The sequence below is a fragment of the Scyliorhinus canicula genome, chromosome 26 (genome assembly GCF_902713615.1).
Source record: "Scyliorhinus canicula chromosome 26, sScyCan1.1, whole genome shotgun sequence".
In the NCBI taxonomy this organism is placed as follows: Eukaryota; Metazoa; Chordata; class Chondrichthyes; order Carcharhiniformes; family Scyliorhinidae; genus Scyliorhinus; species Scyliorhinus canicula.
In genome coordinates, this window is record NC_052171.1 from 7,641,694 (window position 1) to 7,927,269 (window position 285,576).

At 52.4% G+C, this 285,576-nt stretch overlaps 6 protein-coding genes across 20 annotated transcripts in view; 2 read left to right on the top strand and 4 right to left on the bottom strand.

Annotated features, from left to right (window-relative positions):
• Positions 1-3,204: 3,204 nt before the first annotated feature.
• LOC119957564 (protein phosphatase 1 regulatory subunit 3C-B-like) lies at positions 3,205-20,154 on the bottom strand. Of its 5 annotated transcripts, none has more exons than XM_038785727.1 (2): positions 20,046-20,154; positions 3,205-6,397 (listed from the first exon to the last, which is right to left on the bottom strand). In XM_038785727.1, the coding sequence occupies exon 2, from the start codon at positions 6,358-6,360 to the stop codon at positions 5,482-5,484; it is 879 nt and encodes a 292-aa protein (XP_038641655.1). In that variant the 5' UTR covers positions 6,361-6,397; positions 20,046-20,154; the 3' UTR covers positions 3,205-5,481. The 5 variants fall into 5 exon arrangements, with proteins under 5 accessions (XP_038641655.1, XP_038641658.1, XP_038641654.1 ...); XM_038785730.1 differs by lacking the exon at positions 20,046-20,154 and adding an exon at positions 8,433-8,854; XM_038785726.1 differs by lacking the exon at positions 20,046-20,154 and adding an exon at positions 8,297-8,350.
• Positions 20,155-37,724: 17,570 nt separating this feature from the next.
• On the bottom strand, positions 37,725-55,748 carry LOC119957565 (DNA replication complex GINS protein SLD5-like). Its single transcript, XM_038785732.1, has 8 exons — positions 55,523-55,748; positions 53,999-54,085; positions 50,481-50,594; positions 49,123-49,220; positions 47,956-48,044; positions 41,952-42,042; positions 40,790-40,902; positions 37,725-37,837 (listed from the first exon to the last, which is right to left on the bottom strand). Exons 1-7 carry the CDS (start codon positions 55,625-55,627, stop codon positions 40,806-40,808), a joined length of 681 nt encoding a protein of 226 aa, XP_038641660.1. The 5' UTR covers positions 55,628-55,748; the 3' UTR covers positions 37,725-37,837; positions 40,790-40,805.
• Positions 55,749-76,646: 20,898 nt separating this feature from the next.
• chmp7 (charged multivesicular body protein 7) lies at positions 76,647-84,269 on the bottom strand. 2 transcript variants are annotated; one of them, XM_038785713.1, is made up of 10 exons: positions 83,909-84,269; positions 82,660-82,831; positions 82,385-82,570; positions 81,102-81,235; positions 80,251-80,299; positions 78,510-78,629; positions 78,248-78,346; positions 77,649-77,709; positions 77,065-77,189; positions 76,647-76,899 (listed from the first exon to the last, which is right to left on the bottom strand). In XM_038785713.1, exons 1-10 carry the CDS (start codon positions 84,241-84,243, stop codon positions 76,873-76,875), a joined length of 1,308 nt encoding a protein of 435 aa, XP_038641641.1. In that variant the 5' UTR covers positions 84,244-84,269; the 3' UTR covers positions 76,647-76,872. The 2 variants fall into 2 exon arrangements, with proteins under 2 accessions (XP_038641641.1, XP_038641640.1); XM_038785712.1 differs by having other exon boundaries at positions 77,010-77,189.
• Positions 84,270-89,392: 5,123 nt separating this feature from the next.
• On the bottom strand, positions 89,393-192,930 carry lgi3 (leucine-rich repeat LGI family, member 3). Of its 2 annotated transcripts, XM_038785710.1 has the most exons (9): positions 192,803-192,900; positions 104,504-105,050; positions 100,423-100,494; positions 97,490-97,561; positions 97,332-97,403; positions 96,611-96,682; positions 93,709-93,878; positions 91,906-92,070; positions 89,393-90,576 (listed from the first exon to the last, which is right to left on the bottom strand). In XM_038785710.1, the coding sequence occupies exons 2-9, from the start codon at positions 104,710-104,712 to the stop codon at positions 89,759-89,761; spliced, it is 1,650 nt and encodes a 549-aa protein (XP_038641638.1). In that variant the 5' UTR covers positions 104,713-105,050; positions 192,803-192,900; the 3' UTR covers positions 89,393-89,758. The 2 variants fall into 2 exon arrangements, with proteins under 2 accessions (XP_038641638.1, XP_038641639.1); XM_038785711.1 differs by lacking the exon at positions 104,504-105,050 and having other exon boundaries at positions 192,803-192,930.
• On the top strand, positions 138,744-215,993 carry dmtn (dematin actin binding protein). Of its 7 annotated transcripts, none has more exons than XM_038785717.1 (18): positions 138,744-138,996; positions 139,415-139,614; positions 174,128-174,210; positions 175,993-176,041; positions 180,584-180,667; positions 183,293-183,448; positions 185,641-185,685; positions 186,823-186,949; positions 190,032-190,079; positions 190,889-191,038; positions 192,276-192,394; positions 192,850-192,955; positions 194,067-194,131; positions 197,190-197,244; positions 206,644-206,651; positions 210,272-210,337; positions 211,724-211,804; positions 215,106-215,993. In XM_038785717.1, exons 4-18 carry the CDS (start codon positions 176,033-176,035, stop codon positions 215,217-215,219), a joined length of 1,233 nt encoding a protein of 410 aa, XP_038641645.1. In that variant the 5' UTR covers positions 138,744-138,996; positions 139,415-139,614; positions 174,128-174,210; positions 175,993-176,032; the 3' UTR covers positions 215,220-215,993. The 7 variants fall into 7 exon arrangements, with proteins under 7 accessions (XP_038641645.1, XP_038641650.1, XP_038641647.1 ...); XM_038785722.1 differs by having other exon boundaries at positions 180,590-180,667; XM_038785719.1 differs by lacking the exon at positions 139,415-139,614.
• Positions 215,994-228,598: 12,605 nt separating this feature from the next.
• The window catches only part of LOC119957431 (actin filament-associated protein 1-like 2), a 78,290-nt gene continuing 21,312 nt past the window's right edge, over positions 228,599-285,576 (top strand). For 2 of the 3 annotated variants that reach the window (XM_038785495.1, XM_038785496.1), the window contains exons 1-6: positions 265,533-265,729; positions 266,667-266,816; positions 269,153-269,236; positions 270,805-270,896; positions 282,324-282,429; positions 284,719-284,927. In XM_038785495.1, coding sequence (XP_038641423.1) covers positions 265,705-265,729; positions 266,667-266,816; positions 269,153-269,236; positions 270,805-270,896; positions 282,324-282,429; positions 284,719-284,927 — 666 coding nt within the window. In that variant the 5' untranslated portion in view covers positions 265,533-265,704. Of the gene's footprint in view, positions 228,837-265,532; positions 265,730-266,666; positions 266,817-269,152; positions 269,237-270,804; positions 270,897-282,323; positions 282,430-284,718; positions 284,928-285,576 lie in introns of those variants that run through there. The other variant, XM_038785497.1, reaches the window with a different exon arrangement.

Here is a 285,576-nt window from a genome sequence, read left to right on the forward strand (position 1 = left end):
GCTCCCCTGGCCCCTCCCCCTCTCTTGACTCCTCCTCTCTCCCTGGCCCCTCCTCTGCCCAGCGGCCTGGCTTTCAGTCAACGTGTCCTCCCGAGTCCGGGGCCTGCAGTTATTTGTGGACGGAGGGCGGCTCTCCCTCGGCCGCTGCTGCCTGCCCGGGGCTGGATTACAGCCGCTAACGCTCGGGGCGCAGGTCTGTTTCGGGAGCCGCAGGGCCCAGTCCCCGCTCGGCCTGTTGTCCGGTGCGACCCGCTCAGCCTCTCCGCCAGCCCGCCCGCAACGTCAGCCCGCCGCCAATCAGCCGGCGCGAAGGGGGCGCATGCGCGGGAGCCGGCACGGAGGGGAGCGCATGCGCGGGTGCCTGCCCGGACGGCAGCGCATGCGCGGGCGCCGGCTCAGGCGGCAGCGCATGCGCCAGTGCCCATGGGAAAGTGCGCATGTCGGAGAGGGAGCCCCCCTGCGGCCGCTTGGCGCCCTGCACCCAGCAAGGAGGCCATTCAGCCCATTCCCTCCTGGTCTGAGCTCATGATCTGTGATTTACCACCCACATACACCCTCCCTCTCCCTTTGCCCTTACCCGTCTGAGATGTAAAACTAGCAAATCAATTTTGCAGGGTACCATGGTGGTTAGCATAAATGCTTCACAGCTCCAGGGTCCCAGGTTCGATTCCCGGCTTGGGTCACTGTCTGTGCGGAGTCTGCACGTCCTCCCCGTGTGTGCGTGGGTTTCCTCCGGGTGCTCCGGTTTCCTCCCCGAGTCCAAAGATGTGCGGGTTAGGTGGATTGGCCATGCTAAATTGCCCATAGTGTCCTAATAAAAGTAAGGTTAAGGGGGGGGGTTGTTGGGTTACGGGTATAGGGTGGATATGTGGGTTTGAGTAGGGTGATCATGGCTCGGCACAACATCGAGGGCCGAAGGGCCTGTTCTGTGCTGTACTGTTCTATGTTCTAATTGGTCCTCATTGAAGTGTTCCAAACCTCCTGTGGGAACAAGGGTTTCCTTCTTTTTCCTTTGACATGTCAAGCACACAGTTCTTTTTCTTCCCCCGAATTAAGGGGCAATTTAACATGGCCAATCCACGCTCAGTTGGCTGGACAATTGGTTCATGATGCAGAGCGATTCCCATACCAGCAAAGGTTACTCATGAAGGCCCAACCTTCTCAACCTTGCCCCTCGGCCGAGGCAAACCTCAGGTTAAGTCACCACCAGTCAGCTCTCCTCCCCTCCCTCAAAGGGGAAAGCAGCCTATGGTCATCTGGGCCTCTGGACGCTTTACCAATAGTCAAAGCCCAACACTAATTCTAGTGGGGGCACCAGTGGACATCTGTCCAGCCACTCGTACACCTGCCTTCATCCGTACACATCCCCTCAGTCCCTAAACTCGCTTAATAATAACCTCCCCCTCAATTCCAAAATGTACAAAGCTGGGAAATCTCAAAGGAAGTGGATTTTCATCAGGGGAGGGAGGGGTTGCTGGTGAATTGGACGGGTTTGGAAGCCCAGGTTGGGAGTTAGACCGGTTGCTTCGGTCTGAGACATTGGCCAGGGAGGGAGGCGAGGGCAGGAGTTAAGGTATGGAGTGCATGGGGTGGTGCTGGCCCACCGTTTAACTGCAGGATTTCAAGAACCATCTTCCCACCTCACCCAGAAAAGAGACTGCAAGCTGATCTCACGGGAGCTCTTCGTAAATCACAAGAGCAATTAAATTCGGAGAAAAAAAAACATTCTTCTTGTGGGGCTTGTAAACACAAGGTCCTTCCGTGTGAATCCAAATCAGGGGAAAGCTCTTTGAAGGAGGGAATGGTTAGAATGTGTTGCCAGGGAAGCATAATTTCAAAGGGAGTAGCATTTCTGCCTCGATAAAAGATGGATGGTTACCTCAAGCAAGATGGCAGAGTGGGTTAGCACTGCGGAATCAGAATCATGGAGCAATGCCAAACCGGGGCAGCATGGTGGCACAGTGGCTAGCACTGCTGCCTCAGTGCCAGGGACCCGGGTTCGATTCCAGCCTCGGGTGGCTGTGCGGAGTGGGCCTAGGTAGGGTGCTCTTTCAGAGGGTCAGTGCGGACCCGATGGGCCGAATGGCCCCCCTTTGGCACTGTAGTGATTCCATGGCTCCATGATAGGGGGGGGGGGGGGCGAGGGACAGAGGATATGTTGTGGAGAAGGTGCTGGCGGCCATTAAGTACACTGTGTCACTGAAGCATGGTGTTCAGTGGTCAGGCATCTGTTCAGCCACCTTCAAAAGGGCACATCAAAAGTAATGGCCCCCAAAGGTCAGAAGTTCAAATCACACCCGTGCCAAATTGCAAAATTCATTTCAGTCGTCAGTTCAAAGGGGGCATTGCACAACGACTTGCTAAAGGAGAACATTTTGCAGAGCGGTGATGAAAGAGCAGGGGGTTGAGACTTAACGGAATAGCTCCCTCAAAGAGCAGACACCTGTCAGACCATAAGATATAGGAGCAGAATTAGGCCACTCGGCCCATCGAGTCCGGTCCGCCATTCAATCATGGGCTGAATGGCCTCCTCCAGAGGTGCATCTTCCCAGTATCCCAATGAAAGGGTAGCACAGTGGTCAGCACCATTGCTTCTCTGCGCCAGGTTTCCAGCTTGGGTCACCGTCCGTGCGGAGTCTGCACGTTCTCCCCGTGTCTGCGTGGGTTTCCTCCGGGCGCTCCAGTTTCCTCCCACAAGTCCCGAAAGACGTGCTGTCAGGTGAATTGGACATTCTGAATTCTCCCTCCGTGTACCCGAACAGGCGCCTGAATGTCACGACTAGGGGGTGTTCACAATAACTTCATTGCAGTGTTAATGTAAGCCTCCTTGTGACGAAGATTATTATGCAGCGGCTGTATCGCCTTTTTTTTGTTATTAAAAACCCCTGTTGGATAATTTTGACCACTCAGTCTGGTCAGCTGTTCAGACAGGCTGGAGGAGTGGGAAGGGGTGTGGAACATTCAGTTTTTGTACAGAGATGACTTTCAGTAAAAGAATAGAAGCTTTCACACAAAAACGGAGATTCTGCCAAGGTGTGGAGGCTTGGTCGGAGCTCTGGTTTTTTTTGCAACATCTACATCCTACTTAACCCTGTCCCGGACGTCCGACCAGAATTCTTCATCATCAATGTGGAGTTGGGAGCCAGGCAAAGGGGGTCAAACCCCCAGCTCCAAATTTGTATGTTTAAAACACTGAGAAATCAATTATGAATTTAACTTCATATAAACTTTATTCTTTTTATATTTACATTCAAAACAGCACAAATATGCATCTACGTTCAAGTGTTAACAGTAACAAATATTTCAAAACATGCAAGCAGTATTGGTTTATTAAACAAAAAACATTTTACCCGCCCCCTCACCACTTTTTAAGAGGAGTTTGTCAACAGCAGTGGCCATCTCCTTGTCAGACATGCTCAAATAAACCACCTCAATTTAACGCGAAGCTGACAAGAGTGGTGGTCAAACCACTCGATTGTGTACGCGCCCTCAACAGAAGCTCAAGGGAGAGAAAAGGATCTTTTATTTGACCCAACTGACAATCCTGTGTGCCAGCACCGAGGTCAATTGCCCCCAAAACAAGCGGCAAGTCCAGACGATCGTCCACACTTGTCTGCAGCCTCAAGCGAAGTAGTCGGACAACGTGGAGAATGCTGTAATTTGCACGCCGAATATTTCTCCTCGTGGCCCAATCGATTTGTGGAGGGCAAAGCCTCTTATATCGCCACCCGGGAGGCCATTGGGCAGGGGACAACACTCCCACCATATTTCAGTCATGAGCACATTACACCTCACCCTCGTCTGACGTCAGCAACAGCCACACTTTAATTAATTTTTTTTACAAATGTTAATTTACAGAGATTGAGCAATTCACGGCGAGGACACCCAGAGCAAAGATTTCAGCTTCATGATTAAACATCCATGAAAGAATCTTCAATATGAAGAAGTTGCTACGAGAGGCAGGGCGAACAAATGAGCTTGCCGACAAATTAACTGCCAGTTTGCTTCAGGGTCTGCTGGTGGGACCAGCAACAATTGTGGGCCAGCAGAGGTGCAGATCCATTCAAGGAGCAACGATTTGAAAACGCAGTGAGCGCTCGGTCTTGCCCTCGTCACTGAACCCCAAAATTAGATTTTTGTTTTTCCAATGAAGGGGCAATTTAGCGTAGGGCAATCCACCTACCCTGCACATCTTTGGCTTGTGGGAGCGGGAGCGAGACCCAGGCAGACACGGGGGAGGACGTGCAAACTCCACACGGATGGTGACCCGGGGCCCGGGATCGAACCCGGGTCCTCGGCGCCGCGAGGCAGCAGTGCTAACCACTGCGCCACCCCCAAAATGAGATTCAAAATGGCAGACAGGATGAAGAGTCCGACTGGCTCTCCTACTCCCCCCTGACCAGTCCTCCCAAAGTGATCAGATGCTGGGCAGTGGCAGGCAATTGAAGAATCTGACGGCATCCACCCCCCCCCCCCTCCCCCGACTGGCATTTAACTGGTGCCAACACTTGGCATCAGAGGAGGAACCCTTCAATAGAAAAACAAGAGGCCCTGTTGGTATTAGGTGAAAACCCAACGTGAATTCTGTGGGGCTGGAAGATCATAAGAGGGGGGGAGAGGGGGGGAAATAAAAAGCCCTGCATTCAAAATAAAAAACATCTTGGACATCTAACAGGGGAGGAACAATGGAAAGGTGCGCATCCAACAAAGATGGAGACGTCAGAAGGATGTGAAGGCGGGGGGGGGGGGGGGGGGGGGGGCCGTGACAAACAAGATGGCGACTCCATCACTCCCGCAGTACTGGAATCGAAGGGGAATGTGAAATCTTGAAGCTGAACCTTGACTGGTTTACAAGTACTGGCTGCTGCAGTGACCAGCCTCGTTTGGAAGGCAGGCGTGCAGTGTCACCATTAGCAGACCCCCCCACCCCCTCTCAGAAAGAGACGTGAACGCATGTGAACACCATTCATTTTGAAATAAATAAGTGCGCCAACTTTGGTTTGTGGAACTAAAAAGCAGGAGCGCTCATGCAGTTCGCCGTAACGTTACTCCTGTGATTCTAAAACAATGGAAACGTGAAGGGCGACTCTGAAGCATGTGGTGTTATATTTCCCGTGAGCAATGTCGCCCTTATTCTAAGGCATGTTCTTCCTCCGCCCCCCCCCCCTCCCCGCCCACCACCCCCGTTTCTAAACCAGTGAACTCCCTCAGGTTGGGGACAAACAGGAGGGGCTCATCGATCGACTGAGCCTCGAACGTTTGTCTGCGCGCGTTGACATTGAACAGGAGGAGCAACGATTTGAAAACGCAGCCGAGTCGAGGGCGAACTTCTCATCGGCCACTGGCGTTCCTAGGTTGGCCGCCATTGGCAAAATTCGTTTCAAAGCCCTCAAATCGTCGGAGAGGAGAGTTGGCGTTGCTCAATAGGCCCCGCCATGGTTAAAGCTCGTCAAAATGGCCCCCGGCCAGGGCTTGACGTGTTTACCAATATCCGTCATTGTCAAATCTGCCCCAGCTCTGCCACTGGGAGAAGATGACATTGATGGATCTGGGACTGCCAAACTGTTCCACGTCTCCTTCCTGGCTCTTCTCTCCCATGTTAAAAAGAGAGGAGTGATCCGCTCCGCCCCCCGATTTCCCACCGATGCATTTAATCCGATAGTTCTGTTCGCTGTTGTTGTCCCAGAAGGTGTGTTGACCGCACTGGAAGGACACGCAGAACTCGATTTGCTCCAGAGGCCGGAGATCCGCGGGCACGTCCAGCTCGAAGGAGAAAGTGTCAGTGTCCGCGCAGCCGTACGTGTTGTTCAGGTAGGAGCACTCAACGTCGCGGAAGCTCTTCCAGCTGTCGAAGGTGATCCGGACGGCGACCTTTTTCTCGTAGCCCAGGTTCTTGACTTTGACCGTCCCAGAGATGGACGTCCCTTGGACCAGGCAGCTCTCGAGACACACCGAGTTCTTGAGCAGACGGGAGCGGAAGTCTAAATAATCCGCCGAGGGGGGAGGGAAGTCGAGGGCGAACTTCTCATCGGCGGCCACTAGGGGGACGCAGCCTGCCAGCTCGGACAACTCAAACTGCAGGTCGGACAAGTCGTCCTCGGGGTCGGAGAACAGGTGGACGGCCGTCAGCGAAAGCCCCTTGGCGTCGGCGAACACCACCTTCTTTTTCTTCACGCCGCCGCTACCAAACCCCGGCCGTTGCCTGCCGGCCAGGCACACCTCGCCACTCTTCGGGTTCAGGCAGGGCCGCAGGGGCTGGAGTCTGGATACGCTGACGGCCCGGAATTCGGGGTAGCTCAGGAAGCTGTGGATGGGCGGCGAGTGGCTGAGGCACAGGCGCATTGCGATGTCAACCGGCATGGCTGGAGCAGGGGAGAGCTGGGTCAACCGCAGAATCCTGGGGGGAGGGGGGGGGGGGGGGGGGGGGGGAGAGAGAGAGAGAGAGAGAGAGAGAAAAAAAGACTATTAATTGTATTGTATTCAACAGAATGCAAACATAAGAGTCTGTATTAGATAGAAGGGAAAAATCAACGGAGACAATAGTGGGATGGGTGGAAACCAGCAGCCAGGGCAGGACAAGGGAGTTTGGGAGGGAAGAGTCAAGAGAACAGGGACAGAAAGTGGGGATAGAGAGGGAGGGTCGGAGGTGTTAAAGGTGATGAAAAACACACTTCAACATCTACTCAAGCCTAGTAGCTCCAACACTACTTGTCAAACAGCCCAACAACAATCATTTTTTTTTGGGGCAGCACGATAGCACAGCGGTTAGCACAATTGCTTCACCGCTCCAGGGTCCTAGATTCGATTCCCAGCTAGGGTCACTGTCTGTGCATGTTCTCCCCCGTGTCTGCGTGGGTTTCCTCCGGGTGCTCCGGTTTCCTCCCACAGTCCAAAGATGAGCAGGTTAGGTGGATTGGCCACGGTCAATTGCCCCTTAGTGTTGGGTGGGGTTACTGGGTTATGGGGATGGGGTGGAGGCGTGGGCCAGGTGCGCTTTCCAAGAGCCGGTGCAGACTCGATGGGCCGAATGGCCTCCTTCTGCACTGTAACATCTATGATTTCTTGGGCGGCATGGTGGCATAGTGGTTAGCACTGCTGCCTCACGGCGCCGAGTACCCGGGTTCGATCCCGGCTCTGGGTCACCCTCCGTGTGGAGTTTGCACATTCTCCCCGTGTCTGCGCGGGTCTCACCCCCACAACCCAAAGATGTGCAGGTCAGGTGGATTGGCCATGCTAAATTGCCCCTTAATTGGAAACAAAGAATTGGGTACTCTTTTTAAAAAAAAAAGGTGCTATATGAACGAACGTTGTTGTACACAGCCTTGGCATTCTGTGGGGCCCGGGTTTCCAAAATGGCCGACCAATGACCCAAATGGGAATCTGTTTGAACCGCCCCCTCCCCACGACACGGGCACACAGACACGGGCACACAGACACGGGCACACAGACACGGGCACACAGACACGGGCACACAGACACGGGCACACAGACACGGGCACACAGACACGGGCACACAGACACGGGCACACAGACACGGGCACACAGACACGGGCACACAGACACGGGCACACAGACACGGGCACACAGACACGCAATGCATGAACCATGGAACTGCAAATGATTCAATTTTACTTCAATCGAGTGATTGGAAGAGATGCGACAGATGGGGCACCCATGCAAACCGGTTCATTCTCGATTTGGATTAATTCTCCGGGAGTTAAACAATAATGGCACCGTTACAACACAGGAGGTCACTTAACACATCGCCTCTGTGGCAGCTTTGCAAAAGAGGAGCTACATAGGTACAAGGTTCGATATTTCCCCAAACAGAAACAGGAAGACCGCACCTAATCCCAAAAATCAGTCCTGGTCCACCCACGTCGACGCTACCACCCAGAAAGCATAACAGCGCCTATACTTCCTCAGGAAACTAAGGAAATTTATCATGTCCACGTTGACTCTTACCAACTTTTACAGATGCACCAGAGAAAGCATCCTATCGGGCTGCATCACAACCTGGTATGGCAACTGCTCGGCCCAGGACCGTAAGGAACTTCAGAGAGTCGCGAACACAGCCCAGTCCATCACAAGAACCCGCCTCCCATCCATTGACTCCATCTACACCTCCCGCTGCCAGGGGAAAGCAGGCAGCATAATCAAAGACTCCTCCCACCCGGCTTCCAACTTCTTCGATTGGGCAGAAGATATAAACGTCTGAGAACACGCACAAACAGACTCAAAAACAGCTTCTTCCCCGCTGTCACCAGACTCCTAAACGACCCTCTTATGGACTGACCTCATTAACGCTTCACCCGATGCCTGTGTTATGTAGTTACATTGTGTATCTTGTATTGTCCGACTTTGTATTTTCTTTTATTTCCTTGTCTTTTCATGTACTTAATGATCTGTTGAGCTGCTCGCAGAAAAATTACCTTTCACTGTACCTCGGTACACGCAACAATAAACAAATCCAATCCAAAGTCCCATTCTCTCTCTCTTCAATGACCCTGCTCAGAAATGCCCGTATTTGGAAGTCAGGTGAGGCCTTATCTAGGCCGAGATGACGCACTGGTTCAATTTAGGCCGGGAAGCCTGAACTTGGGAGGCACGTGTGCAGTCAACAAAGCTGCCCAGAGGTTCTGCCAAGCGAGCCTCTTGAGCTACGGCAATGGAACTGTTAACATTTCAACATTCCTTCATTGGGCAACGTTCCTCTCGAGTGCACTGGCTCCCTAATGCAATCAGCTAAATAGACACACAGACACACACAGCTTTGCCCTCAATCTCCACAAGAGTTTTAAAAATAGCACCACTTAAGATATAGGTCACATGAGAAAGAGGAGGGGTTCAAATTACAACATGCATCCCAACACATCTCTCTGAACAGATGCGAACTCGCCCAGGTATCGCGAGCATCCCGGCTTTTTTCAAAAATTCCCGTTAATAATTACTTTGATTCCGTGTTGAGCAGCCTATTTATAACTAACTCCTTGATCCCTTCAGGGACAATCCCAATCCCTAACACCCCCACATTTGATTGCATCACTATTCCAGACCAGACAGTGGCTGGGATATTGGTCCAAAATTCCCAATATTTTATTTAATTTGGAATTTAATTTGCCCCAATTAAAGGGGCAATTTAGCATGGCCAATCCACTTAACCTGCACACCTTTGGGTTGTGGGGGGGGTGAGACCCACACGGGGAGAATGTGCAAACTCCACACAGACCGTGACCCGGGGCCGGGATCGAATCCGGGACCTCAGCGCCGTGGGACAGTAGTGCTAACCACTGCTCCACTGTCCCACCCTCAAAACAAAGCTTTATTATGAACACAATCTTAGAATTTACAGTGCAGAAGGAGACCATTCAGCCCATCGAGTCTGCACCGGCCCTTGGAAAGAGCACCCTATTTAAGCCCACACCTCCACCCCATCCCCGTAACCCCACCTAACCTTTTTTGGACACTAAGGGCAATTTAGCGTGGCCAATCCACCTAACCGGCACATCTTTTTTTTGGACTGTAGGAAGAAACTGGAGGAAACCCACGCAGACACGGGGAGAACGTGCAGTCTCCGCACAGACAGTGACCCAAGCCGGGAATCGAACCTGGGACCCTGGAGATATGAAGTAACAGTGCTAACCACTGTGCTACCGTGCCTCCCCCAATCTTAAACTCTCCACACCCAAATAGTACAGCTGACAATTAAACACTACTACTCAATTCCCCATTAAACAACAAGAGACATACGGCTCTCAATCTATCTTACTGTGGGAGAACTGTCGACCCTGCATCAGGCAGATCAGAATTCAATTCCTCTCTCCAAAGATTTCTCCAAAAACAAATGATCCCTGCCGGCACATGAACTTCCCAGGGACTTTCCCACAGTCCATTAGCCCAGACTGAAAATACATTCCTTTGTCAATTTCACCTTCTGGCTGCTAAAGCCACCCAGGCAGGCCCTGCCAAACAGGATTACCTAAAAAAAAAAAATGACCACTGCACTCAAACACACTCTAACCCCAGGCTTTTAAACTCTAAATTGCCCAATATGTAGAATCCAATATCGCATTTGGTGTTTGCGAAAATGGCAGAGCACGATCGGTTGAAGGGTAGGGAGGAAGGGGAGGACATGCGGAATCCATTCAAAGCTTTGGAAGAGAAATAAATTTAGAGTACCCAATTCTTTTTTTTTTCCAATTAAGGGGTAATTTAGCGTGGCCAATCCACCTACCCTGCACATCTTTGGGTTGTGGGGGCGAGACCCACGCAGACACGGGGAGAATGTGCAAACTCCACACGGACAGTGACCCAGAGCCGGGATCGAACCGGGACCTCCGCGCCGTGAGGCAGCAGTGCTAACCACTGCGCCGCCCACAAATTGAATCGGAGTTTGATGGTCACGGGGGCTGCATTCTTAATTGAGGATTAAGGAAGACACATTGAGAACACGACCGTGGGAGGTGGGGAATAAGGCCGTCGAGCGAGGCAGGGAATCTGGGAGAATTGAAGGAAGTGGAGTGCGAGGTAGTAGGGGAGTCAGTTGCGCGAGCGTCTCCATTTCTGGAGACAGACTTAAGTCTGTCCCGCACACTCCGCAAAAAAGCCAGATGTGGCGAGGACCCCAACCCGGGTATCCATGACAACGGCAACGCCCTCCATTCGGAGGGAGTGGGCGGAGTTGGGCTCTACATCGGGGAGGTCAAACGCCGACTCAGGTGAACACTCTGCCCCTCCGGTCAATCAACAAGTGTAACCTCCATACTTTCGAGCCTCCCGCCATTTTAATTCTACACAAGTCTCTGACCTCCCTGTCCTTGGCCTGTTTCCCACAGATCCCAAGGAACGAGGCCTAATCTTCCGATTGGGCACTAAACAGTCATCCAGCCCCAACAACAAACAAGAGTCATAACCTCTGCCTGTCATTTTATTGCTTTCGTCGCTGCCATGTGTTCTCCTCTCTCCGTTCCTTCCCTTTTCAGGCCCATCCGTTCACACCTCATCTGAAGCCCTCTTTGTTTTTTTTATTTTATTACTTGCCCATATCCACGCACCTTGGGCCTGCAACCTTTTATCTAATCTCTCCTTCACCCCAGTGTTAACTCGGTTTCTCTCTCTCTCTGGTGTTCTCAAACACAGAGCGGCCTACTGATCATTTTCAGTCCAACACTCGGCTTTTCTGTAAGGAGGCTGGTGGGAGGGGGGCAGCTGAGGGGGCAGGAGGGGGGATGGAGGAGGGGCATCCGAGGAGGCAGGAGGATGAAGGAGGGTGAAGGCCAAGGGAACAGAGTGGGCACTGGAGTAAGGGGTGGCAGAGGGGACAAAGGTATGAGTATGGGGAGCGAGGGAGGGAGTGGGTCCTTTGTCGAGATCAAAATCAAGACCAGAATTTGCATGAGGGAAGACGATAAAGCCAGGAATTTTTTTTTTTTTCTTTTTTTTTATAAATTTAGATTACCCAATTATTTTTTCCAATTAAGGGGCAATTTAGCATGGCCAATCCACCTACTCTGCACATTTTTGGGTTGTGGTGGCGAAACCCACGCAGGCACGGGGAGAATGTGCAAACTCCACACGGACAGTGACCCAGAGCCGGGATCGAACCTGGGACCTCAGCGCCGTGAGGCTGTTGTGCTAACCACTAGGCCACCGTGCTGCCTATAAAGCCAGGAATGATGGAAACTTCATTACAGACAGGAGGGGAAACCCCCCCCTCCCAAAACCTGCCCCCTAAAAACCTCTTTCCCCAACACCCCCCTCCCCCTATAAACCCCTCACTCCAACACCACCCCACCCCCTAAAAACCCCTCACTCCAACACCACCCCACCCCCTAAAAACCCCTCACTCCAACACCACCCCACCCCCTAAAAACCGCTCACTCCAACACCCCCACCCCCTAAAAACCCCTCACTCCAACACCCCCCACCCCCTAAAAACCCCTCACTCCAACACCCCCACCCCCTAAAAACACCTCACTCCAACACCACCCCACCCCCTAAAAACCCCTCACTCCAACACCCCCTCCCTATAAACCCCTCTCCCCAACACCCCCCACCCTCCCTATAAACCGCTCTCCCCCCCACCCCCTATAAACCCCTCTCCCCAACACCACCTCACACCCTATAAACCCCTCTCCCCAACACCCTCCCTCCCCTATACACCCCTCTCTCCAACACCCTCCCTATACACCCCTCTCCCCAACACCCTCCCTATAAACCCCTCTCCCCAACACCCTCCCTATAAACCCCTCTCCCCAACACCCCCCACCCCCTATAAACCTCTCCCCAACACCCCCCACCCCCTATAAACCCCCCTCCCCAACACCCCCACCCTATAAACCCCTCTCCCCAACACCCCCTCCCTATAAACCCCTCTCCCAACACCCCCTCCCTATAAACCCCTCTCCCCAAAACCTCCTCCCTATAAACCCCTTTCCCCCAACACCCCCACCCTATAAACCCCTCTCCCCAAAACCTCTTCCCTATAAACCCCTCTCCCCAACACCCCCACCCTATAAACCCCTCTCCCCAACGCCCCCTCCCCCTATAAATCCCTTTCCCCAACACCCCCACCCAATAAACCCCACCTCCCTATAAACCCCTCTCCCCAACACCCCCTCCCTATAAAACCCTCTCCACAACACCCCCTCCCTATAAACCCCTCTCAACACCCCCTCCATTTGAACCCCTCTCCCCAACACCCCCTCCCTATAAACCCCCCTCCCTATAACCCCTCTCCCCAACACCCCCTCCCAATAAAACCCTCTCCCCAATAAACCCCTCTCCCCAATAAACCCCTCTCCCCAATAAACCCCTCCCTATAAACCCCTCCCTATAAACCCCTCTCCCCAAAACCTCCTCCCTATAAACCCCTCTCCCCAACACCCTCCCTATAAACCCCTCTCCCCAACCCCCCCACCCCCTATAACCCCTCTCCCCAACATATTCCCTATAAACCCCTCTCCCCAACACCCCCCACCCCTATAAACCCCTCTCCCCAACCCCCCAATAACCCCTCTCCCCAACACATTCCCTATAAACCCCTCTCCCCAACCCCACACCCCCTATAACCCCTCTCCCCAACACCTTCCCTATAAACCCCTCTCCCCAACACACCCCACCCCCTATGAACCCCTCTCCCCAACACCCTCCCTATAATCCCCTCTTCCCAACACCCCCTCCCTATAAACCCATTTGCCCAACACCCCCCACCCCTATAAACCCCTCTTCCCAACACCCCCACCCCCTATAAACCCCTCTCCCCAACACCCCCACCCCCTATAAACCCCTCTCCCCAACACCCTCCCTATAAACCCCTCTCCCCAACACCCTCCCTATAAACCCCTCTCCCCAACACCCTCCCTCTAAACCCCTCTCCCCAACACCCTCCCTATAAACCCTTCTCCCCAACACCCTCCCTATAAACCCCTCTCCCCAACACCCTCCCTATAAACCCCTCTCCCCAACACCCTCCCTATAAACCCCTCTCCCCAACACCCTCCCTATAAACCCCTCTCCCCACACCCTCCCTCTAAACCCCTCTCCCCAACACCCTCCCTATAAACCCCTCTCCCCAACACCCTCCCTATAAACCCCTCTCCCCAACACCCTCCCTATAAACCCCTCTCCCCAACACCCTCCCTATAAACCCCTCTCCCCAACACCCCCCCTAAAAACCCCTCTCCCCAACACCCCCACCCCCTATAAACCCCTCTCCCCAACACCCCCACCCCCTATAAACCCCCCTCCCCAACACCCTCCCTGAAACCCCTCTCCCCAACACCCCCCACCACCTATAAACTCCTCTCCCCAACACCCTCCCTATAAACCCCTCTCCCCAACACCCCCAGCCCCTATAAAACCCTCTCCACAACCCTCCCTATAAACCCCACTCCCCAACACCCCCCACCCCCTAAAAACCCCTCTCCCAACACCCTCCCTATAAACCCCGCTTCCCAACACCCCCTCTCTATAATCCCCTCTCCCCAACGCCCCCTCCCTATAAACCCCTCTCCCCAACACCCCCACCCCCTATAAACCCCTCTCCCCAACACCCCCACATCCTATAAACCCCTCTCCCCAACACACCCCCACCCCCTATAAACCTCTCTCCCCAACACCCCCCTCCCTATAAACCCCTCTCTTCAACACCCCCACATCCTATAAACCCCTCTCCCCAACACACCCCCAATAAACCTCTCCCCAACACCCCCACCCTCTATAAACCCCTCTCCCCAACACCCCAACATCCTATAAACCCCTCTCCCCAACACACCCCCACCCCGTATAAACCTCTCTCCCCAACACCCCCCACCCCCTATAAACCCCTCTCCCCAACACCCTCCCTATAAACCCCTCTCCACAACCCTCCCTATAAACCCCTCTCCCCACAACCCCCCACCCCCTATAAACCCCTCTCCCCAACACCCTCCCTATAAACCCCTCTCCCCAACACCCTGCCTATAAACCCCTCTCCCCAACACCCTCCCTATAAACCCCTCTCCCCAACACCCCTCTCTATAAACCCCTCTCCCCAACACCCCCTCCCTATAAACCCATCTCCTCAACATCCCCTCCCCAACACCCCCTCCCTATAAACCCCTTTCCTCAACACCCCCTCCCTATAAACCCCTTTCCTCAACACCCCCTCCCTATAAACCCCTCTCCCCAACATCCCCTCCCAATAAACCCCTCTCCCCAACACCCCCCCACCCCCTATAACCCCTCTCCCCAACACCTTCCCTATAAACCCCTCTCCCCAACACCCTCCCTATAAACCCCTCTCCCCAACACCCCTCACCCCCTATAAACCCCTCTCCCCAACAACCCCAACCCCTATAAACCCCTCTCCCCAACACCCCCCACCCCCTAAAAACCCCTCTCCCCAACACCCTATAAACCCCTCTCCCCAACGCCCCCTCCCTATAAACCCCTCTCCCCAACAACCCCCCCACCCCTTATAAACCCCTCTCCCCAACACCCCCCCAACCCCCTATAAACCCCCCTCCCCAACACCCCCACCCCCTATAAACCCCTCTCCACAACACCCTCCCTATAAACCCCTCTCCACAACCCTCCCTATAAACCCCTCTCCCCAACAACCCCCCACCCCCTATAAACCCCTCTCCCCAACACCCTCCCTATAAACCCCTCTCCCCAACACCCTGCCTATAAACCCCTCTCCCCAACACCCTCCCTATAAACCCCTCTCCCCAACACCCCTCTCTATAAACCCCTCTCCCCAACACCCCCTCCCTATAAACCCCTCTCCCCAACACCCTCCCTATAAACCCCTTTCCTCAACATCCCCTCCCCAACACCCCCTCCCTATAAACCCCTCTCCCCAACACCCCCTCCCTATAAACCCCTTTCCTCAACACCCCCCTCCCTATAAACCCCTTTCCTCAACACCCCCTCCCTATAAACCCCTCTCCCCAACACCCCCTCCCAATAAACCCCTCTCCCCAACACCCCCCCACCCCCTATAACCCCTCTCCCCAACACCTTCCCTATAAACCCCTCTCCCCAACACCCTCCCTATAAACCCCTCTCCCCAACACCCCCCACCCCCTATAAACCCCTCTCCCCAACAACCCCAACCCCTATAAACCCCTCTCCCCAACACCCCCCACCCCCTAAAACCCCTCTCCCCAACACCCTCCCTATAAACCCCTCTCCCCAACGCCCCCTCCCTATAAACCCCTCTCCCCAACAACCCCCCCACCCCTTATAAACCCCTCTCCCCAACACCCCCCCACCCCCTATAAACCCCCCTCCCCAACACCCCCACCCCCTATAAACCCCTCTCCACAACACCCTCCCTATAAACCCCTCTCCCCAACACACCCCACCCCCTATAAACCCCTCCCCCCAACACCCCCCCACCCCCTATAAACCCCTCCCCAACACCCCCCACCCCCTATAAACCCCTCTCCCCAACACCCCCCACCCCCTATAACCCCTCTCCCCAACCCCCCCACCCCCTATAAACCCCTCTCCACAACCCTCCCTATAAACCCCTCTCCCCAACACCCCCCCACCCACTATAAACCCCTCCCCCAACACCCCCCACCCCCTATAAAGCCCTCTCCCCAACACCCCCCACCCCCTATAAACCCCTCTCCCCAACACCCCCACCCCCAATAAACCCGTCTCCACAACCCTCCCTATAAACCCCTCTCCCCAACACCCTCCCTATAAACCCCTTTCCCCAACACCCCCCACCCCCTATAAACCCCTCTCCCCAACACCTCCTCCATATAAACCCCCTCTCCCCAACACCATCCCTATAAACCCCTTTCCCCAACACCCCCCACCCCCTATAAACCCCTCTCCCCAACACCCCCCACCCCCTAAAAACCCCTCTCCCCAACACCCTCCCTATAAACCCCTCTCCCCAACGCCCCCTCCCTATAAACCCCTCTACCCAACAACCCCCCCACCCCTTATAAACCCCTCTCCCCAACACCCCCCCACCCCCTATAAACCCCCCTCCCCAACACCCCACCCCCTATAAACCCCTCTCCACAACACCCTCCCTATAAACCCCTCTCCCCAACACCCCCACCCCCCTATAAACCCCTCCCCCCAACACCCCCACCCCCTATAAACCCCTCCCCCAACACCCCCCACCACCCTATAAACCCCTCTCCCCAACACCCCCCACCCCCTATAAACCCCTCTCCCCACACCCCCACCCCCTATAAACCCCTCTCCACAACCCTCCCTATAAACCCCTCTCCCCAACACCCCCCCCCACCCCCTATAAACCCCTCCCCCAACACCCCCCACCCCTATAAAGCCCTCTCCCCAACACCCCCCACCCCCTATAAACCCCTCGCCCCAACACCCCCAACCCCTATAAACCCCTCTCCACAACCCTCCCTATAAACCCCTCTCCCCAACACCCTCCCTATAAACCCCTTTCCTCAACACCCCCCACCCCCTATAAACCCCTCTCCCCAACACCTCCTCCCTATAAACCCCCTCTCCCCAACACCCTCCCTATAATCCCCTCTCCCCAACACCCCCTCCCTATAAACCCCTCTCCCCAACACCCCCTCCCTATAAACCCCTCTCCCAACACCCTCACTATAAACCCCTTTCCCCAACACCCCCTATAAACCCCCTTCCCCAACAACCCCCACCCCCTATAAACCGCTCTCCCCAACACCCTACCTATAAAGCCCTCTCCCCAACACCCTCCCTATAAACCCCTCTCCCCCCCACCCCCTATAAACCCCTCTCCCCAACACCCCCTATAAACCCCTCTCCACAACACCCCCTATAAACACCTCTCCCCAACACCCTCCCTATAAACCCCTCTCCCCCCCACCCCCTATAAACCCCTCTCCCCAACACCCCCCCCCACCCCCTATAAACCCCTCCCCCAACACCCTCCTATAAACCCCTCTCCCCAACACCCCCACCCCCTATAAATCCCTCTCCCCAACACACCCCCACCTCCTATAAACCTCTCCCCAACACACCCCCACCCCCTATAAACCTCTCCCCAACACCCCTTCCCTATAAACCCCTCTCCCCAACACACTCCCTATAAACCCCTCTCCTCAACACCCCCCACCCCCTATAAACCCCTCTCCACAACACCTCCTCCCTATAAACCCCTCTCCCCAGCACCCTCCCTATAAACCCCTCTCCCCAGCACCCTCCCTATAAACCCCTCTCCCCAACACCCTCCCTACAAACCCCTCTCCCCAACACCGCCCACCCCCACAAACCCCTCTCCCCAACACCCTCCCTACAAACCCCTCTCCCCAACACCCCCACCCCCACAAACCCCTCTCCCCAACACCCTCCCTATAAACCCCTCTCCCCAACACACCCACCTAGAAACCCCTCTCCCCAACACACCCCCACCCCTTATAAACCCCTCTCCACAACTCCCTCCCTATAAACCCCTCTCCCCAACACCCCCCCAATTCCTCTAAACCCCTCCCCCCAACACCCCCCCACCCCCTATAAACCCCTCCCCAACACCCCCCACCCCCTATAACCCCTCTCCCCAACACCCCCTCCCCCTATAACCCCCTCTCCCCAACACCCCCCACCCCTATAAACCCCTCTCCCCAACACCCCCCACCCCCTATAAACCCCTCTCCACAACCCTCCCTATAAACCCCTCTCCCCAACACCCTCCCTATAAACCCCTCTCCCCAACACCCCCCACCCCTATAAACTCCTCTCCCCAACACCCCCCAACCCCTATAAACCCCTCTCCCCAACACCCTCCCTATAATCCCCTCTCCCTATAAACCCCTCTCCCCAACACCCCCTCCCTATAAACCCTCTCCCCAACACCCTCCCTATAAACCCCTTTCCCCAACACCCCCCAACCCCTATAAACCCCTCTCCCCAACACCCCCTACCCCCTATAAACCCCCCTTCCCAACACCCCCCACCCACTCTCAACCCCTCTCCAAAACACCCCCCACCCCCTATAAACCCCGCTCCCCAACACCCTCCCTATAAAGCCCTCTCCCCAACACCCTCCCTATAAAGCCCTCTCCCCAACACCCTCCCTATAAACCCCTCTCCCCCCACCCCTATAAACCCCTCTCCTCAACACCCCCTATAAACCCCTCTCCCCAACACCCTCCCTATAAACCCCTCTCCCCCCACCCCCTATAAACACCTCTCCCCAACACCCCCCCACACCCTATAAACCCCTCTCTCCAACACCCTCCCTCCCCTATAAACCCCTCTCCCCAACACCCTCCCTATAAACCCCTCTCCCCAACACCCCCACCCCCTATAAACCCCTCTCCCCAACACACCCCCACCCCCTATAAACCTCTCCCCAACACCCCTTCCCTATAAACCCCTCTCCTCAACACCCCCCTACCCCCTATAAACCCCTCTCCTCAACACCCCCCCCCCCCTATAAACCCCTCTCCCCAACACCCCCTCCCTATAAACCCCTCTCCCCAACACCCTCCCTATAAACCCCTCTCCCCAACACACCCCTCCCTATAACCCCTCCCCACACCCCCACCTATAAACTCCTCTCCCCAACACCCCCTCCCTTTGAACCCCTCTCCCCAACACCCCCTCCCTATAAACCCCTCTCCCCAACACCCTCACTATAAACCCCTCTTCCCAACACCCCCCACCCCCTATAAACCCCTGTGCCCAACACACCCCCTCCCTATAAACCCCTCCCAACACCCCCTCCCTATAAACCCCTCTCCCCAACACCCCCTCCCTATAAACCCTCTCCCCAACACCCCCTCCCCTATAAACCCTTCCCCAACACCCCCTCCCTATAAACCCCTCTCCCCAACACCCCCTCCCTATAAACCCCTCTCCCCAACACCCCCTCCCTATAAACCTCTCTCCCCAACACACCCTCCCTTTTAAACCCCTCTCCCCAACACCGCCTCCCTATAAACCTCTCTCCCCAACACCCCCTCCCTATAAACCTCTCTCCCCAACACCCCCTCCCTATAACCCCTCTCCCCAACACCCCCTCCCTATAACCCCTCTCCCCAACACCCCCCTCCCTATAAACCCCTCTCCCCAACACCCCCCCTATAAACCCCTCTACCCAACACCCCCTCCCTATAAACTCCTCTCCCCAACACCCCCTCCCTATAAACCTCTCTCCCCAACACACCCTCCCTATAAACCCCTCTCCCCAACACCCCCCCTATAAACCCCTCTCCCCAACACACCCCCCCCCCCCCCCCCCCCTATAAACCCCCCTCCCCAACACCCTCCCAATGTGAAGCAGCTTTAGCTGGACACAGCTTGGTAACCTCACTGTCTAAGCTGCAGCCTCCAGTTGCTGTCTGTATATATCCAGCTTTAGCTGGACACAGCTTGGTAACCCCACTGTCTGAGCTGCAGCCTGCAGTTGCTGTCTGTATATATCCAGCTTTAGCTGGACACAGCTTGGTAACCTGACTGTCAGAGCTGCAGCCTCCAGTTGCTGTCTGTATATATATTTGGCTGAGGGATTGCAGAGGTTCAGACCTGCACAGTCTCCCAGGTCAGGGACTCTGCAATGGTGTCGCTTGACTTACCTGCTCAGTGTCTGCTTGCTGCTGCCAGGCTCGGCTCCCCACCGCTCACTGAGCCCCGGCTCCGTCCTCAGCCCAGCCTGGGGCGGGGAATCCGCCCGCCCCCACCAAAATCGCCCCGCCTCTGCCGCCAGCGCCGCACCAATGGCTAAACTGCTGCCTGCCTCCCAGCTCTGACCTGCATCTGGCCAGATGTGCATCGCTCCTCTGTCAGTGTGCACTGCTGCCCACTTACACTGACCCACCCCACACACACCCATACCCACCCCACACACACACACATACCCACCCCACACACACACCCATATACCCCCCACACACACCCATACCCACCCCACACACACACCCATATACCCCCCACACACACCCATACCCACCCCACACACACCCATACCCACCCCACACACACACACACACATACCCACCCCACACACACACCCATACCCACCCAGATGTTGGCCAGATGTGCCTCAGGTACCCAAACACCCAAAGATGGGCAGGGTTTTGCTGGAGTCACCGCCGGAGAGGGGGGTGGGTACAGGCGCGGCGGTTAGCACTGCTGCCTCACGGCGCCGAGGACCCGGGTTCGATCCCGGTCCTGGGTCACCATCCGTGTGGAGTTTGCACATTCTCTCCCCGCCCCCAGTGTCTGCTGCGTGGGTCTCACCCACCCCCCCCCCACAACCCAAATAGATGTGCATTGGCCAGGCTAAATTGCCCCTTAATTAGGGGGGGGGGGGGGAGAAAGTATTGGGTACTTAATTTTTTTAAAAATTAAGTGTGGTAGAGGCAACAACCCTCTTTTCAGAAGTGTGTACATGAGCACTTTACAATCATACAGGGCTGGGCGTTTATAGTTGGGCGTTTGATGGTCTGCGCAGACGGGATGGGCCGATTGGCCTCACTCCATGCTGTAAAATTCTATGACTCGAAGCCAGCGTCACCAAGGTCAGAGTTCAATCACGGTGGTTTACGAAGCTGGTCTGACCAATAAATACCTTGGTTTTATTGCTGTGACCTTATCTAATCTATGACTTGTGGGGGAATCTGCTTTGGAGAGTGTTGCTTCCAAAATGTTTCCCCGTAACACTGTGTCCTTCTCCCAAAGCCACCTACATGTGCCTCGCAAAGGGGAAGCCATTTCCATTCCTCCCCCCCCCCCCCCATAACCAGTGGCTAACTCACTACCCCGTTCTACCCCTGTGAACCTCGATTGGGTTTTCTTTTGTCCTTCAGTCACTCGTGCCTTCCAGCTTTTATTGCCCATTCCTAATTGCCCTCCGACGCCATCTTCTCGAACCCCTGCCGTCCACTGCCGGAGGGTTGGATGCAGCGGAGCGTCTTGCTGGGACTGGGTTCCCTCCGATGGCTGTTCGACCAGCGAGGTCATCGTCAATCGGAGCGGGACCCCCGATGTGAGAAACATCTGGAACTGAGGGGTGGTGCCAATTGCAATAAGAGAGGCTACGGGTGGTCTTAATAAACCCCAGGGTCGGCACCATTCCAGACAGACCCTTGTGACGACAATCACTCCACAATCATTTGATGCTGCAAAATCCAGCCGAATTGTCCCAGTTCCTCTGGATCGTTCCTGAATTTAATCTCCTGTGACACCCCACGAAAGGTCGCCCACGAAAAGCAAAGAAATAATACCCAGAGAAAGTTGCCCTCCCCCCGACATTCAATATGATTTTACATTATGGCTACTCCCTTGTCTGGGGCGACCATTTGCAGATCCAGCAACAAGTGTCTCCTTGAGAGAGGGAACGCAACGCAGAGCGTGATTCAAGAAGCGGCAAAGTTGGAAGAGACAAAACCTTTAAGATCAAACAACATCGGAGCAGAATTAGGCCATTCGGCCCATCGAGTCTGCTCCGCCATTCAATCATGGCTGATATTTTCTCATCCTCATTCTCCTGCCTTCTCCCCATAACCCCTGATCCCCTTATTGATCAAGAACTTATCTATCTCTGTCTTTAAGACACTCAGTGATTTGGCCTCCACAACCTTCGGCGGCAAAGAGTTCCCCAGATTCACCACCTGAAGAAATTCCTCCTCATCTCTGTTTTAAAGGATCGTCCCTTCAGTCAGAGGCTGTGCCCTCTGCTTCTAGTTTCTCCTACGAGTGGAAACATCCTCTCCACGTCCACTTTATCCAGAGTTCTCAGTATCCTGTAAGTTTCAGTGAGATTCCCCCTCTCATCCTTCTGAACGAGTACAGATCCAGGGTCCTCAACCGCTCCACCTATGATAAGCAACTGCTCCTCCAATCACACCTTCTTTTTCGCCCATGCTCACTGCCCCAGTTCCTCCAATCACAGTTTCCCTTCCAAGGTTGCTACTCCTCCAGAGACAGAACCTACCATTGGAGGAGCAGTGAGGGCGGGAGATGGGGGGGGACCTGTGATTGGATGAGATGGAACAAAAGTCCTGCACAACCAAGCGAACATGCTGGAGAGCTAATGTAATGTGATAACAGCTTGATCCTGGCTAAACAAATCAAGGCTCATCTTACAATGAGATAAAAGATTGCCGTGTGCTTTGAGTGCAGCTGGTGCCGCGAATGGGAGGAGCCAGGTCTGTCCAAACAAAGGAGTTACATCCAGGTCTCTAAGCTGAGCAAAAGGTTTTAAGCTTGGTCCTAAAAAAAAGGCTTCACTCTCCAAGGACTCTGCACCAAGATAAGCAAGTAAAACCTGGTTGTTAACTTTATACGTGAGAGGTATTTGAAACAGATGGATTGCTTCATCGGAATGTAGAGGCAAGTTTCAGGAAGCTAAGATATTGTATCTGTTAACTGTATCGCTATTTTTGTGTGAGAATGTGCTTCATTCTGTGTTCAAATTAAAGTTTGGTTTAACATAAAAGTTGTCTACAGGTCAGTGTTATCACTCCTGTGCTGCAGTAACATTTCCACACTGTTTTACCAAATGTAAATAGTTGAGTTCTCATCCGGGATCTTAACCACAATTCTGGTCCGGACCCATAATACCTGTGGCAGAAGATTGAATAATCCTATCTGTATAGATAAGTACTTTGGGTTATAAGGAAACCTTCGTTTCAACCACGATTGCTGTCACCCACTTTCTATATGTTTGCTCTCTTCTGGTTTTGAGAAACGATTGCACAAGCCATGTGTTGCCAAAGCGTTACTTTGAAAAAATAAGCGTTGAATCTAACTTGGCCGTATGGTTGGCGATTTGGTTGGACCTGATCAGTCCTCGAGTTTGGGATTGGATGAGCTGCGATACACGATACAGTCTTTCTGTTTCGAGGTCGTGTAATCTCACCTCTCCGAAGGAGGAAAGCCTGAATTAACAATGAGCACAAAAACAAGAGGGTCATGTTACCTCACCGCCTGGCGAAGGATTCTGTGTGTCTGAAAAAGGAGACCCTGAAAAACCTGAACATTTCCCCCCAAAATTGGAAGGTAGCCCTTGCGAAACTCTCAAAAAAAGAGCCCGTGAGAAAAATAAAATGATTTTGGCCTCGCTATGGGATGGTCACCCACAATGGAAAATCACAGACCCTGAGTGAATTGGCACCATCGGGTAGGTTGGCATTCGGAGAAGATTTCGTTGGAGAACGCAGTGGCGCAGTGATATTGAAACTGGATTAACAATGAAGAGACGCAGGGATATGCTCTGGGAATCTGGGTTCATAATCCCACCAGGGTGAAACTTAAATTCAACAAGAAACTGGAATTAAGGGCAGCAAGGTGGCGCAATGGGTTAGCACTGCTGCCTCACAGCACCGAGGTCCCAGGTTTGATCCCGGCTCTGGGTCACTGTCTGTGTGGAGTATGCATGTTCTCCCCGTGTCTGCGTGGGTTTCCTCCGGGTGCTCCGGTTTCCTCCCACAAGTCCCCGAAAGACGTGCTTGTTAGGGTGAATTGGACATTCTGAATTCTCCCTCTGTGTACCCGAACAGGCGCCGGAATGTGGCGACGAGGGGCTTTTCACAGTAACTTCATTGCGGTGTTCATGTAAGCCGACTTGTGACACTAATAAAGATTATTATTATTATAAATTACCAAGGGAGCCACTCGGTCCAATATCTGAGGAGATTAGGGGTGGGCAATAAATGTCGGCCAAGACAGTGATACCAACAGCCCATAAAATAATATAACTTTGAAAAGATGATGCACTGGTGATTGTTGCACCATAACATTTATTATTACGCAGCTCTTAATGAAATACCGGTTACGCAGTCTCACCCTCTTAATGTTTCAACACAGGACGCAGCCCACTTCTGTTTGCCCTGATTTGTACCAACTCTTCAGGTGTGAGTCCTGACAGTGTGAAGACCACCATCGATCATAAGAACGTGGGTCATAGGGGCGGAAGTAAGTCAGAGAGCCCCTCGAGCCTGCTCCGCCATCTAAAAAGATCAGTATTCGCAGGGGTGGAGGATTGCTGAAGAATCTCTAGTTTCTGAGTGAAGAGATTTCTCCTCACCTCCGTCCAAAATGGCCGCCCCCTTATCATCAACTGAACTGTCGAGTCGCAGAGGCCCAGCTAGGGGAAGCAGCCTTATAGGAATTGACCTGGTCAAACCCTCTCACAGTCTTACATATGCCAATGATCCCGTGCTGAACAGACATAGGCAGACACAGGCACTTCGCCCATGGGAGTGTGGGTCAGGAATCAAAAGCTCACTAACCCGACAGCCACTTGTAATCAGTTGCCGCCTTTAATATAATAGCAAGGTCCAAGGCACTTTGAAATTAAATGCAACATCCTCGGGGCAGCGCGGTAGCACACGTGGCTAGCACTGTGGCTTCACAGCGCCAGGGTCCCAGGTTCGATTCCCCGCTGGGTCACCGCCTGCGCGGAATCTGCACGTTGTCTGCGTGGGTTTCCTCCGGGTGCTCTGGTTTCCTCCCACAGTCCAAAGACGGGCCGGTTAGGTGGATTGGCCACGCTAAATTGCCCTCAGTGTGCAAAAAGGTTAGGAGGGGTTATTGGGTTATGGGGATAGGGTGGAAGTGAGGGCTTAAGTGGGTCGGTGCAGACTCGATGGGCCGAATGGCCTCCTTCTGCACTGTGTGTTCTATTATCCTGGCAAACCTCTTCTGTACCCTCTCCAAAGCCTTCGTATCCTTCTGGTAGTGCGGCAATCAGAATTGAACGCCATATTCCTCGATAGTTGGTTTATTTACAGTATGCAGAATGACATGAATCTGTCTCCTGCCCACTAACCTGCCCAGTGTCCCAGCAGCCTCCTTTCAGAAGCTGTTTTAGTTATATTGGTTGAGGGCTCAGTGTACCAAGAAGGACTCCTTTTCCCGTCTTCCAATATCGCCTCACGGGCCTTTTATCATTCACCCGTGGATGCAGACGGGGCCTCGGTTTATTGTCTCATCCCTCCGTGCTGGGACTGAAGCATTGGGCTCGATTGTGCTCAATTCCCTGGAGTGGGCCTGACCCAGGGGCGAAGGCAACTGCATGCAACACCCTCCACACCATAGAGTCCCGGGACGCGAATCGAACCCAGAGCTCTCCACACGTCCTTCTACACAATCTCTCGCTGCGGTTGTGACGACTAAACAAATAATCAAATGATCAACCCCTTAAAGGGGTCACTGTCCCGAAACTATACCGTGAAGGGAAACTTATCAAAATGCTTTGTGGGCTGATAAAAAGTGTCTCGGTGCTTTCCTTGAGTAAATTAACTCAGCTCATTAACTAATGAAGAATCCCTAAAAAGGTTACTGAATAACGATAAAGGAAACATTCCCAAGGCTAGCAATGCACTCCAGCCCCTGCAACGGGCTTTCTTTATATGTGCTCAACGTACTTAATCAGTCAATGCCCGCTCCCTGTGTTTGCTTACTTAACCTTGCAATTGTATACGGTATTAGTGCGGCCACACCTGGAGTATTGTGTTCAGTTTTGGTCTCCTTACCTGAGAAAGGACGTACTGGCGCTGGAGGGTGTGCAGAGGAGATTCACTAGGTTAATCCCAGAGCTGAGGGGGTTGGATTACGAGGAGAGGTGGAGTAGACTGGGACTGTACTCGTTGGAATGTAGAAGGATGCAGGGGGATCTTGTAGAAACATATAAAATGATGAAGGGAATAGATAGGATAGATGTGGGCAGGTTGTTTCCACTGGCGGGTGACAGCAGAACTAGCGGACATAGCCTCAAAATAAGGGGAAGTAGATTTAGGACTGAGTTTAGGAGGAACTTCTTCACCCAAAGGGTTGTGAATCTATGGAATTCCTTACCCAGTGAAGCAGTTGAGGCTCCTTCATTACATGTTTTTAAGGTAAAGATAGATAGTTTTTTGAAGAATAAAGGGATTAAGGGTTATGGTGTTCGGGCCGGAAAGTGGAGCTGGGTCCACAAAAGATCAGCCATGATCTAATTGAATGGCGGAGCGGGCTCGAATGGCGTACTCCTGCTCCTAGTTCTTATGTTCTTGGCAATACAATGAATGGGACGTTAACACCAAAGACCCCACAGAATCAGACTCCAGCACTCTCAGAGGCAACAGAACAGGAAGCAAAACAATGACCTTTTGAACCAGACAGCGGGGTCAACGCTGTCACACCATCAAAGCTATCACCGCAATGCTGTGAAGTGGCGAGGAATATGTGCAATCATTTCTAAAAAAAAAAAAATACTTGGGGGAATTTCTACACACTCGCCCAACCCGTTTGCGTCACGATTCTGTTGTCATCGTTCCCATCTGCTTCTGAAGTAAGTCAGCATCTATCTTGCCAGGATGTGACAAGGCAACTTAAGTTTCCTTGATTTGGTAATTGTTGCTGATTCTTTGTCAGCCAGTGGCAGCACAGATCAAGTAAGATCAAAAAAAAAAGTAAGGTTAAGGGGGGGGGTTGTTGGGTTACGGGTATAGGGTGGATACGTGGGTTGAGTAGGGTGATCATGGCTCGGCACAACATTGAGGGCCGAAGGGCCTGTTCTGTGCTGTACTGTTCTATGTTCTAAGTGCACACACTCCGTAGGGGCCCCAAATCCAGGAATTATTAGTAAAACTGCAGGGTTAGATGTTTCACTCCTTGCTCTCTGTAAGATGCTTCTGGAAACCCAATCTCTTTACCCGAGCTTTAGGTCAACTGGCCATATGTATCCTTATGTGTCTTCTTTTTTCATAAATTTAGAGTATCCAATTCTTTTTCTCCCCCCAATTAAATGGAAATTTAGTGTGGCCAACCCACCTCCCCGGCACATAGACCATAAGACACGGGAGCAGAATTAGGCCACTCGGCCCATCGAGTCTGCTCCGCCATTCAATCATGGCTGATATTTTTCTCACCCCCATTCTCCTGCCTTCTCCCCATAACCCCTGATACCCTTATTAATCGAGAACCTAGGGCAGCACGCTGGCCTAGTGGTTAGCACGGCTGCCTCACGGCGCTGAGGTCTCAGGTTCGATCCCGGCCCTGGGTCACTGTCCGTGTGGAGTTTGCACATTCTCCCCGTGTCTGCGTGGGTTTCGCCCCCACAGCTCAAAGATGTGCAGGGTAGGTGGATTGGCCACACTAAATTTTTTGGAAAAAATGAATTTGATACCCTAATCTCTGTCTTAAACACAGTCAGTGATTTGGCCTCCATCTTTTTGGGTTGTGTGGGGGTGAGACCCACACAGACACGGGGAGTTTGTGCGAACTCCACACGGACAGTGACCCGGGGCCGGGATGGAACCCATTGCTCTCAGCCTCCCATGTGGGACCTTATCAAAAGTGAGTCTCGCCCAGTTTAGCTAACTCGCCCAGCTAGGGGGCACCAATAGCTGAGCCGCTAAATGCTCCCCATGGTTACGCCCAAGGAATCTTCGAAAGGGAAAAGGAAAGTTGAACCATCTGAATTTGGCTCGATTGAACTGGGTCAGTTTTCAAGAAATGAGTGGGAATATTGCAAAGGTGGGCGGGTGGACAGGGGCGAGAGCAGTGGGAGGATCTGTGCTGTAATCTTTCTGTGATTCTGAGAAACGCTTCCTGTTTAAGCCTGGTCTGACCAGCAACTGGAAGCGAAGCTCCCTGCTTGAGTCAAATAACCTGATGATTCAGATCACTGAACTAACTGACCTGACCCCGTTGGCAGCGCCACTCACACTGTAAGGGGAGATACGTGCCCTGGTGCTGAACAGCTGTTTAGTCACGGGTGCAAGCTATTTCCACTCCTTACAGCAGCAGCAATGGCTCAATCTGCACATCGACCTCAAGGTCAGTGCCTGTTTCAAAATACATAGCTTCCCCAACCTGCTGCTTGCACAGGTTAATGGGCCTGGCCGCCTATTCAAATTCATGCACAACAGGCAGAGGCGATGAAGAACAAAGATCAGTACAACGCAGGAACCTTTGGCCCATAAGCCTGTGCCGATCATGAGTCCTGTCAAATCTAACTCCTTCTGCACTTTCGGGGTCCGTTTCCCTCTCTTCCCATCACATCCTGGTCCTCATATACCTATCATTGAAGGTAAGCATGCAGGTACAGCAGGCAATAAAGAATGGTATGCAGGCCTTTATTGTAAGAGGTTTCGAATATAGAAGCAGGGATGTGTTGCTGCAATTATACAGGGCCTTAAGTGAGGCCACAGCTGGAGTATTGGGTGCCGTTTTGGTGTCCGTATCTGAGGAAGGATGTTCTTGCTCTCGAGGGAGGGCAGCAAAGGTTTACCAGACTGATTCCAGTGTTGGCGGGACTGACGTACGAGCAGAGGTTGACTAGGTTGGGATTGTATTCACTGGAGTTCAGAAGAATGAGGGGGAATCTCATAGAAACCTGTAAAATTCTAACAGGCCGGGACAGCGTAGATGCAGGAAGGATGTTCCCGATGGTGGGGGTGTCCAGGGGTCACAGTCTGAGGATACGGGGGAGACCATTTAGAACAGAGATGGGGAGACATTTCTTCACCCAGAGAGTGATGAGCCTGTGGAATTCACCACCACAGGAAGTAGTTGAGTCCGAAACATTGCATGTTTTTAAGAAGCAGTTCGAACGGGATCAAAGGCTATGGGGAGAAAGCAGGATTAGGCTATTGAGTTGGATGATCAGCCATGGTTAGAATGAATGGCGGAGCAGGCTCGAAGGGCCAAAAGGCCTCCTCCTGCTCCTATCTTCTATGTTTCTATTCATGTATTTGTCACGATGCCTCTTAAATGTCGCTATTGTAACTGCTTCCACCACCTCTCCCCCGGCTGCACGTTACCCTCTGTGTAAAGAAATTGCCTCGCACACGTTCCTCTGAACACATGGTGATAATGTTTCCAGCAAAGCTACAGTAAAGGAGGAGGCTTTCAATCGACTGGACCAGTTAAAAAGGGAAGAGGAGTCATTGGAAAACCGATTAAGAGGGGTGCAGATGTTGTGCCCTGGTAGAAATTGCTGAGGTGGACCTTCAAAAGGATAAAGAACCGCTGGTCATGAGGGGGGGGGGGCAGAGCAAACACAATATTGATTCCTTCTCCTCCAGCTCTCTGCCCAAGAGGCAGACCTGGCCCACGGTGCCACATCCTCCATCCTAAGCAGGTTCAAGGAGACTGATCCAGGACAGGGTCCAAGACCCAATGCTGTCGACACCGGTCTAATCCACACTGACCATCCAGCCAAACAAGTAGGCCGCACCCGCCCCTCACCGCTTCCCCCAACCCCCAAGGAGTCCCGGTTCCCGTGGCAACATGCACCTTTCTATGCATGTTGTCCTCTGGAGCTGTGGAAGGTGATGGTGGAGGTGATAACTTTCTCTCCATTGCCATGGCTGCCCAGTAATCTCTCGCCCTTTCTACATGCCCTGTACATTTTTCCATTTTCTAATCCACGTTCCCTTTCGGGCAAGGCATACCCGATCACAACACCTAGAACATAGAACATAGAACAGTACAGCACAGAACAGGCCCTTCGGCCCTCAATGTTGTGCCGAACAATGATCACCCTACTCAAACCCACGTATCCACCCTATACCCGTAACCCAACAACCTCCCCCCCCCCCCCATAACCTTTACTTTTTAGGACACTACGGGCAATTTAGCATGGCCAATCCACCTAACCCGCACATCTTTGGACTGTGGGAGGAAACCGGAGCACCCGGAGGAAACCCACGCACACACGGGGAGGACGTGCAGACTCCCCACAGACAGTGACCCAGCCGGGAATCGAACCTGGGACCCTGGAGCTGTGAAGCATTTATGCTAACCACCATGCTACCGTGTTGCCCTCACTGGGTTTTTTTTTAAAGCGTCTCCGCTCACCTTTTCACCTTATATAGGATTCTGGGAATTTGAAACAGAGGCAGGAACAACTGCAGGAAACTATACTCCGCCTGTGTTTTTAAAAAAAAAACAACCGCAAATTCATTCCAGCTGGAGCATTGTGTTCGATTCTGAGCACCACACTTTAGGAAGGATGTGACGGCTTCAGAGAGAGCCCGGGAGAGTGGGACTAACTGAATTGCTCTTTGAAAGAGCCGGCACAAAGTTGATAGGCTGAATGGCCTCTTGCAGTGCCGTACCATCCTATCATTCAACGACCGACAATTTTATAGTAATGACTCTCGTCCCCCCTTCTTCCCCACCGGCCATCCTCGGCCCCCACTCTGCAAGTGATACTGCGACCAAGTTGCATCAGGGTGGGGCAAAGATCCATGACACAGCGATTTAAACTACAAATTGATTCGCTCTCGTTACAAAAGCTTTGTCTGGCTACCCATTTGCTTGCTGATTTGTAATTTGCGTTCTGTAAGTATTGACCCGCCCGCCATGTTGAACAATGTGTCAATTTCTCAATTCTCTTCATATTATTCAGGACTCTGTTCTGAAGCTAACAAACCCAATTTTCTGTTATATTTAACTTGAAAAATACCAGCTTACTTTTTCGGACGAACTTGTAATTTGAGGAACGGTTAAGGACTCTGGGTCTGCACTGGTTGGGAGTTTAGTAGGATGAGAGGGGATCTTATTGAAACTTACAGGATACTGCGAGGCCTGGATAGAGTGGACGTGGAGAGGATGTTTCCATTGGGAGGAGAGACTGGAACCTGAGGACACCATCTCAGACTGAAGGGACGATCCTTTCAAACAGAGATGAGGAGGAATTTCTTCAGCCAGAGGGTGGTGAATCTGTGGAACTCTTTGCCGCAGAAGGCTGTGGAGGCCAAATCACTGAGTGTCTTTAAGACAGAGATAGATAGGTTCTTGATTAATAAGGAGATCAGGGAGAAGGCAGAGAATGGGGATGAGAAACATATCAGCCATGATTTTGTTTTTAATTTTTTTTAGAAATTTAGAGTATTCAATTCATTTTTCCCAATTAAGGGGCAATTTAGCGTGGCCAATCCACCTACCCTGCACATCTTTGGGTGGGGGCGAAACCAACGCAAACACGGGGAGAATGTGAAAACTCCACACGGACAGTGACCCAGGGCCGGGATCGAACCTGGGACCTTGGTGCCATGAGGCGACCGTGCTAACCCACTGCGCCACCGTGCTGCCCATCAGCCAGGATTGAATGGCGGAGCAGACTTGATGGGCCGAGTGGCCTAATTCTGCTCCTATGTCATATGGTCTTATATGGACTAAGATTGGGACAATTATGAAGAGGGAAATTGGCCTAAAATACCAAGTCCAAAGTAGGGGGACCTAAGCTGGTTCCCGAGGCTAATCATTATTGTAGGGATTGTCAAATATTCCATGCTATCTTTGAAGATCGATGGCGAGGCAGTTTATCATTCGGCAGAAGGCTAAATCGGAGTGTAAGACACAGCTTGAGTCTCGAGTTCTGTCACCCCCCCTGCTGCGCAGAACACAGAAGCCCTGGCAGCTAGGCCGAGTTTAACTTCAAACTCCACCATCTCGCCCCGCTGTCAGCCGCAGGCCACTGGCAGCACTCCCACCTGACTCAGGTCATCTGCTCAAGGCAGACTATGGAGGCTTGAGCAGGCGGGCATTCCCGGGGAGGCACTGCGGGGGGGGGAGTGCAGCAAATGTGCTCAGACTCGATGTTCGGCAACTTAAAATTGACGCGTTTCCCCTGATTGCCAATCACTTCACTCCCACCCTAACCGTGCAAGCAAGCTTGCTGCTCCTCGCACACGTTCTGGCCTCGATAGTTGACTTGATAAGAGTCTGGTAGCTCGGAGGGTGGCCTGTCTGTGTCAGTTCTTTGTTCACAAGAACGGTTCAGGGGATGAGAGATTTCAGTTGCGAGGACAGATCGGGGAGGCTGGGACTGTTCTCCTGGGAGAGAAAGAGGCCGAGAGGTGATTTGATAGAGATGTTCGAAATCGTGAGGGGGCTGGATAGAGCCAACAGGGAGAAACCGTTCCCGCTCGGAAAAGGATCGCGAATGAGTGGTGGGGGGGGGGGGGGGGGGGGGGGGGCCAACAGATTTACAGTGATTTGCAAAAGAGGAAAATGCAATGGAGAAAGAACTCTCGCGCACAGCGAGTGGTTTGGGGTCTGGAATGCACTGGCTGTGTGTGAGGTGGAGGAAGCTTCAATTGAGGCCTTCCAGAGGGTATTGGATGATTGTTTGAATAGAAACAATGTGCAAGGGTACGGGGAAGAGGAAAGGGAACGGCACTAAGTCACGAGGCCCGTTTGGAGAGCTGGTACAGACACGGCGGGCCTCCTTCTGTGCCGTGACCAGGCTGTGATTCATTCTTTGAAAGATTTGCCCAACTGGGGACATATGCTCTCTTTTCCCCAGAACACAGCAAAGGAGCCCTCATCATGTACATGTCCAATCGCTTACTGAAAGCCTGCTCAAGCAAAACGGTTCTCGAGGGATATCTGAATGTTCCCTCTGCTGAGAACAGTCCCAGTCTTTCCAATCTCAACCCACTCGTATCCTCATCCCTAACATCCCCCCCCTCCCCTATCCCCCCCCCCCCTCCCCTATTCCATGTCAAGATATCCTTCCTAAGGTTTTAAAGAATGTATTCATTTACGGGGTATGGGTGTCGCCGTCTCAGCCCAGCAATTGTTGCCCATCCCTAATTGCCCCTTGGGTGGTGGAGCCTTCTTGAACTGCTGCAGTCTGTGTGGTGTAGGTACACCCATCGTGCTGCTAGGGAGCGAGATTCCCATCCACCTGCCTTCGCCACCTTCTGTCGAATCAATGTGTTGGCCAGGGATAGTGTTCTGCCTGGCAAAAGCCAGTGATTGGTTCCTGCTGGGTGATATTTCTGAGAGAATCTTCCAGAAGTGATTCGACCTCAGAAATGAAGGGAGGTGTTTTACTTTCTCTGTTGCCCACTGTCTGTCAGTGGGAGCTGAAGACCCTTCAAGCGTGTCAAAACCAGCAGCTTGCTGCTCCTCAGCGGCTGAAGTAAAAGAATTGATCTATTGGTTTGAAAGTAGTGAGTGTCTGGCATATCCTCTGCAATGAATCTGAACTGATGCTGACTCAGCAGGGAAGGTGGATAACCTTGCCCGAGAAGCTCATATCAAATCTGGGCGGCACGGTAGCACAGTGGTTTGCACTATTGCTTCACAGCGCCAGGGTCCCGGGTTCGATTCCCGGCTTGGGTCGCTGTCTGTGCGGAGTCTGCACGTTCTCCCCCGCGTCTGCGTGGGTTCCCTCCGGGTGCTCCGGTTTCCTCCCACAAGTCCCGAAAGACGTGCTTGTTGGGCGAATTGAACATTTTGAACTGAACTTCAGAAAGACATTGACTCAAGTCATCCCTGTCAATCATAGATCTCTATCCTTTTATTTCATTAATATTTTCTTTCTCTTTCCCCTCTGTGGTTCGTGTGTGTGGAAAGAGTGGGGTTAGAAAAGAGGGTTGGGGAAGGGGTAGTGGAAAGCCAGCTCGATATTCTGTCTGTTTATTTAAATTCATTAATTCGCAATGAAAGGTGATCCGCGTTTTAAAGTTACAAACCTGGCGACTGTCATTTGTTGGACTTAACCAAAGACCTTGTGTAATTAAAGAAATGTAACTTCATCGGCATGGCGGATCCAGGTCAAGTGAGGCTGGAATGGACTGCATACTGGCCAAGGGTATCCTAACATATGCACATATTGCAGAGATTTTCACTCAAGTGCAATGACAAAGGGTTAACTAAGCTAGGGGGCTCCCTTCCCCCCCCCCCCCCCTTCTACTGTCTTAATAACACAAGAAAAGGCCTTCGAGTCCTTCTAATGTTTCAGATGCCCAACGAACATCCCAGATATCTATCTCCCGTGACCTTATCTGATAACTCCAAAACAATTCGCTCCTTTGGAGTGGGTGTATTTTTGGAGGCTTCCAGGGTAGATGACGGGCGATCTTTCAATTGGCGGCCTCTAGTTAACGCCAATCGTCAGCCGAGCACTTAAGTCATTCCGACCAGGCACTGTCTGCGCCTGTGACCCACGGCCATTTGACGAACCACTTCCTGCATTTAAATCATGTCACTCTGATCCCACCGCCATCACTTCCCGAGGGAGCGCGTTGATACCATTTAATGCAACCAGGGTGATGATCCAACGCTGCCAGCTTAACCCCAGACCCCGTCTCTATCCTGTTCACCGTACACCAGCGTCGGGTATTTTGTGCTCAATTTGCTGGATTGCACATCAGCCAGCATTAAAGCTAATCCAACATTTGTCAGCCCAGTTGATCCAAATCCTTCTGCGATCACTTGTCTCGCTGACCTCTTTGTTCGGCTCACAAGCTTACACAGTCCCATAAAATCTGGCACACGCACATATCAATTACTCTTGCACAGGTTAGTCTGAGGTGCCATCCCTTCGGTGGGCGCAGTGAGGGGCTGGCAGGCAACGCATTTCACCTTCAGGGATTTTGACCCTGGGCTGGGTTCCCTGCTTAAGCGCCGACGCTGGGGCTGAATCGCGAGCGTGCATGATAGCGGTGCCGGTCCTGGAGTGATTCAGGGCGTCCTGTTTCACCTGGGACCGGTGCAATTCCAATGCGTGCCGGCGGGCGATACACCGGGTTGGGGATCGGCACCGGAGAGGCTGTCAGGCAGGAGCTGCATCGAGGTACTCCACTCCCCACACACCCACAACCCAACCAAGACGGAGCACGCCCATCCTGTTGGTGGGTCGGCTAGAGTCAAGAGGGTTCGCAGGGGGCAGCCAGAGGCGTGCCTTGCAGGCCGTGGCAATGGCGTTCCGTACCCGTCTACCCCGACCCCACCTCCCACTTCCTGGCCGCTCCCCACTACTCCCTCCGCAGAAGCCCCACCGGCCAGCAGCACGAGTCAGCACATTATAGCGATGTTGGACACTTTCTGTAGCCCCTCTCTCTTTCTCCCTCAGCAGCCACGGCGCCGGTCCCACGTTTTTTAAAAGCACAAGCGAACCTCGCCGTCGGGAATACCTTCTGGTGGAGGCAGTGCATCGTGGGGGGAGGGGGGTCCCCCTGAAATTGTCTGGTCGGGCCCATTAACGATATGCAGACGGCGTTTACTGCACAACCCGCATGCCCACGCCAGCGTGTAACGCATTCACGCCGCTGTCGAAGCGCCAAAGCAGGGCATTCCGTCAGGCGCCCTGCGCCGCCCTCGATTGTCGGCTGACCCGCAATCCTCTGGCGCCACCCCAAACCTCACCCGAGCTGACAACGGCCAACTCACCCCAAACCGCTGATCGAGCTCGAGGTCTGTCCGGGACGGTCACCGAGGGAGGCTGAAGAAACAGAAGGCGGGGAAAATGGCCAAACCACTTTAGGAATCATTAACCGAGCATTTGCTGACTGGAACCTGGGGGAGGGGGCGAATTCAGCAGAAACTGTATTGATTTGTATCGAACTCAAGGCTGAGGTTCGAGCAGAGGCTGAGAGCCGGGATTGGCTGGAGGGTGGTCATCAGATCTACCTTTTTTTTTTGTGAGAAAAAAAGAATTTACGGCCTCAGTCAATCGTTGGCCTCGGGCAGAAGAGTAATTTATATCCCATCGAGGGAAAACGCAGCTCTCGTTTATCTTCCCCGAAATAGAAAGGCTGATCTGATCTAGATTGTGCGCAGTACAAGAGTCAGCGAAGCAAACCTTCACGGAAAACATCCAAAGCTGTCTTTGAATTCCTTCCCCCCCCCCCCTCCCCTCAACCCGCGTTTATTTTCCAACGTCCCCCCCCCCCAGGTTAAGGACCCGCCTGCGCAGGGCAGCTCCACAGTAAACACGCTCAAATCCCGGGTTCACGTTGGCACAGGGAGGGGTCCACAGTTCAGAGCCACCCCGATGTTTCACCCGGATTGGGAATCAGGCCTCGGTTTAGCCACTGCACAGCACCGGGGGGGGGGGGGGGGGGGGGGGGGGGGGGGGTTGCGAGCAATTGTTAGCTGGCACAGCAGAAACCAGGCACGAAATTCCAAACCTTTTGTCTGCCCGCACGAGCAGCAGCAGGAGGCAATAAACTGCCGAGGGAACATCGAAGGCACTCAGCCGCACATCATTATGGAAGCCACCTTCAGCAGTGACTTGGATTATTATTTTTTTTTAAACACAGCGTTTGCTCGGATTGTGTTACTCTCTTCCACACGTGCATTCTTCCTTAAATAGCCATTGTGGCAAACGACACTGCCTCCTGCCCCTCCCACACTCCAAGCCTCCTTGACCCTGGCACCAGGCAGGCAATACATCCTTTGAGACTCGCGCTCCTGGCTGTGGAGAACAGCATCTATCCCGACTTTACTATTCCCCACAACTGTATTGCATTTATCTCTCCACACTCGAATGGCCCCCAGCACCATGCTTCCGCAGTTTGCTCACTCCCTGCCCAGTTGCAGGACCTTCAAACCTGTTGGTCGATTATAAGGGCTGAGGCTCCTCCAGTGCTACCTTCTGGTCCCCCATGCCCGCCTCTCTTACGGACAGACTTATCGGAGGTGTCTGCCCTCCTGAAACGAAAGTGTCCAGGTACTTATCCCCCCTCCCTGATGCATCCTTTTCTGAATCTCCATCTCATCAACTGAGTCAACATTCCTCACGCTGTAGACATCTAGCGCAGAAGGGCTTGGCATGGAACACACTGGTGCCTAGCAGCTCCCACATGCTACAGCTGCAACATCACCTGCCTGTCTTCTTTAACTTAACTCATCAGGTTTAGAAATATTATTCAACTGTCGTCTCCAGTTACACTTTGATGAATGTAGGAAATTGTTATACATTATATATGTAGCAGCAATATTTTTCAAAGTACTGGTATAACATACAGGCAAGTTTTGTGTCTGCAAAAGATACAATTAAGATGTTGTAAAAGTGGAATAATCATTGATTCTATTCATTTAATTGTTTACCCATATAGGCTAATGATTTTTTTTTATATATAAAAAGGTTCCCTTGGGTCTAGATAATTGGGGGATGGTGTTTAACATTAGTAAGGGGGCAGCATGGTGGTGCTGAGTAGCACTGCTGCCTCAAGGCACCAAGGTCCCAGGTTCGATCCCGGCTCTGGGTCACTGCCCGTGTGCAGTTTTGAGGATGTCACTCGCAGATTAGATAAGGGGGAAGCAGTGGATGTGGTATATTTGGATTTTCAGAAGGCTGTCGATAAGGTCCCACGCAACAGGTTAGCAAACAAAAAGCAGAGCATCGTAAGAATGGGGAATAATATACTGGCATGGAGTGCTGATTGATGGACAACAAATAGCGACAAATAGAAGACCAAGACCACTACACCCGTGATTAGAGGGAGGAAACCATTCTATCACTGGGTTACACTCGATTTCTTGCAATTTGTGTCTTCTATTTCGATTGACAATAAAAGTTAGAGTCAAAAAGTGACAAATAATTTTATTAGTTCTTGCACACTCACAAAGAGGACTATTTTCCACTTGAGAACGTGGGCCCAAGTTCTTCAGGTTCATGCACGTGACAACTCTGAAAGAAAACAAAAAATGTCATTCACATTTCCTCCCCATCGCAAGTCAATCCGACTCTGTCCAGCCCCTAGTCCTCGAGACTTGAATTCTCCTCCCCCTCTCTTGCATTTCACACTAACAGAGAAAATTACAAAACGCTCCAGCACGAACCCTTCCGTCTCTCACAGGCTGACTTCCCCGAGGAAAATAGACAAAGTGCTCATGTGATCAAAATGTTCTGGTCATCGTGCAAGGAGACACAAGGGGCTGGTTTAGCTCACTGGGCTAAATCGCTGGCTTTTAAAGAAGACCAAGCAGGCCAGCAGCGCGGTTTGATTCCCGTACCAGCCTCCCCGAACAGGCACCGGAATGTGGCGACCAGGGGCTTTTCACAGTAACTTCATTGAAGACTACTCGTGACAATAAGCGATTTTCATTTCATTTCGTTTTTTCAATTCCCACTGTGAAACGCCAACCAGCTATTTGGTGAATCATTGAATCCCTGCAGTGTAAGAGGCCATTCAGCCCATCGAGTCTGCGCCAAGCCTCTGAGAAAGAGCACCCTACCCAGGCCCACTCCCCCGCCCTATCCCAGTAACCCCACCTAACCGTTTGATACTAAGGGACAATTTATCACGGCCAATCCACCTGGAGGAAACCCACCCAGACACGGGGAGAACGTGCAGACTCCACACACACAGACACCCAGCCGAGGTTGGAATTGAACCCGGGTCCCTGGCGCCGTGAGGCAGCAGCGCTGACAGCTGTACCGCCCAGCCCCCAAGGAGCGGACTAGAAGTCACTCTTTACCCAGTTCTCATTTATTCACAAAGCGGAACACAGCTTTGAGAAAGAGTCCCCCAGACTCGAAACGTGAGCTCCCTCCTCTCTCCACAGATTGCCGTCCGACCTGCTGCGATGAACCAGTTTTCTGTTCTTGCCCCAGATTCCAGCATCTGCAGCAATTTGCTTTAATCAAATGTCACAAAACTCCAGCTATGCTCCCACCAGGACCCCCTCGAATTATATTAATAATAATAATCACTTATTGTCACACGGAGGCTTCGATGAAGTTACTGTGAAAAGCCCTGAGCCGCCACATTCCAGCGCCTGTTCGGAGAGGCCGGTGCGGGAGTTGAACCCGCGCTGCTGGCCTTGGTCTGCATTACAAGCCAGCTGTTTAGCCCACTGTGCTAAACAAGTCCCTTAATGAGCCTTCATTACTTGCATGCTAATACCTTCATAACGAAGATACCATTTGCCTTCCCAATAGCTTGCTCTACCTGGACACTGATTTATTTACAAGGACACCCTCTGAATAAAATTCCCTGTCTCACCGTTTCACAAATATTACACTTTTCTATTTTTCCTACCAAGTAAATAACTTTACATTTCTCCACTTTCTGTTCTATTTCTCACATTCTTGCCAACTTGTTTAACCCGATATGTTTACTGCCTGTCTGGACTCTCCTCGTCACTTGCTTTACATCTAACGCAGTACCATCAGCAAAGGTGGAAACATTACACGACTTCCTTTATCTCGATCTGTGATATCTTTATCAAAGACGGCTGAGGTCCAAACACGGATTACTGTGGCACACAGCTCTACCTGCCAACAAGCAGCTCGTTCCCACTCGGTTTTCTGTCCATTTGCCAATCCTCAATCTATGCCAAACAAAATTCCCCACTCCCGTGATCCCAAAATTTGTGCAGTAACCTCTTGTACGACTTTCCTGGATCGTCTCTGAAAATCAAAATATCCGACATCCACCCACTCCCACATACCACAGCTGCAACACACCATCTGCCCTGCCTTCCCCGACACGTTTAACTTACCTCATTAGGTTTCAAGTTTAAAAACATCACTCCACTGTTGTCTGTAGCTATACCAAATAGTTTTAAGATGTCAAGCTGTAAATTTAATGCAACACTCTCCCCAGTGCTGATTTAAACTGCTTAATAATAATCTTTATTGTCACGAGTAGGGTTACATTAACACTGCAATTAAGTTACTGTGAAAAGCCCCTAGTCGCCACATTCCGGCGCCTGTTCGGGTACACGGAGGGAGAATTCAAAATGTCCAATTCACCCAACAAGCACGTCTTTCAGGACTTGCGAGAGGAAACCGGAGCACCCGGAGGAAACCCACGCAGACACGGGGGAGAACGTGCAGAGTCCACACAGACCGTGACCCAAGCCGGGAATCGAACCTGGGACCCTGGCGCTATGAAGCAACAGTGCTAACCACCATGCCGCCCGTGTTCTACCTGTACCCCGCCTTGTGCCCTGGTTCCATGCCACTTGAAAGCACGACGAATGGTAACTTTTGCCCCAGGGCCATGAAGCTGGGCCTCGGAAAGTGAGGAGCGCACACTTCATGCATGCAATCGGAGTTAGGAAGGTGATAATTGATGCAAAGCTGACACAGACAATGGCGAGACGACAGGGCTTGGGGAGTGTTGCACTGTTGTGTGCACTGAACCTGCCCTGCAGGCCGCAGGAGGAATTGCAATTCTTAACCGAACCGTCTGGACCAGTGACGGTGCTGACTGGAATAACGTACAGGTTTCCCGGTACTAATGGCATCAGGGGACAGCATGGGGAGTGCCGTTCGGGGAGACAGTCAGCCGCGATCTATCGGAGGCAGCTCCGAGGAGCTGAATGGCCTTATCCCGCTGCTATTCCCTTATATCCCGCAGAGGTAGCTCCTGCTGTTGCCGTCTGTGCCGTTCCCGGAGCCCTGTGCTTGGGACTCTGAAAATGGGGTGCATACCAGGGGAGCGCCGGCCGGTATTATCCCAAATAGCCAGAGCCGCAAAGCCAGGACGTTCCCTGATTTCTAACGGGCAGGGAATGAAGAACAGAATCTCGTGAAGACCCCAGCCGCCTGCACACTGTCCTCCAACTGACCTCTCAAGAAATCCCTTCAGGAGTGAGGGACCTGGCGCGTTTCAAATCCACTTTGCCTTACCTCTCCAGCTCTCCGTTCATATCAGCTGCACTGCCCCACTCGCCACAAGAGGGGCAATCGTCTTGTATTTCATCAAGTGTTGGGAGCCTTCCTCCAAATCCACGGTGTACTCCCTGGAGGGGGAAAACAGAAGACTTGAGTTGTGTCCCAGTGGCTTGCTATGTGCAGACAAACCCAGGATCAGGCCACTTGGCCACTGGGATGGCGGTGTGGAGGTAGCGGCACTGGACCAGCAATCCTGATGCCCAGGCTAATGCCGTGGGGTCCACAGGTTCAAATCCCACCTGGGCACAACTTAAATTCAACTCATAAATCTAGTAACCCCACGCGGTGCTGAAAACCCAGTTGGATCACTGATGTCCCCTTCGAGAGGGAAATCTGCCCTCCTGACCTGGTCTGGCCTCCAGGTGACTCCACACCCGCCGCACTGTGGGAGGACACTCAGTTCGTGGGCACGTTGAGGTGGGTGACAAATGCCGGCCTCACCCAGCGACTCCCACATCCCTTGAAATGCAGCGAACCATTCTAAATCAGTCAAGGAAAAGCTTCTTCCCCATCATGGGGATGAGGGAACGTGATGCAGCGTCCAGTGTGGAACATCAGTGCAGAAGGAGGCCATTCGGCCCATCGAGTCTGCACCCACCCACTTAAGCCCTCACTTCCACCCTATCCCCGTAACCCAATAACCCTCTTAATCTATTTGGATACTAAGGGGTAATTTATCATGGCCAATCCACCTAACCTGCACGTCTTTGGACTGTGGGAGGAAACCGGAGCACCCGGAGGAAACCCACACAGACACGGGGAGAACGTGCAGACTCCGCACAGACAGTGACCCAGCCGGGAATCGAACCTGGGACCCTGGAGCTGTGAAGCCACAGTGCTGTCCACTTGTGCTACCGTGCTGCCCAAATCTGCTAAGTCCTGCATCGCATCAAGTGCACACTGGAGTTTTAAGTTATTCTCTATTAACCGGTGTCAAGTTATAATTCCTCCAGGTAGCAACCATTCCCAAATCTGGCCCGGGCACCTAACCTTCACACGTGGGTTTGATTTCTCGACAGGCTCATGCCGTCTAGGAGACATTAAACTGTTTATCCATGGGTGCGGGCAAATAGCCTTTTCCCGTCAAAACTCTGCCGGATGGCAAATATCCTGCTACCTCTGGTCCTCTGTCTCCGGCTCCACCAGAATGTTCTCCTGCCTCTCCTTCACTGTCAGGAAGACAAAGGAATCCAGGTTGGGCTTGGGAACTGAGGTGGAAAAGGAAAACAAACGGGTCTGATTAAAAACAAAACACAGGAGCTGAGCACAGTGACACAAAACCTCACTGGGTTACATCCACTCGAGGACAGTGTTAGGACACCGGACAAGACCCCGACATTTGTTAGGCTCTTGGACAAGAACGCCAAACAACTTTAATTTAAACACAGAATTAACCACATTAACATCAAAGAAAATAGCTTTACAATGATCAGTTAAACAACTCTTAAAAGGAAAAACTTAAACTTACTCACTCCAATTCAGCAACCCAATACAGCTCAAATGACACTTATAAATAAAGTTAACAAACAGATTACTTGTTTAGTTGTGTTGAGACTTTTGGACTGAGTTCCTTTCAAGGGCAGCTACGGTACACCTCTGCTCAACCGAGCGCCATTTGGCTAAACTGCTGTTCAATTTAAAATCCTTCTTTCTTGTCAGGCTCAAATCCTGTGGCAAACTGCAAAACTACAGACATAAGACCATAAGACCATAAGACATAGGAGTGGAAGTAAGGCCATTCGGCCCATCGAGTCCACTCCGCCATTCAATCATGGCTGATGGGCATTTCAACTCCACCTCCCAGCATTCTCCCCATAGCCCTTAATTCCTCGCGACATCAAGAATTTATCTATCTCTGCCTTGAAGCCATTTAGCGTCCCGGCCTCCACTGCACTCTGCGGCAATGAATTCCACAGGCCCACCACTCTCTGGCTGAAGAAATGTCTCCGCATTTCTGTTTTGAATTTACCCCCTCTAATTCTAAGGCTGTGCCCACGGGTCCTCGACTCCTCGCCTAACGGAAACAGTTTCTTTGCGTCCATCCTTTCTAAGCCATGTATTATCTTGTAAGTTTCTATTAGATCTCCCCTTAACCTTCTGAACTCCAATGAATACAATCCCAGGAACGCCAGCCGTTCCTCATATGCTAGACCCGCCATTCCAGGGATCATCCGTGTGAATCTCCGCTGGACACGCTCCAGTGCCAGTATGTCCTTCCTGAGATGTGGGGCCCAAAACTGGACACAGTACTCCAAATGGGGCCTAACCAGAGCCTTATAAAGGCTCAGTAGCACATCGCTGCTTTTATATTCCAACCCTCTTGAGATAAATGACAACATAGCATTCGCTTTCTTAATCACGGATTCAACCTGCATGTTTACCTTTAGGGAATCCTCGACTAGCACTCCCAGATCCCTTTGTACTTTGGCATTATGAATTTTCTCACCGTTTAGAAAGTAGTCTATGCTTGGATTCTTTTTTCCCAAAGTGCAAGACCTCACATTTTCTCACGTTGAAATGCATCAGCCATTTCCTGCACCACTCTCCCAAACTGTCTAGATCCTTCTGCAGCCTCCCCACTTCCTCAGCACTACCTGCCTGACCACCTAACTTCGTATCATCAGCAAACTTCGCTAGAATGCCCCCAGTCCCTTCATCCAGATCATTAATATATATGGTGAACAGCTGCGGCCCCAACACTGAACCCTGTGGGACACCGCTGGTCACCGGCTGCCATTCCGAAAAAGAACCTTTTATCCCAACTCTCTGCCTTCTGTCAGACAGCCAATCCTCAACCCATGCCAGTAGCTCACCTCGAACACCATGGGCCCTCACCTTACTCAGCAGCCTCCTGTGTGGCACCTTATCAAAGGCCTTTTGGAAATCCAGATAGACCACATCCACTGGGTTTCCCTGGTCTAACCTACTTGTCACCTCCTCAAAGAATTCTAACAGGTTCGTCAGGCACGACCTCCCCTTACTAAATCCATGTTGACTTGTTCTAATCCGACCCTGCTCTTCCAAGAAATTAGAAATCTCATCCTTAACGATCGATTCTAGAATTTTACCAACAACCGAGGTTAGGCTAATTGGCCTATAATTTTCCATCTTTTGTCTTGATCCTTTCTTGAACAAGGGGGTTACAACAGCGATCTTCCAATCGTCCGGGACTTTCCCTGACTCCAGTGATTTTTGAAAGATCTCAACCAACGCTTCCGCTATTTCTTCAGCCACCTCCCTCAGAACTCTAGGATGTAGCCCATCGGGGCCAGGAGATTTGTCAATTTTAAGACCTTTTAGCTTTTTTAGCACCATCTCTTTTGTAATGGCAACCATACTCAACTCAGCCCCCTGACCCTTTATAATTTTTGGGATATTACTAACGTCTTCCACTGTGAAGACAGACGCAAAGTACTTATTAAGTTCTCCAGCCATTTCCTCATCTCCCATCACTAGCCTTCCAGAATCAGTTTGAATTGGCCCAATGTCTACTTTGGCCTGACGTTTGTTTCTTATGTATTGAAAGAAACTTTTACTATCATTTCTTATATTACTGGCTAGCCTGCCTTCATATTTGATCCTCTCCTTCCTTATTTGTCTCTTTGTTAACCTCTGTTTGTTTTTGTAGCCTTCCCAATCTTCTGATTTCCCGGTGCTTTTGGCCACTTTATAGGATCTCTCTTTTTCTTTGATACATTTCCTGACCTCCTTTGTCAGCCATGGCTGTCTAATCCCTCCCTGGATAATCTTTCTTTTCTTGGGGATGAACCTCTGTACAGTGTCCTCAATTATGCATACAAACTCCTGCCATTTTTGCTCTACTGTCTTCCCTGCTAGGGTCTGCTTCCAGTTGATTTTCACCAGTTCCTCTCTCATGCCCTCGTAATTACCTTTATTTAACTGTAACACCATTACATCCGATTTTGCCTTCTCTCTTTCAAACTGCAGACTGAACTCAACCATATTATGATCGCTGCTTCCTAAGTGTTCCCTTACTTTAAGATCTTTAATAAAGTCTGGTTCATTACATAGCACTAGGTCCAGAATAGCCTGCTCCCTTGTGGGCTCCATGACAAGCTGTTCCAAAAAGCCATCTTGTAAGCATTCCATGAATTCCTTTTCTTTGGATCCACTGGCTACATTATTTACCCAATCCACCTGCATATTGAAGTCCCCCATGATCACTGTGACCTTGCCTTTCTGACATGCCTTTTCTATTTCCCGGTACATGTTGCGCCCCTGGTCCTGACCACTGTTAGGCGGTCTGTACATAACTCCCATTATGGTTTTTTTGCCTTTGTGGTTCCTCAATTCTACCCACACAGACTCCACATCATCCGACCCTATGTCGTTTAGTGCCATAGATTTAATTTTGTTCTTAACTAACAAGGCAACCCCACCCCCTCGGCCCACCTCCCTGTCTTTTCGATAGGTTGTATATCCTTGGATGTTTAACTGCCAGTCCTGAACCCCCTGCAGCCATGTCTCTGTGATGCCTACCACATCATAATCATTCACGATGATCTGTGCCATTAGTTCATCTACTTTGTTACAAATGCTACGAGCATTCAGGTAAAGTGCCTTAATGTTAACTTTCTTATCAGTATAGATATTGGAAGTCCTAAGATGTCCAAAGTTATCCTTCCTTTTTGTTGCATTCCTAGTCTGCCTCAAGCTTAAATCCACCTGCCTACATGTTATCCTCCTGCGTATCTTGCCATTTAACTCCCTGCTCCCTGTCGCTTTCACTTTCCCTTCCCCCCAACTCAGAAGTTTAAAGTCCTACTGACCACCCTATTTATCCTCTTCGCTAGAACACTGGTTCCAGATCGGTTCAGGTGGAGACCGTCCCAACGGTACAGATCCCCCCGGTTCCAAAACTGATGCCAATGTCCCATGAAGTGGAATCCCTCTTTCCCACACCAATCCCTTAGCCACGTGTTTACTTCCCTAATTTTCCTATCCCTATGCCAATTGGCACGTGGCTCGGGCAGTAATCCAGAGATTATGACCCTTGAGGACCTGTACTTCAATTTTCTTCCTAGTGCTTGATAGTCCCCGAACAGGTCCTCCACCCTAGCTTTACCTATGTTGTTAGTCCCAACGTGGACCACAACAACTGGATCCTCCCCCTCCCGCTCCAGTATCCTTTCAAGCCGGTCAGAGATGTCCCGCACCCTGGCACCGGGCAGGCAACACACCATGCGAGACTCCCGATCCGGCTTGCATAGGATACTATCTGTCCCCCTAATTATAGAATCCCCTATAACAGCTACTTGTCTTTTTACTCCCCCCTCTTGAATGGCCTTCTGCACCATGGTACCGTGGTCAGTTGGCTCATCCTGTCCAGAGCCCCTTTCCTCATCCATACAGGGAGCAAGAGTCTCATACCTGTTGGACAAGGTCAAGGGCTGAGGCTCCTGCACTCCTGAACTCAGGTTCCCTCTGCCTGCCTCACTTACAGTCACACTCTGATGTCCCTGATCAGTTACTGAATGTGAATTACTTAATCTCCCAGGTGTGACTGCCTCCTGAAACAAAGTGTCCAGGTAACTCTCCCCCTCCCGGATGTGCCGCAGTGTTTGAAGCTCAGACTCCAGATCATCAATTCTGAGCCGGAGATCTTCCAGCAACCAACACTTGCTGCAGATGTGGTCATTGCCATTCACAAGGGGAACAGCCAGCTCCCACATCATACAGCTACAGCACATCACCTGCCCAGCCATCTCTGATTAGTTAATTAATTTATTACTTTGTATAAATTTCAGTTAAAAAAACTTGGAGACCTCTGCTATAGTCTTTTCCAACCTAGTTCTGGTTAACAAATAAGAAAAGAGAAATAATAATGTAATAAGGCACTCACCTGCTCACCCCAATGGGTCTTATTATTAGGTTAGAGGAGGAGGGCGGGTGGGAGACACTACACGTGTAGTGTCTCGGGTTTCCTCTCCACCAGAATTTATTAACTAGGGAGGGGTAAACCTTCCCAGAAGTCCACGGGACAAACTTCCTGTTCCCTGCAAAGGTAAGTAATTTAAACTTACCACTCACCTCCCGATAGGCTCAGCCCCTGCCGGTATCCAATGGCTGGCTGCTGCAATTGAAATTGACAAATCTACTCACCAGCTGAAGTATCCCAGCTCCCGCCGAAATCCAACTGACTGCAACCCCTGCAAAGGTAAGTAATTTAAACTTACCACTCACCTCCCGATAGGCTCAGCCCCTGCCGGTATCCAATGGCTGGCTGCTGCAATTGAAATTGCCAAATCTACTCACCAGCTGAAGTATCCCAGCTCCCGCCGAAATCCAACTGACTGCAACCCCAGCTGAAGTATCCCAGCTCCCGCCGAAATCCAACTCCTCCCATGAATTTCATCATGTGTATCCCATTACAATGTCACATGACTTGCTTAGCAGGGCACTAAATACAACCCAATATATATTATCTACTATCCAGGGAATCTCCAGCAATCATTTTTTTAAATAAATTTAAGAGTACCCGATTATTTTTTTCCAATTAATGGGCAATTTGACATGTCCAATCCACCTTTCCTGCACATCTTTTGTTTTTAAGAGAGGTTTTGGGGGCGAGATCCACTCAGACACAGTGAGAACGTGCAAACGCCACACGGATAGTGACCCAGGGCCGGGATCAAACCCGGGTCCTCAGTGCCTTGAGGCAGCAGTGCTAACCACTGTGCCGCCCTATCTCCAGCAATCATAATATCCCATTAGCCCTCTATATTCAAAGAAGTAAATGGTTAGAGTCAATCATGACCTCACCTTTTATGACGCCTTAATCACAGTTTTAGAAGATACCTTTAGAAGATAGCCTGGCTACCTTATTGTCGGTTCCTTAATAATATTACTGCACCTAACATATACCTTAACTCAGGCTTTTAATAACGTTACTGCCACAAATACAATATATAACAATTTCTACATTCAGAACACAACATTGACCAACTCTTTATTGCATTTACAAGACTGTGTTGAAGGGGAAAGCTTCACCAGGTTCTCTGGAACTCTCGAAAGAGTCAACGGTAGATAGAAGAGGTAATCAATCGAAAACAAATCATTCCCATTGAAACGGCCTCTTCCCACCCACGAGAGGAACTCACCGGCTTTTAAGAGTTCCAGCGGTTGCAGGTTTGGAGGCATGTGTTTCAGAGCAAGGCCCCTCAGGAACGCCTCACAATTGGCCGAGTACCTGTGGAGCAACATTTTAAGAAATCACTGCGGCAGTCGAGTGAGGCGAGGACGAGAAGCGACTCGTGCAACTTGAGGCAAGTTAGGTTCCAGATTGAGCCAGGTTTATCACTTTCCTTTTCCGAGGCCTTTACGGATTCCCTTCCCAGCAGCACAGGGCGAGCCCAAATTCCAACCCCCTCGAGGTTGAAAACCTCTCCCATCATTTCCACTGATTTTCAGGTTAGTTAACGCAGAGAGAACAGCTCTTTCCCACTTGTTTTGTTCCTGGGAAAAAAACCTTCTAATTTCAATCACCTCGGGGGGGGGGGGGGGGGGGGGGGGGGGTCGTAGGTTTAACCCTTCCCTGTGAAAACAGCCCCAGTGTCTCCACCAACCTTGCCCCATCTCCCACCCACTCCCCGAGTGTTCATAGAATTTACAGTGCAGAAGGAGGCCATTTGGCCCATCGAGTCTGCACTGGCCCTTGGAAAGAGCACCCTACCTAAGCCCACACCTCCACCCTATACCCACACCTCCACCCTATCCCCACCTAACCTTTTTTGGACACTGAGGGCAATTTAGCATGGCCAATCCACCTAACCTGCACATCTTTGGACCGTGGGAGGAATCCGGAGCACCCGGAGGAAACCCACGCAGACACGAGGGAGAACGTGCAGACTCCGCACAGGCAGTGACCCAAGCCGGGAATCGAACCTGGGACCCTGGAGCTGTGAAGCAACTGTGCTAACCGCTGTGCTACCCGAGTTGCCATGTGTAAATCTCAAGGACTTTGAGCAGAATTAAGAATGGGAACGACAGGTGATTTTCCTTTCTACAGCCGGGAAGAATAAGTTAACAGTGGCCTATCAATCACTTAGCGAGGGAGAGATATTTTGTTGGAGCTTTGAGTGAGAGTTGCAAGATTTAATTCACAGGAGGCCATTCAGCCCCTCGGCCATTTCTCCCTAACTCTCGATACCCTTAACCAGCAAACATCGAACAGCCTCAAGTCTAGGAAGCTCGATTGAAGAGACAATGAGAGCTATGGCTACTGATAAAATATACCCTGGACTACTGATGCTCCCTATCGCACTCACTCTTTTGCAAAGGTGAATTCTTGTGGGGATAAACAGGATGGTGCTGCCTCGAGAAGGGACTTCTCTTTCTCCAGGATATGAGGGAAGAACTTCTCTATCTGGAGATGAGGAATAGAAGAAACACGGTGTTATTTTGTCTGAACTTATTCAAATCAAAAGTTAATTCGCAGGCAAATCACCTCAATCAAAGTGGGGACTGTCGCATCGCGGTATTGTCACTAGATTAATCATTCAGACGCCCGGATTAGTGATCCAGAGATACAAGTTCAAACCCCACCAGGGCTGGTAATCAGGAATAAAATGTCAGTCTCCTTAATAACGATCGGGGAAACCATCAGCGATTGTGTGAACACTAAACTGGTTCACTAATGCCTGAGAGGGAAGGAAATCTGCCGCCCATACGCGGTCTGGCCTACATGTGACTCCTGACCCACAGCAACTTCACACTCGAGGGCAATCAGGGATAAGGAGGAAGTGCTGGCCGTGGCAATGACGTTGACAGCCCAACGCAAGGGTTTTTAGAAATATTTTTTTGAAATGAAGTGAAATGAAAATGGCTTATTGTCACAAGTAGGCTTCAATGAAGTTACTGTGAAAAGCCTCTAGTCGCCACACTCCGGCGCCTGTTCGGGTACACAGAGGGAGAAAACCGGAGCACCCGGAGGAAACCCACGCAGACACGGGGAGAACGTGCAGACTCCGCACCGACAGTGACCCAAGCCGGGAATCGAACCCGGGTCCCTGGCGCTGCGAAGCAACAGTGCTAACCACTGTGCTAGAATGGTGCACATTAATTACTTTTACCAACAGGGCAGGAGAAATCCTCGATGCCAGAGGCAGGGAGGGTTAAAACAGACTTAAACGGTGGATTAGGCAGGTTCCCGGAAGAAACCAGATCAGAGAGAGAAGTCAGAAGATCAGGTCAGAACTATCTGTAGAACTGATCTGTTCTAGAAAGTAAGAGCGGTGGGGTGACTAGAAAACTATCGGTTGGTTGTTAAGTATTGCTTTATCACTTCGTAATTCCTCTTGATTTGTTACACTGACAACGTTTCATCTTACTAAAACCCCAAATAAAGATTCAATTGGTTCCAGAACCTTCCGTGAACGAGTGACAACATAGCTATTTGCCAGTTTTCATTAAGGATTCACAATTGCAGAGTCAGAACGCACGGCTCGCTGGACGTACTCAATCCACAATATTCAGGAATCGCTCGGTACACGCCAAGCAATTCCGCAAAGCATAAATAAAGGTGGCCGGACTGGACTTTGAACTAATTCTTGGGCGTTTATTCCCTCCCGTTCTGCTCCAGCTCTCAGCGTTAAAGCAAAATGTTTCACCTCGAGGAATCCTGTACCTTTTGCAACCGTGATCTCAAGTAGCTGCTGAGGACGTAGCGAATCCGCTCCATCTCCATTCGGTGAATGGTGACTTTCAGATCTCCCTTCCTCGCTCGCTGTAAATTCTGCTCCTGTGAATTGGATTAAAGTATGCGCATAGTGAACTTGCCCTTTAATTGGGAAAAAAACGAATTGGGCACTTTAAATTTAGTTTAGAAAAGAAATGAAAACGAAAGTTGCCATTATCCCCGAAGTCCTTAAGCTGCTCTCCCCTTTCTGCGAGAGAGCGGATTGGTGGCGATTGAACCAGAGGGTCACCACAGCTCAAGCGGGGGGGGGGGGGCAAGGTTGAGGGGGGGGGGTCCTTCATGTATCACCTCACTCGGTAACGGAAATGGAGCCCCACGCTGTTGGCGTCGCTCCATATCACGAACAAACCGTCCAGCCAGCTAACTCTTGTGTGTGCGTGTGTGTGTGTGCGTGGGTTGCAACTACCACACACTGACCAACGCTCATTCTTCTCAGCGAATTCTTTGCACTCGATCCCTCCATTTATAAACCCAGGGCTCCGGATGTTTATTTTAAAATGGCTTTTCTCCACTTGCCCAGCCACCTTCAAAGATTTGGGTACACACCTCCCCTGCCTGCTCCGTTCCTGGCCTCCCTTTTAAAATGGTTCCATTGCTTTTCATCTTGCCTCTCCTCACTCTTCCGACAGAAACGTTAGCGCTTCTCCCCGCGTAATTTAATCAGCTATGCGCCGGCCCATTCGGCCAGTCTGTGCCTCCCTGACGTCCGTGACGGGATCCCCCCCACCCCCCACCAAGTCCAGGTCACGAACATACAACAGAAAGACGCAGTAATCCTAACATCAGCACTCGGAAAGCACCCCTCCATTCTTCCCTCCCTGTAACAAAAGGCAAATACTGCGGATGCTGGGAATGGGAAATAAAAAAAAGAGAAAATTGCTGGGAACGTGGGTGTAGGGAGAGAAGCAGAGTTTATGTTTCGGGTCCGCCTGGTGCTTCTTCCGAGCTGATCAATGGTTCCATTCTCTGCTTTACAGTCCGTTTGCCAGCCAATATTGTATCCATGACGTCACCATCCCTTTAATCCCAGAGGCTTCGAGTTTGCTAATGAGTCTATTGTGTGGTACTTAATTGAAAACGTTTCAAAAGTCGACACACACATTAACTGCATTACTCTCGTTAATCTGGTAAATTTATCGAACAACTGAATCAAGTTGGCGAAACGGGACTTTGCTCTGAACTTATCCATACCGCCCGTCGTTTAGCCACCCAGATTTTTCCGATTGGCTGCTGAGAAATAAGCTTCCCCAGCACGGAGGTTGGAACTACATGCCCGGTGTTCCCAGTTGTGTTCCTGTCTCTCCCTCATTCACAATCTTCCTGTCTCTCTCTCTCTCTCCCCCCCTCCCTCCCCCTCCGCAACGAGGATTGAGCCACGAGTGTAAAATCCGCGTTGCTTGTGACTAAATGTCACTCGCACACTTGCAGCAGTAAACAAGCAGCTAAATCGGGGAAGGAATTGTGCCTCTATTCCGTTTTCCAAATAATCATCCCCTGCGGCTCAGCAAAGCATTGGGAACGGCCATCTTTCACTCAACCTTGAAACTGTGGCCGGATTGGCAGTGCTTGAGGGAGAGAAAGGGTTAAAGCACACGGAATTCTGACAGGGCAATCCTTTAAAACAGAGATGAGGAGGAATTTCTTCAGCTACAGGGTGGTGAATCTGTGGAACTCTTTGCCGCAGAAGGCTGTGGAGGCCAAATCACTGAGTGTCTTTAAGACAGAGATAGATAGATTCTTGATTAATAAGAGGATCAGGGGTTATGGGGAGAAAGCAGGAGAATGGGGATGAGAACTAGGGAGCATAGCCTCAAAATAAGGGGAAGTAGATTTAGGACTGAGTTTAGGAGGAATTTCTTCACGCAAAGGGTTGTGAATCTATAGAATTCCCTGCCCAGTGAAGCAGTTGAGGCTCCTTCATTAAATGTTTTTAAGATAAAGATCGATAGTTTTTTGAAGAATAAAGGGATTAAGGGTTATGGTGTTCGGGCCGGAAAGTGGAGCTGAGTCCACAAAAGATCAGCCATGATCTCATTGAATGGCGGAGCAGGCTCGAGGGGCCAGATGGCCTACTCCTGCTCCTAGTTCTTCTATCAGCCATGATTGAATGGCAGAGCAGACTCAATGGGCCGAGTGGCCTAATTCTGCTCCTATATCCTATGGTCTAATTCACTATCTTGTTAATTAGCAGTGATCTGGAGCAGTGACGGACATCCTACTCGAGTGAGTGTCAGCAAGAATGGCTCTCGTTCCTCTCAGTGCGTCGTGAGATTGAAGTGGGGCTTGTTCACTACCTGTGACCCCGTGAATAAGATCAAATACATTTAATACAAGCCGGACATTTCATATCGGGTTATGGAAAATGCTCAACCGATTATATATTAACAGAACTGTCATCAACTTCAAATGGTTAAAACAAAAGAAATATTTGAACTTTGGAGACAGAGGGAGCACACGGCTCTCACGGCCAAGGCTGTGAGCAGTCAGCACGCTCTTCGCTTAAAGTAGGAATCACTTCAGCCATACTGGTCCGGAAAAAAAACTGCGTGGAAAAAATTGGCGGAATGTGGCAACGCTACCCGTCAACAAAACGCCTCATGAGTCGCCCTCCGAACCTAGATGGGCTCCCGGGCCACAGGTTGCCCACCGCTGATCTGGAGTGCGAAGGTGAGTCGGAACGGGACAAAGCTTTAGCTGTGTTGCTCACTCCATGTGGTTGTACAGCCTCCCGACACAGGGAGGCTGGCTGGCGGATGAGGTTCCCAGATAGCGACCCTTTGAACCACATCGTATTCAGCACGCTGGGGAGAGAACAGAAACTTAAATACAGTGCTGAAAAGAGAGACACGTTGCGGGTCCGTCTCGTTCTTGCACTCATCCGGACAAACCCAAGAATGCCAAATTTCAAACAATCCTGAGTGCGCCCACTGCTGCACTGACAACCACTTAAAGACAATCAGCCGAGCTTGCAATGTGGCTCATTTATACTTGCTCGAAGCAACAGACTTTCACACACAGGGACCTGTTCTCTGCAAACAAAAGGGATATGTTCAGGCCGTGCGCCTCTTTTGAATGACCAGGGAGCCTATTGCATTCCGTTGCTTCCTCCATGACAACGCCTCTGCCAATCGGAATCAACTTGCCAGCCAAGTTGGCGGCACGGTAGCACGGTAGCACAAGTGGGCAGCACTGTGGCTTCACAGTGCCAGGGTCCCAGGTTCGATTCCCTGCTGGGTCACTGTCTGTGCGAAGTCTGTTCTCTGTTCAATCGGTACCCGTTATCTCCTGAAGTACAAATTGTTACGGTTTTTGGAAATTTGGCATTCTTGTGTTGGCTCTGGTGAGTGCACGAGGGAGGAAATTCAGCAATGTTCAAGTTCTGTACTCCCAGACGTCTGACAGTCGGACCCGCGCTTTTCCCTCAAAACAAGGCACCCGATTGTTACCATGTGGTCCAGTTGTTCCATCACACACTCCACAATCTCAGATTTATTTTCAAGGAGGTCAGGCGAATACTTCTCATTCAGCCAGGCCTGCGTAGAGATGAAAGGCAAGACTAGTTTAGGAGGGGGATACATGTACCAAGCAAGCAACTGTGGCATTCAAGCACTTCGGGAGGGGGGCTTCATGAACACATGGCCTCATTGATGACTCCAGCGCCACTCTACATGGCTCCCAATGCCCTCATCAATGGCCAAAGGCCTTGTGAAGCGAGTTCGCCAGCATATCTCAAGATCAACCTCGGGATACGCAATCGAGGCTGCTTCCAGAGACATATCGATCACGAGAAATCTCGCAGCCAGTCTGTACCGGGAGTAGCACATCAACAAGGACTCAGCAGCAAACAGTGCCAAAACAAACAGGTAAGTGTAGGGGCTGCAACAAGACTTGCAAACCTGGGAGAGGAACCTTTTGGTTAGGGCAGCATTCCCCTCGGGAAGGTGGTCATTCACTGTCTTTTTGACCCACTGCAGTCCAAGTGGCGTTGATCAGTGGAGGGCAGCATGGTGGCGCAGTGGGTTAGCCCTGCTGCCTCACAGCGCTGAGGTCCCCGGTTCGATCCCGGCTCTGGGTCACTGTCCGTGTGGAGTTTGCACATTCTCCCCGTGTCTGCGTGGGTTTCGCCCCCACAACCCAAAGATATGCAGGGTAGGTGGATTACAAAGAACAAAGTGCAGCACAGGAACAGGCCCTTCAGCCCTCCAAGTCCATGCCGACCATGCTGCCCGCCTATTGGCCACGCTAAATTGCCCACGCTAAATTGCCCCTTCATTGGAAAAAATGAATTGGGTACTCTAAATTTAGATTTTAAAAGTACATCAGTGGACTTGGAACCAGCAACAGTGAAGGAACAGCGATATATTTCCATGTCAGGGTGGTGCGCGACTTGGAAGGGAACCTCCAGGTGGTGGGGATCCCAGGTGAGCCAAGGTAGGACGCTCTTTTGGAGGGTCGGTGCAGACTCGATGGGCTGAATGGCCTCCTTCAACAGTGGGGATTCTAACATGCCCATGCAGTACCGCAAGAGGGCTGCACTGCTGGAGGCGGTGTCTTTCAGCTGAGACGTTAATGCGAGTCTCTGCCCTCCCCGGCGGCGGGGGGGGGGGGGGGGGGGGGGAGGGAGGTTAAAGGCCCCCCTCCCCTGGGGGGTGTTGAAGGGTCCCTCCCCTGGGGGGTGTTGAAGGGCCCCTCACCTGGGGGGTGTTAAAGGCCTCCCCTGGGGTTATTAAAGGGCCCCCTCCCCTGGGGGGGGGGGGTGTTAAAGGGCCCCCAACCCTGGGGGGGCTGTTAAAGGGCCCCCTCCCCTGGGAGTGTTAAAGGCCCCCCTCCCCTTAGAGCCCCTCCCTGGGGGTGGGTATTAAAAGGCCCCTTCCCCTGGGGGGGGGGGGGGGGTGTTAAAGGGCCCCGCCATGTCCATGGGTCACGTGGCCGCCTGTGGGATCTTGCTGTGCGACCTCGGGGTGCTTCACCTCCTCCAGTTTGGCGATGAGCTGAGCCGGGGTCAGAATCTCCTCCTCCTCCTGCTCGGAGTCCCGGGACAGCTCGGTGTCTTCCCCTTCCACCTCCCCAGCCATTCTCCCCAAACAGAGGGCGAGGAGGCGCCGCCAAGTTCCCGCCCGAAGGCCGGCCGGCCTGCGGCAGGCCCGACGTCTGACGTCAACGCGCCGACAGCCCGCCTAACGTCCCGCGCCGATAGCCCTCATGACGCCGCCGTCTCGACGTCATAGCGTCGCCCGCCCTAATGACGTCACCTCGCCGCCCTCACGCCAACGCGTCCCCATGACGTCAGCAAGCAGGCCGCCCGCCCTATCGACGTCACCGCTCCGCCTTCGCTTCCGACGTCGCAGTGACCACTGTGAGCGCCGCCATATTTCCTCAAGGCGGAAACAGCTTGTGAGCCTGACATTGCTTCTCTGGATCAACAATCCGCTCCCATTCCAGTTTGCCGCCTCCACTTTGCTCTTTGGCGACTTCTTTTCATCGAACTGGACTCTCACCAATTTGCAAACCTCTTCAGGGAGCAGATTAAAATCTCATTTGTGATTCGTTTTTCGTTTAAGGCAGTTTCCCTTTTAGAGACTGTCCCTTCAATTTGTACCTCGGTTCATTCGATCTCGGTCAATTGGCTACTTATGTTGGGATAAAATAGTTGTGAAAATATCCTTCCTGACAAAAAAATTAACCAGTTCCCTGTAATTTTCCGGCCAGGATCTGGTCCAGAGACCCTTCTATAAATTACTCAGGTCAGCTATTGGTGAAGCTTGCTATGATGCTGCTGGGTAATGTGTCAATATTGTCCATGGTTGACAGCCACTGCGAGTTAACACAATTGCACCAGAGAGTGCCAGCCGAAACTCTATACCTGCAATGTACAGCACCAAACATAACCAATGATTCAGTGATTTAGAACAGTACAGCACAGAACAGGCCCTTCGGCCCTCGATGTTGTGCCGAGCAATGATCACCCTACTCAAACTCACGTATCCACCCTATACCCGTAACCCAACAACTCCCCCTTAACCTTACTTTTTAGGACACTACGGGCAATTTAGCATGGCCAATCCACCTAACCCGCACATCTTTGGACTGTGGGAGGAAACCGGAGCACCCGGAGGAAACCCACGCACACACGGGGAGGACGTGCAGACTCCACACAGACAGTGACCCAGCCGGGAATCGAACCTGGGACCCTGGAGCTGTGAAGCATTGATGCTAACAACTATGCTACCGTGCTGCCCATGTGTCTGAATTTCTAACTCTGCAATTTCCCCACCAGCACTTTCTTCCATATTTGAAGGTGTTCATTCACATTCAGGCTTGCTTGAGAGTAATTCAATATCTCACCTACATGGCCATCCATCTTTTTCTCACTGCAGACAATGAACTGTGTTCTCTGCTTTGCTTTAGCTGCATGGCTTGGATGGGTAGTGTTCAACAAAGAATAAGTCTTGTTAGCAGACAAAACTATACATTTATTACATTACTAACTAAAATTCGTTCACATTCCTCAAGTAGAAGGTTCCTGTATTAAACTATGCTATCTCGAACTGCAGAACTCTCAAGTACACAATTTCTCACTCATGCCTCATCTGTCCTTCTGCTTCTTCAAGGCTCAGCGTCAACCCTTACATACTCATAGGACTAGCTCCCTCTAGTGGCTGTCTGTATACACTTCATTCACCCTTGCATTGTGATGGAACCATCAATTCCCCAGACACGTGTTTCGGATATGAATCTAGGCTTTAATCAACTTACTTCAGAGCCAGCCTGTTACCTGTTGATGAACTCTCTGTGAACTGCAGGCTGACTCTGGACAAGGGTATTTATACAGCAGCACTAGGGGGAGGAGTCGTGGGCGGAACCAAGGGTGAAGCCCTGTACAAGCTCCTGAGCATTCCCAGAGCTACTCCCCCTAGTGGTCGGGTAACGCTACTGCGCTTACAATATACAGTGTGAATTTGCCATGTTATATTCACCACACATTGCCTTCATGTATGATAATACCACAAACGGGAGTCGACGGACTGGACGCCATCCTGAGATAAGGGAAGGAAATGGAGCAAGGAAACATGAGCAAACACAATTTTAGTGGCCCGGTAGATTATAAAACAGGGCTTGTCTTGAATTCTCTAATAACAAGGATCTGCCCTGTTAAAACCATTCTTTCTTAATGCTAACCTGTTAACTGTTACTGCACCATTTGAGTGACTAAACTCATCACAGAAAAAGTAAGTCATTTCAAGAGTCTGATGAGTGTTCATTGTTCTTCGCCAACCTCTCTGGCACTAAAAATCAACTAAAATAGAGAATCTCATTCCTTCAGGTTTTAATTGTTGTTGGAGATGTATAAAATGTAGAATTAAAAAATAAATTTCTTGTTTTCTTTGTCCTTTTCAATCCCTCCTCAGCAATGGCTAAAGGCACAGTTAAAATTGAAGTTTCAGTAGTTTGGGAGCATTGGCAATGAGATCTGTGTCAATGTAAAGTGAAGAAACAATTTGAGATACACTCCTTGCATTCACCTGAGGAAGGAGCAGTGCTCCGAAAGCTCGTGTTTGAAACAAACCTGTTGGACTTTAACCTGGTGTTGTAAGACTTCTTACTGAATAAAATGATGAAAGTTGTTGCCATGGATATTAGCGGTCCACTGGCCGGACTGTAGACAGCCAATTGCTAGATTTGTCTGCGTGGTCTTTTATTAATTCACTTATGAATTAAATGCTCAGATTGCTTCAGACTTATCTTGATGCTGTTCTCTCCTGAAATACCACCTTATTTCTCACCTGTCCACTTCGAGGATTACTGGGATGCTCTGTTCATTTTCTCACATGTTTGCGATCAAACACTGACATCTCCCTGCGCGCTTTCATGATCACCTCGAGAGTCTCAAATGTTCTCCCTGGTTCACAGATTTGGGACGATGCAGGATGCTGCACCTTAAGCCCTGTCAACAGACATCAATCACCCTCATCTCCCCTTAGCTACACTGCCTCCAGACAACCAGCTGGGAGATCCATTTATTTACAATCCTGGACCAGACTCCACCAGCTGTAAGGATACTGGATGGAACCCCCAATAGTTTATTTTAATAAAGACTGTGAGGAAAGCATACATTTCACCAGGTGTAATTTTACCCAAAATAAGGATATGATTTAAAAAAATAACAGATATCCGGGTGTGAGTTACAGACTGGAACCTAATCAAGGGGTTCAGGGTGGTTTATATATAGAATAACAGATATCCGGGTGTGAGTTACAGACTGGAACCTAATCGAGGGGTTCAGGGTAGTTTATATACAGAATAACAAATACCCGGGAGTGAGTTACAGACTGGAATCTAATCGAGGGGCTCAGGGTGGTTTAGATATAGAATAACAGATACCCGGAGTGAGTTACAGACTGGAATCTAATCGAGGGGTTCGGGTGGTTTATATATAGAATAACAGATATCCGGGTGTGAGTTACAGACTGGAATCTAATCGAGGTTCTCAGGGTGGTTTTTATATAGAATAACAGATACCCAGAGTGAGTTACAGACTGGAATCTAATCGAGGGGTTCGGGTGTTTTATATATAGAATAACAGATACCTGGGAGTGAGTTACAGACTGGAATCTAATCGAGGTGCTCAGGGTGGTTTATATATAGAATAACAGATACCCGGGAGTGAGTTCCAGACAGGAATCTATTCGAGGGGTTTGGGTGGTTTATATACAGAATAACAGATACCCGGGAGTGAGTTACAGACTGGAATCTAATCGAGGGGTTCGAGGTGGTTTATATATAGAATAACAGATACCCGGGAGTGAGTTACAGACTGGAATCTAATCGAGGGGTTCCGGATGGTTTATATATAGAATAACAGATACCCGGGAGTGAGTTACAGACTGGAATCTATTCGAGGGGTTCACGGTGGTTTATATATAGAATAACAAATACCCGGGAGTGAGTTACAGACCGGAATCTAATCGAGGGGTTCAGGGTGGTTTATATATAGAATAACAGATACTCGGGAGTGAGTTACAGACTGGAATCTAATCGAGGGGTTCAGGGTGGTTTATATATAGAATAACAGATACCCGGGAGTGAGTTACAGACTGGAATCTAATCGAGGTGTTCAGAGTGGTTTATATACAGAATAACAGATAGCCGGGAGTGAGTTACAGACTGGAATCTAATCGAGGGGTTCGGGATAGTTTATATATAGAATAACAGATACCCGGGAGTGAGTTACAGACTGGAATCTAATCGAGGGGTTTGGGTGGTTTATATATAGAATAACAGATAGCCGGGAGTGAGTTACAGACTGGAATCTAATCGAGGGGTTCGGGATGGTTTATATATAGAATAACAGATACCCAGGAGTGAGTTACAGACTAGAACCTTATCGAGGGGTTCGGGATGGTTTATATATAGAATAACAGAAACCCAGGAGTGAGTTATAGACTGGAATCTAATCGAGGTGTTCAGGGTGGTTTATATATGGAATAACAGATAGTCGGGAGTGAGTTACAGACTGGAATCTAATCGAGGGTTTCAGGGTGGTTTGTATATAAAATAACAGATACCTAGGAGTGAGTTACAGACTGGTATCTAATCGAGGGGTTTGGGATGGTTTATATATAGAATAACAGATACCCGGGAGTGAGTTACAGACTGGAATCTAATCGAGGGGTTCAGGGTGGTTTATATATATTGAATTACAGATACCCGGGAGTGAGTTACAGACTGGAATCTAATCGAGGGGTTCAGGGTGGTTTATATATAGAATAACAGATACCCAGGAGTGAGTTACAGACTAGAATCTAATCGAGGGGTTCAGAGTGGTTTGCATATAGAAAAGCAGATACCCGGGAGTGAGTTACAGACTGGAATCTAATCGAGGGGCTCAGGGTGGTGTATATATAGAATAACAGATACCCGGGAGTGAGTTACAGACTGGAATCTAATCGAGTGGCTCAGGGTGGTTTAGATATAGAATAACAGATACCCGGGAGTGAGTTACAGACTGGAATCTAATCGAGGGGTTCAGGGTGATTTATATATAGAATAACAGATACCCGGGAGTGAGTTACAGACTGGAATCTAATCGAGGGGTTCAGGGTGGTTTATATATAGAATAACAGATACCCGGGAGTGAGTTACAGACTGGAATCTAATCGAGGTGTTCAGGGTGGTTTATATATAGAATAACAGATACCCGGGAGTGAGTTACAGACTGGAATCTAATCGAGGGGTTTGGTGTGGTTTATATATAAAATAACAGATACCCGGGAGTGAGTTACAGACTGGAATCTAATCGAGGGGTTCAGGATGGTTTATATATAGAATAACAGATACCCAGGAGTGAGTTACAGACTGGAATCTAATCGAGGGGTTTGGGGTGGTTTATATATAGAATAACAGATACCCTGGAGTGAGTTACAGTCTGGAATCTAATAGAGGGGTTTGGGTGGTTTATATATAGAATAACAGATACCCGGGAGTGAGTTACAGACTGGAATCTAATCGAGGGGTTCGGGGTGGTTTGTATATAACAGATACCCGGGAGTGAGTTACAGACTGGAATCTAATCGAGGGGTTCGGGGTGGTTTATATATAGAATAACAGATACCCGGGAGTGAGTTACAGACTGGAATCTAATCGAGGTGTTCAGAGTGGTTTGTATATGGAATAACAGATACCCGGGACTGGATTATAGAGATCAATCTGATTGTGGGCGGGATCTATCAACATTGGACTTTTCGGGATGGCTTTCCTGGAGTACTGTGCTGTCAATGTACAGACACATTGTGTTAGCCTTCAGTGTCAATGTTTTCAAATTAATGGAACAAGCAAAGAATTGCACCTCCTTCCACTGTCAATTTTCCCTCCATCAGAACCTGTTCCGATCTCCCAGGCAAATAAATGTTCCAGATCCCAATTCCCCACATGCCACCTCGCTCATGTGTTGGGTTTTCACTGGGAAATGTAGGCAGATCCCGTCAGAGGACAGGTGGGGCCCCGTTGACACACGTGCATTTTTCATGCGGTTTCGCAACTCTTGATGTGAAGTGATGGGTTACCAAGGGGTTCGCAGTTCAGTGAAGTGTAAAAAAAACTAGAGAAAAACATTGCTGTTGCCGAGCAACGGGAGTTCAGGGACACACGGAGAGTCAGAGAAACACGCAGAGGAGTGGTCAGTTATTGTGTGTATACCAGAGAGTGCAGGGAGAAGCCTTAATCTCTCTAATAAGAAGCCTGCTGGGGAAACGAGTTTAAGGAACTCATGGGTTTTCTCTGAAGTTGAAGTAATAGTGAGTTTCGATTGCCGGTTTTGGGTGTCTTAGGGAAAGATACCAACTGATGGAAAGCATCTACTGAATGTTGTTATGGGGCCAGGGTTCAGAGAACCCCAAAGTGAATCATGGAGTTCACCTGACCCATAACTTTTAATAGATTGTGGTATGGGGAGCACACGGGCCCACTCTGCAGATGTGATACAACAGAGATTGACAGTACTTTTAAATTAAAAGTGTTTATTTATTAAACTAGTTAACACTTTATAAACCCACAGTAAACATCTGAACAACTATCAACACCAATAAATCCCCCAAAGAATACAGTACTCTATAAGTAACTCTTAATCTTTTCTTGTAACACCCAGAAGACAAAAAGAACACTCTTTACAGAAAGACATCAGGTTTAACTTCACTACTGAGAACAGTTGCCACTTTGAAATCACTAAATGAACATTCATAAGCTCGCAAAGATTGATACACATCTCGCTGTGGCTGCAGCTTTACCACGTCTAAAACAAAACCAAACCCACCCTGCAGCAAAAGTAAAAAGCCGACAGACAGCCCGGTTCCACCCACTCTCTGACATCACTGCAGTAGTAAACACCCATTTCTTAAAGGCACTCGCACTACAGATATTTATGTACACACCCATTTATAAAGACCCATTTCTTAAAGGTACGCTCACATGACAGAGGCAAATTTTGGATGTGAGATCTTACTTTCAGCTTTTTTTTTTGTTTTAGGCTGTTTGCTGTAGGGGGTGTTTTAGTTTTGTTTTCAGTGTTGGAGCTGAAGCCAGACAGAGCAGGTGTACTGTTGATCTCTCTGCCATGAAAAGACTATCTTTTGATCATTCGGTGAATTCAGAATTATAAATGTTTTCAGTAGTGACTTTAAGCTGATGTGCTTCTGTTAAAAAGTTTTTCTTTTGTAAGCCTTCTGGATGTTAGAAGGACAGCGTAACCATTACTTAGTGTTCTATTCTTTGGGGGTTGTATTTGAATTGATGGTTGCTAAGATGTTCACTGTATGTTTTAAAAAGGTTAACTTGAGTTCATAGAATAAACATTGTTTTGCTTTAAAAAATACTTTTCCATTTCTGCTGTCCCACACCTGTAGAGTGGGCCGTGTGCTCCCCATACCACAATCTATTAAAAGTTGTGGGTCAGGTGAACTCCATGATACACTTTGGGGTTCTCTAAACACTGGCCCATAACACCTCCAAGTCCGTGAAACACAAAACTGTGAGCTACAGGATGGGGAGAGGATCAAAGTCCAAGCTTGTAATTGTGCGGGAGAACAGGAATCAGGTTGCCCACTATTCACGGTGATGGAACACTCCAGGAACCAGATATCTACAGTCACCACACATCAGGGGGCAGCAGGGTAGCATGGTGGTTAGCATAAATGCTTCACAGCTCCAGGGTCCCAGGTTCGATTCCCGGCTGGGTCACTGTCTGTGTGGAGTCTGCACGTCCTCCCCCTGTGTGCGTGGGTTTCCTCCAGGTGCTCCGGTTTCCTCCCACAGTCCAAAGATGTGCGGGTTAGGTGGATTGGCCGTGATAAATTGCCCGTAGTGTCCTAATAAAAGTAAGGGGGGGGGGTTGTTGGGTTATGGGTATAGGGTGGATACGTGGGTTTGAGTAGGGTGATCATGGCTCGGCACAACATTGAGGGCCGAAGGGCCTGTTCTGTGCTGTACTGTTCTATGTTCTATGTTCTATCACGTCACAGCAAAAGGATTACTGAAACTTTGAGGTGTGGAAATTTCTGATGTAAAAGTGGATTGGAGATTTGGTAAATCCTGACGTTGGTTTTACAACGAGTTCCACCTGCTGTTCTTTTTTTAAAATTTAGAGTACCCAATTATTTTTTTCCAATTAAGGGGCAATTTAGCGTGGCCAATCCACCTACCCTGCACATCTTTGGGTTGTGGGGGTGAGACACACGCAGACACAGGGAGAATGTGCAAACTCCACATGGGCAGTGACCCGGAGCCGGGATCGATCCCGGGTCCTCGGCGCCGTGAGGCAGCAGTGCTAACCACTGCGCCGCCGTGCCGGCCTTATGTCTGCTGTTCAACCTTCACCTGGCACTTATCCATCCACTTGGGTGTCGAGCTGTCTGATTAGTTATTGAAAAAAGAACAGAGTGGCTGCAGGGAAATTCTTTTCAACCACGGCAATCAGCTGCCTCCTCAAGCCAAGCTCCTCAACAATTCAGGATTACAGCCTGATGACATCTAGGCCTCAGAGTTGTCAATGACAGGAAGCAGCAGCGCTGATTTGGGCAAATCTGGGCAGGCATCATTATCTCCTGTAATCTATCTGGTTTTATTAGAATCCTCCAGCTTTAAAGCCCTTCTTAACAGCTAAATCCATGTTTATTTAGCACACGCCAGGGACAGAACGTTGCCATGGACAGCAGAGGCCCCAGGCTTCGTCACCACAGCTGCCCAACTGCGGCTTTGGCATTCCGGCCCTGCGATGAATGGGGCCAGATACTCGGGAATGGGGCCAGGACTCCTGGAATTGGGATTTGCAGGCTGTGTCACTCACAGCGGAGGGGACCACCACAATCCCGACCCTGCATCAGAAACGGTTCCTCGGCGTTGCCACAGAGAAAGAAAGAGACAGAGAGAGACAGACTGACTGAGGGATGGAGAGAGAGAGAGAGAGAGAGACAGAGAGACAACGAGGGAGAGAGTTACAGAGAGAGACAGAGAACGAGAGTCAGCGTCAGACAGGCAGAGAGAGACAGAGAGGGAGATGGTTACAGAGAGAGAGATAGACAAAGACGGAGAGAGAGTTACAGAGAGAGAGAGAGAGAGACACAGAGAGATGGACATAGAGAGAGAGAGACAGAGGGACAGAGATACACAGAGAAAGAGGGTTACAGAGGGAGAGTGAGAAACAGAGAGAGGGGGCAGAGAGAGACAGACAGAAAGAGAGAGAGAGAGTTACACAGAGAGAAAGAGAGAGACTAAGAGATGGACAGAGAGAGAGTTACAGACAGAGAGAGAGAGACAGAGACACAGAGAGATGGACATAGAGAGAGAGAGACAGAGGGACAGAGCGACACAGAGAAAGAGGGTTACAGAGGGAGAGTGAGAAACAGAGAGAGGGTGGCAGAGAGAGACAGACAGAAAGAGAGAGAGAGAGAGAGAGAGAGTTACAGAGAGAGAGAGAGACTAAGAGATGGACAGAGAGAGAGAGTTACAGACAGAGAGAGAGAGACAGAGACACAGAGAGATGGACATAGAGAGAGAGAGACAGAGGGACAGAGAGACACAGAGAAAGAGGGTTACAGAGGGAGAGAGAGGGTGGCAGAGAGAGACAGACAGAAAGAGAGAGAGAAAGTTACACAGAGAGAGAGAGAGACTAAGAGATGGACAGAGAGAGAGTTACAGAGAGAGAGAGAGAGAGAGAGAGCCTAAGAGATGGACAGAGAGAGAGTTACACAGAGAGAGAGCGAGAGGGGGAAAGAGAGAGAGAGAGACATACATACAGACACAGAGAGGCAGAGAGAGAGAAACAGAAAGAGGGACAGAGAGAGTCAGAGAGGGAGAGAGTTACAGAGAGAGAGAGAGACAGAGAGAGAAAGAGTGAGACAGAGAACTCCTCATAACTGACCCTTCAACTCAGGGGAATAGCTGCTCCCTATCCACCCTGCCCATGCCCCTCACAATCGTGTCGACCTCGATCAGGTCCCCCCTCAGTCTTCTCTGCTCCATCGAAAACAACCCAAGCCTACCCAACCTCTCTTCATACCTTAAACATTCCATTCCAGGCAGCCTCCTGGTGAATCGCCTCTGCACCCTCTCTCGTGCAATTACATCCTCCCTATAATGCAGCAACCAGAATTTGCACACAGTATTCCAGCTGTGGCCTCACCAAAGTTCTACACAACTCCAACATGACCTCCCTGCTTTTATAATCTATGCCTTTTTCACCACCCCATTAACCTGCCCTCCTGCCTTCAGAGATCTATGGACAAACACGCCAAGGTCTCTTTGTTCCTCGGAACTTCCCAGTGTCAGGCCATTCATTGAATACTACCTTGTCACATTACTCCTTCCGAAGTGTTCTCACCTCACACTTTTCAGGGTTAAATTCCATCAGCCGCTTTTCTGCCCATTTTACCATCCTGTCTGTATCTTCCTGTGACCCAAGACACTCAATCTCATTGTTAACCACCCGGCCAGTCTTTGTGTCATCCGCAAACTTACTGATCCTATCCTCCACATAGTCATCTATATCATTTATATAAATGACAACAGTAAGATGTCTTACAGCACCAGGTTAAAGTCCAACAGGTTTGTTTCAAACACGAGCTTTCGGAGCACTGCTCCTTTTGAGGATTCACCTGAAGAAGGAGCTGCGTTCCGAAAGCTAGTGTTGGACACGTTGGACTTTAACCTGGTGTTGTCAGGCATCTTACTGTGCTCACCCCAGTCCAACGCCGGCATCTCCACATCATAAATGACAACAATAGGGGACCCAGCACAGATCCCTGTGGTACCCCACTGGGCCCTGGCTTCCAGTCACTAAAGCAGCCGCCTGTCATCGCCCTCTGTCTCCGACAGCTAAGCCAATTATGAATCCTTATCAAACGGTTTCCCATCATTGGCACCAACGGAATTCTCCCGGTTTTCTAACCTGAACCAACACTTTGAAAAAAGTAAGGTAAGATCCCACCCTATAGACTTGCAAACAGTCAGGCGCCCTGCTACCTCTGGGAGTAGGCGGACATGCGGGTCCTCCAGACTTTTCGCAATGCTCCCGTTTATTGGGAATTCCCTTGTTGTGTTCCCATACACGCGAACCTGGTGCTGCCCTCTGCTGGATCAAACCAATGAGGAAGACAAATCAGTCCTCAATAAACTCACAAAGCTTATTTCAACAGATACGTAAGTTTCAAGGATTACAGCTGGAACCAAAAATACGACCCGATAGAGAGAGAACTTGGCCAGGCTCGCTCTGGAGTGTGTGTGCCCTGAATTTCCAAACTCAGCCTTGCGAATGTCGATCCCTGGGTTGCCGCTGTTGATTCTGGAAGTCCCTGCTTTTATTTAATAAGGTTTTAAGTTCTTAGTTTACAGTTCATTTACATGAACAATCCTGTAACACATAGGCCTCGTTCGTCCTTGAGCGAGCCTTGCTTTCGCTGTTGCAAAACAAAGTGTCTCCAGTTGCAAGCCATCGTTTTGTCTGGTCCCACAAAATTAAGTTTTTGCTGAAGTTTAATGAATCACCTCAGGGTTAAACTCCATCTGCCATTTTTCGGCCCAGCTCTGCGTCCTATCAATGTCTCTTTGCAGCCTACAACAGCCCTCCACCTCATCCACTACTCCATGTCAGAGAAAGGCACAAATGAAAAGTGGAGCTTGTTCAAGGAACAAATACTGCGTGTCCCTTGATAGGTTTGTCCCTGTCAGGCAGGGAGGAAATGGCCGTGTGAGGGAACCATGGTTCACAAAAGAGGTTGAATGTCTTGTCAAGAGGAAAAAGGAAGAGTATGTAAGGATGAGAAAACAAGGTTCAGTTGGGTCGCTTGAGGGTTACAAGATAGCAAGGAATGAGCTAAAAATAAAGGGCTTAGGAGAACTAGGAGGGGGCATGAGAAGTCCTTGGCGGGTCGGATCAAGGAAAACCCCAAGGCTTTTTACTCTTATGTAAGAAATAAAAGAATGACCAGGGTGAGGGTAGAGCCGGTCAAGGACAGTAGTGGGAACTTGTGCATGGAGTCAGAAGAAATAGGAGGTGTTGAATGAATACTTTTCTTCAATGTTCACCAAGGAGAGGGGCCATGTTTTTGAGGATGAGAGTGTGATACAGGCGGGTAGGCTGGAGGAGGTAGATGCTCTGAGGAAGGATGTATTAGCAATTTTGAAAAACCTGAGGGTCGACAAGTCCCCTGAGCCAGATGGGGTATATCCAGGGATTCTTTGGGAGGCAAGGGATGAGATTGCAGAGCCTTTGGCTTTGATCTTTGGGTCCTCACCGTCCATGGGGACGGCAGGGTCCTGGGGAATGTGGAGGAACAGAGAGATCTTGGGGTTCATGTCCACAGATCTCTGAAGGTTGCCACTCAAGTGGATAGAGCCGTGTGTCAGCGTTTATTAACAGGGGGCTTGAGTTTAAGAGCCGCGGGGTTATGCTGCAACTATACATGACCCTGGTGAGGCCACATTTGGAGTATTGTGTGCAGTTCTGGTCACCTCATTATAGGAAGGATGTGGAAGCATTGGAAAGGGTGCAAAGGAGATTTACCAGGATGCTGCCTGGATTGGAGGGTAGGTCTTATGAAGAAAGGTTGAGGGAGCTAGGGCTTTTCTCTTTGGAGCGAAGGAGGATGGGAGGCAACTTAGAGGTTTATAAGATGATGAGGGGAATAGATAGAGTGGACGTTCAGAGACTATTTCCTCAGGTGGATGTAGCTGTTACAAGGGGGCATAACTATAAAGTTCGGGGTGGGAGATATAGGAGGGATGTCCGAGGTAGGTTCTTTACTCCGAGAGTTGTTAGGGTGTGGAATGGACTGCCTGCTGTGATAGTGGAGTCGGACACTTAAGGAACTTTCAAGCGGTTATTGGATAGGCACATGGAACACACCATAATGACAGGGAGTGGAATAGCTTGATCTTGGTTTTGGACAATGCTCGGCACAACATTGAGGGCCGAAGGGCCTGTTCTGTGCTTTACTGTTCTATGTTCTATGTTTGTTCTGGGCTAGGGTTTAGAAAACTCCAAAGTATATCACGGAGTTCACCTGACCTACAACTGTTTGTAGATTTTGGGTACGAGCAGCACAAGGGCCTACTTTTCAGGTCTTATTCGACCGAGGCCTTCAGCATTTTAAATCAAAAACAACGTTTATTCGACAAATTCTTGAACATTTTTCTAAACACACACAGTAAGCATTTTTATCAACTACAAACGTAAATACCCCACACGGCTACAGTTCTCTCTCTATATTATGTATATTATATATAAATCCTTAATGACTTCCCGTTCAACTGTTTCAATTTGATAACAACGTCCAATAAACCAGAGCTACCCTTTCCCAAAACAGTAGGTTTGAGTTCTTTCCAGAAAACAGTTACCATTTTTAAATTATCAAGTAATCCGGACACCTTTTAACATGCAGAGAGAGACACGAGAAGCCTTCTTTGTCTGAATCCAGCTTCCAACTGTGTAAAATGAAGGTAAAACTCAGAGCCACAGCCCAGCTCCACCCACACAATGACATCATTGAAGCCATGTGATAAGCCAAAACATTTCTTAAAGGGAAACTGACATGACAAGTTTTCACACACACATCAGTCTGTTTGGCCACTTTTCCCATCATGCCTCACGGCACAATGTTTGCCACCTTTCCTACCCAGCACACTCCAAATTGGATTCCATTTGCCTCAGTTTTACTCACTGAGCCCATTAATACCTTCCCGCACCCCACAGCGTTCTCCCCAGTGGGAGAGAGCGAAGGCAGGGGTTAATTCAAGTACCAAGGTGTCACACAATAGCAGCAGGCTTGAATTAATATTGCTCAGAACAACACGCGTCAGAAGTGACACTTAGCAAACTGATTGAACTTGGAGTATCTTTGGAACATTACCATATAAATTGCAAAGAAAAAAATGAAGAGGACCAATCTGCTATGGTTTGTTTCAGGCAAAGCTCTGCACAGATTTACCCAGCTTGCATTTATACAAGACCGTAAACATCCCCCAGATTGTCCCAGGGGCATTATCGAGTGTTGCCCCTTCAAGCCTCATAAGCGTCATTGAATCACAGACAGATACAGCTGAGAAGGAGGCCATCTGGCCCATTATGGCTGCGTGAGGGATCGAAGAAAAACCCTCAGCGTTCCGTTTGTTCTATTTGTTTCCTCACGATTCGCGGCATACACCCCAAACTACTTCACACGGTGTAATATCCTGACAGTGAGGTAGACTTTAGGATGGAAAGCGTAGTGATCACAAAGAAACGTGACGTTCGCATCATGAACTAAACTAATTTTATTCACACTACTTGATTTAGAGTTCGACACTTATTCCTATGGTATGCAAATATATTATGAAATACACTCACCAACATAATCTCTATATTCTAACTACAACTATACTCTATCTTACTAGCTCTACAATGCACTCCACTCCAGCCTCCTCTAACTCTAATCTACCCTCTCCAGCTCATTCCCAGAACCCCAAGGGGCTGGTTTAGCTCACTGAGCTAAATCGCTGGCTTTTAAAGCAGACCAAGCAGGCCAGCGGCACGGTTCGATTCCCGTACCAGCCTCCCCGGACAGGCGCCGGAATGTGGCGACTAGGGGCTTTTCACAGTAACTTCATTGAAGCCTACTCATGACAATAAGCGATTTTCATTTCTTTTCATTTCAAGAGTCAGTGCATATTTATAGTACTGCCCCTTAGCTCCCTCTAGTGGCTAGGATGAACAAAACATTAACTCTTCACATGCTGTACATTTGTATAATGTCACAGCGTTGATTAATGAATGATGGCTTATTAAAGTCGTAACAATATATAGTGCGACATACACACACACACAATTAAACTTCATGTACGTGCGTTCCGAGGAAGAAAGTACATCAGAAGCAATGGCCATTGTCAGATCTTGGGATCTTACTGTGCGGCTACAGTTGAAAGAATACATTGCCTGCGGAGCAGGGTGCTTTCGGAATGAAAATCGCTCCGATTATTCTGCAATCTGCTTTATGTCACGAATCCGTTTAAAAATATTTGTCAGAGTAAGTAGCTCATTTCTCCTAAACAGTTTGCTGAATGTTTACTGAACTGGGCAGTTTTATGGTGCACCTCAATCACCGGCTGACTATTTGAGAAGGTGGAAGTGAGAATGATTAAGTGGCACTCTGGGCAAAAAAATAACTTTTTTATGTTGTTGAATTGACTGTTGCCGAACTGTGTTTACCCGGAGAGCGGATTTTTAAAAACTCCTTGAGTTTGTGGCAATCCGACCCCAGCGTCTCATTTCAATCAGCCATCGCTTTTTGGCGTCGAGCGTCACTGAGCTATTCGACGGCGGCAACCGAGCGCTTCACAGAGGCCTCGAACTGGCACCGAGCTCCGGCGAAATAACTCAGCCCAGAACTAGCACGGAATCACCCACAGCCGACTAGGAGGCCATTCAGCCCATCGAGTCTGCACCGACCCTCTGAAAGAACACCCTACCTGGGCTCACTCCCCGCACCCCCACCACGCCCTATCCCCATAACGCCTCCTACCCTTTGGACGTTAAGGGGCAATTTTAGCATGGCCAATCCACCTAACCACATCTTCAGACTATCAAATCTGGGAGCTTAATATCTGTCCTGCCTACCATTCAACCCCCCCCCCCCCCCCACCCCTTCTGTGCCCACTCCCTTTGCCCCCTGACATTCATTCAATTAAATCCAGCAATTTTATCAAAGGAAAGTTTTTAGTCCTAGTCCTGGTCCAATAGCAACAATGAAGGTGCAGCATTATCAACATGTTTTATTTCTCGGCAAGAAGATACAATACAACATTCAACTTGAACAATTTGTGGCCAATTTCACCGTGAGTTGTGAATTACGGCAATGACTTAATGGCACCCAGTTACTCGCTCAGCTGGGTCAACACCCCCGCTAGTGCCAATCATTAACCCGCGGCTGCAGCCAATGACTGGAATTAAAGATGGAAACTTATTCGGTTTGCTCAACCTGCTCTCAGTTAATTGACGCAAATTCAACCTCGCGGCAAACAGAATATGCTTACCCAGTTTCCTGAGAGTAAAATTGATCTTTAGATAAACGACACTGGGAAGGGACCGGACGGAACAGCCATCCCACGATCGTCACCCTCCCTTGAATCGTAAATGAATTAATTCCACAATGCCACATTTCTACTTAGAAGGGAGCATGGTGGCATTGTGGCTGTTGTGTGTTTCTGGACAAGAAAGGGTTAAAACCTCAGTCAGCTTCATGTTGAACACAGGTGCCTGCATGCCAGTGGGTTTAGGTCACTTTAACACTGCGCCTCGTGGTTATTTTGCCCAGAGTCGGACTGCAGACATCTAAACTAGTAATCCAAGAATCGTGAGTTCAATACAGTTGAGAAAGTCAGTTAATTCACTAAATCTGGAATTAAAGAGCAGTTAGCAACATGGAGCTACTGGACTGTTTTATTTATTTTTTAAAAATCCCTGCTGATGTCAGTTAGGGAAGGAAATCTGCCGTCTTTACCCGGTCTGGCCTTGTGACTCCAGACCCTGCAGCGATGTGGTTAACTCTTTAACTGCCCCTGCGAAATGGCCAAGCCACCCCTTGACTGCCGGCACCAATTTCTCAGCGGGTATGGACGCTGGCCTTGACCAGTGATGGCCCACAACCAATTAGGCAGTATTTTGAAGCCGTTTCCTTCCCCCTTGGATCCTAAGAAGCCACAGAGACGGCCTTACGCCTTGTCTTCCTTCTCACTCGGGCTCTGGCACCCTCTCACAGCAGGAGACTGGACAATGAGAACCGCAGGCTATTCAGCTGTGGGAGCCATCGCTGTGGATGGCCCCATTTCGGAACTGTTAAGGTTAAATGGCAATCGCGATCAACCGACTCAAATCCAGAGCAGTAACGATACCCAAACCCTTCTTATCTCGTAAATTCCAAACCGTGTCTTCATGTCGTAAGTTAGATCCAATACTCCCAGAAAACAAAGTTATAAAATCGGGGATCGGTTCCTGAACCCTATTTTCATGAAAACATTCCACAATTTTGCGCCCAACTGATTATTACAAAAGTAACAGGGCAATAAATGATCAAATATAAATTTTAAGAAAACTTACGGAAAGGCAAAGATTCACTCAGTAGAAATGCTTCAGAATGGAGCGGCGCAGTGGTTAGCACTGCTGCCTCACGGCGCCGAGGTCCCAGGTTCGAATCCCGGTGGCTATCAAATCCCGAATGAAGAATATTTGCGTCGCGTGGTAGATTTACCAGACGACACTCCCCACTTGCACGAGTGTTTTCTGTGTTCCGAGATGTGAGAACGTGGGTGAAGGTGGGTGGAGGTGGGGGGGGGGGGGGGGGGGGGGGGGGGGTCAATGCCCAGAACAGAACAAAACACCTTTCATGATTCCACGAAGATTTACTTACCTTTCGGCCTGCGCTGGCGGCTGGCCTCACTGAATGCTCGCCATCATTTGCAGCATTCAATTGAACAGGAAATAAAGTGACCTGAGCTGATGTCAAGAAGCTTCTTTTGAAAAGGTCGCATTGTTGGATGGAAACGGTGGTGCGCTGTGCGCTGTTGCCACAGAACTAATGCGGAATCGACCAAAAATGGCCGTCACAGACAAAAAGGACCTTTCAGCGTTTTTCGGGACAGTGGAGAACGTGAGGGGAGCGATTTACTGCAACGTGCGACTCCACCACACAGCAGGGTAGTCGAGAGACAGTTAGCCAGTGAGGATTGCTCAGCCCTCGCACGGGGGAGCTGACAGGAGGCGCACACAACCTGCAGAACATCGGATTATGCCTGTACGGCACCGGGACTGCCGCTATTGCAAGTGAGGATGTCCTCCATGTTGAGATTACGTGGCGTTCCCCAAGTCCGTGAAGGCCAGCCAGCTCAGAACCTCACGGCCTTGCGCCCCCGTCCCGTCCCCCCCCCCCCCCCCAGGTTCTCAAACTCCGAGTCGTCATGACGAACTCCAGAATCTCAATCACAACATGTCGAGGTTCAAGAGAGTTAAAAACCAGCAGGCTGTGTGGAGAGGGAACGCCTGTGTGTCAGGAGGAGGGTGCGGATGCACATTATTTCGACAGGATGGCACAGTGGTTAAGCACTGCTGCCTCACAGCTCCAGGGACCCGGGAGTTTGTGGAGTTTGCGCGTTCTCCCAGTGTCTGCGTGGGATTCCTCCGGGTGCTCCGGTTTCCTCCCACAGTCCAAAGATGTGCAGGTTAGGTGGATTGGCCATCATCAATTGCCCCTTAGTGTCCAAAGGTTAGGTGGGGTTACGGGGATGGGGCAGGGGAGTGGGCCCAAACGGGGTTCTTTTTCAGAGGTCGGTGCAAACACGAAGGGCCGAATGGCCTCCTTCTGCCCTGTAGGGATGCCAACTTCTAACTTTACAGATCCCTGACTGGCTGCAGGCTTTGTGGCTTACACAATATCAGGAAGGGAACATACATCAACATTCTGGGGGGGGTTTACCATTCACAAGAATCCCTGGACCAGTCCTATACTGTGGCTACCAGAGCAGGTCAGAGGCTGGGAATCCTGCGGAGAGTAACTCACCTCCTGACTCCCCCCCAAAGCCTGTCCACCATCTACAAGGCACAAGTCAGGAGTGTGAGGGAATACTCTCCACTTGCCTGGATGAGTGCAGCTCCAACAACACTCGAGAAGCTCCACACCACCCAGGACAAAGCAGCCCCGCTTGATCGGCACCCCATCCACAAACATTCACTCCCTCCCCCACCGACGCACAGTGGCAGCCGTGTGTACCATCTACAAGATGCACTGCAGCAACTCGCCAAGGCTCCTCAGGCAGCACCTTCCAAACCCACGGCCTCTACCACTGTTGGGGGACATTTTCTGATACCTGACTATGATATAAATTATAGGTGGCTCTCCAACTACATTCTTGCCCCTATTACTTTTGAATAGTTCAAAAGTACTGAGACAAAAAGTTGAGACAAAAGGTACTCATTGGCTTAGATGCCTGTTTAGAAGAGGCAATTTGTAGAAATAGATAGTGAAAATCGCTTATTGTCACAAGTAGGCTTCGAATGAAGTTACTGTGAAAAGCCCCTAGTCGCCACATTCCGGCACCTGTTCGGGGTGCATACACAATGCTTGTTAATATCAGAAAGGACACAAAATGGCTGTTAGCTATTTTAGCAATACTAAAGACACAAAATGGCCGAACTAGCCACATTCCTGAACAATACGTTACAAACTGTGTAAACTACCTCACGAGAACCAGGGGTGGGTATTTATAGGGAGTACTTTAACAGCCGTTGATAACAGCTTCACAGAACAAGGAATGCAATGTATCCTTAATAAGCTCAAGGTCCCCAGCTGGAGACAGGATATATCCTAGTGTTAGTCTGAGTGACCTTTGCATGAAGTTAGGGGCGAGTAAGACAACACCCACTTTAACCAAATCTGTGATGCTAGGAAAATTGATTGACTGCATGTAATGAATTGTGATGCGAATATAGTTGATTGATTGCATGTAAATGAGAAAACTAATTCCGCCCCTTGAATCTGTATATTAACCTGTGCCTTGTGAGTGTAACTCATGTGAGAAAGAGAATTGCAAGACTACGTAGTCTCCAAATCTTTCTCCCAGATCTGAAATAATAAACTGCTTCTTTACTTACCTACATGTGAATATTTTAACCTCCAACAACCATCTAGAAGAACAAGAGCAGCAGGTACCTGGGAACCCCACCACCTGGAGGTTCCCCTCCAAGTCACTCACCGCCCCGACTTGGAAATATATCGGCCGTTCCTTCACTGTCACAACATCCTGGAACTCCCTCCCTAACAGCACTGTGGGTGTACCTGCACCACAAGGACTGCAGCGGCTCACCACCACCTTCTGAAGGGGCGATTAAGGATGGGCAACAAATGCTGGACTGGCCGGCACTACCCACCCGCAATCAATGAAAAAAATGTTTTCAAATGAGAATGATCAACAGTGAGAGGACAGCAACCTGGCTTTGCCTGGGGCCCAGTCAGAGGGAGATCATGGCAATTGTCCCCCAGCATCCACTATGCGAACATTGCCCTGCCCTGCCCCTCCCCCCCCCCCCCCACCCCCACCACTGACAATCTATCTCCCCTGCACAAGGAACACAGCAGTAACTTTACATCGATCGGCCTCAACCCCCTTCTGACTGATCGCAGGTCTCGCCTGAAGTGAATCGATGATGAATTAACTTTTTTTTTTCCCCCTGGAGGGGAAGGCCGCATCGTTGAATCACCTTCCCGGTCAGATTTTAGTTCGATAAAGTGGACATCCCAACATTTCCTTAATAGAGGAATTGTTGCACGCTCGTCACCACGCACCAGACAGACATCTTCACCAACAAAGAGGAGGCGCCAAAAGGTGCAGAGTTTTTAAAAAAAAACCAAATCTTTATTTCAATCAGAGGAACCAAAGGATTCGGAATATTCCACAATCCCCGGTTTCGGCTACCACGTTCTACAGAAACAAGACATTTACAAGTCACATTCATCACAAAGACTTCATACAGCGATGAGAATTGAAGCTGATGCCAGTGTGTCGTGCGTTGGGATATCTGCCTGGCTGCTCTTGCTGGGAGCCAGAGACTGGACAATCCTGACTGGCCAGGGCCACGCGTCGCAGCAACGCCACTGAAATCGTGCTCAGTGATTGGAGTTAAAATTAGGGTCAGGCCCACAACTTCAGCATTATTTCTCGGGGAAGCCTGTCGGGCATGCAAAGCGTCATCGTTTGAACGTGGATTTTAATTCATCAATCCCCTGTATATCTGGTTTGAGGCCGATCTCTCCGTGGCAGCCAGCGTGTGGCGGTGAGCGGACATTCTCCTTCTTCCAGCTCCCCCACCCCCACCCCACTCCCCGGCACTGCCGCTTGCGAGGGAGGGCTGCTGCCCACAGGTTGTCATGGACACAGGCTGTCAGCTGCCATCGAGGGACGCCATTCTGCCCGGTGGTATCCTCGATGGTCAGAAGACCAGTATCAGTGCGGCCTGCTGGACACCCCATGGTAGCAACTGGCTCTTCAGACGGGAGGGGATATTGGGGGGGGGGGGGGGGGGGGGGGGGGGGGGGGGGATTAAGGGCAGGTTTGAGGCTCCAGGAGTGACTCTGTGTCCGACAAACAATACTTCCGATTAATCCGAGCTCCCAAGGCAAATCCAAAAGGACGAAAACGCGTCTTCTTTTGACACGTGTTGACTTTGCGAGTTCCTAAAAGGGTCGGGGGCGGGGGAAACGCCACCGTTTTCTCCATGGTTACTGTGCCAGTTCGGGTGAGGTTGAGCTTTTCACAGTGTCAGTGCTGGCTTCGGCACCTGAGGAGAAGGAGAAGGACAAGACTTTCTTACTGGCTGCAAGACCAAAAGAGAGATTACCCCCTCCCCCCGCCCACCCCAGCTCTCAATCAGCCAGGCTGCAGGTTTACCCGTGTCAGAGAGCATGAGCTTCCCGAGCCGGGCTTCCAGTTCGTCATCAATCACCTCAGGCAGCTTCACGCCGGGCGATCCGGGGAGCAGCCTGGTCGGGGCGTCCGGGAGCACAGGGATCTTCTCCGGCGTGTCTTCCAGCAGCGCATTCAACTCGGCTTCCAGTTCGTCCGCGTCCCCTACATCGAAACGGGGAGTGGATGGGGGGGGTGGGGGTAAAAAAGAGGCAACCGTTAGCTGGCAGAGCAGCGACATCCCAACAATTCCCAGAGGGATGGGGGTCTCCGTCAGTCACGCACGCGTCCATCGACCCACTGAACAGCTGAGAGCTGCTCAGAACGAGCTATCCCGGGGGAGCACAGGATTAACCAGCCCACTGCATCCCAGATGGATGAAACCACAGGATGGGGACACGCCAGCTCGGAGACTGGGAACATCACGGAGGCAGCGCTGCAGGGCAGGAGGGGAGAAGACAGCACCAGACAGATTAGGAGTCAAGTCAGAACAATTTGAAGTCGCGACTGAACCTCGGAGGGTCCTGGAAGGAATCGAGTGCCGGAATCTGGTCTCGGGGCCAGTCAGGCCTTGCTTGGAGCAATTGGGTTTAATCGAACATTGGTCTCGGCTGCAAGACTTACCCATCGTGTTCAGGTTTTCACCAGCAAGGGTCTGGCTTATGTCATCCTGTGTCTCACAGAACTGGGGGGGGAGGAAGGAAAAAGGAAAGAGAAACTGTGAGATAGCCCATATCAGTCCTCACAATGACCCCCCCCCCCCCGCCCCCCAGTCTACACTCAGTCTCCGCTGAACACCGACAGGGTTTCACTTTAACATCAGTAATTTGTGCGCGCTTTTAACAGATTCATTTTAACGTCGTTTGCCTTCGTCTGTGGCCTGCCTGCTCACACGACCTTCCGCCCTGGCCCTCAGCCACTCTGCGTCGACCCAGCCTCCCCCCCCCCCCCGAGGCCGCTCTCCAGCCTGCCCCTCCGCAGGCCCCCCGGCTTCCGTTCTGAACCCGCACTGCGGTCCTGGGCTCCATCTGGTGGCAGAGGTGGGTGGGTGCAGGCCGCCTGCGACCGCTCAACGTCCGCCGACAGACGGGTCGCCAAGGGGACCTGGCGTACCGCTTTTCCAGTCCTGGCTTCAGGCTGCGAGACGGGCTCCTCGTCCTGGCTTCCAACCCTCGAATTCTCTGTGGGGGGGGGGGGGAAAAAAGGGGACAAATGTTCCTCACCTGTTCGATTTGATCCATCAGCCTGTCCACTTTCTCCACAGTGACGTCTTTCATAGACTTTCTCAACGCTCCAAGCCCAGCCTGATAGGCCTCCACAACCTGGGAACAAGCAAGGGAAAAAAAAGGACACAGTTTTGTTTAACAACAGGGAATCATAATGGGCTCTTTCTTCCCCAAACCAAGGATTTCATACGTTGAACATTATCCTCCAGCAGTGGACTACAAAGTCAGGGAGCACGCGGATACGGGATGCTTTCCTTACTGTTTTATCAGTCTGGGAAGAGTAGATGCGATCCAGGATGGCCTGAATGGTGTGGAGCTTGGCTTCAATGCTCTCCAAGCGTTTGTCTGTCCTCTTCTTCACTCTCAGAGATTTCAGTGCCTGAAAGACAAACAAGCAAAGAGGAGGTTATCCTGTCCATCCCCAAAGCTACAGCAACGAACCCACCCGCCACGCACACAATAGGACTGCCCCTCACAGCCTCCGAGCCGTGGGACGATACTGCCCTGGGCGGGCATTCATGTGCTGCTCTCTGATACAACAGGAGGGAGGGTGCGTAAGATACAGGAGCAGAATGAGGCCATTTGGCCCATCCAGTCTCCTCCGCCATTCGATCATGGCTGATCTCACCACACCCCCCCCCCCCCCCCCCCCCACCCCCCGCCTCAACTCCATCCACCTGCCCGGTCTCCAAGTCTGCACAAGGCTTTCCTGCCTTGCTCTGCCTGGCAATAAGCTGTCTTGAGTTTCCCAGCTCTGCAACGGCAGCACGGTAGCTAGCATAAATGCTTCACAGCTCCAGGGTCCCAGGTTCGATTCCCGGCTGGGTCACTGTCTGTGCGGAGTCTGCACGTCCTCCCAGTGTGTGCGTGGGTTTCCTCCGGGTGCTCCGGTTTCCTCCCACAGTCCAAAGATGTGCAGGTTAGGTGGATTGGCCGTGATAAATTGCCCGTAGTGTCCTAAAAAGTAATGTTAAGGGGGGGTTGTTGGGTTACGGGTATAGGGTGGATACGTGGGTTTGAGTAGGGTGATCATTGCTCGGCACAACATCGAGGGCCGAAGGGCCTGTTCTGTGCTGTACTGTTCTATGTTCTATGCAACGGGTAACTTAGTCCTTCTCTTCTCTCGTTCATTTCCACATAGCCAATCAATTTCTCCACTTGCTTTCCCCCTCCACTGTTGACCACAGCCTCTGACTAGTTCTGGGCCAGATGTTCAAGTCCTATTAAGACAACAGGGGACTGCCAGGCAGCAACAATCTACAGAGAGGGGTGAAAAGGAACAGGCGCTCACAACCCCTGGGGTGGGGTAAGACCCCACTGCTTGCGGCTCTTACACTATCCTGAAACTTCTGAATAGTTTGACGTGCGACGCCAAAATACAATTACCTCTGCTGAAAACAAATCGATGGCAGCAGACACGGATTAATCAAATTCCTCTGGAATACACAGCCAGCAGGGTTTTTAGAAGCGTTTGGCAAGCCAGAGAGCTCTGAATGCAGTAGTGAAAGGCGCAAGGAAGCTGTCTCTCGATATCTTGAAAGTTCGGTTCTACTGCCGATCAGAGATCTTTTGGGGAAAATCCGCTCCGTGCAATTACACCCAGGAAGACAACTGAATCAAATGGCCCAGTCAAGACCACCTCATGGCCAGTGAGCTGTACACTCCTTTCTTTCATCTTCTTCACGAACTGCAAAAAAAAATCTTTATGCTTTGTTCTGCCATCTGTACTCGTGTGTGTGTGTGTGTGGGGGGGGGGGGGCACGAACGGTGGTTATGATTCACCGAACTATTTATAAATTCAGGAAGTAGCTTCGATAAACCCATCTTGTTCCTCATTTGAACTCAGAAAACACGCCTGGCTAATTCATCATCCTCTGAAAGTGTTAATGGTGGGACTCCAGCAGTATGGAGTCGAAACTTGGCAACGTCCATGCGGACAATCGACAGGGGCCCAGCACCGAAAGAGCATTAAATTGTCAACCGAGAGCGATGTTACTCACCTGGTGCTTTTTGCCAGCTCTCAAATGGCTCCTTACATCCTCCATGTATCTGGGGAAAAGATTTTTCTTTCAGTGAACGGGCTTGATTAAGCGGCTAAGTGGTTCATTTGAAAACAAAACGCAAACATCAACGCTCTCTCTTTCTCTTCCCCCCCCCCGCTCTTGCCCCCACCTCGGGCGACCGTCTGGGTTGGGGTTCGAACCCTGCACCTGGAACCTAGTCGGTGAGAGGCGACTGCACTCAGTCTCAGGTTCCCCACCGCACAGCCGGAGAAAGCACCGGCGCAGAGATCGTGAGACGGCAATGTGCTTGGCTGTTCCTCCCGGCTAAAAGGACACCCACACAGTGGATCAGCAGTCTTGGCTAAGTTACACTTAAACACCTATTGAGATGGCCAAGTCCCAAGTATTCATTCCTGGAGAACTAGTTACAGCTTGCTAACCTGTTAACCGAATCTCCACCCATACAAATATATCGCCACTAATCCCATGTGTCTAATTGTACACAATCCCTTCTGTCGCACCTTACTGAATGTTTTTTTTTTGAAAAATCTAAATGTACTACATCCACTGGTTCTCCCTTATCCACCCTTCGAGTGATGTTGCCAAAAAACAAGGTGTCGAACAAGCGTCCATGTGTTTGGATAGATACGGGGCAATGGATGCATTATTGGTCATTGGCCATTGAGGGAGGTAGCAAATTTCATTGGGGAATGGAGAGATTCAACACAACATTTTGGCCAACAGGTGAACACGGGTTTTGCTCCGGACTCGAAACACAATATTGATCCAGGCAAAATCTCTCGGCCAGACACCACTGCAAAGTCAGGGTTTTTGTTTCCTCGACGTACCTTTCGCCTTCCTGCGCCAGAGCTTCCACTTTCTCTGTCAATGTCATTTCACACTTCACCAGCTGGTACACTCCGACATCGATCTCAGTGACTGCTGAAACTTTGTTAGCAGGGGAGTGGCTGAACTTCACAATCTGTACGACAGGTGAAAAGGAAACAGTAAGTCTGGAAATACTCCCCAACAGGCTCTAAGGTACAAAACTGCCCCCATCCACAATCACCCCACCAGACGTCAGGGTGATCAACACTAATTAAGATGTCAAACCGATGGCAGATAATCATTGTTGGATAACGTAGAGGGAGCTTTACTCTGTATCTAACCCCGTGCTGTACCTGTCCTGGGTGTGTTTGATGGGGACAGTGTAGAGGGAGCTTTACTCTGTATCTAACCCCATGCTGTACCTGTCCTGGGAGTGTTTGATGGGGACAGTGTAGAGGGAGCTTTACTCTGTATCTAACCCTGTGCTGTACCTGTCCTGGGAGTGTTTGATGGGGACAGTGTAGAAGGAGCTTTACTCTGTATCTAACCCCGTGCTGTACCTGTCCTGGGAGTGTTTGATGGGGACAGTGTAGAGGGAGCTTTACTCTGTATCTAACCCCGTGCTGTACCTGTCCTAGGAGTGTTTGATGGGGACAGTGTAGAGGGAGCTTCACTCTGTATCTAACCCCGTGCTGTACCTGTCCTGGGAGTGTTTGATGGGGACAGTGTAGAGGGAGCTTTACTCTGTGTCTAACCCCGTGCTGTTCCTGTCCTGGGAGTGTTTGATGGGGACAGTGTAGAGGGAGCTTCACTCTGTATCTAACCCCGTGCTGTCCCTGTCCTGGGAGTGTTTGATGGCGACAGTGTAGAGGGAGCTTTACTCTGTATCTAACCCCGTGCTGTCCCTGTCCTGGGAGTGTTTGATGGGGACAGTGTAGAGGGAGCTTTACTCTGTATCTAACCCCTTGCTGTAACTGGCAGCACTTTATCGTAGTGAACAGCGAATACAGAACTATTCCCGGAGTCTAATATCCCTCACTGTGATCAATACAAAATTCAGGAAGAGAAAAAGGTACATGCAAACCACACGTGGTCAGAAGCAGTGATATGGTGCTGCCGAGTAATGAAGATAGGAACATCGAGGGCAGATTCTGCCACAGCTCCACATTCCTCCAGCAGCGCACCCAAACGTCCACATTTCAGTGAAGCACGCAGCTGCTGAACAGCCTGTGGCAACTGCGCGGGAACAGCCTCTGTGCGCCCAGGACTGCTCAGGCCCCGTAGCCTGCCCGCGCGGGCTCACCTTATCGCCATCGACTTCAGTAACCATGACCCGCTTTTCTTTCTGCAGCTGCAGCAGGCACAGGCAGAATGTCTTCTCGTCGGCGCACACACTCTGACACACCTCCTGCAGCTTGCCGAAGGCAACCACGGGATGCGAGGGCTCCAGGGAATTCTGGCAGAGCTGCAGGACCTCGGCCGCCTTCTCCTGGGGTCGGAAACGGGGACAAATCGTTACGGTCGGAATGATTGTTATCGCTACATCCGGGAACACATATAAACGTACGCCGTTCTCACCTTAATACGCTCGACAATGATGTAAGCTTCATCCGGCGAAATGGCATTGTTCCCCAAGAAAGATCCCAGCGTCCACTTCAGGGGCTTAATCAGAAACAAGCCCACACCCCAGGCCAGCCAGCCGGCATCCACGCTGGCTGCAAAACTCGACTCCTTCTGAATCAGCCCTCGGCTTGGGGGTGACAGAGAGGGTGGACAATGAAGTCAACACACACAACAGACCATCAGAGCAATACAGAATTAGCAAATGTTAACAACAGTAAATGGGGGTGATCCCACCCTCACTAACCCGGCCCCACCCTCACTAACCCGGGCCCACACTGACTAACCCGGGGAGGGACCCCACCCTCACTAACCCGGGGAGGGGCCCCACCCTCACTAACCCGGGGAGGGATGCCACCCTCACTAACCCGGGGAGGGGCCCCACCCTCACTAACCCGGGGAGGGGCCCCACCCTCACTAACCCGGCCCCACCCTCACTAACCCGGCCCCACCCTCACTAACCCGGCCCCACCCTCGCTAACCTGGCCCCACCCTCACTAACCCGGGGAGGGGTCCCTCACTAACCCGGGGAGGGATCCCACCCTCACTAACCCGGGGAGGGACCCCAGGCTGTTGAACCAGGTGGGCCTTCACCCTCCCTTCGCCAGGCTGTTGAACCAGGTGGGCCCTCACCCCTCCCTCACTGGGCTATTGAACCAGGGGAACCCTCAGCCTCCCTCACTGGGCTGTTTAACATGGGGGGGCCTCACCCAGCTATTGAACCAGGTGAGCCCTCACCCTTCTCACCCTCCCTCACCTGGCTGTTGAACCAGGGGGGCCTCACCCTCCCCTCTCACCTGGCTATTGAACCAGGTGAGCCCTCACCCTCCCTCACCGGGCTATTGAACCGGGGGGTCCCTCACCGGGCTATTGAACCAGGTGAGCCCTCCCCCTCTCTCACCTGGCTGTTGAACCAGGTGGGCCTTCACCCTCCCCTCGCCAGGCTGTTGAACCAGGTGGGCCCTCACCCCTCCCTCACTGGGCTATTGAACCAGGGGAGCCCTCACCCTCCCTCACTGGGCTGTTGAACCAGGTGGGCCCTCACTGGGCTGTTGAACCAGGTGGGCCCTCACCCCTCCCTCACTGGGCTGTTGAACCAGGGGGGCCCTCACTGGGCTGTTGAACCAGGGGAGCCCTCACCCCCTCACCCCCTCCTCCTCCCCCCCCACCCCCCACCCCCGGGCTGTTGAACCAGGTGAGCCCTCACCTGGCCATGTCCTGCAGCACGGTGCCCAGGCCGAGCGGGGCGGCTCCTTTCCTGCGGAACCAGGCGCTCAGCTCCCGGGGTTGGAAGGCCAGCCGGCCCCGGCGGGCCGCCTCCCGCAGCACCAGCGGCGGCCAGAAGGCCAGCTTGGCGTCCCAGTCCGAGCTGTTCACCTCCCGGCTCCGCTTGAAGGCCGAGAAGAGGAAGGCCATGCGCTGGTCATCGGCCCAGTCCGGGCAGGGGGGCTGGTCCCCGGGCTGGGCCTGGGCCTGCTCCCCGGGCTGGGCCTGCTCCCCGGGCTGGGCCTGCTCCCGCTCCCCGGTCCCGGGCTCCGCCATCGCCGCCGCTCCGCCTCCAGCCCGGCCTGCAATGCACAGCGGCGCCCGCCGGGGGGCGACAGAGGGCAATGTCAGCAACTGCATTCCTATATCTCCTACCCCGTCCCCGGCAGCCTCCTCTTTAATTACATTTCCTGTCCAAAAAAAAAATGTTTTCAGAGCTCCCAATTCTTATTTCCCCCCCAATTCAGGGCCAATTGTGCACCGACCCTGCACATCTTTTTTGAACGTTGAACGTGCAGTGCGGAAGGAGGCCGTTCGGCCCATCGAATCTTCACCGACCCATTTGAACCCTCGCTTCCACCCTATTCCCATCATCCATCCTCACCCTTTTGGGCACTAAGGGGCAATTTAGCACGGCCAATCCACCTAACCTTCACGTCTTTGGACTGTGGGAGGAAACCAGAGCATCCGGTTTTGAACATATAATGAAATTATTATATTGAATCCCCCACTATCAACACCGCGGGGTTAAACATTGACCAGAAACTGCTCTGGACTAACTATATAATACTGTGGGTACAAGAAGTCTACAAGGCACAATAATACTAATCTTTATTGTCACAAGTAGGCTTGCATTAACAGTGCAATGAAGTTACTATGAAAATCCCCTTGTCGCATTCCTGCACATCTTTTTTGGGTTGTGTGGGGGTGAGACCCAATGCAAACACGGGGAGAACTTGCAGACTCCACATAGACAGTGACCCAGCGGGGAATCGAACCGGGGACCCTGGCAAAATGAAGCCACAGTGCTGTCCACTTGTGCTACCGTGCTGCCCCTTTTTGGGGTTGTATGGGGGTGAGACCCACGCGGACACGGGGAGAATGTGCAAACTCGACACGGACAAAGGCGGCGGGTGTGGCGCAGTGGTTAGCACTGCTGCCGCACGCCACGGTTCCTACATTACAACAGTGCCGAACGCAGCAAAAATAAAGAGGGTGCGAGAGTGGCGCAGTGGTTAGCACTGCTGCATCACGCCGCCGTGGTCCCAGGTTCGATCCCGGCCCCGGGTCACTGTCCGTGTGGAGTTTGCACATTCGCCCCCGTGTCTGCGTGGGTCTCACCCCCACACAACCCAAAAAAGATGTACAGGGTAGGTGGATTGGCCGTGCTAAATTGCCCCTCCATTGGAAAAAGTGAATTGGGTACTCTAAATTTACAAACAAACTCCACACGGACAGTGACCCAGAGCCGGGATTGAACCCGCGTCCTCGGCGCCGTGAGGCAGCAGTGCTAAACGCTCCACCGCCCTAGCGCCCTCTTTCTTTTTGCTGTGTTAGTCACTGTTGTAATGGAGGAACCGTGGCAGACAACAATTAGGTCGACTTCCTTTGGCTTTCAGTTTATTTTGTTTTGTTCTGACTCCGCCCGAGTCAGAGGCCAACGGTTCATAGAATCATAGAATCCCTACAGTGCAGAAATAGGCCATTCTGCCCATCGAGTCTACACCGGCATTTAGAAAGACCACCCTACCTAGGCCCAATCCCCCACCTTGCTACTCCACTCTTAAGGGGCAATTGATCACGGCCAATCCACCTTTGGACTGTGGGAGGAAACCCACGCAGACACGGGGAGAACGTGCAGACTCCGCACAGTCACCCCACGCCGGAATGGACCCCGGATCCTTGGCGCTGTGAGGCAGCTGTGCTAACTACCGTGCCAGCCAAATATCCCAGAATAACAGAAATAGCCAAGTGTAAATGAACGTATAATCTGTTTATTGTGATGTTTTTTTTTTTTTTAAATTTAGATTACCCAATTATTTTTTCCAATTAAGGGGCAATTTAGTGTGGCCAATCTACCTATCCTGCACATCTTTGGGTTGTGGGGGCGAAACCCACGCAGACACGGGGAGAATGTGCAAACTCCACACGGACAGTGACCCAGGGCCGGGATTTGAACCCAGGTCCTCAGCGCCGTAGGCAGCAATGCTAACCACTGTGCCACCGTGCTGCCCCTTGTTTATTGTGATGTTGACGGAGGGATAAATATTGGACAGGGCATCGGGGAGAATGACCCTGCTTTTCTTCGGAATAGTACACGAGAGGGCAGATTGGAACCTTCGTCCTATTTCATCTGTGTGGTTCTCCCTCAGTAATACAGAGAAAAAACCCGGCAACTTTCCACCTTCCACTAAAAGGAGAGCTCCTGACGGTAATTTAAATTGTGCTTTGAACTTCTAACTTTCAATTCAGGGCCCAAAGATTTGATGCCCGCTTCCCAAAGCTGACGGGGAACTAGGAACTCCTTTCAGTGAAAGTTGGGGAACAGGAGTTACTTCAAAGGCATGACGGACCAAATGGCTTCCTTCAGCTGTGCATGCTTGGACAGTATTTATGTAGAAGACTGCATAGATATCAGAATACAGGAGGGAGATAGAGAACCTAGTGGAGTGGTGTAACAACAACAATCTCTCCCTCAATGCCGGCAAAACTAAAGAGCTGGTCATTGACTTCAGCAAGCAAAGTATCGAACCTGTCTGCGTCAATGGTGACAAGGTGGAGATGGTTAACAGTTTCAAATTCCTCGGTGTGCACATCACCCAACAATGTGGCCTGGTCCACCCACGTCGACGCTACCACCAGGAAAACACAACAGCGCCTACACTTCCTCAGGAAACTAAGGAAACTTGGCATGTCCACATTGACTCTTACCGACTTTTGCAGATGAACCATAGAAAGCATCCTATCGGGCTGCATCACAGCCTGGTATGGCAACTGCTCGGCCCAAGACCGTAAGAAATTACAGAGAGTCGCGAACACAGCCCACACGAACCTGCCTCCCATCCATTGACTCCGTCTACATCTCCCGCTGCCTGGGGAAAGTGGGCAGCCTAATCAAAGACCCCTCCCACCCGGGTTATTCTCTCTTCCAACCTCTCCCATCGGGCAGGAGATACAAAAGTCTGAGAACACACACGAACAGATTCAAAAACAGCTTCTTCCCCGTGTCACCAGATTCCTGAATGAGCCTCTTATGGACTGAGTTGTTCGCTCCACGTATCTTCTCTATTGAGTAGCACTACACTCAGTATGTCCACCCAATGCCTGTTTATTTATTTGCATTGTGTATTTATCGTACGTCCTAAGTTTGCATGTGTGGAACGATCTGTCTGGACTGTACGCAGAACAATACATTTCACTGTAACTAGGTACAAGTGACAATAAATCAAATCCAAACCCAAGGACTTCACTCTCGTTTGAAGACCGTTCCCTTGTCGACAGCATTACAGCTCCTTCTGGCTACATCTCCAAGGCTGTGAGGAAGATGAACTCCAAAATAAAGGAAATGAACAATTGCGGGAATTCATTTCTCCAGTTTATTCAAGAACACCATGAAAGAAGAGATGCTACATTGTCCGAAACAATTCTGACAATCTGTTTCAAAATACACGGCATGAAGACATTTTCAGAAATTTATTTTGCCGCTGTTACAGGACCTGTAAACACTTCCACATTTGAAAAGATCAAACAAAATGCTCCTAACTTGTGTTTTCAGCAGAGAAACAGCTCCATAAAACAGAGAATTTTGTTTTAAATGGGTCTCCTGCATGGTCTGAACTCTTTCAAAGAATGTTCGAAGTCCCCGGATGTTTGGAATGTCTATAACAAGATTAAGAAACTAAAATACGGGCCAGTGAAAGCAAAAGACAACCATACGTTTGTGGTGAGGTACATACGCAAAAGCAATGTATATAGTTGGATGTATGACCTCTGACCAGCAGGTGGGGATGGTGATCCACCGTCTGACTCCACAGATTGGGCAGATGGTGGTAAGTCGTATGAGAGGACAGTCGCATTAGAAGTAGCTCCATGAGAATTCACTTACTCGTTACCGTTTGTGTTATAGTTTGTTAGTTATCTTTCCACGTGTTCATTTTGTTAATAAACCACCTTATTAGTCAAAGAACTAGATGTTCTGTGTGCATCTTTACCACGGGCACAGAACATAACAACGTTGGGCAGCTCAAACAGGCGCAACATAGGGTTGAATCAGAAGCGGTCAAGGTGACAGGAAGAAAGACCTGCAGTTTTATCGGGCCTTTCCAAAGTACTTTCTGGTCAATCAAATACTTTTTAGTCACCATTGAAATCTGGAAACCAATTGGTGGACAATGAGGTGCCACAAACAGCGACGCAATAGCCATATGTCAACAGGTAGCTTAATCGTAACTGATAACCTCACGGGATCCATGCTTGATAATCGGTTCTGAAAGGGGGGGAAAGACATCACGGAAGAGGAAACGAGCGCACAGAGGGAGTGTCGGTGGAATCAGACCATGAGAGGGGACAAGGAGCTAAGCCGGAGAAGGGTGGGGCCCCGAGGAAAGTGAGAAAAAGACTAAAAGAACCCTCGTTTTTATTGCGCCTTTCACAGTCATTGGGCATTTCAAAGAACTATTGAATGCCTTTTGAAATAATAGTTTCTGTTTTGAAGGAAAGTCCGGCAACTTATATAGGTAGACAGCAATGCATTGAACACATGGTTACTCCCTGTAACAGAAATGTTAATCCGGGGGATGAATATTCACCAGGACAAGCCCTCCCCCCACCTCTCTCCTTTCCAGAGTTTCATGGGAGTCTTTGACTTCCGCCTGAGGAGGGGGGGGGGCCACGATGCTGACGATTGTTTTGTGAATGATATTGCGGAATGAATGGCACGGCGGCCCATTTGTTGAGTCCCGTCCCACCTCCCGCCCCCCGTGCGTCAGGATAACCCATTCCAAATCTGGCCAGCTCGCTGGGTTCGCTAGTTCTCGACAGAGGGAGCAGAGGTGGGCGGATTCTGGATAACAAGGCACAGGGGGAGGTGGGCAGTGTGGCAGGTTATGGGGTTGTGGGGAGATGTGGTTCAGATTTGAGGTTACCACCAAATCGGCCATGACCTTATTAAATGGGAGAGCAGGCTCGAGGGGCTGAGTGGCCTCTTCCTTGTTCGTATGCTCGGATATTGATAATCAGTCGATAATTCAGGAGGAGTTGGGGTAGCGGCGAATCCATAGAAGCCACACATCGCAGAAGGAGGCCCATTGAGTTAGCACCAACTTTCTGAAAGAGCACCTTATCCTCGGCCCACTCCCCCGGCGTATGCCAGTAACCCCATAACCTGCACATCGTTGGACAGTGGGAGGAAACCGGAGCACCCGGAGGAAACCCACGCAGACACGGGGAGAACGTGCAGACTCCGCACTGACAGTGACCCAAGCCGGGGATCGAACCCGGGTCTCTGGCGCTGTGAGGCAGCAGTGCTAACCACTGTGCTACCGTGCCGTGAGAGGCGAGGTTGGATCACTGGCACGCGTCCGGACGATTCGCTTGGCTGGTGATCTGACTTCGCCTCAATAAACCTTGACGGCCGTACAGACTCGGAGTTAGTGAGAAAAAACGATTTCCATTTTCGTTCCTGGTTTGCATTCGGGAAACTGTTTGGGACATCGCCTCGGAAACGGGGCTGCCTCGTCTGAACTGGACGAGTGACAGTCCGAAACTAATCTGCTGCTTTTGAACATTTGAGTTAAGCACTGGTGTCGACCACCACGTGCCGGTAGATGATCGTGTTGCCTTTGAAACTGGGGGCCAGCACTAAGTGCATGCCGTCGATGGAGACCAGGTGGAAGGCCCGTGGAGCTCGCACGCTCCAGTCCTGGAAGCGGTCAAAGCCCAGCTTCTCGGCATCCCACAGGTAGACGTGGGAAAACGAGAAGTCGCTGCCCAGCACCACGTACTGCCACCCGGCCACCCGGAAAGGCTGGGCCACCATGGCGCCCCGGGAGGGCAGCGCCTGGATCTCGGTGAAACGCTGGCTCTCCCACTTGACCACCCGGGAGTCGCCGATGAAGTGGGACAGGCAGAGGTAGACCGCCTTCCTGACCCGGAAGTGCTTCACGGCGTGGACGTCCAGCATGTTGGGGATCTCGGTGAGATAGGCGAACTGGCGTTGGGCCCGGTTCCACTGGTAGATGACTGGCGTCTGAGTGCTGCTGGAGAGGATCAGCTTGGCTTTATTGTCCATCTCGACATACTCGATGTCTGTGTCCCTGTGCCACGGGTGCAGAGAATGATGGGAATAAAAGCCCCCCTTGCTCCACTTGTAAATGGTGCTCACCCCGGCCTTTGAGCTGTCGGCAATGACAAAGTACTGCTCCCCCTCGATGGTGAAGGCCACAATGTCGTTAGGCTTGCGAATTTTGGTGGCGTCGATGTCCTGGAACCTGATGAAGGTCCCCCCGTACCTGTCCCAGCGGTAGATGTGCGAGCCATGGAACAGCTGGGCCACCACGACGTAGAGTTGCCCCTCGATCACCAGCGGTTTGCAGTACACGGCCGAGTGAGCTGCGGGGAACAAAAAGAAGCTCATTTCACTGGCCTGCAAACCCGGGGGGGGGGGGGGGGATTCAACACCAGAGCTCGCTTTGCCCGCAGGCTCCTCCTCCACCCCCACTCTTATACTATCCCACTTGCCACCTGACCCTGTCTTTTCGATCTGTGAGCCTGGACTGCCAGAGTGGGCTGGCTACTTCAATACGACGGGCATCGCGGGTCAGGCCGAAACTGTCCTTACCAACTATTTGGACATCCACGTTTAAATTGGGGATCGTAAGTGGCGAGGCGGGGGCGGAAGGTGGGGATCAATGCTGGGGAGGTAACGGCGAGGAAGTGCACAGAAGGATAGAGAGGGGGGAGCAATTGTCTCCCACGGCTACGTTCCTGGCCGATTATCCCTGGATGAGGGAGCATGCGATGCCCACGGGCACCATCGGTACATTCTATGCCCGTAGGGTACTGCGGGGTTTTTGAGTGACTTGTTTTCCACCATCAATGACATTTTGATTTCACGTCTTAAATTTCCTGCTCTTTTTATTAATTTTATCCATTCGCGACTGTCTCTTTAACTTACCCCTCAGTTAATTTGATTCCCTTTACTTAGTTCTTTATGTTATACAAAATAGTTGGCCGGCGGGGTGGGGGGGGCGCAGTTAGTCCGGCTGGGGAATGTTAGAGAGCTAATAATAATCTTTATTTGTGTCACAAGTAGGCTTGCATTAACACTGCAATGAAGTTACTGTGAAAATCTGCGGGAGAGAACGGGCAGACTCCGCACAGACGGTGACCTAAGCCGGGAATCGAACCCAGGACCCTGGCGCTGTGGAGCAACAGTGCTAACCACTGTGATACCGTGCTGCCCGTTTGGGATAACTCTTCCAGAGCAGCACGGTAGCATGGTGGTTAGCATAAATGCTTCACAGCTCCAGGGTCCCAGGTTCGATTCCCGGCTGGGTCACTGTCTGTGTGGAGTCTGCACATCCTCCCCGTGTGTGCGTCGGTTTCCTCCGGGTGATCCGGTTTCCTCCCACAGTCCAAAGATGTGCGGGTTAGGTGGATTGGCCATGCTAAATTACCCGTAGTGTCCTAAAAAGTAAGGTTAAGGGGGGGGTTGTTGGGTTACGGGTATAGGGTGGGTTTGAGTAGGGTGATCATTGCTCGGCACAACATCAAGGGCCGAAGGGCCTGTTCTGTGCTGTACTGTTCTATGACCTCAATCTCTGCAGAGAAAGTTAGGGAATCCAGCGACTGGAATGCCGGCAATCATCCTGGGATAGCAGACCAGGCTCCCACCGTTACAACCAGTCAAACTGTCTCAGATAGATTCTGAATGCTTACCAGAGATATTATCCGACTTCCTGAAGAACATTTCGACATGGTCCCACATGAGGAAAGTGCAGTTCCCGTTGTTTAGTTGGGCAAATGTTACATACAGGTCGTCAGCGTACATGAAGGACTCAATGGAGATAGCCTGGAATGGTAGAGTCTGATACGTCGTGAATTCTGAAAGATAAATCAAAAATAATGTAAATTTGTTACTGCATTATGTGATATTTGATCAGGACATCGTGATATTGGAGCTCGATATAAAATGGCTGCAGTATACGCTGGGACTCAGAAAGAACACACACACATTCACCAAGTCATACCTCCTCACCTCAACTGCAAAGCTCCTACTTCAATAATCATTTAAACACTCCCAGGACAGGTACAGCACAGAGTTAGATACAGAGTAAAGCTCCCTCTACACCGTCTCCATCAAACACACCCAGGACAGGTACAGCACGGGGTTAGATACAGAGTAAAGCTCCCTCTACACTGTCCCCATCAAACACTCACAGGACAGGAACAGCACGGAGTTAGATACAGAGTAAAGCTGCCTCTACACTGTCCCCATCAACTCTCCCAGCGCAGGTACAGTACGGGGTTAGATACAGAGTAAAGCTCCCTCTACACTGTCCCCATCAAACACACCCAGGACAGGTGCAGCATGGAGTTAGATACAGAGTAAAGCTCCCTCTACACTGTCCCCATCAAACACTCCCAGGACAGGTACAGCACGGAGTTAGATACAGAGTAAAGCTCCCTCTACACTGTCCCCATCAAACACTCCCAGGACAGGAACAGCACGGAGTTAGATACAGAGTAAAGCTCCCTCTACACTGTCCTCATCAAACACTCCCAGGACAGGTACAGCACGGGGTTAGATACAGATTAAAGCTCCCTCTACATTTGCCCCATCAAACACTCCCAGGACAGGTACAGCACGGGGTTAGATACAGAGTAAAGCTCCCTCTACATTTGCCCCATCAAACACTCCCAGGACAGGTACAGCACGGGGTTAGATACAGAGTAAAGCTCCCTCTACACTGTCCCAATCAAACACTCCCAGGACAGGTACAGCATGCGGTTAGATACAGAGTAAAGCTCCCTCTACACTGTCCCCATCAAACACTCCCAGGACAGGTACAGCACGGGGTTAGATACAGAGTAAAGCTCCCTCTACATTTGCCCCATCAAACACTCCCAGGACAAGTACAGCACGGGGTTAGATACAGAGTAAAGCTCCCTCTACATTTGTCCCATCAAACACTCCCAGGACAGGTACAGCACGGGGTTAGATACAGAGTGAAGCTCCCTCCACACTGTCCCCATCAAACACTCCCAGGACAGGTACAGCACGGGGTTAGATACAGAGTAAAGCTCCCTCTACACTGTCCCCATCAAACACTCCCAGGACAGGTACAGCACGGGGTTAGATACAGAGTAAAGCTCCCTCTACACTGTCCCCATCAAACACTCCCAGGACAGGTACAGCACGGGGTTAGATACAGAGTAAAGCTCCCTCTACACTGTCCCCATCAAACACTCCCAGGACAGGTACAGCACGGGGCTGGATACAGAGTAAAGCTCCCTCTACACTGTCCCCATCAAACACTCCCAGGACAGGTACAGCACGGGGTTAGACAGGTTGAATGGGCTGAAATGATGACCGCAGTGCTGTAGGAATTAATCTGATAGCGAGGGAACTCAACAGGCCTCTGCAATGCCAGAGTGGCACTGAGGAGAGGGACCAGCTACTCAGCCTGGAATCAGTCAACCCATTTGAGAAGGCTTGCAGAAAAAGCATTAGGTGCCAACCTGTTCTGACGCACTCAAAGTCCTTGATTGGGAGCTGGTTTATCCTGACGTTCTGGTACTTGCTGGGACTGGCGCAGTACACCGCTGGGACTGTGGAATTGGTTGTCTGTAGCCATTCAATCAGCCATTTTACCTTACAGTCACAATGGAAAGCGTTCCCACGGAGATCCCTGCAAAGGATTCAGAGGTACAAGTTGGGTTGTGCAGAATCAAAGTAAGTTTGAGTACAAACCTGTGTGACAGGAGGAGCGCAGTGAGGAATCTCACGCGGGATTGGCAATTGTGTAAAAGCAGTGTAAATGCATTTCGGGGGGGGGGGGGCACGGTGGCACAACGCCAAGGACCCTCACAGCGCCGGGTTCTATTCCGGCCTAGGGTGACTGTGTGGAGTTTGCACGTTCTCCCCGTGTGTGCTTGGATTTCCTCCGGGCGCTCCGGTTTCCTCAGTCCAAAGACGTGCAGGTTAGGTGGACTGGCCGTGCAAAATTGTCCAAAAAAAGGTCAGGTGGGATTACTGGGTTACGGGGATGGGGTGGAGGTGTGGGTTTAAGTAGGGTGCTCTTTCCAAGGAGCCGGTGCAGACTCGATGGGCCGAATGCCCTCCGTCTGCACTGAATTCTGTGAGGATAAAAATTTGTGACTTTGATAAAAGATGATTCTGTGCTCTGGGGGAAGCTGGGGACCTGATTGCAAGGGGTCTGTGGGCAAGTGGGCAAGTATTTGAGGTGGGTGGTGGGCCGGGAGAGAGGTTACCACAAAGACGTCAGACAAGGTGAAATCGTGGGCAGATGCCCCACGCCAACAGATCACCAGATTAATTTCTGAGTGGAAGGGCTGAGCCCTTCTACAGTGCAGAAGGAGGCCATTTGGCCCATCGAGTCTGCACCAACCCTCCGAAAGAGCACCAAGGCCCACCCTATCCCCGTAACCCTGTCTAACCTGCACATTGCTGGGCACTGAGGGGAAATTGATCATGGCCGATCCACCGAGCCTGCACATCTTTGGAGGGAACCGGAGCTCCCGGAGGAAACCCACGCGCACATGGGGAGAACGTGCTCCATACGCACACCCGAGGCCGGAATCGAACCCGGGACCCTGACGCGGTGAGGCAGCAGTGCTAACCACTGCGCCGTTTTGAGATGCAGGAGCATTCGCAGGAGCGTTTGCTAAACTGGATTGTAGTTTATTTTTGTTCTGCTGACCTTTTCTCAGCTGCTGGCACCTTGCACTGCCCGGAAAGGGCAAACTGGCGTTCAGGGTTTCACTGCCTACAGAATGGGAGAACCCAGTGTTACAGTTCCGGACCACACTCCAATCAGACGAGACCCCAACAATCTTTCAATGTAAAACTGTCAGGGGGGGAGAATTCACCCCAGGAGTTATTCCACTGGCAAATAGGGATCTTTCATATTAAAAACAAACTTAATTATTAACGCAGTATTAACCACATCACAGGAAAAATAGCTCTACGATTTAATTCCTACCTTCTCTATCTCCAATTAAGCAAAACCCATTACTGATCAAAAGCCGCTTGTAAATAAAGTTAGCAAACACAGGGATGCTTGCTGCATACTTGTGTTGGGATTTCCTTTCAGAAATGTGGAGAGATCCCCTTTAGGCACATCCTGCAAATCCTTCTGTCTCTGAGAACAAGATCTGCTGCTCAATTTAAAAACTCCTTGATAGTGCCAAACCTATAAACCCCAAAACTGCAGCCAGACCTGGCTCCTCTCGTGAATTACATCATCTTTATCACACTCAGATCCTGTGACCTGCTTACCCAAGTGGAAACTCAATGTCTCAAATTATCTACTCTCCAGCAATCATAACAAAGTTCCATTAGCCCCCTCCTTGTTAACAGGCAAATGGTTAAAATGATTGATCCTACTTTTACGGCTGCTTAATTGCACCTTTTGCAGACATACTGCGTAACTATGTTAAACCAAGATTTTTGAAAATATGACTGCAACAGATATATATGTTAACTCAGACCTCCAATAGCATTACTGCAACAGATTATATATAATACAATCTATATAACAATTACATACATTTGACACAACAGATTAACCAATAAAGCTGTGGGGTGTGCCTGGATGATTCTCACGGGTGGAGAGGCGGATTGCAATGAAACACACCATGCCTAGGCACAGGATCCCCAGCCAATGTGCCAGGGTCCCTATGCCAGTACAATGGGCATCTAATCATGAGCCTGATTATTCTGCATTTGCTGATAAGCTCACGTTGACCCAGGGAGGCCTCCAACAGCGTTGGCGCGTCAGCCGCGTAGGGATGTCGCGTGAGGCAGGAGGGGTCCTTGAAGACTCGAGGTCAGCGAGATGGCGAGATTGAGAGAGTGTGAGTGATGGGAGATGGGTGGGGGACGGGTTGGGGGGATGAGTATGAGGGTGCGAGGGGAAGAGTGTGAGGGGCCCCAGAAACGAAGGTGAGAGCGGAGCCCGGCGAACTGTAAATCCACCTCTGCATGAGTGACCATTTTGATTCAGGAATATTGCAATATGAACAAAATGAAATTAAAATGGCTTATTGTCACAAGTAGGCTTCAATGAAGTTACTGTGAAAAGCCCCTAGTCGCCACATTCCGGCCTGTCCGGGGAGGCTGGTACGGGAATCGAACCGTGCTGCTGGCCTGCTTGGTCTGCTTTCAAAGCCAGCGATTTAGCCCTGTGATAAACAGCTAAATATGATTGAAACAGGGAGTTTATGTTGGAAATTTATTGCTTATCCTCAACTGTTGAAAATTCTCCTGAGGTAGAATTCAGCTCTGAAATATTTGCATTCGAACATGGCACGCTTGCGCCCTGCGATTTCACTCCATGCCTCTGTTTTGTCAACGAAATACTGCTCCCGTCTTCAAACTGTGAAGAAACAAGTCACTCACAAATGTGTCAGGACGTGGAGATCCGCAAAGATGTTCCTGGGAAGGGTCAGCAGATTGTTGTTCCCCAATGAGCTGGAAAGGGAATAAATGATTAAATATGGCGCGATAGAAAAACAAGAAATTTTCGTGGGCAACGCTGGATAAGAACATAAGAACTAGGAGCAGGAGTCGGCCATCTGGCCCCTCGAGCCTGCTCCGCCATCCAATGACTGATCTTTTGTGGACTCAGTTCCACTTTCCGGCCCGAACACCATAACCCTTTATTCCTTTATTCTTCAAAAAACTATCGACCTTTATCTTGAAAACATTTAATGAAGGAGCCTCAACTGCTTCACTGGGCAGGGAATTCCATAGATTCACAACCCTTTGGATGAAGAAATTCCTTCTAAACTCAGTCCTAAATCTACTTCCCCTTATTTTGAGGCTATGCCCCCCTAGTTCTGCTGTCACCCGCCAGTGGAAACAACCTGCCCACATCTATCCCATCTATTCCCTTCATAATTTTCGATGTTTCTATCAGATCCACTCCGCTTCCTTCTAAATTCCAACGAGTAGAGTCCCAGTCTACTCAACCTCTCCTCGTAATCCAACTGCCGCATTTATTGCCCATCCCTAATTGCCCTTCAGAGGGTGGTGGTGATCATCCCTCGCCGATCCTCACTGATGGCTCCATCCGTTAGAAGCCCTGGGTACAGTCGCCGCTCAATGCCGAATGACTTACAGGTGATTCAGAGACTTGAGTCCTCGGAAGGCGTATTTGGAAATTGCCCGGATGCTGTTGTTCTCGATGAAACTGCGGACGTACAAAGATAGAGTTCAGCACAGGCGTTTCCCCGTAGAGCTTGAGTGAAGCTCGGTCGAAGGAAGTCAGCTACTTACAGGTACTGAAGGTGAGATAAGCCAGTGAACGCATCATTTCCAATCAGGCTGAAGGAGTTTGAGTTCATCAAGCTGAAGGGGAGAAAGAGAGAGCGGAGAAGACAAAAATCACCTCTTTCGGACTGCTAGATAACTTGTTTTTTCATTTTTTCAAATTAAGGGGCAATTTAGCATGGCCAGTCCACCGACCCTGCACATCTTTGGGTTGTGGGGGCTATAAAAGTAAAAATGGGAAAACATGTCATTTGAAACATGGCAGTCCAGCAATACCTGGATACGGCTAAATGAGAGAATGTAGGTAAAAATCCCATGAAGGGTTAACAGCAGCTGCAAAAGAAGGTTTTGAAATGCAGATATCCTTTATCAAACAGCCTTTAAGAAAACAGCTGGTGACTATTCAAGCTGTAAAACTGACGCATGTCTTTTAAGTCACAGCAGATTGAACTTGTAGTTATATGGAAAAAAAACAATATTTCGCACCTTCTTTGACGTTAATTATTTTAGTAAGCAGCTAAAAAAAAGAATTGCTAGGATCTTCAGTTGAATTGGGTGACAAATGTTCAGGTGTGAAATTCTGCTGACACCAGGTGAATATGGGAAGCTGGAGACGTGTCCACGGGGGCACATGTTAGCTCCAAATCGGAGTCGGAGTTCTGAGCTGGGGGCACTATTTGGTAATAAAGCAACTTTAGAAATGACAGGAACAAAGCACTTTGAACATCACAAGGGAAACAATGTAATCAGAGTTCGATGAGCTGAAGTCATGCTCAATATGAATACATAGTCGTGTTAGAAATAATTCAGATTAAAGGTACCTTGTATGATCAAAAGTCAAATAAAGTTACTTTACGATAATGTCATATAAACTTAATAACTGCTAGAAGGAGAATATAAACCCTTAAAACGGGGACAGCCAGCAGAGTCAACTTTCATAGCTGCCCTCGTTCATGGGAAGGATCGAGCACGGAAACCGAGCGGAACAGCAAATCCATCTGAGGAAGCTAAAGAAGAGATTGTCAAGATGGACCTGAAGGTCTTTTCAAACAACCAGGAGAATCCAGAAGCAAGATCTTTCTGTAAACTCAGTGATTGCATCTTTTAAAAGAAAAAAATTTAACAATAAAATAACTTAAAGTTTTAACCTGAAACAGTGGTTATTACAAAGTCTACTTTCCTTACTTAGCAACGCGGGACCCAGGATCGATGCTACTAAGTGGTAAGTAGATAAAATTCTTCTATGAATATATGGGTTATACCGGGGGATAACTTGAAAATATAGTTTGACCTGATTAGCACCCACCTACGTCTGCATCGGAGTCAGGGAGTGAGAATCCCTGTTCACCATTTAGAATGTCGACCCTTGTTGGTATAGGGGGAATTAAGAATAGTGGTGAGTTTTTAACTTCAGGGCGAAACCCACGCAAACACGGGGAGAAAATGCAAACTCCACACGGACAGTGACCCAGAGCCGGGATCGAACCTGGGACCTCGGCGCCGTGAGGCAGCAGTGCCAACCACTGAGCCACCGTGCTGCCCTTTTAAAAAAAGTGATACCTTTAAAACTTTTATGGTACGATGTACAAGTGCTTAAATGGGCCTCTTTAAGCCTCGATTCAGCTCATTAAATGTGACGCATACTCTGACAGAGTTACTGTTTGCTGACTGGGAGATTGAGACTGGGAGACTCTGACACTTTGCCAAGCATTATTGCTGAGCAGTCAACGAGAGGAAGCAAATTGATAACTGATCGACGGATGTAATGAACTGGGTGGGTCTGGTCATCTCTGAAGCTAACGTGGGCCCAATGGCCTGCTGTTGTGATGTGGTGACTCTGTCGCTCTCATCTGAGCCCAGGACACGTGGGGCAGTGGGTGGCGACCCTGCTTCTGATCCAGAAGCTCTGGGTTTTGAATCCCACCCGAGGGCCCAGAACCGTAGAATCCCTACAGTGCAGACGGAGGCCATTTGGCCCATCGAGTTTGCACCGACCCTCCGAAAGAGCACCGAGGCCCACTCCCCCACCCTATCCCCGCAACTCTGTCTAACCTGCACATTGCTGGGCACTGAGGGGCAATTGATCGTGGCCGATCCACCGAACCTGCACATCTTTGAACAAGTTTTCCTGAGGAAAACATTTGCCCGATTTGTGATGAAAAGTCCGGAGAATATCTTTTGGAGCTTTCGTTGGGATCAGGTCAGATTCTTGAGGCGAGGAACTGAGGTATTTGAGAATGTTTATCCAACATTATCAAATAAAACAGGGCACGTTCGGGGCCCAAACACAGGGGCTGGTTTGGCACTGGGCTAAACCGCTGGCTTTTAAAGCAGACCAAGGCAGGCCAGCAGCACGGTTCGATTCCCGTACCAGCCTCCCCGAACAGGCGCCGGAATGTGGCGACTAGGGGCTTTTCACAGTAACTTCATTGAAGCCTACTTGTGACAATAAGCCATTTTCATTTTCATTTCAGATTAGTGCAGGTGCTCACAGACTGGTTTCTAATAAAATATCAAAAAGCCTCTGCTGGCAGGATCACCGAAACCCTGAATCCTTTCCACATCCCACATACCAAGCGTATCCGCTCGATGACCCCACGGCCAGGAAAAACCCTGAGACTCGGAAAATTAATCCCATTTAATTTCTCTGTTTAAATTTTTTTTAAACTAAAATTTCAAATAAATTCAGAGTACCCAGTTATTTTTTTCCCCCAATGAAGGGGCAATTTAGCGTGGCCAATCCACCTACCCTGCACATCTTTGGGTTGTGGGGGTGAGACCCACGCAGACACGGGGAGAATGTGCAAACTCCACGCGGACAGTGACTGGAGTATGAGCTACGTACAGCTGAAGGGGGATGTTTGAGATGATGCACAGAGACAAAGACTTGGTCAGGCCGTGAAGGACAAAACCATCCAATTCCCCCATTCTATACTTACAGGAATTGCAGAGTTCGGAGGTGGGAAAAGGCACGTTCGGGAATTTGACTGAATTTTGCATTGACGAAAGTTCTGGAAGACCAAAATGACACATTGTTGAATAACTCACACCCGACTGTAAATTAACAATGACAATGCTTTTTGGACATATGCTGAAACGTTCTTTAGTGTAAAGCAAGCTTTACTTGCACAACTATCTATTCTGTCATTTAATTGGATTTTAAAAAAATAATGCACCAGAAGATGTTTGACATTAAATGTACACTGTAAATCTAACCTGTTTCAAACTTATTGAATTATCTCAGAGTGCCACATTCTGTGCGCGAAGGATGAGAAATATGGCATCAAATTGAAATTGTCAGGGAATGTACGTGAACATATCTTAAGAAAAAAACAGGACAGGTACAGCACGGGGTTAGATACAGAGTAAAGCTCCCTCTACACTGTCCCCATCAAACACTCCCAGGACAGGTACAGCACGGGGTTAGATACAGAGTAAAGCTCCCTCTACACTGTCCCCATCAAACACTCCCAGGACAGGTACAGCACGGGGTTAGATACAGAGTAAAGCTCCCTCTACACTGTCCCCATCAAACACTCCCAGGACAGGTTCAGCACGGGGTTAGATACAGAGTAAAGCTCCCTCTATACTGTCCCCATCAAACACTCCCAGGACAGGTACAGTACAGGGTTAGATACAGAGTAAAGCTCCCTCTACAATGTCTCCATCAAACACTCCCAGGACAGGTACAGCACGGGGTTAGATACAGAGTAAAGCTCCCTCTACACTGTCCCCATCAAACACTCACAGGACAGGTACAGCACGGGGTTAGATGCAGAGTAAAGCTCCCTCTACACTGTCCCCATCAAATACTCCCAGGACAGGTACAGCACGGGGTTAGATACAGAGTAAAGCTCCCTCTACACTGTTCCCATCAAACTCTCCCAGGACAGGTACAGCACGGGGTTAGATACAGAGTAAAGCTCCCTCTACACTGTCCCCATCAAACACTCCCAGGACAGGTACAGCACGGGGTTAGATGCAGAGTAAAGCTCCCTCTACACTGTCCCCATCAAATACTCCCAGGACAGGTACAGCACGGGGTTAGATACAGAGTAAAGCTCCCTCTACACTGTTCCCATCAAACTCTCCCAGGACAGGTACAGCACGGGGTTAGATACAGAGTAAAGCTCCCTCTACACTGTCCCCATCAAACACTCCCAGGACAGGTACAGCACGGGGTTAGATAAAGAGTAAAGCTCCCTCTACACTGTCCCCATCAAACACTCCGAGGACAGGTACAGCACGGGGCTAGATACAGAGTAAAGCTCCCTCTACACTGTCCCCATCAAACACTCCGAGGACAGGTACAGCACGGGGTTAGATACAGAGTAACGCTGCCTCTCCACTGTCCCCATCAAACACTCCCAGGACAGGTAGAGCAAGGGGTTAGATACAGAGTAAAGCTCCCTCTACACTGTCCCCATCAAACACTCCCAGGACAGGTACAGCACGGGGTTAGATACAGAGTAAAGCTGCCTCTATACTGTCCCCATCAAACACTCCCAGGACAGGTAGAGCAAGGGGTTAGATACAGAGTAAAGCTCCCTTTACACTGTCCCCATCAAACACTCCCAGGACAGGTACAGCACGAGGTTAGATACAGAGTAAAGCTGCCTCTATACTGTCCCCATCAAACACTCCCAGGACAGGTAGAGCAAGGGGTTAGATACAGTGTAAAGCTCCCTTTACACTGTCCCCATCAAATACTCCCAGGACAGGTACAGCACGGGGTTAGATACAGAGTAAAGCTCCCTCTACACTGTCCCCATCAAACACTCCCAGGACAGGTACAGCACGGGGTTAGATACAGAGTAAAGCTCCCTCTACACTGTCCCCATAAAACACTCCCAGGACAGGTTCAGCACGGGGTTAGATACAGAGTAAAGCTCCCTCTATACTGTCCCCATCAAACACTCCCAGGACAGGTACAGTACAGGGTTAGATACAGAGTAAAGCTCCCTCTACAATCTCTCCATCAAACACTCCCAGGACAGGTACAGCACGGGGTTAGATACAGAGTAAAGCTCCCTCTACACTGTCCCCATCAAACACTCCCAGGACAGGTACAGTACAGGGTTAGATACAGAGTAAAGCTCCCTCTACAATCTCTCCATCAAACACTCCCAGGACAGGTACAGCACGGGGTTAGATACAGAGTAAAGCTCCCTCTACACTGTCCCCATCAAACACTCCCAGGACAGGTACAGCACGGGGTTAGATGCAGAGTAAAGCTCCCTCTACACTGTCCCCATCAAATACTCCCAGGACAGGTACAGCACGGGGTTAGATACAGAGTAAAGCTCCCTCTACACTGTTCCCATCAAACTCTCCCAGGACAGGTACAGCACGGGGTTAGATACAGAGTAAAGCTCCCTCTACACTGTCCCCATCAAACACTCCCAGGACAGGTACAGCACGGGGTTAGATAAAGAGTAAAGCTCCCTCTACACTGTCCCCATCAAACACTCCGAGGACAGGTACAGCACGGGGCTAGATACAGAGTAAAGCTCCCTCTACACTGTCCCCATCAAACACTCCGAGGACAGGTACAGCACGGGGTTAGATACAGAGTAACGCTGCCTCTCCACTGTCCCCATCAAACACTCCCAGGACAGGTAGAGCAAGGGGTTAGATACAGAGTAAAGCTCCCTTTACACTGTCCCCATCAAACACTCCCAGGACAGGTACAGCACGGGGTTAGATACAGAGTAAAGCTGCCTCTATACTGTCCCCATCAAACACTCCCAGGATAGGTAGAGCAAGGGGTTAGATACAGTGTAAAGCTCCCTTTACACTGTCCCCATCAAATACTCCCAGGACAGGTACAGCACGGGGTTAGATACAGAGTAAAGCTGCCTCTATACTGTCCCCATCAAACACTCCCAGGATAGGTAGAGCAAGGGGTTAGATACAGTGTAAACCTCCCTTTACACTGTCCCCATCAAACACTCCCAGGACAGGAGTGTTACACACAGTAAAACATGTGTATTATATAATATGCATTGGAGTGTTATACACAATAACGCAGTGTGTAGGGCAGCACGGTGGCCTAGTGGTTAGCACAACCGCCTCACGGCGCTGAGGTCCCAGGTTCGATCCCGGCTCTGGGTCACTGTCCGTGTGGAGTTTGCACGTTCTCCCCGTGTCTGCGTGGGTTTCGCCCCCACAACCCAAAAATGTGCAGAGTAGGTGGATTGGCCACACTAAATTGCCCCTTAATTGGAAAAAATAATTGGCTAATCTAAATTTATTTAAAAAAAACAATAACGCAGTGTGTTATTATATAGTATATACAGGAGAGTTATACACAGTAACACGGTGTGTTACTATATAATATACACAGGAGTGTTAGACACAGTAAGGCGGTGTGTTACTATATAATATACACAGGAGTGTTAGACACAGTAAGGCGGTGTGTTGTTCTATGATACACACAGGGGTGTTATACACAGTAGCACGCTGTGTTATTATATAATATATGCAGGAGTGTTATACACAGTAGCACGCTGTGTTATTATATAATATATGCAGGAGTGTTTGTCCAATACAACATGAATGTATACAGCAACTGGCCCAGCACAAAATTGACAGAAAAATGCTCATTTCTAAAACCTTGGTGCAGAATTGTGAAGGGGCAGTAACAACAGAGTTAATATCAATGGTTAGAGAGCTATGATAATCCCAACATAATAAGCACATCACTTTGTTATTTTTTGACTGCATTCTCTGCATGTAATGGTTCGGCAATTTATTTTATCCCTCTTATTTTACCCCTGGGACAGTGAGGCTTTGTTGTTCTCCGTCCTTTGAGTTTCAATGAGGTGATCTCCACTGTGATGCTCCCCGCAGTCGAGCAGCTGTCAGCACTCACTGCCCAGCCTGACGCTCGAGGGATGTCCACGACGATGAGGTAACACAGGGGACTGGCCCACAAACCCGCCAAGGAGACAAGGCTGCAAAACTGGGGAGAAAGCGGAACATCATTAGCCCGCGCTTCTCGACCCTGGCTTTACTTACAAGGAGGTGAAGTGGTCAGCAAAGGTTCGCGGGATGGATCTCGATGCGACGCAGAACGCGCTGTCTTTGGTACAGGAGCAGGATGCGGGACACAGGGAGTCTTTGGGCCACTTCTTTGCTTCCACTGAGAGACACAGGCAGAGGACCCAAAACAGGAACATGACCGCCGTCAACCAGCGCTTGGAAATACCGCCCTCCGGCCTGCTCATCCTGCGATACTGCTGCGCGGCTGAAGCCAAACAAGCCTTTAGTACAGATTATGTTTTCGGTTTCTTACTGACAGGACCGGCTGTGAGGGAGTTGTGTTGCTGACCCACTTCACAGTCAGACGTGGCCACTTTGTCGCCGAGCTTTCCTGAATACCAATGCCTCTTGCTTACATCTGTCCCCTGTGAGATGGGCTCACGGGCCCTCGCCAAGTCGAAGGGGGAGCTCAGTGATGGAAGCCTTTTTTGCTGATGTCAGGCGATCTCAATGGGGTCAATTGTTTCAGAGGCCGCGCCATGTGCCAGGAGCTGCTGCTGGTGAACTGACAGCGCTGCGCAGCCTGCGAGAGAGCGAGAGAGAGAGAAATGTCACAGCTCAGAAAACACTGCTCTGCCAGGAGAACCCAGCATTGGCAAGGCTGCACCTCCTTCACATCCCCTGCAGCGGAGTGACCTCACTCCTGCAATGTGTCTGGCTGAGGGGTGGGGAGGGGGAAACCATTCACTCCTGTGTCTCACTCAGCCCTGTGCGATTCTGCACCTTTGGGTCCCCGGTTCGATTCCCGGCTCGGACCACTGTCTGTGTAGAGTCTACACATTCTCCCCCGTATCTGCGTGGGTTTCCTCCGGGTGCTCCGGTTTCCTCCCACAAGTCCCGAAAGACGTGCTGTTGGGTGAATTGGACATTCTGAATTCTCCCTGTGTACCCGAACAGGCGCCGGAATGTGGCGACGAAGTGACTTAATTGCAGCGTTAATGGACGCTTACTTGTGACACTAATAAAGATTAAAATTATTATGCTGCAATCTGAGCATTGATCCCTGAGTATTTACCATGCACAATAAAAGGCAGATAATTCTGTCTGTATGGCTTTTCCTGGGGCTCCGCCTCACAGTTATTGCTCTGTTGGTGTATTGCAGACACTGTGGACAGAGTTGGAGGAGGCCGACTGCTTGGCGATAACCCTGAATCAGAACACCAACCTTTGTTGGCATCAGTGTCACGACTCAGGCACGATGGATTGGACGTCTTCTGTGCATTGCCCCGTCAAATTGGAGCGAAGGTCGGGTTTCAGACATTGCATGACCCTCAATCACAGAAAGAGCTGGTTGGTCCAGCTGCAACGCGGCCCTTCCACATCTGGATCACTCACTGGGCCCTCTGTACACAACCCAACTCTCTCCTTAACCCCTTTGACAAAGAGTCATCCAGACTCGAAACGTCAGCTCCCTTCTCTCTCTCCACAGATGCTGTCAGACCTGCTGAGGTTGTCCAGTGTTTTCTGTCCTTGTTTCAGATCATAGACTCCATACGGTGCAGAAGGAGTCCATTCGGCCCATCGAGTCTGCACTGACCCTCTGAAAGAACATCCTACCTGGGCCCACACCCCCACAGACCCAGAACCCAACCTAAAGTTTGGACATTAAGGGGCAATTTTAGCAAGGCCAATCCACCTGACCTGCACATCTTATATCACCTTAACACTGCAATGAAGTTACTGTGAAAATCCCCTCGTCGCCACATTCCGGCGCCTGTTCGGGTACACAGAGGGAGAATTCAGAATGTCCAATCCACCTAACAAGCACTTCGGGACTTGTGGGAGGAAACCGGAGCACCCGGAGGAAACCCACGCAGACACGGGGGAGAACGTGCAGACTCCGCACAGACAGTGCCCCAAGCTGGGAATCGAACCCAGGTCCCTGGCACCGTGAGGCAGCAGTGCTAACCACTGTGCCACCGTGCCGCCCCAGTGATTCATGATGCTGATTTTCGGAGGAAGAAGAGGAATCTTTCCCGGGGGCGGAGGGGAGCCGAATACCGCCCATTGCACGTGCACGCAGTATCCATCAGCCCCGACTCAAAACCAGGCTCTGCATTGCACAGCTCCTGACAATGGCTGCCTTATCCACAGTGCTTCCAGCCTGCCTCACTATTCCTCCTGCAGCTGGCTTCGCTCAATGGGGCAGATTATTCTGAAGATGCGATCAACTGAAACATTTGAAATCATCCTCTCTTGTGTGCAGGAGGGTCACTGTCAATGAGAATGCAACTGATGACCTGCGATTGTTCAGCATTGACTTTGTCAGCCTACAACGTCACTTTTGATTATTTTTCTTGATCGCCCGCTTCTCCGAAATGACAAATATGTTGTCCTCAAAGACTACCCCCTCCCTGCCTCTGAGAGTTCAAATCCAGCCTCACTGTACCGTTCCAGCTCCAATCCATTCAGATCCCGAGTATCCCTACAGTACAGAAGAAGGCCATTCGGCCCATTGAATCTGCACCGACCCACTGAAAGATATCCCTACCTAGGCCCACTCCCCCCCCCACCCTATCCCCGTAACTGCATAACCTGCACATTGGACACGAAGGGACAAATTTAGCATGGCCAATCCACCGAAACTGCACATTTTTGGACGGTGGGAGGAAACCGGAGCACCCGGAGGAAACCCACGCAGACACGGGAGAGAACGTGCAGATTCCGCACAGACAGTGACCCAAGTCGGGAATCGAACCCGGGACCCTGGAGCTGTGAAGCAACAGTGCTAGCCACTGTGTCACTGCTGCTCTCGCTGTGTCACCGTGCTGCCCTCGCTGTGTCACCGTGCTGCCCTCGCTGTGTCACTGTGCTGCCCTCGCTGTGTCACTGTGCTGCCCTCGCTGTGTCACTGTGCTGCCCTCGCTGTGTCACCGTGCTGCCCTCGCTGTGTCACTGTGCTGCCCTCGCTGTGTCACTGTGCTGCCCTCGCTGTGTCACCGTGCTGCCCTCGCTGTGTCACTGTGCTGCCCTCGCTGTGTCACCGTGCTGCCCTCGCTGTGTCACCGTGCTGCCCTCGCTGTGTCACCGTGCTGCCCTCGCTGTGCTGCCCTCGCTGTGTCACTGTGCTGCCCTCGCTGTGTCACTGTGCTGCCCTCGCTGTGTCACCGTGCTGCCCTCGCTGTGTCACTGTGCTGCCCTCGCTGTGTCACTGTGCTGCCCTCGCTGTGTCACTGTGCTGCCCTCGCTGTGTCACTGTGCTGCCCTCGCTGTGTCGCTGTGCTGCCCTCGCTGTGTCACCGTGCTGCCCTCGCTGTGTCACTGTGCTGCCCTCGCTGTGTCACCGTGCTGCCCTCGCTGTGTCACCGTGCTGCCCTCGCTGTGCTGCCCTCGCTGTGTCACTGTGCTGCCCTCGCTGTGTCACTGTGCTGCCCTCGCTGTGTCACTGTGCTGCCCTCGCTGTGTCACTGTGCTGCCCTCGCTGTGTCACTGTGCTGCCCTCGCTGTGTCACTGTGCTGCCCTCGCTGTGTTACTGTGCTGCCCTCGCTGTGTCACCGTGCTGCCCTCGCTGTGTCACCGTGCTGCCCTCGCTGTGCTGCCCTCGCTGTGCTGCCCTCGCTGTGTCACTGTGCTGCCCTCGCTGTGTCACTGTGCTGCCCTCGCTGTGTCACCGTGCTGCCCTCGCTGTGTCACCGTGCTGCCCTCGCTGTGCTGCCCTCGCTGTGTCACTGTGCTGCCCTCGCTGTGTCACTGTGCTGCCCTCGCTGTGTCACTGTGCTGCCCTCGCTGTGTCACTGTGCTGCCCTCGCTGTGTCACTGTGCTGCCCTCGCTGTGTCACTGTGCTGCCCTCGCTGTGTCACTGTGCTGCCCTCGCTGTGTCACCGTGCTGCCCTCGCTGTGTCACCGTGCTGCCCTCGCTGTGTCGCTGTGCTGCCCTCGCTGTGTCCCCGTGCTGCCCTCGCTGTGCTGCCCTCGCTGTGTCACTGTGCTGCCCTCGCTGTGTCACCGTGCTGCCCTCGCTGTGTCACCGTGCTGCCCTCGCTGTGTCGCTGTGCTGCCCTCGCTGTGTCACTGTGCTGCCCTCGCTGTGCTGCCCTCGCTGTGTCACCGTGCTGCCCTCGCTGTGTCACTGTGCTGCCCTCGCTGTGTCGCTGTGCTGCCCTCGCTGTGTCACCGTGCTGCCCTCGCTGTGTCGCTGTGCTGCCCTCGCTGTGTCACTGTGCTGCCCTCGCTGTGTCACCGTGCTGCCCTCGCTGTGTCGCTGTGCTGCCCTCGCTGTGTCACTGTGCTGCCCTCGCTGTGTCGCTGTGCTGCCCTCGCTGTGCTGCCCTCGCTGTGCTGCCCTCGCTGTGTCACTGTGCTGCCCTCGCTGTGTCACTGTGCTGCCCTCGCTGTGTGCCCCGCTGTGCTGCCCTCGCTGTGTCACTGTGCTGCCCTCGCTGTGTCACCGTGCTGCCCTCGCTGTGTCACCGTGCTGCCCTCGCTGTGTCACCGTGCTGCCCTCGCTGTGTCACTGTGCTGCCCTCGCTGTGTCACCGTGCTGCCCTCGCTGTGTCACTGTGCTGCCCTCGCTGTGTCACCTGTGCTGCCCTCGCTGTGTCACTGTGCTGCCCTCGCTGTGTCACTGTGCTGCCCTCGCTGTGTCACCGTGCTGCCCTCGCTGTGTCCACTGTGCTGCCCTCGCTGTGTCACCTGTGCTGCCCTCGCTGTGTCACCGTGCTGCCCTCGCTGTGTCACCTGTGCTGCCCTCGCTGTGTCACTGTGCTGCCCTCGCTGTGTCACTGTGCTGCCCTCGCTGTCACTGTGCTGCCCTCGCTGTGTCACTGTGCTGCCCTCGCTGTGTCACCGTGCGCCCTCGCTGTGTCACTGTGCTGCCCTCGCTGTGTCACTGTGCTGCCCTCGCTGTGTCACTGTGCTGCCCTCGCTGTGTCACCGTGCTGCCCTCGCTGTGTCACTGTGCTGCCCTCGCTGTGCTGCCCTCGCTGTGTCACTGTGCTGCCCTCGCTGTGCTGCCCTCGCTGTGTCACTGTGCTGCCCTCGCTGTGCTGCCCTCGCTGTGTCACTGTGCTGCCCTCGCTGTGTCACTGTGCTGCCCTCGCTGTGTCACTGTGCTGCCCTCGCTGTGCTGCCCTCACTGTGTCACTGTGCTGCCCTCGCTGTGTCACTGTGCTGCCCTCGCTGTGTCACTGTGCTGCCCTCGCTGTGCTGCCCTCGCTGTGCTGCCCTCGCTGTGTCACTGTGCTGCCCTCGCTGTGTCACTGTGCTGCCCTCGCTGTGTCACCGTGCTGCCCTCGCTGTGTCACCGTGCTGCCCTCGCTGTGTCACCGTGCTGCCCTCGCTGTGTCACCGTGCTGCCCTCGCTGTGTCACTGTGCTGCCCTCGCTGTGTCACTGTGCTGCCCTCGCTGTGTCACTGTGCTGCCCTCACCGTGCTGCCCTCGCGTGTCACTGTGCTGCCCTCGCTGTGTCACTGTGCTGCCCTCGCTGTGTCACTGTGCTGCCTCGCTGTGTCACTGTGCTGCCCTCACTGTGTCACCGTGCCCTCGCTGTGCTGCCCTCGCTGTGTCACTGTGTCACTGTGTCCTTGCCTGGCTTGCCCTCCGCTGTTCACTGTGCTGCCCTCGCTGTGTCACTGTGCTGCCCTCGCTGTGTCACTGTGCTGCCCTCGCTGTGGTCCCTGTGCTGCCCCTCGCTGTGCCCTGCCCTCGCTGTGCTGCCCTCGCTGTGTCACCGGTGCTGCCCTCACTGTGCTGCCCTCGCTGTGTCACTGTGCTGCCCTCGCTGTGTCACTGTGCTGCCCTCGCTTGTCACTGTGCTGCCCTCGCTGTGCCCTGTGCTGCCCTCGCTGTGTCACTGTCTGCCCCTCGCTGTGCTGCCCTCGCTGTGCTGCCCTCGCTGTGCACTGTGCTGCCCCCTCGGCTGTGCTGCCCTCCTGTGCTGCCCTCGCTGTGCTTGCCCTCGCTGTGTCACTGTGCTGCCCTCGCATGTGTCACCGGTGCCTGCCCTCAGCTGTGTCCCTGTGCTGCCCTCACTGTTGTCACCGTGCTGCTCCCTCAGCTGTGTCCCGTGCTGCCCTCGCTGTGTCACATGTGCTGCCCTCGCTGTGTCACTGTGCTGCCTCGCTGTGTACTGTGCTGCCCTCGCTGTGTCACTGTGTGCCCTCGCTGTGTCACCGTGCTGCCCTCGCTGTGTCACTGTGCTGCCCTCGCTGTGTCACTGTGCTGCCTCGCTGTGTCACCGTGCTGCCCTCGCTGTGTCACCGTGCTGCCCTCGCTGTGCTGCCCTCGCGTGTCCGTGCTGCCCTCGCTGTGTCACTGTGCTGCCCTCGCTGTGTCACTGTGCTGCCCTCGCTGTGTCACTGTGCTGCCCTCGCTGTGCTGCCCGCTGTGTCACTGTGCTGCCTCGCTGTGTCACTGTGCTGCCCTCGCTGTGTCACTGTGCTGCCCTCGCTGTGCTGCCCTCGCTGTGTCGCTGTGCTGCCCTCGCTGTGTCACTGTGCTGCCCTCGCTGTGCTGCCCCGCTGTGTCACCGTGGCTGCCCTCGCTGTGTCACCGTGCTGCCCTCGCTGTGTCACCGTGCTGCCCGCGCTGTGTCACTGTGTGGCCTCGCTGTGTCACTGTGCTGCCCTCCGCTGTGTCATGTGCTGCCCTCGCTGTGCTGCCCTCGCTGTGTCACCGTGCTGCCCTCGCTGTGCTGCCCTCGCTGTGTCACCGTGCTGCCCTCGCTGTGTCACCATGCTGCCCTCGCTGTGTCACTGTGCTGCCCTCGCTGTGCTGCCCTCGCTGTGTCACTGTGCTGCCCTCGCTGTGTCACCGTGCTGCCCTCGCTGTGTCACCATGCTGCCCTCGCTGTGTCACCGTGCTGCCCTCGCTGTGCTGCCCTCGCTGTGTCGCTGTGCTGCCCTCGCTGTGTCACTGTGCTGCCCTCGCTGTGCTGCCCTCGCTGTGTCACTGTGCTGCCCTCGCTGTGTCGCTGTGCTGCCCTCGCTGTGTCACTGTGCTGCCCTCGCTGTGTCACCGTGCTGCCCTCGCTGTGCTGCCCTCGCTGTGTCACCGTGCTGCCCTCGCTGTGTCACTGTGCTGCCCTCGCTGTGTCACTGTGCTGCCCTCGCTGTGTCACCGTGCTGCCCTCGCTGTGTCACTGTGCTGCCCTCGCTGTGTCACTGTGCTGCCCTCGCTGTGTCACTGTGCTGCCCTCGCTGTGTCACTGTGCTGCCCTCGCTGTGTCGCTGTGCTGCCCTCGCTGTGTCACCGTGCTGCCCTCGCTGTGTCACCGTGCTGCCCTCGCTGTGTCACCGTGCTGCCCTCGCTGTGCTGCCCTCGCTGTGTCACTGTGCTGCCCTCGCTGTGTCACTGTGCTGCCCTCGCTGTGTCACCGTGCTGCCCTCGCTGTGTCACCGTGCTGCCCTCGCTGTGTCACCGTGCTGCCCTCGCTGTGTCACCGTGCTGCCCTCGCTGTGTCACCGTGCTGCCCTCGCTGTGTCACCGTGCTGCCCTCGCTGTGTCACTGTGCTGCCCTCGCTGTGTCACCGTGCTGCCCTCGCTGTGTCACTGTGCTGCCCTCGCTGTGTCACTGTGCTGCCCTCGCTGTGTCACTGTGCTGCCCTCGCTGTGTCACTGTGCTGCCCTCGCTGTGTCACTGTGCTGCCCTCGCTGTGTCACTGTGCTGCCCTCGCTGTGTCACCGTGCTGCCCTCGCTGTGTCACCGTGCTGCCCTCGCTGTGTCACCGTGCTGCCCTCGCTGTGTCGCTGTGCTGCCCTCGCTGTGTCACTGTGCTGCCCTCGCTGTGTCGCTGTGCTGCCCTCGCTGTGTCACTGTGCTGCCCTCGCTGTGTCACTGTGCTGCCCTCGCTGTGTCACTGTGCTGCCCTCGCTGTGTCACTGTGCTGCCCTCGCTGTGTCACTGTGCTGCCCTCGCTGTGCTGCCCTCGCTGTGTCACCGTGCTGCCCTCGCTGTGTCACTGTGCTGCCCTCGCTGTGTCACTGTGCTGCCCTCGCTGTGTCACCGTGCTGCCCTCGCTGTGTCACTGTGCTGCCCTCGCTGTGTCACTGTGCTGCCCTCGCTGTGTCACTGTGCTGCCCTCGCTGTGTCACCGTGCTGCCCTCGCTGTGTCACTGTGCTGCCCTCGCTGTGTCACGTGCTGCCCTCGCTGTGTCACTGTGCTGCCCTCGCTGTGTCACCGTGCTGCCCTCGCTGTGTCACCGTGCTGCCCTCGCTGTGTCACCGTGCTGCCCTCGCTGTGCTGCCCTCACTGTGTCACCGTGCTGCCCTCGCTGTGCTGCCCTCGCTGTGTCACTGTGCTGCCCTCGCTGTGTCGCTGTGCTGCCCTCGCTGTGTCACCGTGCTGCCCTCGCTGTGTCACCGTGCTGCCCTCGCTGTGTCACTGTGCTGGCTCTCGCTGTGCTGCCTCGCTGTGTCACTGTGCTGCCCTCGCTGTGTCACTGTGCTGCCCTCGCTGTGTCACTGTGCTGCCCTCGCTGTGTCACCGTGCTGCCCTCGCTGTGTCACCGTGCTGCCCTCGCTGTGTCACTGTGCTGCCCTCGCTGTGTCACCGTGCTGCCCTCGCTGTGTCACTGTGCTGCCCTCGCTGTGCTGCCCTCGCTGTGTCACTGTGCTGCCCCTCGCTGTGTCACCGTGCTGCCCTCGCTGTGTCACTGTGCTGCCCTCGCTGTGTCACCGTGCTGCCCCTCGCTGTGTCACCGTGCTTGCCCTCGCTGTGCTGCCCTCGCTGTGTCACCGTGCTGCCCTCGCTGTGTCGCTGTGCTGCCCTCGCGTGCTGCCCTCGCTGCGTCACCGTGCTGCCCTCGCTGTGTCACTGTGCTGCCCTCGCGCGTCACTGTGCTGCCCTCGCTGTGTCACTGTGCTGCCCTCGCTGTGTCACCGTGCTGCCCTCGCTGTGTCACTGTGCTGCCCTCGCTGTGTCACTGTGCTGCCCTCGCTGTGTCACTGTGCTGCCCTCGCTGTGTCACTGTGCTGCCCTCGCTGTGTCACTGTGCTGCCCTCGCTGTGTCACCGTGCTGCCCTCGCTGTGTCACTGTGCTGCCCTCGCTATGTCACTGTGCTGCCCTCGCTGTGCTGCCCTCGCTGTGTCACCGTGCTGCCCTCGCTATGTCACTGTGCTGCCCTCGCTGTGCTGCCCTCGCTGTGACACTGTGCTGCCCTCGCTGTGTCACTGTGCTGCCCTCGCTGTGTCACTGTGCTGCCCTCGCTGTGCTGCCCTCGCTGTGTCACCGTGCTGCCCTCGCTGTGTCACTGTGCTGCCCTCGCTGTGTCACCGTGCTGCCCTCGCTGTGTCACTGTGCTGCCCTCGCTGTGTCACTGTGCTGCCCTCGCTGTGTCACCGTGCTGCTCTCGCTGTGTCACCGTGCTGCCCTCGCTGTGTCACTGTGCTGCCCTCGCTGTGTCGCTGTGCTGCCCTCGCTGTGCTGCCCTCGCTGTGTCACCGTGCTGCCCTCGCTGTGTCACCGTGCTGCCCTCGCTGTGCTGCCCTCGCTGTGTCACCGTGCTGCCCTCGCTGTGCTGCCTCGCTGTGTCACTGTGCTGCCCTCGCTGTGCTGCCCTCGCTGTGCCACTGTGCTGCCCTCGCTGTGCTGCCCTCGCTGTGCTGCCCTCGCTGTGTCACTGTGCTGCCCTCGCTGTGTCACCGTGCTGCCCTCGCTGTGTCACTGTGCTGCCCTCGCTGTGTCGCTGTGCTGCCCTCGCTGTGCTGCCCTCGCTGTGTCACTGTGCTGCCCTCGCTGTGTCACCGTGCTGCCCTCGCTGTGTCACTGTGCTGCCCTCGCTGTGCTGCCCTCGCTGTGTCACTGTGCTGCCCTCGCTGTGTCACCGTGCTGCCCTCGCTGTGTCACTGTGCTGCCCTCGCTGTGTCGCTGTGCTGCCCTCGCTGTGCTGCCCTCGCTGTGTCACTGTGCTGCCCTCGCTGTGTCACTGTGCTGCCCTCGCTGTGTCACCGTGCTGCCCTCGCTGTGTCACTGTGCTGCCCTCGCTGTGTCGCTGTGCTGCCCTCGCTGTGTCACTGTGCTGCCCTCGCTGTGTCACTGTGCTGCCCTCGCTGTGTCACTGTGCTGCCCTCGCTGTGTCACTGTGCTGCCCTCGCTGTGTCACTGTGCTGCCCTCGCTGTGTCACTGTGCTGCCCTCGCTGTGTCACTGTGCTGCCCTCGCTGTGCTGCCCTCGCTGTGTCACTGTGCTGCCCTCGCTGTGCTGCCCTCGCTGTGCTGCCCTCGCTGCGTCACTGTGCTGCCCTCGCTGTGTCACTGTGCTGCCCTCGCTGTGTCACCGTGCTGCCCTCGCTGTGCTGCCCTCGCTGTGCTGCCCTCGCTGTGTCACTGTGCTGCCCTCGCTGTGTCACTGTGCTGCCCTCGCTGTGTCACTGTGCTGCCCTCGCTGTGTCACTGTGCTGCCCTCGCTGTGTCACCGTGCTGCCCTCGCTGTGTCACTGTGCTGCCCTCGCTGTGTCACTGTGCTGCCCTCGCTGTGTCACTGAGCTGCCCTCGCTGTGCTGCCCTCGCTGTGTCACTGTGCTGCCCTCGCTGTGCTGCCCTCGCTGTGTCACTGTGCTGCCCTCGCTGTGTCACTGTGCTGCCCTCGCTGTGTCACTGTGCTGCCCTCGCTGTGTCACTGTGCTGCCTCGCTGTGTCACTGTGCTGCCCTCGCTGTGTCACTGTGCTGCCCTCGCTGTTGGCTGCCCTCGCTGTGCTGCCCGCGCTGTGCTGCCCTCGCTGTGTCACCGTGCTGCCCTCGCTGTGTCACCGTGCTGCCCTCACCGTGCTGCCCTCGCTGTGTCACTGTGCTGCCCTCGCTGTGTCACTGTGCTGCCCTCGCTGTGTCACCGTGCTGCCCTCGCTGTGTCACTGTGCTGCCCTCGCTGTGTCACTGTGCTGCCCTCGCTGTGTCACTGTGCTGCCCTCGCTGTGCTGCCCTCGCTGTGTCACTGTGCTGCCCTCGCTGTGTCACTGTGCTGCCCTCGCTGTGCTGCCCTCGCTGTGTCACTGTGCTGCCCTCGCTGTGTCACTGTGCTGCCCTCGCTGTGTCACTGTGCTGCCCTCGCTGTGTCACTGTGCTGCCCTCGCTGTGCTGCCCTCGCTGTGTCACTGTGCTGCCCTCGCTGTGTCACCGTGCTGCCCTCGCTGTGTCACCGTGCTGCCCTCGCTGTGGTCACTGTGCTGCCCTCGCTGTGTCACTGTGCTGCCCTCGCTGTGTCACTGTGCTGCCCTCGCTGTGTACGTGCTGCCTCGCTGTGTCACTGTGCTGCCCTCGCTGTGTCACCGTGCTGCCCTCGCTGTGTCACTGTGCTGCCCTCGCTGTGTCACCGTGCTGCCCTCGCTGTGCTGCCCTCGCTGTGCTGCCCTCGCTGTGTCACTGTGCTGCCCTCGCTGTGTCACTGTGCTGCCCTCGCTGTGTCACTGTGCTGCCCTCGCTGTGCTGCCCTCGCTGTGCTGCCCTCGCTGTGTCACTGTGCTGCCCTCGCTGTGCTGCCTCGCTGTGCTGCCCTCGCTGTGTCACCGTGCTGCCGTCGCTGTGCTGCCCTCGCTTTGTCACTGTGCTGCCCTCGCTGTGTCACTGTGCTGCCCTCGCTGTGTCACTGTGCTGCCCTCGCTGTGTCACCGTGCTGCCCTCGCTGTGTCACTGTGGCTGCCCTCGCGTGTGTCACTGTGCTGCCCTCGCTGTGTCACTGTGCTGCCCTCGCTGTGTCACTGTGCTCCCTCGCTGTGTCACTGTGCTGCCCTCGCCTCGCTGCTTGTCACTGTGCTGCCCTCGCTGTGTCACTGTGCTGCCCTCGCTGTGCTGCCCTCGCTGTGTCACTGTGCTGCCCTCGCTGTGTCACTGTGCTGCCCTCGCTGTGCTGCCCTCGCTGTGTCACCGTGCTGCCCTCGCTGTGTCACTGTGCTGCCCTCGCTGTGTCACTGTGCTGCCCTCGCTGTGTCACTGTGCTGCCCTCGCTGTGTCACTGTGCTGCCCTCGCTGTGCTGCCCTCGCTGTGTCACTGTGCTGCCCTCGCTGTGTCACTGTGCTGCCCTCGCTGTGTCACTGTGCTGCCCTCGCTGTGTCAATGTGCTGCCCTCGCTGTGTCACTGTGCTGCCCTCGCTGTGTCACTGTGCTGCCCTTCGCTGTGTCACGTGCTGCCCTCGCTGTGTCACCGTGCTGCCCTCGCTGTGTCACTGTGCTGCCCTCGCTGTGTCACTGTGCTGCCCTCGCTGTGCTGCCCTCGCTGTGTCACCGTGCTGCCTCGCTGTGCTGCCCTCGCTGTGTCACTGTGCTGCCCTCGCTGTGTCACTGTGCTGCCCTCGCTGTGTCACTGTGCTGCCCTCGCTGTGCTGCCCTCGCTGTGTCACTGTGCTGCCCTCGCTGTGTCACAGTGCTGCCCTCGCTGTGTCACCGTGCTGCCCTCGCTGTGTCACTGTGCTGCCCTCGCTGTGTCACTGTGCTGCCCTCGCTGTGTCACCGTGCTGCCCTCACCGTGCTGCCCTCGCTGTGTCACTGTGCTGCCCTCGCTGTGTCACCGTGCTGCCCTCGCTGTGTCACCGTGCTGCCCTCGCTGTGTCACTGTGCTGCCCTCGCTGTGTCACCGTGCTGCCCTCGCTGTCACCGTGCTGCCCTCGCTGTGCTGCCCTCGCTGTGCTGCCCTCGCTGTGCTGCCCTCGCTGTGTCACTGTGCTGCCCTCGCTGTGTCACTGTGCTGCCCTCGCTGTGTCACTGTGCTGCCCTCGCTGTGTCACTGTGCTGCCCTCGCTGTGTCACCGTGCTGCCCTCGCTGTGTCACCGTGCTGCCCTCGCTGTGCTGCCCTCGCTGTGTCACTGTGCTGCCCTCGCTGTGTCACTGTGCCCCCCTGTGTGAGGGGGAACATGATCTCCCCCCAACCGCAGACAAACCCCGTATAGAGTCCTGGCAGTAATTGTAAACACGTATGTAAAGTTGTGTCACTCCGTGTGCAATTTGAACCAGCTCCTGTCGAGCCATCCAGTCACTGAAAGGTCCGACAAGACGTTGCTGGCGCCACCACCCAGTCAGCAGGGGTACTGCAGGACTGTGTCTTCACTGTTGAACTGGGGGAGCAGGTCGAATAGGACATTGGCAACAGCAGGCTTTTCCTCAAACTTTAAATGGCTGGATTCGAGATTTCACATGTTCTGCTTGTCGCCCATCCTGTCTGAAATTAAACGGCACCCATCTCCCGTGTAGAACCAGATCACACCCAGCTCCTTCAAGTTGAAAGTCAACACTTGACCCGAATCTGGCGTTTGCTTTATTTGCAAGTGCAAAACGACAGGATGGGTTTCGATGAAGGTGCACCCGTGCTGGACTTCATCCTTCTCGAAAGCAACTGTCTTCATTAACACGGCAATGAGGTTACTGCGAAACGCCCCCAGTCGCCACATTCCGGCGCCTGTTCGGGTACACAGATGGAGAATTCGGAATGTCCAATTCACCTAACCTGCACGTCTTTCGGGACTTGAGAGAGGAAACCGGAGCACCCGGAGGAAACCCACGCAGACACGGGGAGAACGTGCAGACTCCGCACAGACAGTGACCCAAGCCGGGAATTGAACCCGGGACCCTGGTGCTGTGAGGCAACAGTGCTAACCACTGTGCTACCGTGCCGCCCTACACATCCTATATGCCTCTCAATAGTCATGTGCATCAACCTAGCTTGGTTGGAGGCTGTTGGGAGGTGCAGAAACTCTCGGCACACTCACAGGGTTTCTCCCCGGTGCGTGACGGGTTGTGTTTGATCAGCTGTCCCGAGGCGCAGAAGTGTTTGTTGCCCGAATGGTTTCTCTCCCAGTGTAGCATCGCTCGCCCACGTCCCCGCGGCTCAGGGTGTAAAAGCGTTTCTTGCGGACTGCACATTCAAAAGGCTTCTCCCCAGCGTGGAACCGCTGGTGCACAGTCATCTGACCAGATGTGCAACATCGCTTCCCACACTAGCCACACTTGAGAGCGGGTTATCCCCGATGGGTATCCGCTGATGCTGGGTCAGGTGTTCAGACCTGCGGGATCCCTTTCTGCAAAGGGCCTCTCCCCAGTGTGGGCCCTCAGGTAGACCCCTGGATGGTAGGGGGCATTGAAACCCTTCCCACATAGAGGGCACCGATAGTGGCTCCGCTATTGAAAGAAAGTTGGATAGTGAACGTAGCCAGCGGCTTCACCCATCTCAGGTCTGTCACTCTCTTTCGCGTGGACCACCATTTCTAAACTCCATCCGCTGGGTGCGATTCAGCCACTAAATTGGGCTCTGTGCCAGGTCAATCGTGAGCCGCCCGACTTGCTCCGCCTCGATTCTCCCGGTGCCCAGCACTCAACAGCCGAGCCTGCGAGGCCACCGCCAGGGCGCCGTTTAGTACTAGAATGGAATAGAAAAGTGCAGAAGGAGGCCATTCGGCCCATTAAGTCTGCACCGGCCCTTAGAAAGAGAACCCGCGTCAAGGCTACGCCGCCACCCTATCCCAGTAATCCCACTTCAACTTTTTTTTTGTACGCTAAGGGGCAATTTAGCGCGGCCAATCCACTCAGCCCGCACATCTTTGGACTGTGGGAGGAAACCGGAGCACCCGGAGGAAACCCACGCAGTCACGGGGGAGAAGGTGCAGACTCCGCACAGACTGTCACCCAAACACAGAAAATGTTGGATAAACACAGCACGTCTGGCAGCACTGCGGAGGAAGAGATAAGATAACGGTTCGAGTCTTCATTCCACATCCTCAGTGGATTCGAAATGCCAAAACTCTGTTTCCACCCCCTCCACAGACGCTGCCAGACCTGCTGAGCATTTTTTACAGCACTTTCTGTTTCCATTTCAGATTCGTTCAATATTTCCTTTTCTTTTATATTTGCACACATACTATTCCACTCTGCTCCCTATCACCAGCATAATCCCAATAGAACATAGAACAGTACAGCACAGAACAGGCCCTTCGGCCCTCAATGTTGTGCCGAGCCATGATCACCCTACTCAAACCCACATATCCACCCTATACCCGTAACCCAACAACCCCCCCCTTAACCTTACTTTTATTAGGACACTACGGGCAATTTTAGCATGGCCAATCCACCTAACCCGCACATCTTTGGACTGTGGGAGGAAACCGGAGCACCCGGAGGAAACCCACGCACACAGGGGGAGGACGTGCAGACTCCACACAGACAGTGACCCAGCTGGGAATCGAACCTGGGACCTTGGAGCTGTGAAGCATTTATGCTAACCACCATGCTACCCTGCTGCCCCTTTATAATCTCTATTAGTGTCATAAGTCGGCTTACATTTTTTTCCCCCAAATTTAGAACATCCAATTCATTTTTTCCAATTAAGGGGCAATTTAGCCTGGCTAATCCACCTACCCTGCACATCTTTGGGTTGTGGGGGCGAAACCCACGCAGACACGGGGAGAATGTGGAAACTCCACACGGACAGTGACCCAGAGCCGGGATTCGAACCTGGGTCCTCAGCGCCGTAGGCAGCAATGTTAACCACTGTGCCACCGTGCTGTCCCGAATGTCCCAATGATGTGCTCAAGAGGACTATGAATCCAGCATGGGGGCACAGTGGTTAGCACAGTTGCTTCACAGCTCCAGGGTCCCAGGTTCGATTCCCCGCTGGGTCACTGTCCGTGCGGACCCTGCACCTTCTCCCCCCGTGTCTGCGTGGGTTTCCTCCGGGTGCTCCGGTTTCCTCCCACAGTCGAAAGATGTGCAGGTTAGGTGGATTGGCCATGCTAAATTGCCCCTTAGCGTCCAAAAAAAAGGTTAAGTGGGAGTTACTGGGATAGGGTGGCGGCGTAGCCTTGAGTAGGGTTCTCTTTCTAAGGCCCGGTGCAGACTCGATGGGCCGAATGGCCTCCTTCAGCACTGTAAATTCTATGATATGATTCCGAATCATATTCCCCATTTTATCTGGTATAAAAAAAACAGCTTCCCTCTGTATAGTTACATAAATATGCCTCTGATTTTAAAAAGATACACTTTACAAGCTGTGGCCAGGCCCAGCATTTATTGGCCATCCCTAGTTGCCTTTGAAGGTGATGGTGAACCGCCGCAGCCCCTGGTTGCAGGCAGTTCCACAGCAAGTAGTATGGGTCAAACAGTCAGAAGTCTTTCCAAAAGAAAGCTAAAATCATTTCACTTCTTCTGCCTCGAAGCATTAAATGTGCAAGCATCTGCCAGACATCCAGATGTCTTTCATCAATTGTACTGAGCCTCCAATTGCGATTGGGCGTCTGTTTTAAGAGGCTGCCAAGTTCCAAAGGGTCAGTTTCAGGAAGAGCCAGACTGCAGGGAAAGTTCCAGTTCCTGTTCAAGTGGACATCGTCACAGCAAACAGGCTGGTTGCTTCAAAACAACATGTTGGGCTCCATTCTCTGGTGGCCGACATCGCGAACGGCCGAAGAATCCGAATCGGGGACGACGCTGCTTTCGCGATGCTCCGCCCCCTCCAAAGCGGCGTTCTCTAGGTGTACGCCGTGCGCCCCAGCGATGCTGAGGCCCGTCCCCAGATGCTCCACCCCCCCCCCCCAACCAGTCGTGTTTCCGAAGGCGCGGGACACGTGTGGTCTCACCCGTCGGGGACGGCGTGGCGGCTGCAGACCCAGTCCAGTGCTGCCACAGTTGGGGAAGAGCCGATCCATGGGCTGGGCGGGGGGGGGGACATTATTCGGGGCTGGGGGGCACTGTGGGGGGGGGGGGGTCCGGGGCGCGCGAGCCGGCAGAAGGGGGGAACGCTGCAGGCCGCCACCATGTGCGCCCATGGACCCTGACATTTTCCGGGGCATATTGGCAGCTAGAGCCGGGAGCTCAACGCTGCCGTCCAGCTAGTCCCCAGCAAAACACGGAATCGGTGGCAGTTTTTCTGCCGTGAAATGCTACCGTTCCCACTCCGGCGTGGGGACATAGCCGCAGAATCGGAGAATCCAGCCCGTTGTCTCTCATACTATCTCAGTGTTTCCAACTGATTATTTCCAACAAGCCCCTTTTGTTGGCACATTTTCTAATCCAGCCCCCTCTCCCTCCCTGGGTATTTAGACCACCCAAGTCTTTTTTTCCCCCCAATTAAGGGGCAATTTAGCATGGCCAATCCACCTACCCTGCACATCTTTGGGTTGGGGGGGGGGGGGGGGGGGAGCCCACGCAGAGGGGAGAATGTGCAAACTCCACACGGACAGTGACCCGGGGTAAAGATCGAACCCGGGTCCTTGGCGCCATGAGGCAGCAGTGCTAACCGCTGCGCCACTGAGGGGAAACCTTTCCACGCCACAAATGGTTAGGGAACTGTTGAGATTAATGGAAAGATCAAGCACCAGAGGATGCAGGTTTGGCAAAGGAAACAATAGTGAAATGAATGAAAACGTTTTTCAAACTAACCAGGATATTGAATGCACTGTCTGGGAGTGTGGTGGAGGCAGATTCAACCCTGGCTTTCAAAAAGGGAACTTCGATCATTATCTGAAAAGGATTTTTTTTTAAAGTGCAAGGGAGTGGGATTAGGAGAGTTGATAGTGCAGGGAGCCAACACTGACAGGACAGACCGAATGGTCTTCTGCCCTGTAACTCACCTATCATTCACTTCCTGGGAGGATGCATCAGCTTGCGGCAGACACTAGGACCCTGCTCAGGCTCCAACCGCGTCCGCTCGCCCAGGGCGGGGCTCAGCCTTCGACGCATGCACCGATTCGCCCGCAATAATCCATAGGGCGCTTTCTGACCCGCAGTGAACTATGGGAAGGAAAGGCCGCCATTGTCCTCATGCTCACCAGAAGGTAAAATCTATCAATGCTGAGAACACATAACAGGTCAGGCAGCATCGATCATATCCTTCACAGAAGCTGCATGAACTGTTTATTTGCAGCATTTCCCACCTTGACTTCAACTGGGAGCTTATTAGATTGACTGACAAACAAATCATTAATTATTAAATTGAGTTACTAATTTGATTATTATTGTGGCTTGTGTGTTTTTTTTACAATTACAGTAGAATTCAGTTTAAAGACGGCCACTTGGCGACATGGGTCTCACCACTTTACAAACTTCATTGTGGAGTCTGGCTTGAATCGGAATCAAAATCAGGGAGGGGTTTATACTGGCCAGCTGAATGGGGATCACCCATTTCCCACCATCACCCAATGTCAATATTGGGCACCTCAGTCCTAACATTGACCAGACTCAAATTTACTCTGTCTTGCTTATTTAATCTCTATAGACCAAAAACAAATGAAACTCCAGGATCTTGCCATCATCTATTCCCTCTCCATGAGGCCGAAACAGCCCTCTTGTACATTACACACTACCTGTACATTACACAGAGAAACACTGCGCTGGGGAACTCTGGTGGCAACCTATTCCCGTGGCTCAGCCAGAGTGATTCATTCAGCTCTTGCCGAATAACCAGTAATTGCAACTCTGTCTCAAATGTGAGTTAAACAAGGTGGCCAGAGACAGGTTTAGATACCTGGGGATTCAGGTAGTGAGAGAATGGGCGGTGCTACACAAATGGCATACAACAAAGTTTATGGAAGAGGTTAGGGAGGATCTGAAGAGATAGGAGGCACACTGCATTTGACTCTAGCAGGGAGAGTCCACAGTGGTGAAGATGAACATTTTGCCGAGGTTTCTGTTCATGTTCCAGACGCTTCCAATCTTTTCCGAAGACTGGACGTGATTATCTCAGACTTTGTATGGGCAGGGAAGGTGCCAAGGGTTTAGGTGACCCTGTTACAGAGACAGAGGCAGAAGGGAGGGTTAGGATGGCGAATGTGGAGAAGGAGAGGGGGCAGAATGGGTTAGGATGGAGGAAGAATCCTGGAGGGAACCCAGCCTGAGGGCTATGGTGACGGCGGCATTGCCAATTACATAGAATTTACAGTGCAGAAGGAGGCCATTCGGCCCATCGAGTCTGCACCGGCTCTTGGAAAGAGCACCCTACCCAAGGTCAACACCTCCACCCCATCCCCATAACTCAGTAACCCCACCCAACACTAAGGGCAATTTTGGACATTCAGGGCAATTTATCATGGCCAATCCACCTAACCCGCACATCTTTGGACTGTGGGAGGAAACCGGAGCACCCGGAGGAAACCCACGCACACACGGGGAGGACGTGCAGACTCCGCACAGACAATGACCCAAGCCAGAATCGAACCGGGGACCCTGGAGCTGTGAAGTGATTGTGCTATCCACAATGCTACCGTGCTGCCCGTTTAATGGCACAAAGGAAATACAGTAAAGGTCTGGAACCAGCTGAGGAAGCATTTCAGGATAGAAGGGATGTTGGCGCTGCTGTGTGAAAACCACGGATTCGAGCTGGGGGGATAGACGGTGTGTATAGGAAGTGGAGAGAAGTGGGGGCTGGTTAAGGTGAGCGATTTGTATCTGGAAAAGAGGTTTGCCAGTACAGAGGAACTGAAAGAGAGGATAGAGCTTCTGAGAGGAAGTGAGTTTAGATACTTGCAGGTAAGAGACTTCTCACAGAAAGTTTAGAAAGAGTTCCCCAGGTTACCAAGGACACCCTGTTGGAGCGATTGCTGCTTCTGGATGTGGAAGGAGAGAGCAAGATCGGAGACTTGTATCTTATATGGGTGGCTGGGAGAACAGGGAGGTGAGAATAATATCCACTCATGTATATAATGAGATGCAGACAGGCAGTGATTGACACATAGGATGACCAGTAAACATACAACACAGTACAGCCAATCACCAGACAGGACACTACCACTATAAAGCCAGAGGGCACTAGGTTTCCCGCTCTCTCGGGACCCAGCTACTGAGACAGTCAGAGTCCACGAGCTAGCAAGTGCAAACACAATGTGGTAGCTAGTAAGTCTGGTCAGGCTACTAGAAGGTCACCAGTCAGACCAGTGTAGTGTCGACCCACAGCTGAATATGTATAGCAGTTCTATAGTTGACTAAAACTGTGTTGGATCTTCTCCAGTGTTAGACGTCTGTTTCTAACTTCCCTGAATCGAGTGCAGTCCACATCGAACCAACCTGCCGGACACATCAAGCGGGTGGTGAAGATTAAGCTGAAGTGGGAAGCTGGGAGGGGGTATAAACTGGGGAGTGTGGAGTGAGGCACTACAAAGGCTAAACGTGATCTCCGTGAGGATGAGCCTGATACAGTTCAAGGTGGTACACCGGGTAACTGTGACCCGGGTAAGAATGAGTAGGTTCATCCAGGGGGTGGCAGACGAGTGCGAGAAGTGTGGGCGAGGACCAACAGCTCACGTTCATGTGTTCTGGGACTGTGAAAGGTTGCAGAGATTCTGGGTAGGAGTGTTCGCTGCGATAACAAGGATAGTTGGGGGAGGAGTTTGAACCTGACCCGGTTGAGAGAGGGGATGAAAAAGGGGAAAAATTTGTACAAACTGCATAGTTGTGAGTTGGAGAGTTCTCTTCCCGAATTGTTTATGTCTTGTAACCTTTTATACAAATTTGGAATAAAATATATGAAAAAACCCAAATGTGAATAAATGAAGCAATACCTCTCAAAAATACCATAATCCTACCTCCTGAGGATGAGCCTGATACAGTTTAAGGTGGTGCACAGGGTGCATATGGCTCGGGCGAGAATGAGTGGGTTCTTTCAGGGGGTAGCAGATGAGTGTGCGAGGTGTGGGCGGGGCCAGCGAATCACACGCACATGTTTTAGGGTTGCGAAAAATTGGGAAGATTCTGGGCAGGAGTGTTTGCGGTCTTAGCCAGGATAGTGGAGGAGGGAGTAGACCCGAACCCTTTGGTGGCGATATTTGGGGTTTCAGAGAAGCCGGAGCTCATGGAGAGGAGGAAGGCCGATGTCTTGGCCTTCGCCTCTCTGACTGCACGGCGGCGAATTCTGCTGGAGTTTCGGTCGGCATCGCCACCGGGGGTAGCAGCATGGTTGGGTGGCCTGTACGACTCCCTGCGGTTAGAGAAGATAAAGTACGAGTTAAGGGGGCTCAACGGGGGGAGTCTGAGAAAAGGTGGGGGATGTTTGTGACCGTGTTTGAGGAGCTGTTCGTCACAGGAGAGGGGGGGTTGAAAAAGGGGAAAAATCTGTACAGACTGTCTAGTGGATAGTTGGGAAGTATGTTTCCCGTGGTGTTTGTTCGCTGTAACCTGTTTTGATACATGTTTGTAATAAAATATATTTTTAAAGATAAAATACCATAATCCTGAGACAAATGTATGACAAGGTTCGTGAGGCACCATCACTGAACCATCATCAACTTTACATTACAACAGTGACTACACTCTGACTGTAGAGGGTGCTCCATTGGCTATCGAAGGCTTTGGGATATCTTGATATCCTGAAGTATACTGTCATAACCTTCCCATTTCCTTTGACGTGTTGGTCTGGATTCTCCGAATCTGGGGCTATGCCAGCAGGATCCGTGTGGTCATCTGGCTGAAAGGTTGGCGCCGCTCCTGCACCGATGCTCTGCTCCGGTGAGGGACAAGCAGCCGCGCCACGTGCCGGCTTCACCTGCCAATCTGGGCGCAGAATTGCTGGGTCCGTGGCCGTGCACGCGCACGGTGGCCTCCCGTGGCGGCTGGGCCATACAACATGGCCCCGGACGCGCCCCGTAACTGACACAGCCCGTAGCCGCCACGCGATCTCCCTGAACACTGAGAGCACACGCGCCCCACGCCGTCAGGGATTTGGCCCATCGGGGGCGGAGCATCGGCTGAGGTTGTCCATACGGCGTGCGGCGCGCGCCTCGAGTCCGTTGTTTTTGAGGGGGCCGAGCATCAGAAAAACGGCACCGACCCCGATTCCAGCGTAAAGCTGGATTCTCTGGCCAATCGCTGAAAACGATTCCGGCATCAGCGATTGGAGCATCCCGTCCATTATCTGTGAATAATACGTTCAACACAAATATATTGCAAGTTACAATCCCGTTGTTATAAAACGATGCATCCGATACAGTGCAGAAACATGGACGTTCTGATGACTGATGGAACACACTGGTTATAGAACATAGAACAGTACAGCACAGAACAGGCCCTTCGGCCCTCAATGTTGTGCCGAGCCATGATCACCCTACTCAAACCCACGTATCCACCCTATACCCGTAACCCAACAACCCCCCCCCCCCCCCCTTAACCTTACTTTTATTAGGACACTACGGGCAATTTATCATGGCCAATCCACCTAACCCGCACATCTTTGGACTGTGGGAGGAAACCGGAGCACCCGGAGGAAACCCACGCACACACGGGGAGGACGTGCAGACTCCACACAGACAGTGACCCAGCCGGGAATCGAACCTGGGACCCTGGAGCTGTGAAGCATTTATGCTAACCACCATGCTACCCTGCTACCCTGGTTCTACTGCAGCCGGAGATTTCTGTTCAATTGTGAGCACCACACTTTCAGAAGGATGTGAGGGCGTTTATTTGAGAGGGTGCAGCAAATATTTAAGAGACTGGTTCCAAAGATGAGGGGCTTCAGATCTGTGGATAAATTGGTGAAGTAGGGGCTCGTTCGAGAAGGTTGCAGGGAGATTTGATAGAGGGGTCGTGAGGAGTCTAGACAGAGTCGATCGAGAGAAACTATTCCCATTGATGATTGGTTGTATCATTCAAACGATGCTTCCGAGAATCAGAGAATTTACAGTGCAGAAGGAGTCCATTCGGCCCATCGAGTCTGCACCGGCCCTTGGAAAAAGCACCTACTTAATCCCACGCCTCCACCTTATCCCCGTAACCCAGTAACCCACCTAATTTTGGTCACTAAGGGCAATTGATCATGGCCAATCCACCCAACCTGCACGTCTTTGGACTGTGGGAGGAAACCGGAGCACCCGGAGGAAACCCACGCAGACACGGGGCGAACATGCAAACTCCACACAGACAGTGACCAGAGGCTGGAATCGAACCCGGGTCCCTGGAACTGTGAGGCAGCAGTGCTAACCACTGTGCCGCCGTGCTTCCCTCGTAGCTCATTTGGTTACTTCTGTGTTTTAATATTTATTATTCCCTCCTTTTTGATATTACCATAGAACATAGAACAGTACAGCACAGAACAGGCCCTTCGGCCCTCGATGTTGTGCCGAGCCATGATCACCCTACTCAAACCCACGTATCCACCCTATACCCGTAACCCAACAACCCCCCCCTTAACCTTACTTTTTTTATTAGGACACTACGGGCAATTTAGCATGGCCAATCCACCTAACCCGCACATCTTTGGACTGTGGGAGGAAACCGGAGCACCCGGAGGAAACCCACGCACACACGGGGAGGACGTGCAGACTCCACACAGACAGTGACCCAGCCGGGAATCGAACCTGGGACCCTGGAGCTGTGAAGCATTTATGCTAACCACCATGCTACCCTGCTGTCCATTTTATTTCCCCCCAGTTTTGAACAGCTGAAACTTTGTCTGAGTGGCATGTGGAGTACTGTTAACTTTCCTCTTCCATGGCCTCTCCACCACCCCCTTCCTCTCCCATCCCTGTAACCTCCTCCAGCCCCGCAACCCTCCAAGATTCTCTCATAATCTCAGGGCCACCTCAAAGCCTTTTGGAATGCTCATAAGGTAGTCATGGTTGCAATGTAGCAATAGCCAATTTGCACGCAGGAAGCTCCCACAAACAGTAGCTAAATAAATGACTGAAAGACAACACGACAACGGATGAACGGACGTTGCGCGACAATCGCCAGGCAGGAATGTTCCCTTCCAGTTGGGGAACACTTCAGCAGTCAAGGGCATTCAGCCTCTGATCTCCGGGAGAGCGTTCTCCAAGGCAGCCTTCAGGATGCGTGACAACGCAGAATAGCTGAGCAGAAACCTATAGCCAAGTTCCGCACACATGAGTGTGGCCTCAACCGGGACCTGGGATTCATGTCGCGCTACATTCACCCCCCACCATCTGGCCTGGACTTGCAAAATCCTACCAACTGTCCTGGCTTGAGACAATTCACATCTCTTTAATCTGTGATTATCCCTCTCTCCAGTTGCTCCTTCTGGACCTGTAAAGACTTAATTACCTACAAAGACTCGCATTCAAAGTATCGCCTTGGATCTTTGACTTTGTCTATATATATGTTTCTGGAACCCATCTGAGGAAGGAGCTCGATGGGAATCTTGTAGGTTTCAATAAGGTCATCTCTTGTTCTCCGAAACGCCGCAGAATATGTACGACTGTGGTGGGTCGTATCTCAAACAACGACGAATCAGACTACAGAAGGGAGATAGATAACTTGGTTTCATGGTGTACCGAAAACAATCTCTCTCTAAATGTTGGAAAGACCAAGGAACTGATCATCGACTTCAGGAAGTGCAGCACGACACTCCCGTCTGCATCATTGGCTCCGAAGTGGAGATGGTCGATAACTTTAAGTTCCTGGGGGTCACCATCAGCGACAGTCTGTCCTGGTCCACTCATGTTGATGTGACAGTCAAGAACGCCCAACAAAGTCTCTACTTCCTACAGAAGCTAAAGAACGGCATGTCTGCATCGACTCTCACAAACGTCTACAGCATAGAGAGCATCCTATCCGGCTGCATCACAGCTTGGGTATGGCAACTGCTCAGTCCAAGATCGCAAGAAACTGCAGAGTGTGGTGAACTCAGCCCAACGCATCACACAAGCTTGTCACCCCCACATTGATTCTGTCTACACCTCCCGCTGCCTCAGGAAGGCAGACAGCATTATCAGAGACCCCTCCCACACAGACATTGAGCTCTTCCAGACCCTTCCATCAGGCAGAAGGTACAGAAGTCTGAAGACCCGCACATCCAGATAAAGGAACAGCTTCTTCCCCACAGCTACAAGACTCCTCAACGACTCCCCCTTGGACTGATCTGTTCCCTGTAAGAACACTATTCACGATGCCCTATGCTGCTCTTGCTCATGTATTTGCTTTGTTTGGCCCCTTGTTCCACACTGTAACATAGAACATAGAACTAACAGTGCGGAAGGAGGCCATTCGGCCCAGCGAGTCTGCACCAACCCACTTTAAGCCCTCACTTTCACCCTGTCCCCAATAACCCCTCCGAACCTTTTTTGGACACTAAGGGCAATTTAGCCTGGCCAATCCACCTAACCTGCACGTCTTTGGACTGTGGGAGGAAACGGGAACACCCGGAGGAAACCCACGCACACACGGGGAGAACGTGCAGACTCCGCACAGACAGTGACCCAGCAGGGAATCGAACCTGGGCCCCTGGCGCTGTGAAGCCACAGTGCTAACCACTGTGCTACCATGCTGCCCCCCAATCACTGTTTGTCAATGTACCATTGGTCAATTAACTCTGTTGATTATTTTTTTTTGTCGACTGTGCGCGTTCCCCCGGCCGCAGAAAGATACTTTTCCCTGTACTTCGGGACATGTGACAATAAAATCAGATCAAAATCAAAGTCCTCATGAGGCAGTCCCGCCATCGCTGGGGTTAGCGTGGTGAGCCTCCTCCTTCAGGAGTTGTTTCTTTGTTCAAGACCATTCATCAATTATGGGATGGCTGGTCGCTCTCTGCCTGTAACACGCTGCTTCTGCCGTTTAGGATGCATGTCGTCCTGTGTTGTTCACCAGTTTGGCATCTCATTTTCACCTGACGTTGCTCCTGGCGTTGCTTCGACACCCCTCACTGAATCAGCCACTGGCTCGGTGACAACATTGGGAGGAAGCATATGCCGAGCACTACATTACAGACTGCGGTTGGATACAGTTCTGCTGCTGCTGATGGTCCACAGGGTCTCAGAATGCCCGTCTGTTAGATCTGTCTGAATCTCGTGGTGGTAGTGCCGCACAATAAGAGGATGCCCTCTTTCTGAAGATGGGGCTTGTCTCCACAAGGTCAACGCGGTGGCCAATCTTGCTGTGGATACACTCGCGAGTGGTCAGTCGGAGAAGATGAGGTCAAGTAGACTTTCCCTTCATGCTGGCTCTCTCATTACTTGCCACCGGCCCAGGCTGGGAGATGGAGCTTCCTTGCCCCAGATTGGTCTAATGCCACGAGACCTCATGGGGTCCAGAGTCAACGTTGAGGCCTTCCTGGGCCACTCCCTCCTGACTGTATAGCACCACGCCACCTCTGGTGGAGGGCAGGACATACCCAGGGGATAAAGGCGGCTGGAACATTGTCCTTACTCATTGACGAGATCGCTGGCAAGGCCATCATTTACTGCCCATCCCTAATTATCCATGAAATAGGGGTGGTGAGCTGCCTTTTCGACCCCTGCAGTCCGTGAGGTGCAGGCACACGCACAGCGGTGTTCAGGAGGGGGGTTTATTAGAACATAGAACATAGAACAGTACAGCACAGAACAGGCCCTTCGGCCCTCGATGTTGTGCCGAGCAATGATCACCCTACTCAAGCCCGCGTATCCACCCTATATCCATAACCCATAGCTGGAAGGTGACTGTGAGGATGACTCGGTCAGGCTGTTGTTTGGCCAGATTGTGGGACAGCTCTCCCAACTTCAGCACCAATCTCGGGATGTTGGTGGGGACCCCATCACAGGGTTGACTGGGCTACGTCCAGTCGATGTTGGCGGTCCGTCCGATTTTATCTAACTCCACTAATAACCACCAAAGTAGGCTTTACTTATTTTCTCTCCAATTCCACGGAAGGCGTCTCTTATTCTTGATGTTGAACATTTCTGACCAGAGTTGAAGGAGGTACTGTTTTAATACCGTTCCCTTGGAGGGCGGGTGGAGTGGGTGAATCAATCCACGGTCCAACTTGTTTCAAAATCTCTCCCTTACTGAAATCCAATCACAGTCTAAACTGCCAGTGGGTCTCGCTGTTAGATCAGCAACTCAACATTCCGTACATTCATTCACTTCCTCGAAAACACTGCGGGCGGAATCCTCCGCCCCTGTGCTCCCTGGGTCCCGGCCACAATGGAGCTTCCAGGACGGAGAATCCGGCTGCCGGTGGGAGCGCCGGACAATCCCGCCCCACTTCTATTTCTGCCAACGGCAGATGGGACCGAAGTGGCAAAGTATGGGAAACTCCATCATTTTATGAAGCTGCTTTACGTGGGCAACACGGTAGCACAGTGGTTAGCACTTGTTGCTTCACAGCGCCAGGGTCCCGGGTTCGATTCCCGGCTTGGGTCACCGTCTGTGCGGAGTCTGCACGTTCTCCCCCGTGTCTGCGCGGGTTTCCTCCGGGTGCTCCGGTTTCCTCCCACAAGTCCCGAAAGACGTGCTTGTTAGGGTGAATTGGACATTCTGAATTCTCCCTCTGCGTACCCGAACAGGCGCCGGAGTGTGGCGACTAGGGGCCTTTCACAGTAACCTCATTGCAGTGTGCAGCCGACTTGTGACACTAACAAAGATTATTATTACACCATTAGTACAGAATTCAGGATTCGTATTCACACAGAGTTGCTGTGTTATTTCCTTGCCCGCATTTATTCGAGGCATTGTTGTTTGTTTGATTCGCAATCCACACCAGCAGTTTCGAAGTAGCTGACAGTTAATAAAACCGGTGATTGATGTTACCATTGACTCACCATTCGTTGCTGAAAAGCTGCTCTGTCGCTTTAGCAACCACTGCCACTCTGCGTCGCCCATGTGGCTTGTGACAATGTGAACGGGTTCCACACTCAGCCTGCATTGTGACAGTCGCCGAATGGCGCTTGGGCGAGCAGTTAATGTGTGAGGAACAATGAACTTAGTTTGTACGTGACAAATTATCGTAGGTGAAGAAGCCAGAGGCTGCCCAAGGTCACTGATCCCGGGGAACAACCAGCTGTCATAATAAATCTATGATAACCGACCTGTAAGAACCATCCTGAAATTACCAACCTGTGATAACCATTCTTTAATAGCCAATCTGTAATAAGAAATATGTAATAACCACCCTGAAATTACTGACCTCTAATCACCATCCTAAAATTGCCAACCTGTAATAACCAACCAGTAATAACCATCCTGAAATTGCCAATGTGTAGTAACCATCCTGTAATAACCAATCTATAATAACCATCCTGAAATTACCAACCTGTAGTTACCATTCTGTAATAACCATCCTGAAATTACCAATGTGTAGTAACCATCCTGAAATTACCGACCTGTAATAACCAGCCTGTAATAACCAGCCTGTAATAACCACCCTGAAATTACCTACCTGCAATAACCAACCTGTAATAACCATCCTGAAATTACCAACCAATAATAACCATCCTGATATACCCATCCATAAGTCCAGTAGACCATAAGAAGTAGGGGCAGAATTAGCGCATCGAGTCTGCTCCGCAATTTAATCATGGCTGATATTTTTCTCATCCTCATTCTCCGACCAGTTCACGCCGGCGCCAACCACACCTGGTCGCTGCCGGCGTGAACAGCGTGCGAACGCTGCGTGTGGGGTCTGTGGGGGGGGGCGTAGGGAGAATCGAGCACCGGGGGGGTGCTCAGGAGGGGTGTGGCCCGCGATCGTTGCCCACTGATCGTCGGGCCGGCGTTTCTGAAAGACGCACTCTTTTCCCTCCGCCGCCCCGCAAGATCAATCCGCCATGTCTTGCGGGGCAGCGGAGGGGAAGACGGCAACCGCGCATGCGCGGGTGACGTCATTCAGAGGCCGCTGGCCACGTCATTCAGGCGGCGCTGCTTTGATGCAAGCGTCAAGGCCCGGCGCCCGAGATTGACGCACCGCCGCTCCTAGCCCCCTGGGGGTGGGAGAATAGGGAGCGAGAAGCGGCCTCCGACACCGGAGTGAAACACTCCGGTTTTCACTCCGGCGTCGGCACTTTGTCTCCCTTTGGGAGAATTTCGCCCCCTATCTATCTCTGTCTTAAAGACACTCAGTGATATGGTCTCCACAGCCTTCTGCGGCAAAGAGTTCCACAGATTCACCACCCTCTGGCTGAAGAAATTCCTCCTCATCTCTGTTTTAAAGGATCATCCCTTCAGTCTGAGATGGTGCCTCTGGTTCTAGTTTTTCCTACAAGTGGAAACATTCTCTCCACGTCCACTCTATCCAGGCCTCGCAGTATCCTGTAAGTTTCAATAATATCCCTCGTCATCCTTCTAAACTCCGAGTACAGACCCAGAGTCCTCAACCGTTCCTGTAATAGCCAATCTGTAATAGCCACCCTTTAATTTATTTTTAATTTGTTTCGTCTTTTCTAAATTTAGAGTACCTAATTCATTTTTCCCAATTAAGGGGCAATTTAGTTTGGCAATCCACCTACCCTGCACATCTTTGGGTTGTGGGGGGTGAAACCCACGCAAACACGGGGAGAATGTGCAAACTCCACACGGACAGAGACCCAGGGACGGGATCGAACCCGGGACCTCGGCGCCGTGAGGCGGCAGTGGTAACCACTGTGCCACCGTGTTGTCCCAACCACCCTTTTTTTAAAAAATATTTTATTGAGGTATTTGAAACATTTTTATAACAGTAACATAAACAATGACATCAACAAGGACGTGGAAGCTTTGGAACGGGTGCAGAGGAGATTTACCAGGATGTTGCTTGGTATGGAGGGAAAATCTTATGAGGAAAGGCTGATGAACTTGAGGTTGTTTTCGTTAGAGAGAAGAAGGTTAAGAGGTGACTTAATAGAGGCATACAAAATGATCAGAGGGTTAGATAGGGTGGACAGCGAGAGCCTTCTCCCGCGGATGGAGGTGGCTAGCACGAGGGGACATAGCCTTAAATTGAGGGGTAATAGATATAGGACAGACGTCAGAGGTAGGTTTTTTACGCAAAGAGTGGTGAGGCCGTGGAATGCCCTACCTGCAACAGTAGTGAACTCGCCAACATTGAGGGCATTTAAAAGTTTATTGGATAAGCATATGGATGATAATGGCATGGTGTAGGTTAGATGGCCTTTAGTTTTTGACTTCCCATGTCGGTGCAACATCGTGGGCCGAAGGGCCTGTACTGCGCTGTATCGTTCTATGTTCTATGTTCTATAACATGGTAAAATAAACATTCCCCCCCCCCCCAGCTCCAAAAGTCCGTTGCAGGCGGGAGCTATCAAACGTGCGACCTCCATGGCAACCACCGGGAGACCCCAACCACCCTTTAATAACCAACCGGTGATAAGTAACCTGTAATCAGCAATCTGAAATATGTCATGTCAAATGACCAACATATAATGACCAACTTGTAATATAACCATCTGTAATAGCCAATCTGTAATAATGACACTGTAATAAGAAACCTGCGATAACCAATCTGTAATAACCACCCTGTAATAATCAGCAAAGTGAAATGACTGACATGTAATAACCAATCTGTAATAACCAATCTGTAATAACTGACCTGTAATAATCAGCAAAGTGAAATGACTGACATGCAATAACCAATCTGTAATAACCAATCTGTAATAACTGACCTGTAATAATCAGCAAAGTGAAATGACTGACATGTAATAACCAATCTGCGATAACCAATCTGTACTGACTGACCTGTAATAATCAGCAATGTGAAATGACTGACATGTAATGACCAATCTGCAATAACCAATCTGTACCACTTGATCAATCGAAGTGTGTCCTTCTTCAGCTTGGCGAAGCAGTCCTTGAGAAACCTCACCAGCGGCTCCATCGACCACTGCGCTGTCCCCGGTAACCAATCTGGGCAGCACGGTAGCATGGTGGTTAGCATAAATGCTTCACAGCTCCAGGGTCCCAGGTTCGATTCCCGGCTGGGTCACTGTCTGTGTGGAGTCTGCACGTCCTCCCCGTGTGTGCGTGGGTTTCCTCCGGGTGCTCCGGTTTCCTCCCACAGTCCAAAGATGTGCGGGTTAGGTGGATTGGCCATGCTAAATTGCCCGTAGTGTCCTAAAAAGGTTAAGGGGGGGGTTGTTGGATTACGGGTATAGGGTGGATACGTGGGTTTGAGTAGGGTGATCATGGCTCGGCCCAACATCGAGGGCCGAAGGGCCTGTTCTGTGATGTACTGTTCTATGTTCTATGTTCTATGTAATAGCTGACCTGTAATAATCAGCAATGTGAAATGACTGACATGTAATGACCAAGCTGTAATATAAACCCCTGTAATAACTGTCCTGGAATGGAATATTAATGGGAAAGCAGCACCTTCAAGGGGAGGTGTCAGTGATTCACATTGGCTAAATGCTTTTTATTCCACCGTTGCTTCCTAACATTGGGAAAGTCTCGCCGTCTGAACTCTCTCCAAATCCTTGTCCTGGATCTTCAGCACTGGAAGGGAAGCATTGGAAAGCATCACCATCGGCTGGGAGCTCCCACACTGTATCCATCAGGGAGCACTCATTAGTTCTAGTTTGAAACAGTCAAGTCTTTGCTTGTCTTTATTGTCCATCAGTCGGAAGAATGCTGGTTGGAGTAAAACGAGTATTGATTGATTGAGCAGAACCTTCCCGTAGCCCCCAGGGCTTCAGTTTGAATCCAGTCCAGAGGAAGGAACAAAGTATGTTCTCTGTGAAGTTGTAATCCAGCAGATGGATGCCCCCAGATGCCACACAAATGAAGGACAATCGAGGCTCTGTCCCTGAATGCCAGAAGGACAGGGAAGGCTGAGGGGTGGGAAATGAAAATGTCGGCGAGGGCAATGAGGGGCCTGGCTTCAGCAACCGAGCCACTGAGTTCGACTGGAACAGAATAGCTCATTGTTGCAATGTCACCCCTCCCGGGCGGCTGGGGCGCGAATGACGGATCTTGAGCAGCAAGGCCCACTGGAAGTAACTCTCCCGATATCACTATTGCAGTACCCCCAGCTCTTTAGAAAAGCTCTCCACTTTATCCCACTCTCCCTGTTCTTTCCCCGCCGTATTTTTCCACTTTTCAGTCTTCCAGTTTCCTTTTGAAAGTTCCCGTTGAATCTGCTTCCACTGTCCTTTCAACTCGCTGTGTAAATAACATTCCTCCTCCTCCTCCCCTCCCGTCTGTTGTTGTTTTTGCCAATTCCTCTGATTGCTAACCCTCTTGACAATGGAAACAGCTTCACCTTATCCAAAACCGAGGACTCGGCTCCTCCCTCTGCAACTGGATCCTCGACTTCCTGACCCACAGGCCACAATCAGTCAGGATAAACGACGACACCTCCACCACGATAGTCCTCAATACCGGGGCCCCGCAAGGCTGTGTACTTAGCCCCCTACTCTACTCCTTCGACACGCATGGCTCTGTGGGACACTGCGGCTCCAACTCCATCTACAGGTTTGCCGATGAGGCGACCATCGTGGGTCGGATCGCGAACAACGATGAGCCGGAATACAGGAGGGAGACTGAGAACCTCGCGGAGTGGTGCAGCGACAACCATCTCTCCCTCAATGTCAGCAGTCATCGACTTCAGGAAGCAAAATGGCGCCCCGATCTCTCGCTATAGCGGGGAGTTCTGGCGAGCGGAGCTGCCCGTTGTAAAAAACCGGAACTGTGTGTGACCTCGGCCACACGTTCCCCATTCAAAGTGAGTCGCGCTGAACAGCCACGTGTTTCTCGGCACTGTGAGTGTCGGGAGACACGCGGCTAAACGCACTCTCTCGGGGGACTTTGTTCCCTTTTGGGAGGATTTGGCAGAAAAACCGCCGCCGTACCTGGAACGATTCAGCGACTAAAGAAGGGCTAGCACCGGGGCCACGTGGATCACAATCGATTCCAACGGGAGACGGTGCGGGATTCGTCGGATCCGTGATTGACACTCGGGAGGCTGACAAGCTGCAGCCGCACAAACACATTACCCTCCCCACACACACTCATCCCAGCCGCACACACACATTACCCTCCCCACCCACACTCATCCCAGCCCCACACACATTACCCTCCCCCCACACACTCATCCCAGCCGCACACACACATTACACTCCCCACCCACACTCATCCCAGTCGCACACACACATTACACTCCCCACCCACACTCATCCCAGCCCCACACACACATTACACCCCCCACACACACTCATTCCAGCCGCACATACACATTACCCTCCCCACCCACACTCATCCCAGCCGCACACACACATTACACTCCCCACACACACTCATCCCAGCCGCACACACACATTACTCTCCCCACACACACTCATCCCAGCCACACACACACATTACACTCCCCACACACACTCATCCCAGCCGCACATACACATTACACTCCCCACACACACTCATCCCAGCCGCACATACACATTACCCTCCCCACCCACACTCATCCCAGCCGCACATACACATTACCCTCCCCACCCACACTCATCCCAGCCGCACATACACATTACCCTCCCCACCCACACTCATCCCAGCCACACACACACATTACCCTCCCCACACACACACTCATCCCAGCCGCACATACACATTACCCTCCCCACCCACACTCATCCCAGCCGCACACACACATTACCCTCCCCCCACACACACTCATCCCAGCCGCACACACACATTACCCTCCCCCCACACACCCTCATCCCAGCCAACAAGGTGGCACTGGCTGTGCTGGAGCGCGCCCATACAGCTGATGGGTCAGAGGGCATCTAGGAGTGTGCCCTGGGGGGGGGACCCATACGACCTGTGGCCCTACGTCCACAGTGGGCAGACAGCGGCGTGCGCAGCCGCACGGCTGCCTTGCCGGCTGCGGCAATGACGTTCCGTGCCCGTCCACCCCAACCCCACAGCCCACCTCCTGGCCACCCCTCGCTCCTCCCCCGGCCCTGACAGAACCTCCCCCTCCCCGGCCAGCGAACTGTCAGCAAACTATGTCGCTGTTGGACACTCCCCCCCCCCCCCCCTCGCTCTCTCTCTCCCTCAGCAGCCACTCCGCCGGTTTCACCCTTGTTAAAAGCACAAGTGAACCTCGCCGTCGGGAATTCGCCCCGGTGGAGGCGGAGAACGCGGAGGCCCCGGTGAACACAGGCCCGCTAACGATATGCCAACGCCGTTTACATAACATGCGGAATGGGGCGCATTGACGCCGCTGTCGAGGCGACGGAGAATTGCGCTTTGGCGTGAAACTGGGGCCCGGCCCCGATTTCGGCGTCAAAACCGATTCTCCGCCCTGTCCCGCCTCCCGAATCCAGCGTCAGCCGACGGAGAATCCCACCCACAATCTGTCAGGTCAGAACCAGGTGGCCGTTTGGGGGCGCTTGCTGTGTGAAAATCGGTTGCCGCGTTTCCGACATGATAACAGTGACGACACCTTCATTGGCTGCAAGCGCTTTTGAGGGGCCCACGGGCACGAAAAGTGCAACTCGAAAATGCCAGCGCTTTTAAATCATTGTCGGAAATGTTTCCCCAGGCAGGGATGAATTATATCCACTCTGGTGACGACGCAACGCCTTAATCAATCGGCGACCTGCTTGAGGTTTAGTACCAGTGAGACAGTTACCAAGGCAACCAAGCTGTACTGGAAGGGGTGGGGGGGGGGAGCGCGGGTAGGATGATGGCTTAAGATGCCCACTGAAAATAGGAAGTGCTTTTCTACAAACGAAAATAGAGCAAATCTATGGCGCAGTGACCTTGAAACGGGTTTATTATCCTTTCTGGAAAATAATAAGTCTGCCACAACAGACGGATGCGATGGTACAGGAGTCTCGGGAGCATCTGTGAAAGCAGTAATTAATTTCAGCCACTATTGAAGGCCTCGCTCCATAGATCTCTGTGGTTTTTGCCGGCTGTCAGGTAAATGGAGAAGCATTCCTTTGAGGCTTTGCAGGGTTTTTGGTGAATTTTGCTTTGTCATGCAGCCCCGTCTCCACCCCCTGTTTCTCTCTGGTAATGGATTTACCCAGCTGATGATCTGCTGGGAGGAGGCAACAGGCTGCACATTACCAATTTAGCAGTTTGTGCTGCTGGTTTTCTCGCAGTATCTCTCTTAATATTGGCAATAGGAGAGCCGGGCCTCCAGGGAACAACCTCGGTCCCTTTTTTCCCCCATCTTGCAGTGCAACCTTTCAGTCCTTTTGCATTCCTCCACCGCCCCCTCCCTCCTCCCCACAAACCCCCCCTCCTTCCCCCCCCCCCCCCCCCCCCCCCCCCCCCAAGAGAGGACTGGTTCGTCCGAATCATCACAGGATTTATTCTCTTCTGAAATTTGCAGTTCAATTTTGGAACACAAAAAGGACGCGCTTGCAGTTTTCCCCTGCGAAGCCGGAAGCTTCCAGCACTAAAAGGCATTTGGTTTGACAAAGCGAAGGGCGTCCAGTGATATTCTGGTACCCAGCCTGTGCTGAGTGTGATAGCAGCTGCTCAGAGAGAGTCGGACAGACACACACAGAGAGAGAGCTGGTGGCGGCATCGGTAAGTACTGGAAACCCATCAGAAATAATGTTGCTCCCTCGCCACACGTTTGCCGTCCATACCATCTGCCATGCCCTTCCTGTTCAGAAGCAGCAGATCCCTCTATTTCTTTTTTAAAAATCAACTTAGGTACCCAATTAATTTTTTCCAATTAAGGGGCAATTTAGCATGGCCAATCCACCTGCCCTGCACATTGTGGGGTTGTGGGGGCGAAACCCACGCAGACACGGGGAGAATGTGCAAACTCCATTCGGACAGTGACCCAGGGCCCGGGATCGAATCCGGGTCCTCAGCGCCGTGAGGCAGCAGTGCTAACCCACTGTGCCACCGTGCTGCTTAACATGTTTCTTAACATGTGATCACTGCTGACAAGCAGGCTGTGTCGAAAAGGGGAAGGAGGTGCTCCCAATACCCAGAGATACAAACTGAATTGCAAAGACGACCCACGTCTCTCTCCGCGTCTCGATGTTGGCTCAGGTGGACTGTGGCCGATCATCTCACGCCGGACTCCCTCCTTAACGCTCAGCGATATTTCGCAACCTGCGTGCAGCTTTGAGAGTGAACTTTCAAACTCTCTGGCCGCTGCAGCCTCCTGCAAACCCCCAGCGGTACAAAATAGCGGCGACAGAAATCAAATTGAATTTAAAGTTAAAATATTGGAAAGGTGTCGTTTGGCCGCGGGTTTCTACACCGCGATTATGAGATGGTGCATAGTCGCTGTGACATGACTGGCGTGGAGGATTCAACATTTCAGACCGAGGGTCATGGGCAATAGGATGAGATAAACATTCCCCTCTTGGAAGCCTGATTCGGTTTAATAACTCATTCTGCTGACCAGTGCTGCTGGTGTTTTTTTTCTCCACTCTAAACTCTTTTTTAGTTTAAGAGCAACTCACAGTCGTTGCTCATCGTCACTGTCCCATTATTTGTGTTGGGTGAGGCTGCGCTGCCCCCCACGGCCGAATAGCTTGCCGCCGGAAGGGAGGGGTATTGGTAATTTTGGACCACATGACACCGAGGAGGGGGGGTGGGGGGGCGGTTTACACGGCACGGTAACACAGTGGTTAGCACTGTCGCTTCACAGCTCCAGGGTCCCGGGTTCGATTCCCGGCTTGGGTCACTGTCGGTGCGGAGTCTGCACGTTCTCCCCCGTGTCTGCGTGGGTTTCCTCCGGGTGCTCCGGTTTCCTCCCACAAGTCCCTGAAAGACGTGCTTGTTGGGTGAATCGGACATTCTGAATTCTCCCTCCGTGTACCCGAACGGGCGCCGGAGTGTGGCGACTAGGGGCTTTTCACAGTAACTTCATTGCAGTGTTAATGTAAGCCTACTTGTGACACTCATAAAGATTATTATTATTATTATTACACGGACGGTATGCACCACGACACAGCGCTGATCCCATGGGAAGTTCCCCGGCCATAGAGGGCTTCCCACAAGGGCGAGGGTGAGAAGGACGGAGCTACTGATAATTTTCACTCTCCTCCCATTCCCGGCCCACTGGTGTTTGGGGGAGGCCGGGGCTCGTTGCTTGGCCTGCGACCTCCCCGCCGGGCACCCTGCCTCTCCAGAAAGCACCGGGTGGGGGAGTAAAGGAAAGGGGAAGCGGCGTTTTACGGAGCAGCGTCCGCGTGCCTGGAAGGCCGCAGCCTGAGCGATGGAGCTCTCGTGAGGCACAGCAGCCGACGGGCTGAAGGGCCAGGCGACCTCCCACTTGGTGGCGTGGGTGGAGGGTGGAATGTTGGCTAGGACAGCGCGAGGCCTCCTCCCTTCCTCCTCCAAGTTGGTCCCGTGGGACCTATCACCCCCCTCCCCCCCCACCCCGCCCACAGCATTCCCGGCTTGGCGTCCCAGTTGGAAGGTGGCACCCTCAGCACCGACCCCCCCCCCCCCCCCCCCCCCACACGGCTGACTGACTGACTGACTGAGCGGGCTGCCCCCAGCTCACTCGCTGAAAGCAGGATTGAAGGAAGTGACCGGCCGGGGCAAAGCGATCGGTGTTTCGGAGAGGGCCTTTATTCGAAGGCCCTCAGGAATATCGGGGCAGAGATGAGGAGAAATCTCTACACCCGTCGGCGTGCGAACCCGTGGAATTCCCGGCCGCGGAGAGGGCTGTGGATTGTCCATCATCGGCAGCATTCAATGCCGGAATCGTTAGAGTTTTGCTCCCTCAGGAATGAAGGAGCAGTAAGTATGCAGGAGACGAGCCATGGTCATTCTGAATGGCGGGGCAGGCGAGGGGCTGAATGGTCTACTTCTGCCCCTGTTTTTTAATGTTCTGGGTTGTTCTTAATCACAAGGACCCTTCGAGTTCTTAAAGTTACCTCAGCACAGAGCTCAGATTCTGTGCTTTATGGGGTGACATTTGGAATACCAATCACCAGGATGACGGTGACTTGGGAGAAAATGACAAGGCTGCTGAAAGTTTCCGATGGTTTAGATGTGGAATCTTTGCACGGGGTCTGCTATTGAATCATGGAATAGATTCATAGAATCCCCACAGTGCAGAAGGAGGCCATTCGGCCCATCGGGTCTGCACCGACCCTCTGAAAGGCCACCCTATCTAGGCCCAATCCCCTGTCCTATTCCTGCAGCCCCACCCTAAGGGGCAATCGATCACGGCCAATCCACCTAACCTGCACGTCTTTGGACTGTGGGGGGAAACCGGAGCACCCGGAGGGAACCCACGCACACACGGGGGGGGAGAACATGCAGACTCCACAAAGTCACCCAAGGCCGGAATCGAACCCGCGACACTGGCGCTGTGAAGCAGCAGTGCTAACCACTGTGCCACCGTGCCGCCCTAACCAAGGGCTCGGTCGGAGCTACGCACATTGAGCATGACACAGGCAGCTCTGTCCCCAACTTTTAGAAATGCCTGCCAACTGTCTCGGCCACTGGTTCCAACTGCTTGCCAACTGATGGCAACAGGTGTTGCCTGTCGGCCAACCTGGTGCCAGCAATGAACAAGCTCCAGCTTGTCACTAGCTTCCAGTATCCTGCCCCTCTAGCACAGTGTCACCTGTGAAGATTGACCTGTGTGCTCTGTACAGCTCCAGCACCAGACACAGCCCCACCAGCTCTGCTCCTCTTTCTATCTGGGCCTGATGCTCCTGGACGGGCACAGTGCTGGGGAATAGATTTAGCCTCTCCACATCTCTCCCTCCTGCTGTGGGGATGTCAGGGGTCAGTCATCGCTGCGTCAAGTTACCATCCCTGACCTTTCCCGCACGCGCCAAGGTCGGCATGTCCTTTCTCTGCCCCTGCGTGCTTTTACCGGATGAATGCTGGATTATATTCACTCCATGCTGCAGCCTCTTATGCACCTGGGGCTCAAATTCAAACCAGCAGCCGAAAGAAGTACCAGAGGCAGCAGACACTCCCTGCCCACCATGTCCCGATCACAGAGGCAAATGGCAGCGTTTGAACTCACTGCATTATTCAGTCCCCTAATGGCACACTTGTTAAACCCCAACGCCACCCTTGCCTCCGAGTTCTGTGCCCTGGTTGAACAGCAACCTTAGAGGTTGGGAGGAGCTCTGGTTTAAAGTTGTTGATATCTTCTTTTCTTGAGCAATCTCGCCTTGGAGTCAGGAGGTTGCTGGTTCGTAGGCCCAAGCCAGGGCCTGTGTATAAAATCCAGGCCGATACTCCCAGTGCAGTGCTGAGGGGAGTGCTGCACTGTCGGAGGAGCAGCCTGGTTGTGGTCACATTGCTGGCTATGGGATCTTGCTGTGTGCAAACTGCCTGCTGTGTTTCCTACATTACAGCAGTGCGTACACTTCGTAAAGTGCATCTTTTAGGGCCGCAGGGTAGCGCAGAGGTTAGCACTGCTGCCTCACGGCACCGAGGACCCGGGTTCGATCCCGGCCCCGAGTCACTGTCCGTGTGGAGTTTGCACATTCTCCCCGTGTCTGCTTGGGTCTCACCCCCACAACCCAAAGATGTGCAGGGTAGGTGGATTGGCCACGCTAAATTGCCCCTTAATTGGAAAAGAAATAACTGAGTACTCTAAATCCATTATTTCTTGGCCTACAAAGTGTTCTGGGCTGTCTGGTGGCTCAGTAAGACGCTATATAAATGCAAGTTTGTTTTTTGGACATATTTACAAAGCCGCCACTATGTTTTTGAAATACTTGATCATTCAAAGGTTTAATGTTTGCATTGTAATCGGAATCCAGGCCCCTGGATGGAGGGAGTGGTGACCCCTGGATGGAGGGAGGTGACCCCTGGATGGAGGGAGGTGTCCGCTGGATGGAGGGAGTGGTGACCCCTGGATGGAGGGAGTGTGACCCCTGGATGGAGGGAGGTGACCCCTGGATGGAGGGAGTGTGACCCCTGGATGGAGGGTGACCCCTGGATGGAGGGAGTGTGACCCCTGGATGGAGGGAGTGTGACCCCTGGATGGAGGGAGGTGACCCCTGGATGGAGGGAGTGTGTCCCCTGGGTGGAGGGAGGTGACCCCTGGATGGAGGGAGTGGTGACCCCTGGATGGAGGGAGTGTGACCCCTGGATGGAGGGAGGTGACCCCTGGATGGAGGGAGGTGACCCCTGGATGGAGGGAGGGTGACCCCTGGATGGAGGGTGACCCCTGGATGGAGGGAGGTGACCCCTGGATGGAGGGAGGTGACCCCTGGATGGAGGGAGTGGTGACCCCTGGATGGAGGGAGTGGTGACCCCTGGGTGGAGGGAGGTGACCCCTGGATGGAGGGAGGTGACCCCTGGATGGAGGGAGGTGACCCCTGGATGGAGGGAGGTGACCCCTGGATGGAGGGAGTGGTGACCCCTGGATGGAGGGAGATGACACCTGGATGGAGGGAGGTGACCCCTGGATGGAGGGAGTGTGACCCCTGGATGGAGGGAGGTGACCCCTGGATGGAGGGAGGTGACCCCTGGATGGAGGGAGGTGACCCCTGGATGGAGGGAGGTGACCCCTGGATGGAGGGAGGTGATCCCTGGATGGAGGGAGTGTGACCCCTGGATGGAGGGAGTGTGACCCCTGGATGGAGGGAGGTGACCCCTGGATGGAGGGAAGTGACCCCTGGATGGAGGGAGGTGACCCCTGGATGGAGGGAGGTGACCCCTGGATGGAGGCAGTGGTGACCCCTGGATGGAGGGTGACCCCTGGATGGAGGGAGGTGACCCCTGGATGGAGGGAGGTGACCCCTGGATGGAGGGAGTGGTGACCCCTGGATGGAGGGAGTGGTGACCCCTGGGTGGAGGGAGGTGACCCCTGGATGGAGGGAGGTGACCCCTGGATGGAGGGAGGTGACCCCTGGATGGAGGGAGTGGTGACCCCTGGATGGAGGGAGGTGACCCCTGGATGGAGGGAGTGACCCCTGGATGGAGGGAGTGGTGACCCCTGGATTGAGGGAGTGTGACCCCTGGATGGAGGGAGTGTGACCCCTGGATGGAGGGAGGCGACCCCTGGATGGAGGGAGATGACCCCTGGATGGAGGGAGTGTGACCCCTGGATGGAGGGAGGTGACCCCTGGATGGAGGTGACCCCTGGATGGAGGGAGGTGACCCCTGGATGGAGGGAGGTGACCCCTGGATGGAGGGAGTGACCCCAGGGTGGACGGCGACCTCCAGGCTTCTCAGCTTGTCCGACAACCTTCAAGGATTTGCTAAACCCCCCACCCCCCCCCATCCCGTCTCACCCCCGCATCTCCTCCCATTATAATTGTACCTCTTGCCTTGTGTGCAGCTGAAGTCTCCCCCCCCCCCCCCCCCTTCACCCCCCCACACTGAGCGCACCCTGGCTTGTAAACTCTGAAGTCAAGGTCATTAACACATATCAAAAGAAGACCCAATACCTGTGGTCACCCACTTTTCCGAGGGGGAGACCCGTTCGGTGGATATCCTTTACTTCCTGCTGCCCTGGATCAAACCATTGTGCGATGGAACTGATGGACTCTCAAAATGTGTGTCCTATCCTGTTAGCCAAGCGTTATCGCACTTCCTGCAACAGGCCAGGCTTCGGGAGGTCCAGCTAAATCCGCATTATTGGCCACTTCAGGTAAGGAGGGTAGCTAACTTCCGAAATCTCCTCCAGAAGCAGCATTAAATTAAGCAAGACAACCTCGGGGAGGTTTGAGCATAAATTCAGACAGTTCAGACTTGGTCGATGTCCTTATCGTCTATTTAAAAGCTTCCATCTTCAGGTTGTTGCTGAATCGGACTGTATAAATGAGATAAACCAGTCAGCAGGAATACTCAAGTCTTTTACATTGAAATTTGACGTTGTGCCAATCAGCTTGAGGCCAACACTTTAATGCTGCAATATCGATTCGAATCTTTCATTGAGAGGCAAATCGAGCAGCTTCCCTCATTACCTTACTCAACTCACAGGTCAACTGGAAAGATCGTCTACATCTGAAAATAGAATGGTTTGCAATGTCACCAAATTAAATACGTTTCACCTTGTTTTGTTAGCTCAATTGATTTTGAAGTTTGGCCCCGTGCCAATGTCTGTGAATAGACAGCAAGAGGGGCTGTGTATACAGCGAGACGGGCTGTGTGTATACAGCGAGAGGGACTGTGTGTATACAGCGAGAGGGGCTGTGTATACAGTGAGAGGGGCTGTGTATACAGCGAGAGGGGCTCTGTATACAGCGAGGGGGGCTGTGTATACAGCAAGAGGGGCTGTGTGTACACAGCGAGAGGGGCTGTGTGTACAGCGAGAGGGGCTGTGTGTATACAGCAAGAGGGGCTGTGTATACAGCAAGAGGGGCTGTGTATACAGTGAGAGGGGCTCTGTATACAGCGAGAGGGGCTGTGTGTACAGCAAGAGGGGCTCTGTATACAGCAAGAGGGGCTGTGTGTACACAGCAAGAGGGGCTGTGTGTATACAGCAAGAGGGGCTGTGTGTACAGCAAGAGGGGCTGTGTGTGTACAGCAAGAGGGGCTGTGTACACAGCAAGAGGGGCTGTGTGTGTCCAGCAAGAGGGGCTGTGTGCACACAGCAAGAGGGGCTCTGTATACAGCAAGAGGGGCTCTGTATACAGCGAGAGGGGCTCTGTATACAGCGAGAGGGACTGTGTGTACAGCAAGAGGGGCTGTGTGTATACAGCAAGACAAGCTGTGTGTACACAGCGAGAGGGGCTCTGTATACAGCAAGAGGGGCTGTGTGTACACAGCAAGAGGGGATGTGTGTGTACAGCAAGAGGGGCTGTGTGTGTACAGCAAGAGGGGCTGTGTGTATACAGCAAGAGGGGCTGTGTGTACAGCAAGAGGGGCTGTGTGTGTACAGCAAGAGGGGCTGTGTACACAGCAAAAGGGGCTGTGTGTGTCCAGCAAGAGGGGCAGTGTGTATACAGCGAGAGGGGCTGTGTACATACAGCAAGAGGGGCTGTGTGCATACAGCGAGAGGGGCTGTGTGTGTACAGCAAGAGGGGCTGTGTGTATACAGCAAGAGGGGCTGTGTGTATACAGCAAGAGGGGATGTGTGTATACAGCAAGAGGGGGTGTGTATACAGCGAGAGGGGCTGTGTGTACACAGCAAGAGGGACTGTGTGTGTACAGCAAGAGGAGCTCTTTATACAGCAAGAGGGGCTGTGTGTGTACAGCAAGAGGGGCTGCGTGTGTACAGCGAGATGGGCTGTGTGTATACAGCAAGAGGGGCTGTGTGTGTACAGCAAGAGGGGTTGTGTGCATACAGCAAGAGGGGCTGTGTGTACAGCAAGAGGGGCTGTGTGTATACAGGAAGAGGGGCTGTGTGTACACAGCAAGAGAGGCTGTGTGTATACAGCAAGAGGTGCTGTGTGTCTGCTGCAAGAGGGACTGTGTGTATACAGCGAGAGGGGCTGTGTGTATACAGCGAGAGTGGCTGTGTGTATACAGCGAGAAATGCTGTGTGCATACAGCTAGTGGGTCTGTGTGTATACAGCTAGTGGGGCTGTGTGTATACAGCAAGAGGGGCTGTGTGTACAGCAAGAGGGGCTGTGTGTGTACAGCAAGAGGGGCTGTGTACACAGCAAGAGGGGCTGTGTGTGTCCAGCAAGAGGGGCTGTGTGTACAGCGGGAGGGGCTGTGTGCACACAGCGAGAGGGGCTCTGTATACAGCAAGAGGGGCTCTGTATACAGCGAGAGGGGCTCTGTATACAGCGAGAGGGACTGTGTGTACAGCAAGAGGGGCTGTGTGTATACAGCAAGACAAGCTGTGTGTACACAGCGAGAGGGGCTCTGTATACAGTAAGAGGGGCTGTGTGTACACAGCAAGAGGGGATGTGTGTGTACAGCAAGAGGGGCTGTGTGTGTACAGCAAGAGGGGCTGTGTGTATACAGCAAGAGGGGCTGTGTGTACAGCAAGAGGGGCTGTGTGTGTACAGCAAGAGGGGCTGTGTACACAGCAAAAGGGGCTGTGTGTGTCCAGCAAGAGGGGCTGTGTGTATACAGCGAGAGGGGCTGTGTACATACAGCAAGAGGGGCTGTGTGCATACAGCGAGAGGGGCTGTGTGTGTACAGCAAGAGGGGATGTGTGTATACAGCAAGAGGGGCTGTGTGTATACAGCAAGAGGGGATGTGTGTATACAGCAAGAGGGGGCGTGTATACAGCGAGAGGGGCTGTGTGTACACAGCAAGAGGGACTGTGTGTGTACAGCAAGAGGAGCTCTTTATACAGCAAGAGGGGCTGTGTGTGTACAGCAAGAGGGGCTGCGTGTGTACAGCGAGATGGGCTGTGTGTATACAGCAAGAGGGGCTGTGTGTGTACAGCAAGAGGGGTTGTGTGCATACAGCAAGAGGGGCTGTGTGTACAGCAAGAGGGGCTGTGTGTATACAGGAAGAGGGGCTGTGTGTACACAGCAAGAGAGGCTGTGTGTATACAGCAAGAGGTGCTGTGTGTCTACTGCAAGAGGGACTGTGTGTATACAGCGAGAGGGGCTGTGTGTATACAGCGAGAGTGGCTGTGTGTATACAGCGAGAAATGCTGTGTGCATACAGCAAGTGGGTCTGTGTGTATACAGCTAGTGGGGCTGTGTGTGTACAACAAGAGGGGCTGTGTGTATACTGCAAGAGGGGCTGTGTGTATACAGCAAGAGGGGCTGTGTGTACACAGCAAGAGGGATTGTGTGTATACAGCAAGAGGGGCTGTGTGTACACAGCAAGAGGGGCTGTGTGTGTACAGCAAGAGGGGCTGTGTGTGTACAGCAAGAGGGGCTGTGTGTATACAGCGAGAGGGGCCGTGTGTACAGGAAGAGGGGCTATGTGTATACAGCGAGAGGGGCTGTGTGTACACAGCAAGAGGGGCTGTGTGTATACAGCAAGTGGTGCTGTGTGTACACTGCAAGAGGGACTGTGTGTATACAGCAAGAGGTGCTGTGTGTATACTGCAAGAGGGACTGTGTGTATACAGCGAGAAATGCTGTGTCTATACAGTAGAGGGTCTATGTGTATACAGCAAGAGGGGCTGTGTGTATACAGCAAGAGGGGCTGTGTGTATACATCAAGAGGGACTGTGTGTATACAGGAAGAGGGGCTGTGTGTACACAACAAGAGAGGCTGTGTGTATACTGCAAGAGGGACTGTGTGTATACAGCGAGAGGGGCTGTGTGTATACAGCGAGAGTGGCTGTGTGTATACAGCGAGAAATGCTGTGTGCATACAGCAAGAGGGGCTGTGTGTATACAGCAAGAGGGGCTGTGTGTATACAGCAAGACAAGCAGTGTGCACACAGCAAGAGGGGCTGTGTGTGTACAGCAAGAGGGGCTGTGTGTACACAGCAAGAGGGGCTGTGTGTATACAGCAATAGGGGCTGTGTGTACACAGCAAGAGGGGCTGTGTGTGTACAGCAAGAGGGGTTGTGTGTGTACAGCAAGAGGGGCTGTGTGTATACAGCGAGAGGGGCCATGTGTACAGGAAGAGGGGCTATGTGTATACAGCGAGAGGGGCTGTGTGTACACAGCAAGAGGGGCTGTGTGTATACAGCAAGTGGTGCTGTGTGTACACTGCAAGAGGGACTGTGTGTATACAGCAAGAGGTGCTGTGTGTATACTGCAAGAGGGACTGTGTGTATACAGCGAGAAATGCTGTGTCTATACAGTAGAGGGTCTATGTGTATACAGCAAGAGGGGCTGTGTGTATACAGCAAGAGGGGCTGTGTGTATACAGCAAGAGGGGCTGTGTGTATACATCAAGAGGGGCTGTGTGTATACAGGAAGAGGGGCTGTGTGTACACAACAAGAGAGGCTGTGTGTATACTGCAAGAGGGACTGTGTGTATACAGCGAGAGGGGCTGTGTGTATACAGCGAGAGTGGCTGTGTGTATACAGCGAGAAATGCTGTGTGCATACAGCAAGAGGGGTTGTGTGTATACAGCAAGAGGGGCTGTGTGTATACAGCAAGACAAGCAGTGTGCACACAGCAAGAGGGGCTGTGTGTGTACAGCAAGAGGGGCTGTGTGTACACAGCAAGAGGGGCTGTGTGTATACAGCAAGAGGGGCTGTGTGTACACAGCAAGAGGGGCTGTGTGTGTACAGCAAGAGGGGTTGTGTGTGTACAGCAAGAGGGGCTGTGTGTATACAGCGAGAGGGGCCGTGTGTACAGGAAGGGGGGCTTTGTGTATACAGTGAGAGGGGCTGTGTGTATACAGCGAGAGGGGCTGTGTGTGTACAGCAAGAGGGGCTGTGTGTATACAGCGAGAGGGGCTGTGTGTATACTGCGAATGGGGCTGTGTGTATACAGCAAGAGGGGTTGTGTGTATACAGCAAGAGGTGTTGTGTGTATACAGCAAGAGGGGCTGTGTGTGTACAGCAAGAGGGGCTGTGTGTATACAGCGAGAGGGGCTGTGTGTATACAGCGAATGGGGCTGTGTGTATACAGCAAGAGGGGTTGTGTGTGTATACAGCAAGAGGGGTTGTGTGTATACAGCAAGAGGGGCTGTGTGTACACAGCAAGAGGGGCTGTGTGTACACAGCAAGAGGTGCTGTTTGTATACTGCAAGAGGTGCTGTGTGTATACTGCAAGAGGGACTGTGTGTGTACAGCAAGAGGGGCTGTGTGTGTACAGCAAGAGGGGCTGTGTGTATACAGCAAGAGGGGCTGTGTGTACAGCAAGAGGGGCTGTGTGTGTACAGCAAGAGGGGCTGTGTACACAGCAAAAGGGGCTGTGTGTGTCCAGCAAGAGGGGCTGTGTGTATACAGCGAGAGGGGCTGTGTACATACAGCAAGAGGGGCTGTGTGCATACAGCGAGAGGGGCTGTGTGTGTACAGCAAGAGGGGCTGTGTGTATACAGCAAGAGGGGCTGTGTGTATACAGCAAGAGGGGATGTGTGTATACAGCAAGAGGGGGCGTGTATACAGCGAGAGGGGCTGTGTGTACACAGCAAGAGGGACTGTGTGTGTACAGCAAGAGGAGCTCTTTATACAGCAAGAGGGGCTGTGTGTGTACAGCAAGAGGGGCTGCGTGTGTACAGCGAGATGGGCTGTGTGTATACAGCAAGAGGGGCTGTGTGTGTACAGCAAGAGGGGTTGTGTGCATACAGCAAGAGGGGCTGTGTGTACAGCAAGAGGGGCTGTGTGTATACAGGAAGAGGGGCTGTGTGTACACAGCAAGAGAGGCTGTGTGTATACAGCAAGAGGTGCTGTGTGTCTACTGCAAGAGGGACTGTGTGTATACAGCGAGAGGGGCTGTGTGTATACAGCGAGAGTGGCTGTGTGTATACAGCGAGAAATGCTGTGTGCATACAGCAAGTGGGTCTGTGTGTATACAGCTAGTGGGGCTGTGTGTGTACAACAAGAGGGGCTGTGTGTATACTGCAAGAGGGGCTGTGTGTATACAGCAAGAGGGGCTGTGTGTACACAGCAAGAGGGATTGTGTGTATACAGCAAGAGGGGCTGTGTGTACACAGCAAGAGGGGCTGTGTGTGTACAGCAAGAGGGGCTGTGTGTGTACAGCAAGAGGGGCTGTGTGTATACAGCGAGAGGGGCCGTGTGTACAGGAAGAGGGGCTATGTGTATACAGCGAGAGGGGCTGTGTGTACACAGCAAGAGGGGCTGTGTGTATACAGCAAGTGGTGCTGTGTGTACACTGCAAGAGGGACTGTGTGAATACAGCAAGAGGTGCTGTGTGTATACTGCAAGAGGGACTGTGTGTATACAGCGAGAAATGCTGTGTCTATACAGTAGAGGGTCTATGTGTATACAGCAAGAGGGGCTGTGTGTATACAGCAAGAGGGGCTGTGTGTATACATCAAGAGGGACTGTGTGTATACAGGAAGAGGGGCTGTGTGTACACAACAAGAGAGGCTGTGTGTATACTGCAAGAGGGACTGTGTGTATACAGCGAGAGGGGCTGTGTGTATACAGCGAGAGTGGCTGTGTGTATACAGCGAGAAATGCTGTGTGCATACAGCAAGAGGGGCTGTGTGTATACAGCAAGAGGGGCTGTGTGTATACAGCAAGACAAGCAGTGTGCACACAGCAAGAGGGGCTGTGTGTGTACAGCAAGAGGGGCTGTGTGTACACAGCAAGAGGGGCTGTGTGTATACAGCAAGAGGGGCTGTGTGTACACAGCAAGAGGGGCTGTGTGTGTACAGCAAGAGGGGTTGTGTGTGTACAGCAAGAGGGGCTGTGTGTATACAGCGAGAGGGGCCGTGTGTACAGGAAGAGGGGCTATGTGTATACAGCGAGAGGGGCTGTGTGTACACAGCAAGAGGGGCTGTGTGTATACAGCAAGTGGTGCTGTGTGTACACTGCAAGAGGGACTGTGTGTATACAGCAAGAGGTGCTGTGTGTATACTGCAAGAGGGACTGTGTGTATACAGCGAGAAATGCTGTGTCTATACAGTAGAGGGTCTATGTGTATACAGCAAGAGGGGCTGTGTGTATACAGCAAGAGGGGCTGTGTGTATACATCAAGAGGGGCTGTGTGTATACAGGAAGAGGGGGTGTGTGTACACAACAAGAGAGGCTGTGTGTATACTGCAAGAGGGACTGTGTGTATACAGCGAGAGGGGCTGTGTGTATACAGCGAGAGTGGCTGTGTGTATACAGCGAGAAATGCTGTGTGCATTCAGCAAGAGGGGCTGTGTGTATACAGCAAGAGGGGCTGTGTGTATACAGCAAGACAAGCAGTGTGCACACAGCAAGAGGGGCTGTGCGTGTACAGCAAGAGGGGCTGTGTGTACACAGCAAGAGGGGCTGTGTGTATACAGCAAGAGGGGCTGTGTGTACACAGCAAGAGGGGCTGTGTGTGTACAGCAAGAGGGGTTGTGTGTGTACAGCAAGAGGGGCTGTGTGTATACAGCGAGAGGGGCCGTGTGTACAGGAAGAGGGGCTTTGTGTATACAGTGAGAGGGGCTGTGTGTGTACAGCAAGAGGGGCTGTGTGTATACAGCGAGAGGGGCTGTGTGTATACTGCGAATGGGGCTGTGTGTATACAGCAAGAGGGGTTGTGTGTATACAGCAAGAGGTGTTGTGTGTATACAGCAAGAGGGGCTGTGTGTGTACAGCGAGAGGGGCTGTGTGTATACAGCGAGAGGGGCTGTGTGTATACAGCGAATGGGGCTGTGTGTATACAGCAAGAGGGGTTGTGTGTGTATACAGCAAGAGGGGTTGTGTGTATACAGCAAGAGGGGCTGTGTGTACACAGCAAGAGGGGCTGTGTGTACACAGCAAGAGGTGCTGTTTGTATACTGCAAGAGTTGCTGTGTGTATACTGCAAGAGGGTCTGTGTGTGTACAGCAAGAGGGTCTGTGTGTATACAGCAAGAGGGGCTGTGTGTATACAGGAAGAGGGGCTGTGTGTATAAAGCAAGAGGGGTTGTGTGTATACAGCAAGAGGGGCTGTGTGTATACAGCAAGAGGGGCTGTGTGTATACAGCAAGAGGGGCTGTGTTTATACAGCAAGAGGGGCTGTGTGTATACAGCAAGAGGGGCTGTGTGTATACAGCAAGAGGGGCTGTGTGTATACAGCGAGAGGGGCTGTGTGTACAGCAAGAGGGGCTGTGTGTATACAGCAAGAGGGGTTGTGTGTATACAGCAAGGCAAGCTGTGTGCACACAGCAGGAGGGGCTGTGTGTATACAGCAAGAGGGGCTGTGTGTACACAGCAAGAGGGGCTGTGTGTATACAGCAAGAGGGGCTGTGTGTACACAGCAAGAGGGGCTGTGTGTGTGTACAGCAAGATGGGCTGTGTGTGTACTGCAAGAGGGGCTCTGTATACAGCAAGAGGGGCTGTGTGCATACAGCGAGAGGGGCCATGTGTACAGGAAGAGGGGCTGTGTGTATACAGCGAGAGGGGCTGTGTGTATACAGCGAGAGGGGCCGTGTGTATACAGCAAGAGGGGCTGTGTGTATACAGCGAGAGGGGCTGTGTGTGTACAGCAAGAGGGGCTGTGAGGATACAGCAAGAGGGGCTGTGTGTATACAGCGAGAGGGGCTGTGTGTATACAGCAAGAGGGGTTGTGTGTACACAGCAAGAGGGGCTGTGTGTGTACAGCAAGACGGGCTGTCTGTATACAGCAAGAGGGGCTGTGCGTGTACAGCAAGAGGGGCTGTGTGTATACAGCAAGAGGGGCTGTGTGTATACAGCAAGAGGGGCTGTGTGTATACAGCAAGAAGGTCTGTGTGTATACAGCAAGAGAGGCTGTGTGTATACAGCAAGAGGGGCTGTGTGTACACAGCAAGAGGGGCTGTGTGTATACAGCAAGAGGGGCTGTGTGTATACAGCGAGAAATGCTGTGTGTATACAGCAAGAGGGTCTGAGTGTATACAGCAAGAGGGGCTGTGTGTATACAGCAAGAGGGGCTGTGTGTACACAGCAATAGAGGCTGTGTGTATACAGCAAGAGGTGCTGTGTGTATACTGCAAGAGGGACTGTGTGTATACAGCGAGAAATGCTGTGTGTATACAGCAAGAGGGGCTGTGTGTATACAGCAAGAGGGGCTGTGTGTATACAGCGAGAAATGCTGTGTGCATACAGCAAGAGGGGCTGTGTGTACAGCAAGAGGGGCTGTGTGTACACAGCAAGAGGGACTGTGTGTACACAGCAAGAGAGGCTGTGTGTGTACAGCAAGAGGGGCTGTCTGTATACAGCAAGAGGGGCTGTGTGTGTACAGCAAGAGGGGTTGTGTGTATACAGCTAGAGGGGCTGTGTGTATACAGCAAGAGGGTCTGTGTGTATACAGCAAGAGGGACTGTGTGTATACAGCAAGAGGGGCTGTGTGTATACAGCGAGAAATGCTGTGTGTATACAGCAAGAGGGGCTGTGTGTATACAGCAAGAGGGGCTGTGTGTACAGCAAGAGGGGCTGTGTATATACAGGAAGAGGGGCTGTGTGTATACAGCAAGAGGGGCTGTGTGTATACAGCAAGAGGGGCTGTGTGTACAGCAAGAGGGGCTGTGTGTATACAGCGAGAGGGGCTGTGTGTACACAGCAAGAGAGGCTGTGTGTATACAGCAAGAGGTGCTGTGTGTATACTGCAAGAGGGACTGTGTGTATACAGCAAGAGGGGCTGTGTGTATACAGCAAGAGGGGCTGTGTGTACACAGCAAGAGGGGCTGTGTGTATACAGCGAGAGGGGCTGTGTGTATACAGCAAGAGGGGCTGTGTGTACACAGCAAGAGGGGCTGTGTGTACACAGCAAGGGGGGCTGTGTGTATACAGCGAGAGTGGCTGTGTGTATACAGCAAGAGGGACTGTGTGTATACAGCAAGAGGGACTGTGTGTATACAGCAAGAAGGGCTGTGTGTACACAGCAAGCGGGGCTGTGTGTACACAGCAAGAGGGGCTGTGTGTATACAGCGAGAGTGGCTGTGTGTATACAGCGAGAAATGCTGTGTGCATACAGCAAGAGGGGCTGTGTGTACAGCAAGAGGGGCTGTGTGTATACAGCAAGAGGGGCTGTGTGTATATAGCTAGTGGGGCTGTGTGTATACAGCAAGAGGGGCTGTGTGTATACTGCAAGAGGGACTGTGTGTATACAGCAAGAGGGTCTGTGTGTATACAGCAAGAGGGCCTGTGTGTACACAGCAAGAGAGGCTGTGTGTATGCAGCAAGAGGGGCTGTGTGTATATAGCTAGTGGGGCTGTGTGTATACAGCAAGAGGGGCTGTGTGTATACAGCAAGAGGGGTTGTGTGTATACAGCAAGAGGGGCTGTGTGTATACAGCAAGAGGGGCTGTGTGTATACAGCAAGAGGGACTGTGTGTATACAGCGAGAGGGGCTGTGTGTATACAGCAAGAGGGGCTGTGTGTATACAGCGAGAAATGTTGTGTGCATACAGCAAGAGGGGCTGTGTGTACAGCAAGAGGGGCTGTGTGTATACAGCAAGAGGGGCTGTGTGTATACAGCTAGTGGGGCTGTGAGTGTACAGCAAGAGGTGCTGTGTGTGTACAGCTAGTGGGGCTGTGTGTGTATATAGCTAGTGGGGCTGTGTGTGTATACAGCAAGAGGGGCTGTCTGTATACAGCAAGAGGGGCTGTGTGTATACAGCATGAGGGGCTGTGTGTATACAGCAAGAGGGGTTGTGTGTATACAGCAAGAGGGGCTGTGTGTATACAGCAAGAGGGGTTGTGTGTATACAGCAAGAGGGGCTGTGTGTATACAGCAAGAGGGGCTGTGTGTATACAGCAAGAGGGGCTGTGTTTATACAGAAAGAGCGGCTGTGTGCATACAGGTAGATGGGCTGTGTAAATACTGCGAGAGATGTGCTCTCACAAAGCCCAGTATAACTGCAGTAAAACATCCCTACTTTTATGTTCCTTTCCCCTTGCAAGATTCCATTTGCCTTCCTCATTATTTGAACTGGCATACTGACGGATTGTGAGTCATGTCCCTGGACAGCTAGGTCCCTTTGCACTGCAGAGTTCTGCAGTCTCTCTCTCACGTGGATAAGTTCACGTTACACTCCATCTGCCAATTTCTTACACAATCATTAATCTATTTGCCTTTACAGGCTCTGCATTCTCTTGACAACTTACTTTGCTACCTATCTTGGTGCCATGGGTAAATTTGGCCACCATATATTCAGCCCTCTCGTCCAAGTCACTGATGTAGACTGTAAACAGTTGAGACCCCGGCACTGATTCCTGTGGCACCACAGTGGTTACCTCTTGCCAACCTGAAAAAGACCCACCCCTCTGTACCCTCTGCGTCCTGTTAGCTAATCAATCCTCTGCCCATGCTAACCCCCAACATTTCACCATGATCTCTTCCTTAATGTGACACCTTATCAAATGCCTTTTGGAAATCCAAGTACACCACATCTCCAGGTTCCCCTTTATCCACCTCGCTTGTTACTTCCTCAATAAATCAGCTGAACGGGGGCGGCACGGTGATGCAGTGGGTTTGCACCACTGCCTCACAGCACGGAGGACCCGGGTTCGATCCCGGCCCTGGGTCACTATCCGTGTGGAGTTTGCACATTCTCCCCCGTGTCTGCGTGGGTCTCACCCCCACAACCCAAAAAGATGTGCAGGGTAGGTGGATTGGTCAGGCTAAATTGCCCCTTAATTGAAAAAGAAAGGAATTGGGTACGCTAAATTTATAAAATATTTTTTTTAAATTAGCTGAACGATTTTTCTTTCACAAAACCATGTTGACTCTGCCTGCTCCCTTCATGATTGTCTAAGTATCATGCTATCACCTCCTTCATACTGGATTCTCGCAATTTCCCGGTTATTCGGTCAACTTGCCTGTAGTTTTCTGCCTCCCTCCTTTCTTGAATAAAGGTGTTACATTGGCCCATTTCCACGGCGTCACCGTGGAGCCCCCGTTCGGCTGATTTATTGAGGAATTAACAAGCGAGGTGAATAAAGGGGAACCTGTAGATGTGGTGTACTTGGATTTCCAAAAGGCATTTGATAAGGTGTCACATTAAGGAAGAGATCATGGTGAAATGTTGCGGGCCGCTCCAGCACTGCGTCTCCAGCTTGAGAGAGTGCAGAAAGGAATGATGTGAACGGTTCAAGGGGCTGAGGTACTTCAGTTGAGAAAATAGATTGGAGAAGTTGGGACTGCTCTTCTTGGGCAAAGAATTGTCAGAGTTGTTCAAGCTCACGAGGTGTCTGGGCAGAACAGGTCAAGAGAAACATCCCGCTCCTGAAAGGATCGGGAATGAGATCTACGGCAATTTGCAAAAGAAAGCAAATCGATAGGAGGAAATACGTTCACGCAGCGAGGTCTGGAATGAACTGTCTGAGAGTGTGCTGGCATGATCAACCGCGACATTCAAAAAACAGTTGGCACGTTGTTTATAGGATTATAGGGAGGAGGACGTTGTAAAATAGCCCATTTGGCGAGCTGGTGGAGACACGACGGGCCAAATGGCCTCATTTTGGGCTGGACAAATTTGGTGATTCCGCGAAGAGACTGTGCAGCAAGAGGTCGCGTATATGCAACAAGGCACTGTGTGGGTACAGCAAGCGGCTGTGTGCACACAGTCAGAGGCAGTGTTATGGGGATGGGGCGGGGTATGGACAGAAGAGAGGGATATTGGGGGTCAGGTTCTCATAGGGAGGAGGGACGGGGAAGAGAGATGCTCCATCATTGTCCCAGACTGTTGCCACTGACCCGGAGCATCATATTTGGTTCCTCAGTATGAAAATTCCCACTTTCCAACAATTCACTGAAGGTTTCACTTTATTCCAGATTGGTGTTCCCGTCCCCTGGTGGGAGACAATTGAAATGAAACGAAATGAAAATCGTTTTTTGTCACGAGTAGGCTTCAATGAAGTTACTGTGAAAAGCCCCTAGTCGCCACATTCCGGCGCCTGTTCGGGGAGGCTGGTACGGGAATCGAACCGTGCTGCTGGCCTGCCTTGGTCTGCTTTAAAAGCCAGCGATTTAGCCCAGTGAGATAAACCAGCCCCTTGTTAACACCCTTCTGCCTCACTCTTTTGCCAAGTCACGTGTATGTGAGAGCTCTGGCTTGGAGCTGTGTCCTTTGATCCCTATCCCGAGTCTCCCCGAAGCGCTGTCTTCAGAGTTTGTTTCAGTGTCAAGCAGGGAGTCGAAGCGAGTCCCGTCTACTGAGGACTCACGGCCGGGATACTCCGACCCGGGAATCACGCCCCGACGCCGGCTTCCCCATTCTCCGACGCCGTTTTTCAGGCGCCCGCGGGATCACCGCCACGCCGGTCCGGGGGCCGTTGACAGCGGGCCCCCCCCCCTCCCCCCCCGGCGAATCTCCAGAACCCGATGGGCCGAGTGGCCGGCGAGTTTGGCCGAATCCCGCCAGCGTGGATTACTCACCTCCCACACAGCGGGACCTGGAAGGTGAGTGCGCGGGGGCCGTCCTGGAGGGGCGGGGGGGGGGGATCTGACCCCGGAGGAGGGGGCGCTCCCACGGTGGCCTGGCCCACGATCGGGGCCTACCGATCGGCATGCGGGCTGGGTCCGTGGGGGCCATCTTTATTCCGTGCCTGTAGCGCTCCGCCATATTGCTCGGGGCCCGGCACTTAGAAGGGAACCCCCCGTACATGCGCGGAAATACTCCGGCCGTTCCGTGCATGCGCAGACCCGCGCGGGCTGTTCGCCGCCGGCTGGAGTTGTGGGGACGACTCCGGCGCCAACCTAGCCCCCGAGAAAGGGTGAGAAGTCCTCACCTCCGGGGGCCGTTGACGCCGGCGTGGTTGGCGCCGGTTTTCACGCCGGCTTGCGGACATTGCCCCATTATTAGCAAATCCCGCCCTACGTCTTCACAAAGCCAAAGAGTGGTTCGTTAGAATATGCAACTCACTGCGACTGGGTGTGGCTGGGACAAACTGCTTCAGGGCAACCTAGATAAACACGCGCGTGAGGAAGGAAGTGAAAGTTATGCTGATAGGGTGAGAGGCAAATAGAAACTAATTCTAAGGATGTTTTGTGGCGGGGCCTACTCTCTGGGGCTTCAACCTGTGCCCGGGTGCACTTTTTAAGATACTTCTTTCTTTTCGTTGTTGTTTGGGCTGATTTCTCCTAATTTCTTACTGACAGCAGCCCCCACAGCCCCCCACGCATGAGCCACAGTCAGCAACACTGGCAGGAGGCTAGGTGTGCAGACACATACGGCCTTCCTGAGAGTGAACAGACAACTTTATATCGACTCCTTCAGTCTCATTAAGTATTCCAAGGCCGGAAAAAGCAAAAGTAGACATGAAGCTGCGTACAGTGATATGGGCGGCACAGTGGTTAGCACTGCTGCCTCACAGCGCCAGGGACCCGAGTTCGATCCCGGCCTTGGGTGACTGTCTGTGTGTGGAGTTTGCACGTTCTCCCCGTGTCTGCGTGGGTTTCCTCCGGGTGCTCCGGTTTCCTCCCACAGTCCGAAGATGTGCAGGTTAGGCGGATTGGTCATGATCAATGGCTCCTTCGTGTCCAAAGGTTTGATGGGGTTACGGGGATAGGGTGGAGGATTGGGCCTAGGTAGGGTGCTCTTTCAGAGGGTCAGTGCAGACTCGATGGGCTGAATGGCCTCCTCCGCACTGTAGGCATTCTGTGATCAGGGAAGGTGGCCAAAAGCGTGGCCAAGGAGGTAGATTTTAAGGAGCACCTTAAGGGGTAGAGGTTATGGAGAGGATTCCCCGAGGCATGATTCCGGCCTTCTTCGCATTGCCCGACTGCAGCTCGGCTCATCTCTTGGCTTTCGCTCAGCAGGCCGGGCCCTGAGCCTCGATGACCCTGCCTGCTCCTGGCTGGCTGCCAGGCTGCTGGCTATCTGGCCTGGTGACCTCCGTTCTTTTGGGGGTTGGTTGCCCGTCCTACCTCCTCACACTTAGCCTGGAGGTCCAGAGTTGTCCTGCTGCTCCCCTCGACGGCTGTCCACCAGCGCCTCCTCCTGGCCTCGCTGAACGCTTGGCGGCTGAGGCGGACTTACATTTTGAGGGCACATACAGACACCTCCCAGTTAGCCCTCCCCCCTACTCCGAAATTGGCCGGGCCCCACGCTGCAGTCCTGTAAGTCCGCATCCGCTTAAGGGGTTTTTGAATGCAAGCTGTTGCTGAGATTGCTTTTATCATGGAATCATCGTAGAATTTACAGTTCAGGAGTCCAATCAGCCCATCGAGTCTGCACTGGCCTTTGGAAAGAGCACCCTACCCAAGCCCACACCTCCACCTAATCCCCATAACCCGATAACCCACCCAACACTAAGATTTTGGACACTATGGACAATTTATCATGGCCAATCCACCTAACCTGCACATCTTTGGACTGTGGGAGGAAACCGGAGCACCCGGAGGAAACCCACGCAGACACGGGGGAGAACGTGCAGACTCCGCACAGAGAGTGACCCCAGGTGGGAATCGAACCCGGCACCCTGGAGCTGTGAAGCAACTGTGCTAACCACTGTGCTACCGTGCCGCCCTTTACACTTGCATTATGCATACCGACGCGTAAGTTAAGAATGTTTGAGGTCACGAGCGGCTGACTGAAACATTCACCTGCCCACGGTATGGGCAGCCTTGGGAGGTCGACAGCCAGGCCCGGTGCGCGAAACGTGTGGAGTTTGCAGGCCACAGGCCTTGGGAGGCACATCGCCGGCTGCAGCTGGTGAATCACACACTGAGAGGCTGGATGAAGTGCTGGAGCCGACACCTCCCCTCCCCTTGCCGCACCCTCGGGAAAGGCGGCTGCTTGTCAGCAGGAGCCATGTGCAGATGCAGACCTGGGAGACTGCAGTTTCCATGGCGACGGGAGCAGCAGGCCCAGGGTGGAGGCAGGCTTGTTTTTCTCAGATAAGGCCCTTCAGCTGGGGTGTGGGGAAACACCACTCGAGAGGCACCAACAGAAATAGTTATCTCGCATGACTTTTTTTTTTTCCGTGAACTGGCGTCTGTAAACGCAGCCATTTCCTCGGTGTCAGTTGTCAGCTTCATCGCACTGCAGCTCCGAAGGTTGGAATTAAGAGGGCATCATTTGCGCTGCTGCATCAAAGTTAGTGATAAACCAAACTGTATAAACTGTAAGTACCGATAAGATGTTTATTTCTGGTTCTTCTATTGAGCAAACTATCGCAGGGAGGGAAAATCACCTCATTATCCTTTCCAGATCGAGTCTCGACAACTCTGAGGCCTAAAAGTGAGGGCCTCAAGGCAGTTGCAGCACACGAGGAGGCCATTGGGCCCATTGCGCCTGTGTTGTCCCTTTGAAAGACAATTCCGTGGAGTCGCTTCCCCCTCTATTTTCACCCCGTCACCCCCCCCAAATGTCACCCACGCAAGTATTTATTCAATGTGCTCACAGGTTAGTGTAAATCCAGGGGGGACAATTAACGTTTTTTATTTTCCTGGATGTTCATGACTTATGATACCTTTTGTTTCGTTCTCACAAAAAAGGCTCTTGTCCTTTTCACATCTTGTGATATGAACTCGAGAGCACTGCTCCTGGTAAACTGCTCCAGGAACAGACAGTCACACATCAGTCACTCGGAGAGGTCCAGGCGCAGTAAAGAAGTGTACAATTTTGCCCGAATCACCTCTACCCTCTTTTCTGACCCTCCGAATGTTGAAACCTGAATATCTTGCCATTTAAAACCCGTCAGTATTGAGGGAGTGCTGCATTGTCAGAGGGTCAGTACTGAGGGAGTGCTGCATTGTCAGAGGGTCAGTACTGAGGGAGTGTTGCACTGTCAGAGGGTCAGTACTGAGGGAGAGCCGCACTGTCAGAGGGTCAGTACTGAGGGAGAGCCGCACTGTCAGAGGGTCAGTACTGAGGGAGTGCCGCGCTGTCAGAGGGTCAGTGCTGAGGGAGTGCTGCACTGTCAGAGGGTCAGTGCTGAGGGAGTGCTGCACTGTCAGAGGGTCAGTACTGAGGGAGTGCTGCACTGTCAGAGGGTCAGCACTGAGGGAGTGCCGCACTGTCAGAGGGTCAGTGCTGAGGGAGTGCTGCACTGTCAGAGGGTCAGTACTGAGGGAGTGCCGCACTGTCAGAGGGTCAGTACTGAGGGAGTGCTGCACTGTCAGAGGATCAGCACTGAGGGAGTGCTGTACTGTCAGAGAGTCAGTACTGAGGGAGTGCTGCACTGTCAGAGGGTCAGTACTGAGGAAGTGCTGCAATGTCAGAGGGTCAGTACAGAGGGAGAGCTGCACTGTCAGAGGGTCAGTACTGAGGGAGTGCCACACTGTCAGAGAGTTAGTACTGAGGGAGTGCTGCACTGTCAGAGGGTCAGTACTGAGGGAGTGCTGCACTGTCAGAGGGTCAGTACTGAGGGAGTGCTGCACTGTCAGAGGGTCAGTACTGAGGGAGTGCTTGACTGTCAGAGGGTCAGTACTGAGGGAGTGCTGCACTGTCAGAGGGTCAGTACTGAGGGTGCGTGCACTGTGGGAGGGTCAGTACTGAGGGAGTGCCGCACTGTCAGAGGATCAGTACTGAGGGAGTGCTGCACTGTCAGAGGGTCAGTACTGGTGGAGTGCCACACTGTCAGGGTCAGTACTGAGGGAGTGCTGCACTGTCAGAGGGTCAGTACTGAGGGAGCGCCGCACTGTCATAGAGTCAGTACTGAGGGAGTACTGCACTATCAGAGGGTCAGTACTGAGGGAGTGCCGCACTGTCAGAGGATCAGTACTGAGGGAGTGCCGCATTGTCAGAGGGTCAGTACTGAGGGAGTGCCGCACTGTCAGAGGGTCAGTACTGAGGGAGCGCCGCATTGTCAGAGGGTCAGTACTGAGGGAGTGCTGCACTGTCAGAGGGTCAGTACTGAGGGAGTGCCGCGCTGTCAGAGGGTCAGTACTGAGGGAGTGCTGCACTGTCAGAGGGTCAGTGCTGAGGGAGTGCTGCACTGTCAGAGGGTCAGTACTGAGGGAGTGCTGCACTGTCAGAGGATCAGTACTGAGGGAGTGCTGCACTGTCAGAGGGTCAGTACTGAGGGAGTGCCGCACTGTCAGAGGGTCAGTACTGAGGGAGTGCTGCACTGTCAGAGGATCAGCACTGAGGGAGTGCTGTACTGTCAGAGGGTCAGTACTGAGGGAGTGCTGCACTATCAGAGGGTCAGTACTGAGGAAGTGCTGCACTGTCAGAGGGTCAGTACAGAGGGAGAGCTGCACTGTCAGAGGGTCAGTACTGAGGGAGTGCCACACTGTCAGAGAGTTAGTACTGAGGGAGTGCTGCACTGTCAGAGGGTCAGTACTGAGGGAGTGCTGCACTGTCAGAGGGTCAGTACTGAGGGAGTGCTGCACTGTCAGAGGGTCAGTACTGAGGGAGTGCTTGACTGTCAGAGGGTCAGTACTGAGGGAGTGCTGCACTGTCAGAGGGTCAGTACTGAGGGTGCGTGCACTGTGGGAGGGTCAGTACTGAGGGAGTGCCGCACTGTCAGAGGATCAGTACTGAGGGAGTGCTGCACTGTCAGAGGGTCAGTACTGAGGGAGTGCCACACTGTCAGGGTCAGTACTGAGGGAGTGCTGCACTGTCAGAGGGTCAGTACTGAGGGAGCGCTGCACTGTCAGAGGGTCAGTACCGAGGGAGTGCCGCACTGTCAGAGTGTCAGTACTGATGGAATGCTGCACTGTCAGAGGGTCAGTACTGAGGGAGTGCCACACTGTCAGAGGGTCAGTACTGAGGGAGTGCTGCACTGTCAGAGGGTCATTACTGAGGGAATGCTGCACTGTCAGAGGGTCAGTACTGAGGGAGCACTGCATTGTCAGAGGGTCAGTACCTAGGGAGTGCTGCACTGTCAGAGGGTCAGTACTGAGGGAGTGCTGCACTGTCAGAGGGTCAGTACTGAGGGAGCGCCGCACTGTCAGAGGGTCAGTACTGAGGGAGTGCCGCACTGTCAGAGGGTCAGTACTGAGGGAGTGCTGCACTGCCAGAGAGTCAGTACTGAGGGAGTGCCGCACTGTCAGAGGGTCAGTACTGAGGGAGTGCCGCACTGTCAGTGGGTCAGTACTGAGGGAGTGCCGCACTGTCAGAGGGTCAGTACTGAGGGAGTGCCGCACTGTCAGAGGGTCAGTACTGAGGGAGTGCTGCACTGTCAGAGGGTCAGTACTGAGGGAGTGCCGCACTGTCAGAGGGTCAGTACTGAGGGAGTGCCGCACTGTCAGAGGGTCAGTACTGAGGGAGCGCTGCACTGTCAGAGGGTCAGTACTGAGGGAGTGCTGCACTGTCAGAGGGTCAGTACTGAGGGAGTGCTGCACTGTCAGAGGGTCAGTACTGAGGGAGCGCTGCACTGTCAGAGGGTCAGTACTGAGGGAGTGCTGCACTGTCAGAGGGTCAGTACTGAGGGAGTGCTGCACTGTCAGAGGGTCAGTACTGAGGGAGTGCTGCATTGTCAGAGGTGCTGTATTTCAGTACAGACATTAAACTGAGGCTGTCTCTGGTGGATTCCCCGGCTCTCTATAAAATAAAGAGCCGGTGAATTCTGTCAATGCCCTATTTACCCTTCAACCAAAATCACAAAATAAAAAAACAGACGGTTGAGTCGTGATTGCGAGTTGTGTGTGATTACTCCTTGGCTGAGCTCTGCTCTCAGGTGAGCATTTGATTCAATGTTCTTTGGTGGGTTGGTCTCCATTCAGACTCAGCAGGCCCAAAGCCTGCACTCAGAGAGGCCTCAACTGGGGAGGGGCTGCCAAACTAGGCCTTAGGCTCCGGATTTGCTTTTGTGAAGGGCGCCAGACTTTGAAATACCGGCCTTGCCCGAACAACCACTGCCGTACTGGATGCTTAAGCATCCATTCAGCCACCTCTACAACTGGCAAGGCACCAACAGATTTCCCTAGCCCCGTGCTTGAGCTGGCAGCCGTGTGCGGGAGGGCACCTCGCGTCCACTGGTTCACCTCGAGAGTTAATGAGAAACTGCCTGAACAGAATGCACTCCATGTGTCAGCAAAACACACTTGGCCAGCGAGAGGGACTAACAATGGGCCGCAAAATCCAGTTCCAGTGTCCAACTGTTCAGCACAATGCATCCCGCCCACAACGCACAATGGGGCGCGGGGTGGGGGGGGGGGGGGGGGGGGGGGGGGGGGGGTGGTCATTGCTCCTCTCCTAAGCCTGTTAATAATTAAAAGGTCGAGCAAAGCAATAATGGAGAGGGCTGGGCCGAGTTTATTTGTCCCATGAATCACACAGCGTGCATCATTGCAAAGGCAGCTCTCCAGGAACGTTGACGGGTTTCCAGACAAGATAGTTATGTAAAGTTACCCTGCCGTGGGTTATTCATGCTGCTCACTGTACACCGACAACGTTGATCTGTTACTCCGTCAGTTCTAATCTCCGGGGATGCTGCCTGGTATGGAGGGTGTTAGCTGTGAGGCGAGGTTAGATAAACTCTGTTCTCACTGGAACGACGGAGGTTGTGAGGCGACCTGATAGAGGGCTACAAGATTATGAGGGGCATGGACAGAGTGGATAGTCAGATGTTCTTTCCCAGGGTAGGAGAGTCAAGTACCGGGGAACATAGGTTTAAAGTGCGTGGGGAAAAGTTTAGAACAGATGTGCGAGGTAGGTTTTGTACACAGAGGGTGGTATATATATGGAACTCGCTGCCTGGGGAGGGGGTGGGAGCAGGTACCATAGCGGCATTTAGGGGACATCTATACAAATATATAAATAGGGTGGGAATGGAAGGATACGAACTCTGTAAGTGCAGAGTTTTAGTTTAGGCAGGTACCGTGGTCGGCACAGGCTTGGAGGGCCGAAGGGCCTGTTCCTGTGCTGTATTGTTCTTTATTCTTTAGACTCTTGACTTAAGGCTCTTCGCTACACTGCGGGAGAGATCTGCGATCTGTGCGTCAAACACTGCCCCAAGTGAGACGGAAGAGGGGAGCCGGAGCTATGGCAACTGTGGTGAGGGTGTGGGTGGCTGCTGAACAGACCCTAATTTCATCAACCTGGCTCTCGTGCCGGAGGTTGTGAAGGAGAGATGGGAAGTCCCCTTCCCAGAGGGTGACGAGAGGAGGCCGTCTCGGGCCACCCCTGTTCACTGTCACCTCCCTTCGCCCCCAATTACTCCTCTCCTCTTACCTCCTGCTCCCCCTCCATCCCAGGGCCTCCATCTTGTGGTATTATCATACATGAAGGCAATGCAAGGGTTAATGAAATGTATACAGACAGCCACTGGAGGGAGCAATGCAAGGGTTAATGAAATGCACACAGACAGCCACTAGAGGGAGCAATGCAAGGGTTAATGAAATGTATACAGACAGCCACTAGAGGGAGCAATGCAAGGGTTAACAAAATGTATACAGACAGCCACTCGAGGGAGCAATGCAAGGGTTAATGAAATGTATACAGGCAGCCACTCGAGGGAGCAATGCAAGGGTTAATGAAATGTATACAGGCAGCCACTAGAGGGAGCAATGCAAGGGTTAATGAAATGCAGACAGACAGCCACTAGAGGGAGCAATGCAAGGGTTAATGAAATGCAGACAGACAGCCACTAGAGGGAGCAATGCAAGGGTTAATGAAATGTATACAGGCAGCCACTAGAGGGAGCAATGCAAGGGTTAATGAAATGTATACAGGCAGCCACTAGAGGGAGCAATGCAAGGGTTAATGAAATGTATACAGGCAGCCACTAGAGGGAGCAATGCAAGGGTTAATGAAATGTATACAGACAGCCACTAGAGGGAGCAATGCAAGGGTTAATGAAATGTATACAGGCAGCCACTAGAGGGAGCAATGCAAGGGTTAATGAAATGTATACAGACAGCCACTAGAGGGAGCTCACCCTCTGAGTATACAAGGGATGACGCTGAGCCTTGTGGGACAGACAGACAGAAGGACAGAAGGTGAAGGTTGGAGAAGATGATGAGAAATGAGAGAGGGCAATTGTGTTTTGGAAAATTCCATTAGTTAGAAATAGCATTGTTTAATATAGTAACCTTCTACTTTCAGAATGTGAACGAATCTTAGTTAGCAGCGTAATAAATTTATAGTTTTGTTTGTTCACAAAGCTTTCTGTTCTTTATTCAACACTATGCATCCAAACTATCCAGGTAAAAGCAGAATAGAGAGCACATCTCATGTCTTCAAGGAGCACATCTTTGAGGGTCAAGTTCTGGAGAGGACAGCAGACCACAACGAGCAAGACCCTGGCAGGAGGATATTGGAGGGCACCCCCTGCCCACCACTCCCAATTGATCCAGGAGCTGGACCCAGTCCTCCCCGAGGCTGCCATGCCCCACCAGCTCTGTGTTGCCCAACCTTGAGGAAGAGGGCATCTGTTCCCTTGGCCATGAGCGATGGCTTACGAGACGCCATCGAGATCTCCGGGTGATTTCTGAAAAGAGCCTTGACTGCCCCCAATGGGGTGAGGTGTGAGGTCCCCACTGAAGGTGGCACCGATTTCCATCAGAGTGGAAAAGCTGCGGGCAGACGGGTTTTTCATGAGCCGCTCATGGTCTTAATTGGCAGCCCCCCCCCCCCCCCCCCAGCCCTCACCCACCGAAAATGTAGAGAAACCCAACCCCCACCCTTAGGAATGTACCCATGTCTCCCTCCAACCAGCCCCTGGGAGGTGTTAGAAGCCTCTGACCATGTCTCCGTCCCTCACTCCCCGCACGCTGGGAAGTGACCTTCTCCCGTTTGGCGCCTTGCGGCCAAGATGGGGAACTGCCCGTGCAGAGCCATCGTGGGCACTGTGCCGCTCTCCCTGCCTCATGCTAACTTTCTCTAAGCTCACACTGCAAGCCACAGGTGCCAAGCAAGGAAACTAGTGGATCTTCTGTGGCCTCCATACACACTAAGTGGTTGCTGTATCCTGGGGTCACCAAAGGCGTTATATCAGAACGCTAGTCCCATTATTTCTGCAAGGGCTTAATGCAATATCAGTCCAGATCGATATTTATACTCCTTAATTCTCACTGCTGAAGGTCAAACGTGAGGAAAATCAGACTCCTAATTCTCAATGTAAATGTCAGAGAGCGTGGTCTGTATAAAAGGCAGCCATTCAGTCTAGTGAGTGTGTTCTGGCTCTTTGCCAGACCAATCCAGCACTGTTCACATCACCCCCATGCAGCTTGCTTCCCAGCTCCCCACTCCTCGCTGACCAGATCACAAAACCGGGGAATTGTGGCGATGGTGAAGAAGGCCATTCGGCCCATCGAGTCTGCGCGGCTCTCCAGCCGAGACCATCGTGACTCAATGCCGTTCCTCTGTCTTTTTCCCCGGTACGCCTCCACATCGTTTCTGTTCAAGTGATCATCTCACGTCCCTGTGGAAAGGTTTCTCATCTCTGGAACCTTTCTTGTGAACCTCTTCCTCCGCACTCGCTGCAATGTGTTCACACGTGAATCGTGACGAGGATGCAGGGATCATGGGCCGCACGGTAGCATTGTGGATAGCGCAATTGCTTCACAGCTCCAGGGTCCCAGGTTCGATTCCCGGCTTGAGTCACTGTCTGTGCGGAGTCTGCACATCCTCCCCGTGTGTGCGTGGGTTTCCTCCAGGTGCTCCGGTTTCCTCCCGCAGTCCAAAGATGTGCAGGTTAGGTGGATTGGCCATGCTAAATTGCCCTTAGTGTCCAAAATTGCCCTCAGTGTTGGGTGGTGTTACTGGGTTATGGGGATAGGGTGGAGGTGTTGACCTTGGGTAGGGTGCTCTTTCCAAGAGCTGGTGCAGACCTGATAGGCCGAATGGCCTCCTTCTGCACTGTAAATTCTATGAAATCTATGAAAATCCTACAGCAAGATCTGGACAGGTTGGGCGAGTGGGCAAACCAATGGCAGATGCAGTATAATTTGGATAAGTGTGAGGTTATTCACATTGGAAGCAAAAACAGGAAGGCAGATTACTACCTGAATGGTTGTAAATTGGGAGAGGGGAGTGTGCAGCGGGACCTGTGTGTCCTTGTGCACCAGTCGCTGAAGGTCAGCATGCAGGTGCAGCAGGCGGTAAAGAAGGCTCATTGTATGTTGGCCTTCATTGCGAGAGGTTGAGAGTATAGAAGCAAGGATGTGTTGCTGCAATTGTACAGGGCCTTAGGGAGGCCACACTTGGGAGTATTGTGTGTTGTTTTGGTCTCCTTCTCTGAGGAAGGATGTTCTTGCTGTCGAGGGAGAGCAGCGAAGGTTTACCAGACTGAATCCAGGGATGGCGGGACTGTCATATGAGGAGAGATTGCCGAGGTTGCGATAGTTCTCGCTGGAGTTCAGAAGAATGAGGGGGGGAATCTCATAGAGACTTATAAAATTCTAACAGGACTAGACAGGGTAGGTGCAGGGAAGATGTTACCAATGATGGGTGTGTCCAGAACCAGGGGTCACAGCCTGAGGATTCAGGGTAAACCATTTTGGACAGAGCTAAGGAGACATTTCTTCACCCAGAGATTGGTGAGCCTGCGGAATTCATTACCACAGGAAGTAGTTGATGCTAAAACATTAAATATATTCAAGAGGCGGCTGGATATAGCACTTGGGGAGAATGGGATCAAAGGCTATGGGGAGAAAGCAGGATTGAGTTGGACGATCAGCCATGATCGTGATGAATGGTGGAGCAGGCTCGAAGGGCCAAAAGGCCTCCTCCTGCTCCTATCTTCTATGTATCGATGTATGTATCCTTCCTGTAGTGTAGCGCCCAGAACAGTACTCCATGGGCGCGATTCTCCGTCCCCCCCCCCCCACGCCGGTTGGGAGAATAGTGGGAGGGCCTCCCGACATTTTTCACGCCCTCCCGCTATTCTCCCCCCCCCCCCTCGCCCGACCCACGTCACGAATCGCCGCTCGCCGCATTTTACGGCGAGCGGCGATTCTCCGCGGCCGATGGGCCGAGCTGCCGGGCCTTTACGCCCGTTTTTGCATGGCAGCAAACACACCTGCTTGCTGCCGTCGTAAAAGCGGGCGCTGGAGGCCCGTTTGGGGCGGGAGCACCACCGTTGTGCTCGGGAGGGGACAGGCCCGCGATCGGTGCCCACCGATCGTCGGGCCTGCGTCCAAAAGGGACGCACTGTTTCCCCTCCGCCGCCCGACAAGATCAAGCCGCCACATCTTGTCGGGCGGCGGTGGAGACATGCGGAACTGCACATGCGCGGGTTCCGTCAATGGCGTGATGACGTCACCCGCGCATGCGCGGGTTGGAGCCGGCCGCACCTCATCTTGGTGCGCGGCCTTAACTACGGTTGTTAAGGCTGCGACGCCGTGATTCCCGGGGTCCCGCTCCTAGCCCCGATGGGGGGGGGGAGAATTGGGTCCCGGGAACGGGCGTGAAGGCTTCCGTGAAACACGGCCAGTTTCACAGCAGCCTTTACGACTCTCCGCATTTGCAGAGAATCTCGCCCAATATTCCAGCTGATGTCTAACCAGTGTTTTGTATAAGTTCAGCATATCCTCCTCGCTCTGCTATCCTATGCGACTATTAGTAAAGCTGTATTCTTTTTTAAATGGTCTCTCCACCTGCATTGCTCCCTTTAATGACTTATATACATAAACACACAGGTCCCTTTGTTCCTGCACAATTATTTCATATCGCCTGTCCATGTTCTCCCGACCAAAATGAACCTTTTCAAGTTTGAACTTCACCAGTCTGTTGGCTTTAATTTTTAAAAATGAATTCTTTGCTGAGACACAGTTGTCGCCAGCTGTTCCCCCCATTACGTATTTCCCTTGAGCGGTTTGCCCCCAGGCCAGTCCAGAGGGCAGTGAAAGGGGCGGCCGCCTTAAAGCGTTCAAGTCTGGAGTGGCACGAGGGCGGGTTAGGCCTCCTCCCCTGGAACAGGAACAGAGGCGGCTGGGGAAACCTCAGCCGGTCTGCCAGCATCTTTCAGGAGCGAGGGAGCGCTCACGCTTCGAGTCCACCGGCTCGAGGGGCTGGTTTAGCTCACAGGGCTAATCACTGGCTTTTAAAGCAGACCAAGCAGGCCAGCAGCACGGTTCGATTCCTGTACCAGCCTCCCCGAACAGGCGCCGGAATGTGGCGACTAGGGGCTTTTCACAGTAACTTAATTGAAGCCTACTCGTGACAATAAGCGATTTTCATCTTCATCAGAACTGAAAGGAGGGAGAGCTGCAACAAGAAATAGCGCCCCCTGCTCCAGAATCCCCGGTACTGCGCCTTCCCTGCAGATTGGTTTTCAGAATAAGAACGAGGAGTCGGCCATCTGGCCCCTCGAGCCTGCTCCGCCATTCTTTTGTGGACTCAGCGCCACTTTCCGGCCCGAACACCAAAACCCTTTATTCTTCAAAAAAAACTATCTATCTTTCCCTTGAAAACATTTAATGAAGGAGACTCAACTGCTTCGCTGGGCAGGGATTTCCATAGATTCACAACCCTTTGGGTGAAGAAGTTCCTCCTAAACTCAGTCCTAAATCTACTTCCCCTTATTTTGAGGCTGTGCCCCCTGGTTCTGCTTTCACCCGCCAGTGGAAACAACCTGCCCGCATCTATCCTATCTATTCCCTTCATAATTTTATATGTTTCTGTAAGATCCCCCCCTGCGCATCCTTCTAAATTCAATAATGAATAATGATTCCCATGATTGGGACGAGTTTACATTCCAGGATTATTCATTGAATTTAATATCCACTAGCTGCTGTGATCGGCGGAGTACAAGTTGAACGCATGTCCTCAGAGCATCTTGCTGCAGGCCTCTGGTTCCATTACCACGACATCAGCATCTCCCACATTTAACAGCATTCTCAAAAAGACAGCAGCAGGCCCGAGCCAATGTGCTGCATTTGTTAGTTTGATTTGATCACCATGTCACTGGCTCTGAGCTCCCAGCTCCATTGGAAAGAAACTCTGGCCGGGATTCTGCGATATCGCGGCCAAATGTTGACGCCGGCGTCAGAAGCGGTGCGAGCGATGCCGGCCTCGACCTGCCTCCAGGCCCAGTAATTCCTCAGGGGCTAGAATGGCGGCAGACTGCCGTGCGCTGCTCCGACGTCGAAAGCCGGCCTGCGCGGCCGTCTCCGACCCGGCCCCCCGCGCAACATGGCAGAGCCCTACCCGGCGCGGAGGAACATGGGTTCCCCCCAAGAATGAGCGGCCCGCCGATCGGTTGCCCCTGATCCCGGGCATGCCCACCGTGGAGGACCCCCCCCCCCCCCGGGTCAGATCCCCCCCCCCCCCCACCAGCACGGCCCTCGCAGCCAGAATGCCGAGGCCCGCCGGGTGGGACCACACGCGAACGACGCCGGCCGAACCCGGCGGGCACTCGGCCCCTCGAGCGCGGAGAATCGCCGCGGGGGGGGGGGCCGCTTTCAATGGCCCTCGACCGGCGCTGTGGCAACCGCGCCGGCGCGATTGTTGCCGATTCTCCGGTCACCGGAGTCGGGGCAGGGTGGCGGGATTCCCACGTCCCTCCGGCGAATCTCCAACCCGGCACGGGCTCGCAGAATCCCAGCCTATATTTCTGCTGCACTTGCCTTAACCTACTTTTCAACTCAGAGATATGTTCTCTTTGGTATATCAGCAGCCAATTTGCAACAAGTGGTAAAGGAGTTGAATGACCAGGTAATCTGTTTTGATTGAGGGAAGAGAGTTGGACAGGACAACTTCAGAATAGGATGATGAGATCTTTAATTTTATCCCACTGCAATGGAACTACCTCACTTTCATGTTTAATCTGAAAGACAGCGGGCGCGATTCTCCCAGACAGGGAGAAATCGTAAGGCTGGTGTCAAATCCGGGCGGGTTTGACGCCAGCCTCCCCCTCCCCGACCGGGAACCGATTCTGGTCCCCGGTCGGGGCTAGCATGCCGCCGGCGTAAACTCCGGCATCGCGGGCTTAACGAATTTCGTTAAGCCCGCTTGCCAGAGTTTGCGCCGACTGACGCATCACATGACGTCATCGCGCATTTGCGCGAAACCCGCGCATGCGCGGGCCGGGATGCCCCTCAGCCGCCCCGCGAAGTGATACAGCGGGGCGGCGGAAGGACAAAGAGTGCGCGGGTATCGGACCCGCTGCCCGCGATCGGTGGGCACCGATCGCGGGCCCATGGCACCCTTGGCACGGCCGTGGTACTGCCGTGCCAATCGGTGCCATGGTTTTAAAAATCGGGACTTTACGGCCGTTTTTACGAACGGCCAGACCAGGTGTGTTTGCCGTTCGTAAAACAGCCGTAAAGGGCTTGGAACTCGGCCCATCGGCCAGCTGAGAATCGCTGCTGGCCGTAAAAAAACGGCGGCAGCGATTCGTATCGGGAGTCGGGCGTGGGGGGGGGGGGGGGGGGGGGGGGGGGAGAATAGCGGGAGGGCGTCAGACTAGCATGGCCGTAAAATTTTACGCACCCCGCTATTCTCCGCACCGTCGTGAGTGTGGAGAATTACGCCCAGCGTGTCTGACAGTATAGAACACTGTCAATACTGCACCTCTCACAGTTTAGGGTGTTCTCAGTACACATCCTTTGACAGTGCAGCACTCCCTCAGTACTGACCCTCTGACAGTGCAGCACTCCCTCAGTACTGACTCTCTGACAGTGCAGCACTCCCTCAGTACTGACCCTCTGACAGTGCGGCACTCCCTCAGTACTGACCCTCTGACAGTGCAGCACTCCCTCAGTACTGACCCTCTGACAGTGCGGCACTCCCTCAGTACTGACCCTCTGACAGCACAAAGCTTCCTCGGTTCTGACCCTAGAAATTGGTAAAGTCTGGGCACGATCTGTACATTCCTCACAAGTCTAATAAACGCAGAGAAATTAAAGCCTTGTTTTCATTCACAGAGCAGAAAGGATCACACAGCCTGTGCAGGATGTCAGAGAAGGAGCAAGTCTTTCAGAACGCATTGACGTTCATCGTATAACTGGTACAGTATGCGTCTGTAATCTGTTGCGCAGACTTCACAATGTTAATGCTCTCTCCTTGTAATTGTACACACTGACGGTCAGCAGAAATATTCACCGCTTGAACTACATTAGCTCCTTCGACACTAAACCGGTCTAAGATGATCAGAAAGGGCAAGACCAGCAGCGGGTCCTTGAGCCAGACTGAGGGGACGGACCCAGAAGATTGAGATCCAGCTGGTAGAAATTCATAGAAATCCTTCATAAATTTCAAAAGATCAGGGGCAGCACAGTGGCTATCGCTGCTGCCTCACAGCGCCGAGGTCCCAGGTTCGATCCCGGCTCTGTCCGTGTGGGGTTTTCACATTCTCTCCGTGTCCCTGCGAGGGTTTCACCCCCACAACCTAAAGATGTGCAGGGTAGGTGGATTGGTCACCCCAAATTGCCCCTTAAATGAATAAATAATTTTAGAATAATCTCATCACTTGCCCAAAATAAAACTTTGATCGAAAATACATCGATCATCACAAGTTGCGACTCAGGTCATTCCAGAAAAGCCACCCAAGCATCCGGCTTTATTTCGAGAAGGTCAATTTGAAAAATAGGGACGTTTCGCTCACCCTGCACCGATCTGTGGTTAGACCACATTAAGAGCACTGCGTGCGGTTCTGGTCATCATATTATAGAAAGGATATGGAGGCACTGGAGACGGGGGTTGGGGGGAAGGTTAACAGGGATGATCCCAGCAATGCGTGTGTTTACATATCAGGAAAGGATTGACAAGCCGGGCCTCTTTTCTCTTGAAAAAAGGGGGCTGATCAGGTGACCTAATCGAGCACTTGAAAATTCTGGTTTTCCATGGCGCGAATACAGAGAATATATCCTCTTGTGGGGGAGGGGAACAGCATAACTACAGGTCGTTGACATAAGATTGTCACCGAGAAATCCAATCGGGAATTCAGAAGAAACCGGTTCACCCAGCGAGTGGAGAGAATGTGGAACTCGCGACCACAGGGAGTGGTTGGAGTGAATAATATGGCTGCATTTCAAGGGAAACAAACAAACATCTGCGAGAGATGGGGATAGAGGGTTATGGTGGTAGATTTAAAGGAATAGGGATGGGAGGGGGTTTGAGTGGCGCGTAAACCCCAGTATGGGCAGGGTGGGCTGAATGGCCTGTTTCTGTGACGGATATCCCACTTTGAAATAAATTTTGAGAGGAAATTCTCAGACCCTCCATGGGGGCAGAAGATTGAGCTCCAGTATAGACATGCGCACAAGGCAAGTTTGTCCACCATGTTACGCACGACCTCTGGCCACTAGGTGGCATTGTAAATCCATCACGTGACCCTGGGAGTTGGGAGCAGCTTGCACTGGGAGATAGACAATAGTTGTTTAGTCCTTTATTATTTAATTGATCCTAGTTATCTAATTACACAGTTGTTTTTACAATACATTATTTTAAACTATATGTTCTATCGTTCATCATTCACTTCACCCAGTCTATTTTTAAATAGATTTATAGTAGCCAATGAGCATGCAATTAAACACACCTCAGGAAGGATTATTGGCCATGGTAGGGGGTTAACAGCACAGATTCACCAGCATGACACCAGGATTTGAAGGGTTAAATTACACGGACAGTTTGCCTTGGTTTGATTTGTATTACCTTGACTTAAGACGGTTGAGATGATTAAAGTACTTAAAAAATATTTGGGTGGGGTAGATACAGACAAACTTACTTAGAAATAGCCTCAGGAAGAAATAACCATGGTTTTCTTTCCCATTTTCCATTCTCTTCCTAGACTCGTTGGCAGATCACATAGAGCGACTGCGATTGTAAACATGCAGAAGGTAGGATTCATATCGGAGATTTTCTACATCTCAATGTGGCCGCCTCAATTCTCGGCTGGTGAAGCCACTTTGGACATGCCAACAGCTGCCGCCTTTGACTTAACTCAGTTGCTGTGGGCTTTTCTGAATGGGATGGACACTCCTGGGAATCCCCTGTAAATACTGACACACTCCCCGGGATTCCCTGTAAATACTGACACACTCCCCGGGACCCCCTGTAAATACTGACACACTCTCGGGGAGCCCCTGTAAATACTGACACACTCCCAGGTACATGCTGTAAATACTGACACACTCCCCGGGATTCCCTGTAAATACTGACACACTCCCAGGTACACGCTGTAAATACTGACACACTCCCCGGGGACCCGCTGTAAATATTGACAGACTCCCGGGGACCCCCTGTAAATACTGACACACTCCCCGGGATTCCCTGTAAATACTGACACACTCCCAGGTACACGCTGTAAATACTGACACACTCCCCGGGGACCCGCTGTAAATATTGACAGACTCCCGGGGATCCCCTGTAAATACTGACACACTCCTGGGATTCCCTGTAAATACTGACACACTCCTGGCACCCCTGTAAATACTGACACACTCCCGGGACACCCTGTAAACACAGACACACTCCCCGGGACCCCCTTTAAATACTGACACACTCCCCGGGGACCCCCTGTAAATACTGACACACTCCCGGGACACCCTGTAAACACAGACACACTCCCCGGGACCCCCTGTAAATACTGACACACTCCCCGGGACTCACTGTAAATACTGACACACTCCCCGGGACCCCCTTTAAATACTGACACACTCCCGGGATTCCCTGTAAATACTGACACACTCCCTGGGGACCCCTGTAAATACTGACACACTTCCGGGGATCCACTGTAAATACTGACACACTCCCCGGGACACCCAGTAAATACTGACACACTCCCCGGGGACACCCAGTAAATACTGACACACTCCCCGGGACACCCAGTAAATACTGACACACTCCCCGGGGACACCCTGTAAATACTGACACACTCCCCGGGGACCCGCTGTAAATATTGACAGACTCCCGGGGACCCCCTGTAAATACTGACACACTCCCCGGGATTCCCTGTAAATACTGACACACTCCCAGGTACACGCTGTAAATACTGACACACTCCCCGGGGACCCGCTGTAAATATTGACAGACTCCCGGGGATCCCCTGTAAATACTGACACACTCCTGGGATTCCCTGTAAATACTGACACACTCCTGGCACCCCTGTAAATACTGACACACTCCCGGGACACCCTGTAAACACAGACACACTCCCCGGGACCCCCTTTAAATACTGACACACTCCCCGGGGACCCCCTGTAAATACTGACACACTCCCGGGACACCCTGTAAACACAGACACACTCCCCGGGACCCCCTGTAAATACTGACACACTCCCCGGGACTCACTGTAAATACTGACACACTCCCCGGGACCCCCTTTAAATACTGACACACTCCCGGGATTCCCTGTAAATACTGACACACTCCCTGGGGACCCCTGTAAATACTGACACACTTCCGGGGATCCACTGTAAATACTGACACACTCCCCGGGACACCCAGTAAATACTGACACACTCCCCGGGGACACCCAGTAAATACTGACACACTCCCCGGGACACCCAGTAAATACTGACACACTCCCCGGGGACACCCAGTAAATACTGACACACTCCCCGGGACACCCAGTAAATACTGACACACTCCCCGGGGACACCCAGTAAATACTGACACACTCCCCGGGACACCCAGTAAATACTGACACACTCTCCGGGGACCCCCTGTAAATACTGGCACGCTCTCCGTGGACACCCAGTAAATACTGACACACTCTCCGGGGACACCCAGTAAATACTGACACACTCTCCGGGGACACCCAGTAAATACTGACACACTCTCCGGGGACCCCCTGTAAATACTGAAACACTCCCGGGGACTCCCTGTAAATACTGACACACTCCCCAGGACCCCCTGTAAATACTGACACACTCCCCAGGACCCCCTGTAAATACTGACACACTCCCTGGGACCCCTGTAAATACTGACACACTCTCCGGGGACCCCCTGTAAATACTGACACACTCCTGGGGACACCCTGTAAATACTGACACACTCCCCGGGACCCCCTGTAAATACTGACACACTCCTGGCACCCCTTGTAAATACTGACACACTCCCCGGGGACCCCCTGTAAATACTGACACACTCTCCGGGGACACCCTGTAAATACTGACACACTCCCCGGGGACACCCTGTAAATACTGACACACTCCCCGGGGACCCCCTGTAAATACTGACACACTCCCCGGGACCCCCTGTAAATACTGACACTCTCCCCGGGGACTCCCTGTAAATACTGACACACTCCCCGGGGACCCCCTGTAAATACTGACACACTCCCCGGGGACCCCCTGTAAATACTGACACACTCCCCGGGGACTCCCTGTAAATACTGACACACTCCCGTGGGACCCCCTGTAAATACTGACACACTCCCGGGGAAACCCAGTAAATACTGACACACTCCCTGGGGACCCCCTGTAAATACTGACACACTCCCCGGGGCCACCCTGTAAATACTGACACACTCCCGGGGACACCCAGTAAATAATGACACACTCACAGGAATCCCCTGTAAATATCTGGCCAATTCAGCAAAGAAAACATCCTGGAAGTGTGGAAATCTTCGAGTTCGGGTCAGTGGTGATAACCTGATTGACATTTTCCACGCTATCTTCAGTTCACTGCTTGTCTGTGACTGGTAATTTGCCTCGGTCTGTGTGTCAGTTCAGCAGTCAGTCAGCAGAAAGTGTTGCTCAGTCAAGCTAACACTGGGAGAGAAGCAGACGGTCAGTGTTTGCAATGCTGTTCCTTGGCCCCTACTTGACCTCGGAACGCCGGACGCACACAGCGGGAAGAATTGCTCCACTAAAATCAATATCCTGGAAACTTCCACCGGCATTGCAGTGATCTCTGTTCTGCAGTTCCTTATATTGCTGATACCCGTTTCGTGTAGATCAAACCATTTGAGGAATGCGCAGATTGCTCAATCATTCATAAATATATATTTCTTTAATTCATTGACAGGATGTGTAATGTAGCTGGCAAGGCCAAAATTTATTGCCCATCCCTAATATCCCTTGCGATTAGTTAGCGCGCCACGTTTTAGACAAAGGAGTGCTCGGCCGTTTCAGAGGTGATTTCAGCGTCACATATTGGGCAAACCAGGAAGTACGAACGGCAGATGCCCTGCCGTAAAGGACATGAATTGTACCCGATGGGTTTTTAACCACAATTCAGCAGTCCCACAGCCGCCATTATTGATATTAGGGGCTGGTTTAGCACAGTGGGCTAAACAGCTGGCTTCTAATAGAACATACAGAGTGCAGAAGGAGGCCATTCGGCCCATCGAGTCTGCACCGACCCACTTAAGCCCTCACTTCCACCCTATCCCCGTAACCCAATAACCCCTCCTAACCTTTTTGGTCACTAAGGGCAATTTATCATGGCCAATCCACCTAACCTGCCTGTCTTTGGACACTAAGGGCGATTTATCATGGCCAATCCACCTAACCTGCCTGTCTTTGGACACTAAGGGCAATTTATCATGGCCAATCCACCTAACCCGCACGTCTTTGGACACTAAGGGCAATTTATCATGGCCAATCCACCTAACCCGCACGTCTTTGGACACTAAGGGCAATTTAGCATGGCCAATCCACCTAACCCGCACGTCTTTGGACTGTGGGAGGAAACCGGAGCACCCGGAGGAAACCCACGCAGACAACGTGCAGACTCCGCGCAGACAGTAACCCAGTGGGGAATCGAACCCGGGACCCTGAAGCTGTGACGCCACAGTGGTGTCCACGTGTGCTACCGTGCTGCCCGGTTGCAGAACAAGGCCAGCAGCGCGGGTTCAATTCCCGCGGCGGGCTCCCCGAACCGGCGCCGGAACGTGGCGACCCGGGGCTTTTCACAGTAACTTCATCGAAGCCGACTTGTGACAATAAGCGATTATTATTAACTCTTTACTTTTAACTGAATTTGACTTCCTGTGGTGGGATTCAAACCCAGCGGATGGTTAGGATCTGGAATGAGAGCGTGGTGGCGGCTGGTGCAATCGAGGCTTTCAAGGAGACGTCAGATAGTTGTTTGAACAGGAAGAATGTGCAGGGTTACAGGACAGGGCAGGCGGGAGGATGGAGCTTTGTGAATTGCTCATTCGGAGAGCTGGTGCCAACAAGATGGGCTCAACGGCCCCTTCTGCACGGTAACAATTCCGCCGTTATGTTTCTTGGCCACTCGTCCAGGTCTCGCAATCACTAGTTTCGTAAGGTAACCACTACGCGGCCCTTCTCGTCAATATTGGTGCTGCCCCTTTTCAGATAAAATTCAGACTATGCGCCAAAGTGGAGACTGTTTTCACAGAATCCGTCTCAACAGCTGCATTGAACTTGCATTCATCCATCTAACACTCTTCCTCTATTTCCTTTAAGTCACAGCAGTCTCACACATCACCAGGAAGTGTCTGTCCCAACCGTCCATTGAGCGCCCCTGGAACTCCAGGTTCCACAATATGTGTGAGTACGGTTTACCTTGCTGTGTTCATGACCTGACTGTGTGTAACTGTTGGCCTATTACTTTGCTGTGTGAACGTGTTGGATCAATGCCTTGCTGTGTACAGATGCTGGGTGGCCACCTTGCTGTTTACAGATGTTGGTTGGCTACTTTGCTGTGTACAGATGTTGGGTAATTGCCCTGCTATGCACAGATGTTGAATTGTTATTTTCCTGTGCCCAGGTGTTGGATTGCTGCCTTGCTGCGTACAGGTGTTGGATTGTTACTTTGTTGTGCACAGATGTTGAGAAATTGCCTTCCTGTGTACAGATGCTGGGAAATTGCTTTGTTGTGTCGGGATGTTAGATTGTTGTCTTGCCGTGTACAGATGTTGGGATCATTTCCTTGCTGTGTACAGATGTTGGGATAATTTCCTTGCTGTGTACAGATGTTGGGATCATTTCCTTGCTGTGTACAGATGCTGGATCATTGCCTTCCTATGTACAGATGTTGGATCATTGTCTTGCCGTGTACAGATGTTGGATCATTGCCTTCCTATGTACAGATGTTGGATCATTGCCTTGCCGTGTACAGATGTTGGATCATTGTCTTGCCGTGTACAGATGTTGGATCATTGTCTTGCCGTGTACAGATGTTGGATCATTGTCTTGCCGTGTACAGATGTTGGGATCATGGCCTTGCTGTGCCCAGATGTTTCACTTGCTCGGTGCTGTCAGAAGTGGCTGGTACAGCGCTGGCTGACAAATTATTTCTTTCAACAGGCCGATTTTTGTGATTATTTAAGGAGACCGTTGAGGTTTTCCACTTTTCTGATTAACTGTTTTGGAAACCAGTGTTGCGAGCAGAACAGTTGAACATGGGTTGAGTGGGGCTCCGTGTTAATGCTGCACGCGTTTCGGGCCTGGGCAATGTTAACTCCAGGATCTCGTTGATACCATTCAGCTACTCCCCTGTTTAATTCCTGTGGTGAGATTCAATCTCAGCGAGTGGTTAGGATGTGGCGTCACAGCCTGAGAGTGTGCTGGAGGCAGCTCCAATCGAGGCTTTCAAAAAGGAACTAGAAGAGGGCGCAGTGGGTTAGCCCTGTGGCCTCACGGTGCTGAGGACCCAGGTTCGATCCCGGCTCTGGGTCACTGTCCGTGGGGAGTTTGCACATTCTCCCCGTGTCTGCGTGGGTTTCGCCCCCACAACCAAAAAATGTGCAGGCTAGGATTGGACACGTTAAATTGCCCTTTAATTGGAAAAAATGAATTGGGTACTCTAAATTTAAAAAAAAGAAGGAATTAGTCAGTTGATGACTGATTAGTCTGATGAACGGCTGAGGATCCTGGGATTGTATTCTTTGGAGTTTAGAAGGTTAAGGGGAGATCTAATAGAAACTTACAAGATAATACATGGCTTAGAAAGGGTGGACGCAAAGAAACTGTTTCCGTTAGGCGAGGAGACGAGGACCCGTGGGCACAGCCTTAGAATTAGAGGGGGTAAATTCAGAACACAAATGCGGAGACATTTCTTCAGCCAGAGAGTGGTGGGCCTGTGGAATTCATTGCCGCGGAGTGCAGTGGAGGCCGGGACGCTAAATGGCTTCAAGGCAGAGATAGATAAATTCTTGATGTCGCGAGGAATTAAGGGCTACGGGGAGAATGCTGGTAGGTGGAGTTGAAATGCCCATCAGCCATGATTGAATAGCGGAGTGGACTCGATGGGCCGAAAGGCCTTACTTCCACTCCTATGTTTTATGGTCTTATTTGAGAAGGAAGCATGTGCAGGGCTGGACAATGGCACTGAGCGACGCATTGGCAACTGATGCATTGGCGAGTGGGGAGGTTTAGATGGCGGGACTGAGGGGAGGTTCCTAGCTTGTCAGGCATGGGTTTAAGAAAGGGCGAGAGGTGAGGGGGTGGACCTGGAGCACAGTACAGGGCAGGGGTTACCACGTCCTTCCCTGTGACGAACCTGCTACTGCTCTGCCTCTCTCCTCTCCCCGCTCCATTCCTCCCCTCCCCTCCTCTCTTTCCACTCCTTCCTTCCTCTGCTTCCTCTGTCTGTATTAGGAGTCTTGGCTCAGGGGATATCCAGGGGCTGGTTTAGCTCACTCAGCTAAATCGCTGGCTTTTAAAGCAGACCAAGCAGGCCAGCAGCACGGTTCGATTCCCGTACCAGCCTCCCCGGACAGGCGCCGGAATGTGGCGACTAGGGGCTTTTCACAGTAACTTCATTGAAGCCTACTCGTGACAATAAGCGATTTTCATTTCATTTTCATATCCCGATTGAGAGATATTGGCATTAAGTCCAGGTTAAATCAGAGAGAGAGAGAGAGAGGGTAATGTGGTGACGCATGGATGCATTTCGGCACCAGCTCCTTCTCGGAGCTTGACGCCATTTTAAACAATGTCCCGGCACTGAGGTCCCGGGTTCGAATCCCGGCCCTGGGTCACTGTCCATGTGCAGTTTGCACTTTCTCCCCCGTGTCTGCGTGGTTTTCGCCCCCACAACCCAAAGGTGTGCAGGGTAGGTAGATTGGCCGCGCTAAATTGCCCCTTAATTGGAAAGAGAAAGATTTTTTAAAAATTAAACAATGTAGAGAGGTGGAGCGAGCTGCCATAATTCTCTCGTCTGTCCCACAGGCCAAGATGGATAATGAGGTGCTGCCTTACAAGGAGTTGGCGGCAATCCCTAAAGACAAGGCAATATTGGAGATTGAACGGCCAGACCTCATGATCTACGAACCACATTACAGCTACTTCTGCGCCGAGAGGCCAGAGCCACAGGGGTCGGCTGAGGTACACTAATTTGTTTGAAGAAAAAGAGGGCGGGATTCTCTAGTCGGGGACGCCGAAATCGCGTTCGGCGATCGGCCGGAGAATCCCCGGTTGCGGCAGCACTTTTGCGATGCTCCACCCCCCCCCCCCCCCCCGTCACCTGAGGCCCTCCCCCGATTCTCCGCCCCCGATAGGCCGAGTTCCCGACGGCGTGGAACACTTATCCCATTGTGTTCCCAGTCGGTGGGGGCGGGGGGGGGGGAGCCGATCCGCGGGCAGGGGGCCTTCGTCGGGGGGCTGGGGTGGGGGGACGGGTGGGGGGTGGCGAGGCTGGTTACACGGGGGGGGGGGGGAGAGTTGTTGGCAGGCCGTGTCCACGCGTGGCCGGCCCCATGTTGCACGGCGTGGCTACTGAAGGCCGGGGGCTTTGCGCTGCCCGGCTGCTGGAGGATGGCTTAGACCTCGAGCAGGTGGCTCACCACCATTATTTCAAAGGCAACTAGGGATGGACAACAAGTACAGGTCTAACCAGTGATGCCCACATCCCACAAATGTTTTTTAAAAGGCGATATAGAAGGAGTCATACAGTCATCATGGCACAGACGGGGACCATTTGGCCCACCAAGTCCATGCCGGCCCTCCCATGATTGCAGGGGGAGATCCCAGTTCGCCATTGCCCCTGGACGAGGGATGCAGTTTGAACATTCTGCGTTGCTATCAATGTCTGAGCCAAAAGGGGGTCCCTGTGGAGCGAGGATCAGAGGACAGGGAGTGCCCCTGGGACTGCTCCGAGTGTGAGCTAGTGCTCTAGAACAGACAACACAATTGCGGATGAATTTAGAGCGATTAGCACAATGATGGGGAGAACTGAATGGATCGCTGCATCCCATTGTTGAGAACACCGTAAATCTACAAATTCCTTTTAATTCATTCAGGGGATGTAGGGGTCACTGAGATGGGCCCAGCGTTTATTGCCCATCCTGAATGACCCTTGAACTGAGTGGCTCTTGGCCATTTCAGAGGGCATTTTTAAGTGTTAACTACATTGCCGTGGGTCTGAAGTCACATGTAGGCCAGACCGGGTAAGGGTGGTAGATTTCCTCCCCTAAAGGACATTAGTGAGCCAGATGGGTTTTTACGACAATCGACAACGGTTTCATGGTCATCGTTAGACTTTTGATTCCAGGTCTTTTATTTAATTCAAATTCCACCATCTGCCGTGGTGGGAACCGAACCGGCTTCCCAAGCGCTTTACCCTGGGCCTCTGGGTTGCCAGTTCAGTGGCAAAACCACTCCGCCACCACCTCCAAAATGTCGCGCGAATTTTCTCCAGTGACTGATGAATGCAGCCTTTTAAGCATAAATGCTTCACAGCTCCAGGGTCCCAGGTTCGATTCCCGGCTTGGGTCACTGTCTGTGCGGAGTCTGCACGTCCTCCCCCGTGTGTGCGTGGGTTTCCTCCGGGTGCTCCGGTTTCCTCCCACAGTCCAAAGATGTGCGGGTTAGGTGGATTGGCCATGCTAAATTGCCCGTAGTGTCCTAAAAAGTAAGGTTGGGGGGGGGGGGGGTTGTTGGGTAACGGGTATAGGGTGGATTTGAGTCGGGTGATCATGCACAACATCGAGGGCCGAAGGGCCTGTTCTGTGCTGTACTGTTCTATGTTCTATGTTAATCAATCGGTTAAAATAATGCACAGAACCATCACACGGACAAGTCGTCCTTTGCACCCAGGAATTGCGACACGGTGAATATATTCAGAAAGAATGTGTAACCCATCATATTTACCCCCACGGGAGGATTGTTTGAGACCAGAATTGATAAACCAATCTACCTGGGTCTTTTTTTTTCCAATGATGGTCCAATGTAGCAGACCCTTTGCGCACATGAAGTGTTCGCTCAAATCAGAGCTCAGCAGTGGACTGTAGATTTGGTGTTGAGGGAATTGTCTTTAAATGTGTCTCTGATCGCTTCTCGGCCATTTGGCTACGATGAGCGTGGGATCAGGTGTAATGCTTGGATCTGGTATGTCTCTCTTGTGGAGATCATGAATTGGATTCAATTTGAATTGGTTTCTGGAGCGGGCAAGGAGCTGGATTAGGGGTTTGCCCCTGTCCACAATCTGAGCTTTGTAACTCCGATAAAGTAATAAAAAAATGAAATGTGTCTCTGCTATTGAAACAATATATCAATCATATGTCCCTTTTATTCTACAGCGTTCACAATCGCCACGGCCAATGTCGCCTCTCACCTATCCTGAGGTAAGGTGGCTCGTAGAAAGTGATTGACTCTGATGGAATATCGCGAAACGCTATTGGCTCACTTCCGGGGTAACCCTGGAAGGTGGCTCTCTTTCCTGGAACTCCCTGCTTGGGTCCTGCCAATTCCGGCCACAGTGCCAACGGGGCGTCTCGCGGGGTGTCAAGGGTCGTCCTTGGAGGCTGTGATGGTGACGAACTACCTGACCTCTGAGGCCTGTGAGCCCTCAGCCTCCTCCAACGCCCTCTCCACTGTTGTCCAGCTGGGTTGGACCCCCACCCTCCCCCCCTCGCATGCTTCCATTCCTAGTCCAGATAGTCAACTTGACCGTGCCTTCCCTTCCTGCTCCCGCACCGCTACCTGAGGACGTCACCTCCCCCGATGCTCCGCTCCCGATGGGCTGAGTTCCCGACGGTGTGGGAGACTTATGGTATTTTTTTTTCCCGTGGACCCCATGTGGCGGCTCCGGACTGTGTGCGACACAGTCGGGGGTGGAACCGTGCCATTGGCGGGGGTGGGGTGGTTCGGCGAGGGCTGGGGGGACTGGTAGGGGGGTGATCCGGGGGTGGCGAGGCGTGTTACTGGGGGACATTATTTGGCAGGCCGCCAAATGTCTGCAAATGGGAGAATCCAGCGCAGTATCTCCTGGGAGCAGGTCAGACTTCCTCTGAGAACGGGCCAGGTTTAAGACTGGCCTCTGCATCCTTGGGCTCTTGTCCATAGATCTGGATGCGATGACTGAATTCCCGGTTGGAGAACCCTCAGTCCTGCTCTGCCGGACTACTGCAGGGAATGTTCCTGGAGTGGTGCAGCAAACCCGTGTTTCTAGTTTAGGAGAATTCCCAGTTCCGGCTCCTTCTCCATAAACACCCAAAGTGCAGCTGCGCACATGAACTCTGAAGCTCCGGGGGTGGCGCAGTGGTTAGCACTGCTGCCTCACGGCGCTGAGGAACCGGGATCAATCCCAATCCTGGAGTTATGCACATTCTCCCCGTGTCTGCGCGGGTTTCGCCCCCCACAACCCAAAGATGTGCAGGGTAGGTGGATTGGCCACGCTAAATCGCCCCTTAACTGGGAAAAGAATTGGGTCCTCTGAATTATAAAGAAAAGATTAACTCCGAAACTGCTCCTTCTTTCAGTACATGATATATAAAGAGAGTCGGGAATGGGGAGACGAGAAATCTCCAGGATCCTCGATGGGATCAGCGGGTAGTCGCCGCACCTACCTGTCCACCGGGAGCCTCCCACACCACTTCCACAGGCCAGGTAGGGACATTGCATTTTCCTGGAGTATTCCCGGAATACTCACGCAGACCACACGGTGTCAGTTTTAGCCCTGTTGGTTTACATATTGGATCCTCGGTATTAACGTATCAAAAAGGAATTTATTCGCAAATACCTCGGGCGGAATCCTCCGCTCCCGGGAAAAATCGGGAGGGCCGTCGTGAACTCGGCCGAGTTTCACGACGGCCTCGGAGGCCGCTCCTCGCCCCCTATTCTCCCCTCCCGGTGGGGCTAGGAGCGGCGCTCCGTAACTCTCGTCCGCGGGGGCGTCGCGCCAAGAATGACGCGGCCGGCGCGCCTAATGACGTCAGCCGCGCATGCTGGCGCAGGTTGGCCGGCTCCAACCCACGCATGTGCGGCTGACGTCATGACGCTGACGGCACGAACCCGCGCATGCGCGGTGGCCGTCTTTCCCCTTAGCTGCCCCGCAAGACGTGGCGGCTTGATCTTGCGGGGCGGCGGAGGGGAAATAGTGCGTCCGATTTGGACGCCGGCCCGATGATCGGTGGGCACCGATCGCGGGCCTGTCCCCTCCCGAGCACAGCCGTGCTCCTTGCTAGGCCACCTACAAGCCCCAAACGGGCTGCTCACTCCCGTTTCACGCTGACAGCGACCAGGTGTGTTTGCCGCCGTCGTGAAACAGCCGCGAACGGCAGGCCGCTCGGCCCATCCGGGCTGGAGAATCGCCGTTCGCCGTGAAAAACGGCGAGCGGCGATTCTTCCGAGCGGGGTGGAGGGGGGGGGGGGGGATCGCGGGGGGCGCCAGGGGGGCGTGAAATTTGTCGGGGGGCCCTCCCACCCGGCGTGAAATCCAGACATGTGGGCCAGACAGCGTAAGGAAGGCAGATTTCCCTCCAGAAAGGGCACGCATGAACCAGATGGTTTTCTGCGACACTGCATCTTTAGACTTTTAGAAACATTTCAGGGGCTGGATTCTCCGATTTTTGGGGCTGTGTCCGGAGGATCCGTGGCGTTTTACGTGGGAAAAATCGGCGAGGCCCTCAGCACCGATCCTCCGACCGCGTAAAACGCACGGCCGTCCCGATATAAACGGCCTGGAGAATTGCCGGGTCCGCGGGCCGCGCATGCGCTCGGCGAGGACACGCACCGGTCGTGCCGTACAATATGGCGCCGGGCCGTGCGCGGACCCGGCCTGCTAGATAGTGCCTGCTTAGACACCCCCCTCGCCCCCCCACTTGCCGAAGAAGCCTGAGCCAGCAGCACGGCGCCCGCCCGACTGTTGGCGACGCTGGGCACAGTCCGCAGCTGCCATGCCGGGTTTCCCACCGCCGAGACCATGTGTCGACCGCGCGAATGGGAATTTGGCCTATCGGGGGCGGAGCATCGGGGAGGGCCTATCAGGTGACGTCCTGAGGCCCTCGCAACGGGGGGGGCGGCGCGATCCTCGATGAGGCCGGATTGGAGGGGGCGGAGCATCTGAAAACAGGCAACGCCCTCGATTCGGTCGTAAAATGGGAATCTCCGCCCGATCACAGGTCATGAAATCGGCATCAGGGAAGGCAGAATCCAGCCCCAGGTCTTTTATTGAATTCAAATTTCACCATCTGCTGTGGTGGGATTTGAACCGGGGTCCCCAGAGCATTACTCTGAGTCAGTGATAATACCACTGCGCCACTACCTCCACAATGCATTTTGCGTGAATTTTCTCCTGTGACTGATTTAAATTAAAATTTGAAAATGGCTTATTGTCACGAGTAGGCTTCAATTAAGTTACTGTGAAAAGCCCCCTAGTCGCCACATTCCGGCGCCTGTCCGGGGAGGCTGGTACGAGAATCAAACCGTGCTGCTGGCCTACTTGGTCTGCTTTAAAAGCCAGCGATTTAGCCGAGTGAGCTAAACCAGCCCCTTATAATTAATCTGCTAAAATAATCTTTCACGCAAACTCTCTGGATCACTACTCCAGTGACAAAACTAAGGGCAGCGCGGTAGCATTGTGGATAGCACAATGGCTTCACAGCTCCAGGGTCCTTGGTTCAATTCCGGCTTGGGTCACTGTCTGTGCGGAGTCTGCACATTCTCCTCGTGTCTGCGTTGGCTTCCTCCGGGTGCTCCGGTTTCCTCCCACTGTCCAAAGATGTGCAGGTTAGGTGGATTGGCCATGATAAATTGCCCTTAGTGTCCAAAATTGCCCTTTAGTGTTGGGTGGGGTTACTGGGTTATTGGGATAGGGTGGAGGTGTTAACCTTGGGTAGGGTGCTCTTTCCAAGAGCCGGTGCAGACTCGATGGGCCGAATGGCCTCCTTCTGCACTGTAAATTCTCTGATAAATCTATGAAAACCACTACCCCCCTCCCAATTGAATAGCAAGTAACTTTGAAGAATATAGAATTTACAGTGCAGACGGAGGCCATTTGGCCCATCGTGTCTGCACCGGTTCCTGGAAAGAGCACCCTACCCAAGCCCACACCTCCAACCCATCCCCATAACCCAGTCCAACACTAAGGGCAATTTTGAACACTCAGGGCAATTTGGCCTGGCCAATCCCCCTAACCTGCACATCTTTGGACTGTGGGAGGAAATCGGAGCACCCGGAGGAAACCCACGCAGAAAACGTGCAGACTCCGCACAGACAGTGACTCAAGCCAGGAATCGAACCTGGGACCCTAGAGCTGTGAAGCAATTGCGCTAACCACAATGCTACCGTGCTGCCCCAGATTTCAAGGGTGGCACAGTGGTTAGCACTGCTGCCTCACGGCACTGAGGACCCGGGATCGATCCCGGCCCTGGGTTACTGTCCATGTGGAGTTTGCACATTCTCCCCGTGTCTGTGTGGGTCTCGCCCCACAACCCAAAGATGTGCAGGGTAGGTGGATTGGCCATGCTAAATTGTCCCTTAATTAGAAAAAAAAAGAATTGGGCACTCTAAATTTATAAAATATAAAAAAGAAATAAAAGTGGCAAAGAAAGCAATTCCCTCATGAATTCCCTCATGGACTAATGTAACCTGGGTAGATAACGACTGAGAATAATCATTGATAAAGAATGTGAATGGATACGGTCCCAAATTTGATCATTTCAACATGATTAATTTGCTTTATTTCTAGATATCGGCACCAATATGTACATGAAACGTCCCATCTACAAGCAGAATGGTAAAGTATGTTTTGTTTCTTCCTAACTCAGAGAAATCTCTTCATTATTTGCCCTTTGTGTTATGGTCAATTCCCCATCCGAGGAGACATTCAATGTCAAGGAGTTGTCCTGCCAATACAACGTGTGTACTCCCAGGATCTATGTCACTTCTTACTCTGTTGAACTCCAGCGGGTAAGAAGCCTAGCCTGTCCAACCTCTCCACGTAAGACAAGTCGCCACTTCTCGGTATAAGTCTGGTCAACCTTCTCTGAATAGCTTCCAAAGCATTAACATGTAGGGCAGCACGGTGGCACAGTGGGTTAGCCCTGCCGCCTCGCGGCGCCGAGGTCCCGGGTTCGATCCCGGCTCTGGGTCACAGTCCGTGTGGAGTTTGCACATTCTCCCCGTGTCTGCGTGGGTTTCGCCCCCACAACCCAAAGATGTGCAGGGTAGGTGAATTGGCTCTGCAAAATTGCCCCTTAATTGGAAAAAATTAATTGGGTACTCTAAATTTATTTTTTTTTAATTCTTCCGTAAATAGGGTGACCAATACCACACGCAATACTTCAAATATGGTCACATTTGTACTCTGTTCCCCTCACAATAAACATTATTAACTTTCCTGGTGACTTATACTTGCCTACCAGCCTTTCGCGATTCATGCACTCGAACACCCAGCTTCCTTTCTCTGACCTTCATTCCCATATTGTCACTCGTCCCCGCCTCATTCACCCTTTCCCTTGAGCTCCTCGCGACCTCGCTGCGCATAGCTTGTTCTGCCAGCTCACGAGCGCTCAGTCCATGCTCTGCTTTACTTTCTTCTTCCAGAGCCGTCGACTGTGATTCCACAGAGTAAATATATTGAGGATCTCATCATTGAATCGTCGAAGTTCCCAGCCGCTCAGCCTCCGGATCCCAATCTTCCAGCGAAGATCGAGACTGAATATTGGCCTTGTCCTCCCTCACTTGCCGTCATGGGTAAGGAGGAATCCATGGTTTCACTCGATCCGTTCGTGTTTTCATTGTTGATATCGCTATTGGTGGGAAGAGAGGTTTTCCTGATAGGAAGGCCTCTGTGTCTCCTTGGATACTGTCGGACGCCAGTGTTGATGGGTTGGAGGGCAGCTCGCTGGCGCAGTGGTTAGCACTGCTGCCTCACGGCGCTGCGGACTCGGGTTCGATCCCGGCCCTGGGTCACTGTCTGTGAAGAGTTTGTACATTCTCCCCGTGTCTGTGTGGGTCTCGCCCCACAACCCAAAGATGTGCAGGGTAGGTGGATTGGCCACGCTAAATCGCCCCTTAATTGGAAAAAAAATTATTGGGTACTCTAAATTTATTGTAAAAAACTGTTGATGGGTTGGTCTCTGTTGCCTCGTCCCCTCAAGGATAACATGCAGATTCAGTCGACAGTTAGGAAGGCAAATGCAATGTTAGCATTCACGTCGAGAGGGCTAGAATACAAGAACAGGGATATATTTCTGGGGCTCTGGTCAGACCTCAATTGGCGTACTGAGGGCAGTTTTGGGCCCCATATCTAAGGAAGGATGTGCTGGCCTTGGAAAGGGTCCAGAGGAGGTTCCCAAGAATGATCCCTGGAATGAAGAGCTTGTCATATGAGGAACGGTTGAGGACTCTGGGTCTGTACTCGTTGGGAGTTTAGAAGGATGAGGGGGTATCTTATTGAAACTTACAGGATACTGCGAGGCCTGGATAGAGTGGACGTGGAGAGGATGTTTCCACTTGTAGGAAAAACTAGAACCAGAGGGCACCATCTCAGACTGAAGGGACGATCCTTTAAAACAGAGATGAGGAGGAATTTCTTCAGCCAGAGGGTGGTGAATCTGTGGAACTCTTTGCCGCAGAAGGCTGTGGAGGCCAAATCACTGAGTGTCTTTAAGACAGAGATGGATAGGTTCTTGATTAATAAGGGGATCAGGGGTTATGGGGAGAAGGCAGGAGAATGGGGATGAGAAAAATATCAGCCACGATTGAATGGCGGAGCAGACTCAATGGGCCGAGTGGCTTGATAAATTGGAACGGGAATCCAGCATGGGATGTCACACCCTATCTGAGTCGGAATTATAGGGCCCCCTGTGTTTGACGGAACGTGGTCTTTGTACCTTTTCCCACTGCCTTGCTATTAAAGCCACAAGCAGATGAGTGCTGTTCTGAAATCTCCTGAAGATTTGGGCTAATCTGCTGCCTTTCCTGACAGAGAAAGAATGGAGAAGAAGGATCGCTTCAAAAGAGGACGACAAGGATGATGAGGAGTCCGACGACGAGACTGATGAAATGAGACAACTGCGCGAGATTCAGAGAAAGGAGCTGAACAAGGTGGGGGAAATGTCTGGCTCGGTATTGTGTGGCTGGCTTCAGGGGACATGTTATAGGTCATGTCCAGCTTCTGTCCTCTCTTGTATGGGGGGGGGGGGGGGGGGGGGGGGCACGGTTTAGCTCAGTTGACTGGACGGCTGGTTCAGGACCCAGAGACCAGCAGCACGGGTTCAATTCCCATATCGGCTGAGGTTATTCATGAAGGCCCGACCTTCTCAATCTCGCCCTTTGCCTGAGGTGTGGTGATCATCAGGTTAAATCACCACCAGTCAGCTCTCCCCCTCGAAGGGGCAACCTATGGTCATCTGGTCCTCTCTCAGACACTATTGTTAAAGGGGCTATATAAATGCAGGTCTTCACGTACACACAAATTTACTTTCCGACGGGTACACACACAAACTTATTTACCTCCACGTCTTTCTCTTGAAGTTGTTATTTTGTTTGTTGTCCTTCAGATCCAGTCAGGACTGGGCAAGTTAATCTTGAAGGAGGAGTTGGAGAAATCGAGACCACGAGGGAGGAAATCCCGTTCACTCCCAGACAGGACGGCCAGGAGTTTCTGTAAGAGTCATGAACAGAAAGCTGAGCAGCATTTAGCCATATATCATAGCCTTTCAGCACTCGGAGACAGTAACATATTGAGCTAAGCCTGGCCCCACTCCCATGCAGCCAGAGTGATATCCCTAATTGCCCTCTAGGGGGCAGCTAAGAGTCAACCACGTTGCTGGGGGTCTGAAGTCACATGTCGGCCAGGTCAGGTAAGGTAAGGGCGGCAGATTTCCTTCCCTGAAGGACATTAGCGAACCAGATTCGACAATCGACAATCATTTCATAGTCACTATCAGACTTAATTGCAGATTTTTACTGAATTCAAATTTCACCATCTGCAGTGGCGGGATTTGAACCTGGATCTCCAGAGCACGACTCTGCATCTCTGGTTTCTGGTCCAGTGACAATGCCACTGTGACACCTGCTCCCCGTGGTTTTGCTACCGGGTTTTATTTTTAAAGTTTCATGTCTTCTAAGATATGGCTTGGAACAAGAAGGCAAGTTGTTTGAAACCTTTCAAAGCCTGGACAGGTCAAGGGTCATTGCCTTTAAGTGGCACAGTGTTTAGCACTGCTGCCTCACAGCGCCAGGGACTCGGGTTCGATTCCGGCCTCGGGTCACTGTCTGCGCGGAGTCTGCACGTTCTCCCCCGTGTCTGCGTGGGTTTCCTCCGGGCGCTCCGGTTTCCTCCCACAGTCCAAAGATGTGCAGATTAGGTGGGCGATCATGCTAAAAATTGCCCCTTCGTGTCCAAAGATGTGCAGGTTAGGTGGGGAGTGGACCTTGGTAGGGTGCTCTTTTGGAGGACCAGTACAGATCCGATGGGCTGAATGGCCTCCGATGGAACTTCTCACAGATTAGCCGGTGGAGCGATGCCATGTTTGGAATCCCTTTGCATTCTCCCCTGCCAGGAGATGAATGGACAGCAGACGTCAATCAGAGAGGGGCTTAGACTGGACAACTCCTCCACACATACTGAGGGAGACAGAGAGGGTCGAGGAAGCTGCGGGCCAGAGATGGGAGATTGAAAACAGGAATTGATGGGAGGTCAATTGTTCATTTTTGATTTTTGTTATTAACGATATTAAGGGGCTGATGGGTGCAATGTTCTTATTTCCCACAGCTCCACAACAGGCAACCTGTAAATCGCCCTCACTCCCCAGCCATGGGAGGAACAGTCTCTACAGGGTAGGCCCAGATTTACTGTCTTTTGTTTTTAAAAAACATTTTCATGAGGTATTTTTGGCATTACAAACAACAACAGTATAAAATAATGTACAAAGAACAATAAACAGAGTGTGACTCCCATCCCGCCAAGACCCACCTAATTGACCCCCTATTCTACGCTACTCTAACACCCCCCCCCCCCCCCCCCCCCCCCGACGATTAACTCTGCGAAGAAGTCGATGAACGGTTGCCACCTCCGGGGAAACCCTAACAGTGACCCTCTCAAGGTGAACTTAATCTTCTCCAGGCCGAGAAAGCTAGCCATGTCCGATTGCCATGTCTCCGACTTTGGGGGCTTTGAGTCCCTCCAAGCTAGTGGTATCCATCTCCGGGCTACCAGGGAAGCAAAGGCCAGAACATCTGCCTCTTTCTCCTCCTGGATTCCCGGGTCTTCCGATACCTCAAAAATCGCCACCCCTGGATTCATTGCCACCCTTGTTTTTAACACCGTGGACATGACGTCCACAAACCCCTGCCAAAATCCCCTAAGTTTTGGACACGCCCAGAACATGTGGACATGTTTCGCTGGTCCTCCCGCATATTTTGTACAGCTGTCCTCCACCCCAAAGAATCTACTCATCCAGGCCACTGTCATGTGGGCCCGGTGTACCACCTTGAATTGGATCAAGCCGAGCCTGGCGCATTTTGCGGTCGCGTTGACTCTGCTCAACGCGTCCGCCCATAAGCCATTCCAGATTTACTGTCTTGGAACGAATAATGCTTCATTGTACGCAAACATCAATTTCTATCGCAAACAGGGATTGCCAAACTGGCATCTTGGTGACGCCAGTTGGCATCTGCTGAAGTTGTGTCCAATAATAATAATGATAATCGTTATTAGTGTCGCAAGTAGGCTTGCATTAACACCGCAATGAAGTTACTGTGAAAATCCCCTCGTCGCCACACTCCGGCGCCTGTTCGGGTACACAGAGGGAGAATTCAGAATGTCCAATTCACCCAACAAGCACGTCTTGCCGTCGCGCCACCCCATCTCACATTCCTTGCCCAGCGAGATTCTCCGCATTTCATATTTGTTTGAAGGTCAATCAAATATTTGAAACCAGTAGAAGGCTGATCAATTTATATTTTGACAAATCCATAATTATTCCCTGTGTGTTGACCTTCTGTTCGCATTGTAAAATATTCCCTTTACCAGCGCACCCTTTCCCTGCAATGACACAAGCCTCTCTCTGCTGAATCTGGTCCAACACAGGGGAGTGTTTCATTCCTTTCTTGTACATTGATGCATTGCCAGTGTCATCCCATCTCCTTCTTGCGGCACGTTATCACAGTGGGTAGCACTGCTGCTTCACAGCGACAGGGACCAGGGTTTGATTCCCGGCTTGGGTCACTGTCTGTGTGGAGTCTGCACGTTCTCCCCGCGTCTGCGTGGGTTTCCTCCGGGTGCTCCGGTTTCCTCCCACAGTCCAAAGATGTGCGGGTTAGGTGGATTGGCCATGCTAAATTGCCCCTTGGTGTCCAATGATGTGCAGGTTAGGTGGATTGGCCATGCCAAATTGCCCCTTGGTGTCCAAAGATGTGCAGGTTAGGTGGGGTCACAGCAACAGGGCAGGGAAGTGGGCCTGGATAAGGTGCTCTTTCAGAGGGTCGGTATGGACTCAATGGGCTGAGTGGCCTCCTTTAGCACTGTATGGAACACACCGTGCGCATCACACACGCCCAGTGACTCAGACTTTACGGGATGTTGGTTGGAACAGGATAACTTTAGTGGCAACACGGCAAAGGGTTCAATCCCTGTACCAGCTACAGTGGGCGTGGGACCTGCCTCCTTGCCCTGCCTGTGGCAGAGGTCTTGACGCTGTGCACCAGACCCCCATTCGGGCAGTGAACCAAAGACGTAACGCTGAGTTAAGAGACTAAAAGTACAAGCTGACTTGATTCAATAGATAGAGAGATGGCAGTGCAGGTGGTGCGTTGCAGTTTGTGGGAGTTAAAGGAGACTATCACATTCCCAGCAGAGCCCGTGTGCAGTGTCTGCATCTCAAGGTTATTCATTAAAGTTATCAAGCAGGTAAGGACACACAAGGTGCTGTACTAGAGTGGCCTCAACCTTCGTCTCTCTCTCCAGAAGGAACAAGGGGGGGGGGGGGGGGGGGGGGGGGGGGGGGGCGATTCTCCGAGCCTTGCGCCGGGCCGGAGAATCGCCGCAACCGCGCCCCGACACCGGCGTGCGATTCTCCGGCCTGGATGGGCCGAGCGACCGCGCGGATCCGACAGAGTCCCGCGGGCGCCGCTCACCCCTGGCCGCTGCTGGCGGGAACTCTGCGTGAACGGTCGGGAGTGGGGGGGGCGACCTGTGGGGGGCTCCTTCACCCAGGGGGGGGGGGGGGGGGGGGGCTCCGATTAGGTCTGGCCCGCGATTGGGGCCCACCGATTGGCGGGCCAGCCTCTAGCCCCCCCCCTACTTTCCGGTGCGGCCAGCCCCTGAACATCGACGCCATGTTGAGTCGGGGCCAGCGCGCTAAAGAAGTCCCCCGCGCATGCGCGGGTGGGCGCGGTGCCCATTTGGCGCCGGGAAGGGAGGCTGGAGCGGCGTGAACCGCTCTCACGCCCGTGCTGCGCCCCTGTGGGGGCTAGAATCGGTCGTCCCTGTGCCCGTTTCGCGCCGTCGTGAAATGCGACGGCGTTCACGATGGCGCAAACACTTGGGCTCCATTTGGGAGAATCGCCCCCTCGGGATGGGGAAGTTGATCATGGGGGTGGGCCATTCAAGTGAAAAGGAATGTGACAGGGAACTGCACAAAGCAGCCACATTTCTCAGGCGAAATGAAAATGAAATCACTGGGAAACTCACTTGGCGAGGAAAAGTCCTTGTTCATCCCCACTGTCAAATGCTGAATAATTAGAGCCCTGGATCTAATTGTTTTGTCACGTTGAAGTGGATAATTGTGGATTACTTTGGCAGGGAGGGTTTTGAGTGTCTATTTGCAGATTAGAGCGGGTTCCATCTGTTGCCGAGGTTGAAATGTGCTGATCGAACTGTTTCCTTGCTCCCCAGCTGCAGTCCGCCGACTTCGTCACACCTCACAGACGGGATAAAAGGTGCAGTTCAGGTGAGGGTGGCTCCCGATAACGCACGCTCGACTCCCGCAGGATGTTACACGGAGCCGAGAGAGCTGCATGGCCAGTCAGCGGCTGTCTGACAGAGAGAGGGGCCTACAAGGAAGGCTTCACATCTCTCCCCCGCCATGTTTGCTGAGATGTGTCAACAGCCCAGCATGATTACACTGCTCAGGGGTACGGGGGGGGGGGGGGGGGGGCGGGGGGAAATATCACCACACCTCAGGCGAGGGGCAAGGATGAGAAAGGCAAGCCCTTCATGAATAACCACAGCAGGCACGGGGATCGAACCCACGCCCGTTGCTCCGCGTCACATCAGTAGTCCAGCCAGCTGAGCTAAACCAGCTGAGTCACTCCTGTCCTGTCTGCTGACCACCAGACAATGATGGTTTCTGACGGGAATATTGGAACACTGGTTATACCATGGGATCACAAGGGGAGAGCAGGAGAGAGATGCGGAAACATTAGAAATGCGGCAAAAAACATAGATTTACAACCATAGCAATCATTATGGGCAGCACAGTGGTTAGCACAGTTGCTTCAGAGCTCCCGGGTCCCGGGTTCGATTCCCGGCTTGGGTCACTGTCTGTGTGGAGTCCGTACATTCTCCCCGTGTGTGCGTGGGTTTCCTCCGGCTGCTCAGGTTTCCTCCCACAGTCCCAAGATGTGCAGGTTCGGGTGGATTGGCCATGATCAATTGCTCCTTAGCGTCCAAAAATGTTGGGTGGGGTTGCCGAGTAATGGGGATAGGTTAGAAGCTTAAGTGGGGTGCTCTTTCTAAGGGCCGGTGCAGACTCGATGGGCCGAATGACCTCCTTCTGCACTGTAAATTCTCTGATCCTATTCTATTTTTTAAAAATAAATTTAGAGTACCTCATTCATCTTTCCCAATTAAGGGGCAATTTAGCGTGGCCAATCCATCTACCCAGCACATCTTTGGGTTGTGGGGGCGAAACCCACGCAAACACGGGGAGAATGTGCAAACTCCACACGGACAGTGACCCAGAGCCGAATCGAACCCGGGACCTCGGAGCCGTGAGGCAGCAGTGCTAACCACTGCGCCACCGTGCTGCATTATGATCCTATTCTATGATGTCATTGAAGTATTATATAGTAAGGGAGGGGCAAAGAAGTGAGTTATTATCTAAATATTTTTAGCTTGAATCTAGAACGCTCAATTTAATTTTAATTTTGCACCGATCGGAAATGGGTTTGGTACATAACCCATTCGATTGGTCCCTGGTCCCAGGTTCGATTCCCGGCTTGGGTCACTGTCTATGCGGAGTCACAGTCCAAAGATGTGCGGGTTAGGTGGATTGGCCATGATAAATTGCCCTTAGTGTCCAAAATTGCCCTCAGTGTTGGGTGGGGTTACTGGGTTATGGGGATAGGGCGGAGGTGTTAACCTTGGGTAGGGTGCTCTTTCCAAGAGCCGGTGCAGACTCGATGGGCCGAGTGGCCTCCTTCTGCATTGTAAATTCAATGATCTATAACAATAACCAGTCTTTAACTCAACAGTAAAGACGGAATGGTTTGCTAGTTACTGCAGTTAATGCTGTGTAACTACCATTAGTCAGCTGCTCAGTGATCTGACCAGGCCAATCGTTGCTCAGTGGAAGGTACTGAGGGAGGGCTGGACTGGCTAAGGGACAATACCGAGGCAGCAATGCAATGTTGGAGGGGCGGCACTGAGGGAGTGCTGGACTGGCTAAGGGACAATACTGAGGCAGCAATGCAATGTTGGAGGGGCAGTACTGAGGGAGTGCTGGACTGGCTAAGGGACAATACTGAGGCAGCAATGCAATGTTGGGCGGGGTGGTACTGAGGGAGTGCTGGACTGGCTAAGGGACAATACCGAGGCAGCAATGCAATGTTGGAGGGGCAGGACTGAGGGAGTGCTGGATTGGCTAAGGGACAATACTGAGGGAGCAATGCAATGTTTGGCGGGCAGTACTGAGGGAGTGCTGGACTGGCTAAGGGACAACACTGAGGGAGCAATGCAATGTTGGAGGGGCAGTACTGAGGGAGTGCTGGACTGGCTAAGGGACAATACTGAGGCAGCAATGCAATGTTGGGCGGGCAGTGCTGAGGGAGTGCTGGACTGGCTAAGGGACAATACTGAGGCAGCAATGCAATGTTGGAGGGGCAGTACTGAGGGAGTGCTGGACTGGCTAAGGGACAATACTGAGGCAGCAATGCAATGTTGGGCGGGGTGGTACTGAGGGAGTGCTGGACTGGCTAAGGGACAATACTGAGGGAGCAATGCAATGTTGGAGGGGCAGGACTGAGGGAGTGCTGGACTGGCTAAGGGACAATACTGAGGGAGCAATGCAATGTTGGAGGGGCAGTACTGAGGGAGTGCTGGACTGGCTAAGGGACAATACTGAGGGAGCAATGCAATGTTGGGCGGGCAGGACTGAGTGAGTGCTGGACTGGCTAAGGGACAATACTGAGGGAGCAATGCAATGTTGGAGGGGCAGTACTGAGGGAGTGCTGGACTGGCTAAGGGACAATACTGAGGGAGCAATGCAATGTTGGGCGGGCAGTACTGAGGGAGTGCTGGACTGGCTAAGGGACAATACTGAGGCAGCAATGCAATGTTGGAGGGGCAGTACTGAGGGAGTGCTGGACTGGCTAAGGGACAATACTGAGGGAGCAATGCAATGTTTGGCGGGCAGTACTGAGGGAGTGCTGGACTGGCTAAGGGACAACACTGAGGGAGCAATGCAATGTTGGAGGGGCAGGACTGAGGGAGTGCTGGACTGGCTAAGGGACAACACTGAGGGAGCAATGCAATGTTGTAGGGGCGGTACTGAGGAGTGCTGGACTGGCTAAGGGACAATACCGAGGCAGCAATGCAATGTTGTAGGGGCGGTACTGAGGAGTGCTGGACTGGCTAAGGGAAAATACTGAGGGAGCAATGCAATGTTGGGCTGGGTGGTACTGAGGGAGTGCTGGACTGGCTAAGGGACAATATCGAGGCAGCAATGCAATGTTGGGCGGGGTGGTACTGAGGGAGTGCTGGACTGGCTAAGGGACAATACTGAGGGAGCAATGCAATGTTGGGCGGGCAGTACTGAGGGAGTGCTGGACTGGCTAAGGGACAATACTGAGGGAGCAATGCAATGTTGGAGGGGCAGTACTGAGGGAGTGCTGGACTGGCTAAGGGACAATACTGAGGGAGCAATGCAATGTTGGAGGGGCAGTACTGAGGGAGTGCTGGACTGGCTAAGGGACAATACTGAGGGAGCAATGCAATGTTGGAGGGGCAGTACTGAGGGAGTGCTGGACTGGCTAAGGGACAATACTGAGGGAGCAATGCAATGTTGGGCGGGCTGTACTGAGGGAGTGCTGGACTGGCTAAGGGACAATACTGAGGGAGCAATGCAATGTTGGAGGGGCAGTACTGAGGGAGTGCTGGACTAGCTAAGGGACATTACTGAGGGAGCAATGCAATGTTGGGCGGGCAGGACTGAGGGAGTGCTGGACTGGCTAAGGGACAATACTGAGGCAGCAATGCAATGTTGGGCGGGGTGGTACTGAGGGAGTGCTGGACTGGCTAAGGGACAATACTGAGGGAGCAATGCAATGTTGTAGGGGCGGTACTGAGGAGTGCTGGACTGGCTAAGGGACAATACTGAGGGAGCAATGCAATGTTGGGCGGGGTGGTACTGAGGGAGTGCTGGACTGGCTAAGGGACAATATCGAGGCAGCAATGCAATGTTGGGCGGGCAGTACTGAGGGAGTGCTGGACTGGCTAAGGGACAACACCGAGGTAGCAATGCAATGTTGGAGGGGCAGTACTGAGGGAGTGCTGGACTGGCTAAGGGACAATACTGAGGGAGCAATGCAATGTTGATTGGGCAGGATTGAGGGAGTGCTGGACTGGCTAAGGGACAATACTGAGGGAGCAATGCAATGTTGTAGGGGCGGTACTGAGGAGTGCTGGACTGGCTAAGGGACAATACTGAGGGAGCAATGCAATGTTGGGCGGACAGTACTGAGGGAGTGCTGGACTGGCTAAGGGACAATACTGAGGGAGCAATGCAATGTTGGAGGGGCAGGACTGAGGGAGTGCTGGACTGGCTAAGGGACAATACTGAGGAAGCAATGCAATGTTGGAGGGGCAGGACTGAGGGAGTGCTGGACTGGCTAAGGGACAATACTGAGGAAGCAATGCAATGTTGGAGGGGCAGTACTGAGGGAGTGCTGGACTGGCTAAGGGACAATACTGAGGCAGCAATGCAATGTTGGGCGGGCTGTACTGAGGGAGTGCTGGACTGGCTAAGGGACAATACTGAGGGAGCAATGCAATGTTGGGCGGGCTGTACTGAGGGAGTGCTGGACTGGCTAAGGGACAATACTGAGGGAGCAATGCAATGTTGGGCGGGCAGTACTGAGGGAGTGCTGGACTGGCTAAGGGACAATACTGAGGGAGCAATGCAATGTTGGAGGGGCAGTACTGAGGGAGTGCTGGACTGGCTAAGGGACAATACTGAGGGAGCAATGCAATGTTGGAGGGGCAGTACTGAGGGAGTGCTGGACTGGCTAAGGGACAATACTGAGGCAGCAATGCAATGTTGGGCGGGCAGTACTGAGGGAGTGCTGGACTGGCTAAGGGACAATACCGAGGCAGCAATGCAATGTTGGAGGGGCAGGACTGAGGGAGTGCTGGACTGGCTAAGGGACAATACTGAGGGAGCAATGCAATGTTGGGCTGGGCGGTACTGAGGGAGTGCTGGACTGGCTAAGGGACAATACTGAGGCAGCAATGCAATGTTGGGCGGGCAGTACTGAGGGAGTGCTGGACTGGCTAAGGGACAATACTGAGGCAGCAATGCAATGTTGGAGGGGCGGTACTGAGAGAGTGCTGGACTGGCTAAGGGACAATACTGAGGCAGCAATGCAACGTTGGAGGGGCAGTACTGAGGGAGTGCTGGACTGGCTAAGGGACAATACTGAGGGAGCAATGCAATGTTGGAGGGGCAGTACTGAGGGAGTGCTGGACTGGCTAAGGGACAATACTGAGGCAGCAATGCAATGTTGGAGGGGCGGTACTGAGAGAGTGCTGGACTGGCTAAGGGACAATACTGAGGCAGCAATGCAACGTTGGAGGGGCAGTACTGAGGGAGTGCTGGACTGGCTAAGGGACAATACTGAGGGAGCAATGCAATGTTGGAGGGGCAGTACTGAGGGAGTGCTGGACTGGCTAAGGGACAATACCGAGGTAGCAATGCAATGTTGGAGGGGCGGTACTGAGGGAGTGCTGGACTGGCTAAGGGACAATACTGAGGCAGCAATGCAATGTTGATGGGGCAGGATTGAGGGAGTGCTGGACTGGCTAAGGGACAATACTGAGGGAGCAATGCAATGTTGGGCGGGCAGTACTGAGGGAGTGCTGGACTGGCTAAGGGACAATACTGAGGCAGCAATGCAATGTTGGAGGGGCAGTACTGAGGGAGTGCTGGACTGGCTAAGGGACAATACTGAGGCAGCAATGCAATGTTGGAGGGGCAGGACTGAGGGAGTGCTGGACTTGCTAAGGGACAATACTGAGGGAGCAATGCAATGTTGGGCGGGCAGGACTGAGGGAGTGCTGGACTGGCTAAGGGACAATACTGAGGGAGCAATGCAATGTTGGAGGGGCAGGACTGAGGGAGTGCTGGACTGGCTAAGGGACAATACCGAGGCAGCAATGCAATGTTGGGCGGGCAGGACTGAGGGAGTGCTGGACTGGCTAAGGGACAATACTGAGGGAGCAATGCAATGTTGGAGGGGCAGGACTGAGGGAGTGCTGGACTGGCTAAGGGACAATACTGAGGGAGCAATGAAATGTTGATGGGGCAGGATTGAGGGAGTGCTGGACTGGCTAAGGGACAATACTGAGGCAGCAATGCAATGTTGGAGGGGCAGGACTGAGGGAGTGCTGGACTGGCTAAGGGACAATACTGAGGCAGCAATGCAATGTTGGAGGGGCAGGACTGAGGGAGTGCTGGACTTGCTAAGGGACAATACTGAGGGAGCAATGCAATGTTGGGCGGGCAGGACTGAGGGAGTGCTGGACTGGCTAAGGGACAATACTGAGGGAGTAATGCAATGTTGGAGGGGCGGTACTGAGGGAGTGCTGGACTGGCTAAGGGACAATACTGAGGGAGCAATGCAATGTTGGAGGGGCAGGACTGAGGGAGTGCTGGACTGGCTAAGGGACAATACTGAGGAAGCAATGCAATGTTGGAGGGACAGTACTGAGGGAGTGCTGGACTGGCTAAGGGACAATACTGAGGCAGCAATGCAATGTTGATGGGGCAGGACTGAGGGAGTGCTGGACTGGCTAAGGGACAATACTGAGGGAGCAATGCAATGTTGGAGGGGCAGGACTGAGGGAGTGCTGGACTGGCTAAGGGACAATACTGAGGGAGCAATGCAATGTTGGAGGGGCAGTACTGAGGGAGTGCTGGACTGGCTAAGGGACAATACTGAGGGAGCAAGACAATGTTGGGCGGGCAGGACTGAGGGAGTGCTGGACTGGCTAAGGGACAATACTGAGGGAGCAATGCAATGTTGGAGGGGCAGTACTGTGGGAGTGCTGAACTGGCTAAGGGACAATACTGAGGGAGCAATGCAATGTTGGAGGGGCAGTACTGAGGGAGTGCTGGACTGGCTAAGGGACAATACTGAGGCAGCAATGCAATGTTGGGCGGGCAGTACTGAGGGAGTGCTGGACTGGCTAAGGGACAATACCGAGGCAGCAATGCAATGTTGGAGGGGCAGTACTGAGGGAGTGCTGGACTGGCTAAGGGACAATACTGAGGGAGCAATGCAATGTTGGAGGGGCAGTACTGAGGGAGTGCTGGACTGGCTAAGGGACAATACTGAGGGAGCAATGAAATGTTGGAGGGGCAGGACTGAGGGAGTGCTGGACTGGCTAAGGGACAATACTGAGGGAGCAATGCAATGTTGGAGGGGCAGGACTGAGGGAGTGCTGGACTGGCTAAGGGACAATACTGAGGCAGCAATGCAATGTTGGAGGGGCAGGACTGAGGGAGTGCTGGACTGGCTAAGGGACAATACTGAGGGAGCAATGCAATGTTGGAGGGGCAGGACTGAGGGAGTGCTGGACTGGCTAAGGGACAATACCGAGGCAGCAATGCAATGTTGGGCGGGCGGTACTGAGGGAGTGCTGGACTGGCTAAGGGACAATACTGAGGCAGCAATGCAATGTTGGGCGGGCAGGACTGAGGGAGTGCTGTACTGGCTAAGGGACAATACTGAGGCAGCAATGCAATGTTGGGCGGGCAGTACTGAGGGAGTGCTGGACTGGCTAAGGGACAATACCGAGGCAGCAATGCAATGTTGGGCGGGCGGTACTGAGGGAGTGCTGGACTGGCTAAGGGACAATACTGAGGCAGCAATGCAATGTTGGGCGGGCAGTACTGAGGGAGTGCTGGACTGGCTAAGGGACAATACTGAGGGAGCAATGCAATGTTGGGCGGGCAGTACTGAGGGAATGCTGCCCTATCCATTGGTTCGGGTTCATGTTCAGTATTCCATGAAGTTATCTGGGCGTTATTCCAGGGTCTCGGGCAATATTTCCCCCTCCATCCACCATGACACATTTTGATATCCTGCCTGATTGGATAGCAATAGTACCCAGTGTGGAGAACATGCAATCTCATCTGCCAATGAGAGTGACATTCTGACAAAAGAAGAATTTTTCACTGGTGTTGGGAGCGTGTTTGACTTTGGGGAATCTTCAACCTTATTTAATACCTGCCCTGATTATAAGGCTGGGAGTTGCTTGGGAGATCAAGGGTCAGCACAGTGGTCAGCACTGCTGCTTCACAGCTCCAGGGTCCCAGGTTCGATTCCTGGCTTGGGTCACTGGCTGTGTGGAGTCTGCACACTCTTCCCGTGTCTGCATGGGTTTCCTCCGGGTGCTCCGGTTTCCTCCCACAGTCTAAAGATGTGCAGGTTAGGTGGATTGGCCATGCTAAATTGCCCCTTAGTGTCCAGGATGTGTAGGTTAGGTGGATTGGCCATGCTAAATTGCCCCTTAGTGCCAAGATGTGTAGGTTAGGTGGATTGGCCATGCTAAATTGCCCCTTAGTGTCCAGGATGTGTAGGTTAGGTGGATTGGCCATGCTAAATTGCCCCTTAGTGCCAAGATGTGTAGGTTAGGTGGATTGGCCATGCTAAATTGCCCCTTAGTGTCCAGGATGTGCAGATTAGGTGGATTGGCCATGCCAAATTGCCCCTTAGTGTCCAGGGTGTGCAGGTTAGGTGGATTGGCCATGCTAAATTGCCCCTTAGTGTCCAGGATGTTCAGATTAGGTGGATTGGCCACGCTAAATTGCCCCTTAGTATCCAGGATGTGTAGGTTAGGATTGGCCATGTCAAATTGCCCCTTAGTATCCAGGATGTGTAGGTTAGGATTGGCCATGATCAATGTGCAGGATTACAGGGACAGGGTGGGGGAGTGGGCCCAGGTCGGGAGCTCTTTCAGAAGTTTGGTGCAGACTTGATGGGCCGAATGGCCTCCTTCTGCACTGCAGGGATTCCATGGACAAGTGCAAAGATGTACCTTGTCAGTGTGGTGGAGCATCAACTTATTAAAGGAGTTCTATGTTCTAATCTCTACCACTTTCCAAACATTGTCCATCTCCTGAAAAACAGAGATCAGCTTTGAGCAAAGGTGTGTTGGTGAAGAAAGGGCCAGAACGCAGCCCTGTGACCTGCCAACGAGGGCAAAAGGTTCTGGCGGACAGATCAGCAGATCAAAATTGTGTCTGATGGGTCTGTGCCTTAGGAAGTTACATCGTCTTTCTGATTTCAAATTAAAATAAAAAGAAGAATCAACGTGAACCAATGGGGTCCCAACCTTTAACCTTTCCCAAAAGCTCCAGTTCCATTCTCCTCATTGGGCACAGTCTTGTGAAGCGTCAAGTGAACTATTTTCTTCGGAAAATATGGCTTACTTATCCAGCCTGGGGGGAGACCGTCCCAAAATGTTTCGATTGGGCAGCAGGGTAGCACAGTGGTTAGCACAGTTGTTTCGCAGCTCCAGGGTCCCGGGTTCGGTTCCCAGCTGGATCACTGTCAGTGGGGAGTCTGCACGTCCTCCCCGTGTCTGCGTGGGTTTCCTCCGGGTGCTCCGGGTTTCCTCCCACAGTCCGAAGATGCGCGGGTTGGGTGGATTGGCCACGATCAATTGCCCCTGAGTGTTCAAAAAAGGTTAGCTTGGGTTACAGGGATGGGGTGGAGGTGTGGGCTGTAGGGTGCTCTTTCCAAGGAGCCGGTGCAGACTCGATGGGCCGAATGTCCTCCTTCTGCACTGTAAATTCTATGATTCTGCAAACATTGATTCTCATCATTATTTCTCCTTGTCTCTACAGATATCCAGGTAAGTGCTTGCTGGGACTTCGGGAATGTGCATTTTACAAGAGGTGAGAATGTCTACCTGATGCTTAAATGCTGAAACCTGATGATTTAGCGGGATAGTTTGTGCTGTTGAAATGTATTGTGTGTTCAGCGTGACACCACAGGTATTGTGTAGTCTGTCAAACAGCCTATTTTCCTGTCTTTACTCCTCTGCGACGGGATGAAATAAGGGCTGGACACAGAACTGAATTCCAAGAGGGAAGAACAGCAGGGATTGCCAAGAGGATCTTGGAATTCCTACAGTGCAGAAGGAGGCCATTGGGCCCATCAAGGCTGCACTGACCCCCTCACGGCGCCGAGGACCCGGGTTCGATCCCGGCCCCGGGTCACTGTCCGTGTGGAGTTTGCACATTCTCCCCGTGTCTGCGTGGGTTTCACCTCCACAACCCAAAGGTGCGCAGGGTAGGTGGAGTGGCCAGGCTAAATTGCCCCTTAATTGGGAAAGAAAAAGAATTGGGTACTCTAAATTTAAAAAAAAAAGTCTGCACTGATCCTCTGAAAGAGCACCCGACATAGGCCCACTCCCCTAGCATAGGCCCACTCCCCTAGCATAGGCCCACTCCCCCAGCATAGGCCCACTCCCCTAGCATAGGCCCACTCCCCTAGCATAGGCCCACTCCCCTAGCATAGGCCCACTCCCCTAGCATAGGCCCACTCCCCCAGCATAGGCCCACTCCCCCAGCATAGGCCCACTCCCCCAGCATAGGCCCACTCCCCCAGCATAGGCCCACTCCCCTAGCATAGGCCCACTCCCCTAGCATAGGCCCACTCCCCTAGCATAGGCCCACTCCCCTAGCATAGGCCCACTCCCCTAGCATAGGCCCACTCCCCTAGCATAGGCCCACTCCCCTAGCATTGGCCCACTCCCCTAGCATAGGCCCACTCCCCCAGCATAGGCCCACTCCCCTAGCATAGGCCCACTCCCCTAGCATAGGCTCACTCCCCTAGCATAGGCCCACTCCCCTCGACTACACCCGTATCACAACCTAACCTGCACATCTTTGGACACTGAGGGGCAATTGATCACGGCCAATCCACCTAACCTGCACATCTTTGGACACTGAGGGGCAATTGATCACGGCCAATCCACCTAACCTGCACATCTTTAGAATGTGGGAGGAAACCCACGCACACACAGGGAGAACGAGCAGACTCCGCACAGACAGTGACCTGAGGCCAGAATTGACTCTGTGAGGAAGCCATGTTGTCCGCCGGTCCTCCCAGAATGTCTTTGAATTGTGTCACACACACAAACACAGGACAGAGCCATTCTCCCAGAGTTTGGTTTCATGACGTCTCTAATGTCACCACACATCTGTGTTGCGGTAACTATTTGACTGCTCTGGTTTAATGAGGACACCCAGTGAGTGTGTGGTACGGTGATGCCTTTATCATTAAGACTGTGGGCCAACACCCTTCGATCTCCCAGTACAACACAAGCAGAGGTTCATTCCGATTGGCTGTCCTTGTCTGAGACACAGCGATGCACGGTGTGGCTCAGGAAAACACTAAGCATTAAAGCTTTAGCCCATCGATTATTCCCACCTCCAACAAACCGCCGAACGGGAACTGCCATCGGAATTTCTCCAGGTCAGTGAGCTGGGAAGGGAAAGCCAGAGAAAGGGCGTAAATGGTTCCCATCAATGGGAGTGGATGGGTGTGAACACCGACAACTTCAATTATATTGCTGTCACTCTCGTCAATCGACTTAATATTTGAAACTAAAAATAAGACCTGGAACGATCACCCCCGTGCTTGCTCACCTACATTGGCTTCCAGTCGAGCAGCATCTTGATTTTAAACTTATCACCCTTATTGTCGAATCCCTCCATGGTCCCTTTATCCCTCCACCAACCCGTCAACCCTCCGAGACATCTTGGCCGGAATTTCGTCGAGATTCTCTTTTCCCGCTGGTCCGATCCTAAAACTTGACATTGTGCGATTGTCACCTCAGCCTGCTCTCTGGGATGGATATTCCCTTGCCAGCTAAGGAATTGCGTGGAGCAAGTTCTCTTGCATGCTGGGTACTGAGGGAGGCAGAGGGCACTGCGATCTGATTCCGACTCATCGACATAGAACATAGAACATAGAACAGTACAGCACAGAACAGGCCCTTCGGCCCTCGATGTTGTGCCGAGCAATGATCACCCTACTTAAACCCACGTAACCCGTATACCCGTAACCCAACAGCCCCCCATTAACCTTACACTACGGGCAATTTAGCATGGCCAATCCACCTAACCCGCACATCTTTGGACTGTGGGAGGAAACCGGAGCACCCGGAGGAAACCCACGCACACACGGGGAGGACGTGCAGACTCCACACAGACAGTGACCCAGCCGGGAATCGAACCTGGGACCCTGGAGCTGTGAAGCATTGATGCTAACCACCATGCTACCGTGAGGCCCCATGAGACATGTCGAAATCCATCCAGAATGCAGGGAGACAGAGAGAGTCCGGTCCAAGACCTCCTCCATTGAAGTAAAGTCAAGTCACCTTTATTGTCACAAGTAGGTTTACATTAACGCTGCAATGAAGTTACTGTGAAAAGCCCCTAGTCGCCACACTCTGGCGCCTGTTCGGATACAAAGAGGGAGAATTCAGAATGTCCAATTCACGGGCAGCACGGTGGCACAGTGGTTAGCATTGCTGCCTCACGGCGCCGAGGTCCCAGGTTCGATCCCGGCTCTGGGTCACTGTCCGTGTGGAGTTTGCACATTCTCCCCGTGTCTGCGTGGGTTTCGCCCCCACAACCCAAAGGATTTGCAGGTGGATTGATCACGCTAAATTGCCCCTTAATTGGGAAAAATAAATTGGGTACTCTAAATTGAGAAAAAAAAAGAATGTCCAATTCACCCAACAGCACGTCTTTTAGGACTTGTGGGAGGAAACCGGAGCACCCGGAAGAAACACGGGGAGAACGCGCAGACTCCGCACAGAGCCGGGAATCGAACGCGGGACCCTGGAGATGTGAAGCTACAGTGCTGATCACTGTGCGACTGACATTCCCTTGCCAGCTAAGGAATTGCGTGGACCAAGTTCTCTTGCATTCCGGCTACTGAGGGAGGCAGACGGGACTGCGATCTGATTCCGCCTCATCGACGCGTCGAAATCCATCTGGACTAAATCCAGTCCAAGTCCTCCGCCATTGAAATCGCTGGACGATAGAAAGTCTCTCGAGGTCACCTTTTACCATGCTAGTAGTCACATGATACAACAATATGGGCGAACCGTAGCAACTAATCGCTATCAATCAGTCTAGAGCAGACCTAGACATGAGGAAAAACCCAGTGGTGGAAAACTTTTGACCTTCCCACACACCATGTGCCACTCTTGTATCGTGCTCCACAACGTCATGTTCAATAGTCCCTTGACCCTCTCTCTCTCCTGCAAGGTTAGTATGTGCCCCCTCGTCTCGATGCTAAGATTCTGCTTCTCGTGTCTGTGGCGTTGCAGGGTCGATTCGCGCTCGGTCGTTTTTTTATTTGCGAGACGGTTGTCGCTCTGCCTCTCAGGTGCAGCCTGCGCGCCCGGGTGAAGTGACGGGCCGCAAGTCACAGTGTTGGCTCTCACCTTTACAGAACGGCGACACACAGACGGGGAGGATGGACAGAGGAACTTCCTTACCCGCCATGTTGGAGCAGAAGGTCAGCGTCATTTCCTTTCCGTCGCTGTTGGCCCACGGGGATGTGAGCCCGCATTCATTCGCCACCGCCGGCAGCCTTTAGAAATAGCAGCTTGACACAGCTCGGCCGTTTCAGAGAATGGTCAAGCACGGGCCACATTGCTGTGGATCTGGGGCACAAAGCAGATTTCCTTCCCTGAAGGACACTGGTCAACCAGATGGCTTTTTTTGACAATCTGCTACGCTACCCTTGTCAATCAAATTTATTTCATTCATTCATTGAATCCACCTTCCCAGTTGTCACGGTGGGATTTGGTGCCTGTTTACCCCTATTCATTTTTTTTCTAACCAGTTATTTTAACTCCTCCCTGCTTCTGGATTCAGGGGACCCAGGCTGTGAGCAGCAAGCTTGACTGTTGTCTCTGCCATGATGGCAGACAGCCTGGCAGCTTGTTTGGCGGCCGGCTTTGGGCTGGCGAAGGTGAAATCCGGCCACTTCTGCGCAGCAACCTCACGGGAGGGGTGTGTGTGCTCTAGTATGTGCTCTAGTGTGTGCTTAGTGTGTGTGTAATGTGTGTGTCTGTAGTGTGTGTGTTCAGTGTGTGTGTGTCTGTAGTGTGTAATGTGTGTAGTGTGTGTGTGTTGAGTGTGTGTGTGTAAGTTTGTGTGTGTGTGTATGTGTCTGTAGTGTGTTTGTGTAGTGTGTGTGTCTGTAGTGTGTGTAGTGTGTGTTTGTGTGTGTGTATAGTGTGTTTGTGTGTGTCTGTAGTGTGTTTGTTTGTGTGTGTGTTTGTGTGTGTGTGTGTCTGTAGTATGTTTGTGTGTAGTGTGTTTGTGTGTCGTTTGTGTGTGTGTGCAGTGTTTTTGTGTGTGTGTAGTGTGTTTGTGTGTGTGAAGTGTGTTTGTGTCGTATGTTTGTGTGTGTCTGTAGTGTGTTTGTGTGTGTGTATTGTTTGTGTATTGTGTTTGTGTGTGTAGTGTGTATGTGTAGTGTGTTTGTGTGTGTGTAGTGTGTAGTGTGTTTGTGTAGTGTGTAGTGTGTTTGTGTGTGTCTGTAGTGTGTTTGTGTAGTGTGTTTGTGTGTGTATGTGTGTTTGTGTGTCTGTAGTGTGTTTGTGGTGTGTTTGTGTGTGTCTGTAGTGTGTTTGTGTGTGTGTATTGTGTTTGTGTATTGTGTTTGTGTGTGTAGTGTGTAGTGTGTTTGTGAGTGTGTAGTGTGTTTGTGTGTGTAGTGTTTGTGTGTCTGTCGTGTGTTTGTGTGTCTGTAGTGTGTTTGTGTGCGTGTAGTATGTTTGTGTGTGTGTAGTGTGTTTGTGTGTTTGTGTCGTGTGTATAATGTGGCCACTGGGGAAGAGGTCAATCTGCTGGCCATCTATGGTGACTTTGGTCCAATGTGTCTCCCACGCAGACTTACCCGTACAAAATGCTGAAGGGAGCCAACAGCAGGAGCATTCACCTGCCTCAGGGAGTGAACAGACCCCAGCTGGAGGTAAGGGTCCGAATTATAAAGAATCGCTCCTCGTACGAAACATAAGAGGCAGATGCGGGTGCAGCACGGTGGCGGAGTGGTTAGCACTGCTGCCTCACGGCGCCAAGGTCCCAGGTTCGATCCCGGCTCTGGGTCACTGTCCGTGTGGAGTTTGCACATTCTCCCCGTGTCTGTGTGGGTTTCGCCCCCACAACCCAAAGATGTGCAGGGTAGATGGATTGGCCATGCTAAATTGCCCCTTAATTGGAAAAGAATTCGGTACTCTAAATTTTTATTAAACAATGAGAGGACAGGTGGAGTGTCAGTCACTGAGTTAAAAGGGACAGTGACAAACTGACTTGGACAGAGCGTGATAGTGGACAGATCTTTCAAACTCAATGCAGGTGTTGGTCCTCAGGGGTGGGGGCACTGACCACTGCTCTTTATATCTAAATTATTCAGCTGGACTTGGGCAGACAGCATATAACTTTCAAATTTGCAGAATTGGAAATGCAATGGTCGATAAGGAGGATATAGACTGGTGAAATGGTCCGACACATGGTAACTGGGTCTGAATGGAGAGAAGGGTGATGAAGTGAGAGATTTTGAGGAGAGTTACGATAAACTAAAAGGACCAACTTTAGAGTGGGTGCAGAAACAGCAAAACCTTAGTGGGGGGGGGGGGGGGGGGGGGGTAATCCGGGTAATTGAAGGCACCAGGATAAGTTGTGGAGACTGTTCAACAAAATAGTAAATGTATCCTTGGGGGAAGGGGGAGATTCAGGGTGGGGGGGGGGGGGAGTTTCTGGGAGGGGGGTGATTCAGGGAGGGGGGGATTCAGGGAGGGGGGGATTCAGGGAGGGGAGGTTTCTGGGAGGGGGGGTTTCTGGGAGGGGGGTTTCTGGGAGGGGAGGATTCTGGGAGGGAGGGATTCAGGGAGGGGGGGTTTCTGGGAGGGGAGGATTCTGGGAGGGGGATTCAGGGAGGGAGGGATTCAGGGAGGGGGGATTCAGGGAGGGGGGTGATTCAGGGAGGGGGAATTCTGGAAGGGGGGATTCTGGAAGGGGGGATTCAGGGAGGGGGGGATTCAGGGAGGGGGGATTCAGGGAGGGGGGATTTAGGGAGGGGGATTCAGGGAGGGGGTGATTCAGGGAGGGAGAATTCTGGAAGGGGGGATTCTGGAAGGGGGGATTAAGGGAGGGGGGATTAAGGGAGGGGGGATTTAGGGAGGGGGGATTAAGGGAGGGGGGATTAAGGGAGGGGGGATTAAGGGAGGGGGGATTCAGGGAGGGGGGATTCAGGGAGGGGAGATTCAGGGAGGGGGGATTCAGGGAGGGGGGTGATGGAACCATCAATTCACCAGACACGTGTTTCCGATGTGAATCTAGGCTTTAATCGACTTACTACAGAGCCAGCCTGTTACCCGTTGATGAACTCTCAGTGAACTGCAGGCTGACTCTGGACAAGGGTATTTATACAGCAGCACTAGGGGGAGGAGTCGTGGGCGGAGCCAAGGGTGGAGCCCTGTACAATATCCTGAGCATTCCCAAAGCTACTCCCCCTAGTGGTCGGATAACACTACTGCGCTTACAAAGTCATAGTGTGAATTATCATAATACATTCACCACATGGGGGATTCAGGGAGGGAGGGATTCAGGGAGGGGGGATTATGGGAGGAGGTGATTCAGGGAGGGGGGATTCAGGGAGGGGGAGATTCAGGGAGGGGGTATTCAGGGAGGAGGAGATTCAGGGAGGGGGGATTCAGGGAGGGAGGTTCTGCTAGGGGGGGTTTCTGGGAGGGAGAGATTCAGGGAGGGGGTGATTCAGGGAGGGGGGATTCAGGGAGGGGGGATTCAGGGAGGGGGGATTCAGGTAGGGGGGGATTCAGGGAGGGGGGATTCAGGGAGGGGGATTCAGGGAGGGGGATTCAGGGAGGGGGGATTCAGGGAGGGGGGATTCAGGGAGGGGAGATTCAGGGAGGGGGGATTTAGGGAGGGGGGTGATGGAACCATCAATTCACCAGACACGTGTTTCCGATGTGAATCTAGGCTTTAATCGACTTACTACAGAGCCAGCCTGTTACCCGTTGATGAACTCTCAGTGAACTGCAGGCTGACTCTGGACAAGGGTATTTATACAGCAGCACTAGGGGGAGGAGTCGTGGGCGGAGCCAAGGGTGGAGCCCTGTACAATCTCCTGAGCATTCCCAGAGCTACTCCCCCTAGTGGTCGGATAACACTACTGCGCTTACAAAGTCATAGTGTGAATTATCATAATACATTCACCACAGGGGGGATTCAGGGAGGGAGGGATTCAGGGAGGGGGGATTCTGGGAGGGGGTGATTCAGGGAGGGGGGATTCAGGGAGGGGGAGATTCAGGGAGGGGGTATTCAGGGAGGGGGGATTCAGGGAGGGAGGTTCTGCTAGGAGGGGTTTCTGGGAGGGAGAGATTCAGGGAGGGGGGGATTCAGGGAGGGGGGATTCCGGGAGGGGGGGTTTCTGGGAGGGAGACATTCAGGGAGGGGAGATTCAGGGAGGGGGAGATTCAGGGAGAGGGGGATTCAGGGAGGGCGAGATTCAGGGAGGGGGGATTCAGGGAGGGGGGGATTCAGGGAGGGGGGATTCTGGGAGGGGAGGGTTCCGGGAGGGGGGATTCAGGGAGGGGGGATTCAGGGAGGGGGGATTCCGGGAGGGGGGGTTCCGGGAGGGGGGATTCAGGGAGGGGGGATTCAGGGAGAGGGATTCAGGAAGGGGGGATTCAGGGAGGGGGGGTTCCGGGAGGGGGGGGGGTTCCGGGAGGGGGGATTCAGGGAGGGGGGATTCAGGGAGGGGGGATTCAGGGAGAGGGATTCAGGGAGGGGGGATTCAGGGAAGGGGGATTCAGGGAGGGGGATTCAGGGAGAGGGATTCTGGGAGGGGGGGAATCAGGGAGGTGGGATTCAGGGAGGGGGGATTCAGGGAGGGGGGATTCAGGGAGAGGGATTCAGGGAGGGGGGGATTCAGGGAGGGGGGGATTCAGGGAGGGGGGGATTTAGGGAAAGTGATTCCAGTACTTTGGGTATTTCAGAGTAATAATGTGCACGAGGGTGGGGGGGGGGGGGGGGGGTTAGTTGATCCCTCTGGCTGTTGCTCAGGAAATGGGGAAATGGCTTCGAGCTCCACCTCCAGAGAGGGTGAATTTTCCAAGGGAAATATCCCGAGAGGAAAGGGGCGACAAAAATCAATCGAGCCGTGATTGGGAGTGGGGTCCGATTCATCCTGACCATTAACCCCCGCCTTGACCCCCCAGAATAATTGAAACATTTCCCATTTTCTCTGACAGAGGCATTTGACCCCTGAGGAATTCCAGGAGGTGTTTGGAATGACAATTAAGGAGTTTGACAAGCTACCCCAGTGGAGGAGGACGGAACTGAAGAAGAAAGCTTGCCTCTTCTGAGCTCCGACAGAGAACCCTTCCAGAGAGAGAGAGAGAGGCCCCTACCGTTGACCCATTTGCTCTCTACTGGATGTTGTTCCTCCTGCTCACGTGACACGTTTTGAAAACTTTCGTCCCTTTCTCTGTTCACTTTTGGCCCTTCTATTTTTTTTCGAGAGCGGTCCTTAATATCCTGGAGTGGGATTCAGACGATCTCGCGGCGATGTTTTGGTTTTGGTTTGGCTGTCGTGACTGCTCCCTCCTGAACCACAAGCCGCCACCACTGAACTGCTTCAGTGCAGCTGACTTCACGTTTGTCGAACCACGTCTCTTGTGTCCTCGTTGGGGAGCAGATTTGTGTGTGATCAGCGCTCCGCGCAAACATCTGGAACGCGTCGAAGCTTCCTGGCGGGACAGGCTTTCGAGGGGCTGAAGGGCCCGGTTGTGTAGCGCCGACGCTTAGCGGTGAACCTGGGTTGCATTTCGTTTTCTTCAGCCACCCCTGCTCTGCCGATTATCAACCCAGAACAAAGCAATCCTTTTCGAAGCCTCCTGCCTTCTTTGGCAAGTCGCTCAAGAACGGGAAACGGGGGAATTTTCAGGTGGGGAGACCCGGAAACCCAAGGAGCCCCGCGTTTTCAAGTTTCGCGGTGCCCTGCGTCACTCACAGATCCACTCACAAGACGCACAGACTAATCCCAAAGGCTCAAAGGATGTCCACTCCGGAGAGGAAGGCATCAATTCACCACAACGCCAAACAATAATCGCTATTTTAAAAACAAAACTCACTGCTGCCATTGTTTTCAGTCCTGGGGAAGATGAAAGCGTGATCTGCTGAAGGTCCCTCTGTGGCTGGGGGGGGTGGCTGGGTGGGGGGGGGGGGGACTGGGAATGCACTCCTTGCACCTTTGCCAATGGACCCACAGGGACGGCAGGAGGCTGAGAGCCTGCCCCGCAGAGCTGGGGCAACAAGCCAAACAAGCTCCCCGCCCAATGCACCAACACCGGGGTATTCTGGCCCGCACTGCTGCTGCTGTTCACATGGTCAGCTCGCAACCTGACCAGCTCAGTGGACAGGCTGAGCACGGCGCGCACACTTGCCGCCTGTATCCCCATCCAAGAACACGCCGTGGTTCCCCAGCTTTAGTTCAAGAACGGTAACAAATCCTCAGAGCGATGGTGACTGAGCTCCCTGGCTTCCTGTCCCGTCGTCAGTGCCCACACCTTTGCACCCAATATTGGCAAGCCCCAAAACTACCTTGTAATCACCCCCTGAGTACCTGTCATATTTCCCGTGCGTAAAATAAATCGAGAATCTTTTCGAACTTGCCTCGTTTCTTAAACAATAATTTTTTTTTTTTTAATTTAGACCACCCAATTCATTTTTTCCAATTCAGGGGCAATTTAGCGCGGCCAATCCACCTAGCCTGCCCATCTTTGGGTTGTGGGGGTGAGACCCACGCAGACACGGGGGAGAATGTGCAAACTCCACACGGACAGTGACCCAGGGCCGGGATCGAACCTGGGTCCTTGAAAAATGAAAAATGAAAATGGCTTATTGTCACGAGTAGGCTTCAATGAAGTTACTGTGAAAAGCCCGAGGCAGCTGTGCTAACTGTGCTGCCCCTTTCTTGAACAATAATGATTGTCTCCTCCTTGGGGGGCGGCGCCGTGGCGCAGTGGCTAGCACTGCTGCCTCACGGCGCCGAGGACCCGGGTTCGATCCCGGCCCTGGGTCACTGTCCGTGTGGAGTTTGCACATTCTCCCCGTGTCTGCGTGGGTCTCACCCCCACACAACCCAAAGATGAGCAGGGTAGGTGGATTGTCCAGGCTAAATTGCCCCTTAATTGGAAAAAAAAAAGAATTGGGTGCTCTAAATTTCTATAAAATGATTGCCTCCTCTGTGGGCCGGATGATTGTGCAGGCCGAGATTGTGGGCAGCACGGTAGCATGGTGGTTAGCATAAATGCTTCACAGCTCCAGGGTCCCAGGTTCGATTCCCGGCTTGGGTCACAGTCTGTGCGGAGTCTGCACGTCCTCCCCGTGTCTGCGTGGGTTTCCTCCGGGTGCTCCGGTTTCCTCCCACAATCCAAAGATGTGCGGGTTAGGTGGATTGGCCATGCTAAATTGCCCGTAGTGTCCTAATAAAAGTAAGGTTAGGGGGGGGTTGTTGGGTTACGGGTATAGGGTGGATACGTGGGTTTGAGTAGGGTGATCATTGCTCGGCACAACATCAAGGGCCGAAGGGCCTGTTCTGTGCTGTACTGTTCTCTATAGAAAGTCGGCAGTCGGAAAATCGGCACCATAGATTGTAGGCACGGACGGCTGAGACCATCTTGGCCTTCACCCTGACTTCAGCGTGTCCCAATTACACGAGAGGCGTTGGGCCCAGTTTGAGTCCTGAGGCCCGGTTTGTGTCCTGCGGACTGGTGGGGTGGGGTAGGGCGAGGACGGACACCAGGATTGCTTCATGAGGTGTGGAGTGCGAAGGAAAGCGAAGGCCACCTCGATGGGGGGGGGGGGGTTTGTGCAGTGCGCCGTCACGTCTCAGCGCTCACAGGTTGCTGTGGTAACGTTGCAATGTTGGGCGGTAATTGAATAAACCTGTAATCACGGCCTTCTCAATAGAACGTCTGTCTTTGCTGCCCCATGTGGTATTCATTTCTGCAGCGTGAAAGCACGTCGGCAGGATTAGCAAGCTTTGGAAACAATCAGTGAGTCAGACTGCATCCCTTCAGAGTAAAGTAAAGGTTTGCAGTGGGATTTGATGATCGCTCCCCAGTAAAAGTGTCCTCTTTCTCTCACTTGCTCTCTCCCTCTTCTGTGCTCTCTCTCTCTCTCTTTCTTTCCCCCATTCGCTCTCGTATCCCCCTCTCTCTCTCTCGCTCTCTCTCACTCACACATTCATCACAACGGGGGGTGGGGGGCATTCTGCCCATCGACTCCATGCCGGCCCTCTGTGGAGCAACCCATTCCCCCCACACACCACACCCCCCCCCCCCCCCAGCTCTATCTCCGTATCAGTGCGAGTATATTTCCCTCAAGTGGCAGCACAGTGGTTAGCACTGTTGCCTCACAGCTCCAGGGTCCCAGGTTTGATTCCGGCTTGGATCACTGTCTGTGCGGAGTCTGCACGTCCTCCCCGTGTCTGCGTGGGTTCCCTCCGGGTACTCCGGTTTCCTCCCACAGTCCAAAGATGTGCAGGTTAGGTGGATTGGCCGTGATAAATTGCCCCTTAGTGTCCAAAAGTTAGGTGGGGTTGCTGGGTTATGGGAATAGGGTAGAGGGGTGAGTTTATGTGGGGTGCTCATTCAGGAGCTGGTGTCGACTCGATGGGCTGAATGGCCTCCTTCTCCACTGTAAATTCTATGATTCTGTAAATGCTTATCCAGTCCCCTTTTGCAATCATTCACCGTGACTGCTTCCAACACACTCATGGGCAGCAAGTTCCAGCGATCACTCGCTGCATTACAAACGTTCTTCCCCGCACCATCCCTGTATCTCCTGCTTTCTCTCTCTCTCTCTCTCAACCGCTGACGTCTGCTGTGCATTTTCAGTACTTTTAAATTTTTATTTTTAATCTGCTTTTTTAAACTAAATTTAGAGTACCCAATTCTTTTTTTTTCCAATTAAGGGGCAATTTAGCGTGACCAATCGACCCAACCTGCACGTCTTTGGACGATGGGAGGAAACCCACGCAGACACGGGGAGAACGTGCAGACTCCGCACAGACGGTGACCTAAGCTGGGAATCGAACCTGGGACCCTGGCGTCGTGAGGCAGCAGTGCGCACCACTGTGCCACCCTGCTGCCCTTAATCCCCCCACGCCTGCCAGTGTTTCCTCTGTCAGTCACCATCCTTTCTGAAGTTTGAAAATCTCCTGCTGTCTGGGTTTATTCCTGTGGGTTCAGACACACTGCTGTCCCGTGTGCCTGGATTATTCGTGGTCATATTCATCAGTCACTCTCAGAGGGAGCGAGGGGAGGATCGAGTTGGGACCTACATGGGAAGGTTGCTCTGTGCAAACATCATGGGGGAGGCTTAGGACATAGAATCCCTACACAGCAGGAGGCCATTCGGCCCATCGAGCCAGCACCCACCCTCTGAAAGAGCACACTATCTCGACCAAACCCCATATCCCCACCTTAACCCGCACATCGTTGGGTTGTGGGGGTGAGACCCACGCAGACACGGGGAAGAATGTGCAAAGTCCACACAGACAGTGACACAAGGCCGGGATTCAAACCCGGGTCCTCGATACGTTGCATTGCTAACCAGTGCGCCACTGTGCTGCCCTTAAGAGCATCCTAAAAGAGAGTGAGAGAGGCTCGGGTGGGCGAGGGAGCGGATTTCAGAGTTGAAGGCCTCAGCAGCTCGGCGTCCAATGGAGGAAAGATGATAATCAGATTCGCTGAAGAGACCAGGACTGGGTGGAGCGCAGGTATCTGAGGAATGAAGAGCGAGGGGACGTCACAGCCTCGGGAATGGGAGGAGGCCCTCTCAGACAAAGTGATGTACCATCAATTGAACGCGAGACGAGTTGCTGGACAAAAGTATGGCTTTAATCAGCTCGATGTTAGCCCTGCGGTCGATTACAGTAGTAGGACGACCGCCGGGAGTACTGGGTATTTATACCCCGCCCTGGGGGCGGGGTTAACTCAGCCTTTCGACCAATCGGTCGAGAGGCACATGACCGACCAGGGCCAATGGTAAGCCGGTGTTCTGCACCAATGGCAGGTAGCTATGCTAATCATACCACCACACAAAGCAAGGCCTTGAACACAGCGATGCAAATTTTAAAAGGCGTGGTGGATCGAGGGCCATTGTAGGCCAGCGAGCATGAGAGGGAGGGAGGAGTGGTTTATTTTGTGACAACCAGACTGGCTTGATTATCCATCAGCCTTGAACAATAACTTGATGTGTTTCACGTGTATCTGAGCTGCAGTACGCCTCATATCGATGAACCCACCGTTCTCAGTTCTGAAAGTCAATTAATGTCTTACTTTGCGAACGGTCAGGTGACCAGATTACCCTCTTTAATGTGGCGTAGTTAAGTTTTCCTTTGAACTATTTAATTTCCACTTTATTGGCTTCAGGGTTTCAACCTTTTATGAAGTATTTATCAAACAACGCCTGCAGACGATTGGGTTTCACATGAAGGGGGTAATTATTGCTCACCGCTACTTCAAAGTAAGCATTTAAAAGCTGCATTTGCTCTCTGTGTCTCTCCCTCGCAATGTGGAACATTGGAACTCCTGCAGGGGGGCTGTCTCACTCACAAGGCCTTTCCAATGCCCATCGTTGCCAGAACCACAGGTTGGCCGACAAAGCCAAGCTGCCAGCCTCAATCCACAATGCTTTACAGTGTGAAGGCAGAGCGGTCGGGAAAAAGCGGAGCAGTGGGGAGAGTCAGGAATTTGGCACAGGGCGATGGTGAGAGAGTGGGATTCATTTGGAACTGAAACAGGGCGATAGGTAGAGAGTGTGAGAGCGGAATTATTTTGGGATTGGTACAGGACTATGGGCGGAGAGTGGGAGGGTGGGATTAGTTTGGGGATTGATACAGGTCTGAGGGGATAGAGAGGGACAGTGGGATTCGTTTGGGGATTGATACAGGGCTATGGGGAGAGAGTGTGAGAGTGGGATTAGTTTGGGGATTGATACAGGGCTATAGGGAGAGAGAGGGACAGTGGGATTAGTTTGGGGATTGATATAGGGTTATGGGGAGAGAGTGTGAGAGTGGGATTAGTTTGGGGATTGATACAGGGCTATGAGGAGAGAGTGGGGCAGTGGGATTAGTTTGGTATTGATACAGGGCTATGCGGAGAGAGCGGGGCAGTGGGATTAGTTTGGTATTGATACAGGGCTATGCGGAGAGAGTGGGGCAGTGGGATTAGTTTGGGGATTGATGCAGGGCTATGGGGAGAGAGTGGGGCAGTGGGATTAGTTTGGGATTGATACAGGGCTATGAGGAGAGAGTGGGGCAGTGGGATTAGTTTGGTATTGATACAGGGCTATGCGGAGAGAGTGGGGCAGTGGGATTAGTTTGGGGATTGATACAGGGCTATGGGGAGAGAGCGGGGCAGTGGGATTAGTTTGGGATTGATACAGGGCTCTGGGGAGAGAGTGGGACAGTGGGATTAGTTTGGGGATTGATACAGGGCTATGGGGAGAGAGTGTGAGATTGGGATTAGTCTGGGGATTGATACAGGGCTATGGGGAGAGAGCTGGGACAGTGGGATTAGTTTGGGGATTGATACAGGATTATGGGGAGAGAGTGTGAGAGTGGGATTAGTTTGGGGATTAATGCAGGGCTATGGGGAGAGAGTGGGACAGTGGGATTAGTTTGGGGATTGATCAGGGCTATGGGGAGAGAGTGGGACAGTGGGATTAGTTTGAAATTGATACAAGACTATGGGGAGAGAGTGAGCAGTGAGATTAGTTTGGGATTGATACAGGGCTATGGGGAGAGAGCGTTGCAGTGGGATTTGTTTGGGGATTGATACAGGGCTATGGGGAGAGAGTGGAACAGTGGGACTCGTTTGGGATTGATACAGGGCTATGGGGCGAGAGTGGGGCAGTGGGATTAGTTTGGGGATTGATACAGGGCTATGGGGAGAGAGCGGTGCAGTGGGATTAGTTTGGGGATTGATACAGGGCTATGGGGAGAGAGCAGGGCAGTGGGATTAGTTTGCTATTGACACAGGGCTATGGGGAGAGAGTGGGGCAGTGGGATTAGTTTGGGATTGATACAGGGCTATGGGGAGAGAGTGGGGCAGTGGGATTAGTTTGGGATTGATACAGGGCTATGGGGAGAGCGGGGCAGTGGGATTAGTTTGGGATTGATACAGGGCTATGGGGAGAGAGCGGGGTAGTGGGATTAGTTTGGGATTGATACATAGCTATGGGGAGAGAGTGGGGCAGTGGGATTAGTTTGGGATTGATACAGGGCTATGGGGAGAGAGCGGGGCAGTGGGATTAGTTTGGGATTGATACAGGGCTATGGGGAGAGAGTGGGGCAGTGGGATTAGTTTGGGATTGATACAGGGCTATGGGAAGAGAGCGGTGCAGTGGGATTAGTTTGGGGATTGATACAGGGCTATGGGGAGAGAGCAGGGCAGTGGGATTAGTTTGCTATTGACACAGGGCTATGGGGAGAGAGTGGGGCAGTGGGATTAGTTTGGGGATTGATACAGGGCTATGGGGAGAGAGTGGGGCAGTGCGATTAGTTTGGGGATTGATACAGGGTTATGGGGAGAGAGTGTGAGAGTGGGATTAGTTTGGGATTGATACAGGGCTATGGGGAGAGAGTGGGGCAGTGCGATTAGTTTGGGGATTGATACAGGGCAATGGGGAGAGAGCAGGGCAGTGGGATTAGTTTGGGATTGATACAGGGCTATGGGGAGAGAGTGGGGCAGTGGGATTAGTTTGGGGATTGATACAGGGCTATGGGGAGAGCGCAGGGCAGTGGGATTAGTTTGGGGATTGATACAGGGCTGTGGGGAGAGAGTGGGGCAGTGCGATTAGTTTGGGGATTGATACAGGGTTATGGGGAGAGAGTGTGAGAGTGTGATTAGTTTGGGATTGATACAGGGCTATGGGGAGAGAGTGGGGCAGTGGGATTAGTTTGGGGATTGATACAGGGCTCTGGGGAGAGAGTGGGACAGTGGGATTAGTTTGGGATTGATACAGGGCTATGGGGAGAGAGTGGGGCAGTGGGATTGGTTTGGGGATTGATACAGGGTTATGGGGAGAGAGTGGGGCAGTGGGATTAGTTTGGGGATTGATACAGGGTTATGGGGAGAGAGTGTGAGAGTGGGATTAGTTTGGGATTGATACAGGGTTATGGGGAGAGAGTGGGGCAGTGGGATTAGTTTGGGGATTGATACAGGGTTATGGGGAGAGAGTGTGAGAGTGGGATTAGTTTGGGATTGATACAGGGTTATGGGGAGAAAGTGTGAGAGTGGGATTAGTTTGGGATTGATACAGGGCTATGGGGAGAGAGTGGGGCAGTGGGATTAGTTTGGGGATTGATACAGGGCTCTGGGGAGAGAGTGGGACAGTGGGATTAGTTTGGGATTGATACAGGGCTCTGGGGAGGGAGTGGGACAGTGGGATTAGTTTGGGATGGACTAAATATAGACTGGTTCTCTGCTGTCCTGCCATCTAAATCAGTCTGCTGCAGAATACTCTTGCACAAACTGCTAACGGTCTCTTTCGAAGCCATTGAAGGGAGAGAGGAATTATGTTTTGAAAACCATCAGCAGAAAAAAAGATATTTGCCACTGAGTGATAAATTGAAATGCGGCAGTAAAAGATGCTTGAAGAATCTCAACGTGAGTGAAGAGATGCTGGCGATTAACGGTTCTCTGATACTAAATTCAGATTGCTCTTTCGATTTGTGCTCGAGTCAAATCTGATTTCAGAAGCAGTTTGGAAGCTCTGATATAGAAACTGCCCTGAAGGTCTATTGATGGTCCAGAGAATAGGGAAGATTGTTTCTTTTGTAGTTCTCCCAGTAAAATATCAATTAAAGGATGTGAGATATCCTGCTGGGATTACATTTGCCTGACCGATCCACTGTGCAGGCATATTGCGGAATCAGTGAACAGTTTCCTGACCTGCTCCACCATGCTCAAAGTGAACTGAGGATCAAAAGCCGGAATAAACTCCCAATTTCAGTCAATTGCAGCACAGACCCATTCACTGCTGGGCGGTACGGTAGCATAGTGGTTAGCACAGTTGCTTCACAGCGCCAGGGTCCCGGGTTCGATTCCCCGCTGGGTCACTGTCTGCGTGGAGCCTGTACGTTCTCCCCGTGTCTGCGTGGGTTCCCTCCAGGTGCTCCGGTTTCCTCCCACAAGTCCCGAAAGACGTGCTGTTGGGTGAATTGAACATTCTGAATTCTCCCTCTGTGTACCCGAACAGGCGCCGGAATTTGGCGACTAGGGGCTTTTCACAGTAACTTCATTGCAGAGTTAATATAAGCCGACTTGAGGGACAGCACGGTGGCACAGTGGTTAGCATTGCTGCCTACGGCGCTGAGGACCCGGGTTCGAATCCCGGCCCTGGGTCACTGCCTGTGAGAAGTTTGCACATTCTCCCCGTGTCTGCGTGGGTTTCACCCCCACAACCCAAAGATGTGCAGGGTAGGTGGATTGGCCACGTTAAATTGCCCCTTAATTGGAAAAAATGAATTGGATGTTCTAAATTTGGGGGAAAAAAATGTAAGCCGACTTGTGACACTAATAGAGATTATTATTAGTCTTTGTTTCTCCCTCTGCTTCGTTTTAGAACATAGAACATAGAACAGTACAGCACAGAACAGGCCCTTCAGCCCTCGATGTTGTGCCGAGCAATGATCACCCTACTTAAACCCATGTAACCCGTATACCCGTAACCCAACAATCCCCCCATTAACCTTACACTACGGGCAATTTAGCATGGCCAATCCACCTAACCCGCACATCTTTGGACTGTGATTAAATCTTTGGATAAAATCTTTGGTTTTATCCAATAATTCTCTGCAGTTTTACATCCACATCACATATCATTTCCTGGCTGACAGATTAGAAGCACAGAAACAAATTAAATAGGAGCAGAAGGAGGCCATTCGCCCCTTCGAGCCTGCTCCGCCATTCATTGTGATAATGGTTGATCATCGAATTCAGTAGCCTAATCCCACTTTCCCCCCATATCCTTTGATCGCCTTCGCCCCAAGTGCTATATCTAACTGCTTTTTGAAACCATACAATGTTTTATTTTGTTTTTTTAAATAAATTTAGAGTACCCAATTATTTTTATTTTCTAATTAAGGGGCAATTTAGCGTGGCCAAGCCACCTACCCTGCACATCTTTGGGTTGTGGGGGTGAGATCTACACGGGGAGAATGTGCAAATGTCACACGGACAGTGGCCCAGGGCCGCGATTCGAACTTATTAGCACAATGGTTAGCACTGTTGCCTCACAGCGCCGAGGTCCTGGGTTCAATCCCGGCTCTGGGTCACTGTCCGTGTGGAGTTTGCACATTCTCCCCGTGTCTGCGTGGGTCTCACCCCCTCAACCCAAAGATGTGCAGGGTAGGTGGATTGGCCATGCTAAATTGCCCCTTAATTGGAAAAAATGAATTGGGTACTCTAAATTTTTAAAAAAAGGATTCGAACCCGGGCCCTCAGCGCCGCAGTCCCAGTGCTAACCACTGCGCCACACGCCGCTCAAAAACCATACCATGTTTTTAGAACCATCTCCTGTGGTAATGAATTCCACAGGCAGACCACTCTCTGGGTGAAGAAATGTCTCCTTATCTCTGTCCGAAATGGTTTACCCTGAATCCTCAGGCTGTGACCCCTGGTCCTGGACACACCCATCATTGGTACCATCTTCCCTGCACCTACCCTGTCCAGTCCTGTTAGAATGTGATAGACTTCTACGAGATTTCCCCTCATTGGACGCGAATGTGCAGGTCACTGGGGTATGGGCGGCACAATAGCACAGTGGCTAGCACTGTTGCCTCACAGCTCCAGGGTCCCAAGTTCGATTCGCGGCTTGGGTCACTGTCTGTGCGGAGTCTGCACGTTCTCCCCCGTGTCTGCGTGGGTTTCCTCCGGGTGCTCCGGTTTCCTCCCACAAATCCCGAAAGACGTGCTTTTTAATTGAATTGGACTTTCCGAATTCTCCCCCAGTGTACCTGAACAGACGCCGGAGTGTGGCGACTAGGGGATTGCCGCTCACTACAATCAACGCCGTTGTGAAAGCCTCTCTTACTGACCTCAGACGCACCCTCTTGGGTCACACATGAAGCATGGCTATCGGACAGAGTCCGACTGAAGGTTAACGCTTGTGGGACGATGGGAGGAGGCAGCACCCTTTGGGGAAGAGGGAAGTTACCTTGGCGGGGAGCCTAGACTGGGACCGTGTAGAGAATCACTCCAAGTAACTGTATTGCTAGACTGGCTACTCACCAGTTAACCGTTTGGAAGGTTAAAGAATGATCCGACTGAGTTGTTCAAGTAGGGTAGATAATGAGGAACTATTTCCTCTGGTAGAAGTCGAGAGCAAAGGGGCAGAGTCTTAAAATGAGAGCTCGGCTTTTCTTGTGTGACACAAGTCCAGTGGAAGACTCCCACATCCAAAAATCTGCGGGTTTCATAGAATTTACAGTGCAGAAGGGGGCCACTCGGCCCATCAAGTCTGCACCTGCCCTTCCAAAGAGCACCCTACCCAAGCCCACGTGTTGAGCCTATCCCCGTAGGTGGACACTAAGGGCAGTGTAGCATGGCCAATCCACCTAACCCGCACATCTTTGGACTCTGTGGGGAAACCGGAGCGCCCGGAGGAAACCCACGCAGACACGGGGAGGACGTGCAGACTCCACACAGACAGTGATCCAAGCCGGGAATTGAACCTGGGACCCTGGCGCCGTGAAGCAACAGTGCTGACCACTGTCCTGCCGTGGTTATCGGAGGTCAATCTCAAACTTTCCAAACGGAGGTTGATAAATTTTTGTTTGGCAAGGGTATCAAATGTTAGGGAACCAACACGGGTAAGAGTTAAGATACAGGTTAGCCTTGATCCAATCGAAAAGCGTAACACTTTCTTCGTGTTTTGGGTTCATTGCAGCCATTCTGAAATGGATTTAGAAACCTCCCTGGCCGTTTGAACGGCCATTAGTTTCTCAGGTGTTGTGGCCAGTGTGGGAGTATGACTAGGGGTATCATGGTACCTGAGAGTGTGAGCTGCCATTGGTGCAGACGGCTCGCTGCCCATTGGCCCAAGTATCGTGTTCTCTGTATTCTCATTGGTCGAGAGGAAGGTAGCTCCGCCTACGAGGCGGGGTATAAGAACCCGTGTTCCCCTGCAGCCAGGCCATTTCTGTACGTCTGCTGCCGGGCTCACTTTTTGCTGATTAAAGCCTTTCGATTCGGACTTCACCTACGTTTTGTGTCCATTGATTGTGCATCTGCGAGGCAGGTACATGTGCAAAGCTTATCTCTCCCCGGGTGCCCAGTAAAAGACACGTTGTGGTAAACCACTGAACATACATTACATGTATTACCCAGCAGGCTCTGTATAAAAGTGTATGCTCTCCTGCACTGCCCCCATTATTGGGTCCAGCTGCTGGAGGCTTTACATCTAGCCACAATAGTTCACCATTCGTCTCGTGGTCATTGATGGTACATCACACGTGCTGTGCAAAGGATGGAATAAAATGTTTGCCTGACGCCTGCTCACGAGCTACAAAGGCGAGGAGGGAGGGCAGGAATTCTATCCTCACTATGCAACCAGACACTTTGCAAGCCGACACTCCAGGATTCACCCCCCCCACCCCCCTCACTGAGTCAATGTGCAGCATCTGGAAGTGTGAGGCCTCTTTTGTTTCTGGGTAGGGGCAGTCTGTCCTGGGTCGGCCCTGACCCTTGTTAGCTGATTCGCTAGCGCAAAGCGCTGAACCAAATCACACCGGATCACACTGGTTTGCCGTGGTTGATCACTGCTCCCCTTGAGGTTCCAATGTATTGTGCGAAGGCTCGATGCGCTGGATTAAACAATGTCTTAACGCTCTGTGTTTTTGTTTGCGACTTGTACGTTGAAAATATTCACTGTGGTTTGCAGTGCTTGTGAGTGCAGTGCCGGGGGCGGCACGGGGGGTGGTGGAAGGGGGCGCCGTGGTTAGCACTGCTGCCTCATGGCACTGAGGACCCGGGATTAACCCAGCCCCAGGTCACTGTGCTGAGGACCCAGGTTCGATCCCGGCCCCGGGCCACGGTCCGCGTGAAGTTTGCACATTCTCCCCGTGTGGGTCTCACCCCCCACAACCCAAAAAAGATGTGTCGGGTAGGTGGATTGGCCACGCTAAATTGCCCCTTAATTGGTGCGGCGCGGTGGCACAGTGGTTAGCACTGTTGCTTCACAGCTCCAGGGTCCTAGGTTCGATTCCCGGCTTGGGTCACTGTCTGTGCGGAGTCTGCCCGTTCTCCCCGTGTCTGCGTGGGTTTCCTCCGGGTGCTCCGGTTTCCTCCCACAAGTCCCGAAAGACGTGCTTGTTGGGTGAATTGGACATTCTGAATTCTCCCTCTGTGTACCCGAACAGGCGCCGGAATGTGGCGACTAGGGGCTTTTCACAGTAACTTCATTGCAGCGTTAATGTAAGCCTGCTTGTGACACTAATAAAGGTTGGTGTTATGAATTGGAAAAATCAGAAAGATCTTGTTGATCATGATGGGACAGAGAGCGGGCCGCAAGAGAGAGAGATAAAACTCAGCTGAGAATGAATCTCCAGTGATATGTGGAAAGATATCCACAGGGTGGAGGTTGCTGTCCCACATCGGTCATCGAACAATCGCACATCACCTTCCCCTCCCCGTCACAACAACCCCCAAACTACCCCAGTCTGCCGCAGTCTCCCAGGGCAGCAGATGGTGCTGTGCTGAGCAGTTGCGAGACTGGCTTCCTGTTTAAGAATCAGCGCTGTTGATGTAGTGTCCAGTTTGGGTCGCGCTGAAGTGCTGTAATAGTTTGCAGACTCCGCACTCAGCCCGGGAGACAAAGAAAGAAAAAAATCGAGCAGCAGCGATGGGACAAGCGGAAGGAATCGTCAGCTCTTAAGATTCAAGCATCCACCATGGACAAGCAAAAAGGTAAACAAAACACCGATTCCTCTGCTGCTGTCTCGAGCGGCACAGAATGTTTAAATTCAATCCAGCTAAATGCATGCATTGCCAAAACTCTCTCTCCCCCCCCCCCCCCCCCCCCCCCCCCACTACAAAAGCATTGATTAAACTTAGAGGCTGCGACAGAGCAGAACCACCTCCAGCAAATCAGCCACCTTTTGGAAGTGTTGTCCAAACACACAAATGTGTCGACACTCTCGAGTGCTGTGGCAAATAGCGCTCTGGGGCTGACAGGGGGCATGCTTTGTGAAGAATGTCATTGTCAGACCAGCTCACAGGACAAATATTATTTTCGGTTGGAAAGAAAACTTAGAAGCCGATGTGTGTCTGTAGTGTAACGCGTTCAGGATTGTACGGTGTGCTTGCAATGTGATGTGTTAAGGGATGTCCAATGTGTTTGCAGTGTCATGTGTTTCAGGGGTGTTTTTTTTATGTGTTACGTGTTGTCAGTGCACAGGAGGGGCAGCACGGTAGCACAGCAGGTAGCACTGTTGCTTCACAGCACCAGGGTCCCGGGTTCGATTCCCGGTTCGGGTCACTGTCTGTGTGGAGTCTGCACGTTCTCCCCGTGTCTGTGTGGGTTTCCTCCGGGTGCTCCGGCTTCCTCCCACAAGTCCTCGAAAGACATGCTGTCAGGTGAATTGGACATTCTGAATTCTCCCTCCGTGTACCCGAACAGGCGTCGGAGTGTGGCGACGAGGGGACTAGCACACAATAGGCCTTTCTGAATGCTTGTTGTACCTGCATGTTACCTTTCTGTGGATTTATGTACAAGAGCACCCAATCCCTCGGACATGATGGGTTGTACCAACATATCCAGTCCCTTACCTTTAAAAAAGATTCTGCTTTCCTTCCGTTCAAAGTGAATAATCTCGCATTTCCTCCACCTGTATCTGCCACCTTCTCTCTCTCAAACATTTAACCTGCTCATATCCCTTGGCAGTCTCCTCACAGCTTATTTTCCTCACCTAACTTTGTAACATCAGCAAACTTGGACACTTAACACGTGGTCCACTCATCTAAGTCTTCGATGTAGTTGAGACACCAATATTGATACCTGTGGTACCTTAATAATTACAACCTTCCCACTCAATAATGAACATTTATTCTTATTCTATGTCTCCTTTCCTAATTGTGTTCATATTTTACCCCCATTAACCTGGTCTCATCCCAGGGACGATCAGTCAATATCCCATTATTAAGACCATAAGACGGAGGTCTTATGAACCAGAATCCTTTGTAACAACATCTGGTGTGGCACTTTCTTGAATGGCTTCTGAAAATCTAAATATACTACATCCGCCAGTTCCCCTACATCTTCCCTCAAAGTTATATCCTCAAAACACTCAAATAGATTTGACAAGTACAATTTTCCTTCCATAAAACTCTGCCTAATTATATTAGGATTTTCTAAGTGGCCTTATATTATACAATTCTACTTTCTAACGTTTAATCAAGTCGCCTTTTCTGAATCCCTGATTTTTGAAACCCTTCCAATCCTCAAGAGTACTACTCTTTTTGTAAACATTGCCAACCTCTTCTTTAATCCAATACTCTCCTCAAATGCTCCAGTTAGCCATAGTTGTACCACATTTTCTGTGGTGTTTCTGTTCAAAAGAATGTATATTCATTATTACAAATAGCTTCTTTAAATGTTCACCTTTGCTCATTCACAGCCATGTATTTCAATCTAAATTCCCGATCTACCTTAGCAAAATGGCTCCTTGTAACAATGGAAACTTTGTTTCCGACTTCAACCCATCACTCCTAAACTGATCATGAAATTCCATCATGTTATGATCACTCTTCCCCAGCGGATATTTTACAATAAGATTATGAATAAACCCCACGTCACTACAGATCTAAAACAGCCTGTTCTCTAGTTGGTTCCTTGAAATATTATTCCCGTAAACTGTCAGCACACTGATTCACAGGCATTCCTTCAGTTCAGTATGAGGTGGACTGGTGAGGGTTGGGAGAAAGTATGAAAAAAGGCAATTTAAAATAAAGGATACCACTCCAAAGGAGGTGCAGGCGAAGGAACCTTGGGTTGGATGAGTACAGATTGTTCAAGGTGGCAGGGCAGGTTGAGTAAACGGTTAATAAAGCATTTAAGATCCGGGGCTGTAGGGCAGCACGGTGATGCAGTGGTTAGCACTGCTGCCTCAAGGCGCCGAGGTCCCAGGCTTGATCCCGGCTTTGGGTCACTGCCCGTGTGGAGTTTGCACATTCTCCCCGTGTCTGCATGGGTCTCACCCCCCACACTCCAAAATATGTGCAGGGTAGATGGATTGGCCACGCTAAATTGCCCCTTAATTGGGGCTGGTTTAGCTCACCAGGCTAAATCGCTGGCTTTTAAAGCAGACCAAGCAGGCCAGCAGCACGGTTCGATTCCCGTACCAGCCTCCCCGGACAGGCGCCGGAATATGGCGACTAGGGGCTTTTCACAGTAACTTCATTGAAGCCTACTCGTGACAATAAGCGATTTCAATTTTCATTTTCATTGGAAAAAATGAATTGGGTGCACTAAATTATAGAGAGAGAAAAAAGATCCGGAGATGTACAATTGAAAGATAAAGTGCAAACACAAGGAAGTTATGGTGAACCTTTATATGAAACGATATCAGCCCCAACTAGTGTATTGTGTTCAATTCTGGGCACCACACTTTATGTGACGTCATTAGAGAGGATGCAGGAAATATTTCTGAGAATTGTTCCAGGGATGGGGGAACTTCAGTGACGGGGATAGATCGGAGAAGCTGGCACTGTTCTCTTTGGAGAAGGGAAGGTTGAGAGGAGATTTGATGGGGTTTGTTCAAAGTCATGAGGGGGCCCGGGCGGCGGAGATCGGGACAAACTTGGCGGAGGGTCGGGATCAAGTGATTGGCTAAAGAAGCAGAGCAACGTGAGGAAGACCATTTCACACAGCGAGTGGTTAGGATCTGGAACGCACTGCCTGAGAGTGAGTTGGAGGAAGGTTCAGTCGAGGCCTTCAAAGGTGAGGTTGGATCTCGATCTGAAGAGAAAAGGGGTGGGATTCTCCGGTCGCCGATGGCGACATCGCGCTTGGCGATCGGCCGGAGAATCAACGTTGCCGCCGAAATCGGGGGGGGGCGGCGCTGCTTTCGTGATGCTCCGCCCACTCTGGAGTACGCCGTATCGACGGCGTCAGGACGTTACCTGAGGCCCTGCCCCCGATGGTCCGTCCCCGACCAGCAGGGTTCCCGACGGCGTGGGGTCTCTCACGCTATTATTTGTCGGGAACTCGGCGTGGTGGCTGCGTACTCAGTCCAGCGGTGCCACAGTCGGGGAGCCGATTCGCGGGCAAGGGGGATTTTGGCAGGGGGCACTGTTGGGGGGGGGGAGGTGGTTCGGGGGTCACGGGCCTGGCCAAAGGGGGGGGGGTGGGGGGAACACTATTTGGCAGGCAGGCCACTGCAGGCCCCCGGCGTGCGCACGCGCGGCCACGGACCCGGCAGTTCTCCGAGACGTATCGGCAGCTAGAGCCAGGTGCTCTACGCTGCCTCCCTGCGGGCCCTCAGCAAAACGGGGAATGGGTAGCCGTTTCACGCCGATGTTTCGGTCGTAGAATGCCACCGTTCCAATGCTGGCAGCAAGACATAGGCTGAAAATCAGAGATCCAGCCAAAGGAACCAGAGCTCTGGGGAAAAGTGTGGGACAACGTGAGAAGCTCTGGGAGACAGCAGAGGGCGGACACAAGGAGATGAATGGCCTCCTTCTGTACTCTCATCATTTCAGGATTCTCAGTTCAAATGATTAACTTTAACGTTGAGTAAAGGCTGCAATGTCCCTCATTGAAAGTTCCTCGAGCTGACATCGGAGCACTACATCAGGCTGAGGATAGTTATCAGCGTGAAAGCACTGGATTCTCGTCGATATGATCTATTCAGATGATGTCTCACCAGACCTATGTCTCTATGATGGTGTGAGCCCAGAAACTCTGCTCTGTACGATTGATAGGCTGCCTTTCGATTGATTCAGGGCCCTCAGAGTTCAAGTGGATGTTTCACAGGCAGTTCGACCTCTCTATCTAAACAGCGTCCTGCCTGGAGAAATGGGGAGGGACAGACAGAGGCATGGAGCCGCAGGGGGAAGGGTCACAAACATCGGAATGCGTTTCATTCACTTGACTTCCTGTTTCCCTGTCCGGTTGGAACGGACGACATGTCACTTTGGTTGCAATCCAAATGATTGAAATGAGGAGAGGATCAGATCAAAGGCCGTGTGAGGTAAACAGCAAGTGAGACGTTCAGGGTGACGTTATCAGGCCCTGTGCGTGTCCTGAGCCCAAATGATAGGTGGATTGGCCACGCTAAACTGCCCCTTAATTCGAATTTTTTTTTCATAAAATGTACAGTGCAGAAGGAGGCCATTCGGCCCATCAGGTCTGCACCGGCCCTTGGAAAGAGCACCCCACCTGAGCCCCACCCTATCCCCATAACCCAGTAACCCCACCCAACTTTTTGGTCACGAAGGGGCAATTGATCATGGCCAATCCACCTAACCCGCACATCTTTGGACTGTGGGAGGAAACCGGAGCACCCGGAGGAAACCCATGCAGACACGGGGGAGAACGTGCAGACTCCGCACAGACAGTGAGCCAGCAGGGAATCGAACCTGACGCGGTGAAGCAACTGTGCTAACCACTGAACTACCCTGCCGCCCGTGATACCCCACTTGGCCAAAACGCCCAGCACTTGCTAGCGCCGTATCAATCCATACCCATCCTATCCATGTATTTGTCGTGATGCCTTTCGAACGCAGCTAGTGTATCCGAACTGTTCACAGTTCAAATGAAAGGTCATTGACCTGAAACGTTAACTCTGTTTCCCTCTGTAGATGCAGCCTGAGCTGCTGAGTACTTCCAGCACTTTCTAGCCTCATGACAGAGATGGACGCAGGTTCAGATCCCCCCTCCCCCCCCCACCCCCCCCGCCGACGTGGGTGACTCAGGCTTGAGTTTCTGGGTTGCCTTGTCCGCTTCGACCCATCACCCCGAGAGAGTGGGGAAAGTGGGGGTAGTCAGCTCACCTCATCGCGAGTTAAAGAGCCTTCTCCCCAAACCTGACTGGCAGCCGTGCCGTGAGTCACATAGCCTTGCTCAGAATCCAAGGAGAACGTAGGCATTGAGCTTCCGCTGGGAGGCAAAGGTAGCGGGACATGGAGGCGATGGGAAAAGTAGGATCTGCAATAAGTCATCTCTCTCGATTCCCCGCTGGGTCACTGTCTGTGCGGAGTCTGCACGTTCTCCCCGTGTCTGCGTGGGTTTCCTCCGGGGGCTCCGGTTTCCTCCCACAGTCCAAAGACGTGCGGGTTAGGTGGATTGCCGTGATAAATTGCCCCTTAGTGTCCAAAAAAGTTAGGAGGGGTTATTGGGTTACGAGGATAGGGTGGAAGTGAGGGTTTAAGTGGGCCGGTGCAGACTCGATGGGCCGAATGGCCTCCTTCTGCACAGTATGTTCTATGTTCTCTCTCCCTCTCTCTGACGCCCCACCCCCAACACGCCGCCCAGCTGAGTGTCACGTCTGAAAAGATCTGAATCTAGGAATGTACATCATAATTGTACAGCAATCGGAAATGTTCTGCACTCTCCCATTCCCCGGAGCACAGACTCGTCTGTTGTTTATTGATGGGGTAGGCAGGGCAATCTGATCTGATCCCAATCTCTGGAATCGTGAGTTATGGCCCAGAGCTGGACGCTGAGAATAACGTAATCCTTTTAACACTGCGGTGACCCAGAACAATTCCCTGGCCCGTTTTGAGCCCCCTTCACCCTCCGGTCTCTTCTCTTGAAAGGCAAAGGCATTGCTGGGTTACGGGGAGGTTTCTCCGCCTGTCCCATTGCCTTGGCCTGACCTGTTGAAATTAGGGATGTGATCTTCCCGAAAGGGAACACAGGTCCCGAGCGAGCACGTTTAGCTGCATGTTTTCCAGCACTCCCGGTGTGAGAGGCACATGGGCCGGGATTCTCTGACCCCGCGCCAGGTTGGAGAATCCCCGGGAGGAGGGGGGGGGGGGGGGGGAGAGAATCGCGTCACGCTGCCCCGACGCCAGCTCGCCGATTCTCCGACGCCGATTTTTGGGCACCCGCTGGATCGCCGTCGCGATGGTCAGGGGCCGTTGACAGCGGGCCCCCCCCCCCGGCGATTCTCAGAGCCCCGACGGGCCGATTGGCCGCTGAGCTCGGCCGAGTCCCGCCGGCGTGGGTTACTCAGGTCCCACTGAGGTCCCCCGGCGGGGGGGTTAACCCCCTCGGAAGGACAATTGAGGACCGTTGACGCCAGAGTGGTTCACGCCGCTTTTCACGCTGGCATCAGAACTTGGACAATCCAGGCCCAGCCTGTTCAACCCGACTCACTTTGGATAAGGGGCCTCAATGGGGAGCCTGCAGCCCAGGCCGCACACAGCCCCGTTTTGTACAATGAGGAGCTGCCGCTCGCCGGAACTCCCCATTGTAGCAAGAGGACGGGACGCCATTTTTAAATAGCCACCCCGATCTCCGAGGCCCACAAAAAAAAAAATCCACCACCTCCCCCCAGCCTGAACGCAAAACGGTAGGGTCCCTGGGACCCCCCCCCCCCCAACACCCACGGCCCCGGACCAATCGCGAGCGTGCTAAAGAAATGCCAGCTTGGCACCTTGGTAAGGGCCAACCAGGCAGCCACCTTGCCTGCTGGCAATGCCGCATGGTTGGCACACCTTGAGCACACCCTACGAAGCCATTGACCTGCCGATATCACCGCCTGTACCTTCGAGCCCCATATCGTGGCGGGCATCACCTGGCACCCCCCCCCCCCCCCAGCTACTGGCAGGGTCTCCTGTGACTTCCCTCACCTGCCTGCTCACAACACGCCCTCAACCTGAATCATAGCTCGGCCTCTTGCTGTGCTTTAACCATTCGGTCCATTGTGTCCCTGATAGCTCTCCGCAAGAGCAATTTGCCTCCTCCACCCTTTCCCCATAGCCCTGAAACTTTGTTTCCTTCTATATGCTGACTTTTCCATTTTCAAAGCCATGATTAAGTCTCCCCCCCACAACCCCACCATTCCAGACAGTTATTGTTTGTCTTCAGACCGTCTTTGGTTCGTTTGCCAATCATGTAATCTGGCCTTCTGGTCCCCGACTCTCTTCGCCCGTGGGAACAGTCTCTCCCGATCTCCTCTGTCTCAGACCTCTGCCTGATTCTGAACACCTCCATCAAATGGACTAACATCCGTCTCGAAGGAGATTGCCTGGGAATCACTCCAATCTAACCACGTCACTCAAGCCCCTCATGCCTGGGAGTATTCTCATCGCTTCTTTTCTGAACCCTCTCCAAGGCCTTTACCTTCCTCCTGAACTGCGGTGTCCGGGATTGGACGCAGCATTCCAGTTGCTGCCTAGGGAGCGTTTTGGAAAGGTTCTTCGTGACCACCTTGCTTTTGAACTGCCTCAGCAACACACACTCCAGGGAGAGTCAGTGTGTGTGGGACCCGTACCCCAGTGAGAGTCAGTGTGTGTGGGACCCCTACCCCAGTGAGAGTCAGTGTGTGTGGGACCCGTACCCCAGTGAGAGTCAGTGTGTGTGGGACCCGTACCCCAGTGAGAGTCAGTGTGTGTGGGACCCGTACCCCAGTGAGAGTCAGTGTGTGTGGGACCCGTACCCCAGTGAGAGTCAGTGTGTGTGGGACCCCTACCCCAGTGAGAGTCAGTGTGTGTGGGTCCCCTACCCCAGTGAGAGTCAGTGTGTGTGGGACCCCTACCCCAGTGAGAGTCAGTGTGTGTGGGACCCGTACCCCAGTGAGAGTCAGTGTGTGTGGGACCCGTACCCCAGTGAGAGTCAGTGTGTGTGGGACCCATACCCCAGTGAGAGTCAGTGTGTGTGGGACCCCAGTGTGAGTCAGTGTGTGTGGGACCCGTACCCCAGTGAGAGTCAGTGTGTGTGGGTCCCCTACCCCAGTGAGAGTCAGTGTGTGTGGGACCCGTACCCCAGTGAGTCAGTGTGTGTGGGTTCCGTACCCCAGTGAGAGTCAGTGTGTGTGGGACCCCTACCCCAGTGAGAGTCAGTGTGTGTGGGACCCCAGTGAGAGTCAGTGTGTGTGGGTTCCGTACCCCAGTGAGAGTCAGTGAGTGTGGGTCCCGTACCCCAGTGAGAGTCAGTGAGTGTGGGTCCCCTACCCCAGTGAGAGTCAGTGTGTGTGGGTTCCGTACCCCAGTGAGAGTCAGTGTGTGTGGGACCCCAGTGAGAGTCAGTGTGTGTGGGACCCGTATCCCAGTGAGAGTCAGTGAGTGTGGGTTCAGTACCCCAGTGAGAGTCAGTGTGTGTGGGACCCGCACACCAGTGAGAGTCAGTGTGTGTGGGTCCCGTACCCCAGTGAGAGTCAGTGTGTGTGGGTCCCCTACCCCAGTGAGAGTCAGTGTGTGAGGGTCCCCTACCCCAGTGAGAGTCAGTGTGTGAGGGTCCCCTACCCCAGTGAGAGTCAGTGTGTGTGGGTTCAGTACCCCAGTGAGAGTCAGTGTGTGTGGGACCCGTACCCCAGTGAGAGTCAGTGTGTGTGGGACCCGTACCCCAGTGAGAGTCAGTGTGTGTGGGACCCGTACCCCAGTGAGAGTCAGTGTGTGTGGGACCAGAGTGAGAGTCAGTGTGTGTGGGTCCCCAGTGAGAGTCAGTGAGTGTGGGACCCGTACCCCAGTGAGAGTCAGTGTGTGTGGGTCCCGTACCCCAGTGAGAGTCAGTGTGTGTGGGACCCGTACCCCAGTGAGAGTCAGTGTATGTGGGTCCCCTACCCCAGTGAGAGTCAGTGTGTGTGGGTCCCCTACCCCAGTGAGAGTCAGTGTGTGTGGGACCCCTACCCCAGTGAGAGTCAGTGTGTGTGGGACCCGTACCCCAGTGTGAGTCAGTGTGTGTGGGACCCGTACCCCAGTGAGAGTCAGTGTGTGTGGGTTCCGTACCCCAGTGAGAGTCAGTGTGTGTGGGTTCCGTACCCCAGTGAGAGTCAGTGTGTGTGGGTCCCGTACCCTAGTGAGAGTCAGTGTGTGTGGGTCCTGTACCGCAGTGAGAGTCAGTGTGTGTGGGTCCCCTACCCCAGTGAGAGTCAGTGTGTGTGGGACCCGTACCCCAGTGAGAGTCAGTGTGTGTGGGACCCGTACCCCAGTGAGAGTCAGTGTGTGTGGGTTCCGTACCCCAGTGAGAGTCAGTGTGTGTGGGACCCGTATCCCAGTGAGAGTCAGTGAGTGTGGGTTCAGTACCCCAGTGAGAGTCAGTGTGTGTGGGACCCGTACACCAGTGAGAGTCAGTGAGTGTGGGTTCAGTACCCCAGTGAGAGTCAGTGTGTGTGGGACCCGTACCCCAGTGAGAGTCAGTGTGTGTGGGACCCGTACCCCAGTGAGAGTCAGTGTGTGTGGGACCCGTACCCCAGTGAGAGTCAGTGTGTGTGGGACCCCTACCCCAGTGAGAGTCAGTGAGTGTGGGTTCAGTACCCCAGTGAGAGTCAGTGTGTGTGGGACCCGTACCCCAGTGAGAGTCAGTGTGTGTGGGTCCCCTACCCCAGTGAGAGTCAGTGTGTGTGGGTCCCCTACCCCAGTGAGAGTCAGTGTGTGTGGGTCCCCTACCCCAGTGAGAGTCAGTGAGTGTGGGTTCAGTACCCCAGTGAGAGTCAGTGTGTGTGGGTCCCCTACCCCAGTGAGAGTCAGTGTGTGTGGGTCGCGTACCCCAGTGAGAGTCAGTGTGTGTGGGACCCGTACCCCAGTGAGAGTCAGTGTGTGTGGGACCCGTACCCCAGTGAGAGTCAGTGTGTGTGGGACCCCTACCCCAGTGAGAGTCAGTGAGTGTGGGTTCAGTACCCCAGTGAGAGTCAGTGTGTGTGGGACCCGTACCCCAGTGAGAGTCAGTGTGTGTGGGTCCCCTACCCCAGTGAGAGTCAGTGTGTGTGGGTCCCCTACCCCAGTGAGAGTCAGTGTGTGTGGGTCCCCTACCCCAGTGAGAGTCAGTGAGTGTGGGTTCAGTACCCCAGTGAGAGTCAGTGTGTGTGGGTCCCCTACCCCAGTGAGAGTCAGTGAGTGTGGGACCCGTACCCCAGTGAGAGTCAGTGTGTGTGGGTCCCGTACCCCAGTGAGAGTCAGTGTGTGTGGGACCCGTACCCCAGTGAGAGTCAGTGTGTGTGGGTCGCGTACCCCAGTGAGAGTCAGTGTGTGTGGGACCCGTACCCCAGTGAGAGTCAGTGTGTGTGGGACCCGTACCCCAGTGAGAGTCAGTGTGTGTGGGACCCCTACCCCAGTGAGAGTCAGTGTGTGTGGGACCCCAGTGAGAGTCAGTGTGTGTGGGTCCCCAGTGAGAGTCAGTGAGTGTGGGACCCGTACCCCAGTGAGAGTCAGTGTGTGTGGGTCCCGTACCCCAGTGAGAGTCAGTGTGTGTGGGACCCGTACCCCAGTGAGAGTCAGTGTGTGTGGGACCCGTACCCCAGTGAGAGTCAGTGTGTGTAGGTCCCGTACCCCAGTGAGAGTCAGTGTGTGTAGGTCCCGTACCCCAGTGAGAGTCAGTGTGTGTGGGACCCGTACCCCAGTGAGAGTCAGTGAGGTGGGTCCCCTACCCCAGTGAGAGTCAGTGTGTGTGGGATCCGTACCCCAGTGAGAGTCAGTGAGTGTGGGTCCCGTACCCCAGTGAGAGTCAGTGTGTGTGGAACCCGTACCCCAGTGAGAGTCAGTGTGTGTGGGTCCCGTACCCCAGTGAGAGTCAGTGAGTGTGGGTCCTGTACCCCAGTGAGAGTCAGTGAGTGTGGGTCCTGTACCCCAGTGAGAGTCAGTGTGTGTGGGACTCGTACCCCAGTGAGAGTCAGTGTGTGTGGGACCCATACCCTAGTGAGAGTCAGTGTGTGTGGGACCCCTACCCCAGTGAGAGTCAGTGTGTGTGGGACCCGTACCCCAGTGAGAGTCAATGTGTGTGGGACCTGTACCCCAGTGAGAGTCAGTGTATGTGGGACCCGTACCCCAGTGAGAGTCAGTATGTGTGGGGCCTGTCATCCAGTGAGAGTCAGTGTGTGTGGGTCCTGTACCCCAGTGAGAGTCAGTGTGTGTGGAACCCGTACCCCAGTGAGAGTCAGTGTGTGTGGGACCCCTACCCCAGTGAGAGTCAGTGTGTGTGGGACCCGTACCCCAGTGAGAGTCAGTGAGTGTGGGTCCCGTACCCCAGTGAGAGTCAGTGTGTGTGGGTCCCGTACCCCAGTGAGAGTCAGTGAGTGTGGGTCCCGTACCCCAGTGAGAGTCAGTGTGTGGGACCTTTACCCCAGTGAGAGTCAGTGTGTGTGGGTCCTGTATCCCAATGAGAGTCAGTGTGTGTGGGACCTGTACCCCAGTGAGAGTCAGTGTGTGTGGGAGTCAGTGTGTGTGGGTCCCGTACCCCAGTGAGAGTCAGTGTGTGTGGGACCCCAGTGAGAGTCAGTGTGTGTGGGTTCAGTACCCCAGTGAGAGTCAGTGTGCGTGGGACCCGTACCCCAGTGAGAGTCAGTATGTGTGGGTCCTGTACCCCAGTGAGAGTCAGTGTGTGTGGGACCCGTACCCCAGTGAGAGTCAGTGTGTGTGGGACCCGTACCCCAGTGAGAGTCAGTGTGTGTGGGTCCCCTACCCCAGTAAGAGTCAGTGTGTGTGGGATCCGTACCCCAGTGAGAGTCAGTGTGTGTGGGTCCTGTACCCCAGTGAGAGTCAGTGTGTGTGGGACCCGTACCCCAGTGAGAGTCAGTATGTGTGGGACCCGTACCCCAGTGAGAGTCAGTGTGTGTGGGTCCCGTACCCCAGTGAGAGTCAGTGTGTGTGGGTCCCGTACCCCAGTGAGAGTCAGTGTGTGTGGGTTCCGTACCCCAGTGAGAGTCAGTGTGTGTGGGTCCCCTACCCCAGTGAGAGTAAGTGAGTGTGGGTCCCGTACCCCAGTGAGAGTCAGTGTGTGTGGGACCTATACCCCAGTGAGAGTCAGTGAGTGTGGGTCCCGTACCCCAGTGAGAGTCAGTATGTGTGGGACCCGTACCCCAGTGAGAGTCAGTGTGTGTGGGTCCCGTACCCCAGTGAGAGTCAGTGTGTGTGGGACCCATACCCCAGTGAGAGTCAGTGTGTGTGGGACCCGTACCCCAGTGAGAGTCAGTGTGCGTGGGTCCCGTACCCCAGTGTGAGTCAGTGTGTGGGACCCGTACCCCAGTGAGAGTCAGTGTGTGTGGGTCCCCAACCCCAGTGAGAGTCAGTGTGTGTGGGTCCCGTACCCCAGTGAGAGTCAGTGTGTCTGGGACCCGTACCCCAGTGAGAGCCAGTGTGTGTGGGTCCCGTACCCCAGTGAGAGTCAGTGTGCCTGGGACTCGTACCCCAGTGAGAGTTAGTGAGTGTGGGTCCCGTACCCCAGTGAGAGTCAGTGTGTGGGACCTTTACCCCAGTGAGAGTCAGTGTGTGTGGGTCCTGTATCCCAATGAGAGTCAGTATGTGTGGGTCCCCTACCCCAGTGAGAATCAGTGTGTGTGGGTCCTGTACCCCAGTGAGAGTCAGTATGTGTGGGACCTGTACCCCAGTGAGAGTCAGTGTGTGTGGGCCCTGTACCCCAATGAGAGTCAGTGTGTGTGGGACCCGTACCCCAGTGAGAGTCAGTGTGTGTGGGCCCTGTACCCCAATCAGAGTCAGTGTGTGTGGGACCCGTACCCAAGTGAGAGTCAGTGTGTGTGGGATCCGTACCCCAGTGAGAGTCAGTATGTGTGGGCCCTGTACCCCAATGAGAGTCAGTGTGTGTGGGTCCTGTACCCCAATGAGAGTCAGTGTGTGTGGGTCCTGTACCCCAATGAGAGTCAGTATGTGTGGGACCTGTACCCCAGTGAGAGTCAGTGTGTGTGGGACCCGTACCCAAGTGAGAGTCAGTGTGTGTGGGACCCGTACCCCAGTGAGAGTCAGTGTGTGTGGGATCCGTACCCCAGTGAGAGTCAGTGAGTGTGGGTCCCGTACCCCAGTGAGAGTCAGTGTGTGTGGGTCCTGTACCCCAATGAGAGTCAGTGTGTGTGGGCCCTGTACCCCAATGAGAGTCAGTATGTGTGGGACCTGTACCCCAGTGAGAGTCAGTGTGTGTGGGCCCTGTACCCCAATGAGAGTCAGTGTGTGTGGGTCCTGTACCCCAATGAGAGTCAGTGTGTGTGGGTCCCGTACCCTAGTGAGAGTCAGTGTGTGTGGGACCCGTACCCCAGTGAGAGTCAGTGTGTGTGGGTCCCCTACCCCAGTGAGAGTCAGTGTGTGTGGGACCCCTACCCCAGTGAGAGTCAGTGTGTGTGGGACCCGTACCCCAGTGAGAGTCAGTGTGTGTGGGACCTGTACCCCAGTGAGAGTCAGTGTATGTGGGACCCGTACCCCAGTGAGAGTCAGTATGTGTGGGGCCTGTCATCCAGTGAGAGTCAGTGTGTGTGGGTCCTGTACCCCAGTGAGAGTCAGTGTGTGTGGGACCCCAGTGAGAGTCAGTGTGTGTGGGTCCCGTACCCCAGTGAGAGTCAGTGTGTGGGACCTGTACCCCAGTGAGAGTCAGTGTGTGTGGGAGTCAGTGTGTGTGGGTCCCGTACCCCAGTGAGAGTCAGTGTGTGTGGGACCCCAGTGAGAGTCAGTGTGTGTGGGTTCAGTACCCCAGTGAGAGTCAGTGTGCGTGGGACCCGTACCCCAGTGAGAGTCAGTGTGTGTGGGACCCGTACCCCAGTGAGAGTCAGTATGTGTGGGTCCTGTACCCCAGTGAGAGTCAGTGTGTGTGGGACCCGTACCCCAGTGAGAGTCAGTGTGTGTGGGACCCGTACCCCAGTGAGAGTCAGTGTGTGTGGGTCCCCTACCCCAGTGAGAGTCAGTGTGTGTGGGATCCGTACCCCAGTGAGAGTCAGTGTGTGTGGGTCCTGTACCCCAGTGAGAGTCAGTGTGTGTGGGACCCGTACCCCAGTGAGAGTCAGTATGTGTGGGACCCGTACCCCAGTGAGAGTCAGTGTGTGTGGGTCCCGTACCCCAGTGAGAGTCAGTGTGTGTGGGTCCCGTACCCCAGTGAGAGTCAGTGTGTGTGGGTTCCGTACCCCAGTGAGAGTCAGTGTGTGTGGGTCCCGTACCCCAGTGAGAGTAAGTGAGTGTGGGTCCCGTACCCCAGTGAGAGTCAGTGTGTGTGGGACCTATACCCCAGTGAGAGTCAGTGAGTGTGGGTCCCGTACCCCAGTGAGAGTCAGTATGTGTGGGACCCGTACCCCAGTGAGAGTCAGTGTGTGTGGGTCCCGTACCCCAGTGAGAGTCAGTGTGTGTGGGACCCATACCCCAGTGAGAGTCAGTGTGTGTGGGACCCGTACCCCAGTGAGAGTCAGTGTGTGTGGGTCCCGTACCCCAGTGTGAGTCAGTGTGTGGGACCCGTACCCCAGTGAGAGTCAGTGTGTGTGGGTCCCCTACCCCAGTGAGAGTCAGTGTGTGTGGGTCCCGTACCCCAGTGAGAGTCAGTGTGTCTGGGACCCGTACCCCAGTGAGTGTCAGTGTGTGTGGGTCCCGTACCCCAGTGAGAGTCAGTGTGTCTGGGACCCGTACCCCAGTGAGAGTCAGTGAGTGTGGGTCCCGTACCCCAGTGAGAGTCAGTGTGTGTGGGTCCTGTACCCCAATGAGAGTCAGTATGTGTGGGTCCCCTACCCCAGTGAGAGTCAGTGTGTGTGGGTCCTGTACCCCAGTGAGAGTCAGTATGTGTGGGACCTGTACCCCAGTGAGAGTCAGTGTGTGTGGGCCCTGTACCCCAATGAGAGTCAGTGTGTGTGGGACCCGTACCCCAGTGAGAGTCAGTGTGTGTGGGCCCTGTACCCCAATGAGAGTCAGTGTGTGTGGGACCCGTACCCAAGTGAGAGTCAGTGTGTGTGGGATCCGTACCCCAGTGAGAGTCAGTATGTGTGGGCCCTGTACCCCAATGAGAGTCAGTGTGTGTGGGTCCCCTACCCCAGGGAGAGTCAGTGTGTGTGGGACCCCTACCCCAGTGAGAGTCAGTGTGTGTGGGACCCGTACCCCAGTGAGAGTCAGTGTGTGTGGGACCTGTACCCCAGTGAGAGTCAGTGTATGTGGGACCCGTACCCCAGTGAGAGTCAGTATGTGTGGGGCCTGTCATCCAGTGAGAGTCAGTGTGTGTGGGTCCTGTACCCCTGTGAGAGTCAGTGTGTGTGGAACCCGTACCCCAGTGAGAGTCAGTGTGTGTGGGTCCCGTACCCCAGTGAGAGTCAGTGAGTGTGGGTCCCGTACCCCAGTGAGAGTCAGTGTGTGGGACCTGTACCCCAGTGAGAGTCAGTGTGTATGGGAGTCAGTGTGTGTGGGTCCCGTACCCCAGTGAGAGTCAGTGTGTGTGGGTTCAGTACCCCAGTGAGAGTCAGTGTGCGTGGGACCCGTACCCCAGTGAGAGTCAGTGTGTGTGGGTTCAGTACCCCAGTGAGAGTCAGTGTGTGTGGGACCCGTACCCCAGCGAGAGTCAGTATGTGTGGGTCCTGTACCCCAGTGAGAGTCAGTGTGTGTGGGACCCGTACCCCAGTGAGAGTCAGTGTGTGTGGGACCCGTACCCCAGTGAGAGTCAGTGTGTGTGGGTCCCCTACCCCAGTGAGAGTCAGTGTGTGTGGGATCCGTACCCCAGTGAGAGTCAGTGTGTGTGGGTCCCGTACCCCAGTGAGAGTCAGTGTGTGTGGGTCCCATACCCCAGTGAGAGTCAGTGTGTGTGGGTTCCGTACCCCAGTGAGAGTCAGTGTGTGTGGGTCCCCTACCCCAGTGAGAGTAAGTGAGTGTGGGTCCCGTACCCCAGTGAGAGTCAGTGTGTCTGGGACCCGTACCCCAGTGAGAGTCAGTGTGTGTGGGTCCCGTACCGCAGTGAGAGTCAGTGTGTCTGGGACCCGTACCCCAGTGAGAGTCAGTGAGTGTGGGTCCCGTACCCCAGTGAGAGTCAGTGTGTGTGGGTCCTGTACCCCAATGAGAGTCAGTATGTGTGGGTCCCCTACCCCAGTGAGAGTCAGTGTGTGTGGGTCCTGTACCCCAGTGAGAGTCAGTATGTGTGGGACCTGTACCCCAGTGAGAGTCAGTGTGTGTGGGCCCTGTACCCCAATGAGAGTCAGTGTGTGTGGGACCCGTACCCCAGTGAGAGTCAGTGTGTGTGGGACCCGTACCCAGTGAGAGTCAGTGTGTGTGGGCCCTGTACCCCAATGAGAGTCAGTGTGTGTGGGACCCGTACCCAAGTGAGAGTCAGTGTGTGTGGGATCCGTACCCCAGTGAGAGTCAGTATGTGTGGGCCCTGTACCCCAATGAGAGTCAGTGTGTGTGGGTCCTGTACCCCAATGAGAGTCAGTGTGTGTGGGTCCTGTACCCCAATGAGAGTCAGTATGTGTGGGACCTGTACCCCAGTGAGAGTCAGTGTGTGTGGGACCCGTACCCAAGTGAGAGTTTGTGTGTGTGGGACCCGTACCCCAGTGAGAGTCAGTGTGTGTGGGATCCGTACCCCAGTGAGAGTCAGTGAGTGTGGGTCCCGTACCCCAGTGAGAGTCAGTGTGTGGGACCTGTACCCCAGTGAGAGTCAGTGTGTGTGGGCCCTGTACCCCAATGAGAGTCAGTGTGTGTGGGTCCTGTACCCCAATGAGAGTCAGTGTGTGTGGGTCCTGTACCCCAGTGAGAGTCAGTGTGTGTGGGACCCCAGTGAGAGTCAGTGTGTGTGGGACCCGTACCCCAGTGAGAGTCAGTGTGTGTGGGCCCTGTACCCCAATGAGAGTCTGTATGTGTGGGACCTGTACCCCAGTGAGAGTCAGTGTGTGTGGGCCCTGTACCCCAATGAGAGTCAGTGTGTGTGGGACCCGTACCCCAGTGAGAGTCAGTATGTGTGGGTCCTGTACCCCAAGAGAGTCAGTGTGTGTGGGTCCTGTACCCCAATGAGAGTCAGTGTGTGTGGGTCCCGTACCCCAGTGAGAGTCAGTGTGTGTGGGACCCGTACCCCAGTGAGAGTCAGTGTGTGTGGGACCCCAGTGAGAGTCAGTGTGTGTGGGACCCGTACCCCAGTGAGAGTCAGTGTGTGTGGGACCCGTACCCCAGTGAGAGTCAGTGTGTGTGGGTCCCGTACCCCAGTGAGAGTCAGTGTGTGTGGGACCCCAGTGAAAGTCAGTATGTGTGGGACCTGTACCCCAGTGAGAGTCAGTGTGTGTGGGACCCGTACCCCAGTGAGAGTCAGTGTGTGTGGGTCCCGTACCCCAGTGAGAGTCAGTATGTGTGGGACCCGTACCCCAGTGAGAGTCAGTGAGTGGGTCCTGTACCCCAGTGAGAGTCAGTGTGTGTGGGTCCTGTACCCCAGTGAGAGTCAGTGTGTGTGGGTCCCGTACCCCAGTGAGAGTCAGTATGTGTGGTACCTGTACCCCAGTGAGAGTCAGTGTGTGTGGGACCCGTACCCCAGTGTGAGAGTCAGTGTGTGTGGGACCCGTACCCCAGTGAGAGTCAGTGTGTGTGGGACCCGTACCCCAGTGAGAGTCAGTGTGTGTGGGTCCTGTACCCCAGTGAGAGTCAGTATGTGTGGGTCCCGTACCCCAGTGAGAGTCAGTGTGTGTGGGACCCGTACCCCAGTGTGAGTCAGTGTGTGTGGGTCCTGTACCCCAGTGAGAGTCAGTGTGTGTGGGACCCTGTACCCCAGTGAGAGTCAGTGAGTGTGGGACCCGTACCCCAGTGAGAGTCAGTGTGTGTGGGTCCCGTACCCCAGTGAGAGTCAGTGTGTGTGGGACCCTGTACCCCAGTGAGAGTCAGTATGTGTGGGACCCTGTACCCCAGTGAGAGTCAGTGAGTGTGGGACCCGTACCCCAGTGAGAGTCAGTGTGTGTGGGTCCCGTACCCCAGTGAGAGTCAGTGTGTGTGGGACCCTGTACCCCAGTGAGAGTCAGTATGTGTGGGACCCTGTACCCCAGTGAGAGTCAGTGTGTGTGGGACCCGTACCCCAGTGAGAGTCAGTGTGTGTGGGTCCTGTACCCCAGTGAGAGTCAGTGTGTGTGGGTCCCATACCCCAGTGAGAGTCAGTGTGTGTGGGACCTGTACCCCAATGAGAGTCAGTGTGTGTGGGTCCTGTACCCCAGTGAGAGTCAGTGTGTGTGGGACCCGTACCCCAGTGAGAGTCAGTGTGTGTGGGCCCTGTACCCCAATGAGAGTCAGTGTGTGTGGGACCCGTACCCCAGTGAGAGTCAGTGTGTGTGGGACCCATACCCCAGTGAGAGTCAGTATTTGTGGGACCTGTACCCCAGTGAGAGTCAGTATGTGTGGGACACGTACCCCAGTGAGAGTCAGTGTGTGTGGGACCCGTACCCCAGTGAGAGTCAGTGTGTGTGGGACCCGTACCCCAGTGAGAGTCAGTGTGCGTGGGACCTGTACCCCAGTGAGAGTCAGTGTGTGTGGGACCCGTACCCCAGTGAGAGTCAGTGTGTGTGGGCCCTGTACCCCAGTGAGAGTCAGTGTGTGTGGGACCCATACCCCAGTGAGAGTCAGTATGTGTGGGTCCTGTACCCCAATGAGAGTCAGTGTGTGTGGGCCCTGTACCCCAATGAGAGTCAGTATGTGTGGGACCCGTACCCCAGTGAGAGTCAGTGTGTGTGGAACTGTACCCCAATGAGAGTCAGTGTGTGTGGGCCCTGTACCCCAGTGAGAGTCAGTGTGTGTGGCACCCATACCCCAGTGAGAGTCAGTGTGTGTGGGACCCATACCCCAGTGAGAGTCAGTATGTGTGGGTCCTGTACCCCAATGAGAGTCAGTGTGTGTGGGCCCTGTACCCCAGTGAGAGTCAGTGTGTGTGGGACCCATACCCCAGTGAGAGTCAGTGTGTGTGGGACCCATACCCCAGTGAGAGTCAGTATGTGTGGGTCCTGTACCCCAATGAGAGTCAGTGTGTGTGGGACCCGTACCCCAATGAGAGTCAGTGTGTGTGGGACCCCAGTGAGAGTCAGTGAGTGTGGGACCCCAGTGAGAGTCAGTGTGTGTGGGACCCCAGTGAGAGTCAGTGTGTGTGGGCCCTGTACCCCAATGAGAGTCAGTGTGTGTGGGCCCTGTACCCCAGTGAGAGTCAGTGTGTGTGGGACCCATACCCCAGTGAGAGTCAGTGTGTGTGGGACCCATACCCCAGTGAGAGTCAGTGTGTGTGGGACCCCTACCCCAGTGAGAGTCAGTGTGTGTGGGTCCTGTACCCCAGTGAGAGTCAGTGTGTGTGGGACCCGTACCCCAGTGAGAGTCAGTGTGTGTGGGACCCGTACCCCAGTGAGAGTCAGTGTGTGTGGGTCCTGTACCCCAATGAGAGTCAGTGTGTGTGGGACCCGTACCCCAGTGAGATTCAGTGTGTGTGGGGCCCGTACCCCAGTGAGAGTCAGTGTGTGTGGGTCCTGTACCCCAGTGAGAGTCAGTATGTGTGGGCTGGAAAATCTTGACGTTGGTTCTCTTCAAGCTGAAGTTCTCTCCCCTGATACTCCTGCAAACCGAAACGGCAGGAAATCTCTCCAAATCGCACAGCAGAAGCTCTTGAATCTGACAAACGAATATTGCAAATGCTCCTGTCACCCCCCATTTATGGCCAGGGCTGACTGTGACTCTCTGAAAGTTTGTTTATGTGACTCTTCATTCCTCAACCGTGCTGTCACTGTCATCTCCTAGAGCCAAGAAATCTCCCAAAGAAAAACTAGGTGGTTTGAATGCCAAGTCAAGAAGTCACACAGAGAGCGAGAAAGAGTTTTTCGCATGTACATGTTGAAGATTGAGGAAGTGGTTGAATTCTAGTTTCAGCCCTTTGCAGCTTTGATGTTGTCTCCTGGGGTTATGCTCCCCTGAATTACAGATCCAGTTTGCTAAGATCGCTGTCACTATCAGAGCTGTCGAACAATCCAGCCCGTGCACAATTAACCAGCTTCCTGAAACATATTTAATAAACGACAGGATGCCGGGAAAGATAATTTGTCAAAACTGTGATTCAGAAGCTGACATCATCCAGAGGGGTGGGAGGGGGGAACATGGGGGGGAGGAGGAGGGGGGGGGGGGGGGGGGGGGGGGGTAGAGCATAGGTGTCAGCTCTGGCTCAATGTTTCGCTCGTCTGAATCAGAAGATTGTGGGATCAAGTCCTGCTCAGGAGCCGGGGGGGCGCGTAATCCATGCTGTCCCCACCCCTCCGTGCTGTACTGAGGGCGTGCTACACTCTCTGAGGCGCTGCCCTTCAGATGAAACCTTAAACCGAACCCCCCCCCCCCCGCCCTTTTGGGTGGCTGTCAAAGAACCTGCAGCAAAGGACAAAGAATATTACAGCACAGGAACAGGCCCTTCGGCCCACCTAGCCTGCACTGAGCCAGATTCCTTTAGACCCTACTACTTACCGTCTAAACAATCGGTATCCCTCCATTCCCCGCCAGTTCATGTGTCTATCAAGATACATCTTGATGTACCATCAATTGAACGCGAGACGAGTTGCTGAACAAAAGTTTGGCTTTAATCTACTAGATGTTAGCCCTGCGGTCGATTACAGTAGAAGGACGACCGCCGGGAGTACTGGGTATTTATACCCCGCCCTGGAGGTGGGGTTAACTCAGCCTCTCGACCAATCGGGGAGCCGTCACATGACTGGTCTCAACCAACCGGTCGAGAGGCACATGACCGACCAGGGCCAATGGTAAGCCGGTGTTCTGCACCAATGGCAGGCAGCTATGCTAATCATACCACCACACATCTTAAACTTTGTTATCGTGCCTGCCTCCACCACCTCCTCTGGCAACGTGTTCCAGGCACCCACCACCCTCTGCGTGAAAAACATTCCCCGTTCCCGCCCATCTCCCCGAAACTTTCCCCCTCTCACCTTGAACCTGTGCCCCCTTATATTTGAGTCCTCCACCCTGGGAAAAAGTTTCTGACTAATCCTCTCTACACCTCTCGTCATTTTGTCGACCATAATCAGGTCTCCCCTCAGCCTCCGTCTTTCCATCGAAAACAATCCGAGTTCATTCAACCTCTCCTCATAGCTAACACCCTCCAGACCAGGGAACATCCTGTTAAACCTTCTTTGCCCTCTCTATCCAAAGCATTCACGTCCTTTTGGATAGTGTGGCGACGAGAACAGCACGCAATATTCTAAATGTGGCCCGACTAAAGTTTTTTATACAGCTGTAACATGGCCTGCCAACTCTTGTACTCAATGGCCAGGCCAATGAAGGCAAGTAGGCCGCATGCCTTCTGAAGCACTATGGTGAAGAGCAGAGGTCTTCTCCTGCAGATCCATTGCCTAGTATATATCCCTCAACCAACAGCACTTCCAAACACCCATTCCCCTCCGATTTCACGAGTACAAATATATTGAAATAATCCCCAGATGTGGGCGAGAACTGTATCTGTTCATTCCCTGAGGCAGGTTTTCCCAAGTCCTGTGCTACTGAGGTGGGATCCGTTCCAGCTGCTAAATGATTCCAGGAGCTGGTTGCTCACTTTCACTGGGCAAAGAGGTGCCAGATCTTGTGATTTTAGTTTGGAAAACCATGGGCTGAATTCCTCACTATTCCGGCGAGGAAATTGTGGCGTTTTGCGACAGAAATAATGGCGTAAAATGGCCACCGATCCTCCTTTTAGCTGGAAGGGGGTAGCATCAAGGCAGCGTAGAGCAGCCGGCTCCAGTTGCCGATACGGTGCGGAGAATTGCCGGGTCCGTGGCCATGCGTGTGCCAGCCGCTCGCGGACCCGGCCTGTGGAATCTTGCCCCCCTTTGGCCGGCTGGCCACGCCCCGACCACCCCCTCCCACAGTGCCCCCAGCCCCTGGTAAAGCCCCCCCCCCCCATGCCCGCGGATCGTCCCTCCCCCGACTGTGGACTGAGTCCGCAGTCACCACGCCGAGTTCCCAACCGATGAGACCATGGGAAACCCATGCCGTCGGGAACTCGGAGCATCGGGGGGGGGGGGTGGGCTCCAGGCAATGTCCTGAGGCCTTCGGTACGGCGTGCTACTTGGAGGGGGCGGAGCATCACAAAAGCGGCACCGCCCCCCCATTTGGTCGCAAACATTGAATCTCCAGCCGATCGCCGAACGCAATTTTGGCGTCGGCAGCCAGAGAATCCCGCCCCATATTCTTTCCTCAAAATGTAGCTCCAATCTTCAACTTCTCGCCAGCCTGATCCCCTTGTAACAAGTGATGACTGATAACTGCCTATCAGCAAACCTCAAAGCTCCCCCTACTGTGCGGAGTCTGCACATCCTCCCCGTGTGTGCGTGGGTTTCCTCCGGGTGCTCAGGTTCCCTCCCACAGTCCAAAGATGCGCAGGTTAGGTGGATTGGCCATGATAAATTGCCCTTAGTGTCCAAAATTGCCCTTAGTGTTGGGTGGGGTTACTGGGTTATGGGTTAGGGTGGAGGTGTTGACCTTGGGTAGGGTGCTCTTTCCAAGAGCCGGTGCAGACTCGATGGGCCGAATGGCCTCCTTCTGCACTGTAAATTCTATGACTTTTTTTTCTCAATGCTCTCCATCCAGACCTATACCCCACACTTTCTCCCTCTCTTCCCCCCTTCCGTCCTCCCCATCCCTGGTCCCCCTTTGGAGGAGAGTGGGAACCTGCACAGTTCAAATTCACGTTTTAAGAAACCACGGGCACAATTCAGCGACCGCGTTGTCCCCGGCGCGGATCTGGGAGCGCCGGGTGAATAACGGGAGAAGGGGAAAAAAAAATCGAGATTCGCGCTGGCCGTGAACCATTTTACGATCCCGCCCAGCCGCCTCCCGATGAAGAGTTTGAGATCTCGTCCAAAAGCAGCCAGAATGTCATTGACCCAAATTTGCGTACATTTCAATCTCATTAAAGAGCTTGGCTTCCCGGGAATTACCCAACTCCCAGCAGGAAGTCACGCGGGTGTCGTTTAGTACTCCTGCTCAATGACGTGAAGCTGGCGCAATGGCCGCTAAGGGGAAGTGAGGAGGTGAGTAGCCATACCTATTTACTGGCATGCAGCTCAGGGGCACCGTTGGGTGTTGGGCTTGGTTGAGGGGCTGTAGCGTTCCAGATCGGGGGTCTCCCCTGGGTCGGGAGGGGTGTGGTGCTTTTCGTCTGTGAGGCTTTCAAGCCATCTTTATATATATTGTGGCGACCCATAACAGGGGCAACGACAGCTGAAGCCAGTCTGTCCCACCAAACTCTCCCAGGACAGAGCCCTGCTGTAGCTTCTCTCCTTGAAAGACAACTTCACTCCCTTTGACCGTGAGCAGCCTCTAGCTTCACAGCTGAAGGCTCTTTCAAATGAGGAATCGTCCGGTGTGAGAGCACTTCACAGCTGCAGGTTGCGTTTGCTGCTTACTCGGTGACGCAGTGGGTTAGCCCTGCGGCCTCACGGCGCCGAGGTCCCAGGTTCGATCCCGGCTCTGGGTCACTGTCCGTGTGGAGTTTGCACATTCTCCCCGTGTTTGCGTGGGTTTCGCCACCCGCAACCCAACAATGTGCAAGCGAGGTGGATTGGCCACGCTAAATTGCCCCTTGATTAAAAAAAGGAGTGTTTGCTGCTTGCACCTGCTGGTGGCTGCAGATGGCTGGAGGCTGCCGTTGCTGTTTCTTTCCTTTTCTGTCGGCGGAAAGAAGGACAATTTTGTCTGAGGTACCTGGGTCCTGGACCACCGGGCTCAGTGGGAATGTATGAGTCCGGAAGGCAATCCGGTTCGAAGCAAGAAGGCGCTGCTGGACCTGGTGCGCGGCATTGATCCAAACGGGCCGCCTGATCACACTATTGAAGAAATGCTTTGGCAAATTGGTGATGCTTTTGCTGCTGGTGCGGTGAGTGCATGAACTGGCACGTCACCGCGGGCTAAACACCCTGGAAGTCACGGATGTTCAACTGCACCTTGAGCGCCAGTGGAATATGTGGAATACCAGGATTTAGTTCCGGTGAGACTGGGCAGGTTCACACAGCTGCACCTCCTGGACAGAGAATGCATTGATACGTGGAACAAGGAACTCATTGATGGACAGATAATTTCGACAACAAAGTTCTGGACATGATCACACATTCTCAGGCTATTCCTCCATTTCTGTTGAGGAACCGGCGAGGGGTGATACCGTGAGTTTGTTTTTTTATTTTGGGTGAACATGAGCTGATGTTGGTACCAATATGGCCGTACCAGCCTCCCCGGACAGGCGCCGGAATGTGGCGACTAGGGGCTTTTCACAGTAACTTCATTGAAGCCGACTTGTGACAATAAGCGATTTTCATTTTTCATTTCATATGGAACCGTGGCGTTTTCTTGTTTAATGGTTAGTGTGAAATGTGGAATGCTACGTAGTTGATTTTCAAATCTTTGTTACTGTTGACCGTTTTGATAAAGAAGATACGATGGATTTTGCTGGGATGGAGGGACTCGTAGCCCCCGAAGTCGGGTGTGTGGGTCAGCGATATAGCAGGGTTTCTCAGTCTGGAAAAAAATCGAGTTCGCCCTCAGAGGATCAACTCAGGGGTTGGCCCGGAGATGGCAACCGTTCGTCGACTTCTTCAAAGAAAATTGAACGTCAGCAGTGGGGGGCGAGGGGGGGGGGGAAGAAAATAGGAGGCATGGCAATGTTAGATCAGGACAGAGAACTCAGTATCCGGGTAATTAGGGAGTAGGGCAGCACGGTAACACAAGTGGATAGCACTGTACCTTCACAGCACCAGGGTCCCAGGTTCGATTCCCAGCTTGGGTCACTGTCTGCGCGGAGTCTGCACGTTCTCCCCGTGTGTGCGTGGGTTTCCTCCGGGTGCTCCGGTTTCCTCCCACAGTCCAAAGATGTGCAGGTTAGGTGGATTGGCCATGCTAAATTGCCCTTAGTGACCAAAAAGGTCAGGTTGGGTTACGGGGATAGGGTGGAAGTGAGGGCTTAAGTGGGTCGGTGCAGACTCGATGGGCCAAATGGCCTCCTTCTGCAAAACCGGACTTCAGCTTTGGTCCGCTGAAGCGCGCCCTTGATTTACACCTCTCCAACTTTCGGATAACATCCATTGCTGGAGCGCGTTGCTGATTAGGATTGAAATGCTCTGGTGCCATTAGTCGCTCAGGAGCTCTGGGCATCCAGTAATCATTCCAATGTATTCCTGGCCTGAGAAAATCTATTCTTGCCATCGAGGGAGGGCACCGAAGGTTCACCAGCCTGATTCCTGGGATGGCAGGATGGTCGTGTGAGGAGAGATTCGGTCGACTGGACCTGTATTCACTGGGAATGAGAGGGGATCTCAGTATAAAATTCAGACAGAGCGGGACAGACTGGAGGCTGCAATGTTGTTTCCCTCTGGCTGGAAGCTCCTCATCTCAGGATATGGGGTCGACCATTTAAAGAACATTACAGCACAGGAACAGGCCCTTCGGCCCTCCAAGCCTGTGCTGACCATGGCACCTGCTTAAACTAAAACTCTGCACTTACGGAATCCGTATCCTTCCATTCCCACCCTATTTATATATTTGTATAGATGTCCCTAAAATGCCCCTATGGTACCTGCTCCCACCCCCTCCCCAGGCAGCGTGTTCCATATATTTACCACCCTCTGTGTAAAAACCTACCTCGCACATCTGTTCTAAACTTTTCCCCACGCACTTTAAACCTACGTCCCCTCGTACTTGACTCTCCTACCCTGGGAAAGAGCATCTGACTATCCACTCTGTCTATGCCACTCATAATCTTGTAGACCTCTATCAGGTCGCCTCTGAACCTCCAGTGAGAACAGATCGAGTTTATCTAACATCTCCTCATAGCTAATTCCCTCCATACCAGGCAACATCCTAGTTCACCGCTTCTGTCCCCTCTCCAAAGCATCCACACCCTTCTGGCAGTGTGGCAGAATTAGGCGCAATGTTCCAAATGAGGCCGAACTAAGGTCCAGTACAGCTGACTTGCCAATTTTTATATTCAATGCCCCGACCGATGAAGGCCAGCATGTCGTTTGCCTTCTTGACTCCCTTCGCCACCTGTTTCGGACTGAGTTGAGGGGAGGGTGGGGAACCTCGACCACAGAAAGCTGTGGAGGACAAGTCACTGAATGTCTTTAAGAATGAAATAGATAGATTTCGAGACACTAAAGGCATCAAGGGGTATGGGGAGTATGAGATAGACTAGAGGATCATCCATGATCACATCGAATAGTGGAGCAGGCTCGAAGGGCCGAATGGCTCACTCCCTCTGTGTGTGTGTGTGTGTGTGTGTGTGAGACTGTGCTGGCAGGGAATGTTTAACCAGACTGGCCGAGTCTACGGAATTCGGGAACTTCCCTGGACCTTGCCAATTGGGGAAGTCAAACAAATTTCATTTCTGAAAACAGTTCAGTGAAGGTAAAGGACTTAACCGCTGGTCTGTGCAGAAGTAGGAGCCATGATTCATATCTGGCTCATTGACTGACGTGATCACGCACCAGAGTTGAAGCTGCCCATGCAATTCCTGCTTTAGTTGCCTTAATAAAAGGCAACTGCTCACGAATACGATAACAGACTCAACAACCCCATGTGTTCCTGCCAGGTTACTCAAAAGTTTTCTTTTATAATCTTTATTGTCACAAGTAGGCTGACATTAACACCGCAGTGAAGTTCCTGTGAAAATCCCCTAGTCGCCACACTCTGGCGCCTGTTCGGGTACACAGAGGGAGAATTCAGAATGTCCAATTCGCCCGACAAGCACGTCTTTCGTGGGACTTGTGGGAGGAAACCGGAGCGCCCGGAGGAAACCCCACGCAGACACGGGGGAGAACGTGCAGACTCCGCACAGGCAGTGACCCAAGCCGGGAATCGAACCTGGCGCCGTGAAGCAACAGTGCTAACCACTGTGCTACCGTGCTGCCCCGGAGTTCATGTCAGCATTGGCACTAATATTGGGCGTGACTGCACCGAATCAGCCAGATGTGCAATCTGGCAGAACAGGTGGTTCTGACTTTCCAGGTTTGTGGCTCCTCTGCAAAGTAAATTCTTCACGGATGAAATAATGGCTCCGTTATCCGGCATGTTTTCTTGGGAAAGGGATGAAATGGGGGCAGAATGACCTGGACGTTGGCTTTGATTTTTCGGACGAGGACAGTCGATGCGCTGAAACAAGACTGTATTCAGAGACTACTGCGCCCATGAACATATCTGGCACCATTGTGTGTCCCAGCTTTGATCCCGTTCTGGGAATGCAGTGCAGAGTCGTGAAGACGGAGTTCACACTGGAATGGTGGAAGTCCTGCTCCTTGGTTTGAGTGATGTGGAAGCTGTTGTTACTCTTCTCTTCGCAGGTCTCACTCAGATCTGGCTAGCCATTGCTGGCGAGGTGTCCACTTGCATTTGCCCGTGCTTTTCACAAGAACAGGGGCCTCACGGTAGCATGGTGGTTAGCATCAATGCTTCACAGCTCCAGGGTCCCAGGTTCGATTCCCGGCTGGGTCACTGTCTGTGTGGAGTCTGCACGTCCTCCCTGTGTGTGCGTGGGTTTCCTCCGGGTGCTCCGGTTTCCTCCCACAGTCCAAAGATGTGCGGGTTAGGTGGATTGGCCATGCTAAATTGCCCGTAGTGTAAGGTTAATGGGGGGGATTGTTGGGATACGGGTTACGTGGGTTTAAGTGGGGTGATCATTGCTCGGCACAACATCGAGGGCCGAAGGGCCTGTTCTGTGCTGTACTGTTCTATGTTCTAACAGAAAATGCTGTTCCTGGACAACAGGCCGCTCAGTCTTTGAAGGGAAAATGGAGTCACGAGGGCACAGGAGGAGGCCATTGGGCCCATCGTGTTGATGCTGGCCCTCCGCAGAACAATCCAACCTGTCCTTTTCACCCGCTCTATCCCACTCTTTCCCTCATTTGCCTGTCCGATTTCCTTTTGAAATCATTCATTGTGTTCTCTTCAACCACCCTGAAGCATGCAGATACAGCAAGCAATAGGGAAGGCAAATGGCAAGTTGGCCTTTAAAGCAAGGGGTACAAGAATAAAAGTGTCTTGGTAACGTTGTCCAGTGTTTTGGTGAGACCACTTCTCGAGCACTGTATACAGTTTTGGTCTCCACATGTAACAAAGGATATACTTGACTTTCTGACCCACAGACCACAATCAGTAAGAATAAATAACAACACCTCCTCCACAATAGTCCTCAATACTGGGGCCCCGTAACGCTGTGTACGTAACCCCCTACTCTATTCTTTGTACACACACGACTGCGTGGCAACATTTGGCTCCAACTCCATCTACAAGTTTGCTGACTACACGGCCATAGTGGGCCGGATCTCGAACAACGACGAATCAGAATACAGGAGGGAGATAGAGAACCCAGTGGAGTGGTGCAGCGACAACAATCTCTCCCTCAATGCCAGCAAAACTAAAGAGCTGGTCATCGACTTCAGGAAGCAAAGTACTGTACACACCCCTGTCTGTATCAACAGGGCCGAGGTGGAGATGGTTAGCAGTTTCAAATTCCTAGGGGTGCACATCACCAACAATCTGTCCTGGTCCACCCACGTCGACACTACCACCAAGAAAGCACAACAGCGCCTGTACTTCCTCAGGTAACTAAGGAAATTCGGCATGTCCACACTGACTCTTACCAACATTCACAGATGCACCATAGAAAGCATCCTATCGGGCTGCATCACAGCCTGGTATGGCAACTGCTCGGCCCAGGACCGCAAGAAACTTCAGAGAGTTGTAAACACAGCCCAGTCCATCACACAAATCCACCTCCCATACATTGACTCCATCTACACCTCCCACTGCCTGGAGAAAGCGGACAGCAGAATCAAAGACCCCTCCCACCCGGCTTACTCACTCTTCCAACTTCTTCCTTCGGGCAGGAGATACAGAAGTCTGTGAACACGCACGAACAGGCTCAAAAACAGCTTCTACCCCACTGTTACCAGACTCCGAAACAACCCTCTTATGGACTGACCTCATCAACACCAGACCCCTGTATGCTTCATCCGATGCCGGTGTTTATGTAGTTACATTGTGTTGCCCTATTATGTATTTTCTTTTTATTTAATTTTCTTCCCATGTACTCAACGATCTATTGAGCTGCTTGCAGAACAATACTTTTCACTGTACCTCAGTACACAGACAATAAACCAATCCAATCCAACTTGCATTGGAGGCGATACAGCGGAGGTTCACTAAATTGGCTCTGGGAGTGTCCTGCAATAAGACGCTGAGTATATTCTCTGGACCTTAGAAGAATGAGAGACGAGCTCATTGAGATGTGCAAAATTCTGAATGGGTTTACAAGCTGGACACTGGGAGGTCGGGGGCTCTAGAACACGGAGGTCACAATCTCGGGATAAGGGAGCCGGTCATTTAGGACTGAGATGAGGAGGGATTTCTTCACTCAAAGGATTGGGAATGTTTGGAATGGTCAACCCCAGAGGATTGTGGGTGCTCAATCGTTGACTACATTGGTACAGACATATAGAATCTCTACAGTGCAGGAGGAGGCCATTCGGCCCATCGAGTCGGCACCGACCCTCTGAAAGAGCATCATATCCAGGCCCACTCCCCCCACCCTGTCCCCGTAACCCCACCTAACCTCCTTTCGATTCTAAGGGAGAATTGAACGCGGCCAATCCACCGAACCTGCATGTCTTAGGGCTGTGGGAGGAAACCAGAGCACCCGGAGGAAAGCCACGCAGACATGGGGGAGGGGGGGGGGAGAACGTGCAGACTCCGCACAGTCACCCGAGGCGGGAATGGAACCCGGGTGCCTGGCGCTGTGAGGCAGCAGTGCTAACCGCTGTGCCCCCGTGTCGTACCATTGCTCGGGGAATTGAGAGAGTGGGCAGGAAAATGGAATCGGACACCAAGATCAGGCAAGATCGCATTGAATGGCAAAGTAGGCCTGGCTCATCCTCTCGAGGTGCGCTCCCAAACCCCCCCCCACCCAGGGCACCACTGCAGGCTCAGCATCTGACTACTGAGCATTGATAAACGCGAGGGCCATTAATATGTTTCATGTGGACTATGAGAAAGAAGCTCTGTACAGACAGTAACCAAAGCTTTCTCTGACACTAAAGAACCTCTTGGTTTAAAAATCTATATTTAGTTGAACGTTGACAGTGGGATGATTCAGTAACTGCAACAGCTGGGCTGAGGGTTCCTTATTTATCCCCTTTTGTCTGCGAAAGAGAGATTGAACATCATATTTGAAGAGATGTTAGTTTTCATTGTTTAGTCTCAAGCAAAGGCCAGTCTTTGGTTTTCTGTGCGTTTTAATTTGTCTTCAAACGTCGAGTGTTATGATCTGTAAACGCTGTCCTCTGCTACACGTCGATAGACTAGCATTCCCAAAACCCAACGGGTCACGGAGTAAGTCGCTGAGGCAATGAGCATCAACGTTCCAGGTTGAGGCCCAGTCCTATTGCGCAGTTGACGGTGTTTCGATCAGGGAAGGGGTTGGGTGGGGGCTGGCGATGGTGTAGCATTTGGCCCATCAGGCTTTAGACGCTCCCTGCTCCCAATCGCTGATCCACTGGCCCTCGGTGGTAACCGGAGAGCTAGTGGCCCCGCACCGAGTGGATAAGGCAGTTCGCTGGGCAAATGGATCTCTCGCCAGCGTTCAACATCTGGTCCAACGTGTGGGAGCTTGGGTGTCACGGAGAAACGACCAGCACTCCTCAGCAAGCGGCTCAATAAGAGAGCAGAGAGAAAGAAGGGAAAGGGATTAACAGAAGCAGAATAGTGAGTTCCAGGAGATTATGTGGAAGGGATGGAGTGTTTTTTTAACATTGTGCACTCCAAGTGGCAGTGGGGCATTGAGACTCAATGACAATGTTCACTAGATTGATTCTAGAAATGAGGGATTTGTCGGATGAGGAGAGATTGAACAGTTTAGGCCGATACTCTCCAGAGTTTAGAAGAATGAGGGGAGATCAAATTGAAGTATATAAGATGATAAAAGGTATGGATCAAGTAGACGTGAAGCGGATGCTTCCTCTTATGGGGAATTCCAGAACGAGAGATCATAATCTTAGAATAAGAGGTCGCGAATTTCAAACGGATTTGAGGAAAAGCTACTTCTCCCAAAGGGTTGCGAACGTATGGAATTCGCTACCGGAGAGTGTGGTGGATTCTGGGACAGTGAGTAAATTTAAGGAGTTCGACTAGATTTTCAATTGGTAATGGGTTGAAGGGTTATGGAGGACGGTGGAGTTGGAGCCAGGATGGGATCAGCCGTGATCACATTGAGGGTGTTAGGCTCGGGAGGTTAAATTGCCTCCTCCCGCTCCTCGGTCACGTGTTCCAGGGAGGAGATGCTCTGGCTGACTTCGCAATCCAGCTCTTGGCCTGTAACATTGTTGGTAGCAGATGAGGAACATCTCAGCCATGATAGAATGGCGGAGCAGACTCGATGGGCCAAATGGCCTAATTCTGCTCCTATATCTTATGAACTTACGACATGAAGTGGATCTGGAGAACAGTCCAGACTGGGTGAGCTGGAAAATTCAGGTTCCTGAGGCACATTGGTGACCCACATGTATTTTTACAGCAGCCCAAGAACTTCCATTATCATTTGCCTTGGGTGTCAGTATATAAATGGGTGATGTAATTGGATTCAGTTCCCAACCTGCCAAGAGCGAGATTTGAACTCCCGAGCACATTTTGGTTGCTTGTCCAGGAAAACGCCTGCAAGGCGATTATAAATATGCAACAATTAGGCAGGAGAAACGAGCGATTTACAGAGGGCTGGCTGCCCTGTGTTCCAAGGCTCAGGAAAGGCAGAAAATAGCACGAGGGATTAGGCCTAAATGATGAATTGGTAAATTTGTACCACTGCTTGGGGCAGCAGGGTAGCATGGTGGTTAGCATAAATGCTTCACAGCTCCAGGGTCCCAGGTTCGATTCCCGGCTGGGTCACTGTCTGTGTGGAGTCTGCACATCCTCCCCCTGTGTGCGTGGGTTTCCTCCGGGTGCTCCGGTTTCCTCCCACAGTCCAAAGATGTGCGGGTTAGGTTTATTGGCCATGCTAAATTGCCCGTAGTGTCCTAATAAAAGTAAGGTTAAGGGGGGGTTGTTGGGTTACGGGTATAGGGTGGATACGTGGGTTGAGTAGGGTGATCATGGCCCGGCACAACATTGAGGGCCGAAGGGCCTGTTCTGTGCTGTACTGTTCTATGTTCTATGCTTCGATCTACCGTGATCCCAGTGAGTGGGCCCGAATGGCCTACTTCTATGTCTCGTGGTCATATGGTCAATGGGCAAGCGTCGATTAGCCGGGTACTGAGGCACAAAGATCAGAAGAAGCTTGGCTTTATCATTGTTAGCTGCTAAACACACTGGACAGCACTGGACTACGGTTGGAAAAGTTCATCCTGGATCCTCGGGCCTAGCTAAGCACAGTCCATTAGAAAGATCAGGGTCACACTGGCTGCTGTTACGCTCCAGAGTCGAGATTGGTCGTTTGTTTGGGAAGGTACCAGAGTCCTACTAAACATCTGGCAAGAAATTCTTACCTCAGCGAGAGTCGACACCCTTGGGGGAACAGAACGAGGGAGTAATAAGGTTTACAGATGCTTTGCGACAGGAATCCCGAAATGTGCAAATGATTATGGATGGTCTGGTGGAGACGGTTAATGTGCTTGATTCTCTCCCAGCTTGGAGCTGGTCAAGCACAGCACTGGCAGAGTTAGGAAACGAAGGACTGAAATCAGTGCCACAACTTGGTTGGAGCTTTCTTTTGTTTACAAGCCTGTTAAGTGTGGAGGAATGCGCTGAACGTTGTTTTGTGAAATGATGTCGATAATATAGACAAGGTAGGTATGGGAGACAAGAAAACAGCAAGAGTCCTATTAGCTGCGTGGGCTTCTCAAATATTTCAAAGGAAAAATGTCAAGTATTCCTTCTGTCGGTCGTTAAGATGGATTAACAGTGTTTGATAGAACAACAAAACACACTATAAATTCAACAACGGCTCATTACAAAGTAAGTCACCCGCCTGGTACCCCCTTCAGACTGCAAAGAAATTTCTGCTTCCAAGTTTATTCCTCTCCCTGAAGCCCACTTTTCACCCCCCGGGAAGCTGTAATGTTTGAAGGTTACTGTGCACAAGTTCAGAAGATACAGGAGCAGAATGAGGCCATTTGGCCCATCGGGTCTGCTCCGCCATTCGACCATGGCTGATCCCATCCTGGCCTTAACTCCATCCTCCTACCCGTTCCCCATAACCCTTCAACCCATTGCCAATTAAAAATCTAGTCTAACTCCTGGAATTTACTCACTGTCCCAGCATCCACTGCAGTCTGGGTTGGCGAATTCCACAGATTCACAACCCTTTGGGAGAATTAGGGCTCCACCATGGCCTGCGCTGAGAAGACACCCCCCCCCGCGCATGCGCCAGAATACGCCGGCAGTTCTGCGCATGCGCGGACTCGCGCAGTCCCTTTGGCGCCGGCTGGAGTGGCCAAGCCCTCCGGCACCGGCCTAGCCCCCGGAAGTGCAGAGAATTCTGCTACTTCCAGTCGACCCTATGCTGGAATAGTTTGCGCCGTTTTTGACGCCGGCGACAGGCCATCGTGCCGGTTTCGGTGAATCCCGTCTGGAGTTTCCCCTCAACTCGGTTCTAAATCTGCAAACCTCTTATCCTCAGACTTGGGCAGCACGGTAGCATTGTGGTTAGCACAATGGCTTCACAGCTCCAGGGTCCCAGGTTCGATTCCCAGCTTGGGTCACTGTCTGTGCGGAGTCTGCACGTCCTCCCCGTGTGTGCGTGGGTTTCCTCCGGGTGCTCCGGTTTCCTCCCATAGTCCAAAGATGTGCGGGTTAGGTGGATTGGCCATGATCAATTGCCCTTAGTGTCCAAAATTGCCCTTAGTGTTGGGTGGGGTTACTGGGTTATGGGGATAGGGTGGAAGTGTTGACCTTGGATAGGGTGCTCTTTCCAAGAGCCGGTGCAGATTCGATGGGCCGAATGGCCTCCTTCTGCACTGTAAATTCTATGGTAATCTATGACTATGACGTCTCATTCTAGAATTCGCTCCACGTCTACTTTGTCCGTACCTTTTACCATCTTGTACACATCAATTTGATCTCCCCTCATTCTTTTAAACGTGAAAGAGTATCGGCCTAAACTGTTTCAATTTCTCTTCAGACGACAAACCCCTCATCTCTGGAATCAATCTAGTGAGCCTCCTCTGAACTGCCTCCAATGTCACGACATCTTTCCTCAAATAAGGGAACAAAACTGTGCTCAATACTCCGGGGGTGGTCTCACCAATGGCTTGTGCAGTTGCAACAACACTTCCTTACCTTTATACTCTGTTCCTTTAGCTAAAAATGCCAACATTCCATTCACTTTCCTTATTTTCTGCTGTACCTGCATGCTCGTTTTCTGTGACTCATGCACGAGGACAACCAGATCCCTCTGCGATGTGAACGACCTTGCCTTTATATTGCGCCTTTTCATAATCGCAGTACGTCCTAAAGTGCTTCGCCGTCAGTTCAGTTGCTTTGAAGAACTTGCATCTATTCCCACACGCCTGTCACTCCTGTGCCCGCTGATCTCAGCCCGACAAAGCCTTGATTTCTTAAAGTTCTACATCCTCTGTTTAAAATCCCACCTCCCCTGCCCAATCTCCCCCAGCCCTCCAATCCTCCGAGATCCCTGCTCCGATTCTGGCCTTCTTGAAGAGCCCGGCTATTGATCATGGACGAAGCCCTAAGCTCCAGAATTCCCTCTCTCCTCCTCTCCTTAAAATCTAATTTATAGCCACTTGTTCAAATATTCCCTTGAGTGGCCCGGTGTCAAATTTCATTTGGCAACACTCCCGTCAAGGGACATTTGAACCAGCATAAAGGTGCTATTCCGATGCAAGTTGATGTTGTTGAAGTGCATGGACAGAGCGTGTCAAATTGCAACGGTTACATTGGAAGTGCTGAATGTACAGGACAGTGACTCAGAATTAGTTGCTGCTTTGAGAACTATTAGCAGTTTTGTTCCTCGACTGTTGAATTAGACTGTTTGTCTTTCTTGTCGTTTTCACGTGCTGGCTGGGTGGGGTATTGGTGGCATGGTAGCACAGTGGTTAGCACTGTTGCTTCACAGGGCCAGGGTCCCAGGTTTGATTCCCGGATTGGGTCACTGTCTGTGCGGAATCTGCACGGTCTCCCCATGTGGGTTGCCTCCGGGCGCTCTGGTTTCCTCCCACAAGTCCCGAAAGACGTGCTTGTTGGGTGAATTGGACATTCTGAATTCTCCCTCTGTGTACCCGAACAGGCGCCGGAGTGGTACGATGCTCTAGGAGGGCCTGTTCAGTGCAAGATGGTGAGATAGTCCAATCCGCCCTGAGCTGTTGCCACTGACCGATCGTGCCTCTTCTTCCCTCCTCGCTTGTTTTCTCTCTTTCATTCTTTTCCTTCCCCCCCCCCCCCCCCCCCCCCCCCCTTCTTTCCCAGTCTATTAGTGGGCCCTTTCGGGCAATCTTTGGGTATCCATGAGAAAGTGGTACGATGATGGGCGGGCGAACCTCATTGGCTGGCTGGACTGCGGAACCGGCCACAGGCACGATCGGCCGAGTGGCTTCCTCCTGCGCTGTCAGATTACGCGGCGGATGTCGAAGTGGAACTGATGGTATGGTTAGAAGCTGTAGAATCATAGAATTTACAATGGAGGTCATTCAGCCCATCGAGTCTGCACCGGAAAGAGCACCCTAGTTAAGCCTACACCCTGTCCCCTTTATCCCCGTTACCCAGTAACCATGCATAATCTTTTCTGGACACTAAGGGAAATTTCGAATGGCCAATCCACTTAAACTGCACATCTTTGGACAGTTCACACCTCTTTAACTTGGGGTTTCCCCTATCTCTGGATCTGTAAAGACTTAATTACCTGCAGATGCTCACATTCAAAGCATTGCCTTGCATCTGTGACTTTGTCTATATATATATGTTTCTGGAACGTACCGTGGGCAGCACGGTAGCACAAGTGGATAGCCACTGTGGCTTCACAGCACCAGGGTCCCAGGTTCGATTCCCCGCTGGGTCACTGTCTGTGCAGAGTCTGCACGTTCTCCCTGTGTCTGCGTGGGTTACCTCCGGGTGCTCCGGTTTCCTCCCACAGTCCAAAGACGTGCAGATTAGGTGGATTGATCAATTGCCCTTAGTGGCCAAAAAGGTTAGGAGGGGTTACTGCGTTACAGGGATAGGGTGGAAGTGAGGGCTTAAATGGTTTGGTGCAGACTCGATGGGCCGAATGGCCTCTTTCTGCACTGTATGTTCTATGTTCTATACCTCTTCATTCACCTGAGGAAGGAGCAGTGCTGCTCTGAAAGCTAGTGATCTGAAACAAAGCTGTTGGACTTTAACCCGGTGTTGTAAGACTTCTTACTGTGCTCACCCCAGTCCAACGCCGGCATCTTCACATCAGGTTTGGACTGTGGGATGAAACCGGAGCACCCGGAGGAAACCCACGCAGATTAGGGGGAGAACGTGCAGACTCCGCACAGACAGTGACCCAAGCCGGGAATCGAACCTGGGACCCCGGAGCTGTGAAGCAACTGTGCTCACCACTGTGCTACCGTGCTGCCCATTTGAATGCGTGGGATCACCCCGCCGGGCGATGCTGTGCTACGGGTACCTACATAGCTTCAGATCCCCTTCATCCGCACCCCTCCCCACTTTACAAGGGATGCAGAAATGATTGTGAGCCAACAATGGGATTCTTTGTGACGAACGCTGAGATACTCTGGTGTTAATACAGTGCTTCATTCAGCCGCAGTCCAAGCTGTGAACTTTTTTCATGGAGTAAAAGGCCATTCAGTCTGCTCATACAGTCACTTGTTCAGTCGACTGTATGAATGAGACAAGATTGGTACTGTGGAGCCCCACAGTTCAATGTAGATCAGAGACAGAGGCTGTTGATGGTGCTTCATAGCTAATGAAAACCGACCTGCAGGAAACAAGTACGAGCGTTTCCTTGTTTTTTTTCTCCTCTCTGCTAGACCCCCCCCCCACCCCCCAACACACTCCCACCTACGACCTCCGATCCCCCCCCCCACCTGCTGCCAGATCTCCAAGACAGCCCTCTGTGACATTATCAGAAATGTAAGAACGGCAAGGGTTAATGACATGTCTAAATCGGCCACTGGAGGGAGCTAGATGTACAAGTATATAAGACATTGATGCTAAGCCTTGTGGGGGGTGGGGTGGGGTGGGGTGGGGGGGGGGGGGGGAAGAAGTTGAGGAGTGAGCTGGAGAACTGACTGAAGGAAAGATAGTGTGAGTGAGAGCAGATCATAGTTAATGTAAAAGTGTAGAGATTAGTAGTAAATGAGTGTAGATTGTATGTTTGTTATCAACTGTGAATTATATAGGACTAAGTGTTGAATCCAAATAAGTAGTGTTAATAAATTTATAGCTTTGTTCAATTTAAAGCTATTTGTGAACACGACGCCAGCCATCCGGAATTTAGCAATGCAAAGAACACCACACCCTCGATAACTTACTTGCATTTATTTAACACCTTTTGAATTGTCAAACATCTGACGCGAGTGTCTTAAAAGATGGGAGGGTTAAAGAGGGAACTCCAGAGCTGAGGACCCAGAATGCACAGCGGAGGTGGGTTAAAATCGGAGGAGGGGGAGGGGGGGGGGGGGAGGGGGAGGGGGGGGGGAGGGGGGAGGGGGAGGGGGGGAGGGGGGGTGCCCCAGAGGCCAGAATCAGAGGAGGGTTGGAGGAAGATCATGGTTACCAGCAATGTTCCCGCTCATTATCATTCCTCACGGGTGGAGGTGGGCGCTCGGGCGGGGGAATCCCATCCTGAGTTGAGTCAGCCCTGCCACTGAATGCTGACCCCGCGCTGCAGGATTTAACGCTCCTCCACTCCCGCTCTCTCCACAGATCTGGACCAGTTATTCTCGGAGCTGCAGTCGTTTCTCAAGGTGTTGGACACGGAGAGTTTAAGCTGCGCCGCAGAGTCGAAGAAGGAGTCGGTGGCAGAGTTGCTTCAGGAGCTGAACGGAAGTTCCTGTCCTCAACAACCCGGATTCAGTACGTACTGTTCATCTGTTGTCATACAACGCATGTCGCAGACTCTCTCAGGAACAAAGGGCTGGATTCTCCATAATTCAGACTATGTCCCAGGCCAGCATCAAAGCGGTGGCTTTTTACTCCTAAAAATCCTGGGAAAAAGTGAAACGCGTTCCTAGCCCTGCAGGGGGCTAGCAGGGAATTGGCGTAGATCTAGCAGCTTTTGCTGCAGATACGGGCCGCTGCACTTCCGGGTCAGAGGCCGCGCACAGCGGCGGCCGCGCCCTGCTCCATGGCAGACTCGACCGCGGAGCCAGATCGAAGAAAGAGACCACCCTGATTGGCCGCGCACCCGACCAGCAAACCCTGCCCCACACCGCCCATAAAGCCCCCCCCCCCCCCCCCCCCCCCCCCCCCCCCCCCCCCCCTCTCCCAGGCCTCCGATCTGCCCGACCCCAACCAGGGCAGCCGTGGACTGGGTCCACAGCTGCCGTGTGAGCATCCCAACCGGCAATAGCAGGTTAGTTCCACGCCGTCGGGAACTCGGCTGGCCGGGGGCCGAGGATTGCTGGGAGGGCCTCTGGCAATGGCCCCCCCAGCCGCGCGGAGTACTCCGCGAACACGCCGATTCTCGGGTCCCGGAGAATCGGAGCCGGGCCTGATTTCGGCGTGAAATTGGATTCTCCGTCCCTGCGCCAAACGCGATTTTGGTGCAGGGCTGTGGAGAATGCAAACCAAAGTCTTTGTGTTTTTTTCTCCTCCCTCTCTTTGAAGGGTGGAGATGATAGGCTTCCAGGGACTCCAGACTCTAAGCTGCCTTCCAAGCGCACAGATGAATTCCTTCTTATTTATCCTCTGGGGAGAACAGCTCCTGCTTATCAGAATAACCACCTCTCACCTGGCAAATGTCCCATTCTTTTTTTCTTTTTTTTTAAATTTAGAGTACCCAATTATTTTTTCCAATACACGGGCAATTTAGAGTGGCCAATCCACCTACCCTGCACGTCTTTGGGTTGTGGGGGCGAAACCCACGCAAACACGGGGAGAATGTGTAAATTCCACACAGACAGTGACCCAGGGCCGGGATTCGAACCCAGGTCCTCAGCGCCGTAGGCAGCAATGCTAACCACTGTGCCACTGTGCTGCCCGCCCATGTCCCATTCTGACCCTGTTCGAAGCTGAAAACAAGCTTTCACTTAAAACAGATTTTTATGGAACTCAAAATTTCCTTCCCCCTTCAATGAGCAAAAGCAAACACTTTCAAATAATGGCTAGCACTGCTGCCTCACAGCGCCAGGGACCTGGGTTTGATTTTGGCCTCGGGTCACTGTCTGTGTGGAGTTTGCACATTCTACCAGTGTCTGCGTGGGTTTCCTCCCACAGTCCAGAGATGTGTAGATTAGGTGGATTGGCCGTGCTAAATTGCCCTTGGTGCTCAAAGATGCGCAGGTTAGGTGGATTGGCCATGATGAATTGCATCTTAGTGTCCAAAGACGTGCAGGTTGGGTGGATTGGCCATGATCAATTGCATCTTAGTGTTCAAAGACATGCATGTTAGGTGAATTGGCCATGATCAATTGCATCTTAATGTCCAAAGATGTGCAGGTTGGGTGGATTGGCCATGATCAATTGCATCTTAATGTCCAAAGATGTGCCGGTTGGGTGGATTGGCCATGATCAATTGCATTTTAGTGTCCAAAGATGTACAGGTTAGATGAATTGGCCATGATCAATTGCATCTTAGTGTCCAAAGATGTGCATGTTAGGTGAATTGGCCATGATCAATTACATCTTAGTGTCCAAAGATGTGCATGTTAGGTGAATTGGCCATGATCAATTGCATTTTAGTGTCCAAAGATGTACAGGTTAGAAGAATTGGTCATGATCAATTGCATTTTAGTGTCCAAAGATGTGCAGGTTAGATGAATTGGCCATGATCAATTGCATTTTAGTGTCCAAAGATGTGCAGGTTAGATGAATTGGCCATGATCAATTGCATTTTAGTGTCCAAAAGGTGAGATGGAGTTATTGGGTTGCATGGATAGGTTGGGGATTTGGGCCTAGGTCGGGTGCCCTTTCAGAGGGTCGGTGCAGACCTGATGGGCCGAATGGTGATTCTATGATCCCACCATGTCTCTGTGGAGAAAGGTGACACAATGCTGATGGGAGAGAGAGAGAAAGGGGCGGTAACAGGATTTTACCTTGGCCCCACCGAGCTTCTTTGGCATTCTCCCTTCATCATTCCCCAACTGGGGAAAAAGCGGGAGCTTTGAAGGGGAAAGCTTTCAAAACAAATGTTTGTGTGTGGAGCAAAGCAATGATTGCAGCTGTTTAATGAGATTCTCCCTGTGCTTCAGTGCCGGCCGAGGATGCAGATTACATGTTCATGAGTTGTGTTACCCTGACAGAGAATCGCTCGGAGATGGAGATTGCCGCGAATGGTAGGTGGGATTCCTTTTCATTACAGATTTTCTCATGGCCGCCTGGCAGAGTGTCAGCAAGACTAACCTGTTGAAAGCCAGGAGGGGGCATCAGGACTGATCAAGCAGTATCCAGTATCTTTGTGTCACCTATGCCTTAGCGGGTAGCACTCTTGCCTCTTGAGACGGGAGGTGGTGGGTTCAAGTCCGTCTCCTGGGACGTGGCATTCACGGACACCGCGGAGGGAGTGCTGAACTGTCAGAGGCGCTGTCTTTCAGTTGAGACATCGGATCGAGGCCCTGTCTGCCATCTGAGGTGGATGTAGCACAGTGGTTAGCACTGTTGCCTCACAGCGCCAGGGTCCCGCGTTCGATTTCCGGCTTGGGTCACTGTCGGTGCAGAGTCTGCACGTTCTCCCCGTGTCTGCGTGGGTTTCCTCCGGGTGCTCCGGTTTCCTCCCACAAGTCCCGAAAGGCACACTGGGCTAAATCGCTGGCTTTGAAAGCAGACCAAGCAGGCCAGCAGCACGGTTCGATTCCCGTAACAACCTCCCCGAACAGGCGCCGGAATGTGGCGACTAGGGGCTCTTCACAGTAACTTCATTTAAGTCTACTCGTGACAATAAGCGATTTTCATTTTCATTTCATTTCTGAATTCTCCCTCGGTGTCCCCAAGCAGGCGCCGGAGTGTGGCGACTCAGGGCTTTTCACAGTAACTTCATTGCAGTGTTAATGATTATTACTATTATTAGAAGAGCCCATGGTGCCACTTTGATGTGGAGATGTCGGCGTTGGACTGGGGTGAGCACAGTAAGAAGTCTTACAACACCAGGTTAAAGTCCAACAGAGTTTATTTGGAATCACTAGCTTTCAGAGCACTGCTCCTTCCTCAGGTGAATGAAGAAATATATATATAGACAAAGTCAAAGATGCAAGACGATGCTTTGAATGCGAGCATTTGCAGGTAATTAAGTCTTTACAGATCCAGAGAGTGGGGTAACCCCAGGTTAAAGAGGTGTGAATTGTCTCAAGCCAGGATAGTTGGTAGGATTTCACAAGCCTAGGCCAGATGGTGGGGGGTGAATGTAATGCAACATGAATCCAAGGTCCCAGTTGAGGCCACATTGAATAAGAGCTTGGGAGCTATCTCCAGTGTACCTTACCCATCAGCACCTAAAAGCAGGTGAACTGGTCACGATCACATCGCCTGCTGTGGGATCTTGCTGTGTGTGTACCGGTTGTCGCTTTCACTTCGTTGTTTGCCTTGAGTTGCAGAAGGGCCCACAGAGATGCTGGTTTTGCTTGGGGAGTCGTTTGTTGGAAGGTGGGGGCAGAAATACGCAAGTATAGCTGGCCCTCTGGGAGCAGGAGTGGGCAAGACAGCCGCTCGGGTCCTTTGACCCATTCAGTCGCCTTCAACATCAACGCCACGTATCCGCAGCGAGATCGGCGCTGCGACATTCCCAACATTGCTGAGCTGGAGCGATTAGCGCCTGGTCGGATTGCATTGTCAGTACATCGGTGAAGACCATGTGAATCTTCCTAACTCATCCAACTCTGAAAAAGTAATTCTACCGTTTCCCCAACAGCAAATGAGTGGCGGAACGTCCTGGAGATCATTGAAGACGCGGAAGAGATTTCACCCTGTCCCCCACTATCAGATGATTTTCAAGTGCAAGTGGTAAGGGCGGCATTTATTTGATGCAGTTTAATCCGGACAAATGCGAGGTGATGCATTTTGGGAGATCCAATTCAGGTGGGAGCTATAAAATAAATGGCAGAACCATCAGGAGCATAGAGACACAGAGAGATCCGGGCATACAGGTCCACAAATCCTTAAAAGGCAGCGGGTATCGAGTATAAAAGCTCAAAACTTATTTTACCGTTACATAGAACGTTGGTTAGGCCACATTTGGAATACCGTGTCCAATTCTGGTCACCACACTACCAGAAGGACGTGGAGGCTTTGGAGAGAGTACAGAAAAGGTTTACCAGGATGCTGCCTGGTATGGAGGGTATTAGCTATGAGGAGAGATTGAATAAACTGGGATTGTTCTCCCTAGAGAGATGGAGGCTGAGGGGCGACCTGATAGAAGTTATGAGGAGTGTATATAGAACATAGAACAGAACAGAACAGAACAGGCCCTTCGGCCCTCGATGTTGTGCCGAGCCTTGTCTGGAACCAAAATTAAGTTCCCTGTCATTCTGGTGTGCTCCATGTGCCTATCCAATAACTGCTTGAAAGTTCCTAAAGTGTCCGACTCCACTATCACAGCAGTCAGTCCATTCCACACCCTAACCACTCTCTGAGTAAAGAACCTACCTCGGACATCCCTCCGATATCTCCCACCCTGAACCTTATAGTTATGCCCCCTTGTAACAGCTACATCCACCCGAGGAAATAGTCTCTGATAGTACATAGTACTTAGAGTGAACAGCTGGAGGCTTTTTCCCAGGGTGGAAATGACAATTACAAGGGGGCAAAGTTCAAGGTGAGGGGGGGGGTAGGTTCAGTGGAGATGTGCGGGGGATGCTTTTTACACAGAGGGTGGTGGTGGCCTGGAATGCGCTGCCAAGTGAGGTGGTTGAGGCAGATACGTTAGCGACCTTTCAGACTTATTTGGATAGGCACATGAACAGACGGGGTGTAGAAGGATACAGGCGGTTGGTCTAGATAGGACACGTGATCAGCGCAGGCTTGGAGGGCCTATTCCTGTGCTGTATTGTTCTTTGTTAACCGAATCACGTTGCACAGGTCTGAAAGGGCTTATTGTACGCACACTTCAGAGATAGTCTGCAAGTTGGAGAGTGAAATTTATAACCTAAAGAATATCTTCTGACGGGAATTGGGGAGAAAGTCTCTTTCGACTGGGAGGCAGAGTGAGGAGGTGGTTCTGCTGTCTACCCAGCATTGTGACTGCGATGCATGCGATCCCAACACTTTGTTCTTCATGTTTCTTTGCATCGTTCTAGGGAGCATGTCACAAACGGCCAACTTTTGAAAGAACTAATTGACGCGCCCAAGCTTGTTCCAGCCCACATTCGCGTGAGGCCCATCCTGTTGCTAACCCTCAAAGCCAGTCTGAGCATCCGGCATCTAACAGGTCAGAGAGTGTCAGTGTGGCTTGTGCAGTCCCTGACCGCACACTGCGCTGAGAGATGTTTCAGTGTCGAGCACTCCATCACCTGTGGCGGCAAGAAGCTCCTTCCAGCCTCCAAACTTTCCAAATTACAAGAAAGCTATAGAAGCCCTGGAGAAACATAGAAAATAGGTACAGGAATAGGCCATTCGGCCCTGTGAGCCTGTACTACCATTCAATATAATCAAGGCTGATTGTGCAAATTCAGTATCCCATTCCTGCTTTCTCTCCATACCCCTTGATCCCTTTAGCCGCAAGGGCCACGTCCAGCTCCCTCTTGAATATATCCAACGAACCGGCCCCAACGGCTTTCCATGGCAGAGAATACCACAAGTTCACGACTCTCTGAGAGAAGAAGTTCTTCCTCCTGAAAAAATGAAAAATGCTTATTGTCACAAGTAGGCTTCAAATGAAGTTACTGTGTAAAGCCCCTAGTCGCCACATTCCGGCGCCTGTTCGGGGAGGCTGGTACGGGAATTGAACCGTGCTGCTGGCCTGCCTTGGTCTGCTTTCAAAGCCAGCGATTTAGCCCTGTGCTAAATCAGCCCCCTCATCTCAGTCCTGAATGGTTGACCCCTTATTCTTAGGCTGTGACCCCTAGTTCTGGACGTCCCCAACATCGGGAATATTCTTCCCGCATCCCAGCCTGTCCAGTCCCATCAGGGTTTTATATGCTTCTGTGAGATCCCCTCTCATTCTTCTGACTTCCAGTGAGTATCAGCCCAGTCGATCCAGTCTTTCTCCACATGCCAGTCCTGCCATCCGGGAATTAGCCTGGGGGACCTTCGCTGGACACCCTCAACAGCAAGGAAGTGTATTAAATAGTTTCACAAGAAAGCGCCACTAACCAAGAGGTGGCAAGATTGGATTGGATTGGATTTGTTTATTGTCACGTGCACCGAGGTACAGTGAAAAGTATATTTCTGCAAGCAGCTCAACAGATCATTCAGTACATGGGAAGAAAAGGGAATAAAAGAAAATACATAATAGGGCAACACAAGGTATACAATGTAACTACACAAGCATTGGCATCGGATGAAGCAGACAGGGTGTAGTGTTAATGAGGTCAGTCAATAAGAGGGTCATTTAGGAGTCTGGTGACAGCGGGGAAGAAGCTGTTTTTGAATCTGTTCGTGCGTGTTCTCAGACTTCTGTATCTCCTGCCCGATGGAAGAAGTTAGAAGAGTGAGTAAGGCGGGTGGGAGGGGTCTTTGATTATGCTGCCCGCTTCCCCCAGGCAGCGGGAGGTGTAGATGGAGTCAATGGATGGGAGACAGGTTCGTGTGATGGACTGGGCGGTATTCACGACTCTCTGAAGTTCCTTGCGTTCCTGGATCGAGCAGTTGCCATACCAGGCTGTGATGCAGCCCAATAGGATGCTTTCTATGGTGCATCTGTAAATGTTGGGAAGGTTTAATGTGGACATGCCGAATTTCCATCGTTTCCTTAGGAAGTATAGTTGTGCTTTCTTGGTGGTAGCGTCAACGTGGGTGGACCAGGACAGATTGACTGGGCAGGTTGGTACACTTTGTAATCGTTCAGAGGAGACTGAGAGGTGACTTGTCTTGAAAATGATGAAAGGGTTTGATCAGGCAAATATGGAGAAGACATCTCCACCTGTGGGCAGTCCAAAGCTCGGGGCCAGGAAAACGTAGTCATGAATAAATTCAATAGGGAATTCTGGAAAAACCTCTTTACTACGATTGCAATGAGTTGAACTTATGGAGCACCTTTTGTCATATTACCATGATTGGTAATATGTTGTATTCTTTGTCCTTTCTTCCAGAATGACACGATGTAGTGTTGACAAAGAATATACCAATGAAAAGATTGAAACAAAACTAATTTATTATTACACTACTAATTAAATGAAGTTCGAACACTCTACTGAGCTACAGATAATAATTAATTGATATTGAATCTGTCTTACAGAACTCAATATTGTATCTAGTCACTAACTACACTATGATCTAACCTCGTGCTCTCTCTATCTCCTCTAAGCTTCTTCTAGTGCTTTCAGCATGCTTCTCCTCATGCTATTCCCAGAATTCCCTGAGAGCCTGACTTAAATACAGAGAAGTAGTAATGCCCTCTCGTGTTTGATTTACACAGAGATGTAATTATTAACCCTTCACTAACCTGTCTGTGTACATATCATTACACCTTTAACATTGAAAAATGTTCCCAATGTGTTTCGCAGTAGTGATTAACAAACAAAATGTGTCACTGGGCCACGTAAGAAGATATTAAGACAGGTGACCAGCTTGGTCAGACAGATAGGCTTTCGGGATCGACGGAAAGGGAGGAGAGAGAGGAAAGAGGCCAAAGGGGTTTAGGGAGGGAATTTCGTAGCTCAGGATCCAGATTGTTGAAGCCATGGCCGGCAGCGCAAGAGCAATCAGAATCGAGGCGGGAATTGGGGATTTGCAGAGATCCCGGAGGTCGGGATTTGGGAAAACCAGGATGAGAATTTTAAAATTGAGGCCTTACTTGATCAGGAGCCAGTGTGGGGGAGCGAGCACAGGGGGGTGCTGGGTTAACAGGAAAGTTAGGATACAGAGGTTTGGCCGGTGAAGGCGGACAGTAGGTGGAAGGACGGTGTGTCGGAATGGACGAGGCTAGCGGTAATGAAGGCATGGTGACGTTAGTTTGAGAATGTGGCCAGTAGTTGAGGTGAGTAGAATCGATGCATTTAAGGAGGAGCTGGATAAATGCACAAGGAGATCTGACAAGGTTTAACCAACCCGGCCGGAGATGGCACCTCAGCCCAAGCTGGGAGAGCCCTCAGCGGCTGTGAGACCCAAGGTTGTTGAGGCATATCGATCTGGGAAAGCAAGTCCATGACTATGTGCAGACGAGGGAATATGGCGGTGGTCAGCAGGTCGTGGTTGGGGGGGGGGGGGGGGGGGGGGGGGGGGGAGTAAATGCAGTCAATTCTCAGCTCCTGAGCAGAGAGACAGACGAGATAACGCGCGGGATTCTCCGTCACGTCCGGCTCGTTTTCCGGCGTGGCAGGCTACAGCCGGCAGTGGGATTCTCCCGCTGCGCTATCAGGAATGCTGTGGGCGTGGGTGCAATGCCGGCGAAGCGGAGCTCCCGCCAACGGAGAATCCCGCAGCATGTTTCAAGTCTGTGACCATTCATCAGAACGCCAATGACATTAATATTGGACGATTTTCCTTTTTAAAAATAAATTTAGAGTATCCAATTCACTTTTTCCAATTAAGGGGCGATTTAGCCTGGCCAATCCACCTACCCTGCACATCTTTGGGTTGTGGGGGTGACACCCACGCAAACACGGGGAGAATAACTTTAAGTTCCTGGGGGTCACCATCACCAACAGCCTGACCTGGTCCGCTCACGTTAAGAAAGCCCAACAAAGTCCCCACTTCCTACGGAAGCTAAAAGAAATTTGGCATGTCTGCATCGACTCTCACAAACTTCTACAGATGTGCCATAGAGAGCATCCTATCCGGCTGCATCACAGCTTGGGTATGGCAACTGCTCGGCCCAAGATCGCAAGAAACTACAGAGTGTGGTGAACTCAGCCCAATGCATCACACAAGCTGGTAACCCCCACATTGATTCTGTCCACATCTCCCGCTGCCTCAGGAAGGCAGACAGCATTATCAGAGACCCCTCCCACCCAGGCTTTGCCTTCTTCCAGACCCTTCCATCAGGCAGAAGGTACAGAAGTCTGAAGACCTGCACATCCAGACATAGGAACAGCTTCTTCCCTACAGCTACCAGACTCCTCAACGACTCCCCCTCGGACTGATCTGTTCCCTGTAAGAACACTATTCACGACGCCCTATGCTGCTCTTGCTCACGTATTTGCTTTGTTTGGCCCATTGTTCCACACTGGAACCAATCACTGTTTGTCGATGTACCATTTGTCAATGTTCTCTGTCGATTATTCTTTTGTCTACTATGTACGTACTGTGTACGTTCCCTCGGCCGCAGAAAAATACTTTTCTTGTACTTCGGTACATGTGACAATAAATCAAATCAAATCAATCAATGTGTAAACTGTACACGGACAGTGACCCAGAGCCAGGATCGAACCCAGGTCCTTGGCGCCGTGGGGCAGCAGTGCTAACCACTGCGCCACCCTGCTTGAAAGATTTTCCCGTGCACTTTGGTGGTCAGGATCATTTCTCCCAGACACTGTCAGGAGTGGGATTTGCACGCACACAATTCCTGTGGGGAGAGGGACACAGTTACGCAGATATCGAGGAAGCACCTCGATAGATCGGTAAACTGGCGGACGCCTTGAGTAGCTATGACGACCCCCTTTTTATAACTGAGGCAGCACCCCGGTGGCATTCCCCCCCAGACAGAGCCACCCCGGAAGGGTAAAAATCAGCCAAAATGAACAGGGTTGGGGGCGGGGGGGGGGGGGGGGGGGGGGGGGGGGGGGGGGGAGAAATCCTGTTAAAATGAATCCGAATGGTTTGTTTGCAGCTGTTTCACTTTTCGGGGAAAAAAAATGTTTCAAAGGCTGTGACTCTCTCTGCTAAAAATCACCCTGTTTATTTTGTTACAAATTTGAACAACTTCGCAACCACAAAAAGAAATATGCTGTCAGGGTGAGAGCAACAATCAGAGCCGTTCCAGTCCCCCGCACAATGTTAAAATGAAGAAAAAGCAGCCTTAACTCCTGTGGCCAAACCCACGTTCACTCTAACGCCAGACCCTTGTGAGATAGCAAAAGTTGGCCTCCCTCTTTCCTCCCTTCCTCGTCTCTCTTCCCCTCTTTCCCCTACTCCCTTTCCCTCTTCCCCTCATTACCTTCTCCCTCGCCTCCTCCTCTCTTTATCCCCATCCTCTTTTTCCTCAATCAATCTTTATCCCCCTCCCTCTTCTCCCCTCTTCCATTCCCTGGCGCTTCCCTCCCCCTCCCCCCCTGCGTTCCTCCCCCAAACTGTGTGAGGAGCGCTTACTCATGGCAGAGTTCCGATTCTTTTGAGGTCTGAGCTGATAGCAGGCAGCTGCTGTGGACTGGACGGCTTCCAGAATGGAGTCCGTGACCATCCGCACTCCCACGGTTACTCTAATGAGAGGCACTAATGAGACCACATCAGAAAAAAGCCTCTGAAGATTAGGGCCACATCGGCCCAATTAGCTGGCACCAGCCATTACAGTTCCACTTTCACCCACTCCCCAGCTCACTGTTATGTTCTCGAATGTGGCTGTGTGCTCATGCAATACAGGGTCTATAATTTAGTAGCAAATCAACTCCCCTTGACATTCAACAGCATTACCATCATGGAATCCCCCACCATCAACATTCCCCGCTCACCATTGACCAGAAGCTGAACTGGACCCAGCCATATAAATACTGTGGCTACCAGAGCAGGTCAGAGGCTGGGAATCCTGCGGAGAATAACTCACCTCCTGACCCCCCCCAAAGTCTGTCCACCATCTACAAGGCACAAGTCAGGAGTGTGAGGGAATACTCTCCACTTGCCTGGATGAGTGCAGCTCCCAACAACACTCAAGAAGCTCCACACCATCCAGGACAAAGCAGCCCCGCTTGATCGGCACCCCAACCACAAACATTCACTCCCTCCACCACTGGTGCACACTGGCAGCATCTGTACCTATGAGAGGTGTTGCTGCAACTCACCAAGGCTCCTTCGGCAGCCGCTTCCAAACCTGAGACCTCAACCACCTGGAGGGACAGGGGCAGCAGAGACATCGGCACACCACCACCTGCCGAGTTGTATGACACACCAAAGAGCCATCGACCAAGGAATCCCTTGGGATGTCTGATAGGATGAGACTCCCTGCAGTTTTCCCTGTTCCACCCAGCTCCTGCTCCTTGCCCTGCTTCTCCTGGGCAAGTACTTCAGCAGCTTGAAGATGCTCCCTACTCACGTGGCAGCACTGGCTATTAGTTTACGCAGTAATAATAGCTGGTAGCCCAGTGCGAGTGGCCAGTTTCAGGGTAGAAAGGGAAGAATGATGACAAAAGACTGTTGAATGTGCTGGTCTCGACTTCAAGGGACTAACGTGTGTGGAAAGTGACGGAAGAACATAAGCAATAGGATCATGAGTCGGACTTTTGACCCTTTGATAAGGTCATGGCCGATCTGATGTGACGTCAATTCCACGTTCCTGCCTGACCCCCATGTTTTTTTTCCAATTAAGGGACAATTTAGCGTGGCCAATTCTGCACATACCGTGCACATACCCCACACAGTCACGGGGAGAATGTGCAAACTCCACATGGACAGTGACCTAGGGCCAGGATCTAACCCGGGTCCTCAGCGCCCATGAGGCAGCAGTGCTAACCACCGTACTGTTCTTTGACCCCCCCCCCCCCCCCGCCACCTCCGTTAACCGAAAATCCATCAAACTCCGTCTTCAATGAGCCAGCCCTCCACCGTTCGCTGGAGGAAAGAGTTCCGCAGACTCTGAGAGAGGGAATCCTGTCAACCCCCTCAGGATCTTCTATGTTCCGATAAGGCCTTCTCAAAATCTTCTGAACTCCATTGGGTACAGTGCAACCTGATCAACCTTCCCTCGTGGGTCAATATGATATCAGAGAGAATCACAAGTATTGCTTAGCGTCGGACTGGGCCTGACCACCTCTGGTGTACAGTACTGGCTGACCCAGGGCACTGCCTCTGAAATCTTGAGTCTCCCAGTACAGAAGTTCCCCGAAAATAAGCGCAAGGACTTTGTGTCTCCTAACCATCAACCTGTAATGGTGCAGTCTGCCTGTCACATTCGATTGCCGTGTATGTGGATAGGGTTACAATACCACGTTGACCGGCGAATTGGCGTCACGCGCTGCTCTCACGCGTCAGCATTCTCTTGTATTCTCCAAATTAAGGGGCAGTTTAGCGCGGCCAATCCACCTACCCTGCTACATCTTTGGGTTGTGGGGGCGAGACCCACAAAAACACGGGGAGAATGCGCAAACTCCACACGGACAGTGACCCGGGGCCGGGATCGAACCTGGGTCCTCGGCACCGTGAGACAGCAGTGCCAACCACTGCGCCGCCGTGCCAACATCATTCGGACAGGTGCCCCAGGAGGATCTGGATCACCTGCAAGGGCTTTGGATATTGCCTGCAACGTCTGGAGTCAGGGGCGAGCATGGTTGTCCCACGAATCTCCTGACCGGTCAGGTCTACAGGCACGGGACCTGTTACCTCAATGGACCAACGCTGCTGGATTAATCCACCGAAAAGTCATTGGCCGTGATTCTCCGGTCTCTGACGCTGAAATCGGGTTTGCCGATCAGCCAGAGAATCCATGTTGGCGCCGGAATTGGTGGCGGCGCGCTTTTGCGATGCCTGATGCTTCGCCCCCCCGATGGGTCGAGTTCCCGACGGTGTTGGTCGCGTGTCCTATTTATTTTCGGGAACTCGGCGTGGTGGCTGCGGACTACGTCCAGCGCCGCCACAGTCGTGGTGGGGGGAGCCGATCTGTGAACAGTGGGGGGGGGGCTTTGGTGGGGGCGCGCGGCCGGCGCCATGTTGCACGGACCCGCTAATTCTCCGTCATTTCCGCAGCTAGAGCTGGGGGCTAGCCCCCACCAGACGGAGGGTCGGTGCCCGTTTGACGGGCACTAGTCTATCGGTAGCAAAACGCCACCATTCCCACGCGTGGCGCCAGGGCATAGGCTCTTCTCTGTGCTCTTCTGGATTTCGACAAATTTAATCTTGAAAAGGATTGGGGCCTCTCAGGAGAGAAAGAAAATGTCCTGTTTACAGGCAAGGGCTCATTCTCCAGCTCACCCCATGGTACTGTCCTGATACCATCAGTGGCAGGAAATAATTAATGTCTGGACAAATCTTCACAAGCCTCGGAACACCCACGGAAACAGAGGAAGTACTGAAGGCCCTTTAGTACCGGCAATAGCTAATCACACAGGAACGTGGGATGAGAGAGCCACTCAACAGCATTCCTCAATGTGGTTGATTTGGGGCTGGGGCAGATCGTGACGATAAGGGAAGCGGAGTGTTTAAGTGAGGTTGGAACGGCCGGGCCGTGGGCAATGCCAGCGATCTGGGACTGGGAGCAGTCCGGGGCTGCCTGGCACACAGCTTGAGCGGCTGGAGGGTGAATGTTTTCATCCTCAGAGTGCTCTGCGCCACGCCCCATGAGGAACGTCTGTTGGCGGCGCAAGGTTGCTGGACGGCTGAGAGGCAGCAAACCCTTTCCAGCACTGACATCGTTGGCAGAGGCCTAGAGTTTAAATGGCCGGTGCCCTGGAACCTCAGAGAGTGGGGACCCATACTGCAAACCTTACCCCAGTGAATGCTGTCTGAGTCCACTGAGCTTAGCTCCGAGAGTACTCTGAGAACACGCACTAACAGGTTCAAAAACAGCTTCTTACCCGCTGTTGCCAGACTCCTGAATGACCCTCTTATGGACTGACTGATCTCTCCACACATCTTCTCTGTCAAGTAGCACTACACTCCTGTGTGCTTCACCCGATGTCTGTGTCTCTGTATCTACATTGTGTATCTATCGAATGTCCGATGCTTTATCATGTGTGGACTGTATGCAGAACAATACTGTTATGGGTTTAGAAAAATCCAAAGTGTATCACTGAGTTCACGTGACCCACGGCTTTGAATAGATTGTGGTTATGGGGAGCACCCGGGCCTACGCTACAGGTGTGATGCAACAGAGATCTACAGTACTTTTAAAACAAAACATTGTTTATTTATGAATCCAGTTAACATTTTATAAACCCACCGTAAACCTCTTAACAACGATCAACACCAATAATCCTCACAGATACAATATTCTCTAAGTAACCCTTCATAACTTTCCTAACAACATCCAGAAGACCAAAATACCCTTTTCACAGAAAGACAGCAGGTTTAAATTCTCTACAGAAACCGGTATTACTTTGAAATCCTCAAATGAGCTGATGACAGTCCGTAGCTTGTAGAGAGAGATCATTATACAGCTGCTTGCTTTGCCTGCAACTATCCAAATCTGAAAACAAAACCAAAAACACACTGTAGCTGCCTGCTCAAAAACTAAAGTGAAAGCAGAGAGCCCAGCTCCACCCACACTCTGACATCACTGCAGCTATTTGATAAACACCCATTTCTTAAAGGTACATCCGCGACAGCTATTTGATAAACACCCTTAAAGGTACTCTCACATGGCAATACTTTTCATTGTACCTAGGTGTAATGATATGTATACAGTCAGGTTAGTGAAGGGTTAATAATTGCGCCTGAAATTAAAAATGAAATGAAAATCGCTTATTGTCACAAGTAGGCTTCAAATGAAGTTACTGTGTAAAGCCCCTAGTTGCCACATTCCGGCGCCTGTTTGGGAAGGCTTGTATGGGAATTGAACCGTGCTGCTGGCCTGCTTTAAAAGCCAGCGATTTAGCCCAGTGTGCTAGTGTAAAGCAAACACTAGAGGGCGTTACTACTTCTCTGTCTTTAAGGCAGCTTCTTGGGGAATGCTGGGAGAAGCTAAGAAGAGTAGCTCAAGGGGAAAGCATGGTGACAGTATAAGAAGAAGATTAGGGTTGATTGAGTTAACACGAGGTTAGATCATGGTGTAGTTCGTGACTACTTAGATTATTCAGTACTGTAAAACAGATTCAATATTACTTTAATTATTATCTGTAGCTCAGTAGTGTGCAAACTTCATTTAATTAATAGTGCGATAATAAATTAGTTTTGTTTCAATCTTTTGATTGGTGGATTCTTTGTCAACAACATATTGGGTCATTCTGGAAGAAAGGACAAAGAACACAACATGTTACCACGAATGGTAATATAACATGGTACTAAGAGTAGAAACATAATGCTTCACCTGATGTCTGTGTCTGTGTTTTCTCATGTATGGAACGATTTGCCTGGACTGTATGCCGATCAATACATTTCACTGTATCTAAGGACATGTAACAATAAACCCAAATCCGTATCTCTCCCACGGATCGATGCTACTCCTCTAACTCGACCTTTTCGTCCCCACAGGCACGAACTCTCTCTTCTCCCACTCCTCACCAACCAAAGGAGGTTCACCCTGATGACTCCTATGAGGAAGCAGAGCCCCTCAGCCCCCTGGCCCAGTGTTCTGCAGGTGGGTATGTGGAAACTGATCGTCCCCGTGTCCTGAGATATGGTCGCGGGTCAGCTCGGTGATCCAGGGCTAACGGTCAAAATGTCCCAGAAAAGCTGGGTATAGAGGGGGTCCCCAGGTGCATGTAAGTACTGAGAGGGGATCCCTATGACTGTGTTAGTATATACAGGGGGTCCCGGGGAGCATGTCAGTATTTACAGGGGGTCCCCAGGGAATGTGTCAGCATTTACAGGGGGTCCCACGGGAGTGTGTCAGTATTTACAGTGGATCCCCGGGAGTGTGTCAGTATTAACAGGGGGTCCCCGGGAGTGTGTCAGTATTTACAGGGGGTCCCCGGGGAGTGTGTCAGTATTTACAGGGGGTCCCCGGGAGTGTGTCAGTATATACAGGGGGTCCCGGGGAGCATGTCAGTATTTACAGGGGGTCCCGGGGAGCATGTCAGTATTTACAGGGGGTCCCGGGGAGCATGTCAGTATTTACAGGGGGTCCCGGGGAGTGTGTCAGTATTTACAGGGGGTCCCCGGGGAGTGTGTCAGTATTTACAGGGGGTCCCCGGGAGTGTGTCAGTATTTACAGGGGGTCCCGGGGAGTGTGTCAGTATTTACAGGGGGTCCCCAGGGAATGTGTCAGCATTTACAGGGGGTCCCACGGGAGTGTGTCAGTATTTACAGTGGATCCCCGGGAGTGTGTCAGTATTAACAGGGGGTCCCCGGGAGTGTGTCAGTATTTACAGGGTGTCCCCGGGAGTGTGTCAGTATTTACAGGGGGTCCCCGGGGGTAGTGTGTCAGAACTTACAGGGGGTCCCCGGGGAGTGTGTCAGTATTTACAGGGGTTCCACGGGAATGAGTCAGTATTTACAGTGGATCCCCGGGAGTGTGTCAGTATCTACAGGGTGTCCCCGGTGAGTGTGTCAGTATTTACAGGGTGTCCCCGGGGAGTGTGTCAGTATTTACAGGGTGTCCCCGGGGAGTGTGTCAGTATTTACAGGGGATCCCCGGGGAGTGTGTCAGTATTTACAGGGTGTCCCCGGGGAGTGTGTCAGTATTTACAGGGGGTACCCAGGGAGTGTGTCAGTATTTACAGGGTGTCCCCGGGGAGTGTGTCAGTATTTACAGGGGATCCCCGGGGAGTGTGTCAGTATTTACAGGGTGTCCCCGGGGAGTGTGTCAGTATTTACAGGGTGTCCCCGGGGAGTGTGTCAGTATTTACAGGGTGTCCCCGGGGAGTGTGTCAGTATTTACAGGGTGTCCCCGGGGAGTGTGTCAGTATTTACAGGGGGGCCCCGGGGAGTGTGTCAGTATTTACAATGGATCCCCGGGAGTGTGTCAGTATTTACAGGGGGGTCCCCGGGGAGTGTGTCAGTATTTACAGGGGGTCCCGGGGAGTGTGTCAGTATTTACAGGGGGCCCACGGGGAGTGTGTCAGTATTTACAGGGGGTCCCCGGGGAGTGTGTCAGTATTTACAGGGTGTCCCCGGGGAGTGTGTCAGTATTTACAGGGGGTCCCCGGGGAGTGTGTCAGTATTTACAGGGGGTCCCCGCGGAGTGTGTCAGTATTTACAGGGTGTCCCCGGGGAGTGTGTCAGTATTTACAGGGGGTCCCCGGGGAGTGTGTCAGTATTTACAGGGGGCCCACAGGGAGTGTGTCAGTATTTACAGGGGGTCCCCGGGGAGTGTGTCAGTATTTACAGGGGGTCCCGGGGAGTGTGTCAGTATTTACTGGGGGTCCCCGGGAGTGTGTCAGTATTTACAGGGGGCCCACGGGGAGTGTGTCAGTATTTACAGGGGGTCCCCGGGGAGTGTGTCAGTATTTACAGGGGGTCCCTGGGGAGTGTGTCAGTATTTACTGGGGGTCCCCGGGAGTGTGTCAGTATTTACAGGGGGCCCCCAGGGAGTGTGTCAGTATTTACAGGGGGTCCCCGGGGAGTGTGTCAGTATTTACAGGGGGCCCCCAGGGAGTGTGTCAGTATTTACTGGGTGTCCCGGGGAGTGTGTCAGTATTTACAGGGGGTCCCCGGGAGTGTGTCAGTATTTACTGGGTGTCCTGGGGAGTGTGTCAGTATTTACAGGGGGTCCCCGGGAGTGTGTCAGTATTTACAGGGTGTCCCCGGGGAGTGTGTCAGTATTTACAGGGGGTCCCCAGGAATGTGTAAGCTTGACAGGGAGTCCCCAGAGAGTCTCAGTATTTGCTGGGGTTCCCGGAAGCGTGTCAGTATTTCCAGGGATTCCCCATTAAGTGTGTCGGTCTGTGTCCGAATTTGAACGTCCGTTAACTGAATGTGTTTGCAGATTGTGCGGACTCAGACAGCAGTCACTATGAATCTTACGGAGAAGAGGATATGTCTGGAAATAACCGTACCGCCTCCCTGCGATGGCTGCCGACAGACTCTCCCACGCAGCCACTGCCCCATTCCCGAATCTGTGGCTTTCTGTGGAGGAAGAAATGGTTGGGACAATGGACGAAGCAGTTATTTCTCATCAGAGACCAAGTTCTGATGGTAAGTTGCGACACCCCCAAACTTTTCAAACATGGTCCTTACGTTTTTCTTCATTCGATTCATCCTTTCTTGGACCCCCAACACGATGGGGCACTCTAGCCCGCCCCAGGCACCCCACAAGAGTCTCCCCCTCGTCTCCGTTTACACTCACAAGTTTCGTGTTGGCTGCATCCTTAACTTTCTCATTTCTCCTCTGTCGTAATCATAGAATTCATAGAATCATAGAACTTACAGGGCAGAAGGAGGCCATTCGGCCCATCGAGTCTGCACCGGCTCTTGGAAAGAGCACCCTACCCAATATCAACACCTCCACCCTATCCCCATAACCCAGTAACCCCACCCAACACTAAGGGCAATTTTGGACACTAAGGGGCAATTGATCATGGCCAATCCACCTAACCTGCACATCTTTGGACTGTGGGAGGAAACCGGAGCCCCCGGAGGAAACCCACGCACACACGGGGAGGATGTGCAGACTCCGCACAGACAGTGACCCAAGCCGGAATCGAACCTGGGGCCCTGGAGCTGTGAAGCGATTGTGCTATCCACAGTGCTACCGTGCTACCCTTTCTCTCTGCACTGCACACAGACAGACTCACCCAGGCGGGCACCAGCGAGGTGAAACCCAACGAGAGTTGAACCCACCCTG

Bases quoted from the DNA above. Each gene is read 5' to 3' on its own strand.
- lgi3 (XM_038785710.1), bottom strand. From the start codon at position 104,712: ATGAGCAGGCCGGAGGGCGGTATTTCCAAGCGCTGGTTGACGGCGGTC. The intron at 97,404-97,489 runs GTAAGTAGCTGA...GTACGTCCGCAG, and splicing joins TTATCTCACCTTCAGTACCT to TTTCATCGAGAACAACAGCA. The intron at 92,071-93,708 runs GTTGGCACCTAA...TTTATCTTTCAG, and splicing joins CTTTGAGTGCGTCAGAACAG to AATTCACGACGTATCAGACT.
- LOC119957564 (XM_038785725.1), bottom strand. From the start codon at position 7,676: ATGGGTGCCCCATCTGTCGCATCTCTTCCAATCACTCGATTGAA. The intron at 6,398-7,632 runs GTAAAATTGAAT...CCCTCCCCCCAG, and splicing joins CTTCCAATCACTCGATTGAA to GATTCTGCGGTTGACCCAGC.
- dmtn (XM_038785717.1), top strand. The intron at 185,686-186,822 runs GTAAGGTGGCTC...TCCTTCTTTCAG, and splicing joins CGCCTCTCACCTATCCTGAG to TACATGATATATAAAGAGAG. The intron at 210,338-211,723 runs GTCAGCGTCATT...TCTCCCACGCAG, and splicing joins CCGCCATGTTGGAGCAGAAG to ACTTACCCGTACAAAATGCT.
- LOC119957565 (XM_038785732.1), bottom strand. From the start codon at position 55,627: ATGGCTGGGGAGGTGGAAGGGGAAGACACCGAGCTGTCCCGGGACTCC. The intron at 50,595-53,998 runs GTAACAATCGGG...TCCAATTCACAG, and splicing joins TGGAACAACTGGACCACATG to GAGCAGAATTTACAGCGAGC. The intron at 49,221-50,480 runs GTACAGGATTCC...CCTCATCTCCAG, and splicing joins TGAGATCACGGTTGCAAAAG to ATAGAGAAGTTCTTCCCTCA.
- chmp7 (XM_038785712.1), bottom strand. From the start codon at position 84,243: ATGGCGGAGCCCGGGACCGGGGAGCGGGAGCAGGCCCAGCCCGGGGAG. The intron at 82,832-83,908 runs GTGAGGGCTCAC...GTCACCCCCAAG, and splicing joins GTGCTGCAGGACATGGCCAG to CCGAGGGCTGATTCAGAAGG. The intron at 78,347-78,509 runs GTAAGGAAAGCA...GCTTGTTCCCAG, and splicing joins CTTCCCAGACTGATAAAACA to GTTGTGGAGGCCTATCAGGC.